At 62.6% G+C, this 265,660-nt stretch overlaps 15 protein-coding genes across 26 annotated transcripts; 11 read left to right on the top strand and 4 right to left on the bottom strand.

Annotated features, from left to right (window-relative positions):
• The first annotated feature begins 40,356 nt into the window (after positions 1-40,356).
• Positions 40,357-161,541, top strand: CACNA2D2 (calcium voltage-gated channel auxiliary subunit alpha2delta 2). Of its 2 annotated transcripts, none has more exons than XM_054594691.1 (38): positions 40,357-40,559; positions 62,447-62,528; positions 101,008-101,124; positions 134,634-134,693; positions 139,863-139,907; positions 142,851-142,992; positions 146,163-146,294; positions 146,455-146,512; positions 147,173-147,223; positions 147,348-147,447; positions 147,530-147,688; positions 147,916-148,023; positions 148,118-148,196; positions 148,684-148,733; positions 148,907-148,996; positions 149,206-149,277; positions 149,466-149,540; positions 150,776-150,850; positions 150,931-150,999; positions 151,082-151,153; positions 151,249-151,310; positions 152,091-152,167; positions 155,971-156,031; positions 158,030-158,127; positions 158,318-158,408; positions 158,522-158,584; positions 158,727-158,830; positions 159,118-159,216; positions 159,311-159,399; positions 159,607-159,654; positions 159,864-159,935; positions 160,041-160,193; positions 160,359-160,411; positions 160,508-160,563; positions 160,729-160,855; positions 161,001-161,110; positions 161,218-161,300; positions 161,401-161,541. In XM_054594691.1, exons 1-38 carry the CDS (start codon positions 40,357-40,359, stop codon positions 161,539-161,541), a joined length of 3,426 nt encoding a protein of 1,141 aa, XP_054450666.1. The 2 variants fall into 2 exon arrangements, with proteins under 2 accessions (XP_054450666.1, XP_054450665.1); XM_054594690.1 differs by having other exon boundaries at positions 159,604-159,654.
• A 4,048-nt stretch (positions 161,542-165,589) lies between these two features.
• TMEM115 (transmembrane protein 115) lies at positions 165,590-170,478 on the top strand. The gene is made up of 2 exons (XM_054594490.1): positions 165,590-166,905; positions 169,180-170,478. Exons 1-2 carry the CDS (start codon positions 166,055-166,057, stop codon positions 169,382-169,384), a joined length of 1,056 nt encoding a protein of 351 aa, XP_054450465.1. The 5' UTR covers positions 165,590-166,054; the 3' UTR covers positions 169,385-170,478.
• Positions 170,454-173,156, bottom strand: LOC129087564 (transmembrane reductase CYB561D2). Its single transcript, XM_054594491.1, has 4 exons — positions 173,041-173,156; positions 172,467-172,618; positions 171,964-172,001; positions 170,454-171,292 (listed from the first exon to the last, which is right to left on the bottom strand). The coding sequence occupies exons 2-4, from the start codon at positions 172,591-172,593 to the stop codon at positions 170,789-170,791; spliced, it is 669 nt and encodes a 222-aa protein (XP_054450466.1). The 5' UTR covers positions 172,594-172,618; positions 173,041-173,156; the 3' UTR covers positions 170,454-170,788.
• An 80-nt stretch (positions 173,157-173,236) lies between these two features.
• On the top strand, positions 173,237-176,686 carry NPRL2 (NPR2 like, GATOR1 complex subunit). Of its 2 annotated transcripts, XM_054594743.1 has the most exons (11): positions 173,237-173,436; positions 173,962-174,053; positions 174,147-174,315; positions 174,470-174,578; positions 174,949-175,085; positions 175,176-175,273; positions 175,388-175,424; positions 175,547-175,640; positions 175,715-175,832; positions 176,109-176,251; positions 176,335-176,686. In XM_054594743.1, exons 1-11 carry the CDS (start codon positions 173,359-173,361, stop codon positions 176,400-176,402), a joined length of 1,143 nt encoding a protein of 380 aa, XP_054450718.1. In that variant the 5' UTR covers positions 173,237-173,358; the 3' UTR covers positions 176,403-176,686. The 2 variants fall into 2 exon arrangements, with proteins under 2 accessions (XP_054450718.1, XP_054450719.1); XM_054594744.1 differs by lacking the exon at positions 173,237-173,436 and having other exon boundaries at positions 173,991-174,053; positions 174,152-174,315.
• Positions 176,687-177,571: 885 nt separating this feature from the next.
• Positions 177,572-181,342, top strand: ZMYND10 (zinc finger MYND-type containing 10). 2 transcript variants are annotated; one of them, XM_054594494.1, is made up of 12 exons: positions 177,572-177,666; positions 177,928-178,036; positions 178,870-178,986; positions 179,107-179,160; positions 179,275-179,412; positions 179,488-179,576; positions 179,659-179,759; positions 180,016-180,188; positions 180,433-180,558; positions 180,641-180,762; positions 180,899-181,024; positions 181,112-181,342. In XM_054594494.1, the coding sequence occupies exons 1-12, from the start codon at positions 177,572-177,574 to the stop codon at positions 181,185-181,187; spliced, it is 1,326 nt and encodes a 441-aa protein (XP_054450469.1). In that variant the 3' UTR covers positions 181,188-181,342. The 2 variants fall into 2 exon arrangements, with proteins under 2 accessions (XP_054450469.1, XP_054450470.1); XM_054594495.1 differs by lacking the exon at positions 179,659-179,759 and having other exon boundaries at positions 179,488-179,594; positions 179,936-180,188.
• Positions 181,343-181,809: 467 nt separating this feature from the next.
• RASSF1 (Ras association domain family member 1) lies at positions 181,810-190,715 on the top strand. Of its 4 annotated transcripts, none has more exons than XM_054594546.1 (6): positions 181,810-182,059; positions 183,967-184,073; positions 188,178-188,321; positions 188,520-188,817; positions 188,939-189,054; positions 189,645-190,715. In XM_054594546.1, the coding sequence occupies exons 1-6, from the start codon at positions 181,810-181,812 to the stop codon at positions 189,789-189,791; spliced, it is 1,062 nt and encodes a 353-aa protein (XP_054450521.1). In that variant the 3' UTR covers positions 189,792-190,715. The 4 variants fall into 4 exon arrangements, with proteins under 4 accessions (XP_054450521.1, XP_054450522.1, XP_054450523.1 ...); XM_054594547.1 differs by having other exon boundaries at positions 188,217-188,321; positions 189,645-190,714; XM_054594548.1 differs by having other exon boundaries at positions 183,955-184,073; positions 188,217-188,321; positions 189,645-190,714.
• Positions 190,716-191,441: 726 nt separating this feature from the next.
• On the top strand, positions 191,442-194,398 carry TUSC2 (tumor suppressor 2, mitochondrial calcium regulator). The gene is made up of 3 exons (XM_054594752.1): positions 191,442-191,713; positions 192,816-192,936; positions 193,107-194,398. Exons 1-3 carry the CDS (start codon positions 191,568-191,570, stop codon positions 193,170-193,172), a joined length of 333 nt encoding a protein of 110 aa, XP_054450727.1. The 5' UTR covers positions 191,442-191,567; the 3' UTR covers positions 193,173-194,398.
• Positions 194,399-196,475: 2,077 nt separating this feature from the next.
• HYAL2 (hyaluronidase 2) lies at positions 196,476-201,997 on the top strand. 2 transcript variants are annotated; one of them, XM_054594572.1, is made up of 4 exons: positions 196,476-196,581; positions 198,697-199,672; positions 200,178-200,267; positions 200,685-201,996. In XM_054594572.1, the coding sequence occupies exons 2-4, from the start codon at positions 198,746-198,748 to the stop codon at positions 201,093-201,095; spliced, it is 1,428 nt and encodes a 475-aa protein (XP_054450547.1). In that variant the 5' UTR covers positions 196,476-196,581; positions 198,697-198,745; the 3' UTR covers positions 201,096-201,996. The 2 variants fall into 2 exon arrangements, with proteins under 2 accessions (XP_054450547.1, XP_054450548.1); XM_054594573.1 differs by lacking the exon at positions 196,476-196,581 and adding an exon at positions 197,794-197,859 and having other exon boundaries at positions 200,685-201,997.
• A 3,411-nt stretch (positions 201,998-205,408) lies between these two features.
• HYAL1 (hyaluronidase 1) lies at positions 205,409-208,787 on the top strand. Of its 2 annotated transcripts, XM_054594529.1 has the most exons (5): positions 205,409-205,649; positions 205,747-205,873; positions 206,134-207,057; positions 207,409-207,498; positions 207,657-208,787. In XM_054594529.1, the coding sequence occupies exons 2-5, from the start codon at positions 205,787-205,789 to the stop codon at positions 207,972-207,974; spliced, it is 1,419 nt and encodes a 472-aa protein (XP_054450504.1). In that variant the 5' UTR covers positions 205,409-205,649; positions 205,747-205,786; the 3' UTR covers positions 207,975-208,787. The 2 variants fall into 2 exon arrangements, with proteins under 2 accessions (XP_054450504.1, XP_054450505.1); XM_054594530.1 differs by lacking the exon at positions 205,747-205,873 and having other exon boundaries at positions 207,657-208,786.
• A 265-nt stretch (positions 208,788-209,052) lies between these two features.
• Positions 209,053-212,112, top strand: NAA80 (N-alpha-acetyltransferase 80, NatH catalytic subunit). Of its 3 annotated transcripts, none has more exons than XM_054594835.1 (2): positions 209,053-209,235; positions 211,237-212,112. In XM_054594835.1, exon 2 carries the CDS (start codon positions 211,353-211,355, stop codon positions 212,103-212,105), a length of 753 nt encoding a protein of 250 aa, XP_054450810.1. In that variant the 5' UTR covers positions 209,053-209,235; positions 211,237-211,352; the 3' UTR covers positions 212,106-212,112. The 3 variants fall into 3 exon arrangements, with proteins under 3 accessions (XP_054450810.1, XP_054450812.1, XP_054450811.1); XM_054594837.1 differs by having other exon boundaries at positions 211,233-212,112; XM_054594836.1 differs by having other exon boundaries at positions 211,162-212,112.
• An 891-nt stretch (positions 212,113-213,003) lies between these two features.
• HYAL3 (hyaluronidase 3) lies at positions 213,004-215,252 on the top strand. The gene is made up of 3 exons (XM_054594476.1): positions 213,004-213,899; positions 214,281-214,370; positions 214,484-215,252. The coding sequence occupies exons 1-3, from the start codon at positions 213,012-213,014 to the stop codon at positions 214,736-214,738; spliced, it is 1,233 nt and encodes a 410-aa protein (XP_054450451.1). The 5' UTR covers positions 213,004-213,011; the 3' UTR covers positions 214,739-215,252.
• Positions 215,253-215,567: 315 nt separating this feature from the next.
• IFRD2 (interferon related developmental regulator 2) lies at positions 215,568-220,605 on the top strand. Its single transcript, XM_054594554.1, has 12 exons — positions 215,568-215,777; positions 217,674-217,796; positions 217,883-217,967; positions 218,083-218,207; positions 218,290-218,447; positions 218,607-218,657; positions 218,743-218,912; positions 219,032-219,137; positions 219,415-219,552; positions 219,640-219,768; positions 219,849-219,944; positions 220,080-220,605. Exons 1-12 carry the CDS (start codon positions 215,720-215,722, stop codon positions 220,158-220,160), a joined length of 1,320 nt encoding a protein of 439 aa, XP_054450529.1. The 5' UTR covers positions 215,568-215,719; the 3' UTR covers positions 220,161-220,605.
• Positions 220,606-221,105: 500 nt separating this feature from the next.
• LSMEM2 (leucine rich single-pass membrane protein 2) lies at positions 221,106-224,692 on the bottom strand. The gene is made up of 4 exons (XM_054594607.1): positions 224,671-224,692; positions 221,734-221,841; positions 221,453-221,638; positions 221,106-221,260 (listed from the first exon to the last, which is right to left on the bottom strand). Exons 1-4 carry the CDS (start codon positions 224,690-224,692, stop codon positions 221,127-221,129), a joined length of 450 nt encoding a protein of 149 aa, XP_054450582.1. The 3' UTR covers positions 221,106-221,126.
• A 1,423-nt stretch (positions 224,693-226,115) lies between these two features.
• On the bottom strand, positions 226,116-237,100 carry SEMA3B (semaphorin 3B). 2 transcript variants are annotated; one of them, XM_054594712.1, is made up of 18 exons: positions 237,008-237,100; positions 232,899-233,085; positions 232,063-232,220; positions 231,845-231,907; positions 231,327-231,443; positions 231,156-231,249; positions 230,873-230,992; positions 229,838-229,983; positions 229,638-229,749; positions 229,452-229,536; positions 229,229-229,373; positions 228,682-228,901; positions 228,333-228,424; positions 228,215-228,256; positions 227,834-227,991; positions 227,661-227,716; positions 227,425-227,564; positions 226,116-226,867 (listed from the first exon to the last, which is right to left on the bottom strand). In XM_054594712.1, the coding sequence occupies exons 2-18, from the start codon at positions 233,005-233,007 to the stop codon at positions 226,469-226,471; spliced, it is 2,256 nt and encodes a 751-aa protein (XP_054450687.1). In that variant the 5' UTR covers positions 233,008-233,085; positions 237,008-237,100; the 3' UTR covers positions 226,116-226,468. The 2 variants fall into 2 exon arrangements, with proteins under 2 accessions (XP_054450687.1, XP_054450688.1); XM_054594713.1 differs by having other exon boundaries at positions 229,452-229,521.
• A 4,358-nt stretch (positions 237,101-241,458) lies between these two features.
• On the bottom strand, positions 241,459-260,871 carry GNAI2 (G protein subunit alpha i2). Its single transcript, XM_054594818.1, has 9 exons — positions 260,626-260,871; positions 247,859-247,901; positions 247,489-247,630; positions 247,160-247,320; positions 244,594-244,722; positions 244,103-244,232; positions 243,859-244,012; positions 243,067-243,280; positions 241,459-242,417 (listed from the first exon to the last, which is right to left on the bottom strand). Exons 1-8 carry the CDS (start codon positions 260,741-260,743, stop codon positions 243,090-243,092), a joined length of 1,068 nt encoding a protein of 355 aa, XP_054450793.1. The 5' UTR covers positions 260,744-260,871; the 3' UTR covers positions 241,459-242,417; positions 243,067-243,089.
• Positions 260,872-265,660: the final 4,789 nt, after the last annotated feature.

Genomic DNA, 265,660 nt, shown 5'->3' with positions numbered 1-265,660 from the left:
AGGGAAAGCAAGGTAGTGTTTGTAAATGACAGGCGCGTCCTCCCTGTACTTTAAATCATCCGTAGATTACTTATAATACCTAATACACTGTAAATGCCATGTAAATAGCTATTACACTGTATTGTGTAGGGAATAGTGACCAGAAAAATAATCTGTATGTGCTTGGTACAGAAGCAGGCATCCTAGGCCTAGCTACAAAGTACACATCGGCAGCAAGGTAACTTTTTTGCAACAGCGTAACTTTTTCGAATGCTTTTGATCCAGGGTTGACTGAATCCCTGGGTATGGAACCCGCAGGCGGGGAGGGGGGAGCTCGACAGTATGTGAAGAAGAAAGGGATGGGGTCCAGGTGTGCCTGGGGGGGTTCAGAGGTGGAGGGCAGACACCCCCACCTGTCCCCCTGGCAGCGCCTCACAGCGGGCCCCAGTGTGGAGGGCCTTGGCTGAGGATGCCGGGGAACCAGGAGCCGCCAGTCTGGCCTCCCGTCCTGCCTGGCCTCCCGGGGCTCAGGATGCGGGCAACAGCCGGCAGGGCATCTCTGGTCACGCGGAGGACAGTCTGAGGGGCTGGGGATGCTGAGGAAGGAGCCCAAGTGTGCGAACCCCAGGAGCAGGGAGAGGAGGAGGAGGAGGGGCAGGGCGGGCACGGAGAGCCTCAGGTGGGTGGGCAGGCGGGCGCATCTGTCGACTCCAGGCTGCCATCCCGGCCAGGAGGCCTGCCCTTGGCGCCTTCCTCACCCCTCCTCAGAGCTCCTCAGCAGTGGCCCCTGCCCCACCTTTTACCCTGGGAGATCAGGGCAGGGTCCGTGCTCCACAGAGGGAGACACCCTTCCCCCTACACACACACCTTTGGGCGCTAGGAAAAGGGCCGGCAGAATGTAGGGGGAGCAACAAGAAGCAGGTTGGTCTCCGCGTGCAGGAAACCTCGGCTGCTCCGCCCAGCAGGGGCCGTGGCAAGCGGCCTTGGGTTACCTCAGGGGCCAGATCTGGCCGTAGTAGCGCTTACCCTCCATCCGTGCGGTCCCAGCACAGCCTCACTTTACCCTAGTGCCCTTTGCAAGGGCAGACCGCCACCCATCTTGAAGAGATCCTCCATCGAGACGCTGGGGTCACTTGGCTCAGAGCCAGGGACTCCACCTTTCTTCTACACAATTCCAGAAAGGAGCATCAGGCAAGCCCTAGAAACAGCAGGGTGCTGGGGGGTGCCCTTGGCTCCCCAGTCCTCCCTCCTCCAATGCCATCCGTGCTGCCATCTGTTGGCAGCTACAGGCACTGCAGGGACCCTGCCTTCCCTCCCATCCGCCTCAGGCCCATCCTCAAATCCCACCCTGCCCTCCGCCTCCCCCCCCTCCCGCCCCCATTGGTTCAGACAGCGGCCCTCACGCCACCAAAGGCCCTGACATGGGTCTCACCTGGCAGGACGGGGAACAGGAGGAGGCGGTGCTCAAAACGTAAGAAGCTGCTCAGTCAGGCTGAAGCCTCACTCACACCGGCCTGGGCGCGGTGCCTCCTTCAATGTGCCCCCTTCAATGTGCCCTGCGTGTCTCACTCGCCTCGCCCTCGTCCCGGCCTGCCACCGAGGCCCCTCTGGGCCGGGACCCAGCAGGCAGAGCCCCAGCCCACTGTCACACCGGCTCCAGAAGGCCAAGCGTGGAGAGTGCGGGGGGGGGGGGCCCTGACCTGGCCGAGATGCTGTTTACCTGAAGGAGGCTGAGAACACCAGGTTAGCAGAGACTTGGGGACTTAGTAGTGACTTGATAACAGGTCAAGAAGGTGACACTCTAAAGCCCTGGGTGGGGGAGGAGGGCAGGATTCCCGCTACAAATCCCTGTGTGCGTGAGCCGCCTGGGGCGCTGGCAGGCGGGATAGGAGCCCATTCACCCCCAGCTGCCCCAGAGCGCAGGCGCCGCTGTGCCCTCACATTACAGATGGGGACACTGAGGCAGGGAGCAGCAGTGGCGGGGCCCGGGTATGGCACGAAGGGGGCTGCCCCCAGAGCTCACGTCCAGGACTCCCGAAGAAGCAAAGCGCGTGCTCCGGAGACGGAGCTGGCCGCCCCTGTGACCGCTCACTCATTCCCTTTGAGGCTGAGGGGCAGCCGGGGGGGCTGGCCTTGGAAGAGTCCCTCGCGGTGTAAGAGCAGAACAGTGGCCCCAGCAGCAACAACACACCCCTCATGGGAAGCAACAAGAGTTACAGGCAGGTGAGGGGAGCACCCAGAGGGGGTACCGCCCTGCTGGCTGCGGGCACGGCGAGGCTCTCACTGTGCTGAGCCTCGCCCTGCTTTTGGACACCAGTGACGGGGGACATTTCAGGCTGAGCAGGGGGCAAGACATAGGGACGATGGGCTTCCTCCCAGCCAGGACGCTAGCGATGGCGATCTCACCAGGTGACCCTGCACACGCGGAGAGCCCACATTGCACAAGGGCAGCAGTGTGCGCCACACACACCCCGCCTGGGTACTGGGCACCTCCTGTCTGCCAGGCTGGGGTTGGTGGGGGGCGGGTCTGTCAGACACTGCTCTTCGAGAATCCCCAGGCCAATGGTGCTGCCGGATGACTCCAAAGAGAGACCACACCCCTTTCCACCCCTTCCAGAAGGACCCAGGAGGTCTGTTCCCACCCCCACGTGATGACCTTCCCACACCTGTGGATGGAGCGCACCCAATTTGCCTTAGTGGCGCCCTTCCCAATGTGACCACCAGGTGGCAGTGCAGGCCCGGGCTATGGGGTAGGGTGGTGGCGGGGCGTGCCCTGGGTGAAATTTGGCCTTGAGGCCTCTTCAGGAGCCTGGGTGGCTGGTGCACGGAAGCTGTTGGCTTCCTCCCCGCCAGGAGCAGGTCTGGGCTGGGGCTGGGCCCGGGCGGGGGCCCTGAGCCTCCTGAATGGAGTCCAGTGTGCAGTGGCTGCTCGGGGCAGTTTATTGAACGGAGGATTGATAAATGGGTCTCGCCTCATGTGTATTAAGTGAGTTCATACATAAAAAGCACATGGAGAGACTTTGTTTAATAAGTGTATGCAGTTTCTGATATTTTCTTAAGTGGAATGGTTCTTCCCAGGGCATGGACAGAGGCCCAGAGGCCCTGCCCATCTTGGGTTTAAGGGGTCTAAGCTGTGGGCCCCACCCTGGAATCCAGACGGCCTCCTTACCAGGGAATAAAAAGCCTCACCAGTCAACCCAGCAGCACCGTGGGCATGTGGGGACAGGAGAGGTCCGTGCCGAGCTCGGAGAGTGGCAGGGGGTCTGGCCCCCTCAGCCTTGCCACACACATGACTTCCACCGGGATGGGGAGAGCCAGCCTTCTCCTGCGCCTGGCAGGGCTAGCCCACCGGCGGGTTCAGCAGGCTGGAGGGTGGGCAAGGGCGAGGCTGGGGATGCGCCCTTTGGTGGCCACGGCCCAGGCCCACAGAATCTGCAGATCGCAGCCCCGAGACTGCCACTGTAAAGGCTTGTCACCTCTTCACCTCAAGTCCTCGCTCCTTTCAGGGCGCACCAGAGCATCGTACAGAAAGACGAAAAATGCCCCCCCCCTTCCGCCACGGAGACTCCTTTGCACTGGGCTCTCATGAGCCCAGGCAGCTGTCCCACCTGTAGCTGAGCCCAGTATGGTTGCGTTACTTGTCTTAGGTCACACAGGGTTTGAACCCAGCTCCGAGGGACTCCCAGGTCAGACTCTGGCTGGTTCTGGTTCATCCCTGCATCTCTCGTGGTGTGCCCAGCTCTGGTCCTGGGTATGTCACGGACAGTCCCCTCCTTTTAGCTCCTGCATCCCCTCAGTGAGCACGAGAGATGGGACGGTGGCTGCCTGTGGCAGCCAGGCTGCGCGGCTGGGGCGGGCGGGAGCCGCGCCATCTCCTCCTCCCCATACATCATCTCCAACCAGGCAGATAGCAGGAAACAAGCAGCTCCTGCAAAGTGATTACTGGTGATGGGGGCGGCCTGGCTCTGAGGAGGCGCAGGCGGGGCACCGGCCGCATCATCCGTGCTGCCTCCCCCCGCAGTGCAGTGCCGGTGACCAGGGACCTCTGCCCGAGGGCCCTGGGACCACAGGACTCAGCTGAACGCCCCTGGCTGCCTGAATGAGCTAATCGGAATCCCGGCTCAGGCGCTGTGCGACCCCAGGCAAGTCTCTGAACCTCTCGCCTCATTTCCTCACCTGTACAGTGGGGCAGGCCCTCCCTACTCGATAGGATTAAGAGTTCATTTTGTAGAGGGCATAGAACAGTGCCTGACACATCAGAACCGCTAGGCAAGTGCTGCTAAGTAAAGAGCACACCGCGGAGCCAAAAGGTGGCCCTAGGGATCCGGGCCCTTCGCAGGAGTGGGCGCCCCGAGTCCCAGGCGGGCTCAGTGTTCTGGCAGCCCTGGGGCCCACGGGGTCCACCTGACTCAGGTCATGCCTCCTGGCTCAGCCTCTGGTCTTGTCCTCTCAGCCCTCCCGAGTGGCCCAAGTTCTAAATATGTTTCTGCCCATCGGTGCAAGTAGCCTTACCAAGTGCCCCACTGCCAGGGCGGCTCAGGCCCGTGGCAGCTCCAAAGCCGGCCTGGCCTGAGGCCTCCTGGAAACCCAGTCCAGCCCCTGGGACTGGCTGGCGGAGGGAGGAGCGGACGCCGCTGGGCCAGAGGAGAAGTCTGGGGTCGGGCCTGAACTCTGGGGCCGGATGGCCTTCTCCCTGTCTCCATGTGGCTGCCTAGAGCGCCCTCCCCCAGGAAGGAGGGGGCCCCTCGGGTTCCTGAAAACCACGGAGGGTGGAGGTCACTTGGCCACCTCCCCAGTCACTCCTAACACAGGAGCCACGGACAAGCTCGGGGCCCAGGAGGCCAGGGCTGGGGGTCCACAGGCTACAGGGGAGGGGGGGCCCTTTGCTCCCACTCATTCTCTTCCTGGCACAGGGATGCCACCTGCCTTCCCCCAGCCTGCAGTCCCCAAGGCCAGCCACCTCCCTCCCTGCAAGTGTTCCAAGCATGCCCACACAGCCGCCCGGCCATCTCTCCCCGGCCTCCTAGCCCAGCCACCCAACCTGGGCTCCCAGCCGTGCCCCACTGGCTGCTGGCCCCATGGCTCCTCTCCTCTCCGCTCGCAGGGCCACGAGGCTCCCACTGAGCTCTGGAGCCCCCTAGTCCGGCCTCCCAGCCCTTGGCCTGCTGCCCCCTTTCTGCCCGGCCATCTTCTCAGACTGCAGCCTGTCTGCTGCCTCAGCCCTCCTGCCCCAAGCCTGGGCCTGGGTTGGGCCCCACCCTGGCCCTGGTTGGGCCCTGCCCCTGATGGGCAGCAACCTCCCTCCCTCCCTGCCCTCCTCCCAGCTCCCTGGCAATTACTCGAGTGATTAATTTGGTGATTAATCATGATCCGGCTGCTCAGGACGTTTTCCTTCTGCTGGCCTGGCCTGTGATATAGATCTGCTCGGCTGTACTTTTCCTGGGAAGGGGCTGAGCCCTGGCAGCAGGAGGTACGGAATCCACTCCGAGTTTATTGCCTGCCCTTCCCTAGGCCCTGCCAGGCACATGGAGCTACTCATAAGGGTGGCCAGGATATTTAGCAGAGGGAGACCCAGCCTCGGCCCCTGGGGAGACCCCAGGATACACAGCTTCGCGGCCTGCCTCCCGCCATGCAGCCCCTGCCCCAGCCCAGCCTCTTGGCAACCCATCCCGCGGGCTCCTGAGGGATGCTGAGGTTCCGTGGGCTGGGCCCCGGAAAAGAGCTACGGTCCTGGTGCTTGGTGAGCTTCCAGCCTCCTGAAACCTCCAGACAGACCAAGTCCTCCTCTCCAGCTGGAGGGACAGGGGCCTTCCTGACAGAAGCATCGTTTCAGATGGGCTTCAATTGGCAGCAGGATCCGGTGGCTCAGGAGAAACTGGGTCCTGGTGCCTCACGGGGTTTGGGGCAGGACCCACCCAGGTGGCCCTGACCTCCCTGTGGGCTCCAGGGGGCTAACTGCCAGGTGTGCGGCCCTGCAGGTACGACTCCCAGATGCAGCGCCAGGACGGGGTCCCTGTGGAGCCAGCCCTGTGGCATTGATTGAAATGCCCCCCCTGCCAATTGGGATTTTTAAGAGAAATGTATAATGATCCCTAATTGGCACCCTCATTAGGTGCCAATTAAACACTTAAGCATTTCTTACTAGTTTAACACATTAATAAGGCAGCTCATTACATGGTAACGAGATTTACTTCTCATATTTATTATATTGTTTCACCACTGCTGACTGCAGAGTTATTTTAAAAACACGGCTTCTTAATGATTACACGCAGCCCCCTCACCACAGCCAGCCCCACCTGGGCCCTCCCCTGAGCCCTGCTCTCCCGTCCCGGGGCCCCTCCCTGGCCTCTTTCGGCCCCTTGTCCTGGAGGTGAGTCTGGCCAGAAACCTTCTTTCCAAAGTCTGGAAGGACCAGAGCTGGGCCCTGCTACAGAACACAGGCTCCGAAGGGTTTTGGGCGCCAAGAGCCCCGGGGAACCTCTGTCCATTTAGCCAAGCTCTGCATTCCAGGGACACTAGTCGAGGGTAGGGCGGGGGTGGGTGAGCCCTGCTTTCAGCTTCCTGGCAGGGCCCAACCCCAAGGCAGGCTCTGAAAGGGAGCTGGCTGACCCTGTGAGGGCGGGAGCACAGCAGCTGCGGCTGAGGCTGTCGCCCCCCCGCCCCCCACCGGGCAGGAGGAGGGTTGCAGGCAGAGGGAACTGTGCCGAGACGGGGCCTGGGAGAGATGGGAACTGCAGAATGAGCAGCCGGCAGGAGCAGAGCCTCAGACACCGCCAGGGTGGGGCCCCATGGTGGGAGCCCATGGTGGGATCTGGCTTTAGAGGTTGACAGGGAGCCACTGCGTGTTTTGAACAGGAAGGATGCGACCAGAACTTTGTTTAGAAGAATCAAGGGGAGAATAGACTGGGACACCGCAGGGCAATAAACCTGACCTCCCCTTCCTACGCAGGAACTCCTGCTGGGCTCCCATTGGCCAGAGCCTACCCCAGGGGGCGGGGCCAGCAGGATGCCGCCCACCCCACGCCGCTCAGATTCGGGTGTCTTTCACCGGGCTGGGGTGATGGGGCCCAGGAGGGTGTCGGCAGGGTCGAGAACACTCGCCCCCTTCTTTAAAATAAACAAAAACCAAAAAAACCCCAAACAAACCCAAAAACCGAGGTTAGCATCCTCTACCAGGGGTGTCCAACCCATGGCCCGCGGGCCGCTTGCGAGGACTTTTTTGCTTATCTACGGTGGCGGATATCACACAAAGTATGCACGGACCTGTTTTTGATCATCAGTTTTCGTGAGTATTTGTGTATTTAATGTGTGGCCCAAGACAACTCTTCTTCTTCCAGTGTGGCCCAGAGACGCCAAAAGGTCGGACACCGCTGCACCTTGTTCTTACATCGCTGGATGTGTCACTGCCTCGCCCCCATCCGTTCTCAGAGCTGCGTGGTCTGGGCGGCGGAATGCTCCGTATTTACGCAGCCGGGTCCCCAGGGAAGGCTGCCTCCATCCATTTCTCTTGGAAACATGGCACAGTAGACACCTGGGACGTAATTTGTGACTGAGTCCATAACATGCGTGTGAGTTTATCTGTAGGACAAATTCGTAGAGGCGGGCCTTGCCAGGTCAAAGGATCTGTGCATTTTTAATTGTGATAGCTATTGCCAAATTGCTTTCATGAAGGTCACACAATTTACAGACTATCAGGAAACTGCAAGTTTCTGCTTCCCCCAGGCTCACCAGAAATGTGCACGGACCTTTCCCTGCTTTGACTGTTTCATTTGCATTTCTCAGAGGAAAGAGGCTGAGCCTGGTTTCTGTGGCTGAGTCTTCTGGATTTCCTGGTGTGTGATTACATGTTCCTCCCCTTTGCCCATTTTTCAGGGGGATTGTTGGTCTTTTCCTTCTAGATTTATAGGAGCCCTTTATACATTGTGAAATGTGTAATTTTTCTCTCAGCTTCTTGTTTGTCTTTAAACTTTGATTTTTTCCCCCACGTGGAAATGTTCGATTTGTGTGTAGTCAGACATATCCATTTTTTTTTCTCCTGTGGCTTTTCTGTTTCTTGTTATACTTAGAAAAGTTAAACCTATGTAAAAATCCCCCAGTGATTTCAACACCATCGCTTCTTGGAGATGATTCTTGAAAGAATTATTGAGAATTTGGGAAATGTACCCAAATGGGGAAATAGCATGTCCTGTGGTCTGGAGGGTGGAGTGTGGCAAACCATGTCAGCTCCAGCAGGACAGGATGGCAGGGTGGGGAATGTCCCCTGGGGGCTGAGACAAGGGAGATGAAAGCCCACACGAGGAGCTGCATTTGATTTATTCTTTGGGCTCCAGGAACAGTCATTTTTGGTACCCACTTTTAGCTTTGCCTGCTATACCATATTCCTTCAGTAGATGTTGTGACCTTGACTTGACCTTGGATACAGACAGAGTGGTGGGGAATTAAAGGGTTGCAGGAAAGAAAATCTGTTCCTGAGGCCCCTCTCTCTGCTGGGTTGAGGTGGCCAAAGCATGAGGGTCTCGAGCAATGCTGCCCCCATTCTGGAGAAAGGGGGGGTTATTACGAGACAAGTGGGGACGGCAGAGCGCTGAGAGCCAGCCACGTTTGTAAGGCAAGGACAGGCCAGGCATGGCTCACTGGGCGGCACCTGCCTCCCTGCTCCCCCTGCTCCCCGCTCCCCTTTCTTCCCGCTTCCTGCCAGGCTCCCAATCCCCCTTCTCTTCTCTGCCATCAAGATGCATTAAGTATGTCCCTGATGTCATTCAGGCCCTCAGCCCTCCCCTAAAACAGTGGAGGCCAGACAGTCCATCTGTGATGCCAGCTCCTTTGAAGGCCTTATGGAAGGTTCTGGTGGGCACATGTCTAATGGCACCTGCGGAAGCTCTGAGCCCAGGCAAGTGAAGGAAGGCCCATGTTCCTGGCCAGCGTCCTAGTGGGGTGTGTGGCGAGTGCATATTCTGCCCACCTGTGCCTCCGTCCCCAAACCTGAGGGATGTCCCCTCCGCGTCCTTCTGGGAATTGGGCAAGCAGGTGCTTTGCCTCTTACAGCCACCAGGTGGCAGCAGTGAAAGCCATAGTTTCCCTCATTCCCACTGTCCTCTTGGGACCTGTGGTCTTGACCTCCAAAGAGACCGGAGGTTATCTGGTAACCCTGGGCCTCCAAGGAGCTGAGAAAAGATGGGCCCACATCTCATTCAGGGAAAAAGACTCTCTTCCACTTCAGAGGAATGAGGGGACTATGGCCCTGGTGGCTTTCTCAACACTGCCCCTGTCATGGCTGTAGGGGCAGCAGCTGGGTGGAAAGAACAGAAACTGGGGGCTCCTCGGTGGGTCTCAGGAGCTTGGCCCATAGCCACACCATAACCAGGGCCACCGATTCCCAGCCAGTAACCAGGCGAAACCCTTCCTGAGGCCCAAGGGCACTGGGAGGGTAGAGGGGAAGGGCAGAGGGTGGGGTAGGCGGGGTGTGGGGCCAGGACTGTTGGGCGAGGTTCCACTGCCCCCGTCTGGTCCCTGACCCAGACTTCAGCACCAGGACGCCTGAAAGGTTCTGACCTCCCTCTGGGGCCAAGGCTGAACCCAGCCCCGGAGCCGCCTCCCCAGCCCCGCACCCCCCTCCTCTCCACAAGGCAGCGTCCTGGAGGGCTTGTGGATTCTCCCCACCTCTCCTGTCCCGCTGCCTCGTCCCTCCCAAGCCTGCATCACTCAGGCTTGTTGGCCACTCAGCTCCAGACGCCTCTCGTTTATCTCCATCACGTTGGGGGTGGGGGTGCCCCGACCAGGTGTCAGCCTGTACAGGCACCCTCTGTGGGCTCCAGCCGCAGGGCCTGGCCCAGGCGGGGCTTGGGGAGCCTGCTTTCTGGATGTGTGGTTTCCTCAGGACCCAGGCCTTCCGGGCCCCCCCGACAGCCTGGATCCGAAGCCTTAAGCCTTTACATGAGACCCTCAGAGATGGGCAGCCCATTGCCCTGGTGACTATCCTCTTGTTACTGGTCCACAGACAGGTCCTGCCTTACAGTGACCCGAGGACCTGGGGGCCTGGGCACCCCTGGACCGGTAGGGACAGCGGCCAGGACCTTGGGTCCTAAGAGGGGCTTGGCGCTCTGCCTTCTCCTTGGGGCTCCCAATGCCTGGGGGAGACAGATGCTAAGCAGTGAACCAATGAACAAGCGATTTCTGGACTCCAAAGGAAACTAGGACTGTATGGGAGTAAAAAACAGGGGAGGTGCTTCAGATGGGCGGCCAAAGCGGGGAGGGCACCGAGGCACGGTGCGGACACCTGGAGGTCAGGGTTCGCTAGTTGTGCAGGCGCCCAGGACCGGAGGGCCAGATGAAAAACTGATTTAAAAGCAGCAAAAGCAAAGGTCCAGAGGCTTCTTGGAGAAACAACGAGCAGGTCCGTGTGGCAGGAGGAGAGAGGCTTGGGCGGGAGGTGCCAGGGCAGAGGGGAGGGCCCGGCCACCCCGGGCGCAGGGGGTTTAGAGTGGGCCACAGGGATACCGGGGCAGACAGGGGAATGAATGACCAAATGAGAGAAAAAGGTCTGGAGCCAAGGCCCCCCCTGCAGCCCAGCCCTCCCCGCCTTGAGGTCTTTGTGAAGAGGATGTGGGTCCACATGACAAATATGCCTGGGAAGACCCGCCACTTCCTGCCCTGGTGGGGACTTGGACCGCAGCCTCAGCATATGCTCCGTCGGACGCCTGGGAGGAGGGCAGCCAAGCCCTGCCAGGTCAGGGACACCCGGTCCCTGTCCACTCCAGGGGCGGCACCCGTTCCTGTCAGGGTGTGAGCAAGCCCGGTGGCGTGGGGGAGGCGGGCCGTAGCGGTGACTTTCCTTCTTTGATTAGGGGAGAGCCCTGAGCCCCGGGGATTGTCTGCACTGCCCTGTCCCTCCTGGCCCTTCCAGAGTCCAGAGGCCTGGGCCCATGGAGGCAGCTCACTGGGGAGCTGAGGCGGGGTGGGGATGGGGCCTCTCTCATGGCGCCTAAGGCACAGGGGTCCCCAGAAGCGGAATCTCTCTTCTCTCTCCTCCCTCCTTTCCTGGTTTACCTCCAGGCCCAGGACAGGCCCTTGGAGCCCCTAATCCCTGCGCTCCCATCCGCTGCCTGCCTTTCTTCCCCACCTTATCTGTCGCCTGCAGCCATGGCTGACTCCCCTGTGGCCGGCCTCCCCCTCCCTCCAGCCTCTCTGCTGGTCAGGGTGGAGTGTCCTCCTCGCCTCCTCTCTTCCCTTTCCTCTCTCCCCCACATCCCCTTCCTCCCTCCCCTTTTCTCCCTTCCCCTCCCCCCCACGCCTTCCCTCAGGGAGAAAAAAAAGTTGCGGAGCTGTGGACAGTGACCTTTCAGCCTTTCAGGGCCAATGGACAAAAATCGTTTTGGCCGCTTTCCTCCAAAGCGGGGGGGACAGCTAAAGACACCCCACATAGAGGCCCCTGGGGGCTATTTCAGTGCAGAGACAGGAGGCCCAGTGAAGAGCACATTTACTGGGTAGAAGCGTGAGCCGAGGCCTAGGAAGGTTTGCATCCCTCCCCCACAGCCTAACACACTGCCTGCGAGCTGAGTCCGCGCCTCCCAGCTCCGCGGGCACAAGCTCCGTCCTCCAGTTCCCGAAAGGAGGCCAGCCCGCCGCCACGTGCCTCTGTCCCCTGGTCTCAGGGCTGGCGCGGTCGGCGCGGTGGGAGTGGGGGTGACCCTGGGCTGGTCCCGAGGACACTGAGAAGACAGGGGCGGTTCTGAGCAGAAGCAGGGAGGCCCCTCTGGTAGCCGGACTGTCCGGGATGGACTGCCGTGACCTGGTCTCTGGAGGGGCCGCGGGGAAGAGGGACGGATTGGATGTGTGAGGAGCAGCACATCTGGGGAGAGGCCCTGAGCATGGCTCGGACCTGCCCCAGGCAGGGGAGCCCGGGGGGTGTCTCATGGGGTGACCGGGGCAGAGATCGGGCACTTAGGAGAACAGTGTGTCCACCAGGCGCTGGGGACAGCGGGGGGAGCACCGCCTGGGTGGGATAGGAGGCCAGCAGTGGGGGACAGAGCCCCAGGGGCAGCCATGGTCTGGGGCGGCTGGAAGGAGACACGTCTGAAGGGACTGAGACCGCGTGGCTGGGGACCGGCGGGGTTGGGGGTGATGTGGGCAGCATCACTGCGAGCCACACGCGACGCGGGGCTGCTGCGGGCAGGTGTCAGTGCCAGTGGGACCGCGGGGGCCTGGGCGCGTCGGGCTCAGGGCGGGGCCTGGGCGCGTGCAGCCGCCCCGGGACTCAGGAGGCGGAGAGCGGGCTGCGGAGGCGGGCGCCGCGGGAGGAGCTGGGAGACAGGAAGAGCTGGGGGCCCCCTGCGGAAGGCGGGTGCTCTGGGAGGGGGCGACAGACGGGGGTCGGTGGGAGGAGGGGTTGGCAGAGGGAGCGATGGGGGGATCTGAGGAGTGCGGCGCAGGCGCCTTAGCATGAGCACAGATGTGTGGTCTTGGCCAAGTCCCTGCCTCGGTTTCCCCATCTGTAACAGGAAGGCCTCCCCTGCCCTTGTGGGCACTGGGGATCCCACGGTGAACAAAACAGCCTGAGTTCTCCCTCCAGGCTCACAGCCTAGAGGGGGCCCGACAAGAAGAGAATTGCCCCTCCAGGGGCTGCCAAGGAAATCGGGGCGCTGCAGAGGCTGGCCCGCTCACATGCTCGCCCCCAGCTGCCCCCGGGCAATCCCGACCCCTTCATTCTCTCTCCAGGGGCTGGGGACAGGCACATGCCCTCCCCCTCTCTCCCTGCTTTGGCACAGGCCTGGCCTATCAGCTTCCTCCATCTCCAGGACCATAATGATTTTCTGGGATGGACATGTGACCTGCCTGGTTCTGGAGCTTCTGCTGAGGGGACAGGGAATGAGATATACTGAGCGGGTAGGACTTGGGAGGACCTGGCTGGGCATGGGGTTCACACACAAGGAAGAACAACAAGATAGAGAGGCTGTGTTCTGGTAGTAATGTTTGAGCGCCGGTAGCCAGTCATGCCTGAAGCTCACGGATCTGGGCTTTCCAGTTACCTGTGCCAATAAATCCGCCCGTGACTGTGGTACCAGGAGTCACGGTTTCTGCCTCGGAACTCGTGAGCTTAAGGGTGAACGTACCCCCTATGCTTGGTCAGGCCAAGTACGCGGGGAAAATGTTCTCAGTAGCGAGAACAGCGTGAGCAAAGGCCCTGGGGCTGAGGAGAGCCTGATGCTGTTGAGGGGCTGAAATGAGCTGCTGGGGCAGGGAGCACAGAGTGGAGGCAGGAGCCCGGGAGCCGCCGGAGCGGCCTTTTCGGCGAGAGATGAGGGGTCTGCGGGATGCGCGGACTGGGGTCGAACTGAGCAAGGCGGGTGGTGGGGCCACGAAGAGTAAGATGAGTCTAGATCTAAGCCACTTCCAGGGTGTGGAAGGGCTCTGACCACAGCGGGACAGGGAGAGGGCGGGGATGAGGCTGCAGACGCCGGGCTGGGCAGAGGGCGCAGGAGAGGCTCCACTGGCACCTTCGGGCATCGGGTTGCTATTGGTGTCCCTTTGCCGCCCCCCCACCCCGCCCTGCCACATGGAGCTGAGGAGCCAGTCAATAAGCGTTTACAGAGCCCTCTTCCCCACCTCTGCTGTTCTGCCATGAAGGGCAGGGGACAGAGGCTCAGGGCCAGTCAGGAGGGACCAGGAAGGTACAAGTGGAGGGTCTGGAGGCTCAGGGGAGTGAGGGAGCTCAGGGGCGGCTGCGTGGCAAAAGCTACCAAGGTGAGGGGGGCATTCCAACATAGTCAGGGGACCCACAGGACAGGGCGAGTGGCTCGCCTGATGGCAGGACCCAAGGGACAGCAGCAAGTAAGGTGGGATCCTGACCCTCCACTGAAGCCCGGTATCCTTCTCTGTTCTGTGAGAGGGGGGTGCCCCTGGGGCCTCCTGGGGAAGGGGCAACAGACCCAAGCCCCACCCTGAAACCGAGCTCCCCTCGCCCCGAACCCGGGCTCCCCCCCACCCCCACCCTACCCGGTGGCTAAAAATAAAAGCAACGATAATTTCCCTAAATGAAACCTCCACTTAAACACTTAAAAAGCAATAAAAACTCAATTTTCTTTCTCTCAATTATTTTACTTATTTCATTTTCCAAAAGGCTCACCCTGTTATGAAGATGCATTTTTCCCCATCAGCAGCGCCGCCCTCTGCCATCACTCAAAATGACTCAGCCTCCCTCTGCCAGGAGGGTCCCCCGGTCTCCGCGGCAACCAGGTGCCCAGGAGGACTGTGACTTCACCACCGCCGCATTGTGGGGGGACACTGCGGGGCCGACGTCTGCCCCGCTCTAGCCTGTGCCTCAGTTTCCTGGCCTCCAAGCCGCGCGGCAGCCCACGGCCGGCCCCTGGGCCCTCCGGTCAGCCCCCTGCCGGGCGCCTGGAGGGAGGCCAGCCCAGGCCTCCGGCTGCACGTGGCCGGCCGGGGAGCAGGCCCGGCGCTCCATCATGCGGCCCTGACACTGCAAAAATCCGTCTCCCCGGTGTCATTAGTGCTTTGTGATCAGCTCCATTTGTATAGTGCCCGCCCTGTTGCCTCCTCTCTGCTAATTGTTTTTACTCACTCTTTCCATTTTTAAACTGCTGTCTTGTTGGTTTTTAATTTTTAATTATTGCTGTGTCCCCTTCCTTCCTAATCGGTCCAGCCCCACCTGAGGCTCCCCGGGCCGTGGCTGCGGCTGGCCCCCTCAGGGTGGCCGAGGCTGCCCGCCTCCCGCCCTGGCCAGCGCCCGCGGTCACAGCCAGGCTGCAGAGGCCAGCCATACCTGGCTGCCGGAGCGGCGAGGGCGTCACCGCCCGGGTCCCGCCCCCAGACACACACTGGGCACCGACTGTATGCGGCTGTGAATGACCCCAGCCACCCGGGAACCGCCTTTGTCTTGCTGTGGGAGGGTCGCCTGTGGTCCGCAGGGGTGTGGAGGGGATCTTCCCCGCTCTCACCTCTCAACCACTCACCACCCCGGTCCTGCTTTCCTCGTGGCCCCGGGCCCCGGAGATTTGTGGGCAGAGGACACAGCAGCCCGAAGCCCGGAGGCCACTCTCAGGCACCCTCCCGAGCCTGGGCCTGCACGGGCCCTCCTGCCTGGGGTGCCCGTCCTCCTCCTGGCTTTGCTGAGTGCCGCTCGGTGCTCTCTGAATATCTGTTCATTGGTCCTCCCATTTGTCCATCCATCTGTTCGTCGTCTGCCCATCTATCTGCACTCCCTCCGTCCATCTGTCTGCCCGGCCTGCCGATGGGTCTCCCAGTCTGACGTTTTGCCTCTTTGCATCCCCCCGCGTCTGGGTCCTTCCCTTGGCACCTGCCCCCCACCCCAGACCTCTGCTTTCCCCGTCTCCGTGAGGCACACCCCCTTGGAGGCCCCCCTGCCTTTTACCTGGTCACAGACAAGCCAGAGCCAGGTTCCTGGGAAGTTTCAAAGTTGAACTTGACCTCCATTTCCCGCAGCTTATGCCTCACATGTTCCTGCCTCTGGACCTTTGCTCCCAGCCGGCATCCGCGCCAGGCGCCCATCCAATGAGCACAGGCGGACCCGCAGCCTGGGCGCAGGCGTCTGGGCCTGCTGCAGGTCTGCCTCCCTCTTGCAGTGTGACATGGCCAAGGTCCATCCCCTCTCTGAGCTCCCACTCTTCCCATCTGTAAAACAGAAACAAATCCGTATAGTTTCTCCACAGCCCCTCACAGGGCTGCTGGGCAGCCCATAAGGGCGCTGGACGGACAGTAATCACAGAACTAGCGGACAGGGAGGCTGGGGCCCAGTGTCTACCGCTCCTCTGGGACCCCCCACCCCGGCTCCCCCTTTCCTTTCTGAGCCCCTCCACCCTCTCCATGGATGGAGCCACTACGGGGTGCAGGAGCTGGGCTCCCTCATGCTGCTGGTGTCCCGCACAACCCTACGAAGCAGGGGCCATCAGCAGCTCCAGAGAGGGAAGGGGTGCGCCCCAGTTTCCACAGTCAACAAAGACGGGTAGAACCTGAATCCCGGGCTGCGGCAGCTTGTCTTGGGGTACATTTGGGTGCTCCTGAGCGTTGGGATGACCAGCGCCACCCTTGGCCAGCAGTGCTGGCTCACCTGGGCACTGAATCCACATTCCAGGCAGAAACGCCGAGGCTCAGAGAGGGACAAGGCTATAGCAAAGATCACATGAGAGTCCGGGTCTAGCAGCAGCTCCACCCGCCAGGCTCCTTGGTGCCCCCACGGCAGGGAGGTGGGCCCCCACCCTGCCAGCGGAGGGCTTGTCCCACCAGCTGCCTGGGGACCGTGTGAATCAGGCTGTGGTCACAGGCAGGCACGGAGGTCTTCTCCCACTCAGCTCCCTTCCTTCCTGCCCTGGTCTGTTTGCTTCTTCAGCGGGGTGAGGGAAAGGGTGGGGCCAGGATGAGAAGGAACTTTAACTGAGCAGCTACACCGTGCCAGAAACAAGGCCAGGTAAGGCCGCACTTCATCCCTGAAGCCGCCTGTTCAGGAGGAGTTACTTCAATGCAGCTTTGCCAAAGCGCGGCCTGAGGCTGACTGCAGGAAGCCGGCACTCCAGAACCAGGAAGGGTTTTCTGGGTCTGAGAAGCAGCTCCCCTGCAGCCCTTGGTGAGGAGGAGGCAGTACGGGTCCTGCGGTGCCAGCCCCTGGAGCAGCTGCGTCTCCTGTCACTCACCCTTCTCCATGCCAAGCCCCCGGCACAGGCCGGCCTCTGGGCAGGTGCTCTGACACCTCCCGTGACTCGGTGCAAGGATAGGAGGAATGCACGGCCGGCCCCACCGGGCCACTGCTGAGTGCATCCCCAGGCACTGGTGGGCCCCTCCCCAGACGCACCCTGACTGCAGAGCAGGCTGGGGGAGGCGAGGGGCTGCTCAGGGAATCGCCCGCCGAGAAGGGCTGGGAGGCAGGGGAACGGGTGGCCGTCCTGGTACCGCTCCCAGCGGCCCTCTTGGCAGCCCCAGGCGCCTTGGGCTCCCGAGCAGACTCGTCCCAGACGTGGCGTCCTGCGGGCCCGCGGGCACTGCCACCACCGCAGCCCGGGGGCCCGGGGCCCCGCGTCCGGAGGGGCGCACATGCGCGGAGCCGCCGCCGGCCCCGCCGCCGGCCCCGCCGCAGCAGCCCGCGCCCCCCGCCGCCGCCGGTGCCGCGAACGCGACGCGCGAGAAAAGCAAACAAAGACGTATAGGTTTCTGCTCTATTAGAGGCGCAGGAGGGGGGAAATCAATGTTTAGTAAATGGGAAAAGAGAAAATCGTTCAGGAAAGACAGTCTATTTCCAAGCCAGAGAGGGGTTCGTAAACAGCACAGGCCATTGCGGAGGAAGCAGCGCGGGCCATCAACTCCCCGAGTGCGCGCGGCCCGGCGCTAATGGGAGCCCGCGAGCCCGAGAGCCAGGCCGGCGCCTCCGGTTTAGGGTGCGTTCGAGGACGGCCGCGTCCTTTCAAAGCCGTGGCCAGGGCCTTGCTTTGGCCACTCTGCCCACCCCCCGAACCCCGAACCCCTTCTTTGGCTACGCATTACCCAGCTTGCTCCTGAGCCTGCGGGAACCTGCGTGGGGGCTGGGTCAGGCCCCCCAGCCTCCCTCACCAGGTCCTTCCCCGCGGCTCCAGCCACGCCAGCTGCCTGGGACTCGGCTGTTCCCGGGAGGGTCAGGACTGGCTCCCTGGGGAAAGGGCGTTTGGAGCGGGCTTGAGCCACGTGGAGGAGTTTTCCAGGCTAAGGAGGGAAGGGATGGTGGCTTGGGGAGCACTACGGGCTCTAAGGGGATGGCCTGCGCGCAAGGGCGAGGGACTTCGTTCGAGAGGGGGGGCAGGGGAGGGGAGAGGCTGGGGTGGGGAAGTGGAATTGGAGTGGAGGTTGGCATCCAGGTAGTTGGAGGGGCCTCAGCCTACCGCCCGGGGTCCCAAAAAGGCCAGAAAAAAAATCAGCATCAGAGAGGAACCCTCGGAAGCCCCGAGAGCCTGCAGAGGAGAGGCTGAGGCTGGTAGGTCTGCTCTGGCCCCCGCGGGCACCGCACTGTTAGAACCCACTGCAGGGGACGGCGGGATGCTGCTCCCCACTGGGCCTGGGTGGCTGGCAGGCCATCGTCCCAGAGGGTGGCCACGTGGGGTGGCCGGTGGGCCACTGCAGGAAGTATTGAATTCTTGCTTAAGATGGATGGCACGACTGGAGTCTCATTTACGAATGAGTTATATTCTGTTTACAGTGTGTGCGTGCGTGTGTGTGTGTGTGTGTGTGTGCACCTGAGGCCCAAGTGGTGCTGTGGATTGGCGGGGCGTGCTCCCGGGGGTGGGCGCACATGTGTAGGAGTGCGTGTGTGGAGAGGAAGTGCTGCTCCGGGTGCAGGCAACTCCCACAGGAGGTCTGATAGAGAAGAAAGATCCTCGAGAATGGGGCCAGGGAAGGGACCTGGGAAGGGACGCAGCTCTGGGCGGTGGTCAGCGGTCGCTATCGCTGTTATATGGGTGCGGGACCCCGTGCCCTGCACCAAGTCCCTTCCAGGTGAGTCTTTCGGCTCTTCGAGAGCACGGGAGGCTGCGAGGTCAGCTCTGTCACCCACCCCATTTGCTGAAGAAACAGAAACTCAGAGAAGGGAGGTGACCGCCTGCAGTCACACAACAGGGCCCTGGAGCTGGGGTTCCAGAGCGTGGCTGGGGCCCGAGGTGATTTTCCTGAGAGAAAGCTGGGGAGAGAGAGGAGAGGGTGGAGGACAGGGTGGAGGTACGGGGGCGGGGGGGAGGCTGGACGGCTCGGAGCGGAGCACTAGGGTCGCAGTTCTGTGCGCAGGAGAAAAGGCTGGCGGGGGCGTGTGACGGGGAAGAGCCTGGCAGAGGGGCCCGTCTCCAGGGCAGCGGGGGAAGCGGCTGGACCCCTCAGCCCTCCCTGGAGCTTTGCGGCCCCACCTTCCAGCCAGGGTGCCCCCTTCCCTCCCACCCCTCTGGGCCTCTGGCCTGGGCTGGGGAGTGGAGGACTTTTGGGCTTCCCTGGGCTCCGAGGGAGCGCTGTTGCAGACATGCGCATAAGTATGTGGGTGCGCATTTTTTGGGGGCGCAGGCCCGGAGCACCAGTGCGAAATGGAGTCCAAAGGAACGTGAGCATGAGCGTGTGTGGGTTCCAGCATGTTCCCATAGGGACGGGGCCCCCGAGGGGCTACTGGATCAGCTCAGGCGGGGCGAGAGGGGCGGTTGAGTGTGGGTGATGGGTGACGGCAGCACCCTGGGGCAGGTCGGGGGTGCCTGAGTCTAGGGGTGGGGAGCAGGGATGGGGCCCTGGGGCAGGAAGAGCGGGCAGAGGAGGCCCTGGGATTTCAGAATTGAATTTCCACCTGCCAGCGCCCGTTTCCCATCCCTGCACGCGCTCAGGCCCCACTGCTCAGGGCAGGCACAAAGAAAACCACTTTGCTCCAGCGAAGGCCGAGCTGGAGATGGAGACCGAGATAAGCTTCAAGGTGAAATCAGCCAGCCTGGCCCTTGGACTGGGCAGGGGAGGGGTTCTGGAGGAGGAGGGAGCTCAAAGAAGGGGACTTAAGGGGGCTCGTGGATGAGGGAGCCCGAGGAAGGAGGGGTGAGGGGAAGGCTGCCCTGGGGGCTGAGCTACCAGGACGGGGGGCAGGCTCAAGGACACCAGCCACGGACGGATGTGCCAAGGAGGAGGAGGTAGGCCCTGAGGAGCAGTCTTTAGGCCCGGTCCCTTTGGGGCCCTCAAAGTGTCACTCGCCCCAGCCGTTGTTCCCAACTCCTGGAGATGTCGTCCGTTGTGGGCATCCAGGGCAACGGGACAGGGGCCCCAGGGTCAAGGGAGCCCGAGTGGCAAGGGAAGGCCTGGGCCAGACTGTGGTTTTGAGTGCCAGTGGAGAATCAGGGCCAGCCTCGGGGCTCCTGAGCAGGAGGGTGGGGGGCGGGGGTCCCTGGCACCCAAGGCGCCCCCCCACCTCAGGAGGGCAGGCATCCTTCATCCCAGGTGCCTCGTGCCAGGTGGGCGCCTTCACCAGAGGAGGGTTCCAGGGCAGGACCCAGGCTACCGCACACCTGGGCCCACTCGTTGCTGAATGTTGGCCATGTCAGGGCCCACCCAGCTGGCCGGCCCCAGTGCCCCATCCTGCCAACACTTTGAGAGGAGGCAAGGCTGGGTGGGTAGTAGGCTTGGGGAGTGGGAGCAGCCAGGTGGGAGTGGCCAGGGGCAAGTGAGGACAAGGGGAGAGGTTCAGGCAGGTGCTCCTGGTGATGAAATGTCTCACCCCCAGGAGCCCCCCCATCTCTGAAAGGAGCCAGTGCAGGCCTTGTCCTGATGCCCAGCCCTTGCTGTGACCAGTTCATCTGTCTCTTGTGACAAGCACCCTACAGGTGGCCCTGCTGGGACCCCCTTTAGCTCAGGACAGGGAGCCTGGCTGGGCTCGCTTGGAGTCTCCTCCTTCCGTGGCTGTGGCGGGGGAGTGCAGGACGCAGAGGTTGTGACCGGGAGCAGCATTCCTTCTAGTGCATTTCACTCATTGAAGAAACAACCTGAAATCCAGGATCCTCTAGAAAAGCAGTTGCAGCTGCAGAGCGGTCCTGGTCCCTTCAAGGGGAGCCCCTGGAGGCCCGGGGACCTGTGGAGGGGGTGGCTTTCTGCTACTCCAGTCCTCATGAGCCAGTCCTTCTCTCGCTCAGTGTGCTTCCTGCCTCAGCCCAGCCCCCGCAGGTCCTCCCCGCAGGAGGCCAGGGTGCGGGGACCCTGAGCACCTGGCCTCAAGGTGCTGCGGGCCTGGGACCAAGGTGCTTAGACCCTGGTGGAAGCGGCCGCCTGTGCAGAAGTGTCACTGTGGATGTGTTCAGAGTCCCAGGCTGTCGGGGATGCCTGTCCATCCTGCGGTCTCTCAGTCTATAGCTACTGCCCTTGCTGAGGCAGCCTGGGAAAGAGGAGTGTTTGTGAGAAAGGGAACGGGGCCTGGGTTGGGTGGGCAGGGCAATCCGGGCTCTGTGTTGGTCTCCCTCCAGGCCCGACCCGGGCAGGGAGGGAGGGGCCTGAGATGCTCGCCGGGCTGGGATCGCAGGATGCGCGGCAGCCCTCGCACCTGGTGGCCGTACTTCAGCACCGCGGAGAGCTCCCGCGACCTCGCCAGGGCCCCGCCTGGGCGCAGATGCTCCGGGCCCGGGCGGCAGAGCCCGGGGCTCCTCCTGGGGAGTCTCGTGGGTTTGCGGTCTCCCAAATGAGTGGTGTCCCCATCTTTCTTGTGTCTCCTCCACGTAGACATAGGCATGTCAGGATCTGAGGACCAGCGTGTTTGTTGACCAACGGAATCATGGTCCCCGGCCACCTCCACAAACCCCAGGCTGCTCTCCAGGTCCCGGGACCATCTTCCCACACTCTCTTGCTCAGTTTTAATTTAACCAAGCCATACTTTTTTATCCCCGAAGAATCAATATTTTCTCTGTCTTTTGACACTTATTTTATTTTATTTTTACATGCGGCCTCCCAAAGGCTGTAATTTATGGCTAATACCATGCAATCAGAGACAATAGCAGGGTGCCCGGGAATGGGAGCAGGCAGGCTCCCCGCCAGGTGCCCCCAGCCCCGCTCCACCACCCGCTCACAGGGTGTCTGTCCGCCACAGAGAGGCCTTTAGGTGCAGGACCCACTGGAGCCTGGGGGAGCCATGAGCCATGACCTCCGCCATTGTCTAGAGGGCACAAAGAAAAGTATCCCCAGCTGAGGAGGGCCCTGGAGGAGCTCAGAGTGTGGGGGCTTCTGTGGGGGGGCGGCGGGTACGAATAGAGGGGCAGGCGGGGTGTGAAGGGCGTCCCTGCTGGGCCGACCTCAGCGGCAGCGAGCCCCCCCAACCAAGGTGCCAGGGCGAAGCCTCCGTCCGCTTGCCTGTGCCTCCTTATCCCCCCACCCCCTTCCGCCGCTGCGGAGCTGCTCCCGCGCTGTAATCTACGGAGCTGTTACTCTGTGCCAGTGATTTAAATGCTCTGATGGAGCTAGTGACAGCTTAAATGGCTGCCATCCCCTCCCTGTACCCCCAGGCCCTGACGAGGCCCCATAGTGGGAAGAGGGGTTTGCTGAGATGGGATGCAGACAGTATTTTCCCGGCTCGAGGGCAGCCGGGCTGCTGTTCCTTCCCCTCCAGGGGGGCGGGGGCCAGGCGTGCCCTCCCTTTCCCCTCGCTGGTGATCAAGGAGGAAAGATAAAACCCTCCATAAATTCCCCGGGAAATGAAGTGTCTGGAACATGCTCGATTCCACCTGCCCGCAGGTGAGAGGCGCAGGGAGGGAGGGGGGAGGGTGCCCAGTGTCCAACGGTCCTTCGCAGAGGCCACGTGGCCTGTGACAGTAGTGAGCCAGACCCCCCTGCGCAACAGGCCCCACCCCCACCTCATCAGTCCCTCCGATTGTGCTGATGTTCCAGCCCCAGCCCTGCTCCCTGGCCCTCCTTCCTATTGTGGAGCCTCTGCTCCACCCAGGTATTTGATCCCTAGCCCTGTCTCTCTTTAGTTGTGCTGGGTGGGGGGACATTATACAGACGGGAAAGCAGAGGCACATAGAGGTAGAGCTGGCCAGGGGCACCCAGAGGCAACGCACGTCCTGGCCCCCAACCCCCCGGGCCCTGGGCCTCTGGGTGGGGAGAGCGGGCTCCCCTTCAGGCGCCCTCCCTGGCAGCAGGCCCAGAGCAGGGCACTGGGTGGGGGGGACAGGGGACAGAGCAGAGAGGCCCTGCTGCAGGGCGAGGTCTCTCTGCGCTGAGTAAGAGAGCTTCTGAGGGCCCAGCACAGGCCAGTCTCTGGCCCTGGGTCCCAGCCCCTTGAAACACAGCCCCAAAAGGAACGCCTGCCCGGTAAAGCAGGGTCGCAGGCGGGTCAGCGTGGGTCTCGCGTGGAGGAAGGGCACAAGGTGTCAGCTCAGCAGGTGGATGTCAGGGACAGGACTTGGCCTTCCAGAGGCAATGCCTAATGGGGAGAGGTGAGCCCCTGGTTGGTCACTATGTGACGACAGGAAGCAATTTAGGGGCCGTGGGAACACCCAGAACCCCCATTCCGATCTGGGGAAGGTCGTTAAAATCAGAGTCCTGAGAGTCCTGAAGGAAGGGTGGTGGAATTCTCTAGAAGGAATTCCCATGGTTGGGTGGGGGGTAGGTATTCCAGACAGAGGGAAGAGCATGCATAAAGGAGCTCCTGAGGGAGGAGCCAGGACTTTGCCTTGATGGCAGAGGGGCAGAGCAATGACAGTCCCAGATCGGGAGGGGCGGACACAGACAGGCGGCGGCAGCCCTTCCCTCCCAGGGTGGCAACTGAGGCGCAGGAGGGGTGACCGATTTGCCCAAGGTCACCGGTGCGCATGCGGCTGAGTGGTGACTGGGCCCAGGTGCCACTGCCGCCCCTCTGCTGCCACCCCAGCCAGGACTCGGGCTAAGCTGGGCTTGTAGCTCCTCAGCCTCTAAACCACTGCAAATCCCTCCTGGGAGCAGGAAGTGTCAGAGGAGTAATTAAATGATTGAGTGAGCAGGGCCAGCGACTGGAACAAGGCACCCGGCCACACCAGGTGTCCTTCCAAATAGCCACATGTCCCCAGTTGGGGGCTCCAAGGGCCTGAGCTGGCAAGAGGGGCCTGTCTGCCTGCCAGGGGTGGGAGTCCGGGGCCACTCGGCTCTGTGTGGGACCACGGAAAGGGGGCTCAGGCTCAGGAAGCCCAGCTGTCCCCAGAGGGACCCTTGACGGCCACTGCCCTGTCCTTTGGAGCGCGCAGTCGGAAGGGCAGATTCTGGACGGCACAGGGCAAGGTTGCAGGGGTGCGTCAGGGGCCGGCTTCCCAGGATTCCGGTTCACCTTGGGCAGGCCCCTTGGAGAGAGCTGGGCTTAGAGAGAGGCAGGCATGGGGTCTCTTCCTGTTTGCGGAGCCCCTCCTTGCCTGCCGCCACCCCCAGATCCACAACCCTGACTCAGCGGCTTAGCCCAGCTCCCCACACCTCCCATCCCAACCTCTTTAATGACTTTTTAATAAATTGAAAAATTGTTTCAATACTAAATGCGATCCCGGGACATTGTTCGTGACTGTATTGAGCTTAAGTCAAACGCTTTGCATTAAATCCGACTGATTAATAATTACAAGGAGCAAGTCTGTCTTTACTGTAATGTGTTTAGGAAAACTGATGGATTTAATTTTTTTATCGGCCAAAGTAAGAAAATGTAATCTTTCTGAAAGTATCTAATACAACAATGCACCATAATTAGTTTCTCTGGAAACAGGCATAATGGAATAGAATAATAAATCACTTCCCTTTTCGTCCCTTCCCTCTGATGGAGAGAGATTTCCCCTCTGTGGGGCTGGGGACAGGACAGGGAATGGAGCGGGGAGCGGAGGGGCCCCTGGCTGTGCAGCCCTGGCCGCTCTCTGCTGTGTCTGCGGCCCGAGGGCCTTCCGCACCCTCTGAGGGGCTGGGGGCTCGGGGCGCGTGCGCGTCCTCCACTGCAGGCCAGGAGCCAGGCACCTGTCAGGAGTTGGGACCCCGTTCCAGAGTGGGGGGTGGTGGCGCCTCTTCCCCCCACTCGCCCCTCCCCCACAGCCAGACCCGTGTAAACTGCCTCAGACAGTCCGCAGCTGGGGCAGCCAAGACAACGTGCCCTCAGGAAAGTGGTGACCAGGTTATTTTGGCTGCACCTTTAGGGACCCAGAGCTGCTGAAGATGGAGGAGGGTTCTTCGTTTGTGGCTGGGATTACTCATCGCGGCTACATCTCCCACTTAGTCCCCTTCCCCAGACTTAGGCTGCGCAGGAAGAGGGAGACCCAAGAAGGTGAGGAGGAGGGCGCGGCCAGGCAGCCCACCAGAGGCGCCCCCGACTCCAGCCCGTGGAACTGGCCTGCCCCCCGCCCCCCCGCACCGGCCTTCAGTCCTAGCTTAGTCCTATGCTTTGTGGGTGCCGGGTTCCGCCCCGAAGCCAGAGCAGCTCGGCTGGTAGCCTTCGCGATTCTCATTCCCTGCGCCCCGAGCCTGGGCCCACACCCCGGCCCGCCTGTCCTCGTCAGAAGCTGCCCGGGGTTCCCAAGTGCTTTCCCTCAGCTGCTGTCCCTGCCCCAGGTCTGCAATCAGTAATGACAGGATAATTGTTTGTTTTATTGATCAGCCTTCTGCAGCCCGGTGATGGATGATGTGGAAGAGCACATTTGCCCCAGCTCCGGCACCCCAGCACCAGGTGGCCTTGCCTGGACGCCGCCCTCCCAGCCCTGCCTCCTCGCAACCCACCCCCGGCCCTGGCCCATGCCGGTGGAGCAAAATGAGCGCTAAGTTGGGAATCTGGGGCCCTGGGGCTGCGTTCCAGAATCCCGGAGCCCCAGGCGGTCCCCGCTGCCGATCTCTAGTCTTAGATTTCCCCTGGGAGGCAAGGATGCGGCTTGAGGTTTGGAGGATCTGTGTGTAACTGAGGTGCCTGGGTGGCGCCCCACAGACACCTGCACGGACCATGAGACTCACTGCCCATAACAGCCAGCAAGCTGCCCCCCCAGAGGCAGCTCCTTCATTGTCCTCCTCTGTCTTGGCCTCTCTCCTGAGGCTTCCAGCCTCTTCCTGTCTAAATCCTCACAACCCTCTACTCGCCGTCTCTGCCTCAGCCTCTCCTGTGCCAACGCCCCCCACACCCGTGGCCGGTCCCAGCCTGTAGATCGGCTCAGGCCCCCCGGCCTTTGCGCAGGCTGCGCGGGGGCCGCCCAGGTTCCCCGGTCCCCTCGGCTCGCTCAGCTTCATCGAGGGGGCATCCTCTCCTGGAGCAGGAGGTGCAGCCTGTGGTCCCAGGGGCCCAAGGAAGCCCCCTCAACCCTTGAGGTCCTATTGGGCCCAGGGCCAGAGGAGGTGGGTGCGGGGGTCTGGGAGGCGGAGGCAGGGAGACGAGGAAGGGGGAGTCCCCAGCCGCTGTTGGCAGTTGCCCAGCTCCTGCCCTCCTGCGTGCACGCTCAGGGTCGAACTGCCCCTCTTGCCCCTCCAGCCACTGCCTGCCACCCACCCCCCTCCATGATCAAGCGGGGCTGCGTGATTGCCGCCGGTGAGCTGCTGGGGGGCTTTCCGGGCCCCCCTCGCTCCCCTCTGACCCTTTTCCACATTTGGGCCGTTCGCCGGGGCTCAGCGTGCAGACGGCATGGAGCAGAGCCTTGGCTGAGCTGTGAAGGACGTGCAGCAGCAAGAAGAAAGCAGCTCCATCATGTGAGGCTGCTACGGTTTTAGAGGAGCCGCTGCAGGCTGCCTGGGTCCCTCCTGATGGCAGGGCTCTGTCCCGTGAGCGGGCAGGACCACAATGGGGTGCAGAGGAGAGGCCGCGGCGTCGGCTGCGAGCCAGGAAGCCAGGATCTCGCCTGGTTTAGCCACCGTGGCCCTTCTCTGCCCTATGCCTCAGTCTCCCCACCAGCCAGCCACCTGTGCAACTTCTGGGACTGCGGAGAATCGCATGAGGGGACACGGTGACAGGGCCTTGAGTCAGGGAGAGTCCACACGGGTGAGTGTGCGCGGGGCTGGTGATGGTGAGTGTCGGCGCTACTGTGAGGGTGACGGCAGCGCTGAGCCTCTGAAGGCAGCGCTGGCGACAGGGCCGGTGCTGGCCGCCACGGGGACGCCGCCAGCCGTCGAGTCCACTGCCGTCCGCCGGGGCCCCGCACAGCAGCCTCACAGGGGATGCGGACGGAGGGCCTTGGACGTTGATTAATGACCTCGCTGGGGCTTGCTAATTGTCTGCTGATCTCTGCTCATCAAAAGCCCGCCTGCCTGACCCCGGCGAGCCTTGCAGAGAGCGCTGCCCGGTGTCAGGGCAGAGGTGTCCCAGATACGCCAGCCCCAGAGGCCTCTTCATTTCCTTTAGAGGAGACTCCCCGCTCTGGGCACAGTGGAGGCTCTTCCTGCGGAGCCGGGTGCCTGGCTGGGCAGCTGTACAAGCATCAGATGGTGTTTTCCTGACTCTTGATGAGCACAATATGGAGCTGCCATGTGTCAGTGATGTGCACGGGGTGCGGGGCTAGGGGCTCTCAGGGACTTGGCTAACGAGTCTCCTCTTGGACACTCCATCAGCAAACATCTGCGCTCCTTCTATGCAGGGCCTCGTACTGGCCACTGGGGGCGCCACGGATTCAGCGATGACTCTGCCCAGGCTTGCCCCTCGGGAGTCCCAGTCGGAAGGAGGAGGCAGTTCTTGATCCAGACACATCCAGCGAGCCGAGTTAGACATGGGTCCTTGGGCGAGGGCTCTTGGATTTTAAGACCCACCTCCAGCCCACCGCCCCCTGGTACCCACGGGCAAACCGAGGTCAGGCATGGGTGAGGTAGGTCCCAGGTCACACGGGGGCATGGGTATGAGCTGGGCCAGAGCCGTGTTCCTGCCCCCAGGCCAGGGTTCCTCACACCGCGCCCGGCTCCTCATGCTAAGCTCTATTTTTGCTGGAAGGCACAGATAACGATTTTTTTTTTAATTCCCCCATTTTGTTTTTGCTGAATCGGCACTTCTGTCATCCCAATCTGAGGGGCTTGGCTTGTCTGTTACGAGGGGGGAAATGCCTTCATTTAAAAGCAGAACTAAAAGAAAAACATCCACGGGCCCCATTTCGCTGCAGCAGACGTGATGAGCAAACCATGGTCGTTAACATGATAAAAGTCACTTTGTCTGGGTGTAAAATTCATTTTTCCCCATTTGGCACATGGCACATTTGCATCCTGCTGCAGTTCCTGGGCTGCGGTCTCCTCCCAGCAGCGCCCCCAAATCGTCCCCGTTCCCTAGGTAGCGTCCCTGAGACCGGGGCCTGGCGTGAGCAGGTGGGGGTGCTGGGAGGGCCCATGGCTCAGGCATACCCTTGGCCACAGGGCTGCTCCTCCCGGGAGCCTTGAGGGGACCTTGAGGCCCCACAATCTTCGGCCGGACCTGGCGGGGACCTGGCAGACTTGGCAAGGGGGCCATCGGAGGCCCCGAGGAGCCCCCATGGGTCCGGTCCTTGTCCTGGCTCTGCCACAGAGTGCCCACAGAAGGCGACCCTGCCCGGCTGCTTCCTTCCCCAGTGTCCCATCACCCTCCGCCCGGTGGCCCCAGCAGTCCCGCCCTCAGAGGCAGGGCCCCGTGGGGTGACTCTCAGAGGGGGAGGGATTTGTGTTTTGTCATCTGAGCGACTGAGGCTCATTCCATCCCACCACACAGGGCCAAGGATTCAAATCCCATCATCGCCTGTGCCAGGTCCAGGGGGTCCAATGCCAGGGTTGAGGCAGCCAGCATGGGGCCTGCCTCCCATCTCGTCTTAGAATAGAGCCGCGGAGCTTCCCCTTACCTGGACTCTGCTTCCCCAGCCACAGTGACCGGTTCCATGGGCCAGACTCAGGTCCCTGAAGGGTGTTCAAATACCGCCTGCTGCTTCGCCTGAGCCTTGAGGTGGGTCTGGCGCCAGAGGACATCACCCCTGTGGGCGGAGGGGCAATCAGCCAGACAGGTGAGCGAGCGGAGCCCTCTGCCCCGGTTCGGCAGGCTACAGAGGCCTCCCTGAAACCCCCCCCCGTCCCTGAGTCCTCCCTGCCAAGGCTGGGCTGGCTCCAGGAGAAGGTGGCATCAGGCTCCTGCCCAAAGTGGCCCAGGAGAAGCTGACCACCGGTACAGGGGCTGTGGATAAGATGCGGCCCCGGAGCTTTGGGAGGTGGGAGCTGAGAACCCCTTTCCCCAGAGCTCTGCCAGCAAATGTGGGGAGAGTGTGAGGAAAGGAGAGGAGCCCCAGGACCCTGCCTCGGCTCTGGGGGCTCAGACACAGTTCCTGGCAAAGCTGCCAGCTGTGGTGGGCAAAAAAACAGAAGTTTCCTTCTGGAGAGAAGGGATGCAGCGGGCTGTGGGTGGGAGTGAAGCAAGCTCCAAACAGGGGTTGGCAATTGGCCCCAAGACAAAGGGGCCCGCAGGTAAAATGCTCGCCTGGCGCTGCCTGGCAGAATGGACTCAGACAAGGCCCAGGACCCAGAAGGAGTTGCTGGGCAACGCTGCCCTGCCCCCCTTGACTGAAGGAGCAACGGAGAGGCTGGGAAGACTTGAGCAGTGGAGGACAGTCCTGTCACAGCAGGGGACGTGTCTGGCCTGGGAGCAACAGGGCAGGCTGGAGCCCTCTTAGGGATGATGCTGGCGTGCCCACATAGGCTTCCCCGGGAACGGCAGCACCCAGCAAGGTCACGGGCCAGCCCAAGTCCCCCAAGAGAGGGGTCCAAGCTGCCCCTCTACTCCGAGCCAGGACAAGGGGGCACGGTGCCCCACATCCCACCCCTGACACCCTGCTGCTGGAAGAGGGGTCCCTGCCTGCCAGCCAGAGCAGAATTATGCGACTCTGGGGCGCCTGGGGAGGGGAGAGAGGCCCCGCCCTCCTGCCTGGAGAGAGGGTGCGAGAGGCGCAGTGCGCATGGCGGGCGGCGCCCAGCGACAGCTGTTCACTTACTAAAGCTATTTTATAATATTGCCAGAGCTTTTAAAATAATCCCATTTCTGTGGAATATTCCAAGCTAATTGGAGCTGTCTCTTTCTTATTAAACAGAAAGGTTATAAAAATGTGTGTTGAGGGTTTAAGAGCAATACCTCTAGGCTGCTCTGATTGTTATGACAAGGATAACACACCGGAAGCCACGCGCGGTGGGCCAGGCAGAGCCGGCTCGGTGGCTGGGCCAGGCCGGGCCAGGCTGGGCCGGGCCTCGCACAGCACAGGCTGGGGGAATGGCAGCCTTCCCCGGAACGAGCGTTCTCCAAACACTTAGGCTGCTGTGACAGGGCTGTCCATCACCCAGGCCTCTGACTGGGGGAAGTCGCATAACTTCCTGAGAGGCAGAGAAGTCGCGGGGAAACGATTCCAATTAGCTGAACCACGAGGCAGATGGGCTCCCGGACCTCAGCGCCTTGCGGGGGGCGGGGGGGTGGCTAGAAAGCCCCTCTCCGTGATGGGGGACAGCCTGGGAGAGAGAAGTCTCTGCTCCGGCTCCAGCAGTGAGGACAAGGTACTAAAGGGTGCCTGTGCCACAGGCAGCAGCCAAGGCTCGCGGCTGCACAAGGCCGCTCCCGCAGTCATCCAAGGAGCGCCAACCGAGTCTGGACCCTGTTTGGAGCTGGGGCCTGTGCCCGCCACCCACTGTTCCCTGGGCCCACCTCCGGCATAGTGTGAGCATGCAAAGTCTGTTCTGGGAGCCTCTGGACACCCTGGGACCCACCATTCCCCATCAGAGCACCCCCCTCCAATCTGTCACCTGTGGGGAGTCTGCATCAAGTGTATGAACTCCCTGTCACTTAAAAAGACAGTTGGAAATGCCGTGCCCTAGAAGAGGCACACAGGACTTCTGCAGACCCTTCCCTGCTGCCCAGCCGATTTAACGGGCACCTCTGTTTAGTCCCCAGGACCCTTCGTAGGACCTCTACACTAGGAGACAGGCTTCCAGGCTGGCCTGGACGCCCCCCCCCCACTATCGCTTTTGTCCCATTCCTCCGCAGGCCACACCATCCTCGCCGTGAGCCTCCGCAGCTGCAGAGAGGCCTCTGCGCGGCACCCCAGCCTCCCTGGCCAGTCGCCGAAGTGTGCTGCAGTCCCAGCCCTGCCCGCGGCCAGGGGCTCGGCCCCAAGCCGTCTGGGGTGGCTGGGACCCAGCTCCTGGCCTCGCCTGGGCGGCGTGTGCAAGGGCACCAGGCTGCGCCTCTTCCGTCTGTGCTGATGACTCAGCAATGGGCCAGGACCCCTGCGGCTCCCAGCAACTCCAAGAGGAAGACGACGGGGTTTCCGAAGCCCATTTTACCTTCAAGGTGACTGAGGTGCGGTGCTGTTAGGTAACGAGCTCAAAGTCGCCCGGGCCCCGTGGACGTCTGCTGCCTCCCCAGCCGTGAGTCAGGCCAAGACACCGGGATGACTGTCCTTTCCACCCTGTGCTCACGGGACAGTTCTCCCATGATTTGCGGCCACAGCTGTCTCCAGCCCCGCCCCCGCCTGGTGGCCTCCTGGCCCGCCGGCTGCAGCGTGTGCTCCTTCATCACAGCGAAGTCTCCCGCTCAGAGCAGACCTTCAATGCTCCGCCAGCTTTCCTGGGGCAGAGCCCACCTTTGCCCCTCTGACTAGTCCTCTGATTCCGAGTCGTCTGGGACGGCCCCCTCTGCCTGCAGAAAGCCTTCCTGCATCCCCGCAGCAGAAAGCAGTCCCGTTCTCAGGGTCCCAAAGTGCTCATGTTCAACGCTGCTGGGCCTGGGTACAGAGCAGGCGGTGCAGAGGGCCCTCGCCCTACCCAGGGGACCCCAGGCCTGCTCACGGGCCACCTGGGGACAAAGCTCCAGCTGCTTCCTAAAGCCCTGCCTGGAGGTGCTTGGGTGGGGAAGGTGTGGCAGGGAGCTGCAGTCCCAGCGAGAGAGGGCAGCCGACTGTCAGCCGCTGCATTGCCCCCAGGGAGCCGGCAGGAAGTGCTCACAGGCATGTCACATGCGTAGTTTTGCATATTGAGATAAGACAGGTTTATTAAAATTTTTTATTTTTAAGATTACAACATGCTCCTCCTGCCTCGACCCGGTCGGGCTGGGTTGGGAGGCAGGGTCCATTTCCACTGCTTCCCCGTCAGACCGGACCACTCACCCGGAACCACAGGACCTCGGCTTCCTCATCCGCTCAGCAGGGCCGAGGGGGTCCACCTGGAACTCCGCTGTGAGAGTCCGGTGTCTTTCTGCCGTGCCTGGTAGGTGGCGGGGAAGGCAGAGCTGGGGTGGGGGAGGAATGCTGACGGGGTTATGAATCTCATTTGCTTTCAGGAGGCAACATTAAGAGTTCTCGTTTGGAAATCACTGGAAATCTCAGTGGCCCAGGCGGGCCTTGTCTTCTGCACAGTGAACATAAAGTTCTCAGTCCCCGGCGAACGGAGGGCGGGGTGTTGGAGTAGGCCCGCTCCAGAGCGGGGCTGAGCCTCTTCGGCACCTGGTTACCCTGGAGCCGCAGCCAGACCCTCAGCGAGGCCAAGGTGTCGTCCCCAGGCTCTGCCGAGGGCAGGCCTGCAGGGCGAGGGGGTCAGCAGACTGCAGACCTGTCCAAATTCCCACCAGAGCAGCTAGGCCAGGGTTCTGAAGCCTGCCCGCGAGTGCCCGGCAGAACCACTGCCGTACAGGGAAGGGCACGGGGTCGCTGCGTGGCCAGGGCTTATGCGGAGCCCTCAGTCCAATCGGGGACACGAAGCTGCCAGAGCAGCACAGGCGCCGGGGCAGAGGTCTGCGGGCAGGGGCCATCTCATGCCAGGGATGTGACCTGCAGGACCGGCAGGGGTCACACAGCAGCCCTGACCCCAGACCCCGACGTGATGGAGGTGATACATTATCGCATAGTCACGTAGTTGTTCATCAGTGCTCGACAGTGCCCTACGCCCCCGCCGGGGGCCTGAGCCGCCTGGCGTCCCTACTGCCCCCCGGGTTCAGCACCATCCCCCACCCCTGCCCATGCCTGACTCATCGCCGGTCTTCCTGTCCACGGCCCGCTCCCCGCCACCCGCGGCAGCTGGCTCGGATCTTCAGGCCAGACCTGAGTGGCTCGTTGCGAACTGCTGAGTCCACATCCTGACCCTCCCCGAGGTCTCTCTGTCTCTCTCAGCACGTCTCTCCATCCGCCTCTGCCTCTCCAAAGCTCCTCCTCGCTCATTTAGAAATTAAGACCTCAGCAAGATGGTGCGGAGCTGCCAGGCTGGGCTCAGGGAGGCCGCGGCGGTGGGTGGGAGGGAGCCCTTCCAGCTGGTGGGAACGTAGGCAGGCAGCAGCTTCCCAGCCCTCCTCTGACCAGCATGGGGCGGCTTCCCAGGTGCCCCGCGTGGCCCCCTGGAGCCCGGCAGAGCTGCCTCACAGCCTCACTCTGCGGGGAGGGCTCAGCTCTGGCTTGGAGCTTCCCAGACCTCCAGGGTCTGTCTCTGGGCCACGAGGGGCCCTCCGCTGTGTGCCTGTGTCCTGGCACCTGCCTGGCTCTGCTGGCCACACTGCTGGCCCCCAGTCAGTGAGGGAAATCCGACACCCGAGATGGGGGCATGGGTCACACCTGAGCACAAGAGTGTCCTGGATGGTCCCAAGCAAGGCCCCAGGAGTCCTGGGGTCTGGTTTCAGGTGCCACTGTTCACTAGGTGACGGTGGGGCCAGCCTAGAGCACCTCGGAGGCTCGGTTTGCCCATTCCTGGAACAGAGTGAGAAGTCCTCAGAGGTCCTGCTGTCCTTTGCAAGAGGTTCTGTGGCTCCATCATCTCCAGAGCCACCAGGTAGTTTCCCACCTGCCCCGACTCGGGTTCCAGCCAGGAAGGGGTCCCCAGTCCCTGGAAGCCATGGTCAGCTGTGGCATTTGTGCCCTGGACAACCCCCCCCCCAAAACTCCTGGGCCGTGACTCCCTTCTATCGCTAGTCCATCTGGGGCACAGTGGCCCCGGCCAGCCTCTGCCAGGCCCGTGCCCCCAGCTCCCATCCCTGCCTGTTTCCTGCCTCCCATCCGGACCAGGTGCCGCCTCCCTTTGCCTACCCTGGCACTTCCTCATGATGGCAGAGGAGGGGGGCTTGTGTGTCCCCCCAGCCAGGGAGAGGGTCTCTCCGCCTGCTTTGTCCCTTTGTGGCCTGAGGAGCCAGCGCCCCCTGTTTTGCATGTCCCCAGCCTCTGCTGCATTCCCAGCCAGCAGAGCAGCCTCCAAGCCAGGGCGGCCTCCCGCAGCAGGTCCTAATGGTGCACCCACTCCCCGGGAGTCAGCGCCATTGAAGCCTTCACAGGGGACCGGGCGGAACGTCTCCTCCTCCTCCAAGAGTCTGGGTAGTTGCTGAATCATAAGTGCATTTGGGCTACGTTTTCAGCTAATGGCCCAACTTCTTCGACAATAGACCCCGGCTGAGCAGGGCCCCTCCGGGATCTACGTCTCCCAGGCCTCTCCAACCAGCAGGGCGGGGTCCCTGCCTCCTTCCTCTCTCTCCCTGCCCCACCTCACTTCAGGCCCAAGCAACAGGGAGAGAGAGAACGGGCCACGGCTAGAGACCCGTGCCCAGCGCTAACGGCAAAGCTGGGTGGGGCCTTGTCACAAGCCTCCCTTCTGATCCCTGCCCCCCGTCCCAGGGCTTGGGCGAGGGTCCAGAGTGCCAGCGCCCCGACAGAAAGCAGGGGCCTCATGCGAGTGGCAGGGCCGCCTCCCTCAGGGCCTGCCAGCCTCTCCCGACACTGTCCTGCTCCTGGCCACTGCCACCTCCCTCGGCACCGCCTCTCCAGCAATTGAAGGACACCTGGCCTCATCCGTCTTCCAGGCCCAACAGATGAAGTGCTAAGTGCCCCTCACAGAAACAGCAGCCATCAGTTACATTAAGTGATGGTGAGCCCGGGCCTGCCCTCCCCTCTGCCGCCCAGCAGGGGCGGGGCCATGGAAGGGCTGATGGGCCAAAGCCAAGGACGCTTTTACCAGAAGAAGCAGAAGATTCGAAGACTCTCCTCAGGGACTGTCCCCAGCCTCTTGCTGGAGGAAGCACTTCCTGGGTCCGGATCTCTACTGCCATCCGCGTCCGCCAGCGCCAACGCGCCACGTGGCGCCTCCTGTGCTTGTGGGGGAGGGAGCGCTCTCCCCCTCTGCCCGCACAGCGAGCAGAGCAGACACCTCCATGGCGCCTGCTTTCATTCGAGTTGCCAAAGCCCTCAGCGCCTCAGTTTCCTCATTCGCAAAACGAGCAAGTTAGGGACCGGTCATTTACAGAACTACTGGCAACTGGATCCCAGCCACAGGCAGGGACAGGAATGAGCCCAGAGTCCCTCGCAGCCCGGGCGAGGGAGGCCAGCTCCGAGCACCCAGAGGGGTGGCTATCACAGGAGGCAGCCTGTGCGGCCATATGGCCGATGGGGCGTTAGGCGGAGAGGGAGGCCACCCCGTCGGAGCCGCCCTACCTAGCCCATTGCCGACACCCTTCCCTTCCACCTGGAGGCAGGAAAGCACGTCTCCTGGAGAGTTAGAGCCGCTGTCAGTTCCGGCTGGGGCTCGGAGGAGGCTTTTATTTATTCGGAAGCTGTGCAGACCTCTAATGCTCTTCTGAAGACAGAATTTCTCTTTTTTTGTCCTCGTTTTCTCTTGCCACAGTGGGATGAAGGCCTCAGGGGTGGGGACAAGCCAATGTGCCACACACGCCACTGCGTGTGGGACATGGGGTGGTGCCAAGGGCCCCCCCCAGCAGATGTTCAGGTCGGGGTCCTCCCAAGCAGGTGCTGAGGACTCTGAAGGCCCTGGTGGCTGGGGGAGGCGGGGGTTCAGAGGACGGAGTCTCCTCACGCACCGCAACCCTGAGAGCAGCCTGCCCGCCCTGGGCCTGGATTCCCTGCTCTGTGAAAGGGCAGGCGGGACTGCCCCTCGGAGGGAAACTCCAGACTGTCCAGAACAGCTCCTGGCGGGAAGGGGACCACCAAGATGGGGCCCCCGCAGGGAGCAGACCCTCGTCCCCCTGGCTGGGCACGCGTGCCCATCCCCACCCGGCGCCAGCAGGGAAGACTCAAGCTTTGTACGGGTAGCTGAGGCAGAGGAAGTTTCGCTGTGCTTCCCTGTACCCACCCAGCCGAGGGTGCCCCTCCAAGGATGAGGTCACGCAGGGCCCTGGAGCCCTGGATACAGGGCAGACAGGCTGTCCCCACATCCTGATCCATTCCCGCCCTGAGGCAGGCTGTGCCCCACGCTGCCTGTGTGAGCGACACCGCAGGGTCTCCCTGCCTCGGCTGGGAGTGCACCACGGGTCTGTGTTCCCTCTCGGCCCCTGTGAAGAGGGCGAGAGAGGAAGGTGCTGGGGCTGGGCAGGCAGTTTCCTCACCGTGCCCTGCACAAACCCGGCCCAGTGCTGCTGCCTCAGCCTTTGCTCGGACCCTCTGCCAGGCTGCCCTCTCCCCAGCCCCACCCGTTCATCCACCCAAGCCTTCCTGCCCTTCCGGGTCTGTTCCAAGGCCCCCCTTCAGCAAGCCTCCCCGACCTCCTGAGCCTTGCAGTGCGGAGCGACCAAGTGCCATTTTACCTGCATGACCCAATTCTGCATAGTTTCAGGTATTCGCTGGTGTCCCGGGTGCAACATATCCCACTAAATGGAGAGTTCCTAGGGCCCCAGAATCCAGCCTCTTACACCTACCAGAACCTACCCATTGGCCAGTGCCCTGACTTGGTCATATAATCCGAGTTCAGTGGCCCTCGTGAGGATGAAGGTCCAACCAGGAGCTTCTACTGCAGTCCAAGGAGGTCTGGTTCCCCCCCAGGAGCCCCATACTCTGTTCTTGGCTTCTCTGATATTGGAGGCCGGGACAGGGACCCCAGGGACCAGGGTCTGGGGGCTCTGAGCAGCCTCCTTCCTGGTCATGGGGAGACAGGCTGGGATGACCAGGACTCCAGCCTCAAAGCTCCAACATCCTGATCTGCACTGACCAGAGGGTTGCCTCAGGCAAGTCCCCTCCCCGCCCCCTCTGGGCCCCCATTCCCCTTTCTGTCTAACAAGGGGGTCCTGCAGGCTCAGACAGTCGGTGCTGTGGGACGTGGCCCTAACTTTGGTGTGCCGGTGGAGGTGGCTTGCACTGGCCGAGAGGGTGGATTGAGCCCCAGCCCCCTCCATTCATTACTATAAACAGCATTCAACTGAGGGGGGCCCCCGAAGGGCCCCTGATGCATTCGCAGGTGGAGGTCCCTGTCTGCTTGCGCCTGGCAGCCACACTGCCTCGGTGCCGTGCTCAGCCAGGGGAATTGCATCCCCAGCTGTCCCCAAGGAGCTCGCGGCAAGCCGAAGCAGCTGCCTTTGGGGGCCACTGAGCCCACCCAAGGGAAGCAGAGAGCAGGCGTGTCGGAGGCGGCCAGATGAGGCCGGGATGGCCTCCTGCTCTAGAAGGACACTCTCCTAAGCCAGGGTCAGCTCTGCTGACCCCAGCGGAGACAGCGCTGGGTCAACGGGACTCAGTGGGGGGTCGGCCCCGGGGAGACTCCCTTTCTCCCCTCCCCGATGTGCTCTCCCCATCTTGCTCATCTTGCGAAGCCAACCTGGAAGCTCTGCTCCTTTTCCAGGGAGCCTTCCCTGCCTGACTGCGTGTAGGGCCTGCCCTTCACAAGGTTGCCTGCGTCTCTGTGATTTCCCTCCACTGAGCCCTCGCTGAGCGCCAAGTCCTGCCTTCGAGGTGCTACATGCTTGGGGCCCTCAGACCACCGCTGCCAGGCGAGCACCGCGTCTCTGTTACACGGATGGAGACGCGGAGGCTCAGAGAGGCAATGTGGCTCCCCTAGACGGCCTGTGATATCCGATGCCGACGCTCGTACTGCTCGCACCAGGCCTCTCCTCCGCAGGCTCCTGGAGAGTCACTCAAAAGTCCTTGTGTCAACGCTTCTGGGTCCTCCCAATGGCCAGGCTCTGTGTGGGGCCCTGGGGGGTGACCGGGATAAGGAGACTTGGGCCTGGGCTGGACAAGAGTCCAGAGTGCAAGTGTTTTCCTGAGCCTGAGGCAGAGGCCGCTGCGGTGGGCAGGTGAGAGGAGGAGGCAGGAGGGTGGAGACAGGAATGGGGACACCTGTCTAGTTGAAGGGGGGTCCAGGAAAGCTTCTTGTAATAAGTGGTGTTTATGGGTCCGTAAATATCCTGGGTTCAAGTGGCACAGGTGAGGGAGGTGTTCCAGGCAGGAGGAGCCCTAAGGCTGTGGAACGATCAGCCACTGGCCGGTGCTGAGGCCAGGGGAGGGAGGCTGGAGTGGGGTGGGCCGGAGCGGGGATCTGGCTGCCCTGGGTGTCCTGGACTGACGTTCCTGACGGGCTTCCTCCTTCTGCATGTGGTATAACCAAGCCCAGGCCTTGCTTAACACACAGTAGGTTTCCCACGAAGGCCTCTCAGTTTCTTCTGGTCTGCTGAGCTGAGCGCCCCTCGGCCCGTGTGCAGAGCCAGCACCTGCCAGGCCCGTCTGGGGGCGGCACCTTTACCTGCCCCACCCCTCCCAGCACAGGCGTCTCTGGCCAGGTGGGTAACTCAGGCCTTCGCTACCAAATGCACCAATGTGCCCGCTATGAACTCCTCGCCTCCTTGACTTACCCTCTACCCCCGCTGTGATTTCAACCTGTGGCTGGAGCCAGCCGCCGGGAGACCGAAGCTGCTGGGAGCCTTGGAGGTTGCCGTGTGTAAACTCTTACTACCCGTTTACTCTTAATTACCTCCCCTCCTTATTTGTCTTCCTTTAACGGCCTGTCAACCGAAATCTCCCGCCTTTCCCTTGGTGCCAGCGGCTCAATTAGGTGCACATCTGTGGAGGCTGGAACTGAAATGCCCAACGACCGATGCCTGCTCGCCTCCGCCGGCCTGCACACAGGTGCCCGGCAGCCTGGGCACTCAGTGGGCAGCGCTGCCACCCTGGTATCAAAGAGCAGGGAAACGGCCCTGGCGGTCCCCACCCTGCCGCTGCAGAGGTTGCCTTCGAAAGGTGCTTACCGAGCCCCAAATGGCACCCGGGAGGGGTGACATCTTTTGTGCTGGTTCCCTGGGGCCATGAGCATGGGTATTTGTCCAGCTCACAGACGGGGGAGGATGTCACCGGCCAGCCCTGCCCTGGGCATAGGGGAGACAGAGGTGCTAGAGGTAGGCTTCAGCTGGAGCTGGGAAGGGGCTGGTTAGCCCAGGCTTGTTGACTCTCCTGTGCAGAAGCCTCCTGCCCCCCGGACAATCCTGTCCGGCCTGGAGGGACTGCCCTGCCCAGAGGTGGGGGTGGGAACATCTGGCAGAGTCAGGCATCTGGCTCCGTGAGGCCTGGCGTGTCCCTCGTAGAGAGCCGGCCCGGCTCGGCCTCCTAGAACCCTCAGCAGGCACCTCCTGTTCCCAAGACCCCAGGCCTGTCAGGGCTTGGGGGCCCAGGGCACTGCCTTCCTCTGACAATGTTTTGGTGGGGCTCATAGCCTGGCCCCTGAAGACTCACTCAGGTCAGGTGAGGAGGAAGATCCAAAGCCATTCCCCTGCCAAGCCCTGGCTTGTGGGAACAGCCCAACCAAGAAGGGGAGTCAGCAAAGGCTGTCCTGAGACTGGTCCCAGCCTCTGACCTCTGCCCCCCGAGTCCAGGGGCCACCACTCTTCCCAACTGCAAATCCTCTCCAGGCGCTTGTGAGCGGCTGGCTCACCGAGAGGTCGCGGCTCTTGCCCGGGTGCTTCGTACCCCTCACTCCTCGGCTGAAGTACAGAGCCTGTCCGTGGTTACTGCTAAGAAGGGCTTGTCCCGTGCCAAGCTGGCAGGGAGCATTCTCCTGCCCAGTCTGCACGGGGGCGGGGCAGGGCCTCCGGGCACATCCCAGGGCTCTCTTTTCCCCAACGGTGAGTGCTGTGGTTTACCAAGCAGTTCGCACCCATTCTCACTTCATCCTGGAAGCGGGGGTGGGCACTCGCACAAGCATTCACAAGGAAGGAAACTGAGGCTCTGAGAGGCCTGCAAGCTGAGAAGGAAGACTTGACACCAGGCCAGCAGCCTTCCCCCTGCCGCAAGAAAGAGCCAGGGGCCTCCAGGGCAGAAATGATTGTTTTGTGCAGCGGTGAGCCTCCAAGGCAGCACCGGAGGAGTCTAAATAGAGGCTGAGCTCGCCTGGGGGGCTGGGGCTCGGGGCTGATCTGCGCACAGTGCCTGCTTAGCCCAGGGAATTGAAATGAGTGTCTGCAGAGGGCTGCATCCTGCCATTCTCAGCCCCTCGCAGCTGCGCAACGGGACCCGCGTTCGCGCTCTGGGAGCTAGGGGACTCTGCGGGGGGCTGGGGACCCGATAGCCTCTAGAGGACTCTTGAAGACAGCTGCAATCACTGGGGGTTGGGTTCAGCACCGCTGACCTCTTCTCCGGTCCCTGCTGAAGCCAGCCATTTCACCGTTAAACCTGTGACTCCAGGCCTTAAACTCGTTGAAGGTCGAGCCCCCAGAAGGGTCACGTATGGGCCTGTCCCGGCCTCGGGGTCGGAAACTCTTTCTACGGGGACGACAGAGAGGAGCGCGGGGTCTGAGGCGTGCGGGCAGGGGTGCACACCGGGCGCTCGGGCCGCGGCTAGGGCACAGGACGCGCGTGCCTGGGCTCCGCTCGGCCGCGCGGGCCAGCAGGGCAGGCTCCGGGCTGCGCGAGGACGGCGGACGCTCAGGCACGGGCGGGCGCGTGGCCGCGGCGGGGGCGCGCGGGGGCGGGCCGGCCGCGGAGGGCGGGGTGGGAGCCGGGAGGGCGGTGCCGGCGGCTTGGCGGCGGCCGCTATTTGAGCACCGGTCCCCGGCTGAGCGCTCAGAGCGCTAGGAGCCAGCGCGTCGGAGAGATCGCGGCGCGCAGCCGGCAGCCCGCAGAGGCGCTGCGGCCCGTGCAGCCCCGAGGCCCCGCGCGAGAAGGCGGAGGAAGAGAGGCCGGACTGCCGCCCGCCGCCCGTGCCCCCCAGCCCGCCGCCGCCTCCCTCTCCTCGCGGCGCCGCGTCTTGAATGGAAACATGGCGGTGCCGGCTCGGACCTGCGGCGCCTCCCAGCCTGGCCCGGCGCGGACCGCGCTGCCCTGGCCCCTGCGCGGCCCCCGGCCCGGCCCTGGCGCGTCCGGGCCCCCGCGGCCGCTGTTGCTGCTCTTGCCGCCGCTGCTGCTGCTCCCGCTGCTCGCCGCCCCCGGCGCCTCAGCCTACAGCTTCCCCCAGCAGCACACGTAAGTGGCCTCGGCCGGCGGCCGGACCCCGGCCGAGCCCTGCGCCCCGCGCCCCCCACCCCCGCCTGTGCCCGTCCCTCCCTGCGCCCAGCACCGGGGCGGGAGCGCTGGGTCCCGCTGCCGCTGCGCCCGGGGGTGGCGTCTGCAAGCCCAGAGGGCAGGCAGCGGCGGTCCCGGCGCTTCTGGCTGCGTCGCGAAACTTCCCCGCGGTGCCCCGTCCCCCCCGCAACCCCCCACCCCGACCCTGCCGAACGGAGCAGAGCAAGATCCCCAAGCCTCGGGATGGGGGTGGGGGGGCGAGCTTGCCAGCCGATTCTCTTGTAGCTGACCTGGTGACAGGGGAACCTGGGCTTGGGCGAAGGGGCGGCCGGCGACCCCTGCCCGGCGGAGATGGAGCCGCGCCTCTGCTCCACGTTTTCTCTCGGGTGGGAACCTGGCGCTTTCGAGCCAGAGGTGGCGGAGGGGCACCCCACAACTCTCTCCGTTGGCCTTTTCCTTTGAGGGGGAGGGCCAGATGCAGAGGATACGAGCACCTTGTTGTGGCCAGTGCCACGGAGGGGCTCAGTGTCCCCTGTTCTTGGCCGCCCCGCTACACCTGGGGGAAGGGTGCCCTGGTGAGCGCAATGGGGAGGCGAAGGCACTGGGATGGGGGCAGAAGGTGAATGGCAGGGAGGACCCCTGCTGCCCCCGCTGCCCCCGCTGCTGCCGCCAGCAGGGGAATAGCGTTTCCTGGGCCTGCCAGCTTCTGCCCGGTTCTGTGCTCCCTCTGAGCCTCTCTGTCTCCCTCCCGAGGAGCTGACAAACTCGGACTCCCTCAGGGTGAGTGTGACTAGAAATGCCTGGGGCTGGGAGTGGGCGTTCAGCACATGTGGCCCCAGGACAGAAGCTGTTTCTGCAGGCACCGTGCCCCGGCCTGTGTCTGTGCCCAGGCAGTGCTTGCCCCTCTTGGTTTTGGGTCCCAGCGACCACCCTGCTGTCTGCTCTCTGTCTCTCTGTCTCCCGGGGGAGCCACCTGTCCCTGGTCTCCTTCACCGGCGGCCAGGCTGAGGGCTGGGGAAATGAGTCGCTCGGCTGTCTGCGGCCAAGGGGAAGGGTCTGGCCTCGGGAAAGGGGAGAGGCTGGCTGTGCGTCATTAGGCCAGTCCCACCCAAGAAGAGGGGCTCCTGGTTCTGCCTCAGAGCCTGCTAGATGAGGGACAAACTCGGGAGAGGCACTGCTCGAGCCTCTCTTCATCTTGTCGTCTCTCTCTTTGCACAGCCTGGCCATGCTCAGGCGGGTGATCAGCTGGCAAATTACAGGTGCCGCACGGACGTGTCCTCTGTCAGCCGTCTGGATTTTTCGTGTGTGTCTATGGGGGGTAGGGGGGCGCGCGTAGGGAGAAGAGAATCATACAGAAGTTTAGGGCTTGTAGGTGCCTTTTTGTATTTTTATTTGCTGTGATGAAAATAGACTTCGGCCCCGATGTTTAAAAAGAGCCAAAGAATCATTTTTTGTTGTTCTTTTTTCCTCAAAGCCAAGCCACAATTATTTTTCCCTGGCGGTTTCATAGATCCTCCCGTGAAGGTTTACGCAGACGTCTCTTTTCACCTCTTCCTGCCTCATTCCCCCCCCTTCCAACCTGCAGTGGGTCCGGCGCCTGCTGGGCCTGCGTGGGTCTCCCTTGGAAAGACGGTGTGAGACCCTGGCCAGAGTGGACACATGTCCCTTTGGCCCCAGCAAGAAGATGCTGAGGCGGGTGTGATAGCAGTGGGTGTGACTTCCAGCTGGACGCTGTCCTCCTGGGCATGGAGTTGGGGCTAATTTGAGGGCTTGGGGCATGTCTTGGAAACCTTAATTAGAGAATGGGGGAATGGGGGTGGGGGGAGCGGCGCGGCTCCGAGGGTCCAGGGGGAGGTGACTCAACGATGTGACGACACACAGGGCTTTCTGTGACAGCCAGCGCCCTTCAGCTGCCCTGGTCCTGCAGATGTGATGCCCATTGATCCTTGGAGGGGGGACGGGGAGGGGATGGAGGGGGCCTCCCTGCCCACCCATAGCCGCTCGTGACCCGGGTCGCTGGTTGCAGTTGGGGCTTTCGGTGAACAGACACAAAGGCTGGGGCTGCTGGGGGCGGGGAGGTGGCCTCCCTGAACTGTCCCGGGCCAGCGTGCCCGGGCTGGGGTGGCACTTGACACAGGTGGCTCCTGAGGTGGGACGTGGGCCCCTCAGGGTCACGGCACCGGGCTGAGAACCCCCCAGCGGCGAGGGCCCCAGGCGGGAAAGTCACGTCCTCCGCAGTGTCTGGCAGCACGGCGGGGCCCAGCTTTTCAAGCCGCTGGGCTTTAAGCAAGTGTGGGCTTAGGGTCTGGTGGCGGTTATTTCTGTCATCACGCTGACAGCATGGCTCTGCGCCCACCAGCGAAGCGGACCGAGGCGGCCGCTGATAGCCAGGGCAGAGGAGTCAGAGCTGCGGGGAGGACAGGGCTTTGGTTCGGAGGGGGCTCTGTCTCCCCACCTGGACCCGGATCAGCGTTTCAAAGGAGGAGGTGGCCGCAGGTGTGCAAGCACTTGCGCATACCTGCCCTCGAGTGGCTGGGGGGCAGGGTGGTGAGGTGGAGTCAGAGCAGACGCACCGGGTCCACCTGCTGCCTCCTGTTTCCACTTATGCTCGCCCCAGCGTGGTGGCCGGCGGCGCGAGCGGCGTGAAAGGCCACTGCTGGCCGAGGGCGGCCCTCCATGCATTACCTCTCCTGTGTGTTTTCTTCCCCTGGGCCTGGCCGTCTCCTCTCCTTCCCCTGCTCCCTCCTGCAGGTCTCTCGTCTTTTCTCCACGCCCCCCTGCACATTCTTGCCCGTCGCTCTCATCTCTCTGTGCCCACCCTGCCCTGCCCACCTCTTTTGTCACCTCCGTGGGACCTCCATCCCCTGTTCCCCTGCACCCCTGGGTTTCTCTGGCCCCTGCTCCTTGGACCCCGGCCGAGTGCTGGGTGGAGCACCTGGCCGAGCTGCCCGCTGCTGCCCCAGGATGGCGCTGGCGGGCACCTCCCTTCCCCGGGGTGTGCATGCTGAGAGGGCGGTGGGGGCGCAGAGCGGGGCCTGCGGGGTCCGGACGCCCGAGCAGATTAATGACAGCTGGGGCATGTGCTCCTTCTCCGAGTGCCTCGACCGGGCATGCGTCAGTCTAGCTACGGTTAATGGTGGGTGACGTGTGTCTGTCTGGGCCTCTGAGCCGCGTCTTCACCTCCCTGTGACTCTCCCCATTAGAGGAAGGCGACATCACACATCTGGGCTCCTCTCCCCCCAACAACCTGCCGCAGCTTTTTCAGAGGGAGGGGGAGAGGCCTGGTGGCCTGCTGCCACCGCTGACACGCGGAGCTGCCAGGTGCTCACAGCCCTGCTGGGGTTCAGGATTTGGGGGGGTCCCTTGGCTGCTGTCCCCCCCTGCCCCACCTTTGTGGGTCGCCGCCTTCTGGACAGATGTGTCAGGCTAACCCCTGAGAAGGGAGGGAGCCCGTTTTAAGATGAGGCCCCTCCTGGTCTGTGGGCGTCTCACTCTGGATTGTCACACTGGTGTCACCAAGGAGGGACTGAGTCACGAGTGGAATGAGCACTTCTGTGCTCTGAGCCTCCCCCCACCCGCGCCCGTGTGCAGGTGGGTGCTGCCAGCTCGTGGCTGCCCGGAGGTGGACGGGTGGGCCCTGGGCGTGCTGGGTGGCCCTGTGGACTCATGCTTTGGCCTTCAGAGCTGACCCTCCCCACTGGGATGACCTTGCCTCAGTTTCCCCAACTGAGATAAGAGAATCTACTGAAGATACTGGTGGTGAGAATTAAGGGGAGAGGTGTGGCCTCTTGGGGGACGGGGCAGGGCAGTTCGTGCCTGTGGCAGCTATTGTAACATGAGCATCAGGCCCTGAGGCCACGCCCGATGGGCCCCCACTCACCAGTCTTCCTGGTGTCTGTGGGTCGTGCCGCCAGCTCAGGCCACACCGGCCCATGTGGATGTCAGCTCCTGGAGGACAGACACTGGACCTCTCCCCTTGCTCTCTGAAGCCCAGTTTGACTGCGGTGGGGAGGTCGCCCGGCCGATGGTGGCCTCCCCTCACTTAGCCCAGGCCAGACCCCTCACCCACGTCCCCACCGCCCTCAGGACCCACGGTCGCACTCCCCCCGCGGGGGGACGCTGAGACTCAGAAAGAGGAAAGGACTTGCCCAGGGACCCACAGCTGCTGGGGCGGCTCTGGGTCGGGACTCAGCTGCCCTGCCAGGGGCCCAGGAAGTTGGCAGTGGAGACTCCACCTGAGTCTTTGGAAGGAAAGGAAGAGGAGTAAATGTGTGGGGCACACTCAGGCCCCCCGCCGGGACCCTGCTCGCTCTGTCCCTGGCCCCTGAGGGGCCTTCCTCGGCCCACGGCCGCCCTGGTCCCCACCGTTCCTGTGCCCACCTCCGTCCCCTCCTACATACACAGGCAGCCGTGGAGCCCCCAGCCCAGGTTCTCCTTCTCTGAGGCCTCGAGTCATGGGCCCGGCCTGCCTGGCATGGGGGGCGGGGGGCGGGCAGCAGGGACCCTGTCCTGGGCCGCCGAGGGGCCATTGCCCCCTCCAGACAGATTCTGGAGAGAAAGGTCACAGGGTAGGGGCGGAGGCTATTCACGGAAGCCTGAGGCTGCATCCTCAAGTCCCCTGGCCTTGTCATTAGGCCCGAGGGGACTTCAGAGGACTCGGTCCTTCTAGACTCTCGGCCGCGGGCATTCTGGGAATCGAAGCAGGCGGGCATGTGTCATGGGCCCTGTCTGGCAGGGTCGTGTTGTCTGTGGGTGGAGGGCACCGGTCCCTTTCCCCTCCCTTTCCCCACCCCCTGCCTCCCTTCTGCTGTGCTCTCAGGCCTCCAGATTTGAGATCTGCCTCTAGAGCCGGTGACCTGTGTCTTAAGTGATGGGCTCAGGGCCTCAGGCTCAGGAGGGAGCCCCTGGGCCTCGGGTTCTCTAAAGGCAAGGGTGGGGGCTTCCCCCGGCTGGTCAGGCACCTCCAGCCAACGGAGCGCCTCTTCATGTCAGGCTGAGATTTTTCTCTCTGGTGCCTGCTGTCTAAACAAGAAGCTACAGAATCAATACTCCTATTCCCAGACGGAGGAGAAGGTGTGGTTTTTGCTTTTTCCCGCTTTCCCTCCCTCTCTTGTCCTACGTATCCTGAAGAGATTCCCCGGCTGCCTGTGGCTGAGAGAGAGGGGAGTTGGCGGTATAGGTGAGGATGGAGATGCCCCCGGGGGGCTTACAGCATCCTCACGGGGGTGTCTGGGAGCTTCCCAATAAAGTCAAGGATGCTGTCATTCAAGCCCACGAAGTCTGAGCCTCACGCCCTGCCCTGCCACTGAGGGGCTATTGGTTTCGTGTCCTGGGCCCTGGGCCCGCTCATGGACCACCTGGACGGCTCCTACCTCACTTGGGCCCCCTCTTGCAGGGGCTGGTCTGGACCCCTTGGCCACTGCTGGTGCTGGTGACTGAGCCTGAGAGGATGGGGCCCCCGGAGAAGGAGACTTGGCCTTGTCGGGATTAGGTGTGGGGGCGGGGGATCTTCACACAGCGGTCCTGAGGGCTCCCACCGTGGGTTGGCCTGGCCCCGGAGGGCTCTGTCAAAGGCAGTCTCAGCCCAGCTCTCCCACCTGGCTAGCTAGCGTAGGGGTGACCTTGGGCAAGGCCCTGCCCCCTCGGGCCTCAGCTTCCCGTCTTCCAGGGCCCTCTGACTCTGACACTCCAGTGCCCTGAGAAGACAGGCCCAGGGTCTTCCAGCCCCTCTGCACACGGTGCCCTCGCTGTGGCGTGAGGCCTGGCCCCCCGCCCGGAGGAGCCTCGCCCCCACCGGTGTGTGGAGCCTGCACCTCCTGCGCTGGCCTCTGGCCGCCGTTCGGGTGTGCGGGAGCTGCTGCGTAGACTGACCCACTTTGAGCGCTGATCAGCCTAATTATTTAGCAGAGAAGGAGGGGCGCGGGACTTCATTCCTGCTGATCATTAACCGTCTCCCCCCACCTTGGAGATGATGCCTTAAATGAAGGAGAAGGGGTGGGGGAGGGGAGAGGTTCCCCCCTCCCCCGCCTCTCTTCCCTGCCCTGCATGCACCCTGGGCCCCTCGCTGCTGCCGCCTGGGTGCCGTTCTTTCCTGCTGGCCGAGTCTTTCGAGGCTGGGCCTCGCCTCTCGCCAGCGGTGCAACCTTGAGGACAGCGCCAGCCTCTCGGGGTCTTGGGGCCTCTTCTCTAAAGCAGAAGCCCCTCGGTGGTGCTGCTCCATAGGATCGCACTGTGACAGGTCGTGTGGGGTGGCCCTGACCCCAGAGCATGCGTGTCGGGGGCACGTGGGCCCCAACGGGATCGAGCAGGGTTCTCAGCCGGCTGGGCCTGCGCTCTGAGCCAGGCGCTGTGAGCACCTGAGACCCCACCGTGGTTTGCAGGTCTCCCCTCCTGTGCCTAACCCTTGCCCGGGCCCATGTGTGCCCGTCAGCTTGCGTGTGCAAGTGTCTGCTCTTCTGTTTTTTTTGTTTGCACGTGTTGGGTGTGTTCATGTATGTACACACTTGTGCAAGTGTCCATTTGTATGTGAAGACATGCTTGTGTGCCCGTGTATATGTGAAAGCTTGTGCGAGTGTGGCTGCGTGCTCACGTTTGCATGCATGTACGTACCTGCTCACGTGTGTACACAGGTGTAGACACGGTGTGCATATGAATGTAAGTGTGTGGTGTGCACTTGTGCATGAGTGCCCGTTGGGACATGAGGGCGCGTGCACACTTTATCTCTGCACCCAGGATGCTCTCCCAGGGCCCACCCTCCGCGCCCGCCTGTGAGGCTGACGCCAGGGCTTGGCTGGACAAGCGCTGACAGTGAGAAATGAAGCCGCCTGGTTGTCAGGACCAGCGCTTTGCAAACTTTTATGTCGGGAACAGCCTGAGCTAAAGGCTGAGCTGGAAAGTTTGATCATCTCCCAACTGGCTCGATGACAGTCCGCAAAGGAAACACACAGAGGCTGCGTCCTTGCAGTTCACATTTTTGCAAACTGAAGAGAATTTAGATGCACTGGGGGACCTGGGACTCTGAGCGGCTCTGTGAGCTCTTTGGGAAGCCAGCGTCTTTGCAAACCGCCCTTCCCTGCGGGGACCTGGAGGTGGGGGTGGGGGCTGGGCTCGGGCACTGGAAACCCTTGCTGTGTGGCCTTGGCTGAGGTTTCCCCTCTCGGTGTGGGTGCTTGTCGTCTGCACACAGGAGGAAGGGGGACTGGCCTCCCTTGGGGCGTCTGCTGCAGGTTTGGGGTTCTCAGCCAGACGTTTGCGCAGCAGCAGCAGGCGGTCGGGGGCACCAAGCTTGGCCTTGTTGATCCCCGCGTGCTCTTGTGTCCGGTGAAGCCACTTCCTTCCAAGAGTCGCTTTTTCTCCAGTGGTTCTTCATAAACAAGGCTGTCTGGTGCCCCGGGCTGGGCGCTGGCCCGTGGGTCGGCTGTGTGGGCCCTCCACTGATGGGTTCTGATGTCTGAGGACTGAGTTCGCTCTCCGTGCGTTCTCAGGGCCAGCGTGCTGGCCGTGCCGGGAGAGCCCCGAGTCCTCGGCATTGGCGGGGTGGGGGGGCTTCTGCAAAGGGCAGAAGGGGCCGAGGAGGGCTTGGGAGCCTGTAGGGCCAGTGAGGTTGTCTGTGGGGGCAGGGAGCCTGGACAGCACTGTCTCCTTGGGCACCAGGGGCCTTGCGTGGTTCCCTGACTTGGGAAGGACACATCCCAGCTACGGAAACCCTGGGAGCCCAGATATTGCCCTTGTGCAGACAGGGAAACTGAGGTCTGCGGTGGCAGAAAGGAGTCCTCAGGCCCACTTCTGGCCGCACACAACTGGCAGGCCAGCCCTGTCCCCCATGCCCCCCCAGGCTGCCGGGGACGTGATTCCCTGCCTGGCAGTCCTCGCGCTGTGATATCCAACTGGTTCTCGTAAATGAAAATGTCCCTGGCTTGGGATGCGGGAGAATTCGAGGCCTCCTCGCAGACCCCGCCGAGCCAGGAGCCCGTGCGGTGTGAGGCGGCCTCCGTGCCTCCGTGCTGTTTCAGAGTCGGGAGGCTTTCAGGATAGCCTCGGAAAGGACAGCGGTGTCACCGGCAGGCATGACGGCCGTCGTGTCCCTGACGCGGCAGAGACCCCTGCTCCTCCGCGCCTGCTGTGGCATTTCAGCCTTAATCACCTCCCTCCGCAGCCACGTCCTCCCGCCGGCGCCGCCTGAAATGCTGCATTTGAAGCCTTAAAGGTCAGGCCTGGTGCTGCCACCAGTTCCAACGAACAAACAACAAGCAGCCCACCTCAGCCCTGCCCCCCACGTCACTTCTTAGAAAAGAGAAATGAGCTGGTAGAACAGGGCCCCGCGCTGAGGGCCCTCTCGGGTCGCTGTGCCTCCTTCTCTCACGAGCTGAGGCCCGTGGGGGGCCTGGGGTGAACCTGGGAGCCCTCCCGTCGCTTCCTGGGCCCCATAGCCATGCCACAGTGTCCCCCACTGAGGGTGAGCATTGACCTTGCGCCCCAGCAGCCTGCTGGGGGCAGAGCCCTGCTTCCCAGCCAGCACGTGAGGCGCTGCCTGGGCCGGCTCTGCTCTCCGGCCACTGGCCCCGTAAAAACCCACGTTCCTGCCAGGCTGACCGCTTGCAGGTCCTACTTGGAGCCCTGGCCTCTGCACCTTCTGGCCTTCGCTCCCCATGGCCCTATCCCAGCGGGCCTGCTCAGCCTGAGCACTGGGGCAGGGAGCCTTTCGGACGGAGGCCTCCTCTGGCCCCCAGCCCCTGTGGGCCCCTCCTGTAGCCCTGTGCCTCTCCCAAACCACCGCCCAGTTCGCAGGGGCTTTCCAGGAGTAGGCACTGAGCTGACTGCTGCCCCTCAAAAGCTGAGTCTGAGGAGTGTATGTAGCTATGAGGAAAAGAGGCTACCTCTGTATACACCTTGGTATCCGCAGGTGGTGATTTTTTTCATCATGGTTAGGCCTTTTGTCCTCTGACAGGGAGCCCAAAGGTAGGTGAGTGGATGCTGTCATCGAGGACCAAGTCCTCACCTGCACTCTGCCTGGCTCTCCTCACTTTTAGAGTGGCTCTCTGTCCTTGGCCGACTTCCCCCATGGTGACAAAATGGCTGCCACAGCTCCAGGCATCACATGTACCAGGCTTTGGGAGTAACAGAGAAGACGTTTCCTCTGGTTTCCTCTTCTGAGGAACCTCACCCCTCACGCAGAAGCCTTTAGCCAACTCTCTCTCACACCTCACTGGCTAGCACTGGGTCACATGTCTACTCTAAACCAATCACTGAAGGTGCTCTGTGATTGGCTCAGGCTAATTAGGATTTACCCTTGAGCTAAGGATGGGGTCACCTTGGGGCTGGAGGTGGGAGAGAGTCTGGCAGACTTGACTTCTGTTTGCAAGAAGGGGAGGGAGTGATGGAGATTGGGGACTCAGTGTCTGTTGGAGACAAGAGACCTGAACGTGGGGGTGGGGGCTGCGGCAGAAGGTGGGAGGGGAAGGGAAGAGAGGGTGTCCATGCTGGAGGAAAAATTTGTAAAGGAAGTAGTTATTTTTAACCACATCATCAATCAGGGAGCTGGACCCTGGGTGGTGTGTTTCGCATACACTGTCCAATGAGATCAGTCCGTCTTTATCCCTGTTTCACAGACAGGAAACGTTGAGGCAACAGGACCGAGTGATGCTGAAATCACACAGAAGGTGGGCGTGGGGCGGGGCTCCCACCCCGACACTGGGGACACTGGGATGGCAGCACGTAGCTGCTGCCGCGCACGCCCGCCTGCAGCTCTCCTCCAAGCAGCCCCCCACCGCGGGACCCTCGGGGAGCCCCCACCGTTCCGTGCTCTCCCCTCACACCGATCCCTCTGCAAGGGCCGCCTTCACCGGGCGGAGGCCCCAGAGTGTTGTTTCATGGGGGTTGCTGGCCTTCTCACGGGCCCGTGGCACCCCTGGGCTCCCCGAAGGCGTGGGTGGCAGAGGGGCCCGTCCTGCTGCTGCGGAGCAGGGCAGCTGACTTGACCTTATCGGGCCGCAGCTGAGGGAGTGATCATGGACGTGGCCGAGGGAGGGCCTGAACGTGGCTGGGTGCTGCCTGCTGGACTTCATTCTCGGCTTCGTCGGGGCGGCCGCAGAGCCGGGTGTGCTTGTGCCTACTCACTACAGAGAGCACTGGGGTCATTGGGTGGCTTTCCTGGAGGGCATGACAGGATCCACGCTTCCATGAGGCCACACCCTCGTGGCCTGGTCCCCGGCCTTCCGCGCTACCCTGTGGGCCCTTTTGCTGCGCCCACCCTGGCTCCAGGAGGCACCAGCCAGGGGCCCCGTCCTGGGAGCGGCACTGGGCTCTGTCCTGCTCTGGAGTCAGATTGCCCCTCTGGCCACTGTCCTCACCGGTCGCCTGAGGGGAGAGGACTTTCCTGGACTGGCTGTCACTGGCACAGCCGGGGGTCCTCCAGCCCAGAACAAGCTTCCTCTGATATGGATCCTCCCAAGGCCCTCTCCGGATCACCGGCTGGGAGCTGCCGGAGCTGGCGGTTACCGCCCCCGCCTGGGCGCGCGGAGTGGGGGAGCAGGGCAGTCTAGGGCCACTCCCCATTCCCCCACCTCTCCACCCCTCATCCTCCATCCTCCTCCCCTCCTCCCCCTTCACCCCCCGCTGTGCCTAGAGCTCCCGAGGCAGCCCTGAGGCAGCAAGGTCAAGTGCTGAAGCCAGACCCTGGCTAGTGCAGCCCCCAGAAGCCTCAGGGGCCCGGGCTGCAGCACCTGGCCTCCGCTGCAGCCTTCCTCTGCCTCTCCTCCCCACCCCGGCCTGGGCCCGGTCCAGCTCCCTGCGGGCCTTGGGACGCCCCGCCTGCCCTCCCCTTAGCCTCAGTGTCTCCGTCATGTCCGGGACCTGCTGAGTGGTGGCTCTTCTGCAGCGGATGCTCCCCTGCCACCCCATCTGTACAGCTGTCCCCTGTGACCCCCCGCACGCTGGTGCTGTGGAAACTGCAGCGGGGGCTGCTTCCGGTGGGCAGAGCGTGGGCACGGGAGCAAGCCTCTGCCCTCAGGACGGGACGCCCCTTCGGGCAGCAACAGGCCCCTCCCTTTGGTAATAAGCCCCTACTAGGTACTGAGCATGGACTAAGCCGGGACGAGGGAGGGGTGGGCGGGCTGCAAAGGCCCTGACAGCCCCGAGCAGCACTCGCCTGGGTCCAGCTCACCTCTGCCTGCCCCTCAGTGCCCAGCTGGCAGTCACTGCTCCCTGACGCCTCCTCTGCCTTCCTCAGCTGCCTGAGGCCCCCCGCTCCCATTTCTGTTCTGCAGTAGACCTTGCTGCTTCCCCTCCGAGGCCGTGTGCCTGCGAGGGGCGGGGCAGTGGCCACCTGTCGTTGGCTGGAGCTCCAGGCAAGCACACACCAGGAACTCAGTCAGTGTTTGCTGAGCTGAACGTCTGCACGGGTGTCTGCGGGCCAAGCCGTTGCACCTTTGGAGCCTGAGCAGCGCTTCCATGGTCTGGGACAGAGCCCCGCCCGGGCCTGGCTTTGCTGGTGTCATGGGGCACGGGCTGCCCCCGAGTCTTGCCGAGATTCTTGCAAAGAGCTGCTCCGGCCCAGGTGAAGAGGGGGTCAGGCACCCACAGGGCTGTGTTATTTGATTGGGTGAAGGCAGAGCCTGGGCATCCGCGTTTTTCCGGAGCCCCCAGGTAAGCCAAGGGAGAGAATCGTGGTCGTAGGGGATGAGCAGGTGAACACAGGACACCCCCCTGCGTAGCAAGCGGGGCTCGGGCTCCCAGGAAAGCCTGCTGGTTCTGGGAGTGTCGGGTCAACGCAACCAGTGGCCAGAGTCTGTGGTCTGTCCCAGGGAGATCACCAGGCTTCCTCGCTGGCTGCCCCCTCCTTCCCAGCTGCCCCTCTGCGTTGATATTTGCCCTGCCCACCCTGCTGACCGCCCCTGGGCCGGCCCAGGGTTCGGTCAGGATCCACCTCCTGACTGCCTCTAACCTCTTACCCCCCACACCCCACTTAGCTGTAGGCTGGGCCTGCGGCGGGAGCTCCAGTCTGGGGGGATCATCAGTGAAGAAGGAAGGGGAGCAAGGCTGAACAAGTAGTGCCCATGCGTGGCCAGTGTTCCAGGTGGCATCCAAGGGGCGGGGCTGGGGGCGGGGCCTATCCACCAGGCTGATTTCTAACAGGCCCTCTGCCATTCCCGGGGTCCTGAGCCCCCGTCAGGGCTGTGGAGGCTCCAGGGAGAGCGTCAGAGCCACCTTCTGTGAGGGGAAGCCACTGATGGGGGACAAGGACGAGGGGCTGGGGGAGCATGGGAGAGAAACTCACCCAGGTTGATCCAGCCCCAGTTCTGGAATCTGCTGTCGCTCTCCTGCTGAGGTACCCCCCAACGCCGTGCAGACCATTCCTGGGGCCCTGCCGGCCTGAGGCCCCGCAGCCCCAAGTTCCCAGGCACAGAGCGTCTGGGAAGGAGCAGCAGGGATGATCCCAGAGGCCGTCGGACTGGGTGATTTACGTGGTGCTGGAGCCACCGCCCGGGGGAGGCACAGGCTGGCGGTGCACCGAGGCCATTCCTCAAAAATGGAACGGGGTGGGGAGAGTCGGGGCCCAGCGGTGGGGCTCAGAGCTGTGGGCTCTGCTGGCCTCCCTGCGCCCCGCTGCTGCCTGCTGGAAAGCCCCATCCAGGGGACAGCAGTTGAGGCGGGGAGAAGCCAGGGGTCATGAGGAGAGTCCCATAGGTGACCCTGTTGGAGTGACCTTGTGCCTCATTTTGCTGCTCTTTAAAATGGGATCACATGTCCTGCGTTGTGCACTCGTGAGGATGGAACACCTGATCATTCAGCCAGTGTTTTCTGAGCTCCTCCTGTGTTCCTGCTGCTCTCTGAGCCCTTGGTGACTGTCCGCTGCCTGCTCCTGCTCTCTGTGTCCCCCCGCCACCCCAAGAGGCGCCCACCGCCCTCCACCAGCCAGCTCACGGATGTGCTCGTGTGAGCTGGAAATCTGCGGTTCTCCGTGTGGGCGGGCGGCCTGCTTTGGTGCCCGCGGTTGGTCTGCGTTGTTCGTGGGGCATGGCCCTGGGCAGAGCTCCCTGCTGGGCCATGCACGTGCCGTGCCCTCTGCCCAAGGGCCTGCCAGCTCCCAGGGCCACCTCCGCCTGGGCCGGGCCCCTTGTGGTGCGTCCCGCCCTGCAAGGCTCACTGGGCGATCAGGTGAAATGTCTGCTCTGCTTGAATCCTGAGCCCCCGAGGGCAGGCCGGCGTCTGCCTCGCTCGCCGCTGTGGCCCGTCCCCGTGCCCAGCCCCGAGCCTGGCTCTTAACCGCATAAATGAATGAACGAACAAATGAATAATGAATGAATGAATGAGGAATGAGCTAGTAGGGAATTTGCAGAAGGTTGGAGACACCTGCGGAGTATTTTATCAATGATAGGCCCTGCTGGGTTTGCTGAATAGGTTAGGATGTGGAGGAGGGGACGTGGGGACAGATGAATGACAGAATCTGACCAGGGTGGCCAGTGACCAGTGCACAGGGCCTCTCTTACCGCCTCCAGTCAGGCTCCAGCTGCTGGAGCTCCCGGGTCCCCCGACTCACCTGGTGACCTTCACAGGGGCCGTGACCCTGGCAGTGCGCCTCCTGAGACCGGCCTTGGGCGAGGCCCCCATCGCAGTGCCCGGCCGGGCACCCAGCGGCTGTGTCAGCACATCCAGCACCTGAGAGCCAGCCTCGGGGAACCTCAGTTTACCTGTTTGTTACATGGGCCTGGGCAAGGGTTAAATTCCCACTCACCCCAAATGCCCGTGGTCCGTGCCAGTGACTGGGGCAGGCGGCCCAGGCCTGGGGAGCGGGCAGTGGGACCGGGGCGAGTGGCTGGCAGACACCTGTGCCCCTGGCCTGGATCCTTTGCTTTGCCCTGGGGAGGCCTCTGCTAGTTCACGAACTCCTCTTGCCCATTGAGGAAGGGGACAGAGGCGGGGGACAGCCCGAGGTGGGCCACACCTTCCCCGTACGTTCCCCTGGCTTCCTGGAAGAAGCGGCTGCTCCAGCACCTGGCCCTTCTGGGAGAGCCATGAATTATGCACGGAAGCCACAGGCCCGGGCAGGCCCATCAAAAATGAGCTTTAATAATTCATACGGCGAGGAGCCAGGGAAAGCGAGGGCCTCCTGCGCTTCCGCAGGCTTCCACGGTGCAGTCCACCTGCCCACTCCCGTGCACCGCCCGCAGGCGGGGCAGGGCACCGGGGGCCTCCGCACTCCAAGGGGCGCAGCCACTGCTTGGCACAAAGCGCGCTCTTCCAGGCCGGAGGGCAGGAGCCTCCGCCCTCGGGGCTCCCAGCCAAGGGAGAGGAGGCCGAAGCAACAGCAACCCCCTGAGGGCGTGCGGAGGTCAGCCGCGGCCTGGGGAAGGGCGCAACTTGAAATGGGGGCAAGGCAGGCTTCACCAAGCAGGTGACTTGTGTGCAGAGACCCGAAGGAGGGGGGAGAGAGGCCTTCTGAGGAATGGCTGATCCAGGCAGAGGGAACAGCATGTGCAAAGGCCTGGGTGACAGGGCGCCCGGGCCCCGGCGTGCGGTGTTCAGGCCAGGGAGCCGACCACCGCACTTGCCCTGGAGAGGCCAGGGGCGGGTGGGGGAAGCAGAGGGCAGATTCGGGCACAGTGTGAAGGTGGAGCCAACAGGCCTTGCTGATGGATTAGGCATGGGTGTGACAGAAAGCAGGTTCCAGGTTCCAGGTTCCCCGAGGCTTCGGGCCTGAGCAGAGGGAGCTGCCATCGGCTGAGCTGGGGGAGCGGAGAGAGTGAGGATCCAGGTCTCAGTTTGGGGGCATGTCGGTTAAGAGGCCCCTTAGCTCTACAAGTGGCCACTCCAGCAGCTGGGCATTCAAGGCTGGCATCCTGAGGACAAGCGTGTGCCCCCCTGACTGGCGTTCATTGGCTGTGTGGCCCGGGGCACATCACGCAGTGGCCCCAGGTGTCAGTTTTCCCCTCCCGGGACTGGGGGAATGATCCAGCTGCTGGGAAGCTGAATTGAGGCCGCGCAGTGACAGCACCGCCCGTCGCTACTGTGACACCTGGGGGCTTCCAGGCAGGAAGGCCCCCGCTAGGCCCCTTGGGAAATGGATCCCCAAAGGGCCTGTGGAGGCCTCTGGCCACCTTGGCAACTGAGACCTGTTGAGGCCAAATCACAGAACTGGGCGTGGACCACAGAGCGAGGCCTGGTCCCCAGTGGAGGCTGGTGGAGAGTCGGCCCCAGGCCCCCCCGCCCTCGGGCAGAGCCACCAGCCTCTCCCACAGACCAGCCTTTCCTTCCAGCTCCGCACTGGCTCTGGCTGCCCGCCCTCGGGGCCCTCTCCTGCCCCTCTCCTGGCGCTTCAGGGGCGCCGGGCAGATGTCCCGCTCAGGGGCTCCTCCCGCGGCCGCAGAGCTCAGGCCTGCCGAGGGCCGCTCGGGGCTGCCTGCGGCTGCGGGTGTGAGAACGGCTGCTTTCACCTTGAAGCCAAGGGCATCAGAAAGGTCACACAGCCAACTGTGGCAGAAAAAGAAGTCAGGCTCTTGGGGGGGGGCCTTCGATGTGGTCCTCATCCCCGCATGTCCCCAGCTCGCCTCATCCACACAGTCCTCCCTGACTGCTGGGGCCCACGCAGGGCCCCCAGCCTGCACCAGCGGCGGGGAGTGAGGCTGAGGCCAGGTGCTGGGGGAGGCGGATGCTCTGCCTGGCCCTCCCCGCCCTGCGTGAGGCTGCTCCCTGGTCTTCTCTTCCCATTGGCTCCTCCCTGCCCCCATCGGGCTATGAGGAGTAAATATGGGGGCACAGGCGTATTACCTCCCCGCTGAGGGCCAACTAGAAGGGAAAGCTTTCTCCCGGGAAGAGGAAGGGAAGGGATGGCCCGTAATTAGTAACCCCGTGAAGGAGTGGCGTTTGGGCAGGGCCCCAAGCACAGGTAGTGGAGGCCAGTGGATCTGGGCTAATTTGAGCTTCGCCAGCACCAGCCTCTCCCCAGCTCTGTGGGGTCCCTGTGTGTGTGGGATGGCGGGTGGGGGTGGGGACAGTGCTCTGGGGCACAGTGTTGCCCACAGTAGGAGTCCCTGTAGCTGAATCACAAATCTGTTGAAGACTAGCCTGTCACTTTGCGTCCTGTGCCTTGGTTTACCTGCTTGTGAAGTGGTGGGTGCCTGGCTGGGAGCCTTACCCCACCGTGAATCGGGGGCGCCAGCCTCTCCCCTCTCGCCCTGCCTCGGTGTCCCTTCCGTGGTTTGTACAGTGCGAGCCAGTGCTGGCGGGGCTCCACACCTCCAGGCGCTCTGACCCCAGCTGACCTCCCGGGAGTCAGCGACCTTGGCTGGACTTGCCCTCTGCCAGACCTGTTGTCTTTGGGAGGTTGTGATCAAATTAGCTTTGAACCCCGGAAGAAGTTGATGCCCAAGAGACTTCTTTCCTGAGCAGACAAGCAGGGAGGAGGCTCTGCCCTTCTGCGGGGTCCCTCCTGTGTCAGGGTCTCTGGCAGTGCAGGGGGCCCTGGTCTGGGGACGGGCACAGCTGTCCCACGCCTGCCGATGAGCTGCGGGTCTGAGGGAGGAGCCCGGGCTGCGGGAGCGCGGTCCCGCCGTCCCATGGCTCCGTGGGCGCACCGGTCCCACAGCGCACCGGTCTCCGCCTGCCTCGGCTTTGGGTCCTGGGAGGTGGGCAAGTGGTGAGCCCTGTCTCCGCGTTCTGGGTGCCAAACGAAGGCTGAAGGGGTGCATCTGGCCCAAGGTCTTCGAAGAGCCAGGGATGAACCTGGGTCCTCAGTTTACATAAAGAGGGACATCCCCCGAGTGGTCAGGGAGGACTTTGAGGAGGAGAGGTCTCTGGAGATGCCACAGTCCCAGGGTGCAGCATTGGGCTTCCTGCGCTTTGCAGCTGTGCTGTGGTGTAGGGCAGGGCCGGCTGCATCCCGGAGTCTGCCTCAGCAGGGCCCACGGCTGCGCCCTGCGCTTCCAGCGGCTGTGGGGCAGGGTCCCCCGGGCCCAGAGGCCCTCTCCTTCCTCCCCCGGCCCCTGGCCCCGCCTCTTGTTCTCTCCTCTGTAGAAGACTGCCAAGCAGCGAGGTGGGAGGTGGCAGGGCAGCTGAAATATAATCAGAGTGATTAAAGAGCACTTTATTTTAACCCATTGCCTCCCCCAGAGCTGGGGGAATAATCGGCCGGCCCGCCTCGAGGGAAGCGGGAGGCTGTGGGCTCCCACCATTGTCAGTTGCGGTTCACGGTGCCCTCGGCAGCAAGTGGCCCTGCTGCGCCTGCTCCCACTGCCTACACCTGCCTGGCCCAGCGCTGTCCTGCTCCCCACCCCACGCCGTCCCCCCACCGCACCCTGTGTCGCCTGCTGTTCCACCCTCTGCTGGAGGATGGCTGTAGACCACTCCTGAGCCCCCAGTGAGCCGGGTGTATCCAGGCAGCCTGCCTGGTAGAGCCAGCCTGCAGCAGGGCTTCGGCGGCAAAATGCTCCTCCCTGGGAGGGGCGAGGGGGCCTGTGGAGGCCGAGGTGGGGCGTGCCAGGGCCCAGTCCCTGCTAGGCCTCTCCCGGGCCTCCCCGGCCTGCTCCCCTCCCGCTCCGGCCCCTCTGCAGGGTCCGGCCGCCCACACCTACTGGTGCCCTCTGAGGGTGAGCCTGCAGTGTCACCCGTCTTTGGTTTTTTGATTTGTTTAATTATAGATGAGTTTTCTGCATAATTTATTCCAAAATCCTGGATTATACTGTACAATTAAATCACATTCTGATCAACAACTTCATGTATAAAATTAACAACTGGCAACAGTTTAATCTATGCTGCTGCATCTGCACACTGGCTTTCCCCTCTTCTGCCCCTCCTCCTCCTCCCTCCTGTCTTCTCCCACCCCCTTTCCCTGGCCCTGCCCCCTCTCCCCTCTGGTGGGGGCGGGGGGGTGCCTGTTGGCGCAGAGGCCCCCAGCTGAGTGCTCTGCAGTTTGTCTGGGGCCTCAGGTTGAAGGGGGTCCTCAGCCCCAGATCCTCACCCCACACCTTACCTGAGGTGACTCCGCCCCCTTCCTCATGTCTTGGTTCTGACCTTGCCCTGCAGAGTAAGGCCCCGCGTCCCGCAGCCCAGCGTAGTGTCAGCTTCTCCCCACGAGGCTGCTCTCCACCTGCCCGTTCCAGGTCCTAGTCCGCAGGTGCCTTTGCCCGGGCTGCCCCTGGCCCAGGCCCCCCTCAGCAGGGCATTAAGGGGAGCCTCCAAGGACTCCTCTCCACGGCCCCCTCCCTCCGCGCCTCCTCCCCTCGGGGTCGCGGGAGATTTCCTGAGTGCCAGGGAGGGGGCAGGGCTGGACGGGGTGAGCTTCCCCCACTCTGGGGACTGCCCAGTGATAACTCTGCCCATCGAGGTCGCCCTGCGGGTTTAATGGTCGTTACTGGGCCGCTCACTAGTACCCCTGTTCACAGCCAGGGAAGCTGAGGAGCCAACAGGCCAGAGCTCTCCAAGGTCACGCTGGCAGAGGTAGCTCTCCTGCAGGCTCGTCGTCCTGGGAGGGTGGGGCTGTGGAACCCGGGGGACACGTCTGACTTCTCTGTAGTATGTGGCCCTGCACCCGTCCTTGCCAGTGGCCTCAGTTTTATCTGTGAAATGGGAGTGCAGCGCCTCGCCCCCGACCCGGGTTCAGGCACATCAGAGGACATGGTGGCGCTTGGCTCTGTCCCCAGCCTCCCGTGCCCACGGCAGGCCTCGTGCTGGCTGCAGCCCAGCTGCACGTGCCTCTTCCCGGGCACCCTCTCCTCGCCGTCTTGCTAAGCTGGCACTAGGAGACGCCTGGAGATGAGCGGAGTCGTTTCCTTGGAGAGCGCGGAGAGTCACGGGATGCGGGAGGCCAGCAGATGGGCCTGCCCATCAGGAGGGTGGCCCGTGGGCCACGCTGTCTGACCAGGGGTGACCGGCCGAGCCAGGTACTTGGGCCCAGGCTAATGGAGGCCCACGCGGGATTTGGTTGGTTTGCCTTTGACCCTTGCAGAGCCCCCACGCTCTTCTGCTGGGGTGAGGGCGCCTGTGCCTTGCGGGCTTCGTCGCAGTTTGGTGGGTGTTTGCTCCAGCTTTGGCGCAGGACGCTGCAGGTGCATTGTTGGCTCCTGGCCGCCCCGTCCCCTGCGTCACCCCTTGGAGCCAGCACAACCCTGGAGCCCACGAAGTCTCGTCTCTGGGAAGATGAAGTGAAGGGTCTGCAGTGTCCTGGGCACGCACGCTGCCTCCGGGTCACGCGTGGCAATGGCGAATGGCCAGGTGGCTGCCCCGCGCTCAGGCGGTGGGCAGTGCTCTCCGCTCTGCCCCGTCCTGCCGTCGGGCCTGTGTGCCAGACCAACGGCTGGAGGCTCCGCTCGACCCCAGGAGCGGGCGTGCGTCGTGGGCGGGCCGGTCCCTGCGGCCCAGAGCGGAGTGGAGAGCTGCTCGGCCCTCGGGTGGGAGTGGGAGACCGTGTGTGTTCACGCACAGACGCGGTGGGGAGGGGCGCCCGCAGTGGAGGGACAGGACGGGATGGGTGGAGGGAGGGAGAGGGTGTGTTTGAGGGAAGAATTGGACTTTATCCTTGAGATTCGGCTCTTTTAAAAACGTTTTTAGGGTTAAAATAGCCTTTTCGGATGAAATGATGGTGATTATAATACTAATAATATGTTGTCTGAGCAAAATAAAAACTTGGCATCTATGCCTGTCCTTCTAATTAATGTTCCTTTACTTATCTGTGAAATCCTAGAACAGAAGTCCTATAAGATACACCAGAAAAGAGTCAGCGCCTGGGACTGAGTCAGTGCTGTGCTGGTGGATGTTCACAGTTTGCTCTCTGGGGAAAAGGGAAAACTGCGATTGGCAACATTTGCCCGTTTGTCACTATTCCCACCACGGCGGGTTGCGCGCCCAAGGTGGCGACACCGAATGCGCAGTGGCGAGAGGTGCGTCTGGCGGCTCTCGCTGGCCGCAGCACCCCCGGGGTCCAGTTCTGTGTTCATGGCCACTTCCTCGGTGGGTGACCTTGGGCAGGTCACGTAACACCTCTCTGGCTCAGTTTCCTCATCTCTTCCTTGTGAGGATTAAAGCAAGACAGCAGGTGATGTGCTGGCACCGCACCTAGTACGTACCTCGTTGGTGCCCTTGTGCGTAACAGCCCCAGGAAGGGGTGCGATTAGCCTTCCGGCCCCTAGACCGGTGAATGGCTGGGGGCAGGGACAGGGCGGGACAGGGCGAATGGTTCCCCCTGAAGGTCAGCCCCTTGGCCTCACCCGTTCATAGGCCACCTGCCCCGCTGGGTGCAGGACTGTGTAGCAGCCCGTCTCAGCGTTAGCCCTGCCCCCGGGCTCCACCTCAGGAACACAGAGCAGCCACCTGCCGCACTGCCCACCCGTGGCCGGGGCCAAGCAATCAGGGCCCGGCGGCCGGGGGCCAGGGCCAAGCAGGCTCTCCCCCCTCCCCCGGCGCTGCCCTCCCGCAGCTGGCGGTCCAGGCCCGGTTGCCCTCCACACCTGGCCTGCAGCCCGGCCTCTGCCCGGGCTCGGGGCGAGCGCTCCTGGGGGTGGGGGTGGGGGGGCAGCGGAGGTGGACATCAGGCTGTGGCTCAGCCAGCAACAAGCCAAAGCTAATACCTCTTTTGATGTTGATTTTTTTTTCATCATGGTCCTGACATTCAGCTTGGCAAATTGCAATTAGTGATCCGCCCGCCTCCTGCTCCGAGTTCCCATGCCAACCGACCCGGGCACACACAATGGCACCGGCCCAGCCCCCAGCCGCAGGCCTGAAGAGAGCTGAGGGGCAGAGGCACACTCTCCTGACCCACGGGGCTAGAAGAGTCCTGGCACCACGTGGCACAGGGGATGCGGAGAGGTAGCAGGCCTGGGGGCCAGATACCATCTCTCAGACCCTGTGGCTCCGGGGGTGACTCTCCAGAGGCTGGGGCGCTGGCACTGGTCCCGTCCGTTGACCCGTGGCGTATTTAACTCTTTGTGGTAATTCCCTCGTGAGCCCTTGCTATGTCTGTGGGATCGGGAGGCGGAGCTGCCTCTTCAGATGCATTAGGACAAGGGGTCCCGGTCACAGTGGAAGCCCCTTTGCCAGTGTGGGCAGTGTCTCTCTGGCCAGCCCCTTTGTTCCCCTCATCTGGCACAGCCTGAATGGGAGTCACAGGTCAGAACCCGGGCCAGGCCCCCCCCCCAGTTCCCGCCCCCATTTGTGGGATGGGCTGCCCTGGACCCGCCTCTTCTTCTCATACCCTCTGAGGTGGCACCCGTGCGAAGGAGACCTGGTGGCTTGGGTAGAGGAACGTGGGGTTTGCCAGGTCCCCAGAAAGGGGTGGGATGATCTGAACTGGACCTGCTGGTGGGTGGGTCAGGTTGGGTGTCCAGCAAGGGGCCTCAGATAAGCATGTGTTTACTGGGGTGCTGGAAGGCGAGGGCTGTCTGCGCTGGGACAGCTCCATGTCCCCTGCTCAGAAGAGGCCCAGAGGGGCTGGCGCCGCCCCAGGTTACACAGTGACTTAGTGGTGGCTGCAGCCACTCATGTTCCCTCCCCTTCCCCAGACCTCAGCCAGCCTTGGGGACAGGAGGCTCCTAGATCCAGCAGAGACACCACCGGGCCCCCTCCCGGTGTCCACAGTCCCCATATTCACAGCAGCAGCAGCAAGGGCCGGCTCTTCTCTCTGAACAGCCTCCCTGCAGGTCTCTGGAGCTGCCGCGCTTGCTCTGTGCATTCAAACTTCAGTCCACTCTCCTCCCTGCCCGTCCAACAGTGCCTGGGTCTCCGGGTCAGGATTTCAAAGGAACCAGGGGTGCACTCTGGTTTATGCAGGGGTGGCTGCTGCTGGGCACCCTGGGGTGCTGGGCTAGGCAGTTCCAGCGCCAGGCGGGCCCTCCTGACGCCTCTCTCCTCTCTGCATGCAGGATGCAGCACTGGGCGCGTCGCCTGGAGCAGGAGATCGACGGTGTGATGCGGATCTTTGGGGGCGTCCAGCAGCTCCGGGAGGTAAGCCCACCGCCCCTGCTCGCCCTTCCCAGACCCTCCTCCACGGGGAATGGGGGAAGGGCTTCAGAAATGCAGAGTGTGGATGGTTTGGTGGGCATTCTTGAGGTCCCGGCGTGGTGACACACACATGGCTGGATGACCCTTGGGGGCGGGTGGGGACATAACTTCGGGGCTTGGCCTGCTCTTCCCCGGGTGACTGTGCAGCAATGACACCCAGTCAGCCCTGGTGTCAGGCTTTGCAGGTGGTCAGGTGGGTGAGGTCGACGTCTGAGGCTACGTCTGGGGCGGGAGGCCAGGCCCTGGAGGGTCCAGCTGAGGCAGCTGGGCACGTGAGCCAGAGAGGAGACCGTCCGGTGGCGAGCGGGGTGGCCAGGCCACCCAACCCCAGGGAGCAGGCCACCCGCTCAAGGCGAGATGAGCTGGAAGCCCGTGCTTGGGGTGATTGATCAGACAGTAGCGGCCACATTCATCCTGGGAGATTATGTTAATGTTGGAAATAGTGATGCAAAGAGCAGACCATCCGTCACCCCAGAAGGCTGCAAAATGTGTCGCTGTCAGTCTCCTGAGCCATCACTTTTTATGGGAAAATGCAGAGGCTCAGAGGCTGAGCCCTGGGAGGGGTTGGGGGCTGGGGGCTGGGGGCGGGGCCAGGAGGCACTACGGCCAGAGGATTGACAGGCACCTCCTGCCAGTGGTTGTCCTGGGAACAGCAGAGTGGATGGAGTTACTGCTGGAGAGTCCAGGTCTGGGGCCTGGTGATGAGATACCCCGCTGTGTCCCTGTCACGCCTCTCTGTCAGGGCCAGGTCAGTAGATGGAACCTCTGCAGGGCAGCTACCGGGAGTGTTGTTCTTGGTCCTTTCCCCACACTTAGCTTAGAGCAGGTGCCAAGGATATGGGGGTGGCAGGGCTGTGGGCCGTGGATGTAGCACCTCCGCGCAGGATGGGGCTCATCTGGGTGTCTAACGAGGTGGTAGTGTGGTGGGGAGGGGAGTCAGGGCTGTGGGTCAGAGCCACCCACAAGCTGGGTGCCCTCCCCCCGGTGCCTTAGCCTCTCGGAGCCTCCTGCCCTGGATGTTGGCTTGAATTGCAGTAACCCCGTCCCACTCTCTTCCTGTGAACTCTCGATGACTCAGCCGCGCTCGGAGGCCGGCAGAGCGTTCCCAGAAGGTGCTGTAGGAAAAGCTGTTCCAGAACAGACCTCGGTTTATGCTCAGGAGCGGCACCTGGCGCTAACTAGGTTAAGTGGGCACTGCCAGATGCGGCGTCGGGGCTGTGGAGAAATGAGAGTTCCCCGGGATGTGTGCTGCATGCCCTTCCAAGTTCCACATCAGGACAGAAGACATATCCCATGTAAGGAGTTAACCGTGCACCTCCAGTGAAGAATCTTCTGTGCTTTGAATCCTCACCTTGAGGACGTTAGTTTACAGTCATGGGCAGCTCAGGCCCAGAAGGCTGGCCAATACGAAAACAACGTACATAGTTCACGCCTGAGATTCGGTTCTGTCTGAACCACTGAGCTTCCTGGGTGGCGGGGACCAGAGATGGAATCCTAGCTCAGTAGACACACTGTGTGCTCCGGGCGCATCCTGGACCCTCTCTGCTCCTCACCCCTGATCCACGGCGTGGCTGGGAGGTCTGGCTGCAGGGAGAGGGGGCGAAGGTAGCCGCGGACAGACTGACACAGATGCACGCCCTTTCTTAGAAGTCAGGTTTGATAATTTTCACTCCTGGGATGTGCTGTTTCTTCCCTTTCGAAGGGCGGTTGAGCAACTCCAGACACTCGTCAGTGAGCACGGCTCTCCCCACCCGACCTGCCCAGCGGAGGCTACTGCCACGCAGCTGGCATGGCAGAGCCGGCGCAGAGGCATGGGCTCACGACCCCCGTTCCGGGGGCTCCTCTGCAGCACCCCCACTCTCGGGAAGGTGGGCAGGGAGAGCTGGGCAAGTAGGAGCTGGCCGGAGTGGGGGCCATGTGGGGTGTGGCTGTGGCAGGCCTGGCAGCGGCGGCGAAGTGCTGAGCTGGTGTTCCCAGCTCCTCCTGGCACCGCTGTGCCTGCCGACGGCTGCCAGCTCTCCGGTGGCTCTCTGTCCTGCTCCAGTTTTTTCTCACCTGCTTCTTCAGCCTCTTCCTTCCCGCTGACAGCTCTGGGGCTGCATCTTGGCACAGGGCCCTCTGGCAAGGGGGGCGGCAGGGGAGCAGGTGAAGGTTCTAGAGGAAAAGGACAGCCCTGGGAGCTGAGGGGAGTTGACCCGTCAGCACCCGCCCCCGCCCGGGCTGAGCCACCGTGGTCCCCTTCCTGTGCATAGCAGAGGGCCCCATGCCCAGCCCACGCCCCGCTCCGATGGCTTGGGGACGCTCGCTGCGCAGCCCTGACCCAGCTGCAATGCTTCCGTGGACCCAGGTGCTGGCTCTTCCCTTGGGACCAGCCCTCCCCAGGCCGCCCTGAGCTGAGGCTGAGATGCCTCACACGCCTTGCAGTGGGGTGGTCCTGGAACCCGCTCCACGGGGGCCTTCTTCCCCTCAATGGCTGCCCCCTCTGCCCATCCCAGCCCGAGAGGCGGCCCCACCCCCAGAAGCCGGACACCACAAACGCTGGCAGCTGCGAGGGTCAGAAGCTGCCGACTGTGGCATTTGGGAGCCTTTCCCTTGCCCTGGCACTTTCCTCTCCAGCCGCACCGTGGCCCCGTGGGGGCGTGGCTGGGGCGATGTGGCCCATTTACAGGTCAGCAGCCGTGGCGCATCCCGGTGGGGAGTGCGGTCGTCTGTGAAGGCCCCCGTCACGTGCCTTCACCTGACCCCAGGGCCAGCACACAGTAGGCGCTCCCTCGGTGGCCTAGTGCTCAGGCACCACCCCCACCCCCACCCCCACACTTAACTAGACACTCCTGAGCCACGTGTCCCCTCCCACCCCCAAATCCAGCCTCACCGTCCCCTCTCCCTGGCCTGCTCTTGCCATCAACAGGTTGAAAAAGTGTGGCCGCTACTGCAGCCTGCCCTGTCCAGAGCCCCTAGACGCTGAGTGAGGTCTCCCAAGCCCCTTAGCCGCCCTCCCCCATCAGCGCCATATTGTCCCCATCCTGGGGGGAGAGCAGAGAGCATATGCTTCGGTTCTGAACTCATTTACATAATGAGACTGATCAGGATGAATAATTCATCAGGTGCCTGGGGTGTGTCGGGGAGGAAGGGGCACGGCCAGCCTCCCCACTCTGAAGCCCAGGTCACTTTGATGGGTGCAGCCAGGGAACTACCCCCTTCTGACTGGGTGTCCAGGGTAGAAGGGCGACAACTCTGTAGGCCTTGTGGGGAAAGCACAGCAGGAGAGACTACTGTCAGATGTGAGGAAGGACCGGTGCTCGTCAGGCATAGTAGCCCTGAGATGGGTTCCTGACTGGGGGAGACACCATCCTCAGAGGGGTGCTGCAGAAGCAACGGAAGGTCCTCCGTCAGGGAGGGGGCCCGGAGGTGAGGGAATACTGCTTGGCCAGAGCTGCGCTGGAAGCGGAGACTGGGGTGGCCACACCGGGGACCACGGGCCACCCTCTGGGAAGGCTCAAGCCATGTCTGGATCTCTGAGGGCCCTTCGCAATCCATAACAGCCCCTACACACCTGACCTGCAGGTCGGGGCAGAAATGGCCCCTGTGCAGGCTTCGGCCCAGCTTCTGGTTACTCCCGTGGCCCTGTCATGCAAATGGGGAAACCGAGGTCCTGGCCGACGGTCCCCACCAGCCAGTCCCACAGGAGCCCCGGCAGGCCAGTCTTGAGTCGTGGTGGCGTGGGGCAGAGGCGCCAGGGCAGAGGCGCGGCCCAGGGCCTGCCAGAAGCAGCCGACCTGGGGCAGCCCTGGGCCCCCCACGCCCCACCACCTGACTGCGGAGCTGTGTCCACAGAGAGCAGGGCCCTGGCCTGGGAGCTCCCTGTCCCCACGTCTCCAGCTCCGCTCCCCACTGCTGTGCCTCTCTGACAGTCATGGCCAGTCAGAGCGATGCACCCCTCCCCCACTCCCTGGACGGTACTTCGGAACCTGTGAGGGCGCCGCCACCCGAGCCGGTCTTGTCTGCCCCTGGCCGTCCCCGCACCCCGCCCACTGAGTGCTCCCTGGGAATGTGTAATTAACATTTGCAAAGTGCTGCAGCTGGAGCTGGCTCCCGGCAAGGACCAAGTTTGGCTACATCTAGGACCCCTTTCCTGAGGGGCTCAGAGAGGTGGGGACAGGGTCCCAGTGTAGGTTCTTTAGAGACCGGCCTCTGTGAGTCCCCCCACTCCCTCCCCCCACCCTCGCTGGCACCACCAGCTCCGGAAGCCCATGCCGGCTCAGGGCGGGCTGGCCAAGGCCGCCGTGGGCCCCCGATTGCGGGGGCGGGCCTGTCAGGCGGGATGAGCCGGGGCCAGGAGCACCAGGGGAGCTCTGCACCCTATGGGGTGGGGGTGGTGCCAGGGGACAGAAGTAGCCCTGGAGGGTGAAGAAGGGGGTGCTCAAGCCCTGTGACCCCAGGCCGCAGCAGCGGGTCCGGTCAGCACTGTGGCTCGCCCGCCCCCTGGCCAGGCAGACCCCCTCATGCAGGACCATCCCAGAAGCCTCTGAACCACTGTCCTGGGGCCCTGTGCTTGCTGCCCCTGCAGCCCACCCCTCCTCCAGCCACCTCCCTGTGAGGCCCGCGCCCTCCTGGCGTCGATGATCTGAGATGGCGCGCGTCGGGGTGGCGGTAGCGGGGGGTGCGGGTGTGAAATATGCTTCTGGGTAGGGATCGCTGCCGCTCGGCTCCCTAAAAACCCACATATATTATTCTTTAATGGAAAGTTAATTGTCTTATTATTCCCTCCATATGGTCTTCTTGCTCAGCGCCCAGCGGGGATGCGTGGGCTGAGGGGGCTCCTGAGAGGGCGTCTGAAGTGTGGGGGGGGGGGCCGCCGCTTGTGCGTAATTGGATACACACAGGCAGATACATGGGAGCCTGGCCAGAGCCCTGCCGGGACCCCTTCTTTGTCCCCCAGCCTAGCCTGCTCCCCTCCTCTTTCCTTCCCAGGCCCTGCCCTGGGGGTGGCCCCTTCTGGCACAGCCCCCACGCACTGCACGGTCTGGGGGTGCTCTGTCCTGTCGCTGCGCACCCCCAGGGACAGGGTTGCCAGGGCAGGTTTCTGCCCTCCTGCTTGCCACCTCCCCACCCCATGCTCCCTTGTCGCCCGCAGGAGAAAACTCCATTTCTGAGAAACCTTTTCAAGGCCTCTTCAGCTGTGGCAGGAGCCCTGCCCGAGGGCCAGCAGACCAGCTTGGGTCTGCTGCACACGGCCCACCCCCCAGGAGGGGGGTGCAGGAAGTCCACTGAGGGGGCGGGCTGCATCGAGACGCCTGGCTCTGGGGCTCCGACCCATGTCCACCTGCGTTCCGCAGGCACCAGCCACCTGGAGCCCCCCCCGCCCCCGCCTCCGGGGCCGCTGAGGTTGGGCTGGGCCAGTGCCCTTCTCTGCCCCTGCTCCCTCCCAGGCCCTCCTCTTCCTGCTCCCCAGAGTGCCAGGGTGTCGGGTGAGAGCAGCCTCCTGGACGGTAGCGGACATAGTGACTGGAAGGTGGTCCCCAGAGCGGCGTGAGCGGGTAGCTGCATCCTGGCCGCTGTGGAGCCGGTGGGGAAGGCGAGCACAGAGAGCCCCGCCAGGAAGCTGCTGCGGTCCCGGGGAGCCTCGGCGAGGGGGTGCTGCCCAGGTCCCCAGGGAGCTGGCAGTCGTGGTGGGGGCAGGTCTGCGGGAGAGGCACCTCCAGATGGAATCAGCAGACCCATGTCTGGTGGTAGCAGGCATGGGAGGGGCCATCGGCTTCCAGCTTGTGCCAAGAGGTCGCTGTGGGAGCACATTCGAGGACAGTGCCCAGGGACAGCTCAGAGCAGGCGGGAAGAGCTGTGCCTTCCGAAGGTGCGACCTGCCCAAGGTCCCACAGCTAGCAAGCGGCAGAACTGGAATGTGAACCTGGCCTGTGCCAGGGTGGACTGAACAGCAGAGGTGGTAGACAGGGATGGCTGGACTTTGTACGCTGTGGGGCCTGGGGCATGCTGTCCTGCCCCGTGAGCCTTGGCTCCCCACCTGTGAAACGGGGATCCGAGCACCCCTGTGCTCTTGGGAGACGTGAGGGTCTCCAGGGGACGGGGCGAGGAAAGGCGGCTGACACGGCCCTGCAAGTGCGGGGCGCCTTCACCGACTCCCCCGCACAATCAGTTGCTGACCTTTGGCAGCTGGTCACAGGGTGGCAAGTTCAAATACCCAAGGTGCCCCCTTTGCTTGTCTCGGCCTGGGAGCCTGGATATTGGTGCCTCTTCCCCGCCGTCTCCGTCTGCTTGGCTGCCCTAAGGGGACCCCACAGACTGGGTGGCCTGTGAACAACAGAGACTTGCTTCTCGTGGTCCTGGGGACTGGGAGGCCCACGATCAAGGCATCGGCTGACCGGGTGTCTGATGAAGGCCCACTCCCTGGTCCTCAGGTGGCGGCCTCCTCGCTGGGTCTTCATGGGACGGAAGGACCTGCCTGGGGGCTCCTTTGTTAGGGTGCTCGCTCCGTTCCTGAGCCTACCCCCAAATGCCATCACATTGGGGGTCAGGTTTCTACATATTAATTTGGGGAAAATACAAGCCTTCCTTCTGTAGCACGACAGAATCTTTTGGGGACCTTCCTGAGAGGGGCACAAAGGCCACTGGGGCTTGAAGAAGCAGGGCCATGGGCCAGGGAAGGGTGGGTGGCTTCTTGGGCCTGGAGCCCAGGGCGCCAGCTGCCGAGGCACCCCCGGAGAAGGTGGACGCAGGTGAAGGAAAGGACCCTCGTACCCCAGAAGAGACCTGGGACCTGTTTCTCCAATCAGGCAGCCCCTGGGCAGCTTGTCGTGCACCCTGCCGGGCTCAGGGGTCGCCGGGGCTGGGCCGGAGGGCGGCAGAGGTAGTGGGAAGCCACGGGCCCCAGGGCAGGCTCTCGGGACTGGCCCTGGCTGTGCAAGGTTGGTGGGTCAGAATATGGAGTGGCCGAGGCCGGGGCTAAGGCCCAGAGGCTCTCGAAGGGGCAGCACCAGGTAGGTTCTGTGACCGAGGTCCCTCAGTCTTAAGAGAGTCTCAGAGCTGTGCTCATACCTCCCTCGGCAGGCAGGCAGCGCTGTTCTCTGGGGCAGTTTTGGTCGGGAGCCTGCCGCTTTGCTGCAGGCCCCTTTTTCGAAGTGGGTGCCCCTCAATCCCTCCATCTTGGGAATCTGGGATGTTTGTCAGACTTTCCTAAAGCAAGACTCTCCCCCGGCCCCTGCGCCCACCTCTGGAGGGTGCTGGGGCTGTGTGTCCAAAGCTGGGGGCTGGTCTGGGTGATCGGGGCTGGGAGATGGGGCTGTGGATGGAGGGCCGCCCGCCCCCCGGGGATGGCCGACCCTGTCGGCGATCCTCCCTCCTCCCCCAACCCCGTCCATCGCTGGAACTGTGGCAGCCACTTCTGGGATTCGTGGAGCCCCGAGCCCTTGGCAGAGGCAGAGAAGTAATTGGTCCTGACAGACCCCGGGGCCCCAGGGCGGCAGGAGTGGCCTCCACCAAACCAGGCAGCAGACGAGGCTGTGGCTGGTACCCCTCGCCCTCCCTGAGCATGGCTCCCGTTCCTTGTGGGCGGAGGTCTAGTGTTAGGGGACGGTTACAGACCCCCCAGCTCCCTGCTTGCCCACGCCTCTCTCTCAGCCCTGGAGCCTGGGGTCTGCGGGGGCTGGCCGGCTCCTTGTGTGGGGGAGACTGAGGTGGAGGGCGGCCCCAGGCGAGCTTCTCAGGCTCCCTCCTCGCCCGCCCTTGGTTCTCACAAGTCAGGGGACCAGGGCTTGAGCACCCTGGCCTCAGGATGCGGGGTTGGGGGCAAGGCCCCCTCCTGAGAGGATGTGCAGGCCACGGGAGCCTGCGGCCTACGCACCCGCACTGTGCCCCCCGGGCTGACGGGGAGCAGGTGCTCAGCTAGTACCTGCTCAGTGACGGATAAGCGTCTGAGGACTGAGAAGGGAGGGATCGGGGCTCTGACCCCGTGTCACAGGGCGGTGGGAGCCCTTCCAGCCCACGTTGGGAGCTGAGACCCAGTGCCTCCAGGTAGAGCTGCGGTGCCGGATGGCCCAGGAGAGGCAGGGGCCGCGGGGAAGGGCCCAGGAGCGGAGCTGGCACCAGATGGCAGGCTGGTGTGTGGCCTGGGCGGGGGAGTAAGTGGGGACGAGGGGCCTTTGGACTTCCCGGCCACCCATGCACCCCCAACTAGACGTCTGAGCTTCTTCCTCCTCATCTGCTTGTCACTGTCGCTGTCCTCATGCACCCCATCCCCTCCAGGCCTGCCCCCGGTTTGGAACCCAGCCCACAGCTCCCCCCACCGGAAGCCCCCCAGATTAGTCTGAGGCCCGTGGTGTCCGAGGCTCCCCGCTTCTGCTCTTGCGTCCTTTGGGTACACACAGAAGCAGGAGCAGCCAGGACGCTGGGGCCCAGTCCAGGCCCCCTGTCACACGGGGAGGGAGACCGTGCCCAGGCCTCCCAGGAGTCCACCTGAACACGGGCAGTCAGGTAGAAGGCAGCGGCGCTTGCCGGTTCCCGGTGCCGTGACTCACTGGGGGGACACCGTCTCTGACCCGCGGGGACTTGTGTGACGTGGAGTGGAGCCAACTGCGTGTGGAAGAGAGAAGCGTGGTGCTGAGCATGGGAATGTGGGCACGTGTGTACATGTAGGCGAGAATGTGTGAATGTGTGTGTGCACAGGTGGGGGCGTGAATGGGTGAGCGCTTGTGAGCCTGCAGAGCGGAGAGGTCGGGCCTGTGTGAAATGCCGCGTGTGGGCTGTGACCAGGCCTGTGTGTGCAAGTGTGTGCAAGCATGTGACCCCACAGGCATGTGCTGCATGGGGTGTGGACAGGCATGCGTGTACACACGTGTGCATGTGGCTGAGTGCGCGGTCCGGCGCTCTGTGCGCGGTGGGAGCAAGCGCCCCACGGCCCGGGCAGAGCTGCGAGGGGGCTGGCGCCAGAGCCGTCACCAGACCAGGCGAGAACTACTTACTGATTAATTAGCGAGGCTGGGAAATCGCAGTTGTGGGCGAGGCGCTCCCATTCACACACGCTCCGCGCACACCCCGGTCCCCGCGCGGTGGCCTCCCCCAGCCTCCGCCTGCTTCGTGCTCAGCGGCCCTGCAGGGGGCAAGCTGCCGGCCCGTGTGGCGTGTCCTCACGCCCCTGTGGGTCTGTGCTCTGGGGTGGTGCTGGACCACGTGGCCCCACTGTGCAGAGCGCCGGCCTTGTGTGGGCGGTGGGGTGGCAAGGCCACCTGGGACCTTGTCCCCACTTCACGGATGACAGAGCTGTGGCTGGCAGGGGGCCCCAGGCAGGAGCCCTGTTTCCAGGTCTTGGGCCTCCTGGGGACAGGGAGCAGCCCTCGCGGCCTGGGCCGGGGACCGCCGCATGTCCCCGTCCGGCGGTGGGGGGGCGCGTTGGGGGCTTACAGGGAGCTTCTTCTGGCCCAGGACAAGCCACTCCCACATGCCCTGTCATCTGCCAGCTTCCTCCACATGCCCTGCTGGCCGCGGGGGCCTGGCCCCCCAGGCGTGCTGGGCGCCTCCCCTCTCCCGTCCCTGGTAAGGGAGGGCTGCCGTGCTCCCGGCTCTGATAGCCGCACGGTGCGTCCCCTGTTCTGATTCCTCCAACGTGCCGGCCGCTCCTGGGCACCGGCGGCCTCCGCGGGGCTGCCCCGCGCCCCTCACAGGCCCCGGGCCCTGCCACTGCTGGTCCTCGTGCCAGGAGAGCCTGAAGCTGGGTCAAGTGGAAGCTACTTGTCTCTCCATCAGGTGTTGATGGAGGAGCCTTCATTATGCTCCATCTATAGGCACGGAATAAATTGGTGTGCCGTGAATTTATTCTTTTTGAAGAGGGACTTTCACACTGGGGAAAGCTTTTAAAAAGATCATTTATATAAAAAGCAATTACTGTGCCGGTAATTTTTATGTATTCCCCCCCCCTCTTCCACCGCTGCCTTTGTGTTTGAGCGTTACCGCCTCCCGGGCAGCTGCAGACCGTTTCGCGGCCTCCCAGCTGTAGCTCTCTCCTGCCGGAGCAGAGTGCACCGCCTCCGGGAAGGCTCCGGGAAGGCTCCAGGGGCAGGGCCCAGCCCCCGCAGGCATGCGGGCCCCGGGAGCGTGGCTGTGTGGATTTGCGTTCAAAACATGGGTGCTTGGAAAATTTCCTCCCACGTGGGCCTCTGTCCTGAGCTCACTCCATTTCTAGGGCTGGCTTGGTGCTTCCGGGCCCCTTTTGGTGGCTGCGGCCAAGCACTTAAGGCACCTGCTTCCTGGCGGCCTCTGGCCCCCATTCCATTGGGGGAGGCGGTGGGGTGGGAGCAGGTATTTCCCTCCTGAGGAGCCATTCATGGGCACCCTGCTTCCCCAGCCATTATTGCTCTCACACTCGATGCATTATGTAAATTGTCTCCGTTGCTAAGTGGTGCAGGAGCTGCTCAGGGGAACGAAGGTCTGGAGGCATCTGGAGGGGAGGCAGGAGGCTGGCCCTGGAAATGCACTCTCTGTACCAAGGAGGGTCCCACAGCCTCCCAGCTCAGCCTAGGGCGCCAGGGCCTGCCCGATGTCTCCCCATCAGACCGCAGCTTTGGGAGGCCGGACGCTGTGCCCCACTGCAGGCTAGGCGCTCCCAGGAGGGTGGGTGGGCTCCCTCGTTGGTCAGGGACGTTGGGTTGGGCCTTTGCCTCCCAACTCAGACTGGCACCCAGGGTAGGACATGGGTCCATCTGCTGCCGCAGGAGGCGTCCTTCCCACCTGCAGCCCACTCACCCACAGAGCCTCCTTACCTTTGGCAGGGCTGGAGAAGGTGGCATCCACCCACGGGGCTGGGTGACCCCCCCCCGCCTGCCCCCAGGGGACCCTGGGACTCCTTCTGCAGCGAGCACCCGTGAACTTGGGGTATAGTGAGGTGAATTTTGGAGCAGGATTGCACCCGGGGTGGCAGCAAGTTCTTGGGTCCCCAGGGGCTTGGCATCTCCATGAGGCATGTAGAGGCAGGGAGGTTTCCGGCCTGGGCGACGCCTGGGCGACGGGGGCCTGTCCGGGGCCACTTGCCGGCTTTCCACCTTCCTCTCTGAGACTCACGGCTTCCGGCTCACCCAGCCCATCCAGAGGGCCGGGGTCCAATGCCGGACTCTCCAAGGACGTTCGCATCCCCCAGCCCTGCTTCTCGGGCAGCTTCTTCCCGCTGCGTCCTTCCCTCCCACGATGCCTCCCCAGGCCGGCCACCGCGTGGGTCTGGGTGAGGTGGGCCCCCGGCACCGCACAGACCACACAGAGGCTGGTGCGAAGGCAGGGCGTGCACCCCTAGCTGCACAGCAAGACTGGAGCTTCCTCCTCCCCGCCTGGCCCTGTCCCCCGCTGTCCCCCGCTGTGCCCGGGACGGCTGGTCGTCAGTTTGCCTCCTGATTTGGGAAGTGGAGGTGTGGGAGCCAGGGGTCACGGACACCAGTGGATGTTGTGGTCTAAGGAGCCGGGTCTGTGGGCTCTGGGCTCGGCTCTCAGGGAACCGAAACCTCGAGATGACGTTGTCTGCGGGGAGAGCAGACAGAGGTGAGGGCTGGGTGCCGGAGTGGACGCCGTGGGGGGCCTGTCTCACAGCCAGAGGCGGGGGCTAAAGCGCTCAGCCCCCTGTCCCCAGCCGTCTGCCTACATCTTTTTTCTCTTCCCTTCCTTCCTTCCCCACCCCTTTTCTCCCTTTCATATTTTTTTCTTTACACTCCTAGATGGAATTTTAATGCTCTGGTTTTAAAATCAGCGTCACACGTGCCCACAGTATAAAGTGATAGTTTCACCGGCGTGTAGTATTTGGGGCCCAGCTGCCCCTCCTCTCCGTCCCAGCTCCCAGAGGCTGTCACTTTCTGAGCTCAGAGCCCACGTCCCTAAATCACACACGATGTCACTACTCCATGGCCGTTCGGTGTTAGGCGTCATTCGTGGGCGCGCCCTGTGGGGGGCGGAGCAGGGCCCGGCCCTCCGGCCCTCCGGCCCCTGCCCGTGCACAGTGCCGTACCCGCCGCCCCACGCCACCATCACACTGACACTGACATGGCCAGCGCAGAATATAGGGGGACGGTGTCCTGACCGGGCAAATGCTAAGCAGAGCTGTAACCCCTCGTACACACTGTTGGTACAATTTTGTCATTTTTTCCCGTGCAGGTAACACTGTCCGGTGTTAGTTTGCGTAGTTCTCTGTGAACCTTTCCTAATTCTGCCCCCCTCCCAGCTCCCCACCCTTCTCTCCGACCTCCTCTCCAACCGGCGGGCGCGTCTGGGTCTTGCCAGGTGCACTGTCCGGGGGAGTCTCACCGGGAGCCTCCTGACTGGCCCCCGGCAGACAGCTCGTGCGCCCAGCCTGCGGCTTGGCGTGTGCCTGGGCCACGCCTCACTGCTCCTCCGGGCCGCAGCCCCTCTCTCCCCGGTGCCGTGGGCTCCTCTCCTCCGTGGCTGGTTTTCTCCCTCACGGTGATAGAGAGCGTTTGCAGGGCCCTTCCTGAGAAGAGATGCATGAGAGGCTTCAGAAGGCCGGCCTCTCTCCCACATGTGGCGGAGATTTAGGTGGGTGCAGAAGCCCAGGGTGGAAATTATTTGCCTTACATGTTCCAAGGCGGCCTCCTGAGTCTCCTTGGAGAGACCTGGAGTCATTCAGATTCCCAGCCCACTGAACGTGGCCTGATTTTCATCCCTAGGAACTTGTAAATCTTGTCCTGGTGCCCAGTGTTCGGAAGTCCCACACTGATGGATGCACCTTAGTTTCCTTTCATTCCTTACCCCCCAGGGGACACTTCAGCTCTGGGAGGTTTTCTTGAGTGAGCTCTTAGAATATTTCTTCCCTTCTCTTTTCTGTGTTCTCTTCCTCTGTAACTTACACCCTTTTCTTTTTTCGCTCTGTTCTCTCCAATTTCCCATCTCTGTGTCTTTTAATCTGGAGAATTCTCAGTTTTGTTGCCATATTTTGATGCTTTTTCAAAATAACATCTTGCTCTTGTTTCATTGTTGCTGTGAGGTCTGTAAGCTCTCTGAGGAGTGTATTATAGCATTGAAAAAAAACTTTTTATTTTGAAATAATTTTAGACTTCGAGAGGTTGCCAAAATAGTACAGCAATTTCCTAACCCTTCACTCAGTTTCCTCTAAAGTTATCATCTTGCTTAAATTAACTAGAGCACAGATATCAAAACTAAGACGTCGGCATTGGCACAATACTGTTCCCCAAAGTGAAGACCTGGTTTGGGTTCCACTGGGTTTTACACTAATACCCTTTTCCTGCCCCAGGATCCCACCCAGGGCCCCACATTGCACTTAGTGGTCAGGTCTCCTTAGTCTCCTCCCATCTGTGGCGGCGTCTGCATCTTTCCTTGTCTTTCATCACCTTGACACTTTTTTTGAAGCACCGGTCAGTTACTGTGTTTAACGTCCCTCCGCTTGGGTTTGTCTGTGGTCAGGTCAGGGTTATGCACTTTTAGGAAGAACACCAGAGAAGTGCCATGTCCCTCTCCGCGCACTGTGTAGGGTGCCTGGTGGCAGCGCATCTTCAGTTTGGTGATGTTAATTCCTTGGTGAAGTTTCCTCCACTGTAAAGCTGCTATTTTTCCTTGTGATTAATTTCCGGGAGGAGATACTTTGGGTCTATGCCAGTAGCCTGTTCCTCCTCAAACTTCTGCCTGTGGGTCTTCCCCGGACCCCCACCCTGGGGAGCACGCCTGCGGCACCAGTTGCTGTGCTGTGTAACGGTGCTTCTCTCTGTCCCTCGTTCCGTCTGTGCTGGCTGCCTGAAAGTTTTCTGTAAGGGAGAACTCTTTCAATTATTTACGTCTATCAGGATGGACTCATGCACACTTACTCTCCGGGTTTCACTTCAACACGATCCTAATTTTGTTTCCTGCTCAAATTGTTCCAGCTTTGGCCACGGGGAGCTCTTTCAGGTTGACTCTTGTGCCCTTTGGACACAACCCGTCTGAACACTTTACCGCAAGATACTCTGAGCTCAGCTGGTCTCTTCCCTGGGATCAGCCACTTCTCCAAGGAGTTGGGCTTCCACTTATTGGCAGGTGGTATTTAGAAACCACGATCCAGGTGCTGAGTGTGCTCACCGCGTCCAGGCCCTCTCACGGCCTGGGCCCATGTGTACACACGTACCTACACTCACACCTTTAGCTGTGTCTCTGTGTCAACATTGAAAACCACGCGTTCAGACAGAAGTCTCCGGCTCTAGGCCGCCACCAAAGGGCTCAGTCGGGGCTCCCTCCCCTCCACTTCGGTGACTTCCTTCTCCAACAGTGAGAAGCCCAGTTCTTGTTGTCTTATAACATATTTATTTCTTCAACCCAGCATACATAATGCGTATCATCGTTTACACTTTCACCTCCCTGTGCAACCCAAGTTCCTCCATGTGCCTTTCGTTTGTCCTGGCGCCGGACTCCCGGGGGCCGGTGTGGGGTTTCACGTGGTCCACTCACAGTTCAGCAGACAGAGGGAGAATGCGGCAGGCGGGGTGGGACTAACAACCCACCCGGCCTCACTTCAAAACCCCACCAAAGGGCGGGACACTGCGTGTGGACGTGGGGACCCTAGGCGTGGTGAGGGGACTCGTGGGCCGCGAGGTTCACTGTGGGCGATCGGGCCACGTCGCCCTCCTGGGCCGCAGGTTCCCGAGAGAAGTTTCTCTTGCGCTCCCACGTGGGGTTTTGGGCTTACTCTTTGGGGTTCCGCACCGCGGACCTACTACCAGCAGAGGAGGGCCCGCTGAGCCAGTCGCCCACAGTCCAGCCACACGGGACGTTCCCTCCCTGTTTCTGCGTTTTCTCTCGTAAAGCCAGGTGGCGGGGGGGCAAGATGCTGTCTGTGGGTGCCCCCTGGCAGGTGGGTACCGAAGAAGGGCAGGGGGACAAAGGCCCCAAGGTTGGGCTGAGTGCACAGGGGCAGAGAGCAAGTGAGGCAGGCCTGGGAGGGCAGCGGGCACCTCAGTTCCTCAGATCGTCTCGGCCAACCTCTAGGGAAACTGAGGCCCAGAGAGGTCAGGACCCAGCCCTCAGCCCGACAGCAAGCTGGTGGTAGACCTGGGGCCAGAACGTGGGTATTCAGACCCCATCCCAGGCCAATGGGTGACATGGAGCCACGGTGTCCTCCAGCCTCAGCGAGCAAGGCACGTCTGTGTGACAGACCCAATCCGCCATGCTGTGAGCCAGCCCAGTCCCCTGGATGTGTGTGAGAGCCTTTCCCATCCCCCACCCTACCATCTTTGTCCCTTCTTGCCCGAGGAGTCTTTTGTTTTCTCGGGAGCCAGGCAGGGAGACTCAAGTTCAGTGCTAATTAAAAGCCGCCAGCCTCCTCTCTGCAGAGGCTGAGCCCAGGCTAGTGAGGAGCCCTGGGTCTGCCTCCTCCTCCACTGCTTCTGGCCTTGGGCAAATGACCCCACCCCTCTGGGCCTCAGTTTCCTCTTCCGTAAAGCAGGGATAGCTCTCCCTGTCCGGCCTCCCTCCTAGAGGTCACAAGGTTTATAGGACGCATACCACAAATGTACTTCCTTTTGGGGCCTCAGGCACAGGAGTCCTGGACAATGGGCAAGAGGCGCCTTCCTCAGATTGGGGGGGTGGGGGGTCTCAGGATGGTGCCCAGGGGTCAGGCGGAAGCTGATGATGCTTGGCACCGGGGACAAGCCCGGGTGGACAGGGGCAGAGCGCGGTGAGGCTCGGCGGGGGGAGCGCGCAGCCCGCGTGGCTGTTTTGCTGATTGCTCCTTTTGCTTTCAAGGAGATTAAACTATTTTTAGTCCGTGCCCCTGCTGGTGAGACGCTGGAGGAAGCCTTTCCATCGCCGGGATTTTCTGGAAGCTGCCAAGTGTGGTCTTCAACTGGATTCGGGGAGCCTCCCCGAGGGGGCGAGAGGGGACATCAGGTTCTGGGGGCTGTGGGGACAGGCTGGCACCCTGTTGCTCCCCAAGGCCCATCCTGCGCTGGCCTCCCGAGCTGGGCGGCCCTGGACTGCGGAGAGCAGTAATCTGACGCGCCCGATATTTGTAACGCCGTTTTAAAAAAGTAATTTATTTTCTAATTATTCCTTGTCTTGCATAACTGTGCATCGCCAAAGTGTCGCTATTTAAAATATTTATCTCTGCGCGCCGCAGGAGCAGCTCTGGAGCGTGGAGGGGGAAGAAATAAGAGTTTGCGTGCTGGTTGCAGGCATATTACTTTGACTCGTCCTGGCGGCCCTGACGTCTCCCTGTAAATACATTTATTTTTCATTAGGATGTTTCTGAGCGGGTGGCCCCCGGAGGGCCAGTGATTCCGCCGTTCAGCTGTGAGAGCGGCGACGGAGAGGAGCCCGTGGAGTGAGCCGCCAAACTCCTCCCTGCCCGGCTGAGCCGGCCGCCGTGTGGCTGGGCGGAGGCGTGCAGTGCCGGGCTGGAGGGCGCCGGGGGGCCGGGGGGCCGGGGGGGCGCATCATGTGGCCCAGGACTGGAGCTGTTTGGTTTGAAGGGGAAACAGGCCCCGAAAGAGTCTGCTTTGGAATGGAATCAGCCTCACTGACGAAGTGGGTGGCGTGCCCCTGGCCTGTTCTGTCCCAGGGGCCCGGGCATGTGTCTGCAGCTTGGCAGGTTTTGAGACTGGGAGTCAGGGAAATCCTGGCTGGCTTCAAGGGGTACGCACACCTCAGAGCCTTGAGCAGAGGGCCCGTGGGCCCCAGCCCGCAGGACGGGGCCCTGGCTCCTCCCCTTCTTCTCACCTTCTCCGGCTGCGGTTGGTGGGAGCGTGTGCAGGGGCTGTTGGCTCAGGGGGCTGGACCCTGCTCCTCCCTCACCAGCAGGCGCTTTTGCAAGGCTCTTTAGCACACTCAGGTTAGAGAGACTTTTATGCGGAATTTTAAAACACCTTATTTTTTCCAGCCTCTAAACTACTAATCTCCCAGGCTGAGAGGGATTCTGGGACAAAGGCGAGGCCTCGACGTGGAAATCTGTAGAATTAGGCTCGGCAGCGTTAACCTTTGCGGTGGGAGACGGAAGGCCTGTCTCCCGGGCCTGATGGGAGGCTCTGCTCTCCTGGGGGAAGAGGCTCGCGCGGGGCGTGGAGATGCCCGGCAGGGCTGGCCTGGGGGCCCAGGCGCAGGTGCTGGGAGGCCGGTGCAGGGCCTGTGAGCTGGGCCTGCTTCGCCAAGCCTGTGCTGGCAGGAGTGTGTCCTTCTCCTGAGATCTGGGCACACAGCAGGTGCCAAGTAAATGCTGTGGAGCCCAGCTGGGTCCCCTCTCCTTCCCTTCCTGAGGCCTCCTGGACGCAGTTCCCCCTCCCCCACCCCAGCGCTCCCACACTACGAGGAGAGGGAGAAGGCTTCCGGAACCTGACTGAGGGGCCTGTTCTGGTGCCTGTGGGTGCGCCCGCCCGTGTGGCCCATCAGGCAGCTTGTGTGCTTGATTGCCTCTGATTGGCTGCAGCTGAATTCAGCAAAAGCTATTATTTGCCCTTGATGAGCCAATCAGATGGCCTCATTGGCCATTCAGAGCAGGCACTGGAACCTGGGGGGAGATGGGGGACAGCGGGGCTGGGGCAGGGGACAGCGGGGCTGGGGCGGGGCACAGCCGAACCAGGACCGGAGCCTGGTGTGTGTCCACCACAACCTTCACACAGATCACACCTCCCTTCCCTGACTCATCACCCCAAACCCGGGCTCCTCGCCCCCCACCAGGTCTGCCTCCCCGCCTTCGCCCTCGCTGCACCCGCTTCTTCTCCCTCGCACATCTGCCGGCCCAGGCCCCTCGAGAGCCCATCCACTCCCACCTCCAGGCCACGGTGCGCCGTCTCCTCCGGGCTGCCCGAACCTGCTGCCCGCCCCTGTCTTGCTCTGCCAGGAATTATGGAAGTCGTGGGAGTGGCGGTCAGAGACTGAAACACGCTGGGGTGCAAACACCGATCGGCCCCCTCCCAGCTCCAGGCCCTTGGAAGAGCGAGTTCCTCTCCAGAGCTTTGGTTGCTTCGCCTGGAAAAGGGCCTAATAATCAGACCTGCCTGAAGGGGCAAGGCCCGAATGCAGGGCTTGGGGGTGTGAGTGCGGGCCTGGGGGCTGGGCATCTAGCAGCCGCGGGGCTGGGCTGTTTTGGGCCTCCATAGACCAGCCCCTGTTTGACATTGACGGGGGCAGACAGGCCAGGGCCCTCTGTCTTACGTCGTGTTCCTGGGAAACAGACGCTGAGACTGAGGTTTGCACGCAGAGGGTTTAGGTCGGGGGAGGGGTTGCCCTGCGGAGCAGCGGGTGTGAGGGGATGCGGAGCCAGCCGGGCAGGGAGAGAAGCGACCGCGGTGCAGCTGGATGGGGCTCTCGGCCGGGCCCGTGGGGACCGCGGGGGCTGGGCGGGCTCTTTAGTGATGTCCCAAAGCGAGGCCACCAGTCCTGGCCTTTGTAGGCTACGCCATCCAGTTACTGGATCAGGCTGCTGCTGGGGAGGGGTGTGACCACGGACCAGGTGGCTCCCCGCAGCCGGGGGAGAGACAGGCGCCGCCCGGGCCGTCGGCATCTGGCCGCGCGGGGTTGAGGGCTGACCCTGAGGGGCACCTGCAGCCGTGCCCACCTCTGGAGTCGCTTGGACCCCTTACGAGAGGAAGGAGGGCCCACAGTGGATACGGACCCTCTCTTCTCAGCCACTCCAGGTCCCCCGGCCTGGACGCTCCTCCGTGAGGAGCCCCCGCCCTCCATGCCCTCCTCAGGCCACGGCGTGTGCCGTTGCTCGTCCTCCATTAAGCTGGGCAGGGCATGACCAGTAGACGCCGCAGCGGGTCACTGCAGTGTCCTGCGTACGTTCCCTGCCCCAGCGTCTTCTGCTAACGAGAGCCCGTTACTTTCCCACAGCTGCTGCTCTCCTGGCCTGAGGAGCCCGAAGTGACTGGCGAGCAGCCGAAACATGAAGTCTGGTGGGATTGTCACTGTGAAGACATTCCCTCCCTGGGACCCAGGGCTTAGAGGGTCACAGAGCCTAAAGCTGAGGAGATAGGAGGCCAAAGTGGGAGGCTGGGAGTGAGGGGAGGGAGTCCGTTCCTGCTCCTACCCCCTGGTCCCGGGCCCTGAGTGTTCTTGCCTCGCAGGGGCTCAGCACTTGGAATGGCCATCGATTCAGGGGGCAGCCTGTGCCCCAGGTCATGGCCCCACGGGCTTGCTGGGTGTCACCTCTAACCTGGTGGCCTTCCTGTGCTTTACGGTCTTTCCATCTAAGAGAATTGAAAACGTACATATACACAGAAACACGTACAAGAATGTTCACAGCAACGTTATTTGTAATATTTTTTAAAACTGTAAACAGCCCCGATGTTCATCAGCTGATGACGTGGACAAAATGTGCTATGTCTGTTTAACGGAGTGTTGTTCAGCAGTAAACAGGGATGACCTTCTGGTACAGGCTTCAGTGTGGATGAACCTTGAGAACACCGCGCCAAGTGAAAGAAGCCGGTTATAGAAAGGGCACATGTCATGCGGTGCAATTCGCATGAAATGTCTAGAATAGACCAATCCCGAGAAACGGAAAGTAGATTAGTGATCGCCAGGGACTTGAGAGAGGCAGGAATGGGGTACAGCGTTTCTTTGGGGGGTGGTAAGAATGTTCTAACATTAGAGCATTGATGGTTGCACAGCTTCGTGGACAGACGAAAATCATGGAACTGTGTACCTGAGAAGGTGACTCGCGGTGTGTGAAGTATAGCTCAATAAAGCTGTTGTTACAGACGAAACATCCTTCTAACATTGTCAGCGTGGTGAGATAGGTGATGGACCCGGTGGCCCCTACGCTCGTACACCCACTGACGCACGTCTTTTGCTCTCAGGTGGGCTCCTGGTTCCCGGGTAGCCCTGGGCCCCCTCTCAGGGGGTCACGCACGGCGCACGCCCTTGGAGAGCCAGCACCCTGCACGGGGGAAGGAAGCCGCGACCTGATAGGGTAGCACCATTGCCAGTCAACACAAGTTGCTGCCCCTTCTCAGGTTGAAGGGGTCCAGTGTCGTCAGCCTCCCACCAGGTGGGGCGGCTGGCCTCCTGGAGAAGGAAGGAGCGCCGCATCAGGGGCTCAGGATCGGTCTGGGTGGCTGGCCTTTCACAGCAGCGGTAGCTGCTCGACCTTGGGCTTGGGCCCATGCGTGATCTCCATCCTTCCATCGTGGCGGCTCTGTTCACGTACCCGTGGTACCAGCCCCGGAGAGGCTGATGGCAGGGACTGATGGACGGCCGCTGGCCGAGTCAGCAAGTCAGGTCATGTGGCGCCTCTTTCCTGGTGGCATTACCGTGCGCAAGCCTTCACCGTTGGTGCCCCCGCCCACGTCTCTTGACCAGGCTCCCGTGTCCCTGGCCTTCCCGAGTTTCCCCATCCTGACACACAGCCAAGCCATCAGTCCCTTCCCATGAGTCGGAGCATATTCCTACCTCAGGTCCCTCCCACGCGCAGGGGGTGACCAGGTACGCTGCCCAGAGCTGTGCTCTGAGAAGAATTTGTCGCCAACGCCGCGTTTCTGGGTCGTCCCTGGGTGGGACTGTCATGTAGCTGCCACTGTTTCCAGCTCACATCAGTGCAGCAGCCCCAGCCATCTGAGGACGAGCCCAGCCTGCTTCCCCCGTCAGCGGGCCGTCAGGGGCCCCCTCCCCGTGCAGCCATAGTTAAGAGAGGGGCACTCATGCCACAGTAATGAACGAATGGGACCGCGCGGCTTCCTTGTGGCCTCCGACCAGGCTCTCGCCTGATCAAGGGCGTGATCCTTCCTTCCTGTGATGGGTTCATCTTGGGCTCACAAGACCTCCTGACGTCACGGGCATTTAATCATGTGCTGCGTGTGGCCTCTGTCAGGGCACAGCAACACTCCAGGAGGGGCTTTGTGAATGGCGCACAGCCATTCTTTTGAAAGTGGCCTGGGCCCCCGGCACTAGACTGATTTTCCCGTTAAGAGCCGCCGTAAACTCGACACGGCATCTTTTCCCAGAAGAACCACCTCTGTTGCCACTGGGGCCGCTGGGTCCTGTGGCCCAGCGGCAGGACCACTTTCACCCCAGACTGATCCTGCTGCGGAGCTCAGAGCGGAGGCCCTTCCCCGTCACCCGCTCTGTGAGCCGTGTCCCCAGGCTGGCCTGCAGAGGACAGGTCCCACTGAGTCTCTGGGGCTTGTCCCCGTCTCACGAATACATTCCTCCTCATGTCGGTCGACGGTGTCCTCTGGCCTTGGGTGGTGGAGCCGCCCCGGGCGGTCCCGTGGCCTGAGCCTTCAATCCCTTTCTCGCCTGTTTGCCACGCTAGTTCTGGCTTTGCTGCTTCTCCAGCGGGGGCCGTTGCCTCTTTCAGGCGCCCCCATCTCGTGGTGTCCCTGCTGGGGCGCTGGGTCCCCTATCGTGGGGCGGCGCTCCCACATCAGTGGCCTCTCTGCTGTCCAGCCACTTCCAGCGCTGTTGGCCCAGCAACCTCAGGCCCAGTCCTGGATGTTGGCGAGGTCCTGCAGCGCCTTTTGGCCGCAGCCCTACTGCCTCTCTTCGCCAGCCCCGCCCCTCTGGGCTTGGCGATGCTGTGACTTGGCCCTAGGCTTTGGCCGGTGCTGGGAAGGAGGGTGCAGATCCTGTGGGGAGCACATTTTATAACATGGGAGTTTCCTCAGCATCTTTAAGCAAAGGGGCGAGGGGTCCTCCCCTTTAAGAAGGAGGAGTGGCAGCCTCTGTAGGTTCAGACAGTTTAGGGGGATCTGAGGTTTCAAGGTTCCTGAGGGTGGTGACCCCGATGTGCCCATCACACAGGTCTGGGACCCACTCCTTCCCATTCAGGGTCCCAGCCTTGAGTAGCCGGCCCGCGGGCGTGAGGACGGCCGCCCCTCTGGGTCTTCCGCGACTCCCCTAACTAAGTCCTGCGCCGGGCCCTCCGCATGCTCTGCCTCTGGCTGCAGGAGATGAGAGGCCTTTTATGTTCTGCCAAGGGGGCTTCTGACAGTCACACTTGGCCTTAAATTCAATATTAATCACTCTGTCCAAAGCGGCGGTCGCCCTCAGCCACAGCCATCCCATCCATGGTCCCTACAATGACACTTCCCTGAAACCCCCAACACCTGCGACCGTGTCCCACCACGGTGTCCTCAGCTCGTGGTGGCGCCTGTTTCATCGGTTGTCAGGATCGTCAGCACCCACCCGCACAGACGTGAGGGCCGCGGCGCCAGCAGGACAGCACCCACTTTGGAGCGGGCTTTCTGGGGCCACTCCCAGCTGCAGCTCGGGGCGGGCTGGCTCCCCAGAATCACCTGGAGGGCCAGGCCTGTGTGGGGCAAAGGACGCGGGGGGCGGCGCGGGGGGGCAGTCGGAGCAGGAGCCTCAGCCGGCTCCACAGAGCGAGCTGGAGCTGGCCTCGCCCCTCACAGTTGTCCCCAGCACCCTTGGACCCTCCGCCCCACCTGAGTATCAACCGGCGCATGACCAGCGGCCCCCTTCCGCTCAGCTAGGCTCACCGGAGCGCGGCCCGCAGGCCGTGTTTTGGGGGCTGAGGGCGCACCCAGCGACCATGTTCTGGTTCTGGCTGTGCTGCTCCTCAGGTAAGTCCCGGGAGCCCCCCTGCCCAGTGTCCCACCAATGAAATGGGGTGCGGCCCAGCCCCCACCTCCTGGGGGAGTGTCAGAGGTTGTCCTCAGGCACTGTGGCTGCACATGTGGGGGGGTGGGGGCTCGGGGCTCAGCGGCCCCCAGCCCTGGGGCCAGTGTGCTCCCCTTCCTCTCTCAACAGGGAAACCGAGGCCGGGGAGCCCACATGTGCAGAAGCAGGAGACGGGAACTAGGCCTGCCTTGTCCATAACGTGCCGTCCCGTTTGTCTGGCTCCTGACGGTGTCCGTCAGCTGGGGACGTGGTCGAGGGGCTGGGGTGAATCAGGATTTCCTCTGGTGGGGCAAGCAGAGGGGGTCCGCCCAGCCTGTTCAGCGGGTTAATAAATCAGCGGCACAGGAAGGCAGGCTGGGCTCCGGGGACGGGGCTCCCGGCCGACTGGGGGGGTGTGTTCCACAGAGTGACCAGGGAGTGGCAGTCACCAGGCCTCTGGGCCCGGTGGAAGGGGGCAGAAGGATGGTGGGGACAAAGGACAGGCCGTGTGGCTGCCAAGGCAGGGGCACCGAGGCCCTCAGGAGGCGGAGGCCGTGGGTTGGTTGCTTTTGGTGAGGCTTCTGCAGGCCAGGTGGTTCTGGGCACAGCGAAAACGAGCCCTCACCTGCGAGGACCCCGGGCAGGTGGGGAGATGGCGCCGAGGCAGGCCAGTGGCCAAGACGAACACAAGGTCAGGGACTCTGGGTCACGTCGGCCCACGCAGCCGGTGTGGTGGGCTGAGCGCGGGGACGGGCGCCCGTGGCCGTGGCTGTGGGCAGGAGCAGGACGCAAGCCGAGGGGACGGGAAGGCTCGGAGGCGGGCATGCGCGTGGCGGGCGTGCCTTTTTAAACCATCGTCAGCCTTAGTGTTCCAACAGCCTCGTTCACTTTGTAAAAGCCTTTTCTTTAGAAAAATAAAAGAAGATTGGAGGCAAGTACAATATTTGGCTGTGGTGGCTGCTAATTTGGCACGGAATGTCACCTCCGCCTCTCTCCTCCCTGATGCCAAGTGCTCCTTCCCCGGCGCTGGTTGGGCGGGGGGTGGGGGGGTGATGGGGGTGCAGGGCGGCTCCGGAGCCTCTTAAGATTCGAGATTCATTTCCTTAAACACACATTGTCTCACTCCAATTTCACGTCCCAGCAGCTCTGGCGAGGAATTAGCAGCCCCTGGGAGAGAGCAGGCGGGTTCTGTTTACACGGGGCGGGGGTGGGTGCGGGGGGGTGGCTTCGCAAACAGGGCTCAGGGCTCTTTGGCGAGGGAGCGCAAGGGGGACCTGGGTCGGGGCTGCCACTGTCAGGAGGAGAGCCAGTGGTTCCTTTGTCCAAAGAGTGTGTAAACCCGGCCCTGTTTTGGATGGCCCAGCTATTCGGGGGGTGTATAATGATTTGCAGGGCAAATCGAGGATGTTGGGTTCTCAGGTCAGAAAGGACACTTGAGACCATTTGGGCCAACCCCCCACCGGAGGGCACTGTCTGAGACCCCAGGGACAACTCCTGCTGTGATCCCCTTGGGTGGCAGCACCTGTCGAACTCTGGAGGCCACACTAGGCTTTGAGACATCAGATGCCCCGGACCCTCCTCCCCACGGTCCTCCCCTCTGCCTGTGGGTCCCCTCCGCGGCCCTTGTGCGCTTAGGAGGCTCCAGCTTTGTCATCATGTGAGATATAGCCCCGCTCTGTGGGTGGCCCCTGGGACCCAGCCTCAGGTTCCCTCTGTCGTGGTCAGCGCTTGGGGCGCAGGTTCCCCGGCCCGCTGCCTCTGGCCTCCCGGCGTCGGGCCGTTGCGTGTGTGGTGCTGGTGGTCTTCAGGAGGCTCTGAGGCAGATGGAACTCTCGGACCTCCGCTCAGTGGCCCCCTTTGGACAGCATGTCAGCCCCCAGGGAACCTGGGCCCCGCTGGCTGGGCTCGTTTGGGAATGTCCCCCAAGGCCGGGGCTGCCCCATTATGCACTTCCTGCCCGTCCCTGCAGTCACCCTCCCTGTCCCCACTGCGACCCCCGAGGAGTCTGTGGGCTGGGCACCCCACAGATGCCAAGTCCAGGCCTAGCCCGCGGAGGACGTGGCAGGAGGCAGCCGCCTCCCTGCTCTCCTGGGCGGCCGCTCATTCATCACCGCTCAGAGGAGAGCCCTGCTAATTTGTCAGCCCATTAGCCGGGCACAAGCAGCATACGGACCCGGCTCCCGCCGCCCTCTCCCACCTGTCAGATCGCGTCGCCTGGGCTCGCTGCGTGCAGAGGTCCGGGCCTGGGTCACGGGGGCACCGTCTTGCCCAAGGCGGAGCCCCTTCGTGAGGCAGAGGCGGGTAGCACTCTCTCTGCACTTGGAGTTAGTGACAAAGCCTCGGTAAGCCGTGGGCTGAGGAGGACCTTGCTTTTAGGAACCAGGCGTTATTTTTAGTGTTCAGAGAAAGGAAATTTTCTCTCACCCGCTATCAGCCAGGAAATGGTTTTCTAGAACTTCTTGTCTGCAGAGGATGTGGGGGCAGGGAGAATCCATTGCTACCCCTCCCCCGCGCGCACAGAGGGAATTTGTGCCCTGGGCTCTCCCTGTGGCAGGCTGACGTCGTAGAAGGGGATCTCTGTGTCTGTGGGGACAGTGGCTGGAAGGAGGCGCCAGCCCGGTGTGGCTCGCCTCAGTCTGGACGTGTGACCGGTGCTGGGCTCCAGTCTCTCCGGGATGATGGGCAGGGGGCAGGGGGCTTGGTCTGCCCGAGGGAACCCCCAGCTTGTCACATGCACACAGATGTTCCCTGAGACCTACTGTGTGCTGTGCTTGAGCAAAGGGACGCAGGGAATGCAGAGTGGCGCTCGGGGCAGGGGGAGGCCTGGGGCGGGGAGGCTGCGCACCCCGGCGTGCAGCAGGGAGCCGGAGGGCCAGGGGTTCGTTCAGAGACCCTCAGGAATGACGACCGAGCAGCATGGACCAGGCCGCTCACCCTGATTCTGTCCTCCAGCCCCCAGGGAAGGGGCCAGCTGGAGCCCACCCTCAAGGTCCTGCCCCAGCACCCGGTGACCTGGGCCCCACACCCTGCTCAGGGGACCTCTGAGGGGGCCCCTACTGGGCGGGTCCCAGCGGGCCTCGCAGTGTGGGTGGAGGCAGGATGAGGGGGACCAATCCGCCTGGCTCTCCGCTCCCCGCGGAGGAGGAAGTGGGGCCGCCTTACATAACTGGGACAGTTCGGTTCGCTCTTGTCCTCTTGGCATCGCGTCCCTCACCACCCCCCGCTCAGGGAGCCCGTGACAGAGCTAGAAGCTCAGACATCCGTCCCTCCTGCTGGAGGCCGCTGAGCAGAGGACGCGGGAGTCCAGAACGCCACCTCTTAAGACCTGATGGGCGCCCAGGCCTGGGGAAATGGGGAGGGGATGGAGGGGACAAGGTCACACCCCAAGCCTCGGACCTAGCCTCCTGCCCCCGCTGCCAGATGACCACGCTGGCAGACTGTTGCCCTGGGCCCTGTGAGTGGGAGGGGCAGCCACTGCCCCCCTGCCATTTTTCCCACAGGCCCTCAGGCTGTCCCCTGCCACTGGCTCGCCCATTCACACCCCCCTTCTGGAAAGTCTTCCCTGCCCCTCGGCCCACAGAGAAGGAGGTGCCAGCGGCTGGAGCATGGGTCTCCCTGGCTCTGCTCTGCTGTTTGCCCTCCTTCTTAGACCTCAGTTTACCCCTCCTGCGGTCCTGGACTTCCAGCCTCCGAGGCCAGCGTGGCTTTCTGCAGGTGGAAGCGTGTCCGTGGGGCGGGCGCCCCGCCCCCAGGCCCAGCTTCGGCCTCTGCTTGTTCTACCCACAGCCCACTGGGCAGACAGGTCGGCGAATGAGCCCTTGGCACCCGTGGGTTCTCTGGGTGCGGGGGAGCCACCCAGCAGAGCAAGGGTTCGGTTGGCACCGTGAACAGACCATGAGCGGATTGTCCCGGGCCGGTATGTTCGGGGCTGCTCGCCTGAAGGGGCCGTGCCTTCTGGGGAGAGACGCCCAGGTGCCTTTAAGAGATGCGCTCTCCAGGGAGATGCAGGACACCCAGCTCACCACCCCCACCGGCCATCCGAGCGCTGAGGTCCCGCAGCCCCGCGGGCATGGCCAAGGGCGCAGCCAGAGTGGCTTCCTGGAGGAGGGTCGCAGGACCCCGTGGGATGGGGACCAGCTGCCGGGAGGTGGGCGAGCTCGGGCAGGTCTGTGTTTAGGTAGGTGGTTAGTCTGTGCGGTCACTGAGTCCCAGCTCCACCAGTCCCTCTCTGTGCCTCAGCTACCTCATCTGCGAAACGGGGACAAGGACCAGGGCTTGTGAGTTTGTGCCACAGCAGACGGCCAGCGTGGAGGCTGACTTGGGCCCCACTGGCACTGGCAGCTCTCGTCACCCCCTCGAGCTGGACAGAAAGAGGTGGCCCCCTGCGGGGGGGGCGTCCAGGTGCGGCGCCTGCCTCCCCTGAGCACAGCACGCTGACTTCCAAGTTCATGGCTCCTCAGACCAAGCCTCTCGCTGTGTTTGCCGGTGCAGCCAGGTGGGGGGGTTCTGTTTGCACAGTTCGTTTGCAGGGCAAACACCAAGCGCGGACACAGCGAAGGCAGACGTTGGCCCCAGTGGCTGCTGGCGTTCCGCATGAAGGAGAGAGGAGCTGGAGCTGGGGGTGCTGAGTATCGTCTGCCTCTCGCCCCACAGTGAAATGGGGCAATGGAGGCGCCGGGGCTGTGTGGCAGCTCCCCGCCGGCAGCGGGTGTGGAGGTCACTGACCCCCCGCTCTGGGAGGCCCTTGCGTGGTGACCGCCCCGCACTTTTGGGGGTCCTAGCAGGGGAGCTTTCCTGTGAGGGTCACCCCTGGGTCCAGGTCCTCGGGGCACATGTCCCTGACAGGTGTCTTCCCTCAGCGTGTCTTCCGCGTGTGCAGGGCCTCAGTGTCTCAGTCCCGCTTGTTTGTTTATTTATGTTTTCGACTTGTTCTACAGAAGATTTAAGAGCACTTACAAGGACACATAAAATTCAAGAAGAGCCTATAAATTGGGACAAGGAGAAAAGTAAAAGAAAAACAAGGGGAAGGACCTAGAAGGAGCTCAGAGGTGTCGATAGAGGACGCCGGCCAGACAGCGCCGCCAGCGCGGCGGCTCCCAGGGGCCCTGGCACCCAGAGCTCGTGAGCGCCTGACACTCACGCTTCAGGATCAGAGGTGGGAGCCCAGCCGGGCCCTCCTGGGAACCCCGGTCAGAGGCGACTGGGTGGGGCCATGCTCTTGCTCCCCCAGGCCCCGCACCCGAGCTGTTAGGAGCCCCTCCAGTGCCGCGTCCAGCTGGAGGTTTTAGCGCCATGACCTTCGGTAGCCCCAAGCTCCCAGGGCCAGGAAAGCCGCTGCTTCAGACGTTTCGGACGGCTGCAGCTCTGTCTCAAGGTGCGGCTGGAGACAGCGCCTCCCCCAGGCCTGGGGCTGCTGGGCATCCAGCACCAGTGGACGGGTCCAACCAGGCTCTCGTGCTTCCTCTGTGAGCGCCAGCGTGAGGCATGGGCAGGACCTGGAAGTGGCTTTCTGGGCACTGGGAAAGCAGGGAGGTCGGCGTGTGTGAGCGTCATGCAGGGTCGAGCAGGGCTACAGCGCTTGCGCAGGTACTGGGAGGACCCCTCGAGGATGGCCTTGCCCCACAGGGGACCCTTGATACCGGGGGAGGCCACAGCCACCTCCCCGGCTTACCCCCATCTCTGCCTTTACCCCCCACACCTGGCATCCCAAGGGCCCCTCACTGTGCTTGGGCTGTTGCTCTGTGGCAGCATCTTCAGCAGCAAAGGGCGCCCTTCCAGCCTGGGGGGCCAGGGAAGCTGGGCCCTGCGGGACTGCGGGGGGCGGGGAAGCGCTTCAGGCCCCGGGAACAGCCCTGGACGGAGGCCCTGTGAGGAGCCAGCAGCACTTGCATTCGACCTTTTGTCTCTGAAGAACATCCCAGAAGGCCTGGCTGGGGCTGCTAAGAATTGCGTGGACACTGAGGGCGAAGGCTTGTGCCGGCCACACGGCTGGGAAAGAGCAGGGCCAGGACTCAGACCCGGCTGGTTAGCCGTTCTCGCCACTAATGCGGGGGGCCAGGGGGCTGGGAAGTCTCCGCTTTGGACAGGTTCTGACCCTGCTGGCACCTCAGTTGCTGTGTGTATAGATAAGAAGGCAGCCAGCTGCTGAGCCCCTCCTGATGGCCTTGTCTCAGGTCAGGGAGGAAGGTAAAGAAAAACCAGGTGGACCCCGTCCCCCACCAGAGGAAGCCCCCCCTGGGGAATCCCAGGCAAAACCTGTGTCCTGCCACTCTGGGGTCCCTGGGGGACCTGCCCCACCTGGGCAGGCAGCGCGGGGAGGGTGGAATGGGGGTGACGCGGGCAGAGGAAGCAGGTTTTGTCCTTCGCTCTCCGGCCTTCAGAGCTGCGCTCAGCCCAGCCTCACGTCCGTCTCACGGGGGTATCTTGGATGGGGGCAGGGTACACTTCCGCCAGCTCTGGGCTGAGGGACGGGCGTCTTAGGTGAGCTTGCGATAATGCTCAGCGCTGTGACGTGATTGGGAGTCCTCCCTGGCCCGCCGAGGCCTGCTGGGGCCTCCCACCCTGGCTCCCAGAACTGCCACTCCCGGGGGGCGGGAGAGGGCCGTACAGAGCGGGAGACGGGGCCCGGAGGCCAAGGCAGTGCCCAGGCCCCAGACCTCTCTCCTTGCGTTGCTGTGGGGGTGCAGGGACCGTGTGCCGGGCTCTGCGGGCCGGGTCCATGTCCAAGGCCACGCTGGGCCAGGGCAGTGCGAGGTGGTGAGCGGGTAGGGGGCAGGCCAGGCTTGCGGGGGAGGGGGAGGAACAGATGGGCACGGGGGCCTGGGATGACACTGACGACGGGCCCCAGGCTCCCCGGCTCCTCCGCTCACCGCCTGCGGCCCGATTCTGCGCTGTCCAGGGCCTCCCTCGGGCCCCGGGGACAGGAAGCGAGCCTGCCTGTCAGGGGAGTTCCAAGGACTCCTCTAGTCTGTGCCGAGCCCTGGCCGGCCACCTGGAGGGCCCTGGCCTTGCCGTCAGTGTCCCTCTGCGGTTGAGAGGCTAGGTGACCTGGTGGAAGGAAGGTGGGACCCGTGGGGCGGGCGGGGTGGCCGCGGCGGCCGCGGAGCGCACGGAGCCAGGGCGGGTGGCGAGGAGGCCCAGACGCGGCCAAAACAATCTGTTTCCCGTAAACACGAGCGCCCACACCAGCCGGCCGCCACCCGGCAACTTCTGCGAGTTGGGAAAGTGCGGGTGTGTTTACTCGCACTCCCCCGTGCCAGCTGGTGTGCTGGGCACAGTTTCCCTCCCAGCTGCCTCGACAGCCGGCGGCTCCCGGCTCCGGGAAGGGGGAGCAGCCAGGGGCCCCCAGATCTTGCCTGCAGTTTGATTCCCCTTGGGCTCAGATCTTCCACTCCCGATACTGTCCTGGACCAGATCGAGAGGGCGGGCCTGAGAGTCTCCGTGGCCCATCTCCATGTGGCCGGGCTGCGACTAGCTGCCCCTGCTCTTGGAGGTCACCAGAGCAGACAAAGGTCAGAGCTGTCTAGGGACCAATGCCCTAAGTTTAGGCAACAGGTATGCCTCTAGTGGGGCCCGCCCCCCCACCCAGCTGCCATCTCAGTCAGTGCTTCCTGCTGGGGCGTGGACAGCGCCCAGGTGCCTCAGCACCCCCAGAACCAATGGGCGCACACCTCGGGCTCTCTGCTCTGCGCACACCTAGTCTGAGCTCAGCGTGGCAGCTGCAGGAGGGGCACGCGTCATGCCCACGAGATCAGGGGAGATTCTTGGCTAGGAAGGAGTCTCCATGACATGGTACCAGCCACCCCCAGGCCTGCGTCAGGCACCTTCGACTCAAGGAGAGTGGATTACTTGGAGGAAGAGGTTCGTGGAGAAGGCTTCTTAGGCAGGCGCTACGCGGCCCCTGCTGTAGCTTGACCCTTTGACCTCAGAGATGGATCGTGGGTGACAGACGTGGCTAGGGTACACAGGAGAGTGCACAGGACTGATGTGGGTCAAGGACACTAACTAGAGTGTGCCCCCCCGACCCCCTTGGGCTCAGCCAATTGGCATTGTCACCTTTGTGGAAGGGAGACCCCCCCCACCCTTCAGATTCCCTTCTCACCACCTACCTGTCCCCAGAGCATCCCCTTGACCTCCAAGGGAGCCCAGGCCAGGGAAGACAGTGTCACTGGCTGTGAGCCTCATGTAGGCACACAGCCACGAGGATGCTGTTATCTCACGGCGGCAGCCTCGAGTGCAGCGACTGTGCAGGGCGACCGTGGGCGACTCCCTTCTCAGCATCCCTGACAGCTGGGCTTGCATGCTTCCTGTAGTGGGGAGCTCAGTATCTACACAGGCAAAGCTCCCAGGATTTGCGAGCCCAAAGTGTGAGAAAGTGCCTCCCGTTTCCCGGAGCTGGACTGCGTGCCTATCTCACAGGCACCATCAGGAACCTTGGAGAAAGGGCCTGTCACTCTTGGAGCTGGTGGGGGCCGGGGCCCCTCTGGGACCAGCCGTGTCACCAGAGGTATGTGGCCCTTAGTGCCAGAGGCCTGGCCGCACGCTAGGCCTGGAGAGCCTACAGGAGGGCACAGTTCTGAGATCAGTTTAGAAGTTCGCTTCCGTTTCAGGGCGCAAAGACAGGCCACGCCCAGGAGCGGGCCACGTGATGGGCACTCTTTCCGTCGTGGGTCGCGCACGGCAGAGGTGGGGTCTGCGTGGGGGAGGTCCAGGGAGTCAGCACAGATTGGCCCTAACTCAGCGGGGCGCATTCGGTTTATTGTTTTGTGTTGGGCTTTGTGTCTTTTGAAAAACAAGAGATTGAGCCTTTTTATGACATGGATTTCACAGCGGAACGAGCCAGCGTAATTTCCCATTCTCGGCGGCAAGTGCACTTTTTACTCTAATTGCATAATTAGACATAATGTACTAATTGCGGTAATGGATGACAGTCAACTAAACTTTAACTTTAAAAACAGGGAGGCGTTGCTGGGGGTGGTGGCGGCAGCTTTGCACCCCTGTGAATTTTCGGAGGGAGTCTCCGGGTGACAGCTCCTAGCAGCTACCTCTCGGGGGCCAAGGGGCCATGGAGCCGCCAGGGCCTCCTTGCCTGTGACCTAGGCCACGTGTCCTCCGCTCCTGAGGGCCCCCCACCCCCCCACCTTAGGATCTGCCCCTTCCCCTCAGCTTCCCTTCCACCCCCCGGCTTTCCCTCCTCGTGGCCATTCACTTGCCAGCACTTCTGCCTGGAGTCCCTTATCCCCTGTCCATCCTCATGTCTGACGGGCTCCCGCCCAGCCTTTCAGACTCTGTTCAGATGGCCTGTCCCCTGAAAAGCCATCTCAGTCTTTTTTTTTTTTTTAAGATTTTATTTATTTATTTTTAGAGAAAGGGGGAGAAAGAGAGGGAGAGAAACATCGACATGCGAGAGGTACATCGATCGGTTGCCTCTTGCGCGCCCCCAGCTGGGGACCTGGCCCTCAACCCAGGCAGGTGCCCTGACTGGGACTCGAACCAGTGACCTTTAGGTCCATAGGCCAGCACTCAACCCACTGAGCCACACCAGCCAGGGCGCCATCCAGTCTTTTCCTTGACCCCCTCCCTCCATATTCTAGGAGGCCGCCCCCACTGCCCAGTGTCCGCTGCATGCCTCTTCCTGCTCCCCCCTCTGCTCTTAGCCATCCAGATGGACATCTGTCCCCTCCAGACAGTGAGTCCCAGGAGGGCAGGGATGAGGCCTGGTCCACCTCTGCTGCCGCAGGCTCCAGAGGGCCCCAAGAAGAGCCTGTGGTGTGAATGTGGGGGGCCCCCGTGGGAACGCGAGGACACGCGGGTGGGTGGGTGGGGAGGAGATGGGGCCACTGATGGGATACTGACCCAGGAAGGCCACATCTCACCTGGTCCTGGAAGCCAGGCCAGGAGCCCTCCTCCCTGTCCCCACACTGCCTTTGTGTCCTCCGCTGTAGCCCGGGCAGGGCCACATTGTCGTGGCCGGGGTAGGCATCCGTGACCCGCTCCAAACAGGAAGTTTATCCCAGCTAATCCCTACTCAATAACGCTAGTCCTTAACGATATAACAACTAGCGTCACAATGTCCAAACCCTGCTCCTGACATGACTGCACATATAGCTGACTGACTCTGGGGCCAGCCCACCACCAGGCGGCGCAGCGTGGCATGGCACATGGGGACCTGCCCCCACTGTGCAACGGCTGTGTGCCCCGAGGACCCCGGGGCCCCTTGCCCCCCTCTAAGCCCCGCACCAGGAAGGTCCGAGAGGGCCACGACCCCTGCACCCCGGGGGCTCTCAGCCACATGGAGCCCAGGGCCCGGTGTGTCCCCAGGGTCGGGGTTTCCATGCACCTGCTGAGGGACAGCCCCCCAGTGCAGCCAGGAGCTGTGCTGCGGGGCTCAAGACAGGTGCAGTGAGGCCAGAGCCCAGGAGTTGCAGCCTGTCCTGGGTCTGCCCCGCGTGTTCTCAGTGGATGGGGTCCCCTGGTGCCCGACGGCTCCATCAATCCCGTGCTCTCCAAGGATGATTAACAGCCATGTCAATACCCTCGATTTTCCCCACAAAGGCATGAGACAGGGGCAGCAGCTGGGCAGGGCTGAGGGCAGGACTGAGCTTTGCCCTGACTAGCTGGGGTCCCTGAACTGATCCCTACCAGTCCCCTGTCACCACGCCTCCCTCCTGGCCCAGCTCAGGGTCCCTGAGCCACCGTGAGCCCCCTGTCTTCCACCCAAGGTTCCCCGATCCCTGGCACAAAGTGTACCGCATTCCAGCAACTGACCCCGTCTCCAGCCCCAGACCCTGTGGCGTCCAGTGCCTGCCCGGCCGAGGGAGGCCCAGCCCACCGTCTCCGGTCCTCTTGCTGCTCCCTCCCTGCCTGCGCGCATGAGGGCTGGACAGTTAGAACCCCAGCAGCTGTTTCTTTTGAGGACAGGGACCAGACAGCGAGTTGTGGCTGGAGGGGCTTAGAGAACAGGAAATCCTCGGGGAGTCAGGTCATGGGGCTCTGCTCCCCCCACCCTGCCTGTGCCCTGCCTGGCACCCTGGGCTGGGGGAGGGGTCCTGGAAGCTGGAGCATCCAGCTGAACCCCCAGCTGAGTCTGGGCCTTTGAGAAGACAGCGAGCAGCAGGGCCCAGCCTGCATCAAATCTTTCTCGTTCCATTTTCTCTCTGATTTAATTTTCCAGAGATTAGGGCCCGTTCACCTTCGCTGCAGCGAGGAGCCTCGCGTGCGCGCCTGTTTTATACTCACAGGGTTGGGTGGTTGGTTAGTTGACCAGGCTGGATCTGCCAGTCTCTTCCCCCACCAACCTGCTCCCTTCCAGAGGGGCCCCTCCCACCTCCCTTGGGCCTCAGGCCTCCAGTGTCACTCCGGTTCTGCCCAGGCCCCTTCCAGACCCCCAGGCCGCCAGCTTGTCCCGCGCGCCCACGATGCCAGAGGCCCTGCCTCCGAGTGTGGGCGTAAATGCTGAGGCCAGGGCTGCACAGGGTGTGACCCAGAGCAAGGGCTGTGGGTCAGGCAGACCCAGTGAAACCCGAGCTCTGCTGCGGGGCAGCCTCTCGGGCCCCCAGTGTCCTGACTGCTCACTGGGTATGATCCGCAGGGTCCCTCTGCGGGGTGGTCGGGTCAGTGAAGTCAGGTAAGTAAAGCGCCTGCCCCGGGGTGGCCAGAGCCGGCGCCCAGGGAACAGGGCGGTTCGATGGCTCCATGGTCCCCGTTTCCCCCGCCTTGCCTTCCTCTTCCTCTCCCCCCACCTTCCTCCTCTGCCTGGGCACGTTGGGTGCTGACTTGGGTCCAGGCCCCACTGCTGCTGGCTTTCGGGGACTTTGCCAAATGCCCTTTCAGTGTGACGGGGACACAAAAGGTGGTGGTGGCTGCCCCGGTGTCCCAGGCACCCCTCTCCCAGTCAGGGCAGCTGAAGGCTGCGGGCCAGGCTGGCTTCCTCTGCCCCTGGGAGCGTCCAGGCCTCCTCTCCAGGGTCACCATCCCTCCGGGTGTCCTGCAGGCTCGCCCCCTCTTTATGTGAAGCCACCCAGGGAAGCAGGAGGCTGGGCTGACGGTCTGGGGCCCGTGAGGGGGCCTTGGCCCCCACGGACCCTGGAAATCCTAGGCCAAGAGGCTGGCCAGACATGGGGCTTAACAAAGTTACTAGAGTTGAAGAGGGTGGGGCTGGGGCCAGCGCTGGGGGGGGCGGTAAGTAAAGAAGCGCAGGGGGAGACGGGGGGGCAGGTGTTGGTAGCTGGTGGGGGTGGTGGGAGGAGGACGCCTCTGCGACCGGTGGCCGTGGGGACGTGATAGGGGATGGGGGGCAGGGGCTCCCCGGGACGAGAAGGTGCAGACTGCCCCCTGAATTGTCCCTCCGGGCCTCAGCCAGCCCTGCTGTCCCTGTCCTCAGCTCCTGTGCCACCGTGTCTTCTGCCCTCCCCATGTGCCCACTGGTTCGAGCCCGTCTGTCCCCTCGTCTGCTGCCCTGTCCCCTGCTCCTCCTCATCGCCTCTGTGGGATGACGTCTCTTCCTCCCCAGCACGGCTGGTGCGAGCTACACTGACCTGTAGCCCTCCGGCCCCCGCCTCTGTCCTTGGTCCAGCTGCCTGTGCAGAGGCGGGGGCACCGCAGGCTGCGCTGCCGTGGGCGATGCGGGCTTCTCCACTCAGCCCGCCGGGCCAAGGACACCAGCCGGCGTGCAGGCCCTGCTGAGGCCCTGCACCCAGTGCACCCGGCCTGTCTCTTCCTTCTGCGCGGCCCAGGGACCAGGGCTTGCCGCTGGAGCTCAGGGAGAGCCGGCCGCGGCAGTGCTCTGGAGCTGCCCTGGCTCCTCCGGGCTTCCTGCTGGGCCTGCAGGTGGGAAGCGCCGCCCGGGCGGTGTGAATGGAGAGATGACCCATCTCCCAGGGGGGACCATCTGCCGGACTGTGTCTCTCAGATCTCCCTGGGACACAGGGCTCAGCTCAGGCCCACCCCAGCGGATGGGCGACCGGGACGGGTCCAGGGGAACGTAAAAGACAGGGTGAGGCACCTGCGATAGAAGGAAGAGGGGCTGCTGCACCCGAGAGGCCCGTTGGGACTGGGGGACAGACTTGGCTGGTAGCCGGACCACCCCTGCAGTTGTAGAATTCGGTCCTTGTCTCCCCAGAAACCCCTGGCTCATCTCCCCACCTTTACTCCAGGGAGAGTTTAAACAGGCAGGGAAAGGCGAAGGGAAGAGGGGCGGCCCGAGCAGAGGATTAGCCATCAGACTCAGCGGAGGCTGGGGTCCAGGGCCTGGGGGCGCATGCCAAGGCGCATGGGCCAGCAGCAGGTGTCACAGTGGGCCCTTGGGTGGAAGTGGGACAAGAAGAAAGAATGGCAGATGCAGCCCAGTTTCGAAGGGGAAGCAGAGATGCAGGGAAAATGGAGGAGTCAGACCTAGGTCTCGCTGACCCCAGAGCTCTGCTCTTGAGCATAGAATCGGGCATGTGCATTTGCCGGGGGTCTGCTGCACACAGGCCCAGGGCCTGGGAAGAGAGGGAGGGAAGGTGGCTGGGACTGTGCCCTCCCAGGGGCGTCCCTGTGTCTCGGTTCCCCTGCTGTCCCCTCCAGGACCCAGGCTGAGGTGACAGGGAGACAAGAGCAGGATGGCTCAGCAGGGACTGCCCAGGGAGACCAGGGAGGCGAGTTGAGGCTGGAGGTGGCAGACCCCAGAAGACTGAGGCCCTCTGCCCAGGGGTGGACGCCGATGGCTTCGGATCCTAAGGCTGCAGGTCCAGCAGGGATAGAGTGGAGGCAGGAAGGGCGCTGGGATGCCTTCTGCAGAATTCTGGTGCCACTAACAATGGCAGCAGTGACTGCAGTGTCAGCTCCGTGCAGCCCTCGTTGGCCTGTGAGGTGGGCGGGACTGTCCTCTCATTTAGTAGATTGAACAGAGGGTCAGAGGTGAGGTGGCTCCTGGCAGGTTCCCTGCTTTCAAGCCCTCGTGCCACCTGTTAGGGCCCCGGGGGTGACTGTGCCACCTGGAGACCTACTACTCCCTTGGCGGTCCCTGAGCCCTAGCCCAGTCACCATGCCAGGCTACAAGGGACACCCTGGACCTGTCTGAGGGGCACTCTGGGCTCCCTGAGCAGAGTCGTCAGCAGGCCACGTGGTCCGGCCTCAGGCTTGGGGCTGCCGCTGCCGCGGACAGCCTCTGGCAGGGGCACCTGGGAATGACCTTGACAGGGGCATCAGGTATGGGAACTTCTTCCCATGCCCTGAGCAGCCAGGCGGCTGCGCCCCCTGCTGGCACAAGTGGGCAGCAAAGGGTGTCTTCTCAATGTCCTGAAACCTGGGCAAGGATGGGGGCCCAGCTTTGCCCCTCAAAGGCATGTGTCCTTGATTTGCCCTCGCGTATTTCTTAACAGGGGGCACTGGGCTCCAGACTCTGAGTCTCCCTTGACCTCTGTCTCCCTGTGGGGACCTCTGAGCACCTCGGGAACAGCCTGGCCTGGCGTCCACGTGGGGCCTCCATCACACCTGGCCGTGCGTCCAAGCCTCGCAGCTCGTCCTCGGCTTGCCACTGCTCTGTGGGAAGGAGCAACTTCACCACAAATTATTTTGTTCTAAGAGAAGGACAAAAAGAAAAGAGAAGCCAGGAGGGATGGGGGCGGGAGGAGGAGATTGCCTGAGCCAGCTTTGTGCAGAGCTTTAACCCTCGGACTGCCAGGCTCTGGGTGGGCAGGGGCTCGCTCCGGAGGCGCCGGGTCCCCCACCCCCTCGCCCGGCAGATGCCCCAGGCCTTATCTCCCCTCGTCTCCCTGTCACTCCACCGACCTTATCGCTCTCGCCTGTCTGTCCCTCGTCAGCTGCCTCTCCCACCTCCTTATCTCCTCATCACCTCCTTGCTCTGTGTCTTTCCTGTCCCTCCCCTTCTGCACAGCCTGGTGGCAGGTGCTCAGTCACGGCGTCACGGCCCCCCTGGGGTCACCCGTACCGACACACGGACCCTGTCTGGCTCAGACACACGCCAGGGTGTACAGTGCATGCGCACACTCCCCCAAGACCCCAGCCACGAACAAAAGCGCCCACAGAGCTGCTTCCATGACTCACGTGCGAGCTCCTAGGCTTTGCTCGTCTGGAGACCCTAACACCCCCCACCCCCAACGCAGGCACGGGCACAGACGGGCCTGCTGAGCCGCGACACGCACGCACGCACAGACGCAGACTGTCCGAGTCACTCCCCCACTTGCGTGGTACACAAGCCCTCCCCCAGGGCGGAGGGAGGGGCAGGCTTGTTCTCCGTGTACTGCTTCTTCCCTGGTCCCTGCCCCCTTGTTCTGTGCCCTGAATGATAGGGGGTCCCCTGGGGGCCCAGAGCGCCCACTAAAGTTTCTGCAAATGCCCTGGGGCAGTGCCAGCAGAAAGGGGGTGTGGATGCCCGAGCCTGCGTGGAGGGGTGGCTGCGTGTGTGACGTGTGTGAGCGTGTGTGGGCGTGTGCACGCGTGTGAGCATGGGAGCATCTTCGCGTTGGTGTGTGGTGTGCGATGTGTGCTCGTTGGCCCCATCTGCCGCCACGCCCCGCACCCTGTCCAGGCCGCCTCGCCCTCTGCTGCCCTCAGCCCCTCTGAGCTAGGCGGGGGGCTGCTGCTGATGGCCCCGGAGGAGGCAGCCCGAGCCCCAGAGAAGGCAGCGGCGGCCCCATCCGGCCAGCCTCAGCCTCCGCCAGCTATGGGGCCGCCGCCCAGGTCCTTCCTGCCGGTCCATGGGAGCACGGGCCCCACGCCCAGACCTGGGTGCTCCGTCTCAGCGACCAGGGACAAGGTGGGGCGGGGCGGGGGCGGGGCGGGGGCAGGGCAGGATGCTGGCGTGCACAGAGGACGGGCGGGGGCCGTGGCGTGGGAGTGTGTAACCGGCTGGCCTCACCCCAGCTCTGCTTCCTTCCAGATCTATAAGGACAACCGGAACCTGTTCGAGGTGCAGGAGAACGAGCCTCAGAAGTTGGTGGAGAAGGTGGCCGGGGACATCGAGAGCCTGCTGGACAGGAAGGTGCAGGCCCTGAAGGTAGGTGCACGTGTAGGGAGGGAGGCAGGACCTGGCAGGGTGGCCCTGCCCTGGGAGGGGCATGTCCTGACCTGCCGAGGACACGCAGCCCTCCCGGCCCTCAAATTCGGGCTGGGCCATTACTGGCCGGGCTGGGCCCGCCAGACTGGGGCAGCCCAGCACGGAACAGCAGGGAGGCTTTCTCTGGAGTAGGCTGCTGAGGGGTGGCCTGGGGTCTTGGGGACCCCATGTGGGTATGATGGTGGGGCCCAGGCAGGGTCCACCCCTCCCCCGATTGGGCCTGGGGCCCTCCCATCCCTCTGCTCTGTGAACGTGCCCTGGGCGAGCACCTGGCGGGGACAGCGACCTGCCAGTGGCTGGGAGGCCAGGCTGCTGGCTGCGATGGGGAGGGAGTGAGAGGGGCCTTAAAAGCCCCGCAGAGAGAGCTGTGGCCACATGATGCCAGAGGCCGGAGCCTCTGCTCTGCCCACAACCTCGAATGTTCCTCTGCCTCCCTCCGGTCCTCAGTCGCCCCCTCTAAACTCTGGGAGGTTGCACCTGTCAGCTCCCAGGCATGGCGGCTGCGAGAGGCGCGGGAACTCGCTGGGCCGCCCTGGCTGGCTGCGCAGCGCTGGCCACCCCGGCTGCTGTGCCCACCCCAGGGACAGCAGCGGGGCGGGGCTCGCGGAGCCGCAGAGAGCGTCGGGCAGGTTATGCAGTCAATGGCGGGGGAGGCTCCGAGCGGCCCCCGGATCAGGAGCACAGCTAACTGCGGCTGCCCCTGCCTGTGTCAGAGAGAGGAGTCCAGTAAAAGCAGGGCAGTGCTGGCACCGGGGACGACGGGCACGAACCGAACATTGTACCACATGAAAGAAGCCAGTCACCAAAGCCCATCTACCGTGTGACTGTCCCGTTTCTGTGAAGTGTCCAGACCAGGCAAATCTGTAGACACGAGAGCACACCAGTGGTTGCCCAGGGCCGGCAGGGTGAGCGTGGGGGCACATAGGAGTGTCTGCTCGTGGGAGCAGGGTTTCTTTTTGGGGCGATGAAAATATTCTAAGGTAGAGGGTGGTCAATGGTTGCACAATTGTGAATATGCAAAAAACCACTTGTATCCTTTATGTGGGTGAATGTTATGGTTGTGTGAATTGTATCTCAATACAGCTATTTTAAAAATACAGAGGAGCGAGCCCCCATGGGGGCCAGGTTCCTGGCAGGGTCAGGTCAGGGCAGCTGCCCTGCCCAAACCCCCGCCACATCCAGGCCCCAGGAGGACCCCTTGCCCCGGAGGCTGGGCCCCGCTGTCCACCCAGGACCCCCTGTCTGCCCTATGTGACCTGGGATCATGGAGTAGGGAGAGGCTGTCCTCCTGAGGCTAGACCCCCCGCAACTGTGGACCCAGAGCGGAGCCCAGCCCAGCCCAGCCTGACCGCCAGGATCTCCTGGTTCCAGGTCAGACAACTGGGGCAGTGACCTGCCGTGGGGAGGAGGCAGAGCCCGGCTTTCCGCCGGCACCGCAGTCCCCGTGGGGCCCGCACCGTCCCCCCCCATCCTGGGAAACACCTGCTCGCCACCCCAGCCAGCACGTCATGTCCCACTTCCTTGTCTGTCCTGGACCAGACACTCCCCCAGCCTTCTTCTCCTGTCTCCCCCTGTCCTCTCACCCCAGAGCCCCATTTGCCCCCCTGCTGCCTCGCTTTGCTGCCCTACTGCCCAACCCACAGAGTGTGGGCCACCGGCCCTGAACGTGTGTCAAAACCAGCCAATTTGGGGAGGAGCCGCCATCGGGCCTGAAGGCCGGCCACTCTCCCTGGCTCTGGCACCAGTCACCTCAGCGGGAGAGGGGCTGAGTGGCGGCAGCGGCAATGCCTGACCAACACGCCCTCTCGGAGTGTGGCAGAGCTGCAGTCCCTCTGCAGGCTCCTGTCCCCAGTCCCAGAGGAACAATCCACCCTGAGCGTGGGGCAGGGGGAGGCCAAGGTCTGGGGTCCTGCTCCCAACCCTGTCCCTGCGCCGTATGCCGGACCCCGGCCCGAGAGGCAGGGCAGGGTCAGCCCCCGTCCCACGACCTCTGCAGCCCAGCCTGGCACCACGTACAAATTATTCCCAGTGGAAGAATGATGGAAAAAGACAGTCCCTGCCTTGGACACTCCCCACGTGTGATACGGCGTTGTCACGGCAGCCCCGGGAGGGGGGCCACTTCACAGAGGGGGCACTGAGACTCCGAGGTGCCGTGCATCAGGCCAGAGTGGGGCAGAGCGGGGACTGGAATCCAGGTCCCCCAGCTCCTCACCTCAAGGAGGTGAGCGCCGAGTCCACAGCCCTGCCTTACCAGCTGTCTCCTGGCCAGTGAGCCCCCGCTGCAGCACCCCGCTCCACCCACGTCCCCAGAGGAGGGGGACGACTGTCCTCTTCCCTCCTTGGCCTTAATCATTCAGGATGAGTTTTGGTCATAATTACTTTTTAAATTTGCTTTTAATCAAGGTCCGGCCCTTTTCTCCTCTCCCACATTTGTTTGCAGCCTGAGCGCCTATGGAAGGCAGGATGTTAGGGTCTGGGCCCCCTCCTCCACTGCATTGTCCCTCTCTTCCTGGACCCCATCCATAATCCTGTTCAAATCCTCTTGCTCTGGTCTGGAATTGTCGTTTGGTCTTGCAAAGAGGGGACTGAGCAACACAGGGCAGGAGGTCGTTGCCTCGTCTAATCAGGGACAGTCAGATGTTTGTGACAAGCTTCTCTGAGCTGCACGGGGTGGTTTATGGGCCAAGAGTCCGGCAGGAACAGGCCAGGTCCAGGGCTTTGGAGCACAGGCAACCAGCAGCCCTGCGTCTGGGACATCTGCCTGCGCCTTAGCTTCAGAGACGTGGAAGGGACGTCTCCCAGAACGTTTGCCACCAGGAGAAGGGTTTTGAGCCAGAGCCCACGCTGCTGAGTCTCAGGCAGGGGAGGGAAGTGCGTGCTTCTTATGGCAGATTGGAGGCAGAGTTGGACCCAAATCAGGACTCCTGTCCCCCCAGCTGAGCCCTGGCCACCCAGCGCCTATTTCAGAAAGGTCATCGCTTCGTGGTTGCAGTCCTTCGTCCGTTCACTGGTGGCCTGCGGTGCACAGGCTGGCGCTGAGGCGCCCTCATGGAGCTCTCGTTCCAGTCCCACCCCTGGCCTCAGTTTCTCCCTCTGTAAAATGGGGGCCTCAGACCATGCCACCCCATGCCTCTGGTGTCACGGCTCTGTGAGCCATTGTTTGTTTAAGGCCACCGTGAAAGCCGTGTCCCTGGTGGTCCTGCCACCTTCGGCAGCATCCCTGGCTCCCCTGCTGTGTGGACCGGATGGGAGGAGAGGCCGTAGGAGGGAGGAAGCCCTGCCTCGGACAAGGTGAGGAGTGACCCCACTCCGGGGCACTCCAGCCTCCTCTCAAGGACAAGGCCAAGGGCCCTGTGGCTCAGCGGGCCTGAGCACGGGAAGCCCAGGGCCAGAGCAGCCCATGCACGTCCCCCGGACACTGCCCTCCTCTGTGCTCCCATCCGTGGCCAGATGGCACTTGTTCTCCACAGGGAGATGGGGTTCTGGCCACTTCTGGCGGGGGCTTGCTCTGTGATGACCTAATGACCTTGGGCAAGTCCCTGCCACCGCAGTTTCTTCCTTGGTCCGTGGAGACAAGACGTGAGCGCCCCTCCGTGCAAGGCCCAGACGGGTGAGCCGGCGGGGGAGGCGCCACTGTGGCCCTGGTGCAGGGGGCACTGGTGGGCAGTGTGCTTGCCCCCAGTGGTCTCTCTGGGGAGCGAGCATCATTTAAAGAGTAAAATTAAAAACCCTTCTGCACACGGCCGCCCTGCTTTTGCCGCTAATGGCCACTTAACCCAATTAAACTGATGCATTGTTGGCAGCGTGACCGGGTCTGTTCAGGAACTGGGCTCTCGGCTGGGTGTGCGGAGGGGCGGAGTGTGCGGGGGGCGGGCGGAGCCCTGGGCGGGAGGGCGGGTGGCCTGCCTGCCTCCCCCTCGCGCGTGCTCTGTCCTGGCCTCTGAGACACAGGTGTCTCAGCGTCAGTGCAGCTGACGTCCTGAGCAGGTCATCCTGGGCTGTGGGGGCCGCTCCAGGCCCTGCGGGAGGCAAGCGGCATCCCAGTAGGTGCCGTTTGTGGGCCACTCCCCCGGTTTTAACCACCAAAGGCGCCTCCAAATATTGCCAGATGGCCCCTGGGGGCAAGGCCCCCCCGGTTGAGAGCCACTGGTCTAATAGGACGGAGAGAGGCAGCTGGTGAATGGAAGTCCCACGAGCAGAGGGACGGAGCGAGCTGACGGAACGGCGCGGCCCTGGCAGGAGCGAGGTCCCTTGGGCTCAGGGGGCAGTAGTGAGTGTAGGGCTGCCTGCAGAGAGCAGCAAGGACCTGGGGGGCAAGTTCCGCCTTGAGGCCAGCTCAGAATGGCCCACTGATGCACACACTGATGGGGGTCGGACCCGCAGATGGCCGGGGAGGGCGCCGTGGTGTCGCCCACTGCAGGGCTTGGCCCAGCCTAGGCGCCCTGCGACGCTGGTAGAGCGGGGGCGGAGGCTGCGGCTCTGGGTGCTCGCTCTAAAAACAGCCACAGTGGACAGACAGGCAGGGCCTCCCACAGCATCAGCTGCCTCCACCCGCCCTCCTCTGCGCAATTAAAAGGTGTGTATGGGGGGCCAGCGGCGGCTCCTGCCTCCCGCCATTACGAACATTAACAGATCTTGACCCTTCCACTTTCCTGCTCTTGAAAGGAGGCGCAGACACGTGGAGCCAATTAGGTGCTTGTGTGGGCGCCCAGGCCCCACACAGCCTTTTCTCCCTGATTGCGGCGTTTATGGCTGATTATTCTCCCCTCACCCAAACAAGGCTGCTGCTTCCTGGCAAGGTGCCACTGTCACCCAGAGTTGCCGACTGGGGCCCCCAGCGTTGGGAGGGGCGGGCGCTGAATTTGTGAATGGGCATCCGTTGAGGGCCTACGGTGCAGGAGCACCTGGGACCTCTGCTTACAGAGAGGCCAGCAAGTAAACCGGGGAGGGACCTGGGGGTGCTGAGCACTCAGGAGAGACCAGGCAGCGTGTGCCCAGAGGGGTCAGCAGGGTCAGTGGCGGCTGCTTGGAGGAGGTGGCCTGCATGTGCACAGGAAGAGAGGGGAACTGCTGGCCACGTCCCATACACCGGGGTCCTGGGAATCAGTGCAAACCTTGGGCAGATATGCTGCTCCCAGCAACTGGGGACATGAGTGTGGGGACAGCCTCCCCAGGTGGCGAGAGCCCAGAGAGCCCTTGAAGGCCTCCAAGCTGCGCGGGCAGGGCAGGGAGATGGCCTCCCTGGGAAGGAAGGGGAGGCAGTGCAGGTGGGCTGTTGAGAGGGAGGCTGTGGGGCGTGGCTAGGGCGTGGGGGTGGGGCTGAAGGATCCTCAGGAAAAACACATCATTCCCCCCTCTCCGCCCACCTGCCCACCTGCCCACCTGCCCAAGCCAGCGGTGGTCAGATGAGGGCCTGGCTCTGCCGGTCGGGCCTCCGGGAAGGCTGAGCTGTGGGTGTGGGCCCGGCTGCTCGCGCCCCTGTGATTGCCCCTGGGGGGAAGGGGTCTCTCTTGGCTCCTCCTCCAAGGTGCAGGGGCCTTAGGAGGGGTCAGAGGAGCTTTGCTGGTTCTTCAGCTTCCACTGGCCACAGGAAGGGTCCAGGGGCCTGGGGCGCGATGTTGCCAAGGCCCACAGAGCCTGGTCAGCCTCACAGTGAGCCACTCACTGCCGAGTGCTCCCCTTTGGCCGGAGGTCAGAGGGAAGGGCTGAATGCGGCCACGTGCCAGGCCGGGAAGCTCGGCACCCTGCTTGCCGTGACCAGCATCGCCCACCTCCTGGGGGGACACCAGGCACCTCCAGGGAGGTGCATTGTTGGCAGCGTGACCGGGCCCGGGTCTTGCCCCAAGAGCGGGTGTCGAAGCCTCTCCTGCCCGATGATTCTGCTCATGATGCCAGGCGCATCCCCTGGGAGTGCCGAGCACCGGTCAGCCTCCAGCAGACCTCTTTGCACCCCTGGCCTGGCCCTGGGCGTGGATCCCCCTCCGCTCACTGGGAGGCAACATTCCCATTTCACACACAAGGAAACAGAGGCTCCAAGGCGACGCCAGCCCCCGCCCCTGCCTGGCTGAGACGGGGCCACAGTTCCCCTGGCTCACCTGGGAGGGTGCCTGCCCCTCCCAGAACTCCCAGGGGTCAGGAGGCAGCACCCCGGGCTGGCTGGCGCGAAGCAGCGGCCAGGGTGGTGGTCTGCCAGGAGAGGGCGGAGCCCGAGCGAGGGCCTGGGGCGGGACCTCCACTGGGGGACACTGGGGACAGCTGGAGACGGTGACTGGGTTGAAGAGACTACAAAGGCAAGCTGGGAGCCATGGCCTCAGTTCCCTATTTTATACCCCTGCGCCCCGCCCTCCACAGGCGGGGGAATCTAGGGCGTGGGGGTGGGGTCCGCCAAATGGAGAAGCCAAGCGAGCGCTGGGGCCTGAGGAGACACAGTGGACCCCAGTCCCCAGAGAAGCCTGCACGGAGGGAGGACCCTCTGCTGCTTGTGTTTGCTTCCTGGCCCGCCCAGCCAGGAGTGGGGTGGGAGGGGGCGGGGCAGATACTAGGAGGCAAGTAAAAGGGCCTTCAGGTGCCAGAGGGACAAACCAGTCTAATTTAGGATCAGAGAAGGGAGACATCTAATTGAATTTTAATAGCATGTGGCCCTTTGTTCTGAAATCCTCGTGCATGTGGGCTGGGGGAGGGTGGGGTGTGTATGAGGCAGGGCAAGCCAGTGGCCTGGCTAGTCCCTGTCCTCTAGGACGCCAGACTTGGAGGAGACAGACAATAAGCCAGGGGGTCCCGCTGTGCAGAACAGGTGCCATGGGAGGGGCGAGTCTAAGAAGACAGCTTGGAGGAGGTGATGTCGGAGCTCGCCTTGGGAGGCGGGGGAATTTCCGGAGGTGGAGAAGGGAAGAAGGCAGGCACCAAGCCCGGACCCAGGGCGAGCGTGGGCAGAAGCGGCTGGGGTGCTGCAGGCCCTGCAGGGGCCCCGGCAGGCGCGGCCCGCACGCGGGTGCTTCCACCGGGCGGGAGAGCGGTGGCGAGGAGACAAAGGCCTGAGTTTGGAGTTCTCGGGTGGTCACGGCCCGTCTACAAGCCTGGCCCCTTTGCAGCGCAGGCGGCCCCCGGGAGCAGCCGGTCCCCTCTCTCACCCCGCCTTAAAATACACAGCCAACGTTGCCTCCGCTGTAGCAACGTGCCCTGGGCGGGGTGGAGGGGGGGATGAGCCCAGGGGTGTGGCGGGAGGGCACCGCGCCATATCCCCAGCCCAGGGTGGCGAGGACACAGCCCCGTGGGTCCCTCAGCAGTCTCTCCCGTCCCACACCTGATGGCTGGCCGGCCCTACGCACCACCTAACCCCCGACAGGGCCCCGAGTTGTGCCTGGAGAGGCCTGTTGGCCCTGGCTCGTCATGTGATAATGGGACACCAGGCGCCTCAGGTGCCCTTTCCTTCCTTCAGTCTCTGCCTCCTAAGCCCTGAGCACCTGGCGTGTGTAGGCCCTGTACGGGGTTCCCGGGTTCAGGGAGAGCGGGAACAGATGCGTGGGACCCCTCCCTCGAGGTCTGCGCTCTGTTCAAGGTGACAGCGATGGGACCCATGCCACAAGGCGTGGAGCCAGGCTGGGAAGCCCATGGACGTCCACCAGCCTGGGGCGGGGGGCAGGTTGGAGATTTTTCCGGGCAGAGGAGAGGAAGTGAGGGACAGGACCTGAGGCAGAGGGCGCAGCGGAGGCCAGAGGCAGAGGGCACGGGCGTCAGCCTACGTGTCTACGCGCCACACACGGAAGGAGGGTCTCAGAACAGCAAGCACAGCCTCGCAGATCTGCCATCCGAGTTTGTGCCCGGGCCTTGGAGACACCATGATGCTAATGGGGCATCACCTGGGATGGGCCGCAGAGGCAGGGCCGCCCCGTGCCCTCAGGGTCCCACCCCGCACGTGGACCGCGCCCTGGCTGCAGGGCCTCGCGCCAACCCGCCCTGCTTTGGATACCTTGCTGAGAGCCTGTCCCCAGCTCCCACCCCCGTGGGCCGTGCTGTCGAGGCTGCCGATGCCTCCGCCTCCTGGCACAGACTCCAGGGACTTGTTTAGGAGGCCGGTCACGGCCGCGGACCCTTTGTTCCGGCCTCCCTGTGTTTGCCCACTCTGTGCCTTGGCGATGGGGAATCGCGGCGTGTTTGCTGTGTCAACACCAGCTGGGACCCAGCTACTGAGATAGCTGAGGGTGGGTGTGAGGCCCCCTCCGTCAGCCGCCTGGGGTCCAGCGCCCCCCTGGGCAGGTGGAGTGGGCAGGCAAGGGGGCAGCTCCCAACCTGGGACCCAGCCGTTCACCCTTACGACTGCCAGGCCTGGGCCAGGCAGGGATCTGGGACCAGCAAGGGCAGCCGCAGGCAGGAGTAAGACTCAGAAGGGACCAGCACAGTCCCCACTGGGCATGGCTCCAGGAGCTGCCTGGCAGAAGTGGCCTTCGAGCCTTCGAAGGCTAAGTTTGGGGCTCCCCCACCCCCTGGACACATCCCTCCGACTCCGCAGTCCCATCCCCTGCCCTCTCCTCCACTGGTTTCTCAGTTGTCAGGCCCGGCAGTCGGGGAGAGGCCTGAGCGGCCAGGCAGATGGACCGGTGAGCAGACAGGCAGCGGGACGGGGTCCGGGCACTGGGTGCCAGGGCGTCCTGAGCCAGGGCGGCTGACAGCCACGTGTGAGCTGCGCAGGCGTGGACCAGAGCGTGGGGGGGCCGCCACCCTGGGGAGGGCACCGATGGGCAGCTCTGGGCTGGTGGCCGGGACTGAGGAATGGCTGCCAGAGACAGGCAGGCGCACAGAGTCCCAGAAAGGGAGGGCGGTCTGCCCTGAGCCCAGAGTGGACCCAGGGCCCCGCCTTTAGCTAAGGCTGTTCCACCACTTGGGGGGACCAGGGCAGGTGGCCACATGGCAGAGCTGGGCCTCTAAATCCCATTTACTTCTGGAATGAGATCCCCGCTCACTTCAGCAGTAGGTTTTCCAGAAATGAGCCTTTAAGGGTGACCTGCCTGGGAGGCAGACGCCTCAGGGTGTGGACCGGGCCCTGGCTGGGAGGCAGGAGGCCAGGCGCAGTCCCGCTCCAGCACCCAGGCGTCAGCTGCGCGGCCTCGCCTGGTGCTTCCGTTCAGCCAAGTCTCCGCGTTCCTGTCCGTAAAGTGAGGCAGTGAGGGTTCACCTGGCAGGATGGCCGAGAGGATTGTGGGAGCTGAGTTGTGACCCAATCACTGGCACGTGTGTGCCATGTGATCCTAGCTGTTACAAGGATGGGGCTCAGGCCACAAGGGAGGTCCCTGTCACTTGACCTCACGGGATTTCATGGGGAAGCATCCCAGTACGCCGGAAGCACTAAGTCCGAGGTGGGAGGGACCGGGGTGCCTCTCAGCGGGCAGGGAAGGGCATTCCAAGAGAGGGAAGGGTGCGGGGGAGCCCGGGAGGGAGGTGAGGGGTGGAGCGTCAGCAGAGTCCAGCGTGGCTGCCCAGTGAGAGGAAGGGAGCAGGGCTGGACCCTCCAATTCTGGATTGGCATGTGGGGCTGTACTCCAGCCCAGGGGAAGCGAGTGGTCCGAGCGGAGGCTACGGTGGTTGTCTGGAGGGGCGGAGGCCGGCCCCAGGGCTGGGTTCGCTGCGGCAGCAGGCTGAGGGAGGGAGGGTCCTGGACAGCTCCTGGTGCTGAGCAGGAGGGCCAGTGAAGGTGGCACGTATGGGGACGGGGTCGTGGACAGCAGCGGGCTGTGGAGTGAGAAGGCTGAACCTCTGGGAAACAAGAAGGGTTGTCAGCAAGTGGGCAGCGCCTCCCGCCTTCCTCAGCAGGCAGGAGCCGGGGAGCTGGGGGTGCAGCAGCGTGGCCTTCTGCCTGGACCCACTTGCATCCCAGCGCCCCTGTGCAGGTTGGCCACTGGTTCCGCCTTCCTGCCCAGAGCTCAGAGGGGCTCGAAGCTCCTTGAGCGTGTATCTTAGACCCTCGACTCCAGGCGCTGGGGGCCTCAGGGCCCGCTAGGGACTGGCCGTTAGACTGCTGGACTTTGGGGTCCAAGGGCGCCTTCCTGTGCACCTGCAGCGCTAGGGGCCGGAGAGCTGAGGAGTGAGGCACCAGGAAGTGGGAAGCAGTGCCCACGGCTGATGCGCCCGACACCCTGTCAGCTGGGAGGGGCCTGTCCCCAGGGCCAGCAGATAGTAACAGTCACTTAAGCAGAGAAAATGGACCTCTCCGCACTCAGCCCGGGGACAGTGGTGACAGCCCAGTTAATACCGTGGCCACAGCTCCACTGCCCTCTGTCTCCTGTGTTCAGGTGCAGGACCCCTGTCAAAGGCCCCAGCCCAACCCCAAGACACAGCTCATGGGGGCTGGGAGGTGCATGCAGGAGAGGAGCACGTGAGAGCGCAGGGGTTCTGGCCTCTCCTGGGCGCACGGGCGCGTGTCCCCGCGTACACGCACATGCTGCTCCTTCCCTGAGGTGTCCGCCCCGCGCGGCCCAGGCAGAAGCGCCGGGCTCCCCGGCACTCAGTGACGACACCGGCCTCTCCCCGCCTGCCCAAGTGCCTGCCGAGACCTCCTTTCATCAAATCCTCTCCTGCTAATCTCATCTCCCTGTGTGACTGCCATGTAATTAGCTCATTTTGCAAAATGCTGCATCTGTCATATTCTCCCCCGGTTTTTTCCTTTTCCCAGGTAAAGGTAGGAGGGGATGGAGTGGAGGAAGGTTTCAGCGCTTGAGGCCACCTCGTGGGTCAGCTGCGGCCCCACCCCCTGCACATGGGTCTCCCCAGCTGCACCCACACGTGCGTGTCCCAGACCCAGAGTCTCCTGAGCAGGCGGAGGGCAGTGGGCAGGGCCCGAGGGTGTCAGGAGGAAGGGGCGGTGCCTACCTGACAGGGCCCCGCCCCAGGAGCACCTCTGCACCCCTGGGGATACCCTGGGACTCCTCGGGCCCGAGCTGGGCTCAGACAAGTGAGCTACTAAGTGGCACGGGCCCTGTGGGCACGTGATGGTGAGCAGGCTGGGGGTGAGGGGGCAGGGCATTGCATGGCCCCTGCCCAGCACAGGTGGCCGAGCGCGATAGGCTGAGCCTGCGGCCAGGTGTGCAGCAAACTCTTGGTTAACCGGAACCCCAGTGACGTTCATTGTCATGTATCTGCTCACTTCTACCCTTTGGGCAGGTCCCACAGTGGGTGGCTGCCCCAAGCAACCGCGCCCTCGCACCCACCTACCCCAAACAGGGCCTGGTGGGGACAGCAGTAAGGTGGGGACGGCGGACTGTGGACAGGGCACATGTGGAGCCCCCTAGTGGGTCACATTTGGCCTTGGCCCTGACAGAGCCCCGCCCACGCTCCGCCAGGGGGCTCCAGGCCTCATCCTCCTCCCTGGGAGCAGGAGGTGGGGCCAGGGCGAGGGAGCAGCGAGGGAGCCACGCGGCTGAGCACCCTGCCCCCACCTCCCCTCGCGTTCCCCAGAAGGGAACCCGGAGGCCTCCAGGCCTCCTCCGCACAGAGCGCCCTCAGAGGCTCCGACCCGCCGCAGCAGCCGTGGACACGGGTGGCTGGGAGGACTGGGCTCGGAGCCTTCAGCCGGCACACCCTACTTTCCTCCCCGCCCCCCACTGTCTCCCCACCTCCTCTTGCTTCAACTCCCTTGGGTTGTGAATTCTCTTAAACTTTTAATTAAAAACATTCTCCTTTCTCCCACTAAGGTTTGCTTCCCTGTGATTTTCCTCTTAGGAGGTGAGACGGGAGGAAGGGGAGCGGCAGGCGAGGAGTGGAGGTCAGGACTTCCACGGGGCCGCAGGGGAACAGGGCCTGGCCGCCGCTGGCCTGTGTCACCCTCCCCGGCTTCGCGGCTCTGCGGGGGGAGGAGGCACGTCTGAGGGCCCAGCCGTGGGTGTCTGCCAGGTCTGAGGAATGGCGCCAGCGCCCACGGGCCCTGCGTGCAGCCCGACCGTGTCCCGCAGATCCCTCGCGAAGACCCCCGCACGAGCCCATTTTCCCTGGCAGAAAGGGCCCGGCGTCCTGTGAGAGTGCTGATCTCGGCTCCCGAAGCCTCGGGGTCTCCAGGCGGGGCGGGGCCCCTCAGGGTTCCTCGTCCACTGAGATGCAGCCCGGGTTGTGTCACGGGCCTCGAGGTCACCGGCTGGGCCGCCGGTGCCTCACAGGCAGAATTCCCAGTTAGCTCAGGGGTACAAGATCGGGTCCTGGCTCATGAGATCAGGGTCCCAGGGATGCTGGGGACCCAGGCCCCGATGTTAGGGAACCAGAGCAGCTTCTCTAATTGTGGGACTGGTTCCCCACCCCCTGGCCGCGGCCCATTTGCCAACCCCTGATGCTGGAGGGGGCTGCTGCCCTGCCCCCAGGTCCCCATTTCAGACCTGGGGCCCACTCCGTACTGGGACATTCCTCCTTGTGTCAGGTCACAGTCCCTCTTGCTGAGGCATTTCCTTGGCTCCGCCTCCGGCTTAGACTTCCTTGCCCGTTAGCCCTCCCTGGCCCAGGAGACAGGGACTGAGTCACCACCTCCCGCGCTCCTCTGCAGGCTGGGTCCCTCCATCTCAGGGCCCCCAGGCCCAGCCTGGGGAGTCCCCACAACTGCAGGCTCATCCAGGCATACGCCCCATGTGCCCCCCAAGGTGCTCTCACGATGGGATGCACCCCTCCACCCCAGGAGCCAGGGCCCCTCCCAGCCTCCAAAGACTCAGGGACTCAAGCCTCCTGCCGGGCCGGGCCGGCGTCGTGGGAGGGGGGAGCAGGGGCACTGCTACCAGGGCCCAGGCCTCTGCGGGCTGCCCCCGCCCCGCCCCCCGCCGCCCCCCCGCAAGCACCCTGTCCTGCAGCAGTAGCACAGAGGGGGCACAGCCAGCCCTGAGGGGCTGGGACAAGGGCTTCCCCACCGCGCGCCTCCTGGGCTGCCCTCAGCGCCCCTGACACTCCCAGGCCCAAAGGCCACCCTGACTGGCCCTGGGGGCACTCAGGGAGACGTCCCCCCAGAGCAGGTGGGGCCACACGGGATTGGGGGAATTGGCTGGGAAGAGGGACAGGCAGGCCCACTAGTGTGCAGCATAAGCAAAGGCAGGCGGGGTGGGGGGCAGGTTCTGGGCCAGGGCTGGTCGGAGGTGGTGGCAGCACAGGGCCAAGAGGGTGGCAGCGGCAGTGGGAGGCCTCGCGTGCCACACACAGGTAGACCCCAGGCCCCGGGAGCCCTGGCCGCCTCTCCCGTGAAGCACAGGCTTTATTCATCATACAGGGGTGTACATTGAGCACAGACTGTGAACCGGTGCCTGTGTTGTGGCACCTACGCCACAACGGCCCTGGGGATGCAGGTGGGGGCGCCCCGGGGGGAGGAGCCTGCGGTGGGGGGCGGCCTCGTCCAGCTCACTAATATGAGCAGAAGCCCGGCCCTCCCTTTCACGGCACTACTGGCTCCGCGCCGGCTCCTCCACGGGGCCCATTAACTTGCGAGCTGGCACGGGCAGCGCTGGCGGGCGCTTCCTCCACGGTGGCGCATCTCGGTGTGCACTGAACCCCCCATGCCAGGCTCCAGCTGCCCGTGCGTTCCCCCGGCCCTGCGCGGTTACCGGGGACTTCCCAGTGACAGCGGCAGACCTGACCTTGCCCTCCGGTACCTTGTGCTCCAGATGGGAGACCAGTCGCGCGAGGGTGTGTAATGGGGCGTCCGGAGACCGACATGGCAGGGAGGCTGGGAGCGGCGCCAGCACCTCCCCGCAGCCACGCGTGCAGACAGGGAGCCCAGGCAGGCGTGCAGGCGGTGCGGGAGGAGACAGCCCTTCCCCCGGCCCGGGCCACCCCCAGCCCTCCAGCTGGGACACAGCTTCCCGAGGCTCTGTGGGGCCTCTCCTCCCGCTGCCCAGCCCAGCAGGAGCCTCACCCAAGCCCTGCAGACGCCGCCCCAGCCTGGGGGGCCTGATGAGCCAAGACTCCGAGCAGAGGGTAAGAGGCGCAGGATGGCCCTCGGGTAGCAATGCGCCTGCCTGGGTTCCCCAGCCCCAGGCCACCTGTGCAAGAGAGAACTCCAAGGGCCCTTTAGAGTTCTCAGCAATGGTGGTGGAGCCCAGCTAAGGCCAAAAAACAAGTGGGGAGTGTGTGTGTTCATGGGTTGACAAGCGGGTTGTCTGTGTGGCTGGATCACACCCCACACACGTGTCAATGTGGCGCTCAATGGATATGCATGCCTGTCTGTAGGGCTAAGGGTCAGGCCAGGCTCTCCATGTGTGTGGGTGTGTGAGAGACATGTGTGCTGTGCAGGGAAGAGTCCGAGGAGCTGGGCGTGGGGAGGGGAGGGAGAGCTCTACCACCTCAAGGTCCCTGCTGCACCAATGCGGCCTGTCTCAGGGGCGCCTGTGTGGGCATGCTTCAGGCCCCCACAGAAGCATGAGTGTAAAACCCACGTGCACACGTCCCCCCTCCCCATCAACAACCACCGAGCATACTCAGAGTTTGTGTCCGCACGCGATTGCCTACAGATGGATATGTGTGTATATCTAAGTATACCCGGTGGACACACACGCGCATGCCTGCCCAGCAACCCTCCATCTCCTGGGGTGCAGCCCTAGCTCAGCCGTCTTGGCCCCCTCCCCATTCTCCACACCGACAGGCAGGCAGGCAGGCAGGCCAGGAGGAGTGTCTCTTCTCCAGGTCGGCAGCTGAAGTGCAGAAAGCAGCGGACACTTGCCCAGCACCACTCAGCAGCACCAGCTGGGACGCAAGTCTCCCAAGGTCCCACCTGAGTTTGACGTGGCCCCACGGCTGTATGGTAGTCCCCGCTACTCCTCTGCGGAGCCTTTGGGGCCCAGGACAGAAGGGCTTTCAGAGCGCCCCGTTCTTGTCTGCTCTCCCGTTGGCAGGCTCCCCGAACCCCACGGTGGGGAACGCTGAATCAGAGGCAGGTCGGGGGTCTCTCCACAGTGGACCTCCAGCTCCCCATTGCAACAGTTGGGGAGCAGGAGCGTTGCCCTGGGTCTCATGCACAGAGGTGGCCTGTCAAAAGCCCCAGCGCTCGCTCGTGGCTTTCTCGCCTCCCCCTGCCTTCCGGGGACTCTCTCTCTCCCCTGCCCCATCCCACTGGCCCTGTCTCTTCTGTCCGTGCCTCTCCCCCACCCCTCTACCCCCAGGGGCATTTCTGGGTTTGTATAGCAGCTCCTGATGTTCCCAGCGTGCCCTCAGCCCCCACACACCCAGCCCTGGCCCAAGCAGGAACAGGAATCAGGCCCCACGGTGACACCCCAGAGAACCTGGCCCAGGGTGGCCAGCCTCGAAAGCAGGCAGGAAGCTGGCCACCCTCCAGGAAGCGCGGCCTGGAGAGGCTCAGCGGGAGGGGGCCCGGCGCAGGGGCAGCTGGCTGGGCGCTCAGAGGCAGGAAGTGCTCGCCCTGGCGGAGGGCAGAGGGATGTGATGTGCGCACGCGTGGAGTGGGAGCGTGTGTCTCAGTTGGCCGTTTGTCGAGCCCATCTTCTGCACTTGAATGCCTGCGCAGCCAGATAATCATTTATTCATTTGTTTATCCACCAAGTAGTTACCAAGAACTTGGCTCTAGGGCCACTGGAATGGAAAGGACACACCGCTGTCCCTGCCTCAGAGAGAGCACGGCCTGCTGGGAAACTGCAGGACAGGGCAGTGACGTCCCTGATGAGGGAACACAGGCCCCGGAGGAGCCCTGAGGAGGGACCTCAGAGAGGCACACGGGGCGCCGCGGCAGCCCAAGCAGGGGCCTGGTCGGGCCTGGGCCTTATCTGTCAGCCTTTTTTATCACTCCTCAGTATTTGGTACCTGGTCTTCAGGGGCCCCACAGCTGGGAAGACCCTTCGTGGTCCAGCCTATGTCCTTCATTGTACAGACAGTGAAGCCAAGACCCTTGACCCCTTGGAACTCAAGACCCAAGGAACCCTGTTTCTAGAGTGTGGTTGTACTGGATAAAGCATGAATTATCCATAGCCAGGCCCAACCGTGGACTCTGAGGACTCAGTCCTCTCTGCACAACACCTCCTGCAGCCCACAGGTGGAATTGCAGGCCCAGGGGCCGCTCTGTGGGTAGAGCCCGCCCTGGCTGGGCTCCCTCAGAGTGGACCTATGTCCCAGGCCAGCAGGAACTGCTGGGAACCTTGGGCATTTCACTGGGCCTCAGTTGACCACCATAGAACGGCACCGGGATTGCCGGCCTGCCTACCATGCCGGTGGCTGCGAAGTGGGTTGGTGCTAGCTCCCTGGTCCCGAGCTCTTCAGGAAGCCTTTCTGCTGGGACGACAGAGGGCTCCCCACCAGCACAGCAGTGGGGCTGAGGGCTGGCTTCCGCATCTCCTCAGTGGCTCTCGAGCCATCCGTCACTTACAAATTCAGTTCATCTCTAAATAAAATGATTTGTTAATTTGAGTGAGTGATCGCCACTCGGCCGAGCCTCTCTGCAGGCCCGGGAACAGCTTGTGGGCTCCCGGAGCCCCGCGCTGCCAGCCTGGTGCTGACTTGAAGGGGTTGTTTTCGATTTAAATGTGAATTGAATGAGGAGAAAAATGTTTCTCTTGGCAATTCCTTAGGAGCTCGCTCTTCTGACAGATGTTGGAGTTTATTATCCCATCGGGCCTGCATTTTGTTGAGCAGAATTGCTAATTATTTCAGAGGCCCAGCCACAGCCAAGGAGGGGAGGGTGGTGGCGGGCGTGGCTTGGGTGGCCTCCGTGTGTGGGCGGACGCCGGGACGCTGGACCGAGCCAACCACCTCTGCGCCCCCCTCCCTGGGCCCGGGGACACTCTGGCCTTTGCTTCATGGAGTGGCCTGTAGGAGGCAGTCGGCCCCATTCAGCCAGCACAGCTTTGACCTTGCAGGGAGGACTTCAGAAGGTCACGTGGGATCTTGGGTTGCCTGTGGGTAGTGGCGAGGAAACGGCTCCAGAGAGGGTGGTACTCTGGCCGTGTGAGGCCGAAATCATCAAGGACCACGCCTCGGCAGGGGCACGCTTGCTCGGGTGTGTGGCTGGGGTGTCTGCCACCTTGGGCTCTGCAGGCACGTTGGGGGTTGGCATGACCACATGCTGTGTTTGGGGGCCGTGAGCAACCTGGCGTGACTGCACGTGTCTGTGATGGGATATTGGTGGCTGAGCAGCTCAGGCCTTTGAGGTACGGCTGTAATTCACTTCCGCCCCCAGTCCCTGCACTGCAAGGTGAGGGAGGCCTTGGAAGACAGATGGCCGGAGGGGACTGGACCTCAGGAAGGGCGGGCCAAGGTTGTCCAGGTGCCTGCGGCCGCTGTGGGGCTGCCGCGCGCTCCAAAGGGCAGCATGGGAAACGGACAGTGGGGGTGGGTTTCCTGGTGGACAGGTGGCCCCAGCAGCCAGACCCCATCCTTCTGGCTATCCAGCTCAGGGCCTTAACCTCACCTGGAGTGACTTAGAGCAGGCGAGCAGGTCAGTCTTCTTGACAGCCAGCAGGGTCCCCCGCAAGGACCCAGGCCTGCAGGACGGGCCAGAGGCCTCCTGACCCCACACAGCCCACGTCTGACGTCTGATTCCAGTGCTCCAGGGGGACAGTTCCTGCTGCAGCCTCCCCGAGAACCACCCCACCTCTGCCCCCTTCCTCACCCCGCCTCTCCTCAGGACGCAGCCCACACTCCCCCATCCCTGGCTGCCCCGCCCCGCCCCCTCCATCTCCGTGACTGGCCTCCACCCCTTCCAGCTCCGGGCCAACCAAAGCTCAGCTCCCTAGATTAACACAAAGGCTGCAGCAGCATCTGGGCAGGATTTTATAACCCTAATTAACACCGATCCCCTGGGGTCGGGGCTCTGGAATCCTGTCGCAGGCGGAGACCAGCACAGCGCAAGGCAGGGAGGATCCACCCTGTGCCTGATGGCATCAGGGAAGATGGCATCTCAGTCCCCAGCAGCTGGGCCCCGAAAGATGGCATGGAGTCCTGTGGCCTCAGTCTCTGCCGGCCCCGAGTCCCAGGCCCTGGCAGCTGTCCAAATGGGGGCCATGGGAGGCTGAGGAGGGGGTGCCCAGCTGCCCTCAAGCTGAGATCCTGCCAGGCATCTCCCATTGATCATGTATCCCTCTCGCTGCTCTGGATAAAACTCCGCCATGACATCCTTCCATTAAATAGGGCATGTTCAGAAGAGAAAATTGCTACTATTTTCCCCTTTTACTTCACTGTCATCAAAAATTGATCCCATATTGCATCCTTATTTCAAAGAGTGAGCTAAAAAAAAAAATAAAGTAAAATCCCCACTCCTCAGGGCAGCAGCTGCATCAAGCTTCCCCTTCCCCCATCCCCCAAAAAGAAAGACGATGTGGCTGTTGACGGGAGGGCGCGGCTCCGGGCCCTTCTGGGGCTGTCGGAGGCTGTGCGGGACCCTTTGGGAGCGAGGAGGGCGGGGCACGTGTGCAGGCAGGAGGGGATTTCGATCTGGTGAAATGTGGTAGAAAATGGGGTAATTGGGGGAGGTTAATTTGGATCTAAATGGAGCGATTCGTTATCTCAATAAGAAGCCTCCCGTTTTCCAGGGAAACGGCTGCGCCTGCCAGATGCCGGCCTGCCCGCCGGCTGGGCGGGGCTTGGAGCAGGGCCCCGCCCACCCTCAGCCGGGCCAGCCTCGCAGGGCCGCGGGGCGGAGCGGGAGGCGAAGGCGGGGCGCAGGACGCGGGAACTGAGGCTGGGGAGAGCAGAGGCCTGACGCCTGGCAGAGCACTGAGGCCCCGGTGTTGCTTCCCATGGGGCTGGCTGCCTCCAGAAAAGGAGAGAAGGGGTGGGTGGGGAGCACAGTTTAATTTGGTTTGTTCCCCAGTTGATTCAGTGAAGTATTGAGAACTCTTCACGTAGTAAAACATACCTGTGAACAATAAGGATGAGACAGAAGAGCCAGGGTAAGCACCTCGGGACCAGGTCCGGTTGATTCTCCAGGTTGACCCTGAGCTTCCTGGTGGCCAAAGCAAAAAGGGAGGCCCACTGCTTTGTCATCTAATTATAGGAAATGAAACATTTGGATCAACCCCCCGTGGAAGCCAAGCCCAGCTCCCCATGGAATGGTGGTTGGGGGAGGCTCTCGCGATGGGCCCCTCAGCTCCTCCCCCCTTTACGGGGAGCAACGTCTGGCAGCTGGCACTTGGGCTCCAGTTCTGAGGGTGTCCCTCCTCCCCAAGCCTCAGGTCCCCATCTGTTCTTTGCCAGGGGCTACCGCCAGGCGCTGCCCACAGTCCTGGGGTCGCTGGCCACACGGCTGCGGCCACAACAAGCTGTAGTGCTGCAGGCCTGGGCTCAGCCGCTGGACAGGCTGAGGTATGAGCCCTGGCTCCGCCTCCTGCAGGTTCTGTGACCTTCGAATGCTCAATGACAGGTTCTGAGCCTCCTTCCTCAGACACATGGACACAGCACCAGCCTCGCCCCCGTGGTTACATTGGTCACATGGGGACTGTGGCCCCGTAAGTGATAGCTGTAACCACGAAGGCATCTGATGGGCAGGTGTTGGGGATGGGTGCACAAGATTTCCTTGGTCCAAGTCCGTTCTTGCCTGGCACTGGCTGTACCGTGACCTCGGGGACACGTGGAAGCTGCGCCCTCCACTGCCGGTGGGCCGGTCTGACCCTGTGCTGTGCCTCTGGCAGCCAGCACAGGCACCTGGTTGTTGAAAGAGGAGGGGCCCTGGGGTCACCTTTTCAAGTACTCCGCACGCCGGTGTTAATGGGGGTAAGATAACACAAAACACCGGGATCTCAGGCAGAGGTGAGGGCTGGGAGGAAGGTAAGCCCATGGACAAGTGGAGGGCGCGTTTGAGGGACCACTAGGTGCAGATGAGGCAGGAGGTAGCCAGAAGGGTCCAGCGGGCCAGGCTCGCGTGGGCAGGTGGTAGGGCCTGGGGCGTAGTGCGCAGCGAGCCGCCCCATGCCCAGCCACAGCAGGAGGCAGCCCTGCCCCACCTGTGCCTTCGAAGGTGCATTCAGGACGCCGAGGCGAGGGCCCACCTGCCGTTTGCGAGCGTGTCTGAGCATGAGGCAGCATGCCTGCGCGTTTACATGTGTGTTCCCATGCTCGTGTGTGCACTAGTCCTCAGACCTGTGATTTCTTGTGCCTGCAGCGTGTTCTCGTGCTCACGTGTGCCCATGTGTATGCATTCAAATATGAATGCACACGCCACCTCCTCCTCCAACTCCAAGCCCTCAGTCCCCAGGATTGCAAAGCTGTCGACCACAAAGTCAGGTGGGAGAGGCCTCCCTGCCCACCCCCTCCTAACGCCGAAGATCCTGCTGTCCTCGTGTTGGCAGGCCCCCTCAGGGAAGGTTTAAGGGGCCCCGGTCACAGGGGTCCCCCTTATCCCCCCTTTCCTGTCGGAGGCTCTGGGGGCAGGAGAACAACATCAAGCTTCAGAGCTCAAGGGAGGGAGGGCCCGCATGGCCAGGGCCCAACTGGGGGATGGGCCAGCAGGCCTGGGCCGGGTGGTCTGAGGCTGGGCCGGCACTAGGTTCCCAGAGAGCACCTGACCCTGTGGGTTCGGGGAGGGAAGCAGCCCCAGGGTGGGGCCCAGCTCTGCGCGTGGCCTCCCTGCTCACACCCACCTGAGGGAGCCCCACCTCTGCAGAGCTTTGGTTTTGTCACCTGTGAAGTGAGATGAAGGTGGCTCCTCAAGGTTCTGCCTTGGGGGGCGGGCGTGGAAGGGTGGCCCTGCGGCCGGTCCCGCCAGCCCAGGACTTGAGAGCCGCTCCTCTGGGGGACGGGCCCGCCCCAACTGCTGCCTCTCCGGGCCCTCGTCCTGGGCAAGAGCCTCGGGTTCCAGGAAGAGCCAAGCACGGCTGCCCCGCAGGGGCCGCTGGACCCAGCACTGGCGAACACAAACCACAGCAGCGCCCCAGCCCCAGCCGCGACGCCGGGAGGGTCCCAGGCTGAGCCCGGCTGAACACAATGGAAGAGGGCGCCGGAGCTCGCTGGGTGACCTTGGCCAAGGCACACAGCTACCCACCTTCTCCCAGGACCTCTCCAGCCTCAACCTGTGCCCTGAGAAAGGAGCAAGAGCGCCAAGGCCACCTGGGATGACAAGTGCGAGGTCGTGCAGCCAGGCCAGACTGAGCCCAGGCCCACCCAGGTCTCCTGCCCCTGGGTCCCTCCCACAACCCACGGTGCCCCCCATCCCCTGCACCCTGCTGCTCTCTGCTCCACAGCCAGCCGAAGGCCCATTTCCTCCTCCGAGGCGGGTCGGGGTGTCTCATGGGTGAATCAGTGAGTGGAGAAGGGGAGGTAGGCAGTTGAACAGCCCCAGAGACAGCCCCCAGCCTTGCCCCCAGCCAGCTGTGCCTGCGAACCCAGCAGCACCCTCGGAGCCTCAGTTTCCTCATCTGCAAAAGGTAGGAACGGGGCCTGCTCTGTAGAGCCACCCCAGGGACATGATGGGCACTCAGCAGGCGGCCCGCGGCGGCAGGTCCCTGGGAGGCAGGCCGTGCTGGTGCCCCGTCCTCCGGGGCCTCTCCAGGCGCAGGACTCCTTGCCGATCTGTGTGTTTCAGGAGCGGTTTACTCAAAGCCCCTCCTGATCACCTGGCCAAGGGTTTCTCCTCCAGGAGCTGCGCCCTTTTTCAGAGAACCCCAGGGCCCCACCCCCCACTCCCTGTGACATCTGCCACTGGGCTCCATGTGGCCGGCACTTGAGCGTTCTCGTTTTCTCACCGATGCAGCCAAGCTCCCTGGGTGGGTGGTGCCGTTTTCCCGTTTCACCAAGAGGGAAACTGAGGCCAGTAGAGCTGAAATCACCCGGTCAGGGTGGATCTGAGTCCCCTGTGGCTCCATCCCTAGAGGGGTCTTTCCCACACAGAGTCTGCCCCAGAGGGGCGTTAGCCAGCTCAGATGATTCGGGGGTCCCTTTCCTGGGAGGCAGCAAGGCAGAGAACAGACTCCCAGACCCTCATCCCGGGGGGAGAGGGCTGCAGCCTGAGCAGCGGGGGAGCTGGTGGAGCCGCCTGACATCCAGGCGCTGCCCCACCCTGCCCGGCCGGCGCCGAGGCTCGGAGGCCGTTGCTAGGCACCCGGAAGGCCCCAGGTGGGCCCTACCTGTCGTGGCGCAGCCGTGCAGCATGGGGTGGGCACGGGGCCCGGACAGGAGCATGGCCGCCTCCGCCTGCCCGCCCTCCTCTCTCTTGGCAGCAGCAAGCAGAAGCCATTAGCGCCTGGCAGCCCGTGTCCCACAGCTCTGACAAACGCCTTAAACATTGTCGCCAAGGCTCCAGCTGTCCCGCCGGCCGCCTTTACTCCCCGTAATAACCAAGTGTCGAGGCTGATTGCGGTGGCGGGACGCAGCCAGCATGCAGAGCAGCTCCGACCCTGGGCGTTTCCACCTGGCAGCCAGGCTGTGCCCACCTCGCCCCCCACTTTCCGGCCTTTGTCTGCCTGTCGCCCTCACCCAGGCCCCCAGCTTTGCCCCCGGGCCAGCCAGCACCCGGCAGTGGGCGTCGATGGGGTAGAGTCCCAGGCATCCGCACCATCGAGCGACCCCTGTCGGGGAGCCCCTGCTCCCGCTCCCCACCCCATTTGGCTTCATCTCCCAGCCTTGGCGTCCTCGCTGGTGGGGTGGGGTAACCACGTGGCGTCGGGGCTCGGAGAGAGCGGGTGTGAAGCCAGGCACAGATCACGAAGGCCCGTGGAGAGGCCCGGCCACGCCGGCAGCACAACCCCCTGGGGTGGAGGAGGTGAGGCAGCCTCTGCTGCCCTGGCCGGGGCACCCTACCCCCGCCCCAGAAGCCTGCTCATTCCCCCCTCCCATGCCTCTGCCCCCCTGGAGCTTCCCCTCCTCTCTGCCCGCCACCTGGCCTCCCTCCCCTTTTCCTGGAGGCCCTCCCAGCCGGATCGAGCCACAGGTTTTACGTGGCAGAGTGGGGCCCGGCTGCGCCACACTCTCCGCTCGTTGCCTGCCTCTGTCCCCACACTGCCTCGCGGGTCAGGACTACTAGAAGCTTCGTTAGAGATGAAGTGACTGAGGTCCAGAGAGAGGCGAGCATCAGCCACCCGTGTCACACACGTAGTTCCTGGCTGTGCCCCTCGGGGCACCGTGGCCACGGATCAGCGGGGGAGCACCCCCGCCCGCCTGCTGACCTTGAGGGCTTCCTTCCTGAGCCTCCCAGTGGCGAGCACACTGTCCAGGCCAGATCTGGGCGGCCGATCTGTGAGGCCTCTGGGCACGAGATCATTTGGTTCTAGGTCCCCCAGCCTTCTGACGATGTTGGAGGGTGACGGGCAGAGGAAGGTAGAGTAGTCTCCGCTTGTACATCAGACTTCCTGCAGGGGTGTGGGGGGCGGGCCAGCAGTGAGGCCAGTGACCATGAGGGGTCGCGAGGTGCTAGCACAGGTGTCACCGGTGGTGATGGGTGTAGCAGTGAAGGGGGTTGGGCAGGTGGAGACAATGTTGACAACGGGGCTGATGGCGGATGCTGATGGCAGAGGCGACAATGGCGGTGGTGACTGTGATGATGAGGATGAAGGTGGCGATGGTGGGGCTGGAGTGATGGTGACAGGGATGACAGTGACAGTGGAGACGAGAGTGACTTTAGCAACGATGACGGGAATAATGCTGGCCGTGTCGCGGGGTGGCGAGGGTGACGCTGGCTGGCAGTGGCGATGGTAGCGGTGATGGAGTAATGTTGGCAGTGGTGACAGGGACTGTTGGCGGTGGTCACGGCAGTGTTGGTGGGGCTGGGGGGAGCCGGGGATGGTGACGGTGGCGATGGAGGTGACGCGGGTGGCAGGGCTGCCGGTGCCGTGGGCCTCATGGGGCAGCCCTGCCCCACCCGTGGGCCGTGTCCTAGCTGGAGAAAGGACACAGTGGGGCTTGCTTGATGCTTTTTCTTCTTTTAACCTCCAGTGAGCACAGCCTTCTGGGTAATGAGATGCAAATTGACAGAAAAGACAATGAGCCAGCCTGCGGCCGGTGGGGCAGCTTTTAGAGTCAGGCTGATTGCCTCTGTGCCAATTTGCATGGCATTAGCTGTGCACGTCTCCTCCAACGAGCTTGTGCATTTCCTCAGAGGTCACCTGGGTGGTTGCTTTCAACAAGGGGTGGTGACCTGTGATCCAGGCCAGGGACAAGGGCAGGGCCACTCTGATCCTGACCTGATCTGGGCTCCAGGCTGTGGCCCCAGGGAGCCTGAGCCCGTGGCGGGGGTTGGGGGGGGCCTCAGTCGGCCAGGGCCGTGGGGTCAGGGTCCGCACATGGCAGGCCCAGGAGGGCGCGGTTGACCAGCACTGTGGTTCCATTCGAGCATGTGTTGCAAAGGGGACCCACTGGTCTCAGGCAGAAGGGGGGCTGGCCCTGGCCTGGGATGCCTCCGTACAGGTCTGCTGTGCCCCGAACTGGCACCGTCGCCTGGGTAGTACCCCCAAGTCCCGGCCCCCCACTGTACAGTGGGGCCCCAGTCCCGTTGTTTCCACACTGGAGGTGACAATCGTCCAGCCAGGCCTTGCCTGTGGCTCAGTCAGTGAGAGTGGCCGGGGCAGTTCCCCACGACAAAGTCACACGTTGCATCCTCTGTGCAGGCCCACCTGTCCCTGTCACTATCACCCAGGCTACCTGCAGTCACACCTGGAGTAGGACCTAGAGGGGCCGCCTAAGAGCGCAGAGCCCAGGTGAACGCCCTAGCCACGCTGAGTTGGCCGCCTGCTTCTGTCCATGGTGCTGAAAACTGGGGCACAACCTGCCCCCGAGGTCCCTGCTGCAACAGGGGCCAGGCCCCTTTCCCGCTGCCATTGCTCCCTGACCCTGCACCCCCGGAGCCCAGTGCAACTAAAATGACTCCACCAGACGCCACCACCACCCAGGACAGATGACAGGGGCCAGGGGCCCTTCCCCTCTGCCCTCCCCCCCACCCCCAGCCAGGCTAATGCCCCGTCAGGCACATCCCGGTGCCTTACTCCCTCTCCCCCCGAGTTTGGGCCTAATCAGAGCTAATCAGAAAATTATGAGCTGCCTGATTACTGATTAGATTCCTAATGTTAATAGAGTCGAGAAGGACCCGCTCAGGCTGTGTTTTAGGGAAAAGTGTAAAAATAACATCGCGGGAAGGGAGCACGCTGGCTGGAGGAGGGGGCTCTGCTGTCCGCACAGGCAGGGGCGCAGGCTCTGCCGCTGGGGTTGGGGGGCGGCGCTCAGGCTCAGCGTCAGCAGAGGGGCCTCCGAGCAGCGCGGCCTCTCCCCCAGGCAGCCCTTGCTACACCGCACAGGCCTCCCGGGTTCTGTGCTCAGGCCCGTGGGCCGCCGGGCGAGATATAAAGCAGAACTCACTCATGGCACAGCACATGAGAGCAGGACCATGTCTGCACTGCTCACTGCCCTACTCATGCCTGAAACAGGCCAGGCACACAGTAGGTACATAATAAACACCCACTGACAGGCAGGAGGGAGGGCACACGAACCCCTTCCCGCTGGAACCGCTGCCCTCTGCTGTCCGGCCTCGCCATTGTGGGGGAGGGGAGGGAGGCGTCTGAGAGGTAGGAGAGTGCACTGGGCTGGGGCCAAGGCCGAGCACACCAGCCCCCAGGTGCCCGACTGCTGGCCGATCAGGCCGGAGGAGGGGCCCGTGTCCACAGCCCCTCGCTCCAGCAGGGCCCAGTGGCTTTTGCTCCCAGACCATTTCACCACTGGCTTGGCAGCAGCCGGGTGGGACTGGCGGGTGCCAGTTTTCACAGGGTCCAGAGTGGCGCTGGGGCCCCCAAGAGCAGATATCTCCAGTTCAGACCCCAGAGGCCACCCCTTGGACCCGTTGCACGGGGCGTCCAGGGAGGCCCGCACGGAGCCTCACCCTTCCCTCTGCGCTGTCTTGGATCTCTGCGCTCTGTCACCCGCGCTGCTTCTGCTCGGGTCTCTGCCGTCCCCTCTCAGCGGAACCCAGGACCTCCGAGCCAGCAGGTCCCCAGGGGCACCTCCCGATCCCCCACCCCCGCCCCACTGACCTGGTGGCAGCATATGCCCAGCACTGGGGCTGCCCCGATCCATGAAGCCAGTCCCTGCCCCCAAAAGATGGCATCTGGGAAGGAGACAGCCACTTGCTGGTGGAGACACCACAGGCACCAGCCTGGCAGGGGCGCCGGGCTTCCTGGGGGCTGTGGGCGAGCGCGGCTCCTCGAGGACCATGAAGAGCCAGCCAGCTGGGGAAGGAGGGCAGCCAGGTTTGGGGCGCAGCACAGACAAAGGTAGGGGCCCAAACACAGTGGGAGGGCTGGGTTGCAATTCAGCGCAGTGGGGAGTGACCAGTGGGCAGGGCCCGGCCACACAGGGCCCTGGTAAAGGACGGCAGCAGGAAAGGGAGGAGTGGTCGGGACAGCGAGGGAACCCTGGACGGGGGCCCAGGGCAGACGAGTCTGCAGTTGGGTTTGGGGGGGCTCTGGAGAGACCTGAGCTGGCTGGGGGAAGGGGATCGTGGGAGTCGGGGCTTCCAAGGGCTGACCTTGGGCCATGATGGCCCAGCTTGGATGTGGTTGGTTGAGTAGGATATGGGCCCTTGGTCCCTGCCTGGGGCGGGGCTGAGGTGGAGGCCAGGCCAGGGTGCTGGGGGCCATGGACAAAGGCGATGCTGAGGAGAAGGACAGTCCATTGGCATGAGCTTCGGGGGGGCCAGGTCAAGCCAAAGTCAGAGGCCCAAGGGGGAAGCCAGGGCTGGGGAAGCAGTCGGGTTGGCGGGGGAGCAGTGGGGAGGTCCCTGGGGCGAGGCTGAGCGAAGGGGCAACCCCGGACCTGGGGCTCGATCTCGTTTCCACAGTGAATCCACATCCTGCTCCCTGCCCACACCTCCTTCCCCTCTACATCCCCGCAGCCCTAGGGAAGTCCGGGGGGCATTCTGGTCCCCCTTAAGCAGGCGAGAGCCTGAGGTCCAGAGAGAGATGAACAGTGCTTCCCAGGTTGCGTGCCCCGGAGCTCAGGCCTCCCGGCCTGTGGCAGCAGCGTGGCCACACCCGGGCACGGACCCCCACACGCGTCTCCTGAATGTGGGCTAACGAGGGGAGGGTGGGCAGTGACGCGTCCTGGGGCAAACGACGTGTCACCCTGCTCCTCCAACCAGACAGGGGCCAGCAATGGCTCTGGGCCTGATGCCCTCACCTGGTGCTCCCTGTGTGTTTTTTAAAAGGGTGAAACGGAGGAAAATGGAAAAAAACTGGCAAATTTATGAGAAATTCACACAGCTCACCAGGGACCCATTCACCCGAGGAGATGGGCCGGTTCCATGCTGAGGCTGAGGCGGTGCCGGCCAAGTCGGTGCATCCCCCGCATGGGAGCCCACTAGGGCACTGTTGCGGGCAGGGCGGTGCTCCGGAAGGAACCCCCGCGGCCTCGGCATCCGCCCGCCCTAGACCTTGGCTCAGGCTCCTCGGGGTCAAGGCGCCTCCCTGTGGCTAAGCTCCGGGGCCACAGGCCAAATGCAACCTCGCACTGTGTGGTGATTTATTGGCCTATTTCTCATGGGGAGCCTCTCCCAGCTGCCCGAGAGGGGACCCAGGAGCAGCACAGTGACCACACAGCAGGTCCCAAGACCGGGCCGTCCCACTGCGCTCAGCACAAGGCCGTCCTGTCCTGGCGCAGCCCCATGCCAGCGGTGAACTCTCCCGAGGACGGGCTTCTTTGACAACCCAGGATTTTCTGGGAAGTCCTGTCTGGTCTGAAATTCAAGCCCCAGGGACACCAGATTCCCCAACCCCACCTCCCTCTTCACGTTTTTCCTGGGAAATTAAAACACAGGAAAAACCTGGAGAGGCACCAGCAGGGAGCGAGCACACGCAGGCCGGGAGAGAGGCCATGTCCGCCAAGGGAATCACAACGCAAATGAGGTTTTCCCTGTTACATGTATTCTGACCTTTTTCAAAAAAGAAAGAAAGAAAGAAAGAAATCCTTTTTACTAATTTTTTTTTAAATCAACTCATGGGGGACTCGTGCAGCTGGTGAGGGAAAAGGTCAGGGCGCCTGTCGCTGTGGTCAGCGGTCAGCGGCGCGGGCCCCACAGGCCAGCTCGCCCCGCCCCCTTCCGGGCGAGGAGCTTGTCATTTTCCCGCGGGCCAGTTGCCAGAAGTTTGGTCTGGGGTCTGGGTGTTCGCTTCTCATGGTTCCGGTGGTTTTATCCTAATGCCAGAAGCACAGATAATTCAGAAAGGGTGAGTCTGACACGTCCTGGGACAGGAGCTGAGTGTGTCTCATGCGGATGGATGCAGGCAGTGGGGAAAGACGGACCTCGGAGGGCAGGAGGGCAAGGCCCGGTGCCAGTCCTGCCCAGTCCTTGACAGGAAGGCAAAACCACCAGCATCTCCATCCCCTGCCGTGCATGTTTTGGGTCCTGATCAGCCCACTCTGCTCCCGCTGACACCCTTCTTTCTCTTCACCCCTCGGAACCCAGCAGAAGGGGTGATCGGGACCGGACCTGCCCTCAGAAGGCCGTGGGGAGTGAGGTCCCCACAAAGCCCTGGGCACATCATAGGCCACAGAGGGTAGCGGTCAAGGTAGCCATGATGCCCCTCCCACAGGACAGGGCCAAGTTGGGATCCGCCTGGTCCCTGACCGTGGATGGACCTGCCCCCTCGGGCCCGGAGAGCAGGAAGGAGAGAGGCGGGGTCAGGGCCCGCACCGCTGCCCCTGCTGCCAGTCCTGGGGCCCCAGCTCCCTTCTTGCTTAAGCTGCATCTTGTTTTGTTATTATGCAGATATTTTAATTATGCAGATATGTTTTTAGACAGTTTTAAACATGTATATTATTTACTCATTAGACCATAACCGCTCTGGAAATTGGAAATCTGCATTTAGTATCTATCAGTGCACAATACAGAGCTGACCCAGGGCCCGAGGACAGGGAGGGAAGCAGGGTGCCGAGGGGGGCACTTCGGGGCAGGGCAGGGACTGCTGGGCACCTGGTGCTTACCCCCTCCCAGCGTCTGGGTCTGGTGACACCAGGGTCGCGGTGGGCTCAGAGCAGCACTGGAGGCCCATTACTGACCCCCTCTCCTGGGGGAAGGGCAAAGGAGCCCCTCTGGGGGCACCGGAGCCCACCCAGCCGGGCCCCACCTGGTTCTGCCCTGGGGCGTTCCCTGTCCGGCATGCTGGCCACCCTGCGTTTGAGGCCTCCTCACCTGCAAAAGGAGAGGGAACACAAGAATTCACCTCTTGGGGGTCTTGCTAGGGGTGCAGCGGGCAAAGCCAGAAAGAGGCCCAGGCTTCCGCCTGTCATTGGACTAACTGCACCCGTCAGTGAAACCCTGGCCCGCGACAGGTGCCAGGGGCAGCATCGGGGGGCATCAGGACCTTCCTTGCTGCCCCCCGGAAGTGTTCTCGGGCATCTACTGGAGGCTGTGTCCTGTGCCCTTTGCTCAGGCCCTTTTGTCCTAAACCTCTTATATCCTCTTGGAAGAGGGAGCAGTATAACTAAGACCAAGAAACTCATCTTCCCTCTGGGCTGCACAAAACAAATCCTATTTGAAGTGCAATTGCTCTCCAGACCCTTCCAGGCCGGGCCAGCGCTGGGGGAGGAGAGGCCCTCAGAAAGGATGAGGAGCCTCAGGCTCCAGCCATCCCACCGCCAAGCCCCACCCCTCCCAGCCTGCAGTGGGGCCCAGCCCGGTGGGTGTTGGCCTCTGCAGGGCACCCACTGGGGCCGGGCCCCTTCTCGGGCAGGTCATCAGCTGTCTCGGTTCTGCAGCAGGTGAACCAGGTTCCACCTGGTGAAATTCGAAGGTTGTGGAGAGCACTGCTCCCCAGGGAGCTCTGTCCCCAGCCCCACGCCCCACCCAGCCTCTCTCTTGCGTCTTCCTGTAAGAACAGTTCCTAGAGCTGAGAGAGACTGAGTGTTAAGTGAAGCGCTGACACCATTGCTTCTGAAGTGCCCGCTGTTATTGTGACGGACTTGGCCGTGAGTGGCCCCGCTCAGCGATCCCACCACAGTGTCCTCCAACGCCTTGACCATGGCGGGGACACCGCAGGCCAGGCAAGCCACCGTCAGCGGCAGCACCCTCGTAGGCAGCCCTGAGCCTCCGGACGGTGAGGAGGAAGGGGCTCGGAGAAGTTAAACCACACACCTGGGGCCACACAGCTGGCCAGGCAGAATCGGTCCAAGTCCGGGCCTCTCCCTGGTTCAGAGCCACTCTGACTTCGATGTAGCGCACGTTCATCGTGCACCTACTATGTGCCAGGGACTATGTGACTGTAAACTCAACAGCTGCCAGATACTGCCCCCACCACACTCCGGGTCCCGGAAAAAGCAGGCGAGGGTCCTCTGAGAGCCTCCGCGGGGCAACGCAGGCTCAGCGGGCACGGGGAGTGGTCAGGAGGAGAATAGGGGCTGAGCTAACACCGCGAGGGTGCAGGCAAGAGCAGAGGGTGCAGGCAAGAGCAGCCGGAGGAGTCTGGGCTAGAACGCACAGGCGGGCGCGGTGCTGGGGAGCCAGCCGGTCACAGGGAACAGGCACTCGGGGTCAGGAGTGGGAAGGGAGCCCATCTATCTCCCCAGTGAGGCTGGAGCCTGGTGATAAGACTGAACTGTGACCCCCACCTCCACCCCTGCTCTGCTCAGAGTCCCAGTAGGTTGTCCCTTCTCTCTGGGACGGTTTTCTTCCCGGCCTGCCTGCCTCCGGGCCAGAAGGAAGACCGGGAGAGTTGGGAGGGAAGCTTCTAGAGGGTGAACCTCGGGGCGGGAAGGAGGGCAGACAGGAGCCCAGGGCTCTGAGTACTGGCAGAGGGGAGGGAAGCCCTTGGGCTGGGCAGGGGGAAAGGAAGCTTCCAGAGGCGGGGACCCCGTCTCATAGGGCTGCTGGGGTGGCGGGGAGCACACTTCAGGCAGGGAGGGTGGGAAACCAAGGAAGGCGCGGAGGTGGGTAAGAGACTCGGGACTTAGAGACAGCGAGGGGAGCCCCAGGGAACTGCTTCCTGTGGGCGGCTTCGGGATTGCAACAAGGGGGCCGCTGAGAGCCCGCCCACTCTCTGCGTGGGCACAGTCACTATCTCCAGCTTACACGCAGGAAACTGAAGGCTGGAAAAGCCGTTCGCTCAGGGAGAGCAGGATTTGAACCCAAGTGGGGGCCCCAAGGCTCCAGGGCCCAGGCTCCGACCCCATCGGGGCCCCTCGGCACGCCCAGGGGTGCTCCCGGCCCTCCCGCCTGGCCGCCCACACGCCTGACCGGACGCAGGCAGCCACAGCCCGTCCACCCCGCCGCCACCCAGCCGCCTGGCCCTCCTCCCCCGCCACCAGGCCCGTGTGTTTAGCAATTTCCACACGTTCAGTGCCTGGGGATGGACTGATTGATCTGTAACACCGAAAAAATAATAATGGCTTGATCGTTACTGAGGATTAAAAGTAATCCTTTCGCTGTGGCTATTGCAACTCTGTTATTCACAAGTCAGCGGCCTGACCCGGGCCTTGGAGCCCGCGGGGCTCCGGGAATTCAAAGAGGCTGCAGGCTGGGCCCTCTCTCCCTGGGGCTGCCTCCCCGGGGCTGCCGGGCTAGGGAGCCAGAGGGGCTGCAGCCCGACGCTCGCGGGCCTGTGAGTCCCGGGGTCAGCGCCAAGCCCGGAGAGTGGAAGGGAGGGGGGTGCGCAGCAGTTGCCCAAGGCTCCCCCGCGGGGCGGGGCCCCCGGGGCTGCTCCTCAGGCTTCCCGCCCTCTCATCCAGGCCGGGAGCTCAGCTTGCGTCATAGGTGCTCAGTTAACGGCAGTGACAAGTGTTGTTAACCATACATGTCACACAATGATGTCCTCTGCAGAAGGGCGCGCGCTGCAGGCTGGTGAGTGAGAGGCCTCACTCCCCCCCCCCCCCCGGCCCGCCCCCCGGGGATTTGTGGCTGAGGCAGAAAGGAGGCCCCATGGTGAAAGGGAGGGGCAGGGCTTGGGCGCAGGTGGGCCCCTGCGGCCTCAACAAAGCAGCGCCTTTTGTACGCAGAACCACAGGGAGCTGCTGAGGGTTTGGGGGGTGGGGCACATGCTCCAAACCGCATGCTAAGGGCTCCAGGAGCCATGAGGAGAATAGGTGACAAAGGGTGAGAGGGGATGCAGGAGCCTTAGGGGGACAGAGCCAGGGCTGGGGTGTCAGCAGGTGGTCTGAAGGATGTCAAGGGTGGAAAGTAAGGGGCAGCTGCTCCAGGGTGGGCTCATTCCACGTGGGGGCGGTGCAGCTCCGGGGGCCTGAGCACCTCCCCAGGAGGCTGTCCAGGGACTCGGGAGGGGCCAGAATCGGAGGCAAGATATGGGAGGTGTCTGGGAATAGAGAGACCTGTGGTCCCCGATGCTGCATAAGGCCGGTGGGGCCCACCCAAGCAGCGACCGTCTTAACGGGTGGGCAGGGGACGGGAACCACAAACAAGAGAGGTGGGGTAGCAAGGGGCTCCGCATCGTGAAGTGAGGGGTTTGATTTCATCAGGGACTTTTCTGCCCAGCACCCAGGACCCCCAGCCTCATAGCCCACCAGGCCCTGGGGGGATGGGGGTGGCCCCGGGCGGCCCCAGAGAGTGGCGGCTGCACCTCTGCAGGGGTCCCACCATGCCACCCATGCTGTTCGTGATGGGAAGGAGGACAGGCTGGTGTCCGTGTCCTGGCTCCCATTTCCTGAATGGGCAGGCACCAGACTGTATCAGAGTGTCCCCTTTAGGGCCCACAGGCCACGTCAGGCCTGGACGGGTGGGGGGCGGGGCGTGTGTCCTGAGCATCGAGAGCCCGGGAGGCAGCCCGTTGCTGTCCCACCCATGGGGTGGGGTGGGATTGGTGGGGCACCCGAACCCCTCTCCCCACGAGAGCCGCTCCATGCCTCACCGGATGCTGTGGGCCCTGTGGAGTGTGCCTTCTGACCCTGACCGTGGGCCTCGCAAGGCGAGCACGGTGAGGGTCAGGCTCAGGTCCCAGCCCGGTCCACACTCACTCTGACCTTGGGCAGACCGCTCGCCATCTCCACACCTGGGTGTCCTTGTCTGAGCAGGACTTAATCGGGCACATCCTGACCAGTGACAAGTACATATGATATGTCGCTGGCCTGAGGGAGAGCTTGGCATACGGTAGGTGACCGGTTCATGGTGACAATCATTGGTAACAGGTTCATTTAGCCCTATGGGAGGCCCCGAGGGCCATTTCCAAGGGCCCTAAGACTTCCTGGACGGATAGGACCCATAGAAGTTCAAAATAAGAACCTTGGGGGTCAGAACACCTCCTCCAGGAAGCCTTCCCTGGCTGAACAGCACTGAACTCCTCAGCACTGAACAGCTCAGGTAGTCCAGCCCTGGTGGTTCTGCCTGATCATGTGTCTGTTTCCCACTCTGGACCATGAGGGGACAGGACCGGCACCACCATATCTCCACATGTCAGCATGGCCCGGTGCCAGGCATGCTGTGTAACAAGGTGTGGGATGGACGGATGTACACGGGCCAGCCTCGGGGTGGGGCGGTGGGCCCTGAGCGAGCTGGGGCAAGGGTGGGCGCATGAGCAAGGCCCTCGGCCACTTTCGGCGGCTCCCCAGCTCCTGACCTCCCTGTGCTCTGTCCCCAGAGATTGGCTGATGCTGCAGAGAACTTCCAGAAAGCCCACCGCTGGCAGGACAACATCAAGGTAAGAACTGCAGTGCCCTCCCCAGCCGCCCCCAGCGAGGGGGCTGAGAGGGGGGATGTGCGGGGGAGGGGCACTGAGGGCTCTGCCAAGAGCAGAACAGGGACCCCTTGGCCCTGGGACACGGGGCGCAGACAGGGACCTGCCCTCCCACCCCAGAGCTGCTGTGGCGCCCTGGTGAGCAGGCCGGGCTGCTCTAAAGCGATGCTCCCCGAAGCGGGCGTCGCCTTGGTGGCTAAGGAGGTGCCCAGGCTCCTTGGAGAGCCCTCGGGGCCAAGAAGCTTCTTGTCTGCAGGTCTTCTCCAACTTGAATACACTGACCTGAAAGAGACACCAGGAAAAAGGGACCCTAACCCCTTCCCTGGACTCCCTGGGCCCCCAGGCTGGAATTGGGGACCAGGCCATCACAGCCGCAAAGCCTCTCTTTCCAGCGGTGGAGCTCAGACGGAGCTCACGCACAGGGTGCAGGGGCAGGGATGGGGGAGAAGCCTTGTTCGCCTGGTGCTCGCCGTGCCCCATGCCCCATCCATCAGTTTGCCTGTCTGTCCCGCCGGTCCCTTGGGCAGGTGGAGCGACAGTCACCCCGCCTGAGCTGCTGGGCCAGGGCCCTGCGCTCCCCCAGCTGCCAGGCTGGAAGGCATTAATTAGGGCTAACGGCGGGCCCATTAGGCAGCGCGCCGCCTTCCCCGCCCTGCTGCCGGGAGAACGGCCTCAGCTGCCGGTGGGGACTGGCCAGGCCAAGGGGCCCGCGGACTCAAGGCTGGGGAGGGATGGTGTTTTTGTCCCTTGCGGGCACACCACCCACCCTTGAAACCGTGTCCTTCTCCGTGACCTTCTGGAGGTGACGGATCAGGAGCCATGCTCCTCCCCAGCATTCAGGGGGCACCCAGCCTGTGCCTCATGTCAAACGCAGGTCCTTCACGAAGGCCGGCTGCCCCCCAGCTGGCCCTTGCCTCCCCTCCCAGCCGGTCCCCAGTGCCCGAGGCCAGTGCCCAGCGGGCTCATCGGTCTGCTCCGCTCATGGCTCCTCTAGGCTGGAAGCAGCGAGGCCTGACTCAGTGCTGCCCATTGCCTGTCCATGTGCCCAGCCGGGCTCCCTGTGGACAGAGCGACCAGGGACAGCTGGGAATCGGCCTCCTTACCTCTGAGGTGGGGAGGACAGCACCCGGCAGGCCTGGGCACAGAGGAGATGCTCGGCCCAAGGGGCCAGACCGGAATGCACCACATGATCAGTAGGATGTGGCCCCCCGCCCCGTCTGCAGCACTCAGTAGGTCTGCTGTAGACCTCTGAGAAACGGACAATGATGTGCCCATATTCTCACATAGACACCCTATCAACACCAGCGTGGGGACCTGATGGGTCCTGGAGTCTGCAGGGTCAGAGCTAAGGCAAGAGAAAGGGGGGAGATGTCTGAGCACGAAGCCCTCCCCACACCCACCACACTCCCCTTCCTAGTCCCAGGTCCTCACCTCACAGACCTCACACGCCTGTCCATGGCCAGGGCCGGGAACCTGTAGTCACAGCCCGTGGACACCAGAGAAAACCATGGCCCTGGTTAGCAGGCAGCACCGCCGTGGCCTCTGCCGACAGGCAGCTGGCGCTCGGTGCGCGTAATACTTAGGTGGATGGAGATGGCCCACCTGCTGGACACAGGCCTGGCCCAGCATCTCACTGCGCCAGCGCCATCCGCCATCTGACCTGCCCCCGGAAGGGAGCTGGGTGAGGGCATGGGCAAGGGGGGCAGCGGAGGCCACCGGCGCCGGGGCCGCACAGCCGGCCCCGGACCTGCAGGAGACACAGCCCCGCCCTGGGGAGCCCGCTGGGAGAGGGGTTCTGCCATTGAAGGCAGGGCCTGGCTAGAGGCGCTGGCTGGACAGGACAGGTGGCTGCCCCGGCCTGAGGTCGGCCCCGGCCATCAGGCTGGCTGCCTGCCTCTCTGCCAAGCCGGCGACAGACGGCTCTCTCAGAAAACGGTCTTCTTGGCTGAGTCGAGCTGGTGGTGGGCCAGGCTGGAAGGCCAGGCATCCTCGCTAGGGTGGCCGGGTGGCTGGCCTGAGCTGGCACAGAGGCCTGGCGGGCAGGCCACGGTCAGGTCTGGCCGGGCCCCGCATCCGCCTGCCGCGGTGCCAAACTGCCGTGCCCCAGGCACGGCCACACGTACACGTCCTCACCCTGTTCCCCGCCTGCCAGCGCACCTCGTGCCCTCTCGGGCTCAGCTCCCGCTAAGGAAAGTGTGTGTGGCGTCTCCAAGAGGCCACCTGGGCCCCCAGCCCCCTCCCATGTCATCTATGTACAGAAATCCACATGGGGGTGTGAATTCACAGGGGGTGACCCCCACCCCTGTGCTGTTTGAGCAGAATGGCCCCCTGAATACCAGCCAGCAGAGGGTGGAGGGTGTGAGCGGTGTGGGCCCCAGGCCTTAAGGACGCCCCTTTCACCCCACTCGGGGGGTTTCTGGTGTGCTCACGCCCCTCCCAGGTCTGTGAGGTTGCAAACATAAGCGGGGCCCCCACCCATGGGGAATCATGGCCCCTTCCCCCTGGGGAGGCCCAGCTCCACGTCCTCTAAGCAGCCTCCCAGGAGGCGGCCTTGCCCCGATTTTATAAGTGGGAACCCTGACCCTGAAGTAGAGTCTCACATGGCTGCAGTGAGACTTTAAGGGGGCTTAATGCGCCCCCAGTGAGGTCGGGGGACGCCTGGGCGTCCTCATGGGGCTGCTGGGGGCTGCACTCGCTGCTTGGGCTCCTGAAGGTTGCATGTTCAAATCAAGGTCAAGGCCTGGGGCCTTGGCCATCGCTGGTTGGTGCTGCCTCCATGTCTGGCCCACCAGTGGTGGACTCTGGGCACTGTGTGGGCCGGTGGGCCCGGAGGCCTTTCCCGGGGCCTCCCCCCGGACCCTAGTGGCCCCATCCTGCCACACCCTGGCGCCACATCTCGTCGAGCCCAGCCCCCACGGCTGTGTCTGCCATTTATTCTCCTACGTGTGACCTTGCCCGCCACCACCCTCGACCAAGGAAGGGCACGAGCTGGCCCTCCAAGGAGGGGACGGTGGGGAGGAGTGCTGGCCTCATGCGCCCCAGGCTCTGGGGACAAGGGTGGCGAACGGTCCTCAGCCTCACCCGTGGTCTGCAGGGGGCTGGAATCCTCCTGCCTGGCACGTGCCCCCTGTGTCCCTGATGCCACCAACATTTGATTCTCAGCTGAAACCATGAATCAAGACAAAAAGAAAAAGGGAGCATGGGAGCAGCTGGAGGGGTGGCCAGGCCAATGCCCGGGGCGTCGGGGCGGAGTTCGTGGGCAGAGGTGTAGGCAGGACCCGCCTCGGTCAGCCGAGCCCCACCTCCCCACCCGCCGCCCCCGCCCCCGCCCCGGCCTGTGCGGAGCCCAGGGATCCTGGGGGCCTGAGGGTGGCTACCCACCGGCCGTGCCCTCTCCTGTCCTTACAGAAGGTTTGCCTAAAAAGTTGGAGGGCGAAGCCCCTGTGCTAATCTGCAGTCCTCCCAGCACACGGCCTGTTTCTCCTGCTGAGGGGAAGAGCAGCAGAGCCGTGTTTATCACCCCCTTTTAGATAACAAATCACATTTTCTTTTCGCCGGCGAGTGTGTTGAATTGATATTTTTTTCCCTCGGTTTAATGGGTTTGTGTGTTCAGGAATGATCTTCATCAACCAAAACTCCTTATTGTGTTTGATGTAATGTCAGCTTTCATTAGGCACTCCGGTCTGCCGGCCGGGCTGGAGAGACCGGCCCCCGGAGCCTGGCCCCGTCCCCACCCAGGCCCACCAGGGCCCCAGTCTGCGTGCTGGTGGGCGGGCGGATGTGGAAGGGTTTGGGGATGGGCTGGGAAGGCGGGTTGGACCAGGGTGTGAGCCTCTGCCGTAGTGTCCTCGTCCGTTTGGAGGGGTCACGGTGCATGAGCGCAGACACCGCGGGTGCCCCAGATGACTGCAGCTTCCAAGCGACCCGGTCTTACACTCGCCATAAGGTTGTGGCCTTGCCCGAGATGTTTCCAGGCACATAGACAGTGCTCCGAATGCTCACGCTGTGTCTACAGGTCCAGCCAGCAGCCCGTACCCCCACCCCAGACCATTGGTGGGAAACACCCCACGTCTGTTCCCCACAACACGCCCCTGTTTGACCACCTCAAGTCATGGGCAGTCACCAGGGCCAAGCCCCTCCCCCGAAGCATAAGGAGCCTGAGCTCAGAGAGGGAACAGTGCAGCCCTGAGGCCACACAGCAAATGGGGCCCAGCCAGGCCCGGGCGGGGGACCGGGGGCGGCCCCCACCGAGGACGGGCAGGCTCTGAGCTCACTGTTTAGTATGCTTGGCTGCCACCCCCACTGTCAGACCGCTAAGAAACAGCCTCCCAGCGAGTAAGGGACTGCCAGAGCCACACTCCAGGTCCTCCTGGACAAAACAGGGCTGAGGGGCACCCAGGGAGGGTGACCAGACCGTGGCCCTGTCCCACGTCCTTGCCCTGGGGCCCCTCGGGACTGGGGTGGGGTGGTTCCTCCTGAGCGGGTGGCATTTGATGGCACCAGCCTCACCTTCTGGCAGCCGCTCTGAGCCACGCTCAGTTCTGATTAAAGATCATTAGACATGAAATTAGCCCGTTTGTGTTACGGGCCTCCCGGGTGGCCGGTGATTACAGCGTGCAGATGGCCAAGAACCCAGGCGCCGGGCCGGCGGGCGGGGCGAGCGCAGGCAGCCGAGAGCAGGAGCGGGGCCGGGCTTTGTTTTCTCCCGCGCCTGTTGTGTAAACCTCCTTGCATTTCACAACAAATCACAGATAATTAATAAGTACACGCCCGTAATGAGCAGGCTTTTTAATAGAAGAAATTGGAAGATGCGGCGTCGAGTCATTATTTCACTGCAGCCCGGACGCGGCTCCGTTCCTCTCACCCCCTGGTTGCGTCCCAGCCAGAGGCTCAGTGGCCAGGCTGGCTCTGACCCTGTCCCCTCCCCGCGCAGGGCAGCAGGGCAGAGACCCTGGGCCTGGAGGCAGCAAGGGCTCCAGGGCCACCGGGCCCAGTCTCCTGGGGGAAGGGCCTGACTCAGCCAGCCTCCTGGGTGGCAGCTCTGGGCGGAGGAGTCTGAGCCTTGGGGCTGCGGGTCCTGGCTGCACCTCGGGCAGCCTGAGCCACGCATGTTGAGGCCTCTCTCCCCACCAGGAGGAAGACATCGTGTACTATGACGCCAAGGCTGACGCAGAGCTGGTGAGTGCCCCCACTGTTGCTGGGGGGAGGGGCAGCCGCCGGAGCCTCCCTGGGCTGGTGGCCTCAGCTGGAAAAGGAGTGTTGGGCCTCGGCAGTCCTTGGGATTCAGAGCCTGAGCTTGCAGGGTCGGGGAGGGGCAGAGCCCCGCAGCACGCCTTCCACAGACGGACAAACCCCGACGGGCCCAGGCCCCAGCAGGGCTGGGTCTCTGTGGCGCCGAGGAGCACCACTTCCCTCTCCGGGGTGCGGCGGGCCTGGCCCTCGGCCCACAGTCCGTTCCGGTGCCAGAACTGAGGGGCGCCGAGCGCTTACAAGAGCAGCTGGGGAGGGCTTCCTCTAGGTGGCAGGCAGGGCCGAGATGCAGGATGCAGCGCCGTCCCGCTGGGTTTCAGGGCCGTGCAAGCGCCCTCCCCTTCGGGAGCTTGGCACGCTTGGCCCTTGGCTCCGCCAGACTCACCCCAGCTGCAGAGGCGGCCCAGGTCCTGTGCCTGTTCTTCAGAGGACAGACCCCACTTGGCAGTGGGGTGAGCTACAGAGGAGGCAGGAGTGTTGAGGGGCAGGGCCTGGGGAGTAGGCCGTGTTTGGTCACCCTGTCGAGGCCCAAGTCCATCTGCCTGCCTTCAAGGCAAAGGCCGTTGAACCCCACTGTCTCCTCTGAAAAACGGGTCGCCGGAGCTCAGTCTCTGGGGTCCTGCCTGTGCTGGCCAGTGCGGGCGCCCCAGAAGCCAGGCTTCGTCTCCCAGGCCAATTGGCCTGAGGGGTGTCCTGCAGGGTGCAGGGGTTGTCCAATGACACCAGGAAGTGGGCAGGCAGGAGGGGACCCCTGCAGAGGGTCCTTGGTGCTGGGCTGGCCTGGGTGAGCCCTAGGGAGGCCAGGCGGGCAGGGGGCCCAAGGGGAGGGGCGGGTGGGCTAAAGCCGGCATGCTTCCCCCTCGGCTGAGCTTCCGTGGCTCCCAGCGAAGTTGCTAAAATTAAAGCTGGAATCTGAAATTCAAATGAAGAGCGAACCTTTAATTAGACCCTGAATCTAACTCCTTACCCCCCCTCGGCAGCGGGCTGTAATTTTAGCAATCAGTGCATTAAATATAAACCGGGAGGCTGCCGTTGCCCACCGCACAAAGCCCCTGGGCCTGGGGCCCGTGCTGAGGCGCTCCTCGGCTGGGGTCGAGCCTGGACCCCGCCACAGCACCCCAGACTCCCTGTGTCCAGCAACCCCCAGCGTGTCCAGGACACCCAGCCTACCCCCAGCCCCTTGGGCATCTGCTGGGGTAGAGGCCGGGCAGGGAGATCCATCGTGGCTGCGGCTGGGCTGAGGTCACACAGCCTGAAAGCCCAGCCCAGCGTGGCCCGGTATAAATCCTGCACGTAGACGCTGCCGACTCCCCTGCTTGTTGTGTTGTTTTGTTTTTTTAATCTTTGCCAGAGGTACAGTTAGAGATCTTTCTAGACCATTTACTTTTAAATTACCAGCCAGAAGGTGGGGGTAGGGGAAAGAGAAGGAAGGAAAAAGTTCGCCAGCTGATAGCTTATCAGAACGGAATCCAAATGTCACATTAGTTGGGAAAGTTGGGAGATTAAATTTTCCAGCGCCCTTCATCTGCCGCTGACATTTCGGGGGCTTTCTTCTCCTGAGCCTCCCCCGCCTCCTCACAGAACGTGAGTGGCTCACGCCTCAGAGGCGGCGGCTCCCCGCTCTGGCCTCCGCCAGGCAGCTGGCTGCCCGCTCTCCGCAGCAGCCCTGAGCTTCTGAGGGTCCTCACGGGGTGCGCAAAGGCAGGCGGAGGGGCGGCTCACCGGGAGGGCAGGCCGCAGCTGCGGTGGCCCCGTACAGAACCCACCCTTGAAGAGATGAAAGGGGCTCTGCTGCAGACCCTTCTGAGCCGCCGCGCTCTCTCCAGGAACGCTCCCGGGCTGGGGCGGCACCGGCACCTTTGCCCAGGCAAAACAGCCCGTGCAGACACCTGGAGGCAGGAGCCGAGGGGGTGCCCAGGACCCCGTGAGCCGTGGGGTCCGCTGTCACTGTGCCACCCGTGCGGAGAGGAAATGAGCAGAGCCTGGTGCCCAGGGCGGCCCCAGGGGTCTGGTAGGGCAGAGAGGGAGCACGTGGACGGTTCGGCTGTTTCCACAGCTTCCTCCCAGGGCACAGGGCCCCCTGGCCCTGCCCCTGCCCCTGCCCTGCCTGCCTTTTCCCTGTCTCCCCTTCACTCTCCACCACCGTCTTCCCTTCCCCCTCTCGCACCTGCACCCCGTGCCTGCCCCCCCCTCCCGGCTGTGCGTCAACGCTGTCGTAACGGACCCACTCCTGCCAGCCTGTGGTGGTGGGCGGGGGCGCACTGCGCATGCCCAGCCTGCCCGGCCAGAGATGCAGTAATTGGCACCTGTCAGACGGCTGCAGCTCATTTTAGAAAGTCAACGGGGGCCTTTACCGGTCTCAATGCTAAACCCCAGCCCCACTCTCCCCAGGATGCCCTGGAGCGCTGCCCCCAGAGCCAATCTGCTGCAGGGGGTGATGCTCCTCCCCCAGACGGGGCCAGAGCCTTCTCCTTGTTGCCACTGGGGCTCCTTGCAGGCAGGGTACGGGCAGGGCCCTTGGGGGTGGGGAGCCGCAGACCTCCCCGGAAGGGCTGCCGCATCCTCCTCCAGTGATCGCACAAGGCGCGTCCTGCAGACAGAGGTCGGCAGTCCTCTCTGGCTCCAAGATTTCCTCCTTGGTTGATAATTAGTTCTCAAGGATGTGGGGATGGTGGGCGGGATGAGCAGGGGCATGTGGCAGTCGCAGGCCCCCCAGGCGAGGGACCACACCCCGTGTCTCTCCATCTCTTTTTCTCTGTCCCTGCAATCTTCTGATTCTGAAATGCCCCCACCGCCTCAACTCTGGCCTCCTGGCCCCCCCGCACCATTGCCAGCCCTCACGTGGCCATGGTGGGGTGCCCCCTTCTGCAGGATGACCCTGAGAGTGAGGACGTGGAGAGGGCGTCCAAGGCCAGCACCCTGAGGCTGGACTTCGTGGAGGACTCCAACTTCAAGAACAAGGTCAACTATTCGTACACAGCCGTGCAGATCCCCACGGATATCTACAAAGGCTGTGAGTGCGTGGGGTCGGGAGCAGCAGCCCCTGTACACCATGGGGCCAGGGCCCGCTGCCCGGGCACTGCCAGGTCCCAGCTGCTGGCCAGTGCCACCCACCCTCAGCCCCCCTGCACCCAAGGTCACATGAGCTCACCTCTGAGCATCCCTCAACGCAGGCATCGTAAGTGACTCTCAGACATGGCCTCACAGGAGCTTCAAAACATGGAGCCTCTCACCCTGGGCCCTGCCTCCTCCCGTGTGTGCTCACGTGCCCACAGGAATGCACGCACACCCCCAAGCAGCTCCCCCCACCCTCCCGCGTGCCCTGCCCCCATGTAGGAAGGATGGACATGGGGACGGGGGGGTCAGGGCACAACGCTTCACACACACCAACACTGTGACACTCCCCTCCTCCTTGGCCTGGGGAGGGAGGATGGGGGAAGGGGGATTGCATAGAAGGTAGTTGAGATTCCAGGCTCCAAGGAGAGTGGGTTGGCTCAATGGGGAAACTGGGCCACTACAGCTAGAAGGATTTCAGTCAGACATGAGAAGGAACTTACTGAAGGTCTTAAGCAGTGTAGGGGGAGGGGGCCAAGAGTTGAACACTAGATGGGATGCTCTAACAGTAGGACTTAAGGCTCTGGGGTCTCTTGGTTCTGACATAATTTTGGGGTCACCTGCAGGGTAGCCTCAGAATCCTGGGTATCCACAGGGTGGATGGTCTTGGGACAGAGGTCCCAGAGCTCCTGGGTCATCCCAGAGTGTGTGGAATCCCGCGGGGTCCTCAGGGAGGCCTCCTGGGCAGCCCGAGCGGGTGAGGGTGGGTGCTGTCCCCGCCCCTCTGCAGGCCACCTGCCTGAGCCAGCGGAGGGGCACTATCACAGGCAGACACCCTAATTAAAACAGGAGCCACACCGCCCTCCCCAGTCACCCCTCGCTACCCACACAAATTACATTTTATATGTTTTTTATTTACTGTGTCACTTTTAATTAAATCTGTAATCGCCTGCCTGAGGGGGCATGGGCCCCGTTTCCCAACTCAGCGTGATCCTAGAGCATGCATGGGGGCGCGGGGGTGCACAGGGCGAGGAGCGGGCCCTCTCCAGGGCGGAGCCAGAGCGCCTGCACCAGCGTGTCTGGTAGTGGCTGCGTGTGTGTGCGTGCGCGCACATGCGTGTGCGTGGAGTCAGACACCTCCGGAGGAGCCCCACCGGGCTGGTCGTCTTCCCTAGGTTCTTGCCCCGAGTCGCGGCCGCCCCTCTGCCAGCAGTTGAAGTGGCCTTCCAGGACAATCTGCTCTAGGCCCACAGTGCACAGTCAGGGAAACTGAGGCCCAGTGACGGGTAGGCCTCACCAGGCCAGCTCTCCCGGGACAGACAGCGCTGTGTGAAGCACTTGAGAGCCTGGCTTTATTTTTCCCTTAAATAAAAAAATAGAAGTTGTTCAACTCACTAAGTATCTATATTAGGAACAGGACCATAACATACTGTTCAGTAGACACGCGCAAAGCTGGAAATGTGTTTTGTTTTCACGTTATGGTCAGTTAAGGGAGGCGACAGGGCCAGAGAGAGGGCAGGAAGAGCAGAGGGGGAGGGATTAGGCAGCCGACTAGACCTCAGAGGCCCCACTGGGGGAGGGGGCGGGGGGCGCCCAGGACGGGGCTGTGGGTGGAGCCAGCAGCCTGAGTGTCTTAAGCCTGCTCCAGAGGTGTCCTGCTCAGAGGCTGTGCTGGGAACAGGGCCTCTGCTGGGCCTTCTCGGTTTTCACTTGCTAAGGTCCGTGGGGCAGAGGGGCTTTGGCATCAGGGCTCTGCCCGGGAAGAAAGGAGGTCAAAGAAACTGAGGAAGAAACCGCCCCAGGGGAGAGGGGAATACAGACACCTGGCGGCAGCAGGTGCCCCACTTCTGTTGGGTTGTTTTTGTTTTATCCTCCCCCAAGGACACAGTCCTTGATCTTAGAGAGAGGGGAAGAAGGGAGAGAGGTGGGGGGAGAGGAACACAGATCAGTGTGAGAGAGAAACACTGATCGTCCCCCTTCTCGTACGTGTCCTGACCGGGGATTGAGCCCACAACCTTTCAGTGTACAGGACGACGCTCCAACCACCTGAGCCAGCCAGCCAGCACTCCTGCTGGGTTTCCTGAGTCCCACATGCAGAGACAAGTTCACTGCACATGTGCGAGCGTGCACCACACACACGTCAGCAGGTTTAGGGCTGTCCTGAGGTGGGGACGGGGCCACTGCTCAGGCCACCTGAGTCCCTGCCCAGGTGGAGGGATCAGCGGCCTGCAGCCTGTTCACCTTAGAGGAGCCTTGCTCTGTGAGGGTGCGCGGGGTGGGTCTGGCCGTGGGCAGCCGTGGGGCTGGGGGAAAGGGAGGGTGGGGTAACTGGCCGGGGGCGGGGAGGGCTGTGAGGACAGGACCCGGTGGTGTGCAGGTATGAGCACGTGCGTCCCCGTGCCCATGGCAGTCATAGGGCTGCTGGGCAGGTCAGCGGGGGCGAGGGGACCACGGACCTGGCGGGAACCACAAAGGTTAGATGCGGGAATACCTGTTGGGGAGTGAGAGCTGTGTGTGTGCACATGTGTGCGTGCATGCGTGCGCGCGCTCCTGCGTGACTGTCTGGGTTGGAGGAGGATCATGGCACAGACCCTGTCCCTCTGAGAACCCCCGCCCCTGCCTCCTCCTGGCCCCAGTTGATTAATCATGGAGCTGAGTGGCTTCCAGCTTATCAGGTACCTTAATAGCTGAATAATTCCAGCCCCATCATCGAGCCCTTAATTGCTTTCTTGTGGCTGCAGCCCAGAGTGCATGCTGAGTGGGTGAGCTCCCAGGGGACCGGCTGCCAGCTCCAGGCAGCGTGCTGGATCCGCATCCCAACTTGCAACTCCCTGCCACCTAGGTGGTCCCTCTCCAGGGGCCACAGTCACAGCTGCCCTTCCTGGTAGGGCCTGGCTCAAGGGTGGGCTGAACTGTTTCTTCGATGACTTGGGAGGGGGTGAGGACCAGGAGGCCTTCCTGGAGGAGCTGATGCAGCCCCACCGAGCCCTGGGGAATGAGGGGGAGCCTGGATAGGAGGCGGACAGGTGAAGCTTTCTGAGTGAGAGGCATGTGCACGGGTGTCGTGGTGGCGAGGCCCAGCAGGGACAGCCTGGGTGCTTCCACCCCAGCCCCCCGCTTCCCCCACAGCCACCATCATCCTCAACGAGCTCAACTGGACGGAGGCCCTGGAGAACGTGTTCACGGAGAACCGTAGGCAGGACCCCACGCTGCTGTGGCAGGTCTTCGGCAGTGCCACTGGAGTCACCCGCTACTACCCAGGTGGGTGCCAGCCCGCCTCACCAACCGCCCAGCTCCGCACCCTCCACCTCCTCCTGCCCACTCCGGGGGCATGACGGGGTGGTCTCCCCGGAGGCTGCAGAGTCGCCTGACCACTCCCACAAATCCTGCCAGACCCACTCACCTCCTTTCCCCTCTACAGCCACCCCATGGCGAGCCCCCAAGAAAATTGACCTGTACGACGTCCGAAGGAGACCCTGGTGAGCAAGCAGGGAGGGGCTGGGCAGGGACACCCCCTTGACTCCCCACATCTCCCGCCTGCTCCCCTCCCCCCCGATCTCCGGGCCTCGCGCAGGGTGCAGCCAGCTCTATCCAATTTTCATTTCACACATCGTTGCCACTGGAAAATGGATCCCATCACCCAGGCAGGCCTCCCGGCTGCTCTGCCCCCGTCCGCTGCCCAGCACTTCACCCCCTCGGGGCCGACGGGGCGGAGGTTCCCAAGGGTGGACGTATCCTCTGTGGGGCTCGGCCCCCACCCCACGTGTCTGAGCCCCCCCTCGCTCCGCCTCGCCTGTGACCTTCTCCCTCCCCACACACAGCTAGGACCCTGCCCTCTGGGCCTCACCCTGGACTAGGGACCACAACAGGCCGTGGAGACCAGGGTCCACACCTCCAGCCCCCTCTCGGGATCACCTGCTCACCCCTCCCTAGGGTGGCTTATGTGCTGGGGGACCGGGCCACTTGTGTCGCGGGCAAGGACTGGTCAATCATTAAACACAGCATCCTCAGTGCCTAGGACCCTGTATGACCCACGCAGGGGATGCTCGATGGAAACACGTTGAATCAATATGTGGGTGAAGGAAGGACTCACAAGGTCCCGGGGGGGGCTGGCCCTGACTGGAACCTCTCCTGGGCAGGTATATCCAGGGGGCCTCATCGCCCAAGGACATGGTCATCATCGTGGATGTGTGAGTGGGCCACGGTGGCAGGTGGGGAGGGGCAGGGCCAGGGGCTAGCATTTGCTGCCCGGCACGCCCTGGGGAACGGCAGGAGAGCGCCCGAGGCCCACCTGGCGCCTCGTGACCTCCCCAGGAGTGGCAGCGTGAGCGGCCTGACCCTAAAGCTGATGAAGACGTCCGTCTGCGAGATGCTGGACACGCTGTCTGACGACGACTACGTGAACGTAGCCTCAGTGAGTGCCCAGGCGGTGGGTGGGCCGGGAGAGGGCGGCCCCTCGCTGCCCCGCGCAGTCACCGCCCTCGCTGTCCCTGCAGTTCAATGAGAAGGCGCAGCCCGTGTCGTGCTTCACACACCTGGTGCAGGCCAACGTGCGCAACAAGAAGGTGTTCAAGGAAGCAGTGCAGGGCATGGTGGCCAAGGGCACCACGGGCTATAAGGCCGGCTTTGAGTACGCCTTCGACCAGCTGCAGAACGTGAGCCCCATGGCGGGCGGGACGTGGGGGGCAGGCAAAGCCTGGGCTTGGTGACACAGGAAGTCCAGGCGAGTGGCCTTGTTAGCACCCAACAGGCAGCTCAGGCTGACAGCACCCTCTGAAGGGGGAGGCGGGGGAGGGCAGAGGGTCAGGCCTACCAGGGTGGGGGCCTGTCCCGGGGCGGAAGGGGCTAGGAGCCGCCTGACCCCGCCCCTCCTCTCGCCCAGTCCAACATCACCCGTGCCAACTGCAACAAGATGATCATGATGTTCACAGACGGCGGCGAGGACCGCGTGCAGGACGTCTTTGAGAAGTACAACTGGCCCAATCGCACGGTGAGGCTCAGCCCGGCGCTGGGGGGGAGTCAGCGACGGTGGGGTGGGGGCTGTGGCCCGGGGCGGTGGCAGGAATGACCCCGAGCCCCCGCAGGTGCGCGTGTTCACGTTCTCCGTGGGGCAGCACAACTATGACGTTACGCCGCTGCAGTGGATGGCCTGCGCCAACAAAGGTGCCCCCCCCCGCCCCCACCCCCCACCGCGGGCCCCGCCTGCCTGCCACATCCTGCCCTCCCTCAGGCTGGCTGGCCTCCTGTCCTCTTTCCGTAGCTCCAGCTGCCTGTTCATCCGCTGTCTGTCCGTCTTCCCCCACATGGGGCTGTCCCTCTGCCTCTCTGCCTGGCTAACTTGTCCATCTGACTGAGCATCTTTTCGCCCATCTGTCCGAATGTCCTCGTCCCTCTGTCTCCCAGCGCGTCTGCTCCTGTGTCTGTTTGCTGGCCCATCTGTCTCGCCCTGCTTCTGGGCCGGGCCCCTGGGCGGACACTGAGTGTCACAGCCAGCCTAGAAGGAGGGACCTCGGGCCTCAGGGGGACTGACACCAAAGAGAGGGAGCCTGAGGGGCAAGTCAGGGCTGCAGACACACGCCAGGGGACAGGCCCCTGTGCCCTGCGTTCTGAGCATCGCCCAGGCCCACCTCTGCCTCACCTTCCCTCGCAGGTTACTATTTTGAGATCCCTTCCATCGGCGCCATCCGCATCAACACACAGGTGAGACAGTGGGGGGCCCCCTCCTCCCAGCCCCTTGGGGGTTCAGCGCCTGTGATGAGCTGCTGTGGGGTGAGAGCGCCCCCTGGTGGCTTGATGTCACACCGGGAGGCAGAGCAGGGAAGGAACAATGGGAGGGACAGGCTCATGACCCCTGCCCACCACGCCCTCCCCAGGAATATCTAGACGTACTGGGCAGGCCCATGGTGCTGGCGGGCAAGGAGGCCAAGCAGGTGCAATGGACCAATGTGTATGAGGATGCGCTGGTAAAGCCCCTGGGCAAGGAAGGGGCGGGGCTGGTGACCTTTCCCCACGGATGAGCCCGTAGGGTCATGTCCCTTGAGGGCACCGTGATGTGGATAAACCAGATAGTGGAGCAAAAAAGGTGGCTTGCACCTGAGCCCCTGCTCTGAACACTGGGGTGGGGGCGTGGCTGGCCACAGGAGACCCACTGGCCCTCCCCCTCTCCCTTCAGGGGCTGGGGTTGGTGGTCACGGGGACGCTCCCAGTGTTCAACCTGACACAGGACGGTCCTGGGGAGAAGAAGGTGAGCCCCCCTGCCCCCCGCACTGGGGAGGACAAGGCATGCCCGGGAGGTCTGGCGTGCCCACCCATAGCAGGTCTAGGGCGGAGGAGGGGTAGGCCGGCCTGCCAAGTGCACAGGGGCGGCCGCTTGTGAGAGCCGCTGGGGACCTTGGGACGGAGCCCATTGCAGACCCCCGCCTCTGCCCCCAGAACCAGCTGATCCTGGGCGTGATGGGCATCGATGTGGCTCTGAATGACATCAAGAGACTGACTCCCAACTACACGGTGAGTCCGCCCAGTCCTGCCCCCTGAGAGGGCTCGGCCAGGCCCTGCAGAGGAGACGGATGGCCACCAGAACACCCCGTGGAGGCCTCTGAGTTCAGGCAGTCAGGGAAGGCTCCCAGAGGAGGGGACCTCGGGCCTAGAGTGGGGGTTCGGGCGGGGGTTCTCCCTGCATGAAGGGCCAGACTCTGGCCACCAGAGGCCCTGCCAGGCTCAGTGCTCCTGTTCAAACTCCATTCTGTGGCCGTATTGGGAAAACAGCCACAGACGAAACAAACAAACGCGCGTGGCTGTGTTCCAACACAATTCTGTCTGTGGACGCTGAAATTTGAATTTCAGATGATTCTCGCATATCATGAAATACAGTTGTTCTTTGGTCTTTTTCAAGCATTTAAAAACTTGAAAGCCACCCTTAGCTGATGGCTGTACGTTCCCAGGCGGCGGGCCGGGTGTGGCCGGTGGGCTGCAGTCAGACGCCCGCTGGACTGTCACCTGGCAGGCGTGTCCTGGGTAGAAAGGGGAGGAAGCTGTACCTTAGAGGGAATTCTCTGGACAGAGGTCTGAAGGTGAAAGAATCATGAGCCACAGAAAGGGCCTGCAGGATCAGCGTGGCTGGCCAGGGCCTGGGGCAGAGGGAGTTTGGGTCTTGGTTGTGAAAGGGGTGGGGGTGAGGCATGTGTGACCACCACGTTCAACCTGAGCCACACAAGGGCGGCCCCTGTCATTGGGCTCCGTGAGCTGCAAAAACTGCCGAGGGGTAAGAGTGGGTCCAGGGTCTCACTTCCTCCTCCTCCTGTTCCAGCTGGAAGGGACGCCCCAGGCCTGTGGGATTCCAGAGTCCACTCCTTGCCTGCGCTCCACTGAGCCGGGAACCAGGAGGAGGCGGGGCGGGGCGGGGGCAGGGGGAAAGGGGGCAGCAGCAGCCTGTGGGGCTAGTGGAGGCGGAGCCGTCCGGCTGACTGACAGCCCCATCAGACTTGGGGTGGGCTGAGATGGGCAGGCTGCCAATGACTGGTGGTCCCCCAGAGCCGGTCAGCCTGGGCCGAGGCTGCTTGGTGAGCAGCAGCAGCCTGCTGGGCTTGGCTTGAGAAGCAGACTGGGGGCCCCATGTGGCGCCTGGCCCAGGCAGGGAGATGGAACCCCTCCCGGGCATGGAAAGCAGGATGTGGAAGGTCTCCAGAGCCTGGGGAACCCCTGCCCAGCCCTCCAGGCTCTGAGCCCCCAATCTATACCTCCAGCTTGGCGCCAACGGCTATGTGTTCGCCATCGACTTGAACGGCTACGTGTTGCTGCACCCCAACCTCAAGCCCCAGGTGAGCTGTGAGGGTGGCCTCAGCGGAGGGGTAAGCCCTATGAGGCGGGGACCCCTGACTCCCTGCCCCGCCTCTCGCAGAGCAACTTCCGGGAGCCCGTGACCCTGGACTTCCTGGATGCGGAGCTAGAGGATGAGAACAAGGAGGAGGTGAGGAAGGCGGGGAGGAAGGACAGGGCGCCCAGAGCAGAGGAGGGCAGGGCACTGCCCCTCACATCTCTGGCTCTTCCAGATCCGTCGGAGCATGATCGATGGCAATAGGGGCCACAAGCAGATAAGAACGTTGGTCAAGTCCCTGGATGAGGTGAGAAGGTGACGGAGGAGGGACAGAGTCGTCGTCCTCCCCACCACCCCACCCCGCCTGGGAGCCCAAGTACCTGACCCAGCCTCTTCTCCCAGAGGTACATAGACGAGGTGACACGGAACTACACCTGGATGCCTATAAGGAACACCAACTACAGGTGAGTGAGGCCGGGGGGGGGCGGGGGGGCGTGTGCACCTGCTGCCAGCGGTGCTCACTTCTCACCCCATGGCACTAAGTCCCCGGGGGCCTCTTGCCGACCCCTCAGGAATAAGCACCATCTGACGGGAGCACAGGACAGAGAGGAGCCGGTGCACCTGATGCGTCCCCCCGGCCCTCCGCCCTCTCACGTCCCTCCTGCCTGGACTGTGTCCCTGGGTGTCTGTGCCCAGGACGCTGTCCTCGGCACACTCACAGGCCTGCTCTCAACAGGCTGCACAGCCTGGGAGTGGGTCCCCAGCAGGTCAGGCCAGGCAGTGCCAGTGTCTCTTTCACACCCCAGTGGCAGCCCGAGCCGCCCACCACCATGTTAGTGCTAGACCTGCTTTCAGCTGGCCTCACGTGGCCTGAGTCTCTGGGGGCTGCAGCCCCCAGTCTCCCAGCAGCACCGCCCCAGCCTAGCTCACTGCCAGTGCTCTGCCCCTTGTGAGTTTGCTGCTAGCCAGGCAGCTGGTACGTTGGGGGAGGCTGCTGGGCCTGAGGGGCAGGGTGGAGATTTGCTTTGGGCCTGGAAGTTCTCAGGCCTCCAGGAGAATTTGGGGAATGGGGGGTCCAGGCCCCAAGGCCATGAATCTCCCACCAGGGAGAGATGTCCCGGGTGGTCAGGGGACAGGAGGCCACAGCCTGGGTCCCTACCCAGCTCCAAAGCCACGGGGAGGGGGTACTGCTGTGGCCAGCCTCTCCCCAGCAGTGACCTCTGCCCCTCCCCTGCCCCTCCTAGCCTCGGGCTCGTGCTCCCTCCCTACAGCACCTTCTACCTCCAAGCCAACCTCAGTGACCAGATCCTGCAGGTCAAGTGTAAGTGGCCAGCCCCTGCCTGTGCCCTGCAGCCCGCCTCTGCCCCGCACCCTGGCTGGCCCCAGGCAGCAGAGCCAGTCGCCTGCGCCGGGCAGCCCCTCCTGCCCAGTCTGCCCACCCCCAGGCACCCGGAGGCTGGGGCACCAGCCCGGAAAGTCTGTGGAAATCTGCATGCTCGCCTCTTCTCAGATTCGGTTCCAGACCATCCTCCCATCCTCTCATGGTTTTCGTTGAGGTTCTGTTTTTGGTTCCTCCTACTGCGTGTCTTCCCTCCTTAGCCTGCCTCCCCCCGCGCATCCCTGGGGGCTGCATTCCTGGAAGACACCCCCCTCCCATCCTCTCCCCTTCTCCCTGAAGCGCTCCCCCTGTGGCGCCACCCCAAGGCCTCCCTGCCCCCTCTGCGTTCCCCCCATCCCCACTCACCTTCCTCCTCACCTCTGCCCTTGTCTTCTGCTCCTCTCCCTTTTGCTCTCTTTGCCCTTCCTTCTTTCTCTCTCTCTCCCTCCTTTCTTCTCTTTCCCCTCCCTGGACCCCCGTCTTCTCTGTCTCCTGCCCTTTCCTCCCCTTCTGCTCGCTCTCTCCATTTCTCTCTCCCACTTTGCCTCCTCTCCCCACTACCCAGAACCCTCCCTGCCCGGCCCTGCCCCAGGCCCTCCTCTCCCGGCCTCTCTCCCTCTGTCCCCCTCGCCTGCCCGCCCTCCTTTCCTCCCTCTCCCACTCTTTTGCCTGTAGCTCATCCCTGCATGTCCCTTTCACCCTGGGCCTCCCGGAGCCTGTGGCCCCGCCTGCCCACTGCCCGGGTCTCGGGGAGGGAGGCTGGGGCTCCGGCCCCACCGGGCGCCCCCCACCTGCCTGGCCCGCTGGGGCTCATCTCCTTTGAGTTTTCTTGCTCTCTCTTTCTCTCTCATGTCGTTTTTTGCAAGAAGTTTCCTTTCGGTATGATGATAAGACACAATATTTTCATTCAAACAGCCATTGAATAAAATATTGTTTGTGCCCCTCCCCTTCCCCTCCCCCTTTTCGTTTGTTTTTGTGTTTGTGTTGTTTTTGTTTTCCTCGCTTTCTCTCTTGGTGGACTGTCCCAGTGCCAATCAGCAAACTGAAGGGCAAGTATATTCAGAACCAGTGCACCCTCCTCTCCCCACCCCGCCCGCCCTCACGCCCCTGCTTGCCCCCCTCCCTGCCCAGGACCGGCCACACCCCTTCTCTCCAGGGCCCCCTCCCAGCATCCCCTTCGCTCTTCCAGTTCTTGCTTTTCCTCTGATCCCTACTAGAGCCAGCGGCCCTTTCCCTTGGCCCAACCCGCAGGGTGGTTCTCCAGTGTGCTCTGAGAGCTCAGGGCCCCTCCTCCTCCTCCTTGCTCCCTCTGGGCAGGCCCCTGACCCCCCCCCCTTCTCTGTCCCTCCAAGACAACTCAACAGTGGGGACAGGGCTGGATGGCTCTGCACCACCTCCCACCCGGCAGTGCTGGGGCCTGAGATGCTGGGGCACATCAGTCCTCAGAGAGACTTACGTGACGCTTATGGGAAAGGGCCAGCTGCAGGGGCTTCCTCTGGGTAGCTCTCCCCTCTCTGATCTCTGGCACTGGTTGCAGGAGCTGGCAGCAAGCCTCAAGCCCTGACCCTGAGGCGGGTGTCGAATAGGGCCGCCGCCAGGCCACCTAAAGACAAGGCCCATGTAGCCATCGTGGGCGCTGGCCAGGGTGCTGAAATCCTGTCCCCAGCTGCTCCCGCTGCTCCCAGAGATGTTGCCAAGGCCGCCGGCCGGGCCCTGCCCTGGGGTGCCCTCTGCTCGAGGAGGGTGAGGGGACAGTCAGGTTAGAGACGGTGTCCCCTGCAAAATGAAGGCAGACTCGGACGGGGGCCTGGCTGGGAATGGAAGGTGATCTGTCCGGACCACAAGGGCCAGTCCAAGAACCAGGCTGGATGTAAAGGAAGAGGTTCTGGCTCTCAGAGGGACCCAGACCAGAGCCTTCCAGGAAAGACAGGCAGCGGCCTCAGACCCCGGCAAGGACAAGGGGGAGAGAGGGCAGCTCACGAGGGTCTTGCCACTGGCGCCCAGAGACGCGCCCTCCCAAGGAGCACCTGGGCAGGCAGGGCATGGAGAGCCATGAGGGGATGTCCTGTCCCTGGTCCCCATGGCCTGGAAGCAGGGGCTCCCCGAGAAGCCCTAGAGGCACATCCAACCCAATCTAGCAAAGAGGACACAGCTGCCCCACCGGGTCGGGGTGGGGGACACGCCCTACTTCCACTGGCTTGAGTTGTCTTTTCTCCCCTTCCCGCTCCCCTCCCAGGGACCCCAGAAATGCAGGGCCCTGGTAACATGACAACCATAGCGTAGTCCCCTCTCCTGCTCCCTGCCTCCTTTTTCTTTCTCCTCCTCTCCCCCCCACCCCTTCCCTGTCGGCTTGTGCCCAAACCCTGCCTCACAGTCCTTTCAGAAAGCAACAGTCCAACCAGCGACTGCCCGGCCCCTCCAGGCACCCCAAGTCCCGCTCCCTGGAATTGTGCAGTGCATTGTGGGAGTATTTGGGAACAGGAAGGACCCCTCTTCCACAAAAGTAAAGCCCTGGGGCAACCAAGAGGCCAGAACCTGGGTGAACGGATGGCACAGGGGACTGCCCGGGTGCGGCAGGCCAACGGCAGGGGGACGCCTCCCGGACGCAGGCCGGCAAGGTGGCCGGCCCCGCTGGACAGGGAGAGGCCCCAGAGGAGCCCAGCAGCCACACGCCCAGGCTCCCCCGCAAACCCACACAGAGACGGCCGCACGCCTACGCACACTCACACAGACCCTCACGCAGACGTGTGTGCTTCCACACACACACACACACACACACACACACACATGCAGGCACGGTCATGTCACTCACACACAGGCCCAACCGGTGGGTCCTCAGCAGCATCTCTTCCCCAGAGCCCCCAGCATTCCTCCCTGGCTTCTCGGAGCCCAGACAGGTCTTCGGAAGGGGGACACCCAGCCCTCCTTCCCCACCTGCCCTCATGCTTCCAGCCCAAGAGGGCAGGAGTGCGGGTCCAAGCAATGCTCAGGACCCCTCCCAACTCCCAGACTCTCCTCCCGTGGCATGGGAACGTTCACAGCACCTCTAGGCCTCCCCTCCCCCAGCTCCTACCCCAGGGAGGCCCACCCGCCCCCACAATGCACTGCAGCCCGCCCCCAGCTGCCCACACCGTCTCTGGTTGGACTGTCTGGGCCCGTGAGAAACCCCCTCGGTTTGGCCATGTTGGTGCCTGACACAGAACAAAAGCAAGACCTACCAAAATGCAAACAGCTGCAGCAAAGAAAGAGAGATAAAAATCTGCGGCCAAAAGCCAATTCCCTTCCTCAAAGTCTCTGTGGAGGCAAAGGGAGTTCAGCATGCGGTTTTTTCCATTATGGATGCGATAAGAGCGAGACTGGCGCCTCCCCCAGACCATGCATATATATAGCAGTGTGTGTATATATATGTGTGTGTGTGTGTCCGTGTATATGTGCTATACAGCCGTATGGAAGCATATACAGCCACGCCAAGGGACTCACTGCCGACAGAGGACCGGGCCCGGGCAACATTGGCTATAACTGCCCTCCTCCTGCGATGCTTTAGTCTCCACAGGCCCTCCGCCCCTCCCCACCCACCCCTTCTCTCTGGCTCGAACTTGAACATGGAAGTGGCGGGTTCCCTCTTTGCTGGTGTCTCCCCCTCCCTCAAGCCACCCCTTTCCCTGTCCCTCCAGCCCCTTGAGCTCGGAGCCCCCTGGCCTCCCGCCTCCCCAGCCCCCGCCGGATAACCCCCATTTCTGTTGCAGATTTTGAGTTCCTGCTCCCCAGCAGCTTTGAGTCTGAAGGACATGTTTTCATTGCTCCCAGGTAGCTTGCGTGTGGCCTTGCCGAGGCGCCCTCCCCCACCCCGACTGCCCTGGCCCGCCTCCTGCACTGCGCCCGGAGCTCTGTGTGTCTGTCCTGTGCGCTGTCGCCCCGCCCCCCACCCTGTGCATAGCCCCGTATGCGCGGCCGTGTGCATACCCGGGCCATGTAGCTGAACCAGGCAGCAGCGGCCCCAGCTCCGGCTCCCCCCAGGCCCAGGGCGGGAGCCTTCCGGACCCTCTGCTGACTCCCTACCCTCTCAGGCATCCAGAGGACCCCTTTCTGCCCCGGGCTGGCTGTCCGCAGGATGCCCCTCGCTGGGCAGCTGCTGCTCTGGTTTGCAGTGCCTCCCCACTCCCCACCCTGCACCCTGTCCTTGTCCTGTGTCAGTCAGTGTTTGTGTGGGTCCGGGGACGAGCCAGCCAGAGCCCCTGTCGGCATGCCGAGTCTAGGTGTGGTGGCTCACTGAGCACAGGATGGGAGGGAGGGTGCTGTGAGGAGCTGCTAGGACATGTGAGGGGGTCAGGGCCTGGCGCAGGTCCAAGCCTGGACCGTCCTCAAGTGCACTCATAGAACACATGCGCGCACACGCTCGTGTGCACCCCATGCCTGGTGGCCCACATCTGAAGAAACCAGTGGGCCCCCAGGTAGTAAAGCCCTGCCTGTGACCTGGGCTTTGGATGAGAGCAGGTGGGTACAGCTGACAGAGACCCATGGGCACCCTCAGGCACCACACGCGGGCTCTGGACACTCCCAACCTCCACGTGTGCATGCGCCCGCATGCACCCGCACATTTCTCTGTGACTCGCTGTAAATGTGCGTCTGTGTTTGTGAGTCATGGTGGGCGTTTTACTGTAAGAGTCTGAGTGTAAGTGTGGGGTGGGCTGTGTGCATCAGTGTCTGTGGGAATGTGTGAAAAGGCCTGCGTGGCCCACGTGACCCTGAGGAAGCTCTCTGAGGACAGGGACTGTTTGTGTTACCTCTGTGTCTTTGGCTCAGGAGAGCTCAATAAGTACATGTTGGTGAGTGAATAAAGTAACCCACAAATACAAATGTACATACGTGGACTGCAGGTGGCCTGCACCTCAAGCCCAGCTGTTGGTGTCACTCTGGGTGTATCAGGTGTGGCCCCACACAGAGAAGTGCAAGCTGGGCCTGGTGGCCAGGGAGCAGGTGGTGCTGAGACCCAGTCCCAGGTGCCCTCACCAAGCTGTGGGCCCTAGCAGAGCCTGGAGAAGCAGCACGTTTTTAAAATTCCCACAGAGGTGCTGCCATACGAGCCCATGTGGAGGTCTCTGGTGGCAGGGGTAGGAGCAAGGAGTTGGACAGGAGAGACAGCTCCACCTGCCGGGCAGAAGGCCTGCTCACCACAACTTCCGGGGGGAGCAGAGCTTACACCCCACAGCCCCCGTGCTCTCTGAGGCCGGGGGACTTGGAGGAGGTGAAGGGCTTGGCCGGTCCAGCTCTGAGGCGAGAGCATTCCAGGCAGAGGTAATAGCCAGTCCGAGAACCAACATGTTCCCATTGACTTCATGACATCTATTGTATGATGGGGAAAAACGGCTCAGGGAGTTTGAGTGAGTTGCCCAAAGGCACCCAGCTGGAGGCGGCAGGATGAGGGCGAGGTGAGGTCTTAGACTCGGCTGACTGAGCCGGTGTCCATGGACCCACACAGCACACAGGTGGGTGAGCCCACCAGGAGGCCCCCCCAGGTGCTCCCTCTGGGTCCAGATACACAGGACAGGTGGGAGGCTCTGCAGGGCCATGCCCAGCAGGGAGAACCTTCCAGGATGGAGGAAGTAGACCCTCATTCTCCTTTCCGCTCTGCCCCTACTCAGACTTGGGGGCCTGCCAGGCGTGCAGTGGCTGCAGCCTGTACACCTGCCCCTCCCTGAGGCCTGGGCTTCTCAGCAAACGACCAAGAAGACCTGTTGGGAAGCCTCAACCCTCTGCCCTGTCCAGCCCCCCAAGCCCACTCTTCTTGCCCCCCCCCACCCCCAGAGAGTATTGCAAGGACCTGAATGCCTCAGACAACAACACCGAGTTCCTGAAAAACTTCATTGAGCTTATGGAGAAAGTGACCCCAGACTCCAAGCAGTGTAAGTGCCCAGTGGGGCAGCCCCGGGGAACCCAAGGGCTGGGCAGATGTGGAAATAATGCAGGCCCCAGCCGAGGGCAAGGCCTTGGCCAGGTCAGGGGGACCACTCCAGTGGGAGCCGTGTGGGGAGGACATACGTGAGCGGGGAGCCACGAGAAGATGCCCCCTCCAGCCCTACCCTCCCACTGCAGGCAACAACTTCCTCCTGCACAACCTCATCTTGGACACGGGCATCACACAGCAGCTGGTGGAGCGCGTGTGGCGGGACCAGGATCTCAACACGTAGGCACCGCCCAGCCAGGGAGACCGGGGCGGGAGGCAGGAGGCTGGGGGTGCCGCAGGGGCCTGGCCCTGCCGAAAGCAGACCCATGACCTCACCTCCCTGCGGTCCCCAGGTATAGCCTCCTGGCCGTGTTTGCTGCCACTGATGGTGGCATCACTCGAGTGTTTCCCAACAAGTAAGTGGCCTCCCCCACTGCCCAACACCCTGCCCTTGCCTGAGACCCAGCCTCTGTCCTGCCACCCAGAGGCCTCTGCACCTGCTGAGACCACTCCCCCATAAGCCACCCCTTCTGTCATCTGCCTGTCTTGGGTGACCAGGGCAGCTGAGGACTGGACGGAGAACCCCGAGCCTTTCAATGCCAGTTTCTACCGCCGCAGCCTGGATAACCATGGCTACATCTTTAAGCCTCCACACCAGGACGGTGAGTGTCCCCCTCAGGTGCTCAGCAGCAGGGGGAGCTGGGCCTCCCCGTGTGCTCGGCCAGGGAGGGCTGGGCTCTGCCCTCCAAGGCCCCTCACATGCAAGGCAGGCTGAGATGGGGACAGGTGAGAAGAGAGGCCAGGCTCTGCTAAACACTTGGCTGGGTGCTTGGGCGGCGGTCAGGCTTGGCTTGGGCCCCTGGGTCCTCAGGGCTCAGCAGGGAGTGGTCAGTGTGGTCTCCAGCCCCCACTCCTGACTCCGCCCACCCCGATCCCTCTCCACCCGCAGCCCTGTTAAGGCCCCTGGAGCTGGAGAACGACACGGTGGGCATCCTCATCAGCACAGCTGTGGAGTTCAGCCTAGGTGGGCGCACCCTGAGGCCCGCAGGTGAGTGCCCATGGCGGAAGCAGGGAGGGACAACGGCCCGGGGGCCACCTAGGCAGGCAGGCAGACACTGATGGCCCCTTGCTCTCCCCCATAGTGGTGGGCGTTAAGCTGGATCTAGAGGCCTGGGCTGAGAAGTTCAAGGTGCTAGCCAGCAACCGTACCCACCAGGACCAGCCTCAGAAGGTACTGGTGCAGGGTGGGGGCTGTAAGCCCAGCAGTACCCGTTCGGGAGCCCCAGGAACTTCTACCAGCCCTCCCGTCAAAGCGGCTGCGGTGCCTTTGGGGAGGCCGGGGCTGTTGCAGATGGCCCAGGGACCCGCGGGGGTCGGGGGGTGGCGATGGGAGGGGAAGCTGGCGTGCACCTCATGGTCCTTGCTCTCTGCCCAGCAGTGCGGCCCCAGCAGCCACTGTGAGATGGACTGCGAGGTCAACAACGAGGTGCGTGTGCCCCAAGCCCCAGCTTCCCCCAATCCCGGGCTTCTCGGTCCCAACTGCGACTCCTAGCCCATCGCCACCCTGACCCCCCAGCTTTACCAGAGCTGGGCCGAGTGGTGACCCCGCCCCTAAACCAGTGGATTGCCGTGGTCTGGGGAGGGAGGTCTGGCCCAAGCCCCTCTCTGTCTTCCTCCCTGCTGCCCACCTCTCAGGACCTGCTCTGTGTCCTCATTGATGACGGGGGATTCCTGGTGCTGTCCAACCAGAACCACCAGTGGGACCAGGTGAGGGCCAGGAAGCAGGGAGGAGGAGGAGGAGGAGGGCTCGGGGTTGAGCCTTCAGGGCGCGGCACTGCCAGCCTTATGACTGTGCTCCCTCCTGCACCCCAGGTGGGCAGGTTCTTCAGCGAGGTGGATGCCAACCTGATGCTGGCGCTCTACAACAACTCCTTCTACACCCGCAAGGAGTCCTACGACTACCAGGCAGCCTGTGCCCCCCCGCCCCCCGGCAACCTGGGGGCCGCCCCGCGGGGTGTCTTTGTGGTGAGCCCCCCACCCCCCGCAATGCCTGGCCTGGAACTGGGGGCCGGGGTGGGGGGCCTGGGAGACCTGCGCGAAGATGACCCCCTATCTCTGAGGAGGGAGCTGGGGGTGTCTGTCGCCTTCCGCGGGCAGCAGGGGCAGCCCACACCTGTCTCTCTGCTGCAGCCCACCGTCGCGGATTTCCTTAACCTGGCCTGGTGGACCTCAGCTGCGGCCTGGTGAGCTCTAGTGAGGAGCGGGGGTGAGGGAGGGCTCAGGGGAAGTGGAGCAGGGCACTGGCCCCTACTGACCACTCCCTCTCGGTGACGCTGCAGGTCCTTGTTCCAGCAGCTTCTCTATGGCCTCATCTACCACAGCTGGTTCCAAGCAGGTAGGCCGGGCTTTGGAGCCCCCTTCTCAAATCCCTTGTCGGATCTACGCAGATTCTGACCCTAAAGGGAGGGCGGGGTTCACGGCAGAGCACAGCTGAGCGGGGCTGAGTCCCCGAACGGCGCCAGGATGTGAGGCTGTGGCTGAGGCGCCCTGGCCCTCGCAGACCCCGCGGAGGCCGAGGGCAGCCCCGAGGCGCGCGAGAGCAGCTGTGTCATGAAGCAGACGCAGTACTACTTCGGGTCGGTGAACGCCTCCTACAACGCCATCATCGATTGTGGAAACTGCTCCAGGTGCCGGCGGAGGAGCGGAGGGGTCCTGCCTCGGAGTGGCGGCCGGGGGCGGGGGCGGGGCCGGGGTGAGGGGCGGGGCCGGGGTGAGGGGGCGGGGCGGGGGCGGGGCCGGCCTCAACGCCCCGCCGTTCGGTGCCGTCGCCAGGCTGTTCCACGCGCAGAGACTGACCAACACCAACCTCCTCTTCGTGGTGGCCGAGAAGCCGCTGTGCAGCCAGTGTGAGGCTGGCCGGCTGCTGCAGAAGGAGACGCACTGTATCCTGCCCCCAGCCTCCAGCCTCCCGCCCCGCGCGCCCCCTCCCGCCCCGCGCGCCCCCTCGGTGCCGCCGCTGCCGCCTCCTTGACTCCCCACCCATGCCCAGCGGATGGCCCGGAGCAGTGCGAACTGGTGCAGAGACCAAGATACCGGAGAGGCCCGCACATCTGCTTCGACTACAACGCGACGGTGAGTGGGGGTGGGACTGGACGCCCGCTCTCCTCCCCCGGGGCTGGCGCGGCCCTGTCCCGGGCCCGCCAGGCCGACCTGCTCCTTGTCTCTTCCGCAGGAAGATACCTCAGATTGCGGCCGCGGAGCCTCCTTCCCGCCGTCGCTGAGCATCCTGGTGTCCCTGCAGCTGCTGCTCCTCCTGGGCCTGCCGCCCGGGCCGCAGGCGCCAGTGCACGCCCAGGCCTCGCGCCGCCTCTGAGCGCCCGCCCCGCCCCCGGCCCCGCCCCGCCCCCGCTCTCGCCCCGCCCCCCACCGTCGATCCTCGCCCCCGCCCTCCCTGAGGGACCTGAACGTGCCAGGCCCCTAGAGTCTTAGCCTTGGGATTGGGGGTGAGGAGGTCCCACAGGAGGGCGCCGCAGGTCTTTGGCCCCCAAGCCACATCTGCTGCTGAATTGTCATAGTGTCCCCAGACCCCTCATTCCCACTGGACTTAACCCACCCCCAGGGTTGGGGCAGGGAAGCCACACAGTACTGGTGCCAAACTAGGCCCCACCGCCCGCCCTGCCCCAGGTCCCCTTTGTGTGGGTGGACTAGGCCCTGCCCCGCGGGGATCCCTCTAACCAGGCCCCTCCACCCCACCTAGGACCAAACCTGGGTTCGCTGGGAATCATGGAGGAAGTTGAGACGGGCAGTTGGAGCCCTGTGCATCCCAGCGACTGTCCCGGGAGGAGAGAGGCCCGGCACAGCCCCCGTGGGCTCCGGCGGCGCCTCTCGGGCCTGCATCCTCCCCCCAAGCCCTGCAGGTGTTAGGGACAGTAAAGCTGCCCCACTGCACACCTGGAGCCCTGAGGGCAGAGACGGCGCCCGTAGACACACCCTGAAGGGGACACGGAAACCGAATCGCACGGGGTGGGGTGGGGTGGAGGTGGCCCGATCCTTGTGCTGGGTGAGGGCTTGGTGGGAGGGCTCACGTGCACACTCCGTCTCCCGCTCTCCGCCCGCCTCTGATCTGAGCTGCAGCCCGGCTGGTCCTCCATCTGAAAGCTGAATGTCAAACAGTGCCAAATGCTGGGGCAGGGGGTGAAGACCCCTCTGTCCCACCCTAGCCGCCAGTGTCCCGTCAGTGCCCCTCACCCCCACCCCAGGTGCTCATTGTAACCATTGATCACTAGTGTCAGGCCCCAGTGGGACCACATGCCACTGCCTGCACCCCTTGGCAGAGGAACCCTCTCCAGACATCGCCCTTTGCCTTAGCGGGGTGACTTCATTGCTCCTGGCTGGGCCATCCCACCCCCAATCTGGCCCTTATACACTCAGGCCTGTGCCCACGTCCCTTCCGCTTCCCATTCACACACACACTCCTTGCCCCCAGGAGGCCAAACTGCTCCTCCCCGCTGAACACACTTGGCACACACATACACATGCACTCTGCACACAGAGAGGCTGGGCCTGGGCACACTTCTTCACACCATCCATACTGGCCATTTCCTCCAAAGGCATCCCAGCTGGAGGGGGCTGGTGGGGGACTGAGGGCAGGGGCCTGTGGGCAAGGGGCTCAGATGGACTGGGAGGAGGGGGGAGGGTGGATGCATTAATTAATGGCTCCGTTAATTAATGTCATGTTGCTTGTCGCTTTCTCGGTGTGTGTGTGGTCCGTGCCCGCTGCTAGTGCCGGGGTGGCTGCCCATGCTGGACACCCAGCCCAGGTGCCAGCCGTGTCTTGCGGGGGTGTGTGTGTAACTGTAGTGTAGTTAGGTGCTCAACGGAGAATATAAAAATAAAAAAGAATCAAACATATACAGAAAAATAAATATATATTTTAAGTTTGAAAATCAGACAAAACAATCCCCATCAGGTAGTTGTCCAACCCCCAGCTGGGTCTGATCCTTCTCATCGCCCACCCGACCTGGCTGCCCCTCACCTCGGGCTCGAGGGATCTGTGGGGTCTGGGGGGCCATTTCCTTTTCTCTGCCCTTTTATTTTGGTGGTTGTCCTATTTTGTACAGACAAGTCGGAAAAACAACAGCGACAAAAAAAGTCAAGAAACTTTGTAAAATATTGTGTGTGTGATTCCTTGTAAAATATTTTCAAATGGTTTATTACAGAAGATCAGTTATTAAATAATGTTCATATTTTCACTTCAAATGGTTCCCATCCACTGTGTCTGCCCTGGGGAGAGGATTGGATAGTGTGAACACGTCGCCTTCATCTGGGAGCCCCACTTACTACCCACCTGGGAGTGAAGGCCAGAGCATCCAGGTTCCAGGTGTAGGGCACAATAGGCACGCCACTTCCCAGGGCCCCTAAACATCAGATACTACAATCCTTTGTCTTGAGTAACCCCAAAAGCATGGGGGTGGGAGGAAGGAAAGTCCCAGAGGCTCGAGGAGATGAGATGTAGGTTTAGACAAGCATCCAGCCACCCCGGCCTAATGGGCAGGTCCTCTACCAGAAGTGAAGAGTAAGCACTGGGCCTGAATCCAGTGCCTGGCACTTGAGGGCCCAGCACTGCCAGTGGGAGGAGCCAAGGTCCAGGCCACATAAAGGCTCGACCACTGCTCTTCCCTGCCCAGGGCAGGCCCAAGGCCTGGTGCTCTCCAGGGCCACTGCGGCCCAACGCTTGTGCATTTTAATCCCAATTTTTGACAGTCAACCCTAGTCCATGTGACCCTCGATTCTTTTCAAGAGGAAGAACATAACCACCCGTGCAGAGGTTCCCAGTGCTGCTGACACTGAGAGTCCATGCTCAGCACCCACCCCGTGGCTTGTGGCCGTGTCCTCCCCACAGCCTTAGAGCTCACCTCTGTACTGCAAACTGAGACTTAGGAGATACCCTTTCTCCCCAAATGAGAGGAGGTGGCCTGTGGCTGCGGATCCTTAGATGCTAAATACAGGGTATTCCAGGCCTTAGCAAACACGTCTTTCCTGACTCCTCTGCAGGAGCTGGCCACAGAGCGACACCTAACTTGCAACCTCTGAAACAGCCCCACGCCCTGTCGCAGCCCCACAGCAGCCCCGGGGGTCCTGGGGTGAGGCTGCTGGATAAAATACAAAACATTCAGTCAAACATGAACTTCAGATAAGCAACAAATATTTTTAGTATGTTTCCAATATTGCATGGGACACAACTATACTAAAAAAAGGGGGACATGCTTATACTAAAAAAGGTATTCGTTGTTTATTTAAAATTCAAATTTGATTGAGCACCTTGTATTTTGATTTGCTAAATCTGGTAATCCTACCCTGGGCGGGGAGGCCCTCCCGTGGGAACCCAAACCCCAAAGATAAAGGGTGTCAACACCCTTTGTATGTAGAAGGCTTATGCACATGTTGGCAGTTGTACTGAGATCAGTAGCTGAAAGGAAGGGGTCCTGCAGTTTATAAATGTACTTTGTCATATAATTATTTTAATTACATGCACATTTTTAAGAAGTAACTCAAGATATTAAAAAAAAAAAATCAGCTTACACAGGACACAACCTGCCAGAAGCCACCGCTGCGATGAAGTGGGGACCCAGGGCCAGTCTTGTCCAAGTTGTGGGGAGACCTCTCTTCCTCTGCGCCAGCAATCAGAAGTTTGTTGAGGACAGGAAACGTGAGTCTGAGTTGTGGCTTCACCTTTCTTGTAACAAGGGCAGCCTGGGCAACACATTCACTGTGCACTCAGGGAGAACTGGCATTTGACACTCCAGGTCCCTTGGGCCCTCCCAGTAGGTCCTGTCATCTCCATTTTACAGTCCATGAAACTGAGTTTCAACAAAGTCCAGGAAGTTGCCCAATGTCACACAGCTGCCAAATAGCAGAATTCCAACCTGGGTCAGGCGCCATGCATCCCATACAGCCTGACTCAGGCCCATACCAGACCGTGAAATTTCCCGTTTGCACACACTACTAGTACACACACCAGGACCTCCCAACATTCTTACCCACATACCTGCCCACAAGGACACACCCACTTAGACGTACATTCACAAAGAGCCATTCTTTCCGAAGGATTCAGCAAGTGCGTGGCATGCAGTTGTGGTACTGCCGGTGCTCGCAGCTTTTAGCGTTGCTCCTTCACCCTACTCCCACCTCCCGAGAACAAGGGGAAACGCTCCTTAAAACTACAATACCCAAGCACACCTCCTCTCGCTACCTACAGGACCTGCCGGGCGCACAGCCTCCTGGGACTTGTAGTTCTACTCAGAATCCTGATATCCGCTAGTCTCCAGCTTCCTCCGAGAACTCGGTGTCCCAGCATGCCGCGGGGCCGGAAGACGTAGCCTGAGAGTGCATCCCGCCGCCGCCCGGGGCGCGCAGGCGCACTGCTCCTGTTTGTCGGCGCCTGATAAAGGAAGAGGTGCGATCAAAGCCGAGACCTAGGCCGAGCTGGAGCTGACCACACTTGACTCGGGCCCAGAACTGGGCTCCAGTCCCGCGCGGACCGGACCGTAAGACCCCGGAGTGGATGGAGTAGGCCCAGCCCTGAGATCAACGCCAGCCCACTCTGCCTGGCTCGGGGCCCACAGGGCGGGCAGGCAGGCGGGCCGAAGCCGCCCAGGGCCTTACCTCGGTCCCCCGCGAGAGGGGCCTAGGCCACAGCCCTGCAACAAGGCCGGGCCTGGCCCCGTGGAACCGGAGTCGATCCGACCAGACGTGGAGCCTTCACCGGGGCCATAGGCTGTGACTAGGCTGGACCCGGGCCTCCCGTCGGGGCCGGACTGGAACGAGGCCCCGGGGAGGCCCTTAGCCTACTGGACCCTTCCCTCAGGCCGACGCCCTCAAGGAAAATGCAGCGCGCCCTACCGGGCGCCCGCCAGCACTTGGGGGCCATTCTGGCCAGCGCCAGCGTGGTGGTGAAGGCACTGTGCGCGGCGGTACTATTCCTCTACCTGCTGTCCTTCGCCGTGGACACGGGCTGCCTGGCGGTCACGCCCGGCTATCTCTTTCCACCCAACTTCTGGATCTGGACCCTGGCCACACATGGGTTGATGGAACAGCACGTGTGGGATGTGGCAATCAGCCTGGCCACAGTGGTGGTGGCTGGACGTTTGCTGGAGCCCCTCTGGGGGGCCTTGGAGCTGCTTATTTTCTTCTCAGTGGTGAACGTGTCTGTAGGGCTGCTGGGGGCCTTCGCCTACCTCCTCACCTACATGGCTTCCTTCAACTTGGTGTACCTTTTCACCATCCGCATCCACGGCTCCCTGGGCTTCCTAGGTGGTGTCCTGGTGGCACTCAAGCAGACCATGGGGGACTGTGTGGTCCTGCGAGTGCCCCAGGTGCGCATCAGCGTGGTGCCCATGCTGCTGCTGGGGCTGCTGCTGCTGCTGCGGCTGGCCACGCTGCTCCAGAGCCCCGCGCTGGCCTCCTATGGCTTCGGGCTGCTCTCCAGTTGGGTGTATCTTCGCTTCTACCAGCGCCACAGCCGAGGCCGAGGGGACATGGCCGACCACTTTGCTTTCGCCACCTTCTTCCCTGAGATCCTGCAGCCTGTGGTGGGGCTGCTGGCGAACTTGGTGCACAGCCTCCTGGTGAAGGTAAAGATATGCCAGAAGACAGTGAAGCGCTATGATGTGGGGGCCCCATCCTCCATCACCATCAGCCTCCCAGGCACAGACCCACAAGACGCAGAGCGGAGAAGGTACTGTGGAATCCTCTGAAACCTTGTTGCACTAGGAGAATAATTGTTAAGTCACGTTACGTCTGTCGGGGTGCATGCTGTATGTAGCTGGCGGCCAAAGGTCAGGTGTTGGGGCGGATTCAGAAAGACATCAAATCTGGTTTCTGGCCTTGAGGAATTAACTCAGCATTCAGGTGTCTGGGCTCCAGGAGGTGCTTCCCAGCATCAGGGAATGTTGCTTTTCCCACCGTGCGGCCTCACCAGCCTCAGGAACTGTCCAGTTTCCTTTGGTGCTGTGTGAGGAGCTCATGGTCTCAGAACCTTGGAATCCTAGGCACTGGATCTGTGCAAGCCAGAAACAACCTGCTGGTGCGTGAGAGGGAGGGACCGAGGAGACCTGGGATCCTTCAGAGGCAGTCTGGGCCACCCCAATTTCCCGTTGCTGAGCCACGTCCTCTTCCTGGGCCTTAACTCAGATGCTGTCCCTTTCTGTCACTTAGAGAAGGAAGCTGAGGATACTACTAGACTTATGCCCCTCCCCCCACCCTCTGCCGCTGGTAGGCCTGTGTTACCAAACCCAGGGGAACAAGCCACGTGACCCCAGGGAATAGAGACAACCTTTTCATTATCTGTAAACCAAGCCGTCTGCACCCTTGCCGGAGGCCCCTGGGCCAGGGCAGGGCAGAGCTTTTTAAATCCAGCTCCTTCTCTCCTAGGTGTGCGGCCTCATCAGTGTGGTCACAGTTCCACTGGCCAACATTATTCTTTGGGGGTTTTTTTGTTGTTGTTTTTTTGTTGTTGTTTTTGAGGCAGTGACTTGAATAGTGAAGTCTGGAGCGGCCTCTATGTTCCTGCTTTTGCAGCTTCATGGATTCAGCTGAAGAGTTAGCCCTGTGCTCACTCTCCACTGCGGCCGTGGGGCTGTGTGTGGGAAACACCTCTTTCTTAAAGGAGCTTCCAGCTGGGGAGCGCCACCGGTCCCGGCAGCCCAAGGCGGTGGGCGCGGCAGGGCGTAACTGTGGGCCCTGCAGTTTGTGTGTCTCTGGCGGACACACACTTGAGTCCTAAAGGCCAAAGTCTGACTTAACCTCACCCAGTGGAGGAGAGGCGGCCAGCAGGGCCGAGCTTGGTAGAAGCCGAGTTGCCCTCCGAACGGGCCGGGTTGGGGCCGGGCCGCCGCAGCGGAGCCAGGGAGCAGTCCTGTCTCCGACCCTTGTGAGGGAGTGACTGGCAAGCCACTAGCCCTCCACATTGGCAGGCCCCCGACAGAAGGCACACGGCGGCCTCCAGGATCGGGGCCTGGGCAGCAGCGGAGGACTGTCCTGTCTGTGCCGAGCTGCCATGTGCCCGTCTGGAGGGCAGGGTGGAAGCGTGCTGGGGCTTTTCGTGCCCGTGTCATTGTTGTCTCTCCTGCCGTGTTCCCTGGCACGGTGGAGATCTGGTTCCCTGCTGGAACTTGGAAGGCTTTACAGAGTGTCCCCCAAGCTGGTGGCACAGAGAGGCCGAGGCTCAGGGCCCAGAGTGGCCACTTGTTGCAAGCGTTACCTGGCAGCACTGCACCTCCTGGGGGGGGGCCAGGCACCAAGCACGCATGCAGACCTTCTAGTGAACTGTTCCATCTGCCCCGAGAGCGGGGCCTCCCGGAGGCCGCCCAGGAGGACCGGTAGGCTCCGGCCTGTGTCCTCCCCATGCTTCTCTTTCCTCTCTACCTGCCAGGCCTCCCTGCATCCCTACTTAACATAGGGCTTGGTGGCTTTGGGGGTTCTCCTGGGAAGGAGAATTTCCGAGTCAGTTAGGAGGGGCAGCCTAACCTAAGGTGGCCCAGCTTCCCAGGCTAAGAGCCAAGGCAGGTGCTTGAGCCCCAGTCTTCCCCACAGACCCTTGCCAGGAGGCTCAAAATATCCCTAACAAGGGGTGGGGAGGGGTAATCACCCTCTCCAGTGATGCCACAGCCCCAGCAGGAACTCGCGTGTCCAGGAATTTGCTCTTCCACCCGTCTCTTGGAGAGCACTGGGTCTGCCCGCCCCGGGTCATTCCTGCAGCTGGCCTGGTGGGCAGCCTGGAGGCGCCGCGGCTGGGAAAGGAAGGCTCTACAACCTGCAGATCCCTATTCTGATGGCAGAGTGGGTCCTGATCCAGCCCCTGGGGAGCCCCGGCCCTGCACGAGGAAGGAAAACACAGGATTCTTCTGAGAGAGGAGTCTGAATGGGAGGGGGGAGTCTGCTTCATGGAGGCAGAGTGCAGGGCATGAGCCAAGTCCAAACCCAGAGTGACCTGTCTTTCCTCTGGCCCCAGGCAACTGGCCCTGAAGGCCCTCAATGAGCGACTGAAGAGAGTGGAGGACCAGTCCGTCTGGCCTAGCATGGACGACGACGAAGAGGAGGCTGGGGCCAAGGCAGACAGCCCCCTGCCCTCAGACAAGGCCCCCACACTCTCAGGGAAGGGGGCTGCCCCAGAATCCAGCCTGATCACCTTTGAGGCAGCTCCCCCGAAGCTGTAACTCCAGACCATCTTGAGTGTAGCACCTCCTCTCCCACGGCCCCCTTGACACCCTCTCAGCTGCTCTGAAGCGAGGGAAGATGGTCTTCTGGGGACTTCCACAGCCTCCTGCTATTTCTCGCCAACACTACCCAGGGCTCTGGCTGCCTGGTTCCAACTCCAGACCACCATTATGTCAGGCATGGGGCCTCCGAGGCATCAGCCGCCTGAGGTAAGACTGCACCTCAGCAGGCAGGCAGGCAGCCCAGGCAAGCGGCTGCAGGGACACTTGGCGCCACAGCTCCTGGGCCGACCCTCACACCTGACACTGGTTGCCGAGAGCCCTGAGCCAAGGCAAGGATTTGCCAAAAACCTTCTGGGGGGTCCAGCCAGTGCAGGAGCCAGCACGGGGCTGCACATCCCCACACCCCCCCAGGAGGACTACGTTCATGTCAAGATTCTGGTTCCCTCTGCTGTGGCCAGAACGGCTGCAGCTCCCAGGCATTTTCTACAGGACCACTTGGGCGGGCAGCTTGGCCCAGCCGTGCAGTATCAATAAAGCAGTTCTTGGAGGTGTGGCTTCTGGGCTCTGTCCGACCACCTCGTGCAGCCCCCTCATCGTGCTCGGTGCAGAGCGAGACAGGGACCACGCTCTAGGTTCCAGGGCTCAGGACCGTGGCCCCTCTCTCCCTCCTGGCCCCCGCAGGGAGGCCCTGCCCGGGGGAGCCGACGACTGAGGGCCTGTCTGTAGGGAACTGTTCTTACCCGTGGCTCGTCTCCAAGGCGGAGTGCCCGGTGCTTGACACCTGTGGAGACAGCCCGTCCCCAGCTCCGGTCCTGTCATTGTCCAGATCTAACCAGCACCGTGGGCAGCCGGGAGACGGAAAGGACACCCAGCTGCACCACTCCCAGCCACAGCCCTGGGGCTCTCTCAGGCCCTGGGTGGCATGGGGTGCTCAGCAGCTGGATCCTGGGGCTTGTGTGCTGGGAGAGCTTCAGCCCCTCGGCGCAGAAGCCCCGTCAAGCCCGTTGCACGCGGACGGTGTCAGCAAGAGCTATCCCCAGCTTCAGGCTACTGTCTCCATCCTGTCTTTTCAGTCTTTTTTTTCTTTTATTTCACTTTTTTCTCCTGTAATTTTTGGACATACCGATACAAGCATGAGCTGAGTTGCTGCGGAGGCAGGCTTGCAACCTCATCTCCATCCAGACACATGATCCGTGAGCTCCTCGAGGATGGCAGAGGAGGGAAGGAAGGAGGAGGCGCTCCAGTGTGAGGAGCAAGCACAAGTGTCGCACGCAGGACTCCTCCTATCCCTGAGCGCCCAGTGCCTGAGGTGTCCCTGGGACCTAGTCAGCTGAGCGAGTCCAGGAGGCCCCAGCCCCAGCCCCTACAGTGAGGGGCAATCCAGGCTTCTAGGCTGAGAACTCATGGCTGAATCCTTTTGCGGTACAGGTAGGCATTGCTCACCTGGTTCATGATGACCAAGCTGGTAATGACAGGGCATAGCACAGCCAGGTACCAGACTCCCCCAGTGACCGTGGCAGTGAACCAGAGCGAGCACATGCCCAACAAGAGGCTGGCACTACCCAGAAGGTAGCCCACTAGCCCAGCAGTGGCATGGTACAGCTTGAGCTTGGCCAGGGGCCAGCGGGGCAGCAGCTTGGGGTAGAGCAGCCCCACCCCACCTGAGCACTGCAGCGCTGCCCACAGCACGGCTAGCAGCCCCGAGCGCCCGTGCCACGTGGCCAAGTGGGCTTTGCCAATCTGTTCCTTGTGGAGGATGACAAGGCCCAAGCCCAGCAGTGCACACAGCAGGGCCAGCAGCTGCAGGACCCAGTGGCAGCGTGCTCGGCCCTTCCGCGAGAGGGAGCGCAGCAGCGAACTCTCAGGAGAGAAGACCAGCAGTGCCTCCGTCATCAGGAAAGAGAACTGGGGAGACAGGGATGGGACACTTAAGTGAGCCTGCTGCCCGGGAGGAGGGAGGAGGAACTTAGGTAACTGGGCTGCCAGTCCATCTGGGCAGATATCCCTGCATTCTGCTCCCATTGACAAGAGAATCCATTTGGTGGGGCAGGACATCCACCCTGAGTAACCTGCCAGGGTCCCCCCTCCGTACCTCTTCCTCAGTGCTGTTCTGAAATGACATCTCTGCTGTTACCCAGCAAACGCAAGGTTTGAGATGTGCCACTTATAAAAGATTCACAAGCTTTGTTTCCCTGACACAGGGTGGATACAATTTCTTGGCCGGGCTGGCCAAGCCAGGTGCAGTGTGTTGGGGGGAAATTAGATGCATTATTATAATTTAAGGTACAAAGAAACAGAAATACACTTAAATGCATTTTCTAAGCTTCCTGCGTGGAGGTGGGCAGAGCCTCATTTTGTGCTTAAACAAAGGCTATCCATTTGCCCCGGGCCTTGAATACTCCTGATTCAGGTCTCCGCAGGAGTCTGGAGCGTGCAATTCCAACAATCCCACACCCCACCTCTCCAAACATATTAAGTGAATATTAAGTGACAACAAGGATTCAAAGACCACCAGGGCTGCCACCCATACCTGTGCTCCCTCCCAACCCCAAGAGCTGGCCAGGCACACTACTTACAGCGAGAGACATAAGCACGGGGTGCCAGGAGAACAGACCTGAAATGAGAAGGGGAGGCTTTCTGAGGCTGAGGGAGGACCCAGCCGCACCAATGCCTACAGGCTGAGGAAAAGAAGCAGTCTGTTACCCAAGAAAGTGCTGCCAAAACGCACGTGCCCCCCTTGGTGCATCAAGCTGACCCCATACCTATCTTCCCAGTCCCTCCTGGATCAGAGAGGCCATGCTTTGCCACTCCTCTGGCAGTCCCTCCTGCCCGCTGCACTTTGCAAGAGGCAGCCAAGTGAAGCACAAAGGCAAGGAAGGAGAAAACAGGTGCTCCAGGGCCTGGCCAAGCTGGCAGGGGTCCCACGCCCATTCACTCCATCCCACTTCTCCTTCCAGTAGGGCATGTCCCTCAGCCAGCCAGGCCTTTCCCCGGAGTCAGGGCCAATACTTCCAGGTGCCCCTGCTCCCGAGAAAAAGTGACGCTTTCCTTCCAGAAGTTAATTATTCCTTATACTTACTGGAGCCAGGCCTGGCAAGCACAGCCACAAAGATGGTGAAGCCCAGGGCCACAAGGTGGGCAGCAGCCCCGGAAGCGGTGCGTAGAGCTCGGTAGATGTGCGACTCGGTCTCCATAGAAAGGGCCATTGTCAACCAGGCCGGTGGCTGTAGCCTGAAAGCATAGTAGAGTAAGCAAGGGTCACGGATGCCCGCGTTCCACTCCTCTCACTGGAACAAGCGTTGCAGGGCAGGAATGCCACTCTCTTCCAAGAACTGGAAGTAGGAAGGCCAGTACCAAGACAGGCACCAGCAATAATCGAGGACCGCTGGCCTGTCAGCATGTACCTGCTTCTCAACTGGCACTGATGACTGGCCCACCTTCCAGGTAGGATGCGCAAAGCCGTGTAATAAGACTACAAATCCCACCGTGCACCACGCTGTCGCCAGGCGGGAGCGCCAGCTGATAGGACAAGAAGCACTACGGGAAATGTAGTTCTAGCTGCCACCAAATTGCAGCCTGAATCCCTTCGCGCGCAGCCTCCTCTCGTGCCGCTGGCATGCTGCCCCTCCACGCTAGGGATTCGCCTGCCTCACCCTCAGCGCTGACCGGACGCGGCGATTTCCTCTTGAGAAAGCGGGATACTCGGGACCCTGCCGCGCGCGCCGCCGCTCCGTCACGGAGCCGCTTCACTTCCGGGTGTAACAACTACCCACCCGGGACTTCCTAAGACGAGCCCCCTCCGCAGCCACGCCTCTGAGCCGCGCTGCGCAGGCGCTGTTGAGCAGTCGCTTCACGGGTGTGCGAGTGCGCAGGCGTGCCTCGCTCTGGGGCCGAGGCCTTGGATCTTATTCTGAAAGGTGTTCCCAGAGGCCAGGGCGCTACGATCTACGGTCCCGGAGCCCCCTAGCGCCATGGGCAGCGGCTGCCGCATCGAGTGCATATTCTTCAGCGAGTTCCACCCCACGCTGGGACCCAAGATCACCTATCAGGTACCATCGAGCTCGCAAGGTTGAGGGGAAAATAAGTACGGTTTCGGGAGCTCAGCCCGCAGTCTGGAAGCGGTTCATCTCCATCCCCGTCCTGCACGCAAGCCCGCTACTCCATTCGCGGAGAATCGTGAACCGAGAGGACACTCAGACCCGGGTCCTAGGGTCCCAGCGTGGCGCAGCAGACAAACATCGCATAGGCAGTGATTCTGGGAAATCGGGCTGTGGGGATCCAGGGGGAGGTGCCAGGTCCCACGAGATGTGGGAGTGGGTGGTCCATTAGTATTTCTGAATGTGTAGGAATTTAGTTGAGTGGGGAGAGATTGTGCCAGGTAGAGGGAACAGCATATGCAAAAGCCAGGAGGCAAATGAGAACATAACGTGTTTGGAAACAAAGGAGTAGTAGGCCTGGGTGGATGGGAGAAAGGAGAAGCGCTGGAGAAGAGGGCTTAGGTCTTGGGGGATTTCCCCTCTGCTCTCCCTAGTCCCGAGGTCCACTAAAGAGCCTTTCGCCACTCCGCTCCCCAGGTTCCTGAGGACTTCATCTCCCGGGAGCTGTTTGACACAGTCCAGGTGTACATCATCACCAAGCCAGAGCTGCAGAACAAGCTCATCACTGTGTGAGGCCCTAGCTAAGGAGTGCCTTCCCGGGAAGCATCACCGGGCTTGGGGGGGAGGGCCCTGACTCTGCTCCCACCTGTTCCCCTGTCTAGCACAGCCATGGAGAAGAAACTGATTGGCTGTCCCGTGTGCATCGAGCACAAGAAGTATAGCCGCAACGCCCTGCTCTTCAACCTGGGCTTTGTGTGTGATGCCCAGGCCAAGACCTGCGCCCTGGAGCCCATCGTCAAAAAGCTGGCTGGCTACCTGACCACACTGGAGGTCTGCAACACAGTGGGCTTGGGTGGATGGGCAGGCAGACTTGGGGAAGATAGTCACATGTCTCCAGCGCCCTCCAGACCTAGGAGCCTGCCAGGGCAGGATGCTAGCCAGGGGTCCTGGGGTGTGCCCACCGTGCTATCCATGCTCCATCCAGCTAGAGAGCAGCTTCGTGTCAACAGAAGAGAGCAAGCAGAAGTTGGTGCCCATCATGACCATCCTGCTGGAGGAGCTAAATGCCTCAGGCCGGTGTACTCTGCCCATCGGTACGGCCCAGCCTCTGCAAGGACACCAGAGGGGTACAGGAGGGATGGGAAAGTGACAGGGGAAGGTGAGCCCAGCCAAGGGCAAGACTCATGAACAAATTCGTGGCCAGGAAATAGCCATGAGCTGAGTTGATGATGTCCAGCATCCAGTGCATGATGGGGGTGGGACTGGGGAGGCCAGCAGAGCCCTTTGCCTCTGCTCTGTGGCCACGTTCCTTCCCCTCTCTGGACCTCAGTCTCACTTTATAAAAGGGGAAGTTTGGCTCTACCCAGAGCCACCAGCCTGCCTCAGGGGTTGCTGGGAAAACTGGATGGTAACAGGCCTTCTTAAAAGAGATGGCACTGAGAATATGGATGGGACCCCCTGCAGATGAGTCCAACACCATCCACTTGAAGGTGATTGAGCAGCGGCCTGACCCCCCTGTGGTTCAAGAATACGATGTGCCTGTCTTTACCAAGGATAAGGAGGATTTCTTCAACTCACAGTGGGACCTCACGACACAACAGGTGTGCTTGCCCTCCCTGCATATCATCACCTGTGCCCGCTACATCCCTGGCCTCATCTACCCACTACTGACCCTTCCCTGCCCTGCCCAGATCCTGCCCTACATTGACGGTTTCCGCCACGTCCAGAAGATCTCAGCCGAGGCAGATGTGGAGCTGAACCTGGTGCGCATCGCCATCCAGAACCTGCTGTGAGTGGGGCAACAGTCCCACCCAGGATAGGGTCGCCGGCCAGGGAAGAGCCCAGGGGCCCTGCGTGCGGGAAGGCGTGGCCCGCAGAAGCTGAGCACAGCTGTCTCTCCCAGGTACTATGGTGTTGTGACCCTGGTGTCCATCCTCCAGGTAGGTGAGTCTGGGCTCTGGTTATGTGGAGTGTGGACCATGTGGCTGGGCCAGGCTGGGGCTGTGTCAGACTTCCCAGCCCTTCACTCAGGCCCCTGTGCCTCCTGCTGCCTACCCTCCAGTACTCCAATGTGTACTGCCCGACACCCAAGGTCCAGGATCTGGTAGATGACAAGTCCCTGCAAGAGGAATGTCTGTCCTATGTGACCAAACAAGGTGATGGTGGGCTCTGGGGAGGCCATCTCGGGGAGGGCAGGTGCGCCTGGAGCGCTGACCCCTGGCGCCCACAGGGCACAAGAGGGCCAGCCTCCGGGATGTGTTCCAGCTGTACTGCAGCCTGAGCCCCGGCACGACCGTCAGAGACCTCATCGGCCGCCACCCGCAGCAGCTGCAGCGCGTTGATGAGCGGTCAGAAGGGGCTCCCTGCAGCGTGAGGGGTTTGCCTGGAGGCAGACACACCCTGTCTCTTTGGAGGCCTGGGTTAGAGAGAAAGCAGGAGATTGGTTGCCAGTGAGCAGAACCTTGAGACACTGTTAGTCCAGGCAGACTTCCTGGAGGGGATGGGTCTGGAAGCCAGTCTGGTCACTGAGAGAGAATTGGAGGGGAGACTGCAGGAACAGGTGGGCCTGGTAGAAGACGGTCTGGCCAGGGCATCACCCCTCTCCCCCTCGACACATGCCCCAGGAAGCTGATCCAGTTCGGGCTTATGAAGAACCTCATCCGGAGACTACAGAAGTACCCTGTGCGGGTGTCTCGGGAGGAGCGGAGCCACCCTGCCCGGCTTTACACAGGCTGTCATAGCTACGATGAGATCTGCTGCAAGACAGGTAGAGGCGGGCACAACAGCTGGGTTGGGGGTGGGGCGGGACGGCCACGCCCAGGGTGCTGACCCTAACCCTCCACCTCCTAGGCATGAGCTACCACGAGCTGGATGAACGTCTGGAAAATGACCCCAACATCATCATCTGCTGGAAGTGAGGCTGGTGGAGGCTGGACCAGCTGCAGCTGCTGTCTCCTGCTAAGCCCTCCCTGGTGCTGAGGGCTAGGCCAGCAGCCTAGTCCATCCTGTCTCAGTGTTGACCCTCACTTCTGTAAATAAAGTCAAACATGTCAACCTACTTGACTGAACACCACCTCTGAGCCAGCCACCAGAGAGCCAACCCGCAAGGAGTGAAATAGCCAAGTTCCTGGTGCCCTGGAGCGCCATCTGCCGGGCAGGGCAGACAATGGCCAAGTAAATGGGCCCGCTATTTACCAATAAAAAGGGAAATAAAATCGGGAAGCTGTGATGAATGACTTGGGACAGGAGTTGGGGCTGCTCTGGATTAGATGGGCAAGGAAGGCCCCGCTGACGTAGCTTAAACTGAGCCCTTAAGGAGGAAGAGTATTCCGAGGAACAGGTGCAGAAGCCCTGAAGCAAAAACCACTTAGGTGTGTGAGGGAATGCCAAGGGGAGGTCCATGGAGCTAGAACACCAGAGGCAAGGGGTGGAGGGGCAAGAAACAAAGTCACGAAATAGGAGAGGGAGCAAAAGCCTGATGCTTCAAGCTGCTAGCAAGCTGCTTTGCATGCAGTATTTTGAAGGCTAGGTGCAGCCATAGAGTCACCCTCGAGTAACGTCTCGTGTACACCTTTGAAAATCCAGTAAAAAGGCTCAGCAGTGACCTGCGTGGGGACGGCAGCCTGGGTCTCGCGCAGTATTTCGGGGGCCAGGCGACAGGCGGAGCTGGGCTCAAGAGATACTGGAGTGGGGAAGCCCAGAGAGGAGCCTGGATGTGGGCCAGCGTGGCGCGAGACCAGGTCGGGGCGGGCCGAGGTGACCTCGCGCCTAGCCACAGGGGTCGCACTCGGGATACCCTTGATCCGCAGCGAGTTGTGAGGGAGGGGGAGACACCTCGGGAAGCCCCAACGGGGTTGCTGTCCGCGCCCTAGCCGGCGAGTCCGGGGCAGGGGCGGGGCCCAGGCCACACTGCGCAGACGCGAACTAGCGTTTCCATGGCGCGAGGCCCACGCGCCCCAGCAGCTCTGCAACTGTCGCGTCCCAGACTTCCGCCCGGTGGGACTCCCAAGAGTGTCGGTACGCCCACCTCCGCGCCGCTGCTGCACGGAGTCAGCCGAACTCCGCATTCTCTGCCCCAGGCCCCACCATGGGCGACCTGGAGCTGCTGCTGCTGCCCGGGGAAGCTGAGGTGTTGGTGCGGGGACTTCGCAGCTTCCCGCTGCTGGAGATGGGCTCTGGAGGGTGAGGCCGCTGGATCCAGGGTCAGGAGGAGTCAGGGAGTCAGGGTCCTTGAGTGGGGGGGAGATCCAACATTGGAGAGAGGCGTTACCCACTATGGAGGGGCCCCCAGGTCGGGGGGTAAAGCTCTTCAAATTACAGGTATACGGTCCCGAGTCCCCCCACACCTGGCCCCTCAGGATCAGGTTGTGCTTCCCTGGGACTCAGCTCCCACTCCAGTCCTACTGCACACGTGTGCGCACACACACATACCCTCTGGGGCAGGTGGAGCCAGCAGCATGAGAACCTGGAGAAGCTGAACATGCAGGCCATCCTTGATGCCACGGCCAGCCGAGGGGAGCCCATCCAGGAGCTGCTGGTCACCCATGGGAAGGTATGCTGCCTCCCCCACCCCCGACTCTACCCCTCAGGAGTCCTCTGGGTGTCTGGTCTTCCCTCCAGCTGGCACACATATCCTCCCCAAAGGACAAGGAGGAGCACGTTATGCATTGGCTTTTGCACCCTTAATTAGACACAACCCTGGCGTGCCAGGCCAGGTGCAGAGTGTGAGGTCACTAGGGAGACAGTCACAGGTCCTAGAGCAGCCTAGACTGCGTTCCAAAGGCATTCCCGAGCAGACCTTCGGGCAGAAGGGAGTCCCTGCCGAAGAGGGTGGGACTTTGGCATGGGAGGAGGCAGCCTTCCCATTATGAGAAAGAAGGAGTTAGAAACCAGGATTGGCTTGGTTGGAACTTGAGCCAGGAGGTGGCACCAGTAGATGACCCAAGACATCGCTTGACAGAAGGGTTCCTCCGCAAGGAAAAGGTAGAGTCCCCTCCTGGGGGCCGGGGTAGGAACAGGGTGCTGTGCAGGGCCCTAGCCAAGGGTGAGGCCAAGAAGGCCAGAGAGCAGGGACGAGGGAGGGCGAGAGCAGGAGGGCTGGTCTGAGGTACCTGAACGGGGCAGGGGGACAAGGGCACACATACAGGGGGGAGCAAGGCAAGGACCAATCACAGGAGCCATGCGGGTGTCCCCACAGGGATGTCAGGGACAGCTAGAAATGAAGTTCAAGGTGCAAGAGAGAGGCCAGGAAGGTACTCATGAGGCACAGGAGAGTCTGGGGGCCGAGGGGAGTTTGAGGGGAGCTGGGCTAGGCTGAGCCGGGGATGGGAAGGTTGCCAGGCCAAGGCCGGCCCTCTTGTCGCTGCTTTTCCCCTGCTCTCAAAGATTCCGACGCTGGTGGAGGAGCTGATCGCAGTGGAGATGTGGAAGCAGAAGGTGTTCCCTGTGCTGTGCAAGCTGGAGGACTTCACGCCCCAGAACACGTTTCCTATATACATGGTGGTGAGCTGGCCCCGGTGTGCGCCTGCGCACCGGGTCGCAGGGCCCTGGGCTAGACGGGGTAGCTGTTAGCCCCGTGCCCTGTCTGCAGCCCCAGACCCTGTTCTCCTCTGTGTCTGCCAGGTACACCATGAGGCTTCCATCATCAATCTCCTGGAGACCGTGTTCTTCCACAAGGTGCGGCACCCATCCTGCCCATGGCTACTGCCCCAGGCCAGGGCCTGGCGCGAGGGGGGCTGTGTCTGGAGAGGGGGGCATCAGGGAGCATGTTTGCCCTCTGCCTGAGCCCAGGAGGTGTGTGAGTCAGCAGAGGATACCGTCTTGGACCTGGTGGACTACTGCCACCGCAAACTGACTCTGCTGGTCGCCCGGACTGGCCGTGGTGGCCCCCAGGAGGAGGAGGAGTCCCCGCATAGCACCCCCATGCAGGTGGGCCGCGGTTCCCTGGGGTTGGCAAGGGCGAGACCCAGGCTCCGCCCGGCCTGAACACCGCGTGCTCCCCAGGAGCTGCAGGTGCAGGCAGAGCTGATGGAATTTGAAATTGCGCTGAAGGCACTCTCAGTGCTCCGCTACATCACTGACTGCGTGGACAGGTGGGCCTGGGACCTGCCGTGGAGGCCTGGGGGCCTGGGCCTGTCGCCGCCTCTGCTTACCTCTCTCCACCCCCATCCCTAGCCTTTCCCTGAGCACCCTGAGCCGCATGCTCAGCACCCACAACCTGCCCTGCCTGCTGGTGGAACTGCTGGAGCACAGCCCCTGGAGCCGCAGGGAAGGAGGTGAGCTCCTCCTCCGCCTGCCTAAGCCCCAGCTCCCAGCCTCCAGGACGTTCTCCAGGATTCACGGGGTGGGCAGTGTGCACCCAGGCAGACAAACCCTGCCCCGTATCACACAGAGGCTCTCGGGATGGCTCACCAGCTGTGGGCCCAGACCCTGGCTCTGCAGTGCGGGCGAGTCCTGAGCCCGGGGCCATGCAGCCGGCTTGGCCCCAGAGCATGCAGTGCCTGCACCTGGGATGCCGGTTCCCCTCCCCAGGCAAGCTGCAGCAATTTCAGGGAGGCCGCTGGCACACAGTGGCCCCCTCGGAGCAGCAAAAGCTGAGCAAGTTGGACGGGCAGGTGTGGATTGCCCTGTACAACCTGCTGCTGAGCCCTGAGGCCCGGGCCCGCTACTGCCTCACAAGCTTTGCCAAAGGGCAGCTACTCAAGGTGGGGAGCTCCTCCCGCACCACCCCCACAGCCCCAGCACTGTCCCTACCCCCTCCCTGCTGTTTGTGTTTGCCGCCACCCCCTCCCCGCCCCAGTCCTGTTCCCAGACCTTGGGCCTCAGGTAACACAGCAGTTAGTGGGACGTGGACCCCCAAGGGACCCTCAGCCCAGCCCAGGCCCTCCCTGTTTCTTGACCTTCTGGTCGTCACTGTTTCACACTGGCCTTCCCTGGACACCCGTGCAGCTTCGGGCCTTCCTCACAGACACGCTGCTTGACCAGCTGCCCAACCTGGCAGACCTGCAGGGTTTCCTGGCCCACCTGGCCCTGGCCGAACCCCAGCCCCCTAAGAAGGACCTGGTGTTTGAACAGGTAGGCACCAGGAAGTTAGTTGCTCAGGACCACTGCCCGCTTTGCCAGCTCCTTCCTGCCACTCTCCACTTCTCTCCTTCAGATCCCGGAAATCTGGGAGCGGCTAGAGCGAGAGAACAAAGGCAAGTGGAAGGCTATTGCCAAGCATCAGCTGCGGCATGTGTTCAGCCCCTCGGAGCAAGACCTCCGGCAGCAGGCACGAAGGTGGGGCCCACAGAGCGGCTGGCAGGTGGTGTGGAAGGGATGTGGAAGGAAGGGATGTGGAAGGCACGGCTGTGGGCGGGGGTGCTCCTGTGCCCCACCCACCAGGCCCAGCCAGGCCCTCCCAACCCTTTCCCAGGTGGGCTGAGACCTACAGCCTGGATGTGCTAGAGGCAGTGGCTCCGGAGCGGCCCCGCTGTGCCCACTGTGGCGCAGAGGCTTCCAAACGCTGCTCCCGGTGCCAGAAGGAGTGGTATTGTTGCAGGTGAGGGGATCCCAGGACTTGGGCCCCTAAGCCCCACTCCCACCTCCCCCACAAGCCCTGCCTCCTCACTGGCCCACTTGCCTGCAGGGAGTGCCAAGTCAAGCACTGGGGAGAGCATGGAAAGACTTGTGTGCCGGCAGCCCAGGGTGAAAGAGCGAAGTGAAGGCTGCCGCTGCTGAAGGCCGACCACCAATGCCATACTGCCCAGCCCAAACGGGTCCCTAACCCTCAGGGACTCAGCCTGGCCTCGGCTAGGGCCCCAGCCTCCCAGGTGTTGAGAGCAGGCAGGGGAGAGCAGGCGTCCCATCTCTCCCAGCAAAGAGCTCCCCCCGCTTCCTGCCCCACCCAGCGGGCAAGCTTAGGGCGCTGCCTCAGCTGGGGCAGGCTGCAGCCTGGGCGGGGGGCGAGGGCGAGGGCCGGATGTGGGGACCCTCTTCCTCTAGCATGGTAAAGTTGGCCTCCGAAACCTGCCTGCCTCCGTGTGGCCCTTTGCACTCCTCGTCGTCGTGAGGGGGAGGGGAGTCGCCGTGGGGATAAAGGGAGGGAAGGAAAGGGAGGGCGGGGCCTTAGAGAGCGTCCCCCTCTGCTGCCCCCTCCGCCCTTCTCCGCCTGTGGGTCGACACAGCCCCGGCGCCCGGTTTCCATTGCGCGGCTCTCCTCCGCTCTCTCCCACCACTTTGCCTCGATCTCCGGGGCGGTGCTGCATCGGGGCCCGCCCCGAGGTCCCGCCCGCCCTACGATTGCTCGTTCCCTGAACTGGCCGAGCCCGGCCGACCAGCCGGGCCATGTCCGCTGAGCCTGAACTCATTGAGCTGCGGGAACTGGCACCCGCGAGGCGCGCCGGCCCAGGTCGCACCCGTCTGGAGCGCGCCAATGCGCTGCGCATCGCGCCGGGCACAGCGCGCAACCCGGCAAGGCAGCCGGTCCTGGGCCGTGGCCACCGCTTCAAGCCTGCGGGGCCCACCACGCACACGTGGTGTGACCTCTGCGGCGACTTCATCTGGGGCGTCGTGCGCAAGGGCCTGCAGTGCGCGCGTGAGTAGCGGCCCCACGCGCTGGTGAGAGCTAAACGGGTGGTCAAAGGGCAGCACTGTCGCTGAGGGACAAAGTTGCGACGGAGAGGGTAGGCTGGGACTGGGTAGCCCGGTCCGTTACCTTGACCCCATCACGGAAGGGAGGGTGGGCATGTGTTTTTATGTCCTTACTACACTGCACCTGCCTCCCGGGCACAGCTTCACAGAGGCAGTTACCTGTGAATTTCAAGTGGCTCATCTTTAAAGTACCTTGGGTCCTTTTTGAGAAAGACTTTGTGCCTGCCAGTCTCTTAAGTCCATATTTTCAGGCCTGCCCCTTCCTAAAAGACTTACTCACCTTGTCCCCTCCCAGCATCGCTGCGGGGAAGGGAATTTACCCACCTATGGGAGGGGGCCTGGAAAAAATTAGGATCTTGGGCAGACCTGCTGCAAGCAGGAATTTTGCTCTCTTCATACTGCAAATACCTATCACAGACCGAGTCAGCTGGGCGCTACAACATGAAACACAGCTGCCCAGACACCCGAGGTCCTTCCGCTCTCTGGTACCAGCAGCGAGCAGAGGTTGCTCTCCACTAGCTGCACACCAGCTAGAATCCCTGGGGATGCTTTTGCAGGCGTCCAAACCCCTACACCGGGACCCTCCCTCAGACCCATTGAACCCATCACTGGGAGTGTGCCAGGGATTTTTAAAAACATCTTCCTAATGTGTAGCCTGGGCTGCAAACCACTGCTCTAGACCATGTTAGAACATAGGAAGGTGTCCTGTGCCTGGCTGCGTGCATGGAGGCCCTCTTATTCAGTACAGGGCTCTGTCCTGAATTCAGCTGGGAGGACACACAAGAGATGTGACAGAATACGAAGTGTGAGCTAGGGCTGGGACATTGCAATGTTCCCGAGAAATAAAGTGGCCATGGAAATGAAAAAACAAAAAAAACAAAAAACAGGACAATTTGGGTGTGTCAGAGGCAGAAACAAGGAAGGAACCAAGGAGCAGTTGGGATTTCTTGTCTCAAACAGCTGGGAGAATAGTAGCGACTTTTGCTGAGATGAGGAACTCTGGCGAGGGTAGGGTGAGGTAGAAGAAAAGTGAGTTAAATTTTGGCCATTTGGGGTTGAAATGTCTGTTAGACGTCCAAGTGAAGGTACTGACACATAGGATTTGATCTGAGGGTGGAAGTCAGTGATGGAAGCCTGGGTCTGGGGTGGGTTGAGTACACAGAGCAGGGCAGTGATCAAGACTCAGCCTCCATGACACTCCGCCATCAGATCTGGGCCTTGAGACAGAACCAAAGGAGCTCAGCAGCAGCTGTGGGGAAGCAGGAGAAAACCGGAGCCATGGGGGCCCCTCAGAACCGAGGGGACAGTGTCAAACAATGCTGAGGAGATGAGGATGGAGAATGGACGGCGGGATTCGGCAGCGTCCAGGTTGCCGAGGTCCCTGGCCAGGGCAGTTTCCTGCAGGGAGGGGCAGGCCTGCTTGGAACCTGTAGGGAGAGCGAAGGCCAGGAATGAGGGCATGTAGATCAGAGTTGATACATTTTGGTTTGAGGGGGCAGTTGAGACGGATCATAACTAGAGGGGCATACGGATTAAAGCATTCCTTTTCCCTTCAAGGGCAGAAGGAGGGGGCTGACAATGTGGAAGGTGTAAGTCCTGAGCTAGGCACTAGAGCTCCAACTGTTGAGCGGCCTGGACCTTAACCGCCTGAGGGCTTCCCCGCTGTTTCCAGGGAGGGGGTGGAGGGGGGTAATCTGTGTAGCAGTAAGCAGGAACGGGGCCTCCAACAAGGGCAGTTAGGCAGAGCCCAGCGGTCAACGGCCTTCACCCTGGGGCTTCTCTTCCATCCCTGGGACGCTTCTGGGAGCCGGAGCTGGGGCTCCTCTGCCTCACAGGCAGGCCTCTCTGCAGATTGCAAGTTCACCTGTCACTACCGTTGCCGCGCGCTCGTCTGCCTCGACTGCTGCGGACCCCGGGATCTGGGCTGGGAACCGGCGCTGGAGCGGGACACAAACGTGGTGAGTTTGGGGCAGGGGGGACGTACAGGCGAGGCAGGAACGTGCGGACAAGCGGCCCCATCTCAGGCGTAGCCCAGGAGTGGCCCACTACATGCAATGAGCGTTCTAACAGCGGATTTCCCCGCGGCAGAGTGGCTAACTGCGCGCGGGCTCGAAGGGGTGCTGGGAGCGCAACTACCTCACAGCAGACTGCCCCAGTCACCCAGGCTCGGTGCCCCCGCGATTTCCGCACCTTTCCGCATCCGCATCCGCATCCGGTCCTGCGGCCACGCTGGTGCACATGCGCACTTGCGCACAGGCGCCCACTCTGTTCCCTAAGGGACGTGGGACCTGGGGGCGGAGCTGAGCTGAGCTGCCAGGGCAGTGAGATCATTCCTCCGCCTCGGCGCGTGTTGCCCTGCCCCTCAAAGTTTCTCCTCCAATGAGACGAGGACAAGATAGACCCTGAAGCCAGGTTTCAGTGTTAACGGTTGCCGCGCGGACACTGGTCCCGGCGCACGCGCACACGGGCGCGCGCTCGCACTTGGGGCGGTGGTTGGCGGCTTCGGGCATCCAGGGCTCGGTGAGCTAGCTCGCTGGCTGGCTGGAGGGCTTGGCGATGGGCGAGACGCCCGGGGGGACGCCTTCTTTCGAGATGACCTGGAGCAGCACGACAAGCAGTGGTTACTGCAGCCAGGAAGATTCGGACTCGGAGCTCGAGCAGTACTTTACTGCGCGTACCTCGCTGGTGCGCCGGCCGCGCCGGGACCAGGTGGGGACTGGAGGTTGCGGGCAGGGCGGAGGGCCGGGGGCGGTCACTGGTACCCCGCCCCTCCCGGGTAAGATTACTTCTGAGAAGAGTTTGTGGGCATCCCCGCGCTCCCGTCAGCGTGGGTCCCGGACCTGTCCGGGAGCCAGCCCGTGGGTGAGCTCTCAGCGCGTTGGTCCTGGGCGCCCAGGCCTTGCTCTCTGTCACAGACCGGTTGAACCAGGGGAAGCAGCTCCGTGGCTTGAGGTAGACCAGGGACAGGCATTAGCCTTCCATGACTAGAGCCGACTGCGCAGCCTGGACTAGTACCTCGATTTCCGCCTTCGGGGGCTCCCTCCCGCTCTGGGACGAAACCGGGAGGAGGAAGTGGAGAGGGAGGAGTCCTCGCCGGGAATTGAGAAGTGTTTTTGGGAAAGAGGCGCAGCATGGTCTGCGACCTTCCATGTGCACTCCTGGATGGAGCCAGCTGAGTCTCCACCTCTTGCCGGTCCTGGCCTGTCACCAGCTGCTAGAATGTGGAAGATTCTGATCCCCACTCTGGAGCGGACCTGGAGTGCCCGCTTTGGGAGCACATGTACTAACAGTGGAGTGGATCTGGAGAGAAGGGATTTGGGAATGGGCAGGAAGGAAGCCTTGCTTCGGACTGGAAGCATCCAGGGGCACTTCATCCACAAGAGATGGGGGAAGGCTAGACTGTAAAATACCTGCGGAGGGGTCAAGAGGGAGGGGTTACTAATCGAGGGGTCAAGAGGGAGGGGTTACTAATCCAGGACTGTAAGATGTGGTGCTGGAGCAGTTGTGCCTCTTGGAGTCTCCTAGGTGTCCCCTTTCTTAGAGACCTCTGGGCTGCGTGCCATGAGTGTGACCGCCAGGCTCAGATAACTAACTGTTCTGGAGCTGGTACAACTCAGGGGAGCACCCTGGCCAGAGCATCAGAGAAGTGGGATGGAGACTGTGAAGTTCAGTATGTCTGGCAGCGGTGCAGCGAAGCTCCTTACATGAGCCAAGAGGAGGGAGTTGTGGATAGTTTTTTGTTTTTTTTTTCCTTTTAAGATTGTATTTATTTTATTAGAGAGAGGGGAAGGAAGGGAGGAGAGGGACAGAAACATCAATGCTAGGGAGAGACATCGACCAGTTGCCTCTTGTATGTGCCCTGACTGGGAATCAAACCAGTGACCTTTCGCTTTGCAGGATGACGCCCAGCCAACTGAGCCACATCGGTCAGGGCTGGATATTTCTTTAGAGGAAAATCTTATTCCTCAAAAGCTCAGCCCAGACCCTGATTTCAAGGTTTGAGTGTGGATCCCTGATATTTTTTCTGTGTTATTCAGGCCTGAGCCATTTTCCACTGTGGAAAGGTGAGAAAATCACAAGACACTCACCAATTGAAAAGGAGGCTAGGGAGTCCCAAGTTGTATGTAAAACAAAACCGTCAGTCACTATGGACAGTGGCAGAGTGGAGGGTGGGTTGCTTTGGTGCAGGGTATGGGAAACTCCATGGTCCTGCTGTGCCTCCCTCTGGGATGGCTGTGGGAACTCTCCTCCACTTTGGAACTGTACAAAGAAACTCTTCCTCCTCTAACATCCTGGCAGGACAGTCCAGTGCCTCCAGTCCAAGTCCCTTGTTTTATGAATAAATATACCAAGGGAGGTTCACCTGGAGAAGGAAAGGGGCTGGACCGGAGGTCACTGCATCCCAGCTGGACAGCCCTGAACTACTCGGGGAGGGAAGAGGAAAGAGCAAGTCTTCTGATCCCAGGCTGGAGCTATCACGAGGAAGGGGAGTGAGTGAGGGCCAGCCTGTGCCCACCCCTGTGCTGGGAACAGGATTCTCTTCCTTCCTGCCCTGGCACTGGAACCTGCCGAGCTTTCCTCCTGCCCTAGCACTTCTCCTCCCGGCTCTCCTCACGGGGCCCTCCTTCCTGGCCCAGGGCCTGTCCTTGGGCCTAAACAAACATACCCACCCTTTATTCCCAGCCTCCAGCCCTCTTTTACCCCCCAGGCTGCAGAGCCCACATTTGTCCTTACTCACCTATGGGATTCCCGCTGCCCCCAACAGGGTTCGTGCTGGTTTTCACTTCTCAGTGCTCTTCTCCACCCAGGGGCCCTTTGGAACCTTGGGGAAGCAGTAAGTCTTCAGTTCCCACCCCTCCCCCAATAACTTTTTCCTGTTGGAGCCCCAGCCATAACCCTCAGCACCCTGGACTTGCTGGCAGGCTCGAGGTGAAGAGCATGCTGCTAAAAAGCTGTGGACTTCACCCTCTGCTCCCGTCTGCCTGCCTTAATTGCCCCCGTCAGATGACTTAAGCTTAGGGGCCCCAGAGCAGCAGTCAGAGAGGAACCTGGTTGTCCTGGGCACAGTTATTCTGTAAGTGACTTTCTGGTGGGAACTCCCTGGGGACTTGGGTCAAGACATTAGTCAGCTGTGATCTCAGCTCCGTCTGTGACACTCCCATTGCAAAAGGCCTGACATCAACAGGAAAGGAAGTAAGACTGACGCGGTGGGGCCGAGGGAGCTGAGTAGAACGTGCCCTGACTGCCCTGGGCCATACTCCACCTTCCCTACAGGACTCCAGCTCCTGGAGAAACGGGGGAGGGGCTGAGTGGTGGAGCTAAGATTTTTGCACTAACCATCCACACAGCAGGGAGGAGGTACGGAAACCTACCTGCTTGGTACTTGTGGGACAGGCTCTCTCAGGAGGCCGCCTGCGCACCTCCAGCAGATTTGGAACCTGGCCAGAAGCTACCTTTTGCGCAGCCTGGGTCAAGATCAAATGGCATGTCACAGTGGTTTCCTCACTGTCTCCTACACGCAGGGCCGGCCCCAACTCCTGTACCAAGGGGCGTTAATGCTGGAGGGGCGGGCCTTCCTCGCCTGCCCGCTGCTGGCTGGGCTCCGGGTGCGCACCAGTTGTCACGCTTCTCACCCGACAGTGGGTCGTGGCCCTTTGCCAGGGCAGAGTGGCAAAGTGGGCTGCCTTCTCCAGGGCACACACCGACCCACCTAACTCAAGTGCTGCGATCAGGCTGTGGGGTTGAAAGGTGGCATTACTGTACGTGAGGGTCCTTCCCCAGCACCCCTCCTTCTTTTCCTGGCTCCAGACCTTGTGCCTTCAGCTGCCTTGGTTTTAAGGTACCCTTAGGGCCTCATGGGACTTGTCCTCCATCAGGGGGCAAAGAGTAGCCAGATGATTCCACCTTCGCTGTCTCCCCCATGGCATGCATAACCAGGAACAGCGAGGGGTTCTCCTCCTCAGGCTCGAGCTTCGTCGGCTTCTGAAGGCCACCCCAGAGGCCCTTTTGCGGGGCTGCCCAGCCAGGGCTCACCTCTCTGCCTGAGACACACACTTCAGTAGAATGGGTTGCTTAGGAGCCTATGCTGGCCCATCTTTCAGGACGAGCCTGTGGAGTGGGAGACACCGGACCTTTCTCAGGCTGAGATTGAGCAGAAGATCAAGGAATACAATGGCCAGATCAACAGCAACCTCTTCATGAGCCTGGTGAGTCGACAGCCTGGGAAGAGCGAGAGGCAGGAACCCAGCTGTGTGCCCGCTGCCCAGGGGGTCCCAGCTGAGGTATTCTTGGGTGGGCCGAGCAGTGTTTCATTCACACCCAGCCTAGCCCCACGTGGAATGGCAGTGCCCAAATCTGTTCCCTCTCACCTGGAACCTAGTCATGGTTCGGTTTCTCTTCTTCAGAATAAGGACGGCTCCTATACAGGCTTCATCAAGGTTCAATTGAAGTTGGTGCGCCCTGTCTCAGTGCCCTCCAGCAAGAAGCCACCCACCTTGCAGGATGCCCGGCGGGGCCTAGGGCGGAGCACAGCTGTGAAGCGCCGCACCTCCTTCTACCTACCCAAGGATGCTGTCAAGCACCTGCACGTGCTGTCACGCACGCGGGCACGAGAGGTCATCGAGGCCCTGCTGCGCAAGTTCTTGGTGGTGGACGACCCCCGCAAGTTTGCACTCTTTGAACGGGCTGAGCGCCACGGCCAAGGTGGGCTTTCCACCTTACCCGCCTCGGTTGAGGGTGTATGTGCACGCACCCGTGCGCGCAGGGGCTCACGGGGCCGGGCCTGCCTCTAACAGAACACCCCCTCCCCCCGTCTGGTCCTCAGTGTACCTCCGGAAGCTGGCCGATGATGAGCAGCCCCTGCGGCTGCGGCTCCTTGCAGGGCCCAGCGAGAAGGCGCTAAGCTTTGTCCTGAAGGAGAATGATTCCGGGGAGGTGAACGTGAGTACACCACGTTTGTTTCTTGGTTGCCACTAGGCAGGGCTGACGGGTTGCGGCTGCAGTTAGGCTTGGAGGAGGAATAGGGTTGAAGGACAAGCCCTGCAAAGCCTCTCCAGGAGGGCGTGATCCTTGTGGCTAAAGTGAAGGCTTCCTGGCCAGTCGTGCCAAGGTCTAGGGCCTGTCTCAAGAAGCCAGATGCAGAAGTCCATCTGACGGTATGGTGATCCCAGACCAGATCAAGGCCGCACAGAGGGACCCAGGATGTCCTGGAGGCCCCCCTTCAGGCACTAGGACTTGTTACCTAGGAGCTTTCTGGCTCCAAGGTTTTGGGTCCATGGAGTGAGATTAGATTCGGAGTGTGGGCATGACCTGTCCACGGGTACCTAGGAGCATCTGGTTTGGTTGCCTGTCTGTGACGTGACTGCCCAACTTTGTGGGACCTGTATTCTACACACAGGCCATTCGGGCAAGAACCTAGAATTAGAAATCCCCATCCCAGCCATATGACCGTGATGCTCTGGTCTCCTCTGGGGAGGGCTTGTTGGCTGGGTTATGCCCGTTGCAGCCGCTGTCGCCCCTCCCCCCTGCAGTGGGACGCCTTCAGCATGCCTGAACTGCACAACTTCCTGCGCATCCTGCAGCGGGAGGAAGAGGAACACCTCCGCCAGATCGTGCAGAAGTACTCCTACTGCCGCCAGAAGATCCAGGAGGCCCTGCACGCCTGCCCCCTGGGGTGACCCCCTGTGCCCTTGGGTGGAAGGAGAGCAGGCAGCACAAAGGGCGTGCCGTGTGAGTGTGACAGGGCCCACGTGGCCTGAGGAATGAGTGTGCATGGAGGCCCTCATCTTGCTGGAGGAGTGAACCCAGAGAACGGCAAAGGAGCTGGCCCCCCGTGTCCACCAGTGGGCGTAGCAGAGCCTGGCTCTGCACCCGCTCCCATCTGTGTACCGAGTCATGGCAGGCCAGGGCCGCCCTGGGGAGCTGCTCCAGTCTTGCAGCAGGGGTAGAGCAGACAGAGCCTCCGTAATTCACGTCTCAGATACGAGAACCTTGGAGACTCAAAAAACAGAGCAGGGCATGTTTACAGGGATGAGGACCCCCATCTATGGGGAAAGGTTGTATGTTTTGGGTCTTGGATGGGGTCTCAACAGCCCTATCAGAGCCAAGAGAGGGTGTTCAAGATAAGTGAGGCATCAAGAAAGAGTCTAGGTTTCCCCCTACAGTGGCCTCTGGTTCTGCACACATCCTGGAGTCGGCGTGCTGGCTCACGGTGCAGCAACAGTGCCTCGGCACCTCCTCCAAGGAGGCGACGCCTCTGGGCCCAGGGGTCCCTGTGAATGCGGGCACTGGCCCCAGTCCATGCCTTGTTTGCCAATCAAAGCCAGGGTCTTTACTTTGGGTATTTTTTGATGATGTGTGTGAATGTATACTATTTTGTGGCCTCAGCTGAATGCCTCCTGTGGGGAAAGGGGTGGGGGTGACAGTCATCATCAGGACCTGGGGCCTGAGAAAATTTGGCTGAATAAAGATTTAAGAATCTGCTTTTGGACTCTCTATCATGGGCCCTCAGCCCCAGTTGCCCTTTACGCCAGTGGCTTCCAAGGGTGATGGACAGATTCAACAGAGCACCTTTTCAAGGTCACCATGGGACCAATTCGTTACGGATTTTAGGTACAATATGTAAGTCATCGCTCAGCACCCTGGGGCTCAGATCTTGGTGGGGGCAAGAATACCAGCTGCAGCCAGAACTTAGGGAAACCACACACCCCACAAGCCGTGAAAGGCGCTTCACCAAATATTTACCAAGCCACTACTGTGGGCCAGACACTCATATCCGTGACGCCAAAAGCACAGCTGTTAATTCTTGCCTTCATGAAGCACACCTTAGGGTGGGCTTGGAAAGGCAACTAAATGAATTCTTCAGACCTGAATGTGGCTCTATGACATCTGGCCAATTCCTCAATTTCCCATAGGTTCGGTTTCTTTTATCCATGCGACAGTGGTGGTCACAAAAATGGTGTGGGAATAGAATGACGCTAGACAGGCACCGCGGGGCCTGGCCTGGGGCCAAGCCCAGAGTGCTGGTGTAGGGGGACCCTGGTTATTGGGCAGGCCCACTGTACCTGACTTGGGGTACAGCACGTCGGACGCACCAGGTGCGCCAAAGGAGCCAGCAGAACCAGCCACCGCTTTCCTGCTTCCCTGTGTAGGAGCTGCCCCAGCTGGGGAGAAAGGCATATCGGGAACCTGACGTCTCGCAGTGCACGCTGGGATGCGTAATGTCTGAGGGTGGCTATTGGCCCGCCCTGGGACGGACGACAGAAGCAGCCAGTCAGGAAACAGCATGGGGGAGCGTGCGGAAACGGAAATGAGGTTTCCGTGGAGACAGCGGAGCCTGCGGAAGACGGGAGCCGCTGCACCTTGGATCCAAGGCCGAGTCAGGGCATGGCTACGCCGATGGCCCTGTAAGAGCAAAGCCGCCGCGGGGTCCGCCATGCGCCGGCGGCCCTGACATGGGTGCCAGCGGCTCCAAAGCTCGGGGCCTATGGCCCTTCTCCTCCGCGACGGGGGGCGGCGGCCCGGAGGCTGCAGCTGCTGAGCAAGCTTTGGTGCGTCCGCGAGGCCGAGTTGTGCCCCCCTTCGTATTCACGCGCCGCGGGTAAGCGTGCGATTTCGCCCCGGGGAGGACAGGCGGGCGGCCGGTGCCCCGCGTCTTGCGAAGTGTCCGCGGCCCTATCTCTTGCACCCGAGTTAGGACGACTCCCATATTTCAGGCGCCCTTTAGAGCAAGGGATGCCGAAACTGGGCAGTGGGTTCCTGGAGGCCTGGCTGCTCTTAAGGTCTCCGAAGGAGAAAAGTGGGCGCGTAGCTTGTTCCTGGGCAGGCACCTTTACCCACGTTACAGCTAAGATAGGGCTTGTCTGTAGGACCTCTTCATATTATCCCTTCAAGCCCAGCTTGCTTGCTGAAGGCTCCTAGCCGCCCTCTCCCCCAATTCTCCTGATGGGTGAATGACCCTTTGTTTTGGCAGTTCCGTTTCCCACAATGGTGAGGTTGGACCTCTGAGGGTAGAGCATGGGGAAAGCTGGACCCTAGTGTTGGAGGTGGGGCCTAGGGAAAAAGACCCTCACCCAGGTATGTTCTCCAGATCTGGAGCACGGACCTCCTCCTGCCCCCCAGGGATCCGGACATGAGCATTAGATTGATCTGGTCCTGGAGGTCCCCTGGGGACTGACTCTCGCTAGAGATTTGGCTCTAGATACTTAGGGAGACCCAACAGTGGCAGTTTGGCTGCACCCACCACCTGGAGTGGGTGGGAAGGATGCAGTTGTTTTTCCTTTAGACTCCCTCCTGGCTCAGGCATCTGCTATCTCAGGCTTTGGATCTGGGCTAGTAGTGTCTTCTGGAGACTAACATACTCCAGCCACCATCCTGCCCACTCTGGACGTCCGGGGTAAAGGCAAGGGCCTGATGCTGGAATGGTTATTCTTGCCGAACAAACCAGTGACAATGGCTTTGGCTGCCTGGACAATGTGCTCTCGAATAGCCTCTCTCCTTGGGTCTGAGAGTAGTACTGGCCACTACCCCACTTCTTGCTTCCTTCTGGTAGACGCCAGACCCTAAGCAAGAGATCTTCCAGGCATGTATCTCCCCCCGCCCCCACTTTTTGGGGATGGGCACGCTTCCTGGTAGTCTGTGGCATTTGCCATAACGAAGCGCGAGGCTCCAGCCCAGCCTGTTCCCCCTCTCCTTCTGTACAGCTCCATGTTCTATGACGAGGATGGAGATCTTGCTCATGAATTCTATGAGGAGACAATCGTCACCAAGAATGGGCAGAAGCGGGCCAAGCTGAGGCGGGTGCATAAGAACCTGATTCCTCAGGTGAGAGGCTGGGCAGCGGTCATAGAGCCTATGTCGAGTGCGTTGAGGTCGACCCGGGTGGTGTCTGCTGTCGTGGTATGGGCTCTTGGGGGAGGAGCTGGGAAAAACAGGAAGGCTTCCTGGAGGAGGAGCACTGAGATGACCCTCACTAGCCTCTGTTTCCATGGCAGGGCATCGTGAAGCTGGATCCTCCCCGTATCCACGTGGATTTCCCCGTGATCCTCTATGAGGTCTGAGCTTAGGGGGTTGCAGGCCTAAGCACCTCCTGCCTCAGCAAGAAACCCTCAGGCTCAAAGCGTGGCTTCCATTGAGGAACTAGGCTGGAGCCACAATCCTGAATAAACTCCGTAGGCTTGGAACCTTCAGCTGTGAGCAGGGCAATTCTGCAATGTGGGGTGGGTGGGTGCTGGTTTGCAGACACGAGGTAGTTGGTGGCTGGTGAGGGCTAATGACAGAGTTACCAGCCCACCTTCCCTAGCAATCCCTACAAGGCCCATGGCAGGGCATATGCTGATGGGGATGCCTGGTTCCTGTGCCCTTGCCTGGCCTGCTTTCTTCCAAGTTTGCCCAGGGCCCAACCCTACTAGGGGCTACAGCACTTTACAAGTAAGGTCTGCCTTCTCCCAGCCCCGGGGCTGTGAGAGCTGCACACAAGCGGGAACTTCCTTTCCTTCACTTCCTTTACCCCTTCGTTGGAGCATTTCAGCCGTTTGCTACCTCGATTCCTCCTCTGTCGGACAGAGGCTGGGGGCAACGCAAGCCTGATTCTTCCTACCTACCTGCCCCTGTGTTCCCACCCCCAGATGGATGGACCGTTTGCTGGCTGTTAACAGGAGTAGGGACTGGTGTGGAGGGCTTCTCCCTCTACCCTGACCAGGCTGATCCCACTGTAACTAGTTGTTGTCCCTTGATGTCGCCCTCCCCTCCTCCTCCCAGTTGAGAGGGCACAGGGTGGGATCAGGAAGGGCTATCGATGCCTGTGCCTACCCGCCTGCTCCATCTCATCTCCCTTGCCTTTTGCACCAGCCAACCCCCCCCGCCACACACACACACACACATTGAGAGGACACCATCCACCACCCTGTGATGAGAGACAGCATCCTGGGGCTGGTGCCAATAGTTCTGAGTCCACTGCCCCTTCCGCCGCAGTGCGCCTGCCCACCCCTTCAGGATCAGCCGGGGGGAGTGCTGGAGCCCCTGGGTAGGGAGAAAGGAGAGAGCAACCGTAACAGGAATACTTAAAATGTGAAAGTTTGTAAATAGTCTAGTCCATGATGTTGTTAGGGCAGAGTCTGATTTCTACACAGAAATGACTTTTTTTTTTTCATTGTTTAATTCCTTACTGTGCAAGCTCTGTGCTTCAAGACTGGGAAATGGTGTGGGGAAGGTAGACCCCAATCTAGGAAGGGTGTTATGTTATTTGTTCAGTTTCAATAAAATTATTTGTAGACCCTGCATACAAGAGTGGCATCCTCTTGGACTGTGACACCCAGCATCTAGAGTCCCACCTGGGCTTAGTAGGTGGACCCCCTCCCCCGCAACTCTAGCAAGGCCCCACGGTAAGCCTGAGCCCAGTCTATGGCCATCCCAGCTATGACCAGCAGGTGGCAGTGTATACCGGCCTCACCATAGGGCCCCTCAGGATGGAGGGCTACTCCGTCTATATTGTTTTCAATAGGTGAGGACCCTGGAATTGAAAGGACCTGGGATGCTTCATTAGGGATTGGCCTCATCTGCCTAACTTGAGGTGAGAATGTGACCTCAGATAGGTCTGGAGCAGCTGTCCTGTCCTAGCAGTGCCAACTAACTCTACGTGAGGCCACAGCCTGAACCCTGTGGTCCTCCAAGGCCCAGCCTTAGGTGGACAGCAGCCGGATGGGCGGCATCACGCCCTGGGTCTACGGCCAGGAGGCCCACCTGCCTCCCCCCAGGGCTGCCTGTGGGTACCACTAGGAGAGTGGGCTTGGGGCCTGTTCCAGCAGGCAAAGCCCCGCCACCCAGTACTTCCTGTGCTCCCTGCCTCCAGCTGTGTCACCTGCGACCGGCCCCCTGTGGACATGCAGCCTGCTGTAAGGCCGGTCTGCTGCTAGGCCCAGCCCCTGGCCATGAGCCCAACTGCCAGTTAGGGAGGAAGGAGGGGGTTCAGATACAGGCGTCTGGGTCCGTGGGGTTGCCCTCCTAGTCTCCTAGTCTTCCGGGGGGTTAAACTGTCACACGTGGGGCAGGGGCAGGTGCAGCCCCCGTCTTCCATCCTGCGCTGTCTCGCCTACCGACTGCCCCAGGGACAGGCTTCTGCCAGGCCAGGTGGTAGCCCATCTCCCATCGCCACTGTCCCAGCGTGGGAGAACTCCCTGTGCTGGGCAGCTGACCCCAAAGCGGGAAACAATGGAGGTCAGGTCGCTGCCTCCCCACTCCCTCCCACAGGGCTGTGCTCGCTTCCTTCCTGAGGGCTACCGGAGGAAGTGCCCCTGCCCTGGGACAGTCTGGCTGGGTCTTTGTTTCCCCAGGGGCCCCCACCCTGGAAGCTTCCACAGCCGGTGTCCCTCGTGGAGCCAGCACCGCGGTACAGGGACGCCACCCTCCCATGCCATGTCTGGGACTCCTTGGTCCGCAGGGGCAGCCTCCAGGGTATGTGCCCACCTCCCCCAGACCCCAGTTGTACTCAGCCTCCGTTAGAAAGAGGCCCCGGGGCATCAGAGAAGTGGGCCAGCAGGGTAAAGGTGGGATGGGGGTTGGGTCAGGGGGATTGAGGGGTGTGCGAATTTATCTGCCCCTTGCTGGGACGCCACTGCAGCCTCCCTGAGGCCAGTGCACTCTGGGCCCCTCCCTCATACAGGACTATATGTACCCCTTTCCTCGCCCATGTTGTAAGGAGCCCCCTACTCTCCAGAGTCTCAGTGAAATCCACCCAGGCATGGCACCCCGCAGGAACCCCCTGGCCTCCGCCCCACCTCCCACCCCCTACAGTCACACACATCAACACATTATCCACTCTGTCACACTTAGGAAGTGACACTTCCGTCACACTTGGGACATTCTGCTCTCAGTGGAAAAGAATTGACTCAGTTCCCGGAATGTCTCCAAGCCCCTCCCCCAGACGACCCCCCTTCCCTTCATCACCTGCTTAGGGGGGCAATCAAGCAGCCAAGTATCCCCCAAGCAGCCTGACTCCCCAAACCACCACTTCTGGGGCCCTTCCATTTAGGCTACTGGATTTCAGGATGGGTCTCAACCCCAAGGGAAAGGTGTTGAGAAGAGCATTCAGTGTTAAGGAAGCTGCCGGCATGGGGGAGGCTGGCACCCAAGTGGGGTCCCACAGCCTTCCTGTCACCTGGCACAGTTCGCCCCGGGTCAGGGCCTGCTGGAGGAAGGGTGGGGAGGGCAGCCAGCAGGGCCAACCGTAGGGAAATAGGGTCAGAGCCGTCCCCTCCCCCGCGCCAGTCCCGGCCCTCTCCCTCGGAGGGGCAGCAGGAAGTGAGGAGAAAGGGCTGGGGTGGGAGGCGGGAGCGGGTGGGAGGGGATGGGGTTTATCAAGTCCCCGGCAGGCTGCCCAGTGGGCTGGAGAGGCTGCCCAGTGGGCTGGAGAGGCTCACCCGGAGAACGAGGGCGGCCTCTCACCTACGGGCCCGACGGACTCGCGCGCAGGTGAGCCCAGCGCAGACGGCCCGTCTGCGGCCCCCCCCCCCACCCCGGTAGGGGCGCTCGCATCAGCACTCCCTATCTTTCCTCTGCGGGCCGGGGGAACGGCTGGTGGTGCAGACCTCGGACCTTGGCGGAGCTGAGCCCCGAAAGGGGAGGCTATCTAGGAAAAGGCAAGGAAGTCTCGCCCCAGCCCAGCTGCAAGCCCACTCCCCAATGGGAGGGGCTCTGGGGGCGGGGAAGGGGGCTCAAGATTGCGGGTTGAGGCCCGAGGGCGCCCCTGTGGCGGGGCTGGCATTCTCCCCGGTTCCACCAGGAACTTTTGCAAGGGTGGCAGCCTCCTCAGGGTTGAAAGGAAACCCTGGGGGCTCCCACAGCCCCACCCCTACCCCATCCCAAGACTGGGCAGGAGGGGACGGGAGCCCAGGAGTTGGCCTGTTCCTGGGGCGGGAAAGGGGTTGCCCTACCCCCAAGACCGGCTGACCTTACGGGCCTCCAGCGGGCCGGCCAAGCTGCGAGCCACAGCTCGTGTTGCCGAGGCAACACAGGTTTGGCCCAGCCCAGAAAGGGCTAAGAGGCGGGCGATCGGACCCCTTCCCGGTCAAGCAGGGGGCGGGGCTCCCCTTCAGACCCTGGACGGGGGAGGAGATCCCCGATCCATAGGAGTTAACTGTCGTGGGAGGCTGGAGATCGGCTCTGGTCACCGTCCCCTTCCCACACCAAGGGAGTCCCAGGGCTGGGGGCTGCACTCACGGGTGCATAGCCAGATCCGCGGCTACCCTCAACGAAGCCCTCGGGGACCACAGCACCTCCTCACGGCTGAGCGGGGGAATACCACCTACTTTATTCCCTCCCCGATCCCCGTTCTTCGGCTGTCCCTTTAAGGGGCTGGCCGCGCCGCGGAAGGAATGTACTATCCGCCGCACACTGCGGGGGGTTAATTCTCGGGCTGACTGGCGCTGGCAGCGGAGACTCCAGAAGAAACTCCCCATCGAAGAGGCCTCGAGGCCTCAGATGAGTAGTCACGTCCCTGGGCGGAGGATCTGGGGACTCTGAAGCCCGAAACGCAGCACCGACGGCGCGATAATGGGGCTCATCTTCCCGCCACGTCCGCAAGTCCCGCTCCGGGCCCGCCTCCGCGCTGGATTCTTAAAGGGCCCGGGGGCCCGGGGGCGGAGCCAGCAGAGGCACCGAGCCGGGGCTGTGCCTGGGCGGGCGGCCGGAGTGGGCTGGGCCAGGGATGGCGGTGGCTATGGCACGGGTCCCGGCGGTACCCAGCGCGAGGTGAGGGCGGGCGGTGAAAGCCTGGCGGCTCTCTCCCCGCTGGCTGGGTTCCGAACTCCCAGGGGGGCGGCCCAGGGACCCCACCCCCGCCGGGCCAGGCTCAGACCCCACGTGCGGGGCGGGGGCGGGGTCCCGCACAAAGGCCAGGCGGAGGGAGCTCTTCCCCGACCCCCCTGGCGGCGGTCGCGCGCATTCCCGGTGGCTGTGGAGGGAAGGGCCGGTCTGCCGGCGCCGCCGTGGGAGGTCCGCTGCCCCTTTGTCCTCGCGGGGCCTCCACCAAGCTTGGTAGAGTGTCTGCACTGGAGACAAAGTCCTGACAGCCTTTCCTCTTCTGCCGAGCGGGTGCCACACAGATACCAGCTCCGTGGCTGTCCCCCGCCCCGGCTTGCTAGCCACTGCAGGGGCTGTGCCCTGCCTTACGCAAATGCTATCGTTTCTCTGGACGAAGAGTTCTTCGCCGGGTATACAGTGGGCCTTGGGTTCTGGGCTCCCTGAAACGACGTGCTGGGTGGTATGCAGGCAGGTGCGTGTGTCTAGGCAATGAGTCACTCGTAGCTCAGTTCGTCCAGCTCTCGGAGGGATGACAGACCTAACAGAAGTCCTTCCCCAGCTATAGGCCACCTATTCCAGGAAAGAAACCTAGGCTCCGGCAGTGAATTCCCAGGGTGTCTTGCCTGCTCCTCGGTGGCCTCTCAGATCTGTAATGGCCATGTAACAGGGTCTGAAAGCCCTGGGCACAGTGCCCCATTAGCATGGGCTTTGGGAGTGTGGATGGACTTGGGGTTGGCACCTCCAGGATTCTCTAGACTGACTTGCTCTCTCCCGCCCTTCTCTCAGTTCCTGAGCTGGTGCCAGGCCGGTGACACCGTCTTCCTGAGCCCCCAGCATGTGGGCAGGCCTGAGCCCCGCCAGCACCCTGGCCCTGGTGTGGACAGTGGCATGGGCCACGGAGCTCAAGCCCACAGCACCACCCATCTTCACAGGCCGGCCCTTTGTGGTGGCTTGGGATGTACCCACACAAGACTGCGGTCCACGCCTCAAGGTGCCACTGGACCGAGAGGAGAAAGCCTTCGATGTGAAGGCCTCGCCTAATGAGGGTTTCGTGAACCAGAACATCACCATTTTCTACCGGGACCGGCTAGGTCTGTATCCACACTTCGATTCCGCGGGGAAGCCTGTGCATGGTGGCGTGCCACAGAACGTCAGCTTGTGCGCACACCGGAAGATGATGCAGGACCACGTGGAGCACTACATTCGTAGACAGGAGCCTGCAGGGCTGGCAGTCATTGACTGGGAGGACTGGCGGCCTGTGTGGGTGCGCAACTGGCAGGACAAGGATGTGTACCGCCAGTCATCACGCCAGATGGTGGCCAGCCTCCACCCCGACTGGCCACCAGACCACATCATCAAGCAGGCGCAGTACGAGTTTGAGTTCGCTGCCCGGAAGTTCATGCTGGACACCCTGCACTTTGTCAAGGCAGTTCGGCCTCAGCACCTCTGGGGCTTCTACCTCTTCCCCGACTGTTACAACCACGACTACGTGCAGAACCGGGACACCTATACAGGCCGCTGCCCGGATGTGGAGGTCTCCCGAAATGACCAGCTGGCCTGGCTGTGGGCTGAGAGCACGGCCCTCTTCCCCTCTGTCTACCTGGATGAGATTCTCGCTTCCACTGCCCATGGCCGCAACTTTGTCAGCTTCCGTGTTCAGGAGGCCCTGCGCGTGGCTCGCACCCACCACGCCAGTCACGCCCTTCCAGTCTACGTCTTCACGCGGCCCACCTACAGCCGCACGCTCACAGGCCTGAGCGAGGTATACGCCCCCCGGGGCCCTGCCTCCTTCCTAGGGAACCGCTGCTGCACGGAGTTACCAGAGGGCTCCTGCCCCGTACCGTACTGGCTGCTCTACATCCCCACCCCTCTGTCTCTCTGTGACCTTGTGACAGGGTGGCATCATTATTTCCATTTTGCGGATAAGAAAATTAAGGCTTAGAGATGCTGAGAAATTTCCTGAAAGCTTGCCAGCAAATCTAGGGTAGAGCAGGGACTTGGGCCTAGGCATTCTGACTTTGAAATCTATCTTGATAGATACATCCTAGGCTCAAGGGGGCCTTTGGCTTGAGAAACGGAGGCCCAAAGTGGGGTGGCGGTGGCTGAAACACTTAAGAGAAAGTGAAACGGAGTCTCTGCCTGGGATTGAGAGAGAGAGGACTGGGCCGGGGGGTGGTCACCAAGTCAGAACAGGCTGGGGCCTGCCCACCCTGTCTGTCTATCCCTGTGGTCTCAGTCCCCCCAGTGACCAGCCCCTTCCCACACAGATGGATCTCGTCTCCACCATTGGCGAGAGCGCCGCCCTGGGCGCAGCCGGTGTCATCCTCTGGGGCGATGCGGGGTTCACCACCAGCACGGTAAGTGAGGCCCGCCGGCTGGATGGGTCTGCAGGGCCTGCAGAAACAGGGTGAGTGTCCGGGTTTTTGGCTGCCGACCTCAGGGTGGGCAGCCTAGCCTGGCCCCCTTGTCTGCCTCCCACCCAAGACACCCCTGGCCCCAGCAGAGAAGACAGGGCCCCCTCCCCTGCTTCCTAGAAAGGGGACATGCTGTTCTGAACAGCTGTCGAGGTCAACGCTCCGCTGCCTGCCCTGCTGGGCTGCAGTCTGCCCCTGCCCCCTTTGCTGTAGGAGCAGGGACCCTGAGGGCTCAGGCACACATGTGCATGTACACATGTGTGTGTCAGTTAAAGGAAGTACAGTCACTGCATTGTGGACACAGTGTCCACTGGGGCCGGGCTGAGGCGGCTGACCCTGAATCCTGGCCTTTGCCCCCAGGAGACCTGCAAGTACCTCAAGGATTACCTGACGCGGCTGCTGATCCCTTACGTAGTCAACGTGTCCTGGGCTGCCCAGTATTGCAGCTGGGCCCAGTGCCACGGCCACGGGCGCTGCGTGCGCCGAGACCCCAGCACCAGTACATTTCTGCACCTCAGTGCCAGCAGCTTCCGCCTAGTGCCTAGCCACGCGCCTGGTGAGCCCCCGCTGCGACCAGAGGGGGAGCTCAGCTGGGCTGACCGCGACCACCTGCAGAAGCACTTTCAGTGCCAGTGCTACTTAGGCTGGGGCGGCAAGCAGTGCCAGTGGGACCACAGGCAGGCAGCTGGTGGTGCCGGTGGGGCCTGGCCCAGGTCCCGCCTCACTGGCCTGCTGGCTCTGGCCACCATAGCCCTCACCTGGACTTCGTAGGCATCTCTCACCTGGCTTCCAGGCAAGCTGGCCTCTGCCACCAGGGCTCTGCCAGGCACATGGGAGCCTGCAAGGGGTGGACAAATGAGTCCAGAGGGGGCAGAGCCCCTGGGATGCCCACCAGGGTGTCCATACCAGCTCTCACCCCCCTGTTCTAAGGGGGAGGGGCAGTCCCCTGAGAAGCCCCTCCTCTCCCTGCCAGAGAGGAAGGGGGCATGGCCAGGGAGGACCTGACCCTACTCCCTTGCCCCCAGGATAGTTTATTATTATTATTATTATTATTATTATTTTGGGGTCTCTTTTGTAAATTAAATATAAAACAACAACTACGGTGCTTGGACTGTCTGCACTTGGGCCAGGGCATGAGAGAGTGATCCCAGAGTCTTACATGAAGTTCGAGCCCAGCTCTTGTCACTGTGCAACTGTCTGCTAGGGACTACTCATCTGTAACTGTGTTCACGGGGACCCAGGGGCCCAGAGCTACCTGCTCTGCAGCTGGCCTGCCAGAGCAGCAGCTGCTGGGAGCGGAGGAACACACGCCACTCCGACGCCAAGGACCTTGCGTTCTCCATGTCGATTGGAATGCAGTTGAGCCCGACCTCCATGAGGGAGGGGCTCACCGAGCTGCCCCTGCCGGCCTCTGGATTCCCCGCTGGGCCGGGGCCAGCCGCCTCGCTTTGCCCACCCAGGGAGAAAGGGGAAAGTGGGTGTTTGATCTTCCCCGGCCTGGCAAGCAGCCAGACCGCCTCTCCCTGCTGTCCTCAGGCCAGGGCATCTCCTCCACGCCCAGCTCCCGAGGACGGTGGAGTCCAGCCACACGCACCTCTGCCCCCCGGATCACAGTCCTCCATGGGGTATGGGGGGGTGGCCAGCAGGGGATTGGGGTCTGAGTGCTGAGATTCTGTCCCTGTCCCACTGCCTACACGTGATGGGGCAAAGGGGCGGTACCCAGAGTCTGGGAGCAGAGGCTCCCTCAAAGGCCAGCCCTGTGCTGCCCACAGGAGAGCATGGCTGGTCCCCAGCTGTCCCAGAGGAGAGAAGGAGCAGCCAGGCCAGCGCTGCCCAGCTTCACTCCCCTGCGCCTGAGGGTAGTTACCCTGGGGGGCAGGTCACTGTCCCACCCACACCTGGGTGCCCCTGTCGCAGCCAGAGATGACTCAGCGCTGCTTTCAGGACACTGGCTCTGGGGAGACAGGTTCAGGAAACAGCCCAGTGATGAGAAGTGCGGACCAGCCGCAAGGACTCAGGGGAGGTGTCCCGGGGGAGTCTCCACTGAGCGTTTTGAGGGGTGAAGGGGAAGCTTGATGCTGGGGACAAAGGGCAAAGGCCCTTCAGGAGCTGAGCTCAGCTGGATGGCAGCCGAGGCAGGGCCAGGCTGGGGCCTGGCAGACGTCAGGCAGAGGCAGGAGGGGCGGCCTGCAGCAGCTCAGGCCCGACTGCCCGACGCTTCTGACTGTCCGGCCTGTTCAGTGAACAGAGCACACGCACCTGCCAGTGCTGGGCCAGCTGCTGGGGACCCACCCGCGAACCATGCCCACAGTGGCCCTGTCTCTGCGGGGATGGCAGTGCAGAGGGGGACCAGGCCTGAGCACCAGGCCAGGTGCTGGGCAGTGGGCGTGCAGGCCGCAGGTGGTGCGGTTCGCGGAGCAGAAGCGAGGCCCCGTGCGTCAGGGTTGACTCAAGCTGTAGGGCCACCTCTTGTCCCTTTGGCTTGTGATGGCAGAGGATGGAGGGAGGGGCCCGTGGTAGCACCGGGAGGGTGGTGTCTGGTCACCTGGTGGAAGAGGGGCTGAGGTGGAAGAGCTCCCTGGTGCTCCTGGCTGTGGCGGGGAGGGGGGCCTGCCAGAGAGAAGATCCAGGTGGCGGTCAGTAGGCCAGGAGATGCTGGAACTATGGGGGCGGGGGCGCAGCCGTGACCCCCCCCACTCACACACAGGTGATCAAGGCCCGCCTGTGACCTCACCACACAGCTGGGCCCTTTCCCACCCAGCTGTGACCTCCTTTACACAGCCGTGGCCCCTCCAGTACAAACCTGTGGCCACCTCACATCACTTCCCCAAGGAGACCTGGAAGACAGCCTGGGAGAAAGTGCCACTTGAGACAGAGCTGTCCTGTGGGTGGCTGTGGGGGAGGGGGAGGGGTGGGGAGCTTGGTGACTCAGCAGCCTCATATGCCCAGCGGGCAGAGACAACAGGAAGTGCTGGACCATGAAGCTGGACTCACCTGTCAACAGAGTTTAGAAAGTACATTCTCGAGAAGAATCAGTTCTATATTCTTAGCCTCTGCATTGGCTTGAGATGGTTAGGCAGAGGTGCGGCTTAGACAACGGACACCAAAGGGTCAGGTCACCTCTGCTGTTCTGGATACGTCTTTCAGGGGGCGATCAGAGGGTTGTCTGGAGGTCTGAGGCTTGTCCAGGAGTTGGTGCAGGATGGGAAAACTCAAAAGCTTAAGTTGCCAGGCCAGTTAGAACAGATCTTTCCTCATGCCTCAACTTGCTTGATTTTAGTCATTTAACAGCTTGACTATAGTGACTCCATTTTATTTCTTCACTCTGTTCCTAGGCCCCAGACACACACTGCTTGGACCAGTCCGAGCAGGCCAACTCGCAGAAGCTGGTCTCTGGGTGGGGCCTTGGGTGGAGGAGGGCGTCGTGCACCCCAGCTGCTTCCTGCTGTTTCCCCATTAGAGCGTCTCCCTTGGACTGAGGCCAGTGAGAGGGTGCTGGCCTGTGTGTTGGCTGGATTGTGTTCATTTCCGCACAAGGTATCTGGGGGTACCGGGAGGTAGCAGGGAGCCCCAGGGAAGGGGGTCCAGGCTGCCTTGAGCCTACTGGTTATCACTCTGGGGCCCCGCTTTCTGAAGAGGCTCAGCAGCCACCACCTCTGTGGCTAGATCCTGCACTCGGCTTGCAGCTGATGTACCCACAGCACCCATCACCCTGGACCCTTCTCTCCTCCATCCTAGCCAGCCGGGGGGAGGACCGAGCCTCTATGGCAGCCAGCTGTGTCACTGCCCTGCTGACAACCATGCTGGAGGGTCACTGGCTCGGGCTCAGGCTCAGGCTGGGCTGGAGAGCCAGGCAGGTAGCGGTGTAACCTGCACCAGGGATCCAGTGGCTCCTACTCCGCCCTGGCAGGCAGGCCTGGGCCTGAGCACCTGGCAGGTATCAATCACTAGGGTCTGAATCAGCGAACAAGCACGATCATAAAGGAATGAACAAGCATGTGGTCACTGATATGCTGTGCTCAGACCCGTGGTCACACTGACGTGGTCTCATAGTCACAAGACAGCAGGGTCTCACACCCAGTCCCAGGCAAACACTGGGTCCCACGCTCGCAAATACACACGCTGGGGGAGCTCGTCCCCAGGCCCCGGGGGTCACTAGCTGGGACTTTGCAGATGCAGTCTCTGACCCAGCAAGTGGACGAAGGGTAGCAGCACAGCCCTGACTGCGTGGACATGGTGCCTTTCACACACAGGTCCCTGAGGCAGGGGTGACACCCTCTGGGCACAGGGCACAGGGCCACAGCACTTTTGAAGCCCACAGATGTTTTAATTTTAATATCTCAATAGAATAAAAAATACATAAATAATGAATATATAGCAGATTCAGTCTGGATTTTATTTGTCTTTATACCAACACAGTTGTAAAATATATTTTTTTTAAATTTTTTGAGCCCTGGCTGGTGTGGCTCAGTGGATTGAGCACCAGCCTACAAACCGAAGGGTCGCTGGTTCGATTCCCAGTCAGGGCACAGGCCTGGGTTGCGGGCCAGGTCCCCAGTAGAGGGTATATGGGAGGCAACCACACATGGATGTTTCTCTCCCTCTCTTTCTCCCTTCCCCTCTCTAAAAATAAATAAATAAAATCTTCAAAAAATATTTTTTTTTCTGATTCGATCCCCAGTCAGGGCTCATACAAGAATCAACCAATGAATGCATGAAAAAGTGAAACAGCAAATCAATGTTTCTCTCCTTTCCTCACTCTCTTAAATCAATAAGTAAAAAAAATGTTTTAAATATTTTTTGAGGTAGAGTCCCACCCACAAAGGCAAAAATGCCCAGAGCCCCCAATGTCATAACGCAGCCCTGTGGGGCCAGGACGCTCCCTGGGTATCAGTTCCAAGACACCCAGATTTCAGCACTAACAGGCCTGCCCAGCTGGGGCCGCCACCCAGACAGCCCCCCGGCACTGCCTCCACCGCTGCCCCACCCCAAATAAAGCCACGCAGCCCTGCCTTAGTGCTCACGGGGTGAGAGGGGGCACTTCCGGCCCAGGCCCCACCCCCTACCAAGCGCACTTTGCTGGGGGTGGCGAGGTGGCTCGGGTGCCTGGCCCAGTCCTCACCCAGGGCCCACCCCTCAGCCCGCCCCCAGAATGGGTGGGGTGACCCCTGCAAAAAAAGCTCAGAGTTACCAGCAGCGGCTTCTTCCTCCAAGTGACTGGTGCAGCTGGGGCCAGAGTTGAGGAACAAAGAATCTTGCTGAGCCCTGCCTGGGCCCTCGCCCTGGGGTCAGGGAGTTTGGAGGACAAGGCTCTGCAGCCCTGAGGTCAGCAGGGACAAGTGGGCAGACTGGCGGGTGTCCAGGAGGGCTGGGCTGACATGTCCTAGGTCACTGAGCATCCCCTCCTCTGATGTCTGGTCAGGATTCCAGGAGAAGAGACAGGAAAGGCCCCCCTATCAGTCATGCCGGCCTGGGGGCCCAGGGCCTCCCTCTCTGCCACTCTTCTCATGACTCAGATGTCATGGCTTCTGCGGCCCTTGGAGAAGTGGGTGGGTAAGCCTAGGCCGGGACAAGGCCGGTGGGAGACAGGGCAAAGGCCTGGCCCAGGGGGCACCCCCAATGTGCCCTCCAGGGACCGCGCTCCCTTCCGTGCCTCTCCTTTGCCCCCTGACCTCCCTGAGCCCTGCCAGGCAGTGTTTACCTGAAGCCAGAGCAGGGGTGGATTAATGGGTCAGGGACTCAGCCTCCCTGCCCCAAGCAGGGGTCAGAGAGGTCAAGGCCTGTGTTCAGCTCTGCCTCCCCTGGCCAGGTTTCCCTAGACCTGCCCTGTGCCATGGCAACCCACTTCCTTCCCACCTGCGCCCTCTTCCTGACCTTGCTCGGCACGGCCCAAGGCACCAGGGGCCCCGTGGTACCCTACCAGCCCTTCACCACCGTCTGGAACGCAAACACCCAGTGGTGCCTGGAGAGGCATGGCGTGGACGTGGACATCAGTGTCTTTGATGTGGTGGCCAACCCGGGGCAGACCTTCCTCGGCCCGGACATGACCATTTTCTACAGCTCCCAGCTAGGCACCTACCCCCACTACACGTCTGCGGGGGAGCCCGTCTTTGGCGGCCTGCCCCAGAACGCCAGCCTGGATGCTCACCTGGCCCGCGCGTACCAGGACATCCTGGCTGCCATGCCTGCGTCCGACTTCTCAGGGCTAGCCGTCATTGACTGGGAGGCCTGGCGCCCACGCTGGGCCTTCAACTGGGACACCAAGGACATTTATCGGCAGCGCTCACGAGAACTGGTACAGGGGCAGCACCCCGACTGGCCGGCTCCTTGGGTGGAGGCGGCTGCCCAGAACCAGTTCCAGAGGGCTGCACAGGCCTGGATGGTAGGCACCCTCAAACTGGGGCAGGCACTGCGACCCCGTGGCCTCTGGGGCTTCTACGGCTTCCCTGACTGCTATAACTATGACTTTCTAAGCCTCAATTACACAGGCGAGTGCCCACCGGGTGTCCGTGCCCAGAACGACCAGCTGGGGTGGCTGTGGGGCCAGAGCCGTGCCCTCTACCCCAGCATCTACATCCCTGCGGCGCTGGAGGGCACAGGGAAGACACAGATGTACGTGCAGCACCGAGTGGGTGAGGCATTCCGTGTAGCTGTGGGTGCTGGGGACCCCAGCCTGCCGGTGCTGCCCTACGTCCAGATCTTCTATGACATGACGAACCGCTTTCTGCCGCTGGTGAGTCTCCTCCTGTGACCCCGCCCACCTCATAGCCTACCTTGTCAGGCATCAGTTCCAGCAGCTGATGCCACACAGCCTCAGGGCACTTTCACCCACTCGTTCTCATGTTCTGTGAACTGTGTGCCAATGTCTGTGCCACGCACAGGCTAGTCAGCATCCATCAGAAGGACGCAGTGCCAGCCTGCATGGTAGGCACAGGCGAGAGTGGGGGTAGGCTGGCCTCTGCCACCAGGGCCAGGGCTGCCCCAGGCGGGAATTACGAATTACTGGCCTCATCCAATGGTGCCAGAGCAGCCGGCTGTGCCGAGGGAGGGAGAACCCACAGAGCTCTGCTGTCGTTTTTCCCAGGAGGAGCTGGAGCACAGCCTGGGGGAGAGCGCGGCCCAGGGAGCAGCAGGAGCCGTGCTCTGGGTGAGCTGGGAGAACACAAAAACGAAGGTGAGCTCAGGCCCAGGGCGGGGCAGAGGTCGGCTGGGGAGACCCTGGCCCATCCTTTCTGCCCCTTCAGTCCCGGCCGGCCAGCAGGTGAGGGCCTCGATGCCCTCAGTGGGCCCATGCATGGCCATGGTGTCCCTGACACTCCCCCTCCTCCCCAGGAATCGTGCCAGGCCATCAAGGAGTACGTGGACACCACGCTGGGGCCCTTCATCCTGAACGTGACCAGTGGGGCACGTCTGTGCAGTCAAGTCCTGTGCTCGGGCCACGGCCGCTGCGCCCGGCGCCCCGGCCATCCTGAGGCCCTCCTCGTCCTCAACCCCACCAGTTTCTCCATTGAACTCACACCAGGTGGCGGGCCCCTGACCCTACGAGGTGCTCTGTCCCTTGAGGATAGGGAACAGATGGCAGTGGAGTTCCAGTGTCACTGCTACCCTGGCTGGAGGGGAGCCAGGTGTGAGCAGCAGGGCGCATGGTGACGGCACACACTTCATGCGCTCTGGCCCTGGCCAAGGCCTTCTCAAGTATAGGCACAGCCACACAAGTCACGGTCACAGCCCGGGGCACGCTCAGCCGCCATCGTGAGCGTGTGCCTGCATATGCACGCGTACTTACGGACGGGGATAGTTACATAAGGAGCTCGCGTCTCCATCACCCACCCAGCAGGGTCAGAAGTAGCACCTCCGGTGACACTGACCGCACCTGTCTTTAAACTGCCGCACTCACAAGAACTGACATTCTCTGAGCACCTACTCTTCACCAGGGCCTGCACTACCTGCATTTTAAGGAGGCTAATGCATTCGGGCCTTACGCGACGCTGAAGACACTGAGCAACACACAGGGAGGGAAAGCCCTTTGCCAATAGTTGCACACTCAGAAAGTGGCGAAGCTAAGATTTGAACCCAGTCTGTCTGGCTGTAGAGGTAGAGCCCTTTGGCTCCTACTGTGTTAATGGTAACCAGCCCTGCACACAACCTGAATTCGCTCAGAGGCACCAGCCCTGTAAATAAAGCAGGCATGATTCTTACTTCGAAGAGCTGTTTATTGAGCACCTAAAACGTACAAGCTCCGGGATCCAAAGGGCACAGGAAAAGCTCCTCTCCCTCGAATCGGACGTCTGTCCGAGAGCGGCTGCTTCCCAGGGTGGGGCCCAAACGACAAGAGGAAGCCCCACCTGGCCGTTTCCACGCTTGACCGAGGCAGGAGGCCAGCGGGAGCTGAGACAAAGCGGCGCGGGGGCGAGATCAGTCCGAGCCCAGGGCGAGGCGGAAAAGGAGGCAGCTGGAGGAAGGGCCTGCGCCCGGCCCAAGCTGTGGCACGCTGGGCGCCGGCAGGGGCTCGGGGAGCCGCGCTGAAGCCGGACCTAAGGAGTGACGCAAGGAACTGGGGGCCTGTACGGGAAGGGGCGGAGCTAACGGGAGACAGCGGGACGTGGAGTCCGAGCAGTGACGCACCGGGAGCAGGGCCGGGCTCAGCGCCAGTGGGCGGGACAGAGGTGGGGCCAGAGCGGAGGCGGAGCCTGCGTCGAGTCGGTGCTCCGTCACACGCGCCGGGGGGCGGGGCCTGGCCACCCTGAGAGACTGGCCGAGTGGTGCGTCGCGGGCCGCGGCGGCTGCCGTGCGTCCGCCGCACCGCTAGGGGACAGCGCAGACTGACGGAGGACCCCGAGCCGGAGACAGAGCGAGATTCGGATCTGTGGGGAGCCAGGACGCCGAGCATCCTGGAGCCCGGCTTCAACATGTCAGTACCGCCCCCTCCCCAGCGCCGCGCGTCCGTCCTCGTTGCCCCCCATGCTCTGTACGCCCCGCACGCTCTCCCTGCGTCTGTGGTTCCCTCCCAGGGCATGCCGAGCCACACCCCCCAGAGTCAAGGTCCCGAAGCCCCCTACCCCTAAAAGTCCACCGTTTATGGCCCACTAGGAGGGAGGGGGAAACCGAGGCACAGGAAGAACAGGGCTGTCTGTCTGACAACCCAGGAGCCCCGCCCACAGGAGGTTGGGTCGGTACTGAAGGGGTTAAACCCGAGGGGAAGCCTGGGGTTCCTGACCTAGAGGAAGAACCTGGGGCTTCCTCCCTCCTGGTCGAGGGGTACGGCTGCTGCAGAGGTGGCTGATTGCAGGTGAGGGGCTTAGGACCTTCTAAGTGGAATGTGGCGTGAGGGGAGGGGGCTACCTGTTACTGACCAGAGTGAAATTGGCCTCAAGCTCTGGGGGCCTTCCTGGGGAGGTGGGGAAGGGGAGCCAGGACGTCCCATCTGGTGAGAAGGTGAGTAGAATGGTGGGGCCCAGCCCCTCCCCCACCCCCACCGCCATAAATTCCCCCAGCACAGACCCTCCTGCCAGCAGGGCTTGGGGCAGGATGGGCAAACAATGGGGTTTGGGTGCAGGAGGTCTGGGCCCCCGACCCGATGGCCGTTGGATCCCCCGTGGATGCAGGAAGGAAGCTGTGGCCCTTATCTACCGTGGCTACGAAACTCAGGCCAGCGGGGAACCAGGCTCGCAGGAGTCGCATTGCTGTGTGACTGTGAGACAGGCCCCTTGCTAGTGCTGCTGGGGCTCCCTGTGAAGGGACCGTTGGGTCCATGACCCATCAAAGTGTCCTGAGAGAGAAGGAGATGTGATGATGGAAGCGGAGGTTGGAGTGATGGCATTGCTGGCTTTGAAGATGGAGGGGGCCATGAGCCAAAGCAAACAGGTGGCCTCTAGAAACTGGAGAAAGGCAAGGAAATAGATTTTTACTTAGAGCCTCTCAAAGGAGCCAGCCCTGCACAACCTTGATTTTAGCCCAGGGAGACTCATTTCTGATTTCTGTCCTCCCAAACTATTAAGATAATAGATTTGTGTTATTCTAAGCACTAAAGGGGAAAAAAAAAGAAGTGCCCTGGGGAGGGGCCATGGGCTGTGTGTCCCAAGAAGGGACGCCCATCCAGGGAGGGGAAAACGGCCTGATGGGTGGGTGAGGGGCACCCCAGGATCAGTTAAGTGGTGGGCATGGCCTGCATGGTTAAGAAGGGTGACCTGGAATTTAGGAAAGGGAGGAACAGAGGAGCCCCCCGGGGGTAGCTGTGTTACCTCCAAAAGGAGCCTTGGGTGGGTTTAAGCAGGGGGTCGTGGTGTCTGGTTTGCATGTTCTGCCTGATGGCCAGCCAGTTGCAGTGGGGTAGGGCTGGGTCAAGTGTCCAGGGGAGGACAGTGGCAGCCAGAGCAGGCTGGGGCCTGCGCTCTTGGGTTCTGCCCCAGCCTTTAGCCCTCAGCCTCCATCCAGCGTGGGGAGGACACGCTGAACCCATCCCCTCTGCTGTCCACCTGAGTCAGCTCCCCCGGGAACCTGTGCTCTCAGGTGAGTATGGGAACAGGGGCAACCCACCACTCCCTTGTTCTATAGGATGCATGGCTCCCCGAGCACTCTGTCAGCTCTTCCCTGCCTCAACCCCATCCTCCCTCCTGGCACAACCCAGCATGGCTGGTGTCCACAGGAGGAGCACCCTTATGGTCTGAGGAGATACTACTTCCAGGAGACCTTAGTCTTAACCCCCAGCCTGGCACTGAGCCACCTGCAACACAGCAGAAGGTGACCCTGGCTCCTAGGCTGACTGAGCTGAGCCTGGATCTTACACGTAGGCTGGAACCAACTCAGAGCCCCCTAGCCACACTGACCCCTACCCTAGACCCTACACACTGGGTGGAGCTGATCCCAAACACCAGCCCAGCTGAGCTGACTCTGGATCCTGCCTGCCAGCTAGAGTTGACCCTGAGATCCAACCTGACCGAGCTGACCCAGGAGCCTGCATGCCAGCCAGAGCTGAGCCTGAGCCCCCGGCTAGCTGAGCTGACCCCGGGTCCTGCATGCCGTCCAGAGATGGCCCTCAGCCGTGGCTCGACTGGGCTGACCTTGAATCCCGCACTCCAGCCGGAGGAGACCCCAGTCCCCAGCCTGGCTGAACTGACCCTGGAGCCTGTGCACCGCCGACCCGAGCTCCTGGACGCCTGTGCCGACCTCATCAACGAGCAGTGGCCCCGCAGCCACGCCTCCCGCGTGCATTCCTTGGGCCAGTCCTCAGACAACTTCCCCCTCTGCCTGATGCTGCTGAGTCCCCACCCCGTGTCGGGGAAAGCCCCCATTGTAGTGGGACATGCCCGCCTGTCACGGGTGCTGGACCGGCCCCAGAGCCTCCTAGTGGAGACAGTGGTGGTGGCCCGGGCGCTGAGGGGCCGTGGCTTTGGCCGCTGCCTCATGGAGGGCCTCGAGGTCTTTGCTCGGGCCCGGGGCTTCCGCCGGCTACACCTCACCACCCATGACCAGCTGCGCTTCTATGCCCACCTGGGCTACCAGCTGGGTGAGCCAGTTCAGGGCCTGGTCTTCACCAGCCAGCGGCTGCCCGCCACTCTGCTCAGTGCCTTCCCCAGGGCCCCTTCTCTGTGGCCACCCCTCAAGACCCCTGGCCCGACTGCCCAAGCTGCCCCAAGAGCCCCCAAAGGGCCATCGTTGCCGCCACCACCCCCCCTGCCTAAGCCCTCAACCACCTCGCCCCCACCTCCACAAAACCTGCTGGAGACACAATACTATGACCTGAGAGGACGTCCTATATTTTGGATGGAGAAGAACATCTGAGGGCCACCTAGGGCAAAGGCTCAGCGGACTCGTCTTTCTGGTTCAGCGGACTCCCCAGGACAGTCTCAGCCTCAGCCCTCTGGCCGCACTGCAGCCCCTGGCCCGTGGGGGCAGCCTTGGCTCAGCCAGGTCTCCTGAGCACCGGTGGGCTCCCAGCTGCCCTTGTGGCTGAATAAAGGCTTCTGTTGGGTGTGGCTATGACAGTTCATTTGTTGACTCCCACCCTTGCCTCCCAGCCTCATCTTAGGTCCCCTATCCCTGCAGGAGCCCCCGATCCACCTCTGCCCTGAGGCCATGGATGGCAGGACACCTGCCCTCTGCCCCTCCCACTCCGCCAGGCCCAGGAGAATGGGTGTCTGTCCTCTCCCATGTTCACTCACTCCTGCCCACCATTCGCTGAGCACCTGCTGTGTGTCAGGCCCTGGACTGGGCGCAGGCAATGGGGGACGGGACAGCTCGGTTCTTGACCCGGGGAACAGGTGGACAGGTAGATGGACAGGCAAGCTGTGGCAGGGTCTGTGCTGGGACCGTGGGAGTCCCAGCGCCCTGCCCCTGGAGATCCAGGAGGCCTCCCGGGGAGGTGAGGCCACAGCAGGGACCTGAGTGCTGAGGAGGTGAGGTGGGGGCTGAGTATTCTTGGGGCAGGAAAGGAGATGGGCAGAGGGAAAAGGGGGCTTGCGAGAGCTGTGGGTGGGGGAGGGGTCAGAGATGGAAAAAATGAGGGGAGCTTAAGGTGTGGCTGCCCGAGAGGCCTATGGGACCCCCTAGGGGCCATGCTTTCCCCCACCCCTTTGTGGGCAGGGGTTAGGGAAGCTTTCCCAGCTTTTGCTGCTGTGTGGAAGGCGTGGCCTTGGACTCTAAGCTCACACCCTCTCTCCTGCAGGTTTCCATTCCTGGGGCGTGACCATGCAGCTAGGCGCGGCCCTGGTGCTAGGGGTGGCCCTGTGCCTGGGGTGTGGCCACCCCCTACTGCGGGCCCCTGACCGACCCTTCTCAGTGCTGTGGAACGTGCCCTCAGCGCGCTGTAGAGCCCGCTTTGGTGTGCACCTGCCACTGGAGGCCCTGGGTATCACAGCCAACCGGGCCCAGCGTTTCCATGGCCAGAACATCACCATCTTCTACAAAAACCAGCTCGGCCTCTATCCCTACTTCGGGCCCAGGGGCACCGCTCACAATGGAGGCATCCCGCAGGTGGTGCTTCTGGACCGCCACCTGGCACGGGCTGCTCACCAGATCCACCGCAGCCTGGGACGTGGCTTCGCCGGCCTGGCAGTGCTGGACTGGGAAGAATGGAGCCCGCTCTGGGCTGGGAACTGGGGCCGCCACCGAGCCTATCAGGATGCCTCGTGGGCTTGGGCGCAGCGGGTGTTCCCCGACCTGGACCCCCGGGAGCAGCTCCACAAGGCCCGTACTAGCTTTGAACACGCAGCCCGTGCCCTGATGGAGAGCACGCTGCGGCTGGGCCAGGCCCTGCAGCCCCATGGGCTCTGGGGCTTCTATCACTTCCCGGCCTGCGGCAATGGCTGGCATGGTGTGGGTTCCAATTACTCGGGCCGCTGCCACACAGCCACCCGCACCCGCAACACGCAGCTGCACTGGTTGTGGGCCGCCTCCAGCGCCCTCTTCCCCAGCATCTACCTCCCACCCAGGCTGCCTCCTGCTTACCAGCAGGTGTTTGTCCGATCCCGCCTGGAGGAGGCCTTTCGTGTGGCCCGCGCTGGGCACCCTCACCCCCTGCCCGTCCTGGCCTATGCCCGCTTCACGTTCCAGAGGTCTGGCAGGTTCCTGTCCCAGGTGAGTGAAAGCTGGTGCCTAGAGGGGAGGCATAGCCCTGTCCCAGCAGGTCTGAGGGGAAGACCTTGCCCACGGGGACCTGCAGGGGAGACCCTCATCTATTTCTGAGGGGACAGTCCTATCCTGGAGCATCTGACAACGTATGGCTCTGTCCTGGAAGATCTGGGGGGAGGGAAGGCCCCCGCCTTTGGTGCCCTGATCTGAGAGGAGACATTCTCTGAGCGGAGGGCCTGAGAAGCCACTCAGGCTCCGTGCCACAGGGCCCTACCGCAGAGGTGGAATCAGATCATGGCAATGAGCCACGGAAGTTTCTGGAAGGGGGAGATAAGCCCAGACGGATGTGGCCGGCGTGGCCCTGGCTTAGCAGCTCTCTGCCTCCAGGATGACCTTGTGCAGACCATCGGTGTGAGCGCAGCCCTGGGGGCAGCCGGCGTGGTACTCTGGGGAAACCTCGGCATCTCCAGCTCCGAGGTGATCGTTGCCCCCTCCGGCCCGCCACGCAGCCCACGGTGGGGGCCCCGGGGTGGGGGAGTGACCATGTCAGGGCCATGGAGCAGGCACATTGAAACGCCCCTTTTTCTCAGGAGAAGTGCTGGCATCTTCATGACTACCTGGTGGACACCCTGGGCCCCTATGTGATTAACGTGACCAGGGCGGCCATAGCGTGCAGTCGCCAGCGGTGCCACGGCCACGGGCGCTGTGTCCGGTGGAATCCCGAACAGCCGGAAGCCTTTCTGCACCTGCAGCCAGATGGCAGCCCCGGAGACTGGGAGCCCTTCCGCTGCCGCTGCTACTGGGGCTGGGCGGGCCCCACCTGTCAGGAGCCTGCCCAGGCCTAAGCGTGGGCCTGAAGAAACAGTATGAAGCCAGGAGTCACCTGCTGCGACCCTCTTGTCTTTGCTGCCATTTCCCAGTCCTTGAGGATTCTCTCCCACTTTGTTCTCTGTAGCTTAGCCAGTCCTCCCATAAACACACCCTGCTTCCCATGGGATCCCTGAGGAGTGGAAGGGTCAGAAGAAAATATTTACACTTTTAAAACCAGAGGCTCTCTGAGATCACCTGATCCCCCTTTTCTAAAAAGGAAGCAGTCCCAGGGAGAAAGAGACAAGGTTCCAGATGGTTAGGGTTGCCAACGCAGAGCTCTGTTCCCACACATCACTGGGTCCGCGGAGAGGTAGAAGGAGACCTGCCTGCCACCTCAAGATCTTGGCTAAGGTCTGTACGCGCTTAAACTGCTGTCTGTACTTTGTTTTCATCATAAAGCCACTTTTTCTTTCACTGCCTGAGGTTTGGCTGTTCACCATGTCTTCGCAAGCCCCGTGCTCACCCACTAGTGAGTGCCCGGCTGCAAGTCCCCAGAGATGTGGGTCCTGCGTGCTGGGCGGCTCAGCTTCAGAGTTGACGACCGCGCGTGTTTGCGTGCAGTGGAGGTGGGGCAGGACACAGAGCATTGTGGGTGCATAGTTCAGCTAGGGTGTCGTGGGCTTACGGGTCACGGGAGTAGACTACAATTCCCGAGGTGCCCTGCGCCCAGTGATAATCCGCGCGCACAGCCCCCTGGGAATAGTAGTTTCAGCCGCGTGGCTCTGGGTCTAAACCGAGCGGGTAGGAACTCGCCTTCCCGGCAACCTGTCTAGCTGGGCGGGGCACTTCGACCGGTTTGGCAGGGCGGGCACCTAGCGAAGATGGTGGTACGCGCGGCGTGTGGCTCCCGTCGCCTGCCCAAGTCTCAGCTCAGCGCACTGGCCGGCGTCTCGCTGGTCTGGCGCCCCAGTCCGCCGGGTCCCTGACCCCGCGCCCCGTGGCCCCCGATTCCCGATATGCCCCGCGCCCATAGGGGCAGCGCGCCCCGCAAGGGCGGCCAGCGCCGCAGAGGAGGTAAGTGGGCACGGGGCAACTAGTGAACGGCGAACGAGGGTCTTTGCGTGGGTCCCCGTCGGTGTCTCTGAGGGTCCTGGACGGGAGCTCCTGCCTGAATCAGCTTGGCGCAGCTTCTTGCAACGCCCCCGCGGCCGGCACGTGCGCCAGCAGACAGCGGCCACGTGTGCACCCAACTGGAGCATGCTGCTCGCGGGTCTGGAGCCAGCGATCCTGACCCTAACGCGGTCGGCACCTCCGGACTCGGTTTCCCCAAGGCTCCTTCTCCCGAGTTGCCTGCTTTGGCACACAATCCCGCAGGACAGAGTAGGAAGCTCGCCCCCTCCTCAATCCGTAATCCTTTTCTGGACTGGACTAGGAAGTTGTTGGGAGGCCTGGGGGAGAACTGAGGGGAGGGGGCAATAGGGAAGCTGCAGGATATCTGCCTTGGTGGACCTGGCCCCAGAGGGCGGATGAGAGCCCTGGAGTCTGAGGCAGTCCCAAGACGCTTATCAGTGGACGCCAGGACAGTGTTTTGGTACAGTAAACACATATGTTTACTTCGCAGGGATGGGGCTCCTGCTAGACACAGCTGAGACACAGCCACCGCCCTAATGGTGTTTGGGTAGGAGGTCATCTAAGAGGGTAGTGCTATTCCAGAAGGATTGGTTGTGGGGGAAAAGTTCTCTGAGAGGTGTCAGCTCCAGACTTAGGAACCAAGGAAACCTCAAGGTGGGGGCTTCTGGGTGGGCCCCGTAGAAGGTGGAGAAAAGGGAGCCATGGGGAGTGAACAGCTGTGTGAACCATCCCTGTGCCTGGCATCTGCAGGGGTCGTGGCATGGGAACAAATGGGGGGCGGGGGGCTGGGCAGCTTTGGCTGCTAGGGCAGTGAGAAAGGAGATGAGTAGAGGCCTGCGTGGGCGCTGAACTTTGTCCGCCAGGCACATGGAGTATGTAGTTCCTGAAAAATAGGACCAGCCTGGGGACCAGAAGCCAGTTAGGGCTCAGCTGTGCCAGCTGCCCTGGCCCAAGCAGAACCCACACCCAGGAACCTTCAGTCCTGCTGAGCCTGACGTTCACCCTTGTTCCCGAACTTTCAGGGCAGTCAGGGGCCGCTCCCCAGGGGCAGGAGGAAGCTCTGTGCTCCTCCACCCAGGGCCGAAGGTCTGGGACAGACGGAGACAGAGGGAGGCTCAGGAGACAGCAGGCGTGAATCCCGGGGCATCCACCCACATGCACTGGGATCTGGGCCTCTGCCCCCAGGGCCGAGGGGTAACCCGGCGACCTTGTTCCACAGACCAGCCATAACCAGTCACTTACTTAATCATTGCCCACTTGTCCTATCTGAAGAGGTGCTCTTGCTTCTGTTTTGCGCAGAAACTGAGGCTTTGAAGGCTAGGCACCTGACCTGGCTCTACCGCTGTTAAGATGTACAGCTGGAATATGCACCCCGGGTCTGTCTGACTCTGTAATCTAAGCCCCTGACTCTTGCCCTGGCCATTTGGAGGCCTAATCTGGGCGGGGGCTGAGCTGCCCCCAGGTCTGCCAGGGTATGCCCCCACTTCAGACTGGGCTACAGGCCTGGTTGGGGCCTGCGCAGCCCCTCCCGCCTCTGCCCGGCTCTCGGTCTCCTTCTAAAAGCTCTGGCCTCAGAAAGGCTCCGTTCACCAAGCCTGCCAGGTATTCCCGGGCTGGGCCTGGTGCCACCTGCTCTTGGACACGTAGACCTCGTTCCCTTCTCCCGCTTCCTGGCTCAGTGTTCTTTGCATCGGCCTCTGTGCCTCCCGCCTCAGCCTTAGCGTTCTCACCTCTGAGAGGGCAGCACTCTGTCCGGCAGGGTCGTGAGGCTGGGCAAGGCGCCCCCAGCCGCCGCTCCTCGATGGAGGCAGGCCAAGAGCCCTGTGCCACCCTCCCCAGGTGCCCAGAGCAGCAGCACGCAAGCTGACTCAGGCTCCAGCGAGGATGAGGCAGCCAGCGAGGCCCGCAGCACTACCAGCGACTGCCCCAGCCTTCTTAGCACTGTGGCCGAGGACAGCCTTGGTGAGAGTGGGCGGCGGTGTGGCAGGGGCTCAGCCAGGGCTCCGTGGGCCGGGCCCGAGAGCCGGGCTGAGCAGCTGACCTTGCAGGGGGCGATGCCATGGATGAGCAGGGCCAGCAGGAGGACCTTGAGGAGAAGCTGAAGGAGTATGTGGACTGCCTGACAGATAAGAGGTAGCCCCAACTGCCAGCCAGCCCTGCAGCCCTGTGCCTGCTCAGCACATGCCAGGTGTGGCCCAGGTTGGGCTGGCTCACGAGACCCCCCCGCCCCCCATTCCTCATCCCCCAGTGCCAAGACCCGGCAAGGTGCTCTTGAGAACTTGCGCCTGGTCCTGGCGTCCCGCCTGCTCCCCGACTTTCTGCTGGAGCGCAGCCTTACGCTGGCTGATGCCTTGGAAAAGTGCCTCAAGAAAGGTTGGCTGTGGGACACATGGGGGACCTGACGTGGCCAGCGGCTGACCTTTGCGCGTTGGCTGACTGCAGAGCATCCCCGCAGGGAAGGGCGAGGAACAGGCCCTGGCGGCTGCCGTCCTCGGCCTGCTCTGCGTGCAGCTGGGTCCTGGCCCCAAGGGCGAGGAGCTGTTCCGCAGCCTGCAACCCCTCCTGGTCTCCGTGCTCAGCGACGGCACAGCCAACCCCGCCGCCCGGCTGCACGTGAGTGTTCCCTGCTCCCTGACACCCTTGCCTCTCCCAGCCGCTAAGCAGGGAGGTGGGTTCCACCTGCCTCCAGGCTCCCCCACTCTGAGGGTGAGCCCCCTGGCTGGGAACCAAGGCTCAGCCTCTGACCGTGGCTTGGCTCTGTCCTCCCAACAGTGTGCTTCTGCTCTGGGCTTGGGTTGCTACGTCGCTGCTGCCGATGTCCAGGTAAGTGGTCTTTGGGTGCAGGTAGTGGAGCACCTAGGCCCTAGCTCTGCCCCTGAGCCACTCCCCTGCCTCCCTGTACCCCCAGGACCTGCTCTCGTGCCTCGCCTGCCTGGAAGGTGTTTTCAGCCAGTCTTGCGGTGGGGATGGCTCCACAGCCCCCGCCAGCCTGCACGGCCTCGTCTGTGCCGCCCTGCAAGCCTGGGCATTGCTGCTCACCATCTGCCCCAGCACCCACCTCGGCCACGTCCTTGACAGGTTGGGCTCGGGACTGCCCCAACAAGGTTGCAGACAACCTTGACTGCCACTGGGCTCGGGAGGGGGAACAGGAAGAGGCCCCCAGCCCACACATGTGGCTCCACCTGGCCCCTCCCCAGGCAGCTGCCGCGGCTTCCCCAGCTCTTGTCCAGCGACACTGTGAACCTGCGGATTGCTGCCGGCGAGACCATCGCTCTGCTCTTTGAGCTCGCCCGGGACCTTGAGGTGCGGGGGCGCGGGCGCAGTGTGCTGACCCCACGTGCCCATCCCAGGCTGGATGCAGGGGACGCCCCGGAAAACAGGGCGGCCTCAGGTCATTGTACGCGGGTGCTAGGGGCTGTGTTGGGGTCCCTGAGCAGAGGCATCTGGCCAAGGCGGCGGCCAAGAAGGGATTTCAGGGGGCCGGGGGAGAAGAAAATTGCCTCCTTAGTGAAAGGAAGGTTTGGGCCGCCCCACACTGAGAGCAGCAGAGCTCACGTGGCTGCCGCTGTCCTCACCGCAGGAGGACTTCCTTTACGAGGACACGGACACCCTCTGCAGCGCCCTGCGCACCCTGGCCACCGACAGCAACAAGCACCGTGCCAAAGCTGACCGCCGGCGCCAGCGCTCCACTTTCCGGGCTGTGCTGCGCTTTGTCGAGGTGCGTGTGAGCATGCGTGTGTCCCAGCCAGAGCGCGTCCCGGCGCACAGCTGCCAAGCCCAGCCCTCTGGGCCCCTCTGCCTGCAGGGTGGCGAGTGTGAGGAAGAGACAGTCCGCTTCGGCCTCGAGGTGCTCTACGTGGACAGCTGGGCCCGGCGCCGCATCTACGCCGCCTTCAGGGACGTGCTGGGGTCGGGCATGCACCACCACCTGCAGGTGGGGAGGCTGGCGGGCGGGGGCCCCCAGCGCACAGGTGCGTCAGCCTGGCCCGGGCTCACTGTCCTCTCTGCCCCCAGAACAACGAGCTGCTCCGTGACATCTTTGGCTTGGGCCCTGTGCTGGTGCTGGACGCCGCGGCCCTGAAGGCCTGCAAGCTCTCTCGATTCGAGAAGGTCTGCACCCTCGGGCACCTTTGTTTTCCCTCCATTCCTCTGCCTAGAGGCCTGGAGCCCGGCGGGAGCTGAAGGAGAAGCCCCGGGCCTCCCCTCCCCCGCTCCCCAGCTCACCCCTCTCTGCCCCCATTCCAGCACCTGTACAACGCTGCTGCCTTCAAAGCGCGGACCAAGGCGCGTAGCCGCGTGCGGGACAAGCGGGCAGACATCCTGTGAGGCAGGACCAGCCGAAGAGGAGACTGTCCCCGCCCTTGCCCGTATTTTTAACAGGAGACAGTGCACTGGTCCCTGCCAGAAATTGTCGCTTTATTTTTTTAATGACTAAACCAAAAACAGACCTGGGGGTGGGTGGCTGGAGGCCAGGCCCCTTGGCGTCCTGGCTCTTCGTCCCTGCACTCAGCCACTGTGGTCTCTTCCTGCCCTGTCCCAGGCCGGGCCAGACACGTGTCTGTCCCAGGGCCGTGGGGCAGACAGCAGGCAGGTGGTTGATTCCTTTCTCCCCTTTCTCAGGCCTTGCTCCCCTGGGATGTGCCACTTCCTTGGGGAGGGGGATGACATCTGGACAAATGTCACAACAGGTGGGGAGGTGAGGCCACCTGGAATGGATTGATGTGCTGGTTTTTAAAGAATGTTAGAGATGAATAAAATGAATGCTCAGCCTTCCCTCGCTCCTAGGTGCGTCCGCGTGCTCTCCTTCCCCGCCGCCAGCCCAGGCTGGGGCCTGCTTCGCTCTTCCGGTTCTGTCTCACCTGGGCCCTCCAAGGGTCCCTCAGATGGCCTTCCTCATCAGAGTCTGGCCTGCCTTTTGAGAGTGGAGGCTGGACTCCCACCCCAGGAGGCTTGGCAAAGTGTGGGCGCCTGGGGCAGGGGTAGCTATTTCTAGACTTATGAGCCTGCTGTCTCGGGATGCCAAAGAGTGCAGATAGGCCACAGGAGGATCCGGAGGCTGGTATCGCTTCCTCTGACCTTGGGCCACCCGGAATGGGGCCTTGGCACCAAGAGGCTTGGCGAGGCCTGGCCTGAAGAAGCCAGGAGAGGCAGGCAGCTGTGGAGCCAAGGCAGGTTCTCTTACAGAAACCTCCCCACGGAGGCAGGGTGGGGCAACAGTGGGAGAGGGCGAAGCTGTCGATGGCCACTTCATTCCTCCCCGCACACCCCCAGATTCCAGGTCCAAGCGGCATCTCAGCTGGGTGCTCGGGCCTCGCTGGCGTTGAGCCTCCGCAGCTGGCTGAGGCTGGCCAGCCGGAGTTTGAGAAGCATCTCCTCCTGCGTGTGCAGCGTGTGCGCCAGCGTGTGTAGAGACTCGCTCTGCAGCACTGCGGATGGGCAGGCGGGGTTGGGGGTGATCAGGCCCTTGCTACCGTCCAGCTCAGCGCCACAGGGCGCTGTGAGCACCCGCCCCGCCCCTCACTGCCTTGGCCGCCACAGGTGCTCCCTCCAGCCACACGGAAGGGCCTCCTGGTCCCGCTGCTCTGCCCTTGGTTCCCCCAGCTTTGGTGCCTCCGTACCGCTCAGGTAGACAGCCAGGACGGCGAGCGCCAGGCAGGTGAACACCAGCAGCGCGAGCAGCAGCAGGAAGCCCCCACGGCTGAGCATGGGCCTGCAGCCAGGCTGGGCGCACAGCGACGGTGGGAAGATGCCCAGCAGGTCGTCCCATGGCTGTGCCTCCTCGTCCAGGTAGGGGCGCAGCGAGCCTGGGGGCACACGGGGCATCAGGAGGGCAGTGCGAGCGCCTGCTTTCCTCTCCGCTGCCAGTCCGCCCTCCTGCCCCCCGCCCCAGCCCCCTAACCTCCGCTGTGTAGGTCGCTGATGGAATCCACCTGGTGCAGGCGCACCTCCTGCACGTGGTTGGGGGCCAGCGATGCCCTGTTCCTCGGGCTCATTGGTGCCGTGGTGTCTGCGGGGGCAGCACAGAGTTGGTTCAACCGCAAGGTCACCCCCTCCCCTCTAGGTGGCTTTCAGAGGCAGCATGGGCTCAGAGAGGATGGGGACAGGGCATCTCAGGAATGATCCTTGATGTTGGAGCCAGGACAGCCCCAGAACCCTAAAGGCCTGATTTGCCCACAGTAACAGGAGGTTCACTTGACCGGTTCATGTTTGTGTCCTCCCAAGCATCTCGGGGACTTCAGGTCGGTATCCCTCTGCTTGCTCCTCTCTAGGGAAGGTCCTCAGCCACGGAGGCATAAACCCACCGCATGTGAAGCCCATTCCTGCCTCCTCTGCTGTCAGTTTCCTCGCAAGCCCTGGGAGTTGGCCGTCAGGCCGGAGCCTGGCTATCTCTGGTCCCCAGCAGCAGCAGCAGCAGCAGCGCCCGCCAGCCGGCAGCGTTGTTCCCTCGGGCCTGGGCTCTGCGTTCTTTAACATAGTCAGCGTGATTCTGCTGTACTGCCGTGAACTCTGCTGTTTTCACTCAAAATCACAGCAGGAAACCTGCCTTTGTTATCGGACTATATATCCGCCCTCTGAGGTCTGTCTGCAGGCCTTCCTTTGAGGCTGCCTGGACATTTAGGTTGTTTCCAGTTCCCTTTGGAAATTAATAACCCCTAGAAAGGGACATACATCGTTGAGTATGGCGGTTTCTTTCAATTTCACAATAGTTAATAAGAACAGATTCCCAGAAGCAGAATTACTAGATCAAAAAGCAGGGGCTCTTTTTTTCTCCTGGCTGGATAGTTCAGTTGGTGAGAGCATTGTTCTGACCCACCAAGGCTGTGCAGGTTGGACCCCTGGTCAGGGCACATGTGAGAAATAACCAGTGGCCCTGGCAACCTGGCCGGAGGGGCCCAGTGGACTGAGCCCTGGCCTGCAGAATGAAAGCTTGCTGTCTCGGTTCCCAGTCGGGGCACATGTCTGGGTTGGGGGCCAGGTCCCCCGTTGGGAGCATGTGAGAAGCAACCGATCGATGTTTCTCTCACAGATCAATGTTCCTCTCCCTCTCTTTCTCTTCCCCCTCTAAAAGTAAATAAAAACAAGAAGCAACGAATGAATGCATACGTAAGTGGGGCAACAAATTAATGTTTCTCTCTAGCTCTCAAAGGAAAAAGGGGGCTTTTTTTTAAAGCTGTCCTCAAATTGTCCTCTAGCATGGCTGCCCGTAGCCCCCACAAGAATACAGTATTACTGCCGTTAGGCGTCTCCACTGGAAGAGAATTGATACACACATGTATGCACGTGTATTTGCCGAGCTGGGCAATGAGAAAGGCCTCCTTGACCCACCTGACGGAGGCGCTGCCTGGGGAGTGTGATGAGCAAGGCCTCCTGGCCACCTCTTCACGGCCTCCGCCCGCTTAGTCACTGGGGCCTGCGTGCTTTCCCTGGATTTTAATTACTTAGTTTTGGATCCACTGAAGTGTTTATTTTGTGATTTCTAAAAATTGTATTTTCTTTTGGTTGTTCTTTGACCTGATTTAAAAAATTTAAAAAAAAAAAAAAACAAAAAAAAACACCTTTCCCTTACGAGCCCCAGGTGCCCAACTGGAAGCTAGATCACCAAGTGAGGGACACTGCAGGGACATTTCTTGATAGGGGCAAGGGTGACCAGGCTCTCTGGGCCCGTCACTCTGTGACCAGTAACTCGGCCTTCACGCTTTGCCTGAACTGACCCTCGACATGCTCAAAAGTAAAACAAAAACAGACGCTCTTAGCATGACATCTGCGTATGTGTTGAGGGTTTGTATTAAATTCCCTGTTTGCACTTGGCTGTGCTTTTCCCCTGTTTTTCTAAGTTGAACTCCAATTCTGTTTGCTCCCAGGAGAAACAGGCCGTGACTCTCACTGCTAAGACCTCAAAAGGGGGTACCCTTCCCTCCACTGCCGTCACCGGGGCCTGGCCCACTCCTTAAATGCAAAATAGTTTTAAATCAAATTGATCGAGGTGACATCGGTTAATAAGATTATGTAGGCTTCTAGAGTACGTCTCTATGACACACCATCTGCATGTTGCACTGTGTCCACCACCCAAAGCTAAATCATCTCCCATTGCCATGTATTTGACCCCCTAACGGTTACGTTGAAAATAGGATGGGGGAGTTGACAGGTGAGCCGGGCGGGAGCCGAGGAGCAGCTGCGCCTGAGGCTTCCTGGGTCCCCGCTCTGGCCCCTCTGAGCCTCCATACTTCTTGCTTGCGCAGGGGCTGTGCTGGTCTCTGCCGCGTTCCAATTTTAGTAAGTGTGCTGCCAAAGCGAGCACCATTTACTTTGTTTTCCATCACCATCTATCCCCCTGACTTCCACCTCCGCTCACCCCGCACCATCAAAGTCTTAACTAGCAGTTAGTCTAACCGGTCAAGGGACCCTGATCTTTAGCAGGTTGGGGCCACCTAGGCCCACATTGGAGGAAGCCTGAAGCCTATCCACCCCCAGTCCCTGGGCCATGTGCCCAAATGCTCCCTGCAACCACTGCCCACCCCCAGCCCTAGCCTCCTCCCTGCAAGGAGCTGAATGGGCCAGGCAGCTGCCCGACTCACACCCCCTTGGCCACAACTAGGGGCTCCCCCAAAGCCTCCCTGCTGTCCCTTGCAGGGGACACAGGCAGGGCCTGAGGCGAGAGGCTCCAGGCATGGTAGGCCTTCCTCTGTGTGCAGGGTGCAGGTCCTTTACTTGATCTGAGACGTGGTGACTGATGAATAACTACTTAAGAAAGTGAGGTCAGTGGGATGGGGGCGGGTTTCTCCCTGGTCCACAGGGTCATAGTTCGGGGGCCTTGCCCCCCCGAGTCGGCTCCTACCTTCCTGGGTGTCCTCGGGCATGATGGGGCTGGGCAGGCGGCGGGCCCGGTGTCAGTGCTCAGTGGCAGCACAGGATGGAGGCAGTGGCGGCCCCTCTGAGAGCTGGGGGAAGGCCTGGCCACCTCCCAGCCTGGGCCTGAAATAGGCTTGTGCTCAGCCCACGGGGCTATATTTAGAGGGGACGGCTCTCAGCCATGGGAAGGGGTGGAGTGACCCACATGGGCCAGGCTGGACTATTGACCTGGTGATGGAGGTCAGGCAAGGCCTTACCTCCACTACTGCAAGTGCCCAGGGGCTTTGCTGGGGAACCCGCCACACACCTGTGTGCGTGTGCACACAGGCCTCGGGACCTTCAGACGAGCTGCCTCCCCACGCCTCCAGCAATACCCCACGTGGCAGCCCAGACGTGCCGGGGGGCGCTGTACCTCTCCACTTCTCCACGCCCCAAGCCCCTACCCACAGCTGGGTCACCGCGCCATACAAATGGGGGGTAAGTTCCCACCACTGTGTGACCTGCTAGCACCAGGGATGGAGGGTGCTGGACAGGCTCAGAGAACCCGAAAAGGGGGCGGATACTCCCACATAGGCGGGCCCCTGTGCTGGTCAGTGGGAGGGCCGAGGCTGAAGGCGGTACCTGTGTCACTAAGCCTGGAGCCGGGTGGAAAGGATGGCCCGTCTGACCTCGGTGTTCTCACCTGTGAATGGACAGAGGGTTCCTCCCTGCCCTGGCACATATGAAATTGGAAACATACCTGCGTGTCTGAAGCTCTCAGAACAACAGAGCTTCTAGCCTCCTTTTCACAAGAGTACACAGGTCCCGCGGGGCTGTGTGAGGATGCAGGGCCCCTGCTGACCCTTGAATGGAGGAGGTGGTTCAGGCCAGGGTCCCACCCCTGCTGTCAGAGGCCTGTGTCACTCCTTCCCAAATGGGACAAAGCAAGACAGTGGAGCTCTGCCTCCTAACACCCCCCAGAGCCATTCCCCCCTAGCGTTTCTCAAACACAGCCAGCTCGGGCCGCCTCAGGACCTTCGCACCAGCTCTGCCCTCCTAGAATGTCCTGCCCCAACAGCCCCATGGCCGGCTCCTTGGCACTTGGCTCAACTGTCAGCCCCTGGCGAGGCCTTCTGCTCGCATTCTTTTCCACTTCACCCAACTTTACTTTCTTCATAGCACTTAGCCCGGAAATTTTATTATTCAGAACGTACAGTGCATGTCAGTCTCCGCAGGCCCTATAAGACACGTTCAATCCCATGGTGACCACCTTTAATCCTCGGCATGGCGCCCTCCGACGGAAGAAACTGAGGTCCTGAGACTGCTAGGAAGGGGTCCAGGGCCACACAGTGAGACCCAGGACGCCGGGGCCGTTCCAGCTTCAGCTGATAACGTGTTTATTGCATTAGTACAGCGGGCCTGCCCCGCCCCACCCCCACCAGCCCAGCCTGTTCACAGCTTTCTGCTCCTTGCCCGGCGAGGAGGTCCTTCTCCCAGGGTGGGCACTCCCGTACCTCCCTGGCCCAGGTCGTTGTTCTGGAGCCCTGCTTCTCTGCCTCCTCCCGACCAGCCGGACCCTGTGCCCGGCCTGGGCCGCCCCTCTCGGGGCTACATTCAAGGGTTATCTTCTGTTAATAAATAAGCCGGCGCGGCTTCCCCTTGGCCGGAGCCGTCGGTCGGTGTCTCGGTTGGCCTGGGACCGCAGTGTGCCCGCCCCCTTGCTGCCTGTCTCCCAGGGTCTGTCCGCCCCTTTTCCAGCCTGTCGTCTTGTCTCCTCCCCGGTCCCCAGCGTGGAGATGGCCAGGTCACCAGTGCGCTGCGCTGCGCGGCCCCCGCTCGGCGCGCGGCTCTGCGGCGTGCGTCCGCCGGTTGCGCCCTTTCCTCTGTGGCTCGGGCGGCGCCGGGCGCGGCGCGGGCTGCGGTCTACACATTCTGAGGGAGCTCGCGCCACCGCCACCCGGCTCCACCAGCTGCAAGAAGTCCCGGTACCAGAGCTTGGGGCCCGGCGGCGCGACGGGCGCATCCTCGGTTCGGGCCAGCCTTTCGGCCTGCGCAGCACTCAACACGTGCAACACCAGACGACGCAGCGGCTGCGAAAAGCCCTGCTCCACCGCCGCGCACAGGTACGCGCCCGAGTCCCCGCGCTGCAGCCCGCGCAGCAGCAGCCCCCGCGCAGTGCGCTCGGCGCGCTCCTCCGCCGGCACCTGCGGGTCAAACCGGCGTGAGGCGGGTTGGCAGTGTGGGAACATGGCTCCCGGCCCCGGCGTGGGACAAGACAGGCAGAGGCCAACGGTGGCCGAGTGGGAGAGGCAGAGGGGCGCGCGCAGGTGCGCATTTGAAGGTTGGGTGCAGGGGGACCGGTGGTCTTCAAGTGGGGAGACCCGAACGAGGCGGGGATTCACCTGAACGTTGGGAGCAGGTCAGGGCTCTCAATGAATAGGCGAGAGGGGGCTTTTCTCGTGCGCGTGCGCGAGCGAGAGAGTGAGAGAGAGAGAGAGAGAGAGAGAGAGAGCGCGCGCGCGCGCGAGCGCGGGGGGGGGGGGGGGGGGAGAGGTGCAGGAGCGGCCAGGGGCCTACTAAGCTGCTATGGAGCCTCACCCCGACGTAAGGGGCCCAGCAGGACTTTAGGGGATCGGAGTGGGCGCAGCCTCACTGGGCGGGGCTGGACCTCGCCGCGGGGCACGGCCAGGGTCTCATTAGTCAGGGCTGTAAGGGCCTGGTCGCGCCCCCCCACCCCAAACGCACTCCCTCCACGGCTCACCGGGGTGCTGGCCCCCTCCCCTGCGCGCTGGAAGGTCCACTCCACGTGCGCCTGCAGCGAGCGGGGCTCACACTCCAGGAAGGTGCTGCCTCCCTCCACACCAAACACCTTCCGCTCCAGCAGCGCGGGCTGAGACGAGTCTGGGGGCCGGGGGCCGGGGGAGTGTCAGATCCACGCCAGGCAGGGCGGGGTGGGGCATCTTCGAGGGATGAGAGGTGGGGCAGCTGGGCACTCACCCCCAGAGCACAGCGTTCTGGGGTCACCGTTCTTTATGTCTTGCCGCCGGAACCTCCTGCGGGGGGGTCGGGGTGGTGGTGGTGGTGATGAGGGACATTGGAGCCTCCCTGAGCCCTTTTCGTTTCACCAGCGGCTCCCTCCCAGCGACCCTCCCCGCCTCGCCCCTGCCCACCTCTTGGCGCTGGGCTGGAAGCGTGTGCATGCGGCTCCGTCCCAGGCGCAGTAGGGGTCCCGCGCCAGGCAGCATTCGGAGCAAGCGCGGCCGTGGGCGGCGCAGCGGTACAGCGGGATCTGGGCCACCGCACTCCGCGAGGCTACGTACAGCTGGTGCTAGGGGGCACGAGGGGCTCGGGGCTGACCGAGGGCGGCCTTGCGCCCGAGCGCCTCCCCTCGGCCAGGGATCCCTTCCCCACTGAGGTCTCAGGTGACACAGTCTAATGAAGGCAGAGCCTATACTCAAACCCAGGGCTTCAAACTACCAAGGGAAGTGTGGGGTGGGGGCGCCCGGACACCAGCTTGGCCCATGGCACCCCCCAGGCTCCTGGCCACTTACCCTCTTGGAGGAGATTTGCATGCTGGTGACCGCAGCAGAGTCCTGGGAGACAGAAGCGGCGCTGGAATCAGGGCTGCGCGGCGTGGGGGCGCCCCGGGTGCCGGGCGCTGGGCCTCACCTCAAACACATGCAGCTCCTCCAGGAGGAGCCCCTCAGCATCAGGCTGGCCGCCCTTGGGGACTGAGATCACCTTCAGCACCGTGCCGGCGTCTGCGGGGGCGGAAAGGAGTGAGCGGCTCTTCCTGCTCCTCGGCAGCGAGGGCCCAGGGGGTCTCTTCCCCTCAGGGGCCTCTACCCTCCGCGTGGCTGGGTCGGTGAGGACGTGGGTGGGAACAGTCAGAGCAGCATCCGGGAGATGGAGCACAGCTCAGGCAAAGCGCAGAGAGGGGACTGAACAAGGGGGACTTCCACTAGGAGGCCACAGAGCCTAGACTGGGGCTGGCGGGCAGTCACTGCCGGACCCCGACCTGTGCCAATGAAGAGGACGTCGTAGTGTCCGTCAGCAGCGGCGACGCGGTCTGCGACGATCTGGGTGAAGGTGTACTCGGCTCCCACTTGCAAGAAAAGAGGGCGCCCCCCCATGGGCAGGATGGGGTTGTACATGAGGGGGTGGTTCCGGGCAAACTGGATGACGTCATCGGGGAAGTCCTTGGTGGAACTGAAGGTGCCAAAAGTCTTGCTGGGGCACTAGGGGGTGAGGGGGAGGCACGACAGGGACAGGGCATGAGGGCTCGGTGGGCCGCCCTCCACGAGAGACCTCCGGGAATAGAGTGTGTGCCTGGGGGTGTGGGTGCTGGATGGAGCCCAGTCCCAGGAATCAGGGAGAGGAGACTGAGCCTTGCCCTTGGGAGTCTGAGGAGGAAACATGGCCTTACCCAGAGGAGCCCTGTCTGGTGAAGGTGACGTTTTCCCACCCATAACAAAAAGTAGAAACCACCTTTAACCAAGAAGACCCCATGTTCTCCACCCCTGAGGCTTTCAGTGGGTAGCGGCGGGGATCCCTGGGCTGCATACCATGCCGGGCCGGGGGTAGGGGACACGGCCCTGGTAGGACACCCACTGGTGCATGGGCCCCTCCTTGTGGGCAAAGGGTCCCAGGAAGGCCCGGCGCACGTCGTTCATGCTGTACACACACACCGCGGAGCCCTGGAAGATGCCGCTGCAGGCAAGGACATGAGTGGGGTGTCGGGCCCGGCGAGGCCCGGGCTGCCCCACCTGGCTGCCTCCCGCCCCTCACCTGGAAGTGGAGAAGACAGCATAGAGCAGCGGGGTCCAGCGGTCCCTCGAGGACAGCAGGAACACGTCCTCTGTGGGGAAGGGGCCTAGTTGGGGGAGGGCGCACAGCCCCTCAGGCCAGCCAGGCTCCCGGGTCTGGGCCCCTGCCCTCCGTTCCCCCCGCCTAGCCACCGCTCCTGGCACTCACGGAGCTGGTCAAAGTGTGTGTCACCCTCGACGCCGGGCACTGAGCACACCAGCCGCGCCTTCAGGAATGTGGTCCACTTGTTGACCAGGCTGCGCTGGCCACCCACGTCATTCTGTGGGGTCAATTGGGGGGGTGAGGGCGAGGTCCCAAAGGGCAAAGGAGTGGAGCAGGGTCAAGGGCTGCAGCCAGGGACTCCTCACCCGGCAGATCTGGCCAACGCGGGACACAGACAGGCGTCCCAGGGCCGGTGACGTCTCCACCGCTGACTCACGGAAGAAGAAGTAGATCTTGTCGTCATCTGGGTTCTCGCTCTCGGGAATCCAGAAGACCTTAATGAACTTGGGCTCTGGCCAGAGGAGAAGACGTGGGGTCAGCGAGTCCCTGGCCCCGACCCCCCACCCCCTCCCCGCCATCCGCTGAGTCCCGCAGGCTGCCTCTTCTTCCTCTCACAGCAGCCCATGGAGCCGCACCTGACTGCTCTCAGCCTCTAGGACCAAGTTCATTCAGAAAGAAGGTGCTCGGGGACAGACTCCGAAGGATCAGGGCCTGAGAGTCAAGAACCAGCCACAAGAGGGCAGCAGAGACCGTGGCTAACTGGGAACGCAGGCAGGCGCGCCGGGGACCCTGGCAGCCCTCTCACCTGCCCCTTAGCTGCCGGCTAAGAAAGGAGGGGAGATCCGGTATCCGGGGTTACCTTCCCTCACGAATCTTTTCCTCTAGCGGGAAGCAGATGTCCCCACTCCTGTTTCAAACATTCTGTGGGTCCAATTGCTCTTAGAATAAACTCCCCTGGGCCCTGGCAGTCTAGGCTCCTTGTTGTTGCTTCCCTCGTGACCCTGCTCTGCGGCTTGTTCCTTCCCCAGGGCCTTTGCACTGGTCGTTCCCCCTGCCTAGAATGCTCCACCCTCAGCCCTGCTGGGCCGTGGGAATTCGCTCACACCTGTCTCCACTAGAGTGGCTTTCTTTCCCCAACTCTCCCACCACAGCCACCTGGCCACCCCTCCTCCATTCTCTCATTGGTCTCGTGGCCACTGGAACTGATTTTATCATTTGTTAGGTCTATGACCTCAAAGAGGGCAGGGGCCGTACCGGTCTAGTCCCTCACCGGGCCTGCCACAGGGCAGGGCTTGGCGAGGCCTGGCTGCGTTCCTTGCTCATTCATTTTATGGGCCTTACTCAGCACCTGCTCTGTTGGGGACGCGGGGCCCCTCCTGCCACCCCCACCAGGCTTTCACCATTGAGCCAGCGGGAGTCGTGTGGCTCTGTTCGGAGACTCGGACGCCGGCCCAGGCTGCGGAAGATGGTGAAGTCCCGGCCCATGAGGTCTGCGGCCACTCCGGAATACAGCTCTCCCCCTGCAGACAGGGCAAGAGCTGCTCAGCCAAGCTGAAGGCTCTCAGGGGCGGGGGCGGGGGCTGTGGTGCTTGGGGATTCTTGGGGAGTCAGTGAGGCGGTGAGGGTCCTTGGGGTTTTGGGGGGCTTCAGGAGTCGTGTTAGGATCCCAGCTTTTGGACTCACCCGCCAGCACAGAGGCACCCCGATGCCTGGGGTCATAGGGACTCTTGCCCTTGCCGTCCTCCAGCCTCCGAAGGTCCAGCCGGAGCACGGGCTCCTGGAGGCGGGGGACGTGGTTACGGCTGGGCCCTTCCTACTCTCCCGGCCTCCCTCTCTACCTGGGTCCGGCCTTACCTCCAGTCGGCCCACCTCCACAAATGCGCAGGTAGGGTGGAAGGCCCCTGTGCCACAGGCCAGCAAGTGGGTGTGGTTGTAGGAATGCAGCAGCTTCACAAAGTTCATGCACTCAGTCTGGTAGGCAGGCAGGGGCAGGGACAATGAGGCCTCCCCCAGGAGGTGGCCTTAAGAGGTCCCAGCTCACCCATGGCACCCCCCCCTTCCTTTCTTCTACATAAGCTCAGGCAAGTACCCACATGGGCTACAGAGACCTGGGCACCGTTGGTGACCGGCCTGGCCCATCTCTCACCGGAATGGGCACACAGGGAAGCACAGGCCGGCAGTGTCCCCATGACTCACGGGCCCCCAAGAAGAATCACATGAGCCCCCACCCTGACTCACTACCTCCAGACTTCAGCCACCTCAGCGCCCCCGCCCCCATCCCCGAAAGAACAGACGGCCTCTGTTCTAGCCCTGCCCTGTCTAGAGAGTGAGGGGCTGCCCGCCCCGCCCCGCCCCGGGCAGCCAACACTCACACCAATGTCCTTCCCGGCCCAGTTGCACTCCTCTCGCCATTCTACAGGGGCCGGCCAGGCCAGCTGCGGGAGGGAGGGCAGGGGGGCCCTGGTCAGGGACGTCCCTCTGTGCTGAGGGCGTCCACGCAGGGGACCCACCCCCGGGCTCTCCAGGAGGTCTGAACGGGCGTCCCAGGGCTCTCTCCCTGGGCAGCGCCGAGGCAGGGGGTTCCTGGCACCTTCTTGGCCCGTTTGCTGATGTTGTCCAGGCTGAGGGAGGCCACATGGTTCTCGGCGCCCACGAACAGGCGTCCGCGCTCCTCATCCACCAGCAAAGCTTCGTAGCAGCAGGTCCGCGCCAGCCTGAAGGTCCGGAGGCCGTGCTGGGCCCGGAGCTCTGCAGAGTTGAGCACCACTGAGAATTTGCTGCTGGAAGCTTCCCCCAGGGCCTGGCCTGTTGTCTCTCTGACAGGCCAAGCCCACACACATGTGAATTCACACACATGTCAGTTTACACTCACGAAGGCCCACCCAGGTACGAAGCCTCCAGGGTGGGCAGCACAGCACCAGCCCCACTCCAAGGGGAGGGTCGGCTGAGCTCCTTGGGCATGCTGGGACAAGCTGCATCTCCAGGCAGGCGCACCGGGAGGCTGGGGTTCTGGGGAGGGCAGCAGGGAAAGCCAGAACCCCAACCCCCAAATCGGGCTGAGCATTCTCTGCCATCCTGCCGCAGCCTCAGCTCGGTGTGACGCCACTGCCTAGTGATTGCTCCTAGGTAGGGGGTTTGGAAGGGGGCTTTGAAGAACCCCATACCTCCACTTCCCTGGGGGTTGGGGATGGTACAGAGGCAGGCTCTGTTGTCATGGGGAAAGAGGGGGTCTTTCTGGGAAAACAGAGGAGAGTGTGGGCAGAGAGGCTGGGGACTGAGGCCAGGGCGGGGTTAACTGGAGGTGGCCCAAGAGCGCGCCCAGTCCAATCCGGATCAGGTGGTACACGCAGGTCAGGTGGTACCATAGCAAACGCAGTGCCCCCTGCCCGCCCCAGGCTGGGCCTCCCACCTGCCAGGTGCGCCTACCTTGGAAGGACAGCCGTAGGCGCGGAGGGCTGGGGGCGGCGCCCCCCAGCACCGCCGTGCAGAGCAGGGCCAGGCCCAGGATCATGGCGGCGGCCTCAGCCCGCCCCATCTCGGCTCCTGTGGGCGCTCAGGGCTCAGCAGGCGCGTGTGGAGGAGCCTTGAGCCGCCCTGGACTCTGCCCCGGGATCTGGAAGAGAAGGAGTCACTGCAAGGGCGAGGGAGGGCAGCTAGGGGGGAGTCCCCGGAGATCAGATTACAGCCCCTAGGGGAAGGAGGCTGGGGGGTCGCATTCCGCTTCCGAGCCCTCCCCGCCCTCCCTCGGAGGGTGCCCTGCCTGCCCACAATCACAGACACACCCACGTGGGCACACCCTTGGGGTCACCCTGGCACTGGCAGGCACCCGCCCCACCACGTCACCCTCCTCAGTGACTCGCTGTTCCATATACACACTCACAGAGTGAACTCACACACTCTGTGCACCAACTTCCTACCAGCCTCGGGCTTGGGCTGGGGACACCGGGGGCCACAGACAGGGTCCCGCGCAGGAGCGGGCACAGTGCCAGCAAGGCTCAGATCAGTGTGTTTGAGAGGGCGCCGAGTGCACTGAGCAAAACAAGCCAGTTGTAGGAACAACAGCAACGACAGGAGGGATTGGGCCCCCGCGGGCAGCCCTGCACCCACAGGCCGGGAAACATAAGCACCTCTGGGGCTGGCGCCAATGGGTGGCAGAGCCTGCGAGTGGGAAGGTCCCTGAGGGCCGCTCTGTGTGTCTGTGTTGCACGTGTATGTAGTGTGCACGCACGCTCACAAGTCTGAGGCTGTGTGGCACGCATGTGTGTGGACACAGCATTGTACGCATGTTTACACCGTGTATGTGTGTGATGTGCATGCTTCGCGCACGTGTCTGTATGTCATAAGTGTGCATGTGTGAAAGTGTGTGCACACACAAGTGCATGCCTGTCTTTCTGAACAGGCAGGTGAATAAAACCCGCCACAGCGCCCATCACTGCCTTCAACTCAGAGACACCTGGGACCCATCCCTCAGAGGGAGCAGTGTGCACAGAAGACCCCGTGCACAGGCGCCAGGGGCTCAGCGGGAGCCTCTGCTCCCACGGTGCGGTCTGAATAGCCCCACCTTGAGTGGACCTCTCTCCCCACCCCAGAGGGGGACTGAGTTGGTCACACACACAAATTCTGTGAGCTCAGACTTCAGACCCAAGAGGAATCAAGTGGGGAGAGCCAGGGGCTCAAGGTGGCCTCTCCCCGCGGCGAGGGGAGCTGCCCGTGCCTCCCCAGCCTCTGCCCACCGCCCTCATCCTCATGGTTCCCCCGTCTCTGCACCCCTCCACTTCTCCGAGCCAGAGCCCTTCCCCGGGCCCCTCCGATGGGGCCAGGCTCGGGCCGCAATGCCCCGCAGCAGGCGGTGCAGGTGCCGGGCACAGGAGCCCCGGTGTGGGGCGAGGTCCTGGGGTGCAGTGAAGCAGGGGGCACAGCTGCCGAGGCCCATTCCAGACCACTCCCCCCACCCGGGCCCAGCCACAGTTCCCGGACCCTCCCCCGCCCCTGGCCGGGCCCCCACCTCCTTCCTTCCCTCAGCTGACACTTGCCGCCTCTGCCTCTTCTGGGCCGGGAGGTCTGCGACGCCACAGAGCACACGCTGCCTTCCCCAAGGCCACCAAGAACTCCAGCGGCAGGCCCCCTGCCCCAGCCCCTCGTGCCCTGAAGAAGTGGAGAAGCCTAGGGGCCCGAGGGCACCCTCTGCCGGCCCCTTTAAGGAGCAGCTCCCGCCCCTACCGAGCCAGCCGCCGCCCCACACAGGCCGTCAAGTTTACGGGCGGGCAGATCGGGTGACCGGGCAGGCAGCCTGGACGGCTGGAGATGATGGCCCGGCCAAAGTGGAACGGGCACGAGGGAGGGGTGGGTAGGGACGACACCCCCCCGTGGGGCCTCACAGCAGAAGGGGGCCCCAAGCAGCAGTCTGGAAGTGTGGCTGCCAGTCATGGCAGAGGAAGAAGCAATCAAGACCCTCCCAGTCCCAGGCAGTTCTGCACAGCAGGCAGAGCGAACAGCTGGTGGGGGCACCCCAGGGGGACTCGGGGCGCAGCTGGGGCACAGCTGCCACCTCGGTTCCCAGGAGTCAGCTGGGATGGGAGGGGCGGAGGTCAGGGAGGGGGTTCTCCACTGAAGGTCCGATGAGCCCTCAGGACCAGCCCCAGTCCCCCTTGCCACTTGGGCCAGTGCCCCTGCCACCTGGCTCACAGTGGTTGCCATGTCAGCCAGTCTGGAGCAGGAGAGGAGGGCCAGCGAGGGGTAGGCAGGGCCCGGGCAGACTCCACCCCATCCCGACGGGGGTCCCGCATCTCTGCCGCGAGGTGAGGGGCCTTCTAAGCGAGCGCTGTGACTCGTCTCCCCTAGGCTGAGAGCGATCTGCCCCGCCAAACCCGGAGCAAGGTACCCAAGCGGCATCTCTCTCAGACAGGACGGGGCCCCTACCCCCGGTGCCTCACTTGGGAAGGGGCTGGGGGCTGGGCCTGAAGCTGAGCCTGGTGGACACGCCCTGTCTATACTGCCAGGGGTTCTTTCTTGAAGGGGCTGAGTGTTGACAATGGCTGAGTGGGGACCTCAGGTCAACCTGGGTGAACGTCCTGGAGGCCAAGGATGGCCTTCTACCCCTCCGGCCCCCCACCCAAAGGCACCTTCCTGCAAGAGCCCCAAGGCTGGTCAGCAGCCCTCAGGGGTCAGCAAGGGAGGCCGTGCGGCTGCTTCAAGCACACACAGTTGTGCTGCCCACCTCCTGCCAAGGAGAAGTGCCCGTGCCAGTCAGGGCGGGGTCGTGCCTCTCCCCGGAGCCTCGGGGCCCAGTGTGGCTGGCCTGGCTGGCTGGCCATTTGGCTGGCAGGGCAGGGCAGGCGTCAGGGGGAGAACCAGGGGCCTTCAGGAGGGGTTGGGGAGGGTCACACCCCTGCATGAACTTCTGGGCTTCCGGGATGTGCCTCTCCTTCCTCCCAGGCCCTCTGCCTTGGACCTGGGCAGCCTCGCCCCCGCCCCATGCAAACAAACAAAATTCTTTGGCTGTTTACAATTTTCCACCCGAGCAGCCAAGATCAGCAAGTGCCTTCGAGGTCCCCACCCACTCCCACTGTGCCCCCTACCTGCCCCCACTGCTTTTGGTGCTTCAGGCCGAGGGGTCTAGCCTCTGTTTCATTGGCCCCCAGCCCTGTGGCCATATTGTGAAATGAGGCCAGGACTCTCCCGATTCCCGTCTTTCCTCCTCTCTGGGACTCAACTCCCAGCCCAAGGGACTGGGCTGTCCCTGGGCCACCTGAGACCTTTGCATTGCCTTCCTCCCTCCGGATGTGTCCCCTCCCTGGAACAGAAAGGAAGATCCCCAGGAATGGAAGGGCAAGCTGCCCAAGTCCCCACAAGGTGTCCTTCCTGCTCCTCGGGTCCAAGCGTATGCCAGGCCCTGGGTAGGGGCCTCCTGGAGACATTCTAGGGGCAGGGCCACTGGCTGAGGGACACACTAGGCTCTGGAAGTCCAGGGGTCCTGGGATCAGGCGGCTTGGGCCTGGGTCCCGACAGCTGAGGTCCCTACTCCTGCCTGCACCCCTGCTCCAGGGCCAGCCCGGGCCCTCGCCCTGATGCTGCCTGTCAGGGCACAGCCTGCCCAGGCCTCGGCTGTTCCTCCTGGAAGTCACCGGACTCTTGCACCAAGTCCCAGCACCTGCCGCCCATCCCTCATGTCCAGCAGGGCCCGTCCCCGGCACCCTGCCTGGACTCCGGGCCGTGCAGCAGGGGCAGGACATCCGTCTGAGGAAGGCTGCAGCCAAGCCTCCCAACGCCTGGCCTGGGCTGGCCACCTTGGCTCCCCACTCACACCTGCTTTAGCCATCAAGGCTGATGGCTCTGCTTTCCGCCTTCTGGCCACGTGGGGACTGAGGCGTGCTCCCTGGGGACTTGGGCACGGGTCCTGGAGCGAACCTAACTGAGGCCTAGATCTCCTGACACTCTGTCGCCCACCCCAGGGGGGTGTCCTGGGGAAGGGCCCGTCCAGGCCCTTCCCCCTGCCCCCAGCCTGGCCTCCACGCTCCCGGGGGACCCTGGCCCACCTTTTTGGAAAGATCAGCTCCTCCCTTCCTTGCCTGTTTCCCTTTCCTTCTGAGGGCCATGTCAGAGCTGAGGCGGAGGGGCCGAGGGAGGGGCCGCCAGGAGCCCTGGGCCTCGGCTGTGGCCCTGCCCCCACCGCTCCGCCCCTACCCTCCGCCTCCTGCACATTCCTCCCTGGCTGAGGTCAGCCCCTTTGGGATGGGGCAGCCCCCCCTCCCCACCAGCCACATCACAGCTCTTCACTCACTCCTGTTTTCCTCATTGCTGCGCGGGAAAGGGGGGGCTGGGGGCGGGGCCTCCGTCGCCCCTCCTTCTCCATCGCTGGGGGCAGGGCGGAGGGCCGCGCCAGGAAGGCTGCTGGAGTGGGCTCCCTTGGCCCCAGTATCATTAACATACATTAACACAATACTACGCTCCCAGGAGGGCGGTCGTGGGGTTCCAGATGCTCTAGCGGGTTGGCCAGGGGCGGGGGGTGGGGCCGGGATCAGCCCCCTAGTAGTCCCGGGAGAGGCGGGGCTGAACCCTGACACCTCCGCTCCCCAGCTGTGTGTCCCCAGGGGGAAATGAAAGGTTTCAGATCGCTCCCTTGATTAGCCCTGCGGTTGTAAATGGGGGTGGGGGCGCAGGGCAGGCCTGGCAGAGGGAGGGGTGGTGCACAGGTGTGCTCTCTTGTTGCCACCTCAGCCCTGGACATCCTGCGGCATCCGGGCCTTGGGGGCTCAGGAAGACACCTGGCCTTGCCTCTTCTGCCCAGCCTCCCGCAGCCCTTCTCAGGCTCAGCTCCTCTCCTGTCCGCTTGCTTCCCCTGTCACTGCACCGCCCCCCCCCCACAGCCCCCGGTCCCCAGCACAGTGCTTTCCCCTGCCCTCCACCTGAACCTCTTTCCCTCCCCAGCCGCTGGGGACTCGCCCGTCTTCCTATCCTGCCAGCCTGCAACCCCCCCCAGCAGTGCCCAAGCACACACCCCGGGGGGCCCCCAGCTCTCCTTGAGGACAAGACCCCTCCTCCTCACTCCTGCAGCTCACCCCTCACCCCTTCACCCTACACCAAGGCCGAGGCCCTGGGGTCTTCCTGCCAGCCCTCCCAGCCCCTGACTCGGAGCTTGCGAAGCGTGGGGGTCCCAGCTTTGAGCCTGGCATTCCCACCACCTCTGCCTAACTTGGCCGGGCCACCCCGCCAGGCCCCAGCCACCCCACTGCCAGAATTTTGCTTGGGTGGCACCCTCCTGCTGTTAGGCCCGCCCCTCTGCCACCTGCTGGCCTCCTCTCCCTTTCTCTAGAAAGCCCCAGACACCGGTATCACCAGGTCGAAACCTGTGCAGTGCTCTGGGCTCCCCGGCAGTGGTAGCTGCCAGCCATCATCACAGGGCCCCTGGGCCCAGCAGAGGACAGGCACAGGGGAGCAGGAGGCAGAGGGCCTGCAGGAAGCCCTCCATCTACCTGGGCCTATGGAGCCCAGGTAGGGGTGGGGGACTGACAGAGAAGGGACACCTCCTTGACCCGCACCAACCTCTCAGGCCTAGACTCCCACCCACCATGAGGTCAGAAAGCAGGCAGTGGCTTCCCCTTGGTGCCAGATCCATTTTCCTCCTAACCGGGCTCACCTGTGGGGGTGCGGCTATGCAAAATGGAAAACGCCGGGGGCGGGGAGCAGAGGGGGTCCATGGTCCTGCCCCGCCCGCCCGAGACACTGGTGCCGGTGCCCGTCACTGTGTGGGCTAAGGGGCTGGCAGGTGTGGACACACATATCCCGAGGGGCTTGAGGCCCGCCTTGGCCATGTCACGGGAACTGGCATGTCCAAGGGGGATTCGAGGGAAGGCGCAGGCTCACGGCCGGGATGAGGGCTCCGGGATCTCTGCAGGCAGCAGGCAGGACAGGGATCAGTTGCTGGGCGTGGGCCTGGACCCAGACCTCGGCCAGGAGAAGTTGCAGTCCTGCCTCTCTGGCCCTCTCCCTGCCAGCCAGGGCACCACAGAGCGGGGGGCGGGGGGTGACTGGCTCCCTGGGGGTGAGGTTGGGGAGGGGTTGGTTCCAAGAAGCTAGGTTTTCCTGATTTCGAGAGGAGACACGGGGCTGCCTTTGAGCATGGAAAGGGCTTCTCGCAGACCTTGGCAGCCGCTGGAGCCTCAGAGGCCCCATCTCTCACGAGGCCCCTTTCCCTCAAGAGGGCCCCTTCCCATTCTGCAGCTGGTATCTGGGCTTCTGCCCACCTGCTGGGGGTGGGGTCTGGGCCAGGGGAGCTGGGGAGTGGTTGCCCTCTCTGACTTCGAGCTGGTCTCTCCCTGTTTCCAGTCGCTTTACCACCCACCAAATGTGTTAAAAATACCAAGGCTGCCACCGCATCAATAGCCTGAGCAAGTACGTGGTGTAGGGCAGCCCTCGGGAAGGTGGGTCAGCCTTAGCGCACCCACCTCATACTGAGACTCACAAACCTGGCCCGGGAGCCAGAGCCTGGGTCCCTTGCCTGGCCCTGCCCGTCCAGGGTCCTGGGCCTCATGGCTGCAGCTGCCCGTGGCTTGGGGCCAGGAACGTGGGCCTTCTCAGGCTGGGAGAGCCCTGGAGGACACATGGTCAGGGAGCGCTGAATCTCTGCCTCCCCTCACCCAGCTGCTCCCAGGGACAAGGTATGGCTGAAGTCCAGCCCTGGACAGCAACAGAGAGTGGGGGATCCCCTGGAGTCAACGTCATGGAATCCCTCCTGTTGGGGTGCAGGACACCTGGGATGCCCCCCAGCCCGCCACCCTCCATGGCTGGGAATTTCCCAACTGCCAAAGACGAGGAATGGAGAGGCCGCCCCCGCCGGTGTTGGGACAATGGAGCCTTATGCCCTGGAAATCAGAATAGGGGTAGGAAGGCCAAGGGCAGGTGGGGGCTTAGATGTCTGCACCCAGGGAAGTCCTGCTTGCCAGGACCCCACCCAGAACCACGGCCAAGTCGGTACAAGGGGATCCTGGCCAGAATCCTGCGTGGCCCACCCAGGGAGGGAGGCACTGGGTGCATCAGGCAGACAATGCCAGCCCCTCAATGGTCCCTCTGTGTGGTTCTCCCCCTCAGGAGGGAAGGAAGAAACCATCTCCGGTGCCCGCTTCCTGCTGGGCAGGCATCACTGCTGGGGGGGGGCACCGGTGCCCCACCCGCCCGCACAGACAGGGCTCAGGGAGGTCCAGGCCTGACCGCTCGCTGAAGGAAGGCGGCAGGGATCCTGGATTGGGGCGGGATTCTGTTTTCCTTGATTGTCGGCCCTCAGCCCTCGAAGCAGGAGTAGCAGGAAAGGCCCCGGGAACTGGGGCGGGGACAGGGGCTGGGGAGCGTAGATCCCCTTCCGATGGGGCGGCTGCAGCCTTTCATCTCCTGCCAGCGCGCTCGGCGCCCGGGCTTCTGGGGGACTGGCAGGTGTGCGGAGGCGGGGTCCCGGGTTCCCAGCCCCGCCCTCTCTTCCCCCGCCTTGCCCTCCCCGCCTCCGCGGCGCCGACCCCGGCCCCGGCCGCTTTGTCCCGCTTCGGGCGCTGAGCCCCGCGGCCCCACAAAGCTCCCTTTGTGCCCCGCGGCCCGCGCAGGACCCAGTGACGTCAGCCTTCGTGCCCAGCCCAGCGGGGCAAGCACGGGCTGCGGCGCCCTCTGGTGGCCGAAGGTGGAGGCGCGCGCCTCCGAGCCCCGCCCTGTCGGGGCGGCCTTTTACGAGCTCGGCCCAGAGGCTCCGCCGGCTGGCGCCCCGCGGTCCGAGTCCGTGGGTCCGTGGTTCTGCGAAAGTCGGGAGTTTGGTCCACCCCACAGGACCCCGGCCCTGTCAGCTGCTGGTTCTTTCTACAACAACGTGCGTGCACTTCCCACAGCCTCCTTGAAGCGTCGCACTCTTTGAGCCCTGGCCGCAATGTAGCTAAAGACCTGCAGCCGCCCAGGCTGCCTGTCCCTGACATCAGGTCTGGAAGGGGACCTCTGGAGCAAAGGCCCCTACTGTCCCCAACTTTGTTTACTGCAGCCCAAGGGCTCTGGGCAGCACGGTAGACTGGGAGACCGGAGGCTGTGCAGCCAACTTGACCGGCGACCACAACAATGTCGTCTCTGAGCTTGGGAGCTCCTAGCCTTTCCTTTCACACTAGACTCACCGGGCACCTCTCCTGCCCCCAGTGTGGCAGAGTCCTTAAAACATCTGTAGGAACTCTGCCCCCTGCGGCCGCAGCGGGGCTTACAGGCCGCCCCAGCCTCAGGACTGTGGAGGGGCTGGGAGCCGAGGGCCGACATGTGGGCCGTATCAGGCAAGACTCCTCCCGGTCAGAAACCTGAGGCTGGGGGCTGGGCTGGAGTCTGATGGGGGAGTCAGGCCCCCAGGGCCCTGGTGCGGTGACAGTTCGGGTCCATAGCACCTTCACCCGGGCACATCTCAGCCTGTGTCTCTGTACCCTGGAGAGAAGAAGGCCGAGCAGTCCTTGGTATTTTTCTTTCTACATTTTATTATTTCAAACCATGTGAACAATTCCATAAAACGTGAAAAAAGCAAGGAAGTGTTCAACGCTGAAGGACCCAACCTGGGGGGGAGGGCGCGAGGGACACGGCCCCTCAGCAGGCAGCGGCGGTTCCTAGGTTAGCGCTAAGGAGCTACATGTAGGTTAATGGAGCCGGGGCCCAGGGCTGTTGGGGCGGCCTCCGTGGCGCTGGCGGCTGTCCGATCAGCCCGTGGAACCCGACGGCGTGGGGGGCAGGGCAGGGGTGCTGCCCACGCGGGACAGCCAGCAGAGGAGTGGGCGTAAACACGCAGACACACTCAAGGCACAGAATCACTGGAATGGGGCTGGGTGGGAGCTGGTCAGGATCAGACGGTTTTAAATAGTTTTTCTCTAAAAAGTGTTCTAGGTTTGCAGTTTTTTTTTCCTTTGCTTTCATTTTTTTTAAAAAGCTACGAGAATGAGCAGGTGGACTGGTCTCCGGGAATGGTGGCGTCTCACGCTTCTTGTGCTTTTCCTTTGGGGCCTCCGAGCGGCTGAGGGGGTGGGGTGGGCAGGAGGCTCCCTGTAAACATTTGGACTTGGGCTGGGTCAGGGCTGGTGTTGGGCGAAGCCAGGGGTCCCAGGCTGGAGAAGTGGGTGCCCCTCCAGTCACAGGTCTTGGGAGACTCAGCATGTGCTCCCCTCCCCCACCACAGAACAAGACAAGGGTTAAAACCAGAACAGGGGCCCAGGAAGGGGGTACCGCGGCCACTCCCAGCACCTGGGACAAGGGCGGGCTTCAAACAGGGAGGACTGTGGCAACCCCTCCCCCAAGTCTCTGGAGCTGAGGGAGGGGACAGTGGAGGCGAGGTGGGGGGAGCCAAGAACAGAAAGAGGAGAAAAGCGGCTGGGGAGGGACAGGTGGAGAGCGTGGTCCTCTTGCCCCCATCTTCCTCAGGGGCTCGGGGGCGCAGAGTCAGCGGTGGCCCTGGAGGTGGGGGACAGTCAGGGCATGGGTCGGGAGGTAGCCGTTGTGTGACTCTCCTCCCGCCTCCCTAGACAAAGACTCTCTCCTTTTCTCCCACCCTCTTGTTACTAGGGACACAGTGGCCAACCGGGAGCCAGTGTCTGTTGCTGGGTTACGGGGGCGGGAGGCCTGAGCGCTGACACAGCCCTCGCCACCTCCCTGGGGCCAGCGGAGCCTCAGCTCAGGACCCTTGGGTAGGTCGGAGGGAAAGGCGGCTGGGAGGAGCACAGAGCTAGTCACAGTTAGCGGAAGGTGGCGGGCCCCCCGGTCACCCAGCCTCTTTCAGGCTAGGCCAACGGCCTGCGTGTGAGGAAGAGAGTTTCTCCAAGGAAGGTTGGACAGCCCCTTAGCTCTGTCCCAGGGCAGAGCCAGGCACTTCTGCTCTCTGGACCACCGGGCAGAACGGAGCCCAGCCCTGCCTGTGCCGCCTCCTCAACGCCCCGCACTCAGCGGCCCTCCTGACTCACCAGCCTCGGTGACCCTGGTCCTCTGCTCTCCTACGGGCACTCAGGTTCCCGGCCCCTATGTGGACCCTCTCCGTCCCTTCTCTGGGCCCAGTGACCCCACTGTGTTCCTCCCCAGCTCCCTGCCCAGCCCCGCTCTGGCTCACCATCCTGCCAGGTCAGCTGCCCCTCAGAAGAGGCCACAGTCCTTCAGGTTGTTCTTGATGATGACGTCAGTGACGGCATCAAACACGAACTGCACGTTCTTGGTGTCGGTGGCGCACGTGAAGTGCGTGTAGATCTCCTTGGTGTCCTTACGCTTGTTGAGGTCCTCAAACTTACTCTGGATGTAGCTGGAAGCCTCCTCGTACTTGTTGGCCCCTGTGGGAGACGAAGGGTGAGGACTTGTGCTGTGCGGGCAGCACACAGGCCTGTCCCGCGTGCGCTGACAAGCGCACAGGGTGTGTACCAAGTGCACAGGGTGAACGTGTTGTCTTTTTATTTTTTAAATTTTATTTATTTATTTTTAGAGAGGGGGAAGGGAAGGAGAAAGAAAGGAAGAGAAACATCGATGTGCAAGAGATACATCGATCAGTTGCCTCTCGTGCACCAACTGGGAACCTCGCCCAGGCATGTGCCCTGACCAAGAATCGAACTGGTGACCTTTTGGTTTTTAGGTCAGCGCTCAGTCCACTGAGCCACACCAGCCAGGGCAGGATGACTGCTGTGAGTGCACACACACATCTGAGTGTATGAAGGATGATGCTCATGTGCATATGAGTGTACGGGGTCCACAGCCCAGAGTGGGAAGAAGGGCCCCACGTGTACAGGCACAATTACGTAAGCCCAAGGAGCACCCATGGGACCAAGGGCCCCACGGTTACACTTCTGTCCAGCAGGGGGCGCTTGCGGGCCACTTGGTCACCACCAGCCCCTCCCCAGAGGCCCAGCCCCCACACCTGTGTACTCTGGGAAGCAGATGGTCAGGGGGCTGTGTGTGATCTTCTCCTCGAACAGGTCCTTCTTGTTGAGGAAGAGGATGATGGATGTGTCTGTGAACCACTTGTTGTTACAGATACTGTCAAACAACTTCATGCTCTCGTGCATGCGGTTCTGAGGGCAGGACAGTGCGGTCGGTTGGTCAGCATCAGCACCGCCCCCACTGCCCCGACCCCCTCACCCTGTGGCCTTGTGGCCACTCACCATCTCCTCGTCCTCGGCTAGCACCAGGTCATAGGCGCTCAAGGCTACGCAGAAGATGATGGCTGTGACACCCTCGAAGCAGTGGATCCACTTCTTCCGCTCAGACCGCTGTCCGCCCACATCAAACATCCTGTGGACACAGGCCACCTTAGCTGCAGAGAATGGGGTTTTGGGAGAAGATCCCTGCCCCGTTTCACAGGTTGGCCGACTAAGGACATAGGCCTGCTCAGAGGGGCACAGCCTTCATGGAACCCGCCACACTTGTGCACCTTCCTCCGGCTCTGGGCCAGGTGGGGCAGGCTGTGGCCACACGGGCCAGCTCAGCAGGGGACGTGGGCTGCTGGCAACGGCACAGCCTTGAGGAACCTCCAAGTGGGGCTCGGGGACCCTGGACTGGCACAGCCATGAGCAGGCCTGGGAGGGAGAGCCCCTCCCTCTGTCACCTCAGAGGCTGGCTGGCCGGCCCTGCCTTTCCAAACCTGCCCGCTTACTTGAAGTGTAGGTCCTTGAAGGTGAAGTGCGTCTCCACGATGCCCGTGGTCTTCACGCGGGTCCGCAGCACATCCTGCTGTGTGGGGATGTAGTCGCTCTGTGCGATGCGCTCCAGGTCATTCAGGTAGCTGCAGGGGGTGGGGTGGGAGGTCAGTGGGGGCCAGCATGGGGCCTTCTCACATGTCCCCTGCGTTACGTTTACTGCTCAGACGAGGAGACCTGTCCCGCCTGTGGCACAGGCCTAGGCGGAGGTGCAGCTCAGTGGCCGGCCGGCTGGCCAGCCGGCCCCAGCCCCTAGGTCTGAGCCAGGGCTGCCTCGGACAGGATCCCACGTGGCGGAGCTGCAGGTGATGGGGGTGTGAGGGGCAGATTAGTTCTTCAGTGAGGGACTTGGGATGCTAATCAGCACAATTACGGCATCAGCTGCAGAGCTGCCTGGCGTGTCCCCTGATGCAAGGCTGGACAGGCTGGGGCCTGCCAGACCCAGTGGGCTTTGCCTAGCACCTGATAAAAATTTGGGCTCCTCAGGGTAGGACACCTGCTTGGCAGAGGTCCCAGGGGCTCCACATTACCAGCTCCCTTAATTAGCATCGACCCTCCCTGGCCAGGCCATGGGGCCAGCCCGGCTGCCTGCCTCGGTACCCTTGGTGTATGCTGGGGGCTGGGTCTGGACCTCCCAGCTGATGCCCAGTGCCTGCCAGTGCCGTGCCTCACTCCTGGGGCATGGCTGCTGCGGCCAGCCCTTGGCTCCCACCCGCAGCTTGGCCAGAGGGAAATGACCTCAGAGACATAGAGACAGAACAGAAAAACAGGAAGGGCCATGGGGGACCGTGACGCATGTGCTATGACCTCCATACCAAGCCCCGCCCCCTACTGAGAGCCTCTGGCCTCGAGGCCCCAGGTGGGGTCCACACCAGCCTCTCCCTCCTTCCTGACGGGGGAGGGGGGGTTGCTTCACCGCAGGAACTCACTGCCCGGGGCAGCCTTGGAGGATGGCTGCGAAGAGGGTGGAGTGCGTATATCCCCGTCCCCTGCAGTGTCCCCATCCACTGCCACCCTTGGCGATCTTGTCAAAGCGTAAGCCTGCCCCAGAGAGCAGAGCCCACGTTCCCTGCTGCACCCCCATCCGGGGGTAAGGGCGCTTGATGGGGAGTGAAGAGAGAACAAGGGAGGAGTGGGGCGGCTCCCTGCCCACTCTCCCTCAGTATCCTCGGCACCGAGGAAGCAATGGTGGACAGGGCTCACCCTTCTTGCCTCGGGGGCCCACAAGCTCTGCTGCGGCCTCTGGGAGGGGCAGTGCCCAGGCCTGGGGGCCCTGTGTTTGGCCATGACCTTGCAGCTCTTAGGGGGTGGGCGCTCACAAGGGGGTTCAGACCTCACAGTGAGGGTGGGGGCAGCGGTCCGTGTAAATGAGGCAGGGCTCAGGGATCATGGCCAGGCAAGGCTGACCCCACCCACCTTCCTGAGGTCCGGCCCCTCTCCAGACGGGCTCAGGGAGTGATGGGCAAAGGGACAAGCCTGAGCAGAGGCAGAAGAGGGGAGGTGGGAGTACAGGGTCAGCAGCCTATCTGGGCGGCACCATCCAGAACCGGTGGGTGTCCCTCCCCCAGCTCTGCAGCCATCCGTGCTAGCCACTGGCCTGTCTGTCCTATTCCCTGTGGGGCACTCTGCACCCCGGCCAGGCCTGACAAAAGGCAGGCACTTCAGGGAAGGAGGTGGGGACATTGCCCTGTGGGCGTGGCCTCTGGAACCCCCGAGACCCCCTGTGATCCCCCAGCTGAGTCCTGGGCTCAGCCAGGAGCCAAGAAGAGTCAGAGCCGAAGTCCTGGGCTCCGACCTACACACACCTGTCCCCTCCCAGGCCTTCCCTTCCCCCCACGTCTCCCTCCTCAGCCAGCCTAAACTTCCTCTGTGACCTCAGGAGCTGGCACACGCTGTGCCCCACCCCGAAAGCCCTTCCCATTCCTCCCCGCTAAGTCAGGTTCAGAGCCCCGCGGCGGCAGTCCCTTTTGCTGGACTGACCCCGGCTCCCTCCACAACACCAACACCCTAAGGTGTCCCCGCTGAGGACTTTGCTCCACTCATCCCTGTGTCCCTGAGGCTTTGCACAGGGCCTGGCACAGAGCAGGTGGCAGCAAACGTTTCTTCAGCATGGTTGTGTCAACAGACAGATCAGACACGACTGGCCGTGGGGACTGGACTCCGTGAGCCGCCCTGCCCAGCCTTCCTCCTGGCCTTTATGTTTTCTTAATTGATTTTTTAGAGAGAGAAAGAAACATTGATTTGTTGCTCCGCTTACTGTTGCATTCATTGGTTGGTTCTCATACGCGTCTTGAGCAGGCGTCAAACCTGCAACCTGGGCATATTGGGGCGACGCTCTAACCAACTGAGCTACCTGGCTGGGGCCCGCCTGGCCTTTAGGTTCCATACCTCCCAACCCAAAGCCTGACCCACCCCGGCCTCGGCTCACAGCCCGCAGCTTCACGGAGACGAGCAGCCCGCTTCCAAGAGCGCTTCGGCCCTCGGTCCACACCACGGCCCACCCACCAGCCCCGAGACACTCACTAGGCGGCAGAGTCGTTGAGCTGGTACTCCCGAGAGCGGCCGAAGCAGTTCTGCACACCTTGGTCGGCCCAGAGTCTCCGGATGATGCCGGACAGGTCCTCAGGGAGCACGCCCTGCTCCTCGGCCGTGCAAGACAGCGCAAACAGCTGCCTGGCGTCGTCCTGGGCACAGCAGCGGGCGGTCAGCCAGCTGCAGGCGCGCACCCCCACCCCACCTGTCAAGGGCAGGGCGGCCTCTGGAACGGGCCCCAGGCCAGGGCGCTCTCAGGTTCCCCGGGGTGTGACCTGCCTTTGGGGAGGTAGGCAGCGGTATAGGGGACATCCACATACCTGGCGGGAGGGGTCAGCAAAGTCGATTTGCAGGTTGCCCATGGCTTTGACGATGGCCATGATGGATTGGATGGTGTTGCTGTAGACGACCGCCCGGTACTGCCGGCATTCCTCCTCAGAGTAGCCATCCTCATGGATGATCCTGGCAGCCAGGGGTCAGGGGTCAGGGGGCACAGGCCGTAGGGGCCACACTTAGCCACCGGGGGCGGCTAGGGCCTGCAGGGTTCTACTCCAGGGAGGACAAAACCGCCCCCAACCCACTGGGACCTGTGGATGGACGGCTGCCTCTGAGAAGGCCCAGCCTGGCTACCAGGAAGGCGGGCAAGGCAGGCAAGGCGGGCGTGGGGGCTGCCTCTGCACTGGCACTTACTTCATTTGCTTGACAATGGTGCTCTTCCCCGACTCGCCCGCACCTGGAACGGAGGGCACAGGCGGTCAGGGAGCGGCCGGGGCTGCTGGGAAGGCTGCGAGTGGCCCAGCTGCCTGCACTCCTGGGGGCAGAACCCGCCCCCCCGCCCCACTGACCGCATGGCCAGATGGCGTGGCCGGGCCTGGGGTGCGGCGGAGCCAGCTGGGCTGTCACTGGGAGGGCCACTGTGGTAAAGGCAACCTGGACACCTTAGACTCTCCCCAGACCTTGGCCTCCCACAAGCTCCACGGCCCGCGGCGGCTCCCTACTGCCCTGCCAAGCTCAGGGGCTGTGGCTGCAGTCAGGAGCTGCCCGTCACCCCACACACGCAGGCCGCGGGCAGCGGCCCTCCTCCCACGCTCAGCCAAAGCTGCCCTGGGCCCTGGGATGGGCACGGTGCCACACTCGTGCCTCCCCGGCGTGGCCCAAGGCCGAGCCCTCTGTCCACCAGGCCCAGGTCCGCCCTGAGCAGAGGGAGACCAGGACCTGGGAGGCACATGCGCGCACACATCACACTGACTCGAGGGGCTTCCCTGGCCTGAACCCAGGGATTCCCCGGCACTCTCCCTGGCGGCCGTCGCAGCTGCCCCACCGACACGACCTCTGCGCCCGTTCTACAGGTGAGGCCAGGGAGGCTCAGAAAAAGGAAGTCTGGTCCCAAGGCCATGCAGCCGGGGTTCAGAGACCAGGGGAACACACAGGACCACGATGCCTGGCCTACCCAGCCCTTCTCGGATCACGGCTCAGACCTCGCAGGAAGCCGTGAAAACACAGCCAATGCCCAGCTGTGCCCCCAGATACAGAGCCAGACCCGAGGGTGCCGCCCGGGAAGCCACCTTCGCCAGGGGTCTGTTCAGGGAAGCGTGAAGACCGGGGGCTGGAAGGGGCGGGGCCCCACCTCTCTCTCCACTGCTCCTGAGCACCCAGCAGAAGGCATCTGGACGGGGCCTGCTCAGCCTTTGCCCACTGTTCCTGCTGCTCCAGCCCCACCACTGCCAGGCACGGCCGCACTGGCCAGGCACGGCCCCTTGCCACCTCCAGGTCTTCCCGCCCATGTAATTCTCTCTGCTGGGCACACCTGCCCCACAGACATGCGTCCTGACCCTCCTGGTCCCTGTGACAGGTCTGTCGCTCTGAGCGGCTCCGCAGGGTTGGTGGGTCCGTCACACTTGGGGACTGACGTCCCTCAGGATAAAGATGCCTCAGAAGATGAAGTTTCCAACATGCAGCACGAGCAGCAAGAATGGCACAGCAATGACAACAGCGCCCACCTGTCAGATGCCGCTCTACGCCTATCACGTCCACTCAGTGAGTGCCTCCCACAGCCACCCCGCTGACAAGCGACGAAGCCGAGAGGCTGCTGCCACAGGTTGCGCTTCCCTCTCTGTGGCCCACCCTGCCCTCCGGGCAGGGCTCCCGAGGCTGCTCGACGAGCCCTGTCTGCACCCCCATCGGCCCTACCTTGCGCCCCAGACCCGCCTGTTACCAGGAAAAACTGAGGTGCAGCGGTGGCCCTCACAGGGGTGGCCCCGGGTATGTTCACAACCCAGTGGCCTCCCAGAGGATGGTCTGGGCGCCCCTCACAGGCGCCGCCATCTGCCTGAAATCACCGGCTTCTGACTGTCCTGGGCCAGCTTCCCAGGGCAAAGGAGCACCAGAGCGGCAGATGTGCAGGGAGGCAGGAGCCGCCCGTCGGCCCAGCCCCACGCAGTAGAGGGCATGCTGCTAGGCACAGGCTGGGCTCCAGTGGCAGTGCCCCACCCCCGGCTGTGCGCAACGCAGGGGCAGCCAAGGTCTGGCACACTCACACCCCCAGCTGCTTAGCGGGGACGCGGGGAGAGGGCCTAGAGACTGCCTTAGTGTCCTTCCCACCCAGACGCGTGTCCCTCAGAGCAGGAGGAGGCAGTGTATTCTGGACACGGGAGGAACCAGGAGCCATGGAAGCTCAGCCAGGATCAGGGGCCTGGTGGGGCAGTGGAGGCCCAGGGTGTGCGGTGATGGGTCAGCTCGATCACACCAATCCCAGGGACGGGGCCGACAGCACAAGCTCGCTTTGCATCTCTGATTTTCCTGGCGGGGCGGACTTGGCAGCCACCGAGGCTGGCCACACCTGCACAAGCCAACGGCCCGCATCCCCCTCGGGCCCCAGTCTCCCTGCTCTCACGCTCTGAGAGTTAGGAGGACGCCCTCTGCCCTGAGCAGGGGTCACTGCGGAAAGGCTCCCATTTCACAGGTGGACAAACCAAGGTCACAGAGCCCTTGCCCCCAGACTTCACATGTCTTTCTTGCAGCTGTGGCTCCAGCGGGATGGAGTAGTAGGACAAGGTCATGGTACTGGTGGCCAAGCAGGAAGAAGAGGGGAGCACCGGCTCAGAATCAGGGGCACGGCCCAGGAGCAGCCAGGGCAGATTGGGCACCAGGGGCTGAGGTGGGTGGGACCATAGCCTGACCCCCGAGGGGAATGGGTAGGATGAGGACCCTGGTTCTCAGGCAGCCCACCGGTCTCACTGCTCACTCCTCCATCGTGGCCTGCGTTGCTCCCTATCCTATAAGCTGGTGCTTGGCTCAAAGGTCCTTTGCACCTCACTGATCCTGGGGACCCAGTGCCCCTCAGCTCTGTACCTTCCCCATCGGAGGAGGGGCTTCACTCGCTGGCTGCAGAGCGCTGCAAAGGTGCAGGGTGGGGGACCCCAACAGAAGGCGGCAGGAGTCGCCTGCTGCAGGGGGCCCCACCAGGCATGCCATCGCCAGCTGCGTGGGACCAGAGGAGCAGCAGAGGCTCTCCGGGGTGGCCAGCGGCATTCCCATTGGGCCGCACCTCTTCTCACCAAGGGAGAAGGCCCTGAGCCTCTGCCCTGGGGCGCAGCTGCTGGGTCCCCAGCAGGGGGCGGTAATTGCCTTGATGTGCTGGGTGGCAGCGGCGGTCGCCAGTGTTAGGACATCTGCTTCCACTCTGGGAGCGCCCCAGCGGGGGAGGGCACGGGGCAGGGGGGTTGGGGGGACAGCAGCAAGGGGCAGCACCAGGCCACCTGTCTGAACAAGGCCAGCAGGGCCTCTGCAACACAGCCACCCATCTAGCTGCTCGATCCAGCATTCAGGTCACTGCAGCTTGTCCATCTTGGACAGGCAAGATGGCCCTGCTGGGTGTCCGCGACATGCCATTGTCCTCTCTGGCCTCAGTGTCCCCTCCATAGAGACAGCCAAGGCCAGAGGGCCAGCCAGCCCATCTCTCTCTCTCAGTTCTTCTCACAGGGAAGGCTGAGGTCTGCCACAGTCCTGGTGCCCAGGCTGCCCCCGCAAGATCTCCAAGAGCATCGGCCCCTTCCCACTGGTCCTGGCACCTCGTCTGTGAAACAGGACACCACCATTACCTCCTCCCGGGAGAGCACGAGGATGAAACACGAGGCTCTTCGCATGGTGCCTGGTGCACGGGGTGCAGGGGCATTTAGATAAAAGTTATTAGCACGACGCTCTACCCTTTGGAAGAGTGCAGATCACCCCAAAGCTCTCGAAATGAGCACTGCAGCCCAGCGACCGGCACACTGCTCAGGTCGCCATAGCCACAGCCTGTGGGGTGGCGGGCTGGGGCCGTCGCCTGTGAAGGAGTGTCTCAGGCTTTCAGACAAAGCGCAGGGGAGGGTGATGACCGGCGGCTCGGAGGGCTGACTCAGCGGCGGTGGTTCCTGCTGGGACGTATGTGACCAGGGGCCGGGGTGAGAGCCACGCAGGCCTCTGCAGAGGCTGCCACTTCCCTTCCACGCGACCCAGTGCTCCCACCCAGCCCGGGCCTCCTTCCTGCCCAGCAGGCGCACGGCGCACACTGCTCACGGGCTCCCTGCACCCGGAAGGCTGCGCAGGCTGGGGCCAGGCCTCTGCAGAGGCCCCTGTGCTGGTGGGCTCCCCTGGGACACGCGGGGCCAGAGACACTGCCAGCTGACGTGGCAGCCCCAGGGCAGAGGCTGTCCTAAGCGCAGTGGCCGTGACCACAGGGTAGACTTGGGCAGCAGCCCAGCTCAAACCCACAGCACTGGGCCCGCCCCCCACGGCCACAACGCCCTGGCCTGCCCCAGCGGGGCACAGGGGGCGGGGGTTGAACCCTGGGAAGCCCACCCAAAGGCACCCTGGCACCACCTCCTCCTCCCCTCCCAGGAAGGTGCCACGTCTCTAGCACAGTCCGCGGTTGGCCCCCAGAGCTCCTGCCCCTCCCCTCCAGCCTCAGGGTCCGGACCTGCCACCACCAGGGGGAGCCTGGCAGCCAGAGACCCAGTGGAGGCGGTGGGGGCTGGGCAGCACTGGGAGCATCTGTTTCTGAAAAGCGGCCTCGGGGAGGGGCCACTGGGGGAGGGGCCTGGACCCTCACCCATCACCCACCGCAGAGCCTGGGAAGCCCTCTGCCTCCCAGCCACCACACGCAGGGAACAATGGGGATGGAAGGAGGGGGAGGGCGCCAGACAAAGGACCTCCAAGGCCTGCCCCAGCTCTTCCTTCCTCCAGGTGTGGCTCCTCCTTGGCCCCTCACTCCCTCCAAGGAGGCCCCCAGGGCTCTGGCACCATGGGCGGCGGATGGGCTCTGCCTTCCCTAGGTACCCTAACCAACCCCAAGCCTCCCTGCCACTTGGGCGGCCTCCGCAGCTTCAAGATGTCCATCAGGGACGCCCTCACAACCAGGGCCTGGCCGGCCCCTGCCAAGCCAGAGCCGTCCACGCAGGAGAGGCAGGCCTCGGACGCAGCAGTGAGAGGGCTCTCCAGGCAGGACCGACAGGACTTGGAAGGGCCCTGGGTGTGGAGGGGACTGAGGCTCAGGGTGAGGAGGGCCAGCCAGGAGGCAAGGGGCCCTGGGACCTGCTCACTGTTAGCCCTACAGGTACAGGCCTCAGCCTCTGCAGGAGCCAGATGTGCTGGGGAGTGCCCAGGTCACACAGGAGCTGGCCCTGGGCACAGCCCTCTTTCCGGGCACCTCATTTCAGGAATCCCTTGATTGTTTTCAAAGAGTCTAAACCCCGGCCCTCCTCTCCTGGGTCGCTGTGGTGGCCCGTGGGTGACAGGCCCAGTGCCTGGGCCTCCGTGTCCCCATCTGGAAAATATCCCCCTCAAGGGAGCATGCCGAGCCCCCAGCCCGCCCTGGGCCCTCCCTGAGATCCTCGCACTGCCCCCAACTGCCCCAGGGCCTCGCCTGAGCCAGCAGCTGTCTATGTGCCTGCCGGCCACGGGGCTGCGCTGAGGACGAGGACTTCATGGTCCCAGCGCTGGGCACAGGGAGGGCAGAGGATGGCCTGAGGTCACATCGACGGAGCGGGGATGGGGTATCCTCCAGAGCTGCGGTCTTGAGTGGTCAAGAAGAGGCGTGCTCTCTGCTTTGTGTGGCCTCATGGCCCAGATACCTGAAAGCTTCTGTTCCAGGTTTCCTAAGTCTCTCTCAGGCTCCTCAGGCCCCTGGGGCCTGGCCTGACAACACATAGCAGCACCCCTGGGAACCTCCAGGGGGAGGGGAAGGCCACAAAGCTTGACCGCCAAGGCCAAGGGGCAAGAGGACCAGCCTCAGCACCTGTCACGCCGTCGCCAGCCCACACTGCGGGCAGGTTCTGCCACCACACAGTCCCGCACACAAGCCCACGACAGTCTGTGCTCACAGGGGGAGCCCCTGCGGGGACGCGCTTTCCCCTCCTCTGAACAACTCCCTGTCCTCGCCCAAGAACAGACCCCCCCCCCACGACGTGTCCTGACAGCCATGGGCCAGAGCTCAGGCCTCCTAAGCCTGGTCGCGGTAGGAGGAACAAGCATGATGTTAGGGGAACACTGATGTGCCCAGCTGCCTGTCTGTGGCCCGAGTACCGCTATGAGGGGACATGGGCTGGGAGGGCAGGCAGGACGAGGTCACCCATGGCCACACAGCAGATTTCTGGCTTTGAGCAGGAAAAAAATGCATGCGCAGTCTTGGGTCCCGCCCTCCAGGACAGACTGTCCTCTTTCAATTTCCTAAAAGAGGAACAGAGGCCCCCGAGACAGGTCCCCAGGCACATGCAGAACACACGCGCACCCACAGCATTTGACTCATCAATTCTTGCCAGCTGGGCACACACTCCTGGAAGGGAGTCAGGTAATGTCCCCGAGGCTCAGCTCCCCCACCCGTGAAACGAGTGTAAGTGTAAGGTCAGCCCCAGGCTCTCGGGGTTGAGTAAGACATGACCCTGAAGAGTCCAGCCCCACGCGTCAGTCAAGGCACAATCAGAGGCAGCTGCTGCTATCACCAGCGACCAAGTGGGGGCACCCTGGGCCCACTGGGTGGTAGCAGTGGGGAATCCTCCGTCTGGACCAAGGGGCCCCCGTCCACTGCCAGGCCGGGGAAACCCAGAGTGAGCTAATCCCGGGGGCTGCGGCTCCCTTTCCGGGCATTCATCTCGCCCTGCAGCCAGCCTTCCGGCTTTGGAGGGCAATGGCCGCTCGGGAACGTAGGAGCAGCCCCGGGCTTTCCTGCTAGCTCCCCGGCCGGCGTCCCTCTCCCAGCCACCACTTCCTGTGGTCAAAGGAGGGGCCTGGAATCCTTCGCAGAGGCGCCACCTTCTCTGGGATGCTAGGCCCAGAGGCTGCTGGGGCAGGAAAGGGACGGGCTGCCCCGCCGACTCCGGCCCGGTGTGGACCAGCAGGGCGCCCCAGGGGGGTAGGCAGGTGAGCCCGCGCAGGTGGCGCTCACCTTCTGGACCCCAGGTTGACAAGGCTCACCCTCCCACTCCCAGCGCAGAGCAGGAACGGGCCTCTGGCCTCTTCCTCTTTTGGGCCCCTCCTCCTCCAGCTGCTTCCTCCTTTTCCTCTGGTGTGGACACCACTTCCCCGAGAGGCCCAGCCCTGCCATGCTGCCCCTCCTCCTGCCTGGGACACAGGTGCTGCCATGGACTCCCCTGAGTGTGTGCTCATGCCTCGGGAGCCTCGGCCCCCGGGAATGCACCCAGCCACCAGGACGCCTTCTCAGCGATCCACCTTCAGGTTCTGGCTCATTCGGGCCTGGCACTAGCCGCCAAGCCTTGGACGTACATGCAGAAGTGCCCAGCAAATGTCTGGTTATTCAGCCCTGCCCAGGTGGCTCAGCTGGTCAGGTGTCATCTTGCAAACCAAAAGGTCGCGAGTTCAATTCCTGGTCGGGGCACATGCCTGGGTTGCAGGTTTGGTCCTGATACGAAGGGCAACCCGGTCGATGTGTCCCTCTCACATCCATGTTTCTCACCCTCTCCTTCTTCCTCCCTTATCCTCTCTTTAAATAAATAGATACTTTAAAAAATGTTCGGTTATCCTAGGGGGATTATCTCTCTCAAACTGCCAATATGGCCGCAGCCCCAAGAAGCAGCACTGGGCTGAAGGTGAAGGTGGGTTGGCGTTTAATAAGAACAAGAGCTCTAGGCTGGAGGAGCTGGCCAGAGGGGGCCCCACCCTGAACATAGGCTGAGGGAGGGGGCGCCTCGGAGCCTCAGCTACCAGGGCCACCCTCTAAGGCCTCGTGCCCAGGGCTCAGGCGGGGCCAGAGCCGAAGACCCCAAAGATCCCGACGACCCCTTCTCTCGCACTGAACTCCTAGGCTAGGACTCCTGCTCCCGACAGGCTGGGCCCTGCCCCCGCTCGCCTGTCCTGTCCCCCCACAGCGTTGGGCTCTGGGTCAGGCTGTCTCCTTCTCTGCTGGGGGGGTGTGGTAGGAGAGAGTCTTGGTCCCTCAGTGGCTAAGAGCATTTGTGGACAAAGCTTCCTCCATCCTGTTCCTGCCAAAAGAATGGGTGGCTTTTAGAGACAAAGAAAGACCAAGGGAGACACAGCCGGAGACTGAGCTCAAGGGCAGGGTATACAGGACCAGTGTTCTCCAGCCACCCCGAGGGCCAGCCCCTGCAGCGCTGCAGGCCGAGGGACCTCGCTGGGATCCGACCTGACAGGCTGCCCAGGCCTCGGGGGGTCCCTGATCGTGCCAGCCCCCATCTGGCAGCCTGGCTCCGGCTCTAGCACAATGGGCGGCTCGAGGCTGCCTGGGCCTGGCATGGAGGCCTGTGCTTCCCAGCTGCCTTGACTTCCACCCCCAACCACAACGGCCTCATTCTCTCCGTCCTCGCCACTGCGCGGCCCTCGGCCTGGGGTTCTCTCCCCCCACCCCGCCCCCAGCTGAACTCCAGCGTCACTTCCTTTGCAAAGCCACCAGGTTCCACCCAGGCTCCCGGCTCCGGGGCATCCCTTGAAGGGCCCGGCCTCAGGCCCGCCCGGGAGGAGCTCTCGGGCTGCCCTCACCGACGCTGGGGTCAGGGGCAGGCGCGGGCAGAGGGGCTCCAGCCCGGCTCAGGCCCGGGCTCCCAGTGCCCGCTCAGAGGGACAAAGCCTGGCCCAGCCTGGGGGAGGGGTGGGAAGAAGCAGCGCAGAGGCCCCAGCTGCCCCGCCCCCATTCAAATGCTAATGAGCTCCCGCCAGGAGGCGAGTGCTGTGGGGGGAAACAGAGGGGCTGGAGGTAGACCTGGGTCCCTAGGCCCTCAGGAAGACGGCTCAGCCCTTCCAGGGGTAGGGCTTAAGGTCCCCGGGACAGTCTGTCACCCTAGGTAGCACCATGCGTCTGTCTCCCCACTTGCTGTCAGCAGCTGCCTGAGGTCAAGGAAGGGGGTTCCCCCGGAACTCCACACTGGGGCCAAGCGGCTTCCACCCGGTGAGACCCCTCCCTGCCAAACTCTCGGCTCAGCCGGAGCCAGCAGAAGGTCCCTCACGGGTTTCACACCCTCAGGCTTTGGTGTGCTGCACCCACAACACCTGTGGCTGCAGCCAGGTGCCCCGTCCCCATGTTATGGATGGAGGGCCTGCCAGGATTTCACCTGTGGCTGGCTTTCTCAGCCAACGCACTAGGTGGGGTTGGGATTTGAACCCAGGTCTGGTGCCTCCAGAAGCTGGTCCAGAGGGGGTGAGCCCTCCTACCCCAGTCCAGGAGACACCCACCCCAGGGCTTGGGAACGTAGGTAGGTCTTCCTCCCTCAGTGCCCTTGCTGAGTCGGTCCCTTTGCCCTCTAGCAAATGTTGCTCATTTTTCAAGACCACCCAGAGGACTCCTCCTCCAGGAAGCACCCCCACTCTCACAGGCACCATTAGACTCTACCCATTACCCAGCCAGCCAGGACCCCAGGCCAGACCAAGGCCCGGGCAGCAGCCGCAGGGTTACCACCCCTGTTCAGGGATGTGCTCAACAGCTTGTTCTTTTCACACACACTGAAGAGGCACCTACAGTGGGCCAGGCCCTTTGCTAGAGACACAGACAGAACCAAGGCAACCAAACGCCCTTTCTTTTCTTTCAATAAACTCAGCGGCGCTCTGGTATGCACAGTCGGCGCGGCCCGGCCAGCACCCCCGCGGCGCTGGTCTGGTCTGAGCCCCCGGAGCTCGATGGGCCTGCAACGGACCCGAACAGCCTGCACTGAAGGAAGAACGCAAAGCCACTCTCCCATAGGAACAGCGGCAGCCCCTGCTGTGTGCTGTACCCTGCGACAAGCTGCAGGCTGGTCCGCAAGAGCCGGCGAGAGGGGGGTAAGGACTACTGTCCCGGAGGTGCCGGCACAGGCTGCAGTGAGGCCACAGGAGAAAGCCTAAGGGACTTGTGTCTCAGCATCGCCCCAATCCTGGTCACGGGCCCTACGCTGAGCCCTTATCACCTGCCCACAACACGCCAGGCTGTGGCTCGTCTTACTCCTCCATCTACCCATCCCCAAGACCAAGTTCAGACCGGTAGCACTTCCTTCATTCAACAAACAGACAGGGAGCGTCCAAGAGGTGCCAGGCTCCACGCTTAGCACAGGAGCCTCAGCCCCGCCCCTGCAGTCTCAAGGGCAGCAGCTGGGGCCCAAACACTGGGCTCCGAACACCAGGCTCCGGTGGGGGCAGCGGGAGCGCCGGGAGCCTCGGGGAAGGGGGCTGTCAAGGACGGTGGTCTCTGAGCAGAGTCTTGAAGAGGAGGCGTGAGTTAGACGGGACCGCGGAAAGCACAAGCGAAGAGACGGGTGCAAAGCACCAGGGGCCAACGATGGGCACCGTGTCTCTCTTCTCGGTGGGCTGCCCACACAAGCTCATCCAAAATCAGAGACACCCCCAGATACAGACTCTGGCTTCCTTCATCTCCCTAGTGCCCAGCCCAAGCCCCAAATTCCACCTGGGGGCACTGGGCAGGGGTGCCCCTGGAGCAGGCCGGTATCAACAGCTCTGCTTCCCCTCCAAGCTGCCAGGAATCAACCCTCTGACTCGCGTGCACCACATCTGCCTCTGTGCAGGTGACAGAGCTAGGACCGTCGCTGGCAGCTCTACCCATGACTGGAAGGAGCCAGTCTGCGGGTGGGGCAGCAGGCGTGGTTCTGGCCGGGAAGGAGGGCTGGCAATCCCCCAGCCTGAGTCCCGTTGCCTGGACAGAGTCCTTCCCGCTATGTGGGACAGGCGCCCAGCACCCTGAAGCTGCCCCAGCTGGGCTCCCGTCGCCTCCCGCGCTGGGGCGGGAAAGGGATGGCTGGCCAGGGCGCTTCCCCAGGCAGCCGCGGCAGATCAGGTCCTCAACTTCAGGCAGAGCTCGGTCTCCCAGCCCCGTGCAGCGCACCCTCTGCAGGGTCTCAGTGCCCACCCCACGCTCCCACAGGTGCCCCCATGAAGCCCCCAGCCTCCCCACCCTGGGCCCGGGCCCAACTCTGGCCCAAACCCAGGGAGCCCATTGCACAGAGAAAGCAAAGCCAGAGGGGCAGGATGCTAAGATGGACTCCCCAGCCTAGAAAAGGCTAAGCCGGACCCTGCATCCCTGGTAGGCCAGCCCAGTGGGGGAGGGGTTGCTAGGCCCAACACCTGAGCTGGGCTCCTGGGAGCAAAACTGGTGGGTTGGGGTCGGCCCGGGACACATTACAGGCCAGGAGCCCCATGTCCCCCGCCCCATAACGGCCCAGCCCCAATCTCAGCCACCACCATAGTGATCAGCTGGGGAAGGGGCTACCTAGAAGCCCCTGGCCGGGCACTGGGAGGCAGCAGCACGGAACACACCATCCCCAGGCCCAGCGGGCGACAGGCGGGCATTCCACCGAGGCGACACCCACCCGCTGCCGCACTCGCAGCAGAGACAGGAAGAGGCAAGCGCCCAACGCAAAACAGCCCAGAAGGCTGGGCCGCCGCCCCTTCCCGCCCCTTCTCTTCCTCCCGCAGTGGAGAAGCGGATGCCATTTTGAAACCTCCAGGGCTGTGCCCCCAAGGCCAGGCCCCCAGGGACAGTCAACAGATGGGCGGATGACGGAAGACATGCTGTCCCTCGGCCATATGCCCAGAATGAAAAGCCCCACTTTTCACAGCCTGGGGACCCCACAGCAGCTCTGGGGCTGAGGGGCCACACCCCCCATACACTATCTAGCCTGCAGGGGCCTCCCTCCCCCCCAACCCTGAAACCTCCCCCAAATCAGACTGCCACTGGGCACCACACCTGCTCTCAGTCCGAGGCGGGATGGGGACAACAACAGGGCCCAGAGTCTTCGCCAAAGTCCACCTCAGGTACCCACCCCCATCTGGAGCCCCAACTCCTCACCCAGCTGGCCCACTACTCCCTCCTCACAGGGCCTCAAGGCCTGCCAGGCCCACCCCCTCCCCGCCTTCCTGCCCAGAGGGGTGCGGGAAGCCCAGGACCCGGCAGCAGATCTCGGCCCGACCGGGCAGCAATATGTCGGCTGTCTCACCACTTCCACTTCCCCCCACCCCGCAAGCAGCCACCATCTTCCCTGGCCTTGAAGGCTCCACAACCCAAACTCCCCCACACTCCCTCCCACTCCCCAGCCCTTCCCTCACCAGCTGAGACAGGGCTCAGGAACTGGGAAACCGATAGCCATCAGTGCATCTCCCTGGGAAGCCGAGGCCTGGCCCCCGCCCCCAGCGGGACCAGTGGCGCCTCAGCCCAGCCCCTTGGGGGTCTAGGCCCTCCCCTCCCAGCCTGGCCCAGGACGCAGGAGAGGTGGGGGGCTCTGGGGAAGGCCAGAGCGTGAGAGAGGACCTAAGGACGGGGGTGGCGGGCCGCTGGGGTTGGGGAGTGATGTGTGCAGACAGGGACGTGGTTGGTGGGCCAGGTGCAGAGTAGGGGTCTCCAGAGGTTTGAGGGTTCCAGCTGGAGAGAAGGTTCACGAGCAGTCACGGCTTCCCAGTTGAGAAGTCCCGTGGGGTCAGGATGCACAGGTGGACAATGGGTCCAGAGTAGAGATGGGGCACAGAGGGGAAAGGAGGGAATGGCGGGGGCCTGGCAGGGGCCCCAGGGATGCTCATGCCCAGTGGGAATAGGGGGAGCAGGTGGGGATAAGAGGTGATACCTGTGGGTGGGGGCTGACTGGGGTTCTGAGGGTTTAGGTAAAATCTAGCAGAGGCTAGAAGGACAAGGCAGGGGCTCTGAAGGTCTGTAAGGTTGGTGAGCAAGGGAGGATGGTCAAGCAGGATTCTGGGCAGCTTACGTTGCGGTACTAGTGGCTGGGGGTTTGGGCACTTGGGGTCTGGGGTGAGTTGAGGGTCTGATGTAGAGTCTGGGCTATGGATCCGAGGTCTAGGCCAACCCAGGGTTTTGAACCATTATTTGGGTGTCCTGACCAGGCTGGATTTGGGAGTTCAGGTCCAGGTGGGGGGGGTGCAGGCCAAGTCTGGGAGTTCGAAGCCCAAGCCTGAAGTCAAAGTCCTTGTTGGGGGTTTGGAGCGGGAATCGGGGGTCCCAGCGCAGGGCGCGGCCTCACCCAACAGCAGCAACTTCACCTCCCGCGCTGCCTTCTCTCCGTCTTCCCGCAGATTCTTGTCGATCATCTTGGAGCGCTCGGCCGCCGCCTTGTCCTCGGCGCTCACGGTGCAGCCCATCCCGCTGTCCGCCGGCCCGGCCGCCGCCCGGCCCCCACACGGCCCCCGGCCCGGCTCGGCCCCGCGCGACCCACTCCGCTCCAGCCGCCGGCCCTCTCCGGGTAGCTCTCGGGTCTGTAGTCCTGAGCGTCTGCGGGCGGTGCCTCCCAGGACTCCGCGCACCGACGGCTGGGCGGGCCGGGGGTGGGGCCGGCGAGAGCCAGGCCCGGGACTGGGCCGGGGCGGGCCTGGAGGCGGGGCCAGGAGAGATCCTGGGCCGGTGATTGGCTCGAGGGCGGAGCGAAGGAGAAGTTAGGCGCAGCCCAGGCTCGGACCGGGCTGGAGGCGGAGCCACGCAGAGGGAGCGAGCCGTAGCGGTAAAGCCAAGCCCAGAGGGATTGGACTCGGGGCGGGCTACAGGGGAGGCCCGGCTCCGATTGGGTGCGGAGCGCCCGGGGCTCCGCGGCCGGACGGCGGGGGCGGGAGTTTCTGGGCGCCGGAGGGTGGGGATCCGCTGCACCTCGCGGGAACCCGCTCTTGGAGTTTCTGCGAATTGCGTGAGGAGGTTGGAGAAGGCGGGTCCTCTTCGCTTGTTAAAGTTAATGAATCTAATAAACTTGTTTCGGGGCCCAGAGAGCCCGGAGCCTGTGGACTGTGGCTTTCTCCGTCCTAAGAAGGGTTTGGCCCCTTCTCTTTCTGGGTTGCAGTTAAAAAAAAAAAAGAAAAAGAAAAAAAGGTTACGGTAGCTGGTGTGACTCAGTGGACTGAGCGGGGCCTGCGAACCAAAGGGTCGCCGGTTCCATTCCCAGTCGGCGCACATGCCTGGGTTGCAGGTCAGGTTCCCAGTAGGGGGCGCGAGAGGCAACCACACATTGATGTTTCCCTCCCTCCCCTTCTCTGGAAATAAATAAAATCTTTAAAAAAAAAAAAAGCCTGTTGCCACCTCTATACCTTTGCCTCTATACCGTTGTTGGGGTGCCTTCTCTTGTCATCTCAGGCTTATCCACCCTTCCCAGGAGGCACCCTCCTGCAGGTAGCCGTTCTGGATTCCAGACTGGAACCCCCCCAACCGGGACCCAAAGGAGAGGGGAGGGAGGGAGAGAGCTGACACCTGACTTACGGAAACATAGTAACCATGATCTTATGGCCTTTCCACTAGACAATGGCTACAACCCTATGACTGGGCAAAGGTAGGATGGAGGCAGCAGCTGGAGATACCCCAGTCCAAAGACCAGGGAGGTCCACAAAGCCAGGAGGGGAGCTGGCCACCAATGCCTGTCCACCCACAGTCCCTTGGGCAGCAGACTCCCCCCGCCCCCTGTCTTGTTTATGCTCTCAGCCCTCAGGCTGTCTGCTCTCCTTGGAGTATCTGTGTATCCCAATCTGAAGGGCTCTCGTTGAGGAGCCATTGGCTTGTAAGTCTGCCGATGGTTCCTTCTAGGGTCCCTGCTTCCTGGAGCCAAAGCTCAGGCAGGCACTAACATGAGCATGCAGCATGTTACATACAGTGAAGACACTTACTGCCCACCCAGGGACACAGACGCTCAGGGTATGCTCTATATATGCCTCTAACCCACAGACCACTATACAGATGGGCACACACAGCCAGGAACACAGCCTGTCCCCACACAGACTACAAACCCAGCTCCAAGGCTGGCCTCTTCCCCCACCAGCTCCTCCCCATACTTGAGAGCCGATCCTCCCTCCTCTGGCCTCCCCACCCTGCTCCTAGCAACAGCCAACAGCTCTTGCAGTTGCCGGGCAACAGGGAGAACCTGTCAGCTCTTTGGAGGCCTGGCTTACCAGAGGTGGGCAGACACAGACCCCAATCCATGGAGGCTGGGCAGACTGGGGCCCCTGGGAAGCATGGCCTACCCCAGCCCAGGTGCTGTGGTCCTTGCACCTTCCCCCCAGTTAGCCACTCCCTTCCAGTTAAGTGTTTTTCCTAAAGAGTCCAGCAATCCTTACTTCTACCCCTCCAGGCTGCCACACTGCTCCCTCTTCCAGCTCCATGGGGGTCCCCAGGGCAATGGCTAGGTCTCTGCTTGCTACTCCAGTCACATACCTCCTATTCAGGGGCTCAGAGCCCCGCACGGTCACCTCCAGCCCAGCTTCTCCCCTGATCACCAGCCCTGTGCATCCCATACAGCTCTGAAGTCCCTCCGCCCCCAGACACTTCAGACTCTCCCACTGGGGCTGCTCTTGGAGTCCTGACTTTGCAAACTCTCACCATCCAGAGCCATGACGGCTCCACCCCTGCATCTTGTCGATTTCTTCCTCTCCTCAACCCCCCTTCAAATGTGTCCCTGTTCTCTGTCCCCACAGTCCCTTATCCTAGGCCTCCAGCCTTCTCCCTGGCTCTTCTGTTCCCTCTACAATCCGCCCTCCACATGACAAGCAAAGGGGATTCTGCTGAAAGAAATCACATCACTCTCTTGCTCACATGCCTTCCATGGCTCCCCAGTGCCCTGAGGGCGAAGCCCATACACACTGCTTTGGACTGTGTAGGAGGCAGAGGGGGTGGAGTGGAAGCTGGCAGCAAGGGTTCTGGGGAGCAGCCTGCAAGCTTGCTGGTTGCGTATTACTTTGGACAAGTACTAGACACTCCTTGTGCCTCAGTTTTCTTATCAGTAAAATGGGCCTGAAATTGCTATCTGCCCACTGCACTGGCTGAGATCAGGACAAAGGAGGATGCGTAGGTGAAATGTGCAGAATGTGCATGGCACACGGAAAGCCCCCAACAGGGGTCACTTGTTAGAACAGGAATTTCTCTAAGGCCCCATAGTTCTGTCCCGGTCCAAGGCGCTCCTCTTCTCCCTCCGCTGGCAGCACACCAGCGCGGCAGCATCCGCACAGCCCTGCAATCCCCGTCTCCTCCCCGCTCACCCCTTCCCTGGTTGTGCACTGGGTATCTCTGATTACCAGAGCCCCCGGGCTTCCTCCTCCCTAGCCAGATCCCAGTGCCCTGGTGGTGAGTCTGCCACCCAGGTCTCTGATTCCACTTCCCTTGCAGCATAATCCTTGAGGGAGGCTGAATATTTGTCAAATTAAAGTGAATGACTCACGCAAACTCTACCTCACCCTTCCAGGGGTCCCTTATTCTGGAGCTGGGAGAGGTGTAAACAGCCAATCCTGAGGACACTGTAAAAATATTTGCCCTAGTTGTGTGTGCAAAGAAGGGAGAAACGAAGGTCAGGGAGCCCTCTCAGGGGAGGTGACGGCGACGTGGAAGGGCTGGGGAGAAGTGCATTGAGGAAGAACGGTCCAGGGAGGGGGGACAGGGAGGCGGGACTGGGAGGGTGGCTTTGGGGAAGGGCCGAGGAGAAAATCAAGGGTCAGAGATGGAGAAAGCCCTTGCTTTGCAGCTGAGGGAACTGAGGCCAGAAGGGGCCAGGACCCGTCCAACGTCAGGTCATCCAGTGAGGGATGTTACTGGCACCTGCTTCCTTCACACACGGGGACTCAGAAATCCTTCTGAGAGACATTATTTGGGGGACAGGGAGTGGGTTCCTAGCCAAAGGAGTTATGACTTGACCCTTTGCACGCCAGCCCAGCACCACCTGGACTAGACCATAAAACACAGTAAAATGACATCCAGCAGAACTGAAGGTGGCACTTTGGCTGGAATGGAGAAGTGGCAGCTGCCGGCTCACCGGAAAGCCAGAATAGCCTTGGGGCTGACCACAGGCCACAGAGCACGTCCAGCTTCTCCCGAGCTCCCACCCGGAGGTGCAGAGACCCCCCAGTGGGTTGTGGCCGACGCCCCAGCCTCCAGGCTCTAGGAAGGGGAAGCTGCTGGCACTTCCCCAAAGGCAGTTTCGGGGTGGGTGTGTCTGCCCCACCCTGAGTCCAGGAACAGGCAGAACCCCCCAGGGATCCCCAGGGTCCAGGATCCTGGCCACCCTGCCTCCGTGGCTCCCCGGTGGCAGGGAGTCCTGGCAAGGCCCTGTTACCATCAAATCACAGCCTGGCAGACAGGGCCCCAGCCAGCTTCTGCTTGTGGATCTCAGCGGCTACAGCTGGGCCCTTCCTGCAGCCAGGGGCCAGGCTCCACCTCCTGGTACATCCCCGGCACTTCCCCCTTCCTGTGCTTCCCCAGCAGCAGTTCTGAGACCAGAGTCAGCTACGCTGTCCATTCTGTCCCTTCCTTCACGCCTGTCTTCCTAGGCTTCCCTCCCTCCCAGGGAAACAGTCCCAAGCCTGGGAGGCCTTGAGGCCCACGGTCCAGCTTCCTGCTCATTCCCCTCCTTCAGAGTCTTTGCCCAGGGGAACTCAGGCCCCAACACTCCCTGACAGAAGTTTCTGGACAGGCCAGAGGGTTTCACCTGCCATGAGGTGGGAGTGGGGGGAGGAGCCTCTGGGAGGAGGGGTCATCTGTTCAACTAGAGTTTACTGTGAATCTATTGTGCCCAGAAGCCTGAGGTGAGGGAGGCAGCAGGGACCCTACCCTTCAGGAGCTCATGCCAAACAAAGTAAACAGGTAAAAGAACTGCCCAGTTTTGGAGAAAATTAACAGGGTGATACAAGAGCCACGAGGAGGTGTATGCAGGAGAGGACAGTCTGAGGACCTATGAATGATGAGAAGGGACCAACTTTGCGACAAGCCAGGAGCAGAGTGACAGGCAGAGGCAGCAGAAAGTACAAAGACCCTGGGGCAGGAAGGGGCTGAGCATTCCTGGAACAGAAGGGAGGCCGGCCTGATCAGAACAGCGAGAGCAAGAGGGGCAGTGGTGGGAGGGGGTGGTCGCGAGGCCTGGCTGCAGAGAACTCCCCAGTCCCCAGGGGATGCCGAGATAGGGATGGGGCTGAGCCTGCCGCTGGCCCTGGCATCTCTAGGCCAGGCACGCATGTCTGTCTGGCCCTGCGAATCCAACTGGCCCTGGCTCTCAGGGTGACATGACTGGGAGAGAACTGCCCAGTGCCGTGGGAGGGGACCCA

This window comes from Pteronotus mesoamericanus, unplaced genomic scaffold, assembly GCF_021234165.1.
Source record: "Pteronotus mesoamericanus isolate MK-2021 breed Mesoamerican mustached bat unplaced genomic scaffold, CSHL_Meso_final scaffold_533, whole genome shotgun sequence".
Lineage (NCBI taxonomy): Eukaryota > Metazoa > Chordata > Mammalia > Chiroptera > Mormoopidae > Pteronotus > Pteronotus mesoamericanus.
The sequence above is the reverse complement of the archived record's forward strand: the minus strand, read 5'-3'. Positions and strand labels throughout refer to the sequence as shown.

What these genes read in the sequence shown, in the direction of transcription:
- RASSF1 (XM_054594546.1), top strand. Translation starts at nt 181,810, where the DNA reads ATGTCCGCTGAGCCTGAACTCATTGAGCTGCGGGAACTGGCACCCGCG. An exon ending in CAAGGGCCTGCAGTGCGCGC is followed by an intron (nt 182,060 to 183,966) that starts GTGAGTAGCGGC and finishes GCCTCTCTGCAG; the next exon opens with ATTGCAAGTTCACCTGTCAC. An exon ending in GCAACCTCTTCATGAGCCTG is followed by an intron (nt 188,322 to 188,519) that starts GTGAGTCGACAG and finishes TCTCTTCTTCAG; the next exon opens with AATAAGGACGGCTCCTATAC.
- NAA80 (XM_054594835.1), top strand. Translation starts at nt 211,353, where the DNA reads ATGGCCCTCAGCCGTGGCTCGACTGGGCTGACCTTGAATCCCGCACTC.
- NPRL2 (XM_054594743.1), top strand. Translation starts at nt 173,359, where the DNA reads ATGGGCAGCGGCTGCCGCATCGAGTGCATATTCTTCAGCGAGTTCCAC. An exon ending in CCGGTGTACTCTGCCCATCG is followed by an intron (nt 174,579 to 174,948) that starts GTACGGCCCAGC and finishes GACCCCCTGCAG; the next exon opens with ATGAGTCCAACACCATCCAC. An exon ending in ATCGCCATCCAGAACCTGCT is followed by an intron (nt 175,274 to 175,387) that starts GTGAGTGGGGCA and finishes TGTCTCTCCCAG; the next exon opens with GTACTATGGTGTTGTGACCC.
- IFRD2 (XM_054594554.1), top strand. Translation starts at nt 215,720, where the DNA reads ATGCCCCGCGCCCATAGGGGCAGCGCGCCCCGCAAGGGCGGCCAGCGC. An exon ending in ACCCCGCCGCCCGGCTGCAC is followed by an intron (nt 218,448 to 218,606) that starts GTGAGTGTTCCC and finishes TCCTCCCAACAG; the next exon opens with TGTGCTTCTGCTCTGGGCTT. An exon ending in CTGTGCTGCGCTTTGTCGAG is followed by an intron (nt 219,553 to 219,639) that starts GTGCGTGTGAGC and finishes CTCTGCCTGCAG; the next exon opens with GGTGGCGAGTGTGAGGAAGA.
- HYAL3 (XM_054594476.1), top strand. Translation starts at nt 213,012, where the DNA reads ATGCAGCTAGGCGCGGCCCTGGTGCTAGGGGTGGCCCTGTGCCTGGGG. An exon ending in CTGGCAGGTTCCTGTCCCAG is followed by an intron (nt 213,900 to 214,280) that starts GTGAGTGAAAGC and finishes CTCTGCCTCCAG; the next exon opens with GATGACCTTGTGCAGACCAT. An exon ending in TCGGCATCTCCAGCTCCGAG is followed by an intron (nt 214,371 to 214,483) that starts GTGATCGTTGCC and finishes CCTTTTTCTCAG; the next exon opens with GAGAAGTGCTGGCATCTTCA.
- TUSC2 (XM_054594752.1), top strand. Translation starts at nt 191,568, where the DNA reads ATGGGTGCCAGCGGCTCCAAAGCTCGGGGCCTATGGCCCTTCTCCTCC. An exon ending in TTCGTATTCACGCGCCGCGG is followed by an intron (nt 191,714 to 192,815) that starts GTAAGCGTGCGA and finishes CCTTCTGTACAG; the next exon opens with CTCCATGTTCTATGACGAGG. An exon ending in ATAAGAACCTGATTCCTCAG is followed by an intron (nt 192,937 to 193,106) that starts GTGAGAGGCTGG and finishes TTTCCATGGCAG; the next exon opens with GGCATCGTGAAGCTGGATCC.
- HYAL1 (XM_054594529.1), top strand. Translation starts at nt 205,787, where the DNA reads ATGCCGGCCTGGGGGCCCAGGGCCTCCCTCTCTGCCACTCTTCTCATG. An exon ending in TGCGGCCCTTGGAGAAGTGG is followed by an intron (nt 205,874 to 206,133) that starts GTGGGTAAGCCT and finishes TCCCCTGGCCAG; the next exon opens with GTTTCCCTAGACCTGCCCTG. An exon ending in CGAACCGCTTTCTGCCGCTG is followed by an intron (nt 207,058 to 207,408) that starts GTGAGTCTCCTC and finishes CGTTTTTCCCAG; the next exon opens with GAGGAGCTGGAGCACAGCCT.
- SEMA3B (XM_054594712.1), bottom strand. Translation starts at nt 233,007, where the DNA reads ATGGGGCGGGCTGAGGCCGCCGCCATGATCCTGGGCCTGGCCCTGCTC. An exon ending in TCAGCAAACGGGCCAAGAAG is followed by an intron (nt 231,908 to 232,062) that starts GTGCCAGGAACC and finishes TCCCTCCCGCAG; the next exon opens with CTGGCCTGGCCGGCCCCTGT. An exon ending in GGGTGCCTCTGTGCTGGCGG is followed by an intron (nt 230,993 to 231,155) that starts GTGAGTCCAAAA and finishes CCCTGTCTGCAG; the next exon opens with GGGGAGAGCTGTATTCCGGA.
- CACNA2D2 (XM_054594690.1), top strand. Translation starts at nt 40,357, where the DNA reads ATGGCGGTGCCGGCTCGGACCTGCGGCGCCTCCCAGCCTGGCCCGGCG. An exon ending in GACCCCAGACTCCAAGCAGT is followed by an intron (nt 158,128 to 158,317) that starts GTAAGTGCCCAG and finishes CTCCCACTGCAG; the next exon opens with GCAACAACTTCCTCCTGCAC. An exon ending in GCTTCGACTACAACGCGACG is followed by an intron (nt 161,301 to 161,400) that starts GTGAGTGGGGGT and finishes TCTCTTCCGCAG; the next exon opens with GAAGATACCTCAGATTGCGG.
- LOC129087564 (XM_054594491.1), bottom strand. Translation starts at nt 172,593, where the DNA reads ATGGCCCTTTCTATGGAGACCGAGTCGCACATCTACCGAGCTCTACGC. An exon ending in GCTTGCCAGGCCTGGCTCCA is followed by an intron (nt 172,002 to 172,466) that starts GTAAGTATAAGG and finishes TTCTCATTTCAG; the next exon opens with GTCTGTTCTCCTGGCACCCC. An exon ending in CCGTGCTTATGTCTCTCGCT is followed by an intron (nt 171,293 to 171,963) that starts GTAAGTAGTGTG and finishes CTGTCTCCCCAG; the next exon opens with TTCTCTTTCCTGATGACGGA.
- GNAI2 (XM_054594818.1), bottom strand. Translation starts at nt 260,743, where the DNA reads ATGGGCTGCACCGTGAGCGCCGAGGACAAGGCGGCGGCCGAGCGCTCC. An exon ending in TTGCTGACCCCTCCCGCCAG is followed by an intron (nt 247,321 to 247,488) that starts GTATGTGGATGT and finishes TGCTGTGCCCAG; the next exon opens with GACGACGCCAGGCAGCTGTT. An exon ending in CTGCTTCCCAGAGTACACAG is followed by an intron (nt 243,281 to 243,858) that starts GTGTGGGGGCTG and finishes CGTCTCCCACAG; the next exon opens with GGGCCAACAAGTACGAGGAG.
- TMEM115 (XM_054594490.1), top strand. Translation starts at nt 166,055, where the DNA reads ATGCAGCGCGCCCTACCGGGCGCCCGCCAGCACTTGGGGGCCATTCTG. An exon ending in CAAGACGCAGAGCGGAGAAG is followed by an intron (nt 166,906 to 169,179) that starts GTACTGTGGAAT and finishes CTCTGGCCCCAG; the next exon opens with GCAACTGGCCCTGAAGGCCC.
- HYAL2 (XM_054594573.1), top strand. Translation starts at nt 198,746, where the DNA reads ATGTGGGCAGGCCTGAGCCCCGCCAGCACCCTGGCCCTGGTGTGGACA. An exon ending in CGCTCACAGGCCTGAGCGAG is followed by an intron (nt 199,673 to 200,177) that starts GTATACGCCCCC and finishes CTTCCCACACAG; the next exon opens with ATGGATCTCGTCTCCACCAT. An exon ending in CGGGGTTCACCACCAGCACG is followed by an intron (nt 200,268 to 200,684) that starts GTAAGTGAGGCC and finishes CTTTGCCCCCAG; the next exon opens with GAGACCTGCAAGTACCTCAA.
- LSMEM2 (XM_054594607.1), bottom strand. Translation starts at nt 224,692, where the DNA reads ATGCCCGAGGACACCCAGGAAG. An exon ending in GCCCGAGGACACCCAGGAAG is followed by an intron (nt 221,842 to 224,670) that starts GTAGGAGCCGAC and finishes CTGCCCCCGCAG; the next exon opens with ACACCACGGCACCAATGAGC. An exon ending in CAGCGACCTACACAGCGGAG is followed by an intron (nt 221,639 to 221,733) that starts GTTAGGGGGCTG and finishes GTGTGCCCCCAG; the next exon opens with GCTCGCTGCGCCCCTACCTG.
- ZMYND10 (XM_054594494.1), top strand. Translation starts at nt 177,572, where the DNA reads ATGGGCGACCTGGAGCTGCTGCTGCTGCCCGGGGAAGCTGAGGTGTTG. An exon ending in TGCTGGTCACCCATGGGAAG is followed by an intron (nt 178,037 to 178,869) that starts GTATGCTGCCTC and finishes CTGCTCTCAAAG; the next exon opens with ATTCCGACGCTGGTGGAGGA. An exon ending in AGGACCTGGTGTTTGAACAG is followed by an intron (nt 180,559 to 180,640) that starts GTAGGCACCAGG and finishes TCTCTCCTTCAG; the next exon opens with ATCCCGGAAATCTGGGAGCG.